General features: G+C 50.9%; 38 protein-coding genes across 38 annotated transcripts; 15 read left to right on the top strand and 23 right to left on the bottom strand.

The window, feature by feature from the left end:
• Positions 1-2,609: 2,609 nt before the first annotated feature.
• LOC311153957 (feather beta keratin-like) lies at positions 2,610-2,924 on the bottom strand (the record flags this gene model as incomplete). The annotated part of the gene is made up of 1 exon (XM_084206087.1): positions 2,610-2,924. The coding sequence occupies one exon, from the start codon at positions 2,922-2,924 to the stop codon at positions 2,610-2,612; it is 315 nt and encodes a 104-aa protein (XP_084062213.1).
• Positions 2,925-5,639: 2,715 nt separating this feature from the next.
• On the bottom strand, positions 5,640-9,039 carry LOC311153748 (feather beta keratin-like; the record flags this gene model as incomplete). Its single annotated transcript, XM_084205773.1, has 2 exons — positions 5,640-5,738; positions 8,770-9,039. The coding sequence occupies 2 exons, from the start codon at positions 9,037-9,039 to the stop codon at positions 5,640-5,642; spliced, it is 369 nt and encodes a 122-aa protein (XP_084061899.1).
• Positions 9,040-11,729: 2,690 nt separating this feature from the next.
• On the bottom strand, positions 11,730-15,087 carry LOC311154259 (feather beta keratin-like; the record flags this gene model as incomplete). The annotated part of the gene is made up of 2 exons (XM_084206583.1): positions 11,730-11,804; positions 14,824-15,087. The coding sequence occupies 2 exons, from the start codon at positions 15,085-15,087 to the stop codon at positions 11,730-11,732; spliced, it is 339 nt and encodes a 112-aa protein (XP_084062709.1).
• Positions 15,088-18,045: 2,958 nt separating this feature from the next.
• LOC311151111 (feather beta keratin-like) lies at positions 18,046-21,623 on the bottom strand (the record flags this gene model as incomplete). The annotated part of the gene is made up of 2 exons (XM_084201304.1): positions 18,046-18,120; positions 21,360-21,623. 2 exons carry the CDS (start codon positions 21,621-21,623, stop codon positions 18,046-18,048), a joined length of 339 nt encoding a protein of 112 aa, XP_084057430.1.
• A 2,736-nt stretch (positions 21,624-24,359) lies between these two features.
• Positions 24,360-24,674, bottom strand: LOC311166900 (feather beta keratin-like; the record flags this gene model as incomplete). Its single annotated transcript, XM_084227127.1, has 1 exon — positions 24,360-24,674. One exon carries the CDS (start codon positions 24,672-24,674, stop codon positions 24,360-24,362), a length of 315 nt encoding a protein of 104 aa, XP_084083253.1.
• Positions 24,675-27,645: 2,971 nt separating this feature from the next.
• On the bottom strand, positions 27,646-31,242 carry LOC311162297 (feather beta keratin-like; the record flags this gene model as incomplete). The annotated part of the gene is made up of 2 exons (XM_084220578.1): positions 27,646-27,716; positions 30,975-31,242. 2 exons carry the CDS (start codon positions 31,240-31,242, stop codon positions 27,646-27,648), a joined length of 339 nt encoding a protein of 112 aa, XP_084076704.1.
• Positions 31,243-34,203: 2,961 nt separating this feature from the next.
• LOC311162308 (feather beta keratin-like) lies at positions 34,204-34,512 on the bottom strand (the record flags this gene model as incomplete). The annotated part of the gene is made up of 1 exon (XM_084220589.1): positions 34,204-34,512. One exon carries the CDS (start codon positions 34,510-34,512, stop codon positions 34,204-34,206), a length of 309 nt encoding a protein of 102 aa, XP_084076715.1.
• Positions 34,513-37,176: 2,664 nt separating this feature from the next.
• Positions 37,177-40,452, bottom strand: LOC311162288 (feather beta keratin-like; the record flags this gene model as incomplete). Its single annotated transcript, XM_084220567.1, has 2 exons — positions 37,177-37,251; positions 40,189-40,452. The coding sequence occupies 2 exons, from the start codon at positions 40,450-40,452 to the stop codon at positions 37,177-37,179; spliced, it is 339 nt and encodes a 112-aa protein (XP_084076693.1).
• A 2,695-nt stretch (positions 40,453-43,147) lies between these two features.
• On the bottom strand, positions 43,148-43,456 carry LOC311162317 (feather beta keratin-like; the record flags this gene model as incomplete). The annotated part of the gene is made up of 1 exon (XM_084220601.1): positions 43,148-43,456. The coding sequence occupies one exon, from the start codon at positions 43,454-43,456 to the stop codon at positions 43,148-43,150; it is 309 nt and encodes a 102-aa protein (XP_084076727.1).
• Positions 43,457-46,279: 2,823 nt separating this feature from the next.
• On the bottom strand, positions 46,280-46,612 carry LOC311157075 (feather beta keratin-like; the record flags this gene model as incomplete). The annotated part of the gene is made up of 1 exon (XM_084211474.1): positions 46,280-46,612. One exon carries the CDS (start codon positions 46,610-46,612, stop codon positions 46,280-46,282), a length of 333 nt encoding a protein of 110 aa, XP_084067600.1.
• Positions 46,613-49,519: 2,907 nt separating this feature from the next.
• Positions 49,520-49,828, bottom strand: LOC311163275 (feather beta keratin-like; the record flags this gene model as incomplete). Its single annotated transcript, XM_084222060.1, has 1 exon — positions 49,520-49,828. The coding sequence occupies one exon, from the start codon at positions 49,826-49,828 to the stop codon at positions 49,520-49,522; it is 309 nt and encodes a 102-aa protein (XP_084078186.1).
• A 5,364-nt stretch (positions 49,829-55,192) lies between these two features.
• LOC311155181 (feather beta keratin-like) lies at positions 55,193-55,525 on the bottom strand (the record flags this gene model as incomplete). The annotated part of the gene is made up of 1 exon (XM_084208112.1): positions 55,193-55,525. One exon carries the CDS (start codon positions 55,523-55,525, stop codon positions 55,193-55,195), a length of 333 nt encoding a protein of 110 aa, XP_084064238.1.
• Positions 55,526-58,595: 3,070 nt separating this feature from the next.
• Positions 58,596-58,955, bottom strand: LOC311151765 (feather keratin B-4-like; the record flags this gene model as incomplete). Its single annotated transcript, XM_084202413.1, has 1 exon — positions 58,596-58,955. The coding sequence occupies one exon, from the start codon at positions 58,953-58,955 to the stop codon at positions 58,596-58,598; it is 360 nt and encodes a 119-aa protein (XP_084058539.1).
• Positions 58,956-61,167: 2,212 nt separating this feature from the next.
• Positions 61,168-61,503, top strand: LOC311166558 (feather beta keratin-like; the record flags this gene model as incomplete). Its single annotated transcript, XM_084226606.1, has 1 exon — positions 61,168-61,503. The coding sequence occupies one exon, from the start codon at positions 61,168-61,170 to the stop codon at positions 61,501-61,503; it is 336 nt and encodes a 111-aa protein (XP_084082732.1).
• Positions 61,504-64,544: 3,041 nt separating this feature from the next.
• Positions 64,545-64,886, bottom strand: LOC311151456 (feather beta keratin-like; the record flags this gene model as incomplete). The annotated part of the gene is made up of 1 exon (XM_084201932.1): positions 64,545-64,886. One exon carries the CDS (start codon positions 64,884-64,886, stop codon positions 64,545-64,547), a length of 342 nt encoding a protein of 113 aa, XP_084058058.1.
• A 2,047-nt stretch (positions 64,887-66,933) lies between these two features.
• LOC311153537 (feather beta keratin-like) lies at positions 66,934-67,266 on the top strand (the record flags this gene model as incomplete). Its single annotated transcript, XM_084205468.1, has 1 exon — positions 66,934-67,266. The coding sequence occupies one exon, from the start codon at positions 66,934-66,936 to the stop codon at positions 67,264-67,266; it is 333 nt and encodes a 110-aa protein (XP_084061594.1).
• A 2,462-nt stretch (positions 67,267-69,728) lies between these two features.
• Positions 69,729-70,064, bottom strand: LOC311156392 (feather beta keratin-like; the record flags this gene model as incomplete). Its single annotated transcript, XM_084210267.1, has 1 exon — positions 69,729-70,064. One exon carries the CDS (start codon positions 70,062-70,064, stop codon positions 69,729-69,731), a length of 336 nt encoding a protein of 111 aa, XP_084066393.1.
• A 3,954-nt stretch (positions 70,065-74,018) lies between these two features.
• LOC311155285 (feather beta keratin-like) lies at positions 74,019-74,357 on the top strand (the record flags this gene model as incomplete). The annotated part of the gene is made up of 1 exon (XM_084208314.1): positions 74,019-74,357. The coding sequence occupies one exon, from the start codon at positions 74,019-74,021 to the stop codon at positions 74,355-74,357; it is 339 nt and encodes a 112-aa protein (XP_084064440.1).
• A 4,526-nt stretch (positions 74,358-78,883) lies between these two features.
• Positions 78,884-79,231, bottom strand: LOC311153514 (feather beta keratin-like; the record flags this gene model as incomplete). Its single annotated transcript, XM_084205445.1, has 1 exon — positions 78,884-79,231. The coding sequence occupies one exon, from the start codon at positions 79,229-79,231 to the stop codon at positions 78,884-78,886; it is 348 nt and encodes a 115-aa protein (XP_084061571.1).
• A 3,057-nt stretch (positions 79,232-82,288) lies between these two features.
• On the top strand, positions 82,289-82,627 carry LOC311161662 (feather beta keratin-like; the record flags this gene model as incomplete). Its single annotated transcript, XM_084219425.1, has 1 exon — positions 82,289-82,627. The coding sequence occupies one exon, from the start codon at positions 82,289-82,291 to the stop codon at positions 82,625-82,627; it is 339 nt and encodes a 112-aa protein (XP_084075551.1).
• A 4,165-nt stretch (positions 82,628-86,792) lies between these two features.
• On the bottom strand, positions 86,793-87,131 carry LOC311157590 (feather beta keratin-like; the record flags this gene model as incomplete). Its single annotated transcript, XM_084212373.1, has 1 exon — positions 86,793-87,131. One exon carries the CDS (start codon positions 87,129-87,131, stop codon positions 86,793-86,795), a length of 339 nt encoding a protein of 112 aa, XP_084068499.1.
• Positions 87,132-90,029: 2,898 nt separating this feature from the next.
• LOC311160278 (feather beta keratin-like) lies at positions 90,030-90,434 on the top strand (the record flags this gene model as incomplete). The annotated part of the gene is made up of 1 exon (XM_084216934.1): positions 90,030-90,434. The coding sequence occupies one exon, from the start codon at positions 90,030-90,032 to the stop codon at positions 90,432-90,434; it is 405 nt and encodes a 134-aa protein (XP_084073060.1).
• A 4,375-nt stretch (positions 90,435-94,809) lies between these two features.
• On the top strand, positions 94,810-95,184 carry LOC311154370 (feather beta keratin-like; the record flags this gene model as incomplete). The annotated part of the gene is made up of 1 exon (XM_084206796.1): positions 94,810-95,184. One exon carries the CDS (start codon positions 94,810-94,812, stop codon positions 95,182-95,184), a length of 375 nt encoding a protein of 124 aa, XP_084062922.1.
• Positions 95,185-98,290: 3,106 nt separating this feature from the next.
• Positions 98,291-98,665, top strand: LOC311155268 (feather beta keratin-like; the record flags this gene model as incomplete). Its single annotated transcript, XM_084208287.1, has 1 exon — positions 98,291-98,665. One exon carries the CDS (start codon positions 98,291-98,293, stop codon positions 98,663-98,665), a length of 375 nt encoding a protein of 124 aa, XP_084064413.1.
• A 3,097-nt stretch (positions 98,666-101,762) lies between these two features.
• On the top strand, positions 101,763-102,137 carry LOC311155786 (feather beta keratin-like; the record flags this gene model as incomplete). Its single annotated transcript, XM_084209210.1, has 1 exon — positions 101,763-102,137. The coding sequence occupies one exon, from the start codon at positions 101,763-101,765 to the stop codon at positions 102,135-102,137; it is 375 nt and encodes a 124-aa protein (XP_084065336.1).
• Positions 102,138-105,218: 3,081 nt separating this feature from the next.
• On the top strand, positions 105,219-105,593 carry LOC311158199 (feather beta keratin-like; the record flags this gene model as incomplete). Its single annotated transcript, XM_084213453.1, has 1 exon — positions 105,219-105,593. The coding sequence occupies one exon, from the start codon at positions 105,219-105,221 to the stop codon at positions 105,591-105,593; it is 375 nt and encodes a 124-aa protein (XP_084069579.1).
• Positions 105,594-108,696: 3,103 nt separating this feature from the next.
• Positions 108,697-109,038, top strand: LOC311155142 (feather beta keratin-like; the record flags this gene model as incomplete). The annotated part of the gene is made up of 1 exon (XM_084208072.1): positions 108,697-109,038. One exon carries the CDS (start codon positions 108,697-108,699, stop codon positions 109,036-109,038), a length of 342 nt encoding a protein of 113 aa, XP_084064198.1.
• Positions 109,039-111,692: 2,654 nt separating this feature from the next.
• LOC311155567 (feather beta keratin-like) lies at positions 111,693-112,040 on the bottom strand (the record flags this gene model as incomplete). The annotated part of the gene is made up of 1 exon (XM_084208853.1): positions 111,693-112,040. One exon carries the CDS (start codon positions 112,038-112,040, stop codon positions 111,693-111,695), a length of 348 nt encoding a protein of 115 aa, XP_084064979.1.
• A 3,158-nt stretch (positions 112,041-115,198) lies between these two features.
• On the top strand, positions 115,199-115,543 carry LOC311152119 (feather beta keratin-like; the record flags this gene model as incomplete). The annotated part of the gene is made up of 1 exon (XM_084202955.1): positions 115,199-115,543. One exon carries the CDS (start codon positions 115,199-115,201, stop codon positions 115,541-115,543), a length of 345 nt encoding a protein of 114 aa, XP_084059081.1.
• A 2,956-nt stretch (positions 115,544-118,499) lies between these two features.
• LOC311157141 (feather beta keratin-like) lies at positions 118,500-118,847 on the bottom strand (the record flags this gene model as incomplete). The annotated part of the gene is made up of 1 exon (XM_084211567.1): positions 118,500-118,847. The coding sequence occupies one exon, from the start codon at positions 118,845-118,847 to the stop codon at positions 118,500-118,502; it is 348 nt and encodes a 115-aa protein (XP_084067693.1).
• Positions 118,848-121,890: 3,043 nt separating this feature from the next.
• LOC311158088 (feather beta keratin-like) lies at positions 121,891-122,223 on the bottom strand (the record flags this gene model as incomplete). The annotated part of the gene is made up of 1 exon (XM_084213230.1): positions 121,891-122,223. The coding sequence occupies one exon, from the start codon at positions 122,221-122,223 to the stop codon at positions 121,891-121,893; it is 333 nt and encodes a 110-aa protein (XP_084069356.1).
• Positions 122,224-124,147: 1,924 nt separating this feature from the next.
• LOC311158299 (feather beta keratin-like) lies at positions 124,148-124,486 on the top strand (the record flags this gene model as incomplete). Its single annotated transcript, XM_084213628.1, has 1 exon — positions 124,148-124,486. One exon carries the CDS (start codon positions 124,148-124,150, stop codon positions 124,484-124,486), a length of 339 nt encoding a protein of 112 aa, XP_084069754.1.
• A 2,875-nt stretch (positions 124,487-127,361) lies between these two features.
• LOC311160054 (feather beta keratin-like) lies at positions 127,362-127,706 on the bottom strand (the record flags this gene model as incomplete). Its single annotated transcript, XM_084216517.1, has 1 exon — positions 127,362-127,706. The coding sequence occupies one exon, from the start codon at positions 127,704-127,706 to the stop codon at positions 127,362-127,364; it is 345 nt and encodes a 114-aa protein (XP_084072643.1).
• Positions 127,707-130,144: 2,438 nt separating this feature from the next.
• Positions 130,145-130,489, top strand: LOC311162548 (feather beta keratin-like; the record flags this gene model as incomplete). The annotated part of the gene is made up of 1 exon (XM_084220950.1): positions 130,145-130,489. One exon carries the CDS (start codon positions 130,145-130,147, stop codon positions 130,487-130,489), a length of 345 nt encoding a protein of 114 aa, XP_084077076.1.
• A 3,081-nt stretch (positions 130,490-133,570) lies between these two features.
• LOC311153947 (feather beta keratin-like) lies at positions 133,571-133,918 on the top strand (the record flags this gene model as incomplete). Its single annotated transcript, XM_084206075.1, has 1 exon — positions 133,571-133,918. One exon carries the CDS (start codon positions 133,571-133,573, stop codon positions 133,916-133,918), a length of 348 nt encoding a protein of 115 aa, XP_084062201.1.
• Positions 133,919-136,807: 2,889 nt separating this feature from the next.
• LOC311153718 (feather beta keratin-like) lies at positions 136,808-137,143 on the bottom strand (the record flags this gene model as incomplete). Its single annotated transcript, XM_084205720.1, has 1 exon — positions 136,808-137,143. The coding sequence occupies one exon, from the start codon at positions 137,141-137,143 to the stop codon at positions 136,808-136,810; it is 336 nt and encodes a 111-aa protein (XP_084061846.1).
• Positions 137,144-142,789: 5,646 nt separating this feature from the next.
• On the bottom strand, positions 142,790-143,911 carry LOC311160268 (feather keratin B-4-like; the record flags this gene model as incomplete). Its single annotated transcript, XM_084216922.1, has 2 exons — positions 142,790-143,142; positions 143,890-143,911. The coding sequence occupies 2 exons, from the start codon at positions 143,909-143,911 to the stop codon at positions 142,790-142,792; spliced, it is 375 nt and encodes a 124-aa protein (XP_084073048.1).
• A 1,652-nt stretch (positions 143,912-145,563) lies between these two features.
• On the top strand, positions 145,564-145,902 carry LOC311154358 (feather keratin B-4-like; the record flags this gene model as incomplete). The annotated part of the gene is made up of 1 exon (XM_084206769.1): positions 145,564-145,902. One exon carries the CDS (start codon positions 145,564-145,566, stop codon positions 145,900-145,902), a length of 339 nt encoding a protein of 112 aa, XP_084062895.1.
• Positions 145,903-221,183: the final 75,281 nt, after the last annotated feature.

Raw genomic sequence — 221,183 nt, 5'->3', positions numbered from 1 at the left:
CATTTCCTGGTTGTCTCAGAGTGGTGAGTCCTGAGGTGGGGACTGTTTTCCATGCCACAATGCTGCAGTGTCATGTTCTACTTTTGAGTCCATGTCCATCTGTTTTTGATGGCAGCGTTTAAATGAAAGTATTAGAAACCAAAGAATGTTGAGAATAAAATTTTTTGTGCAGTGCTATGGACGTGATGAGAGGTTAGGGTGAACTCACCCCCTGGCCCTGGGCTGCTGTGGTTTGTGGGTGTCTTGTGGACTGGATCCTCATTCCCCCACAGCCACGTCAGGCTCATCTGGGGATTTGAGCTCTTCTGGGAATGAAGGGTGTCCTCTACCATCACATTCTCTCCCTCCCTGTCCTGTTGCCACCATTCTAAACCTTTCTCTATGCCAGGCCTTTCCTGCTGGAGATGGGACAGCAGTCCCTGTGATTCCTTCCCTGCTGTCCACTGTTTTGTGTTTGTTCATCCATAGCGCTCGTTTCAACTGGGCCCAGTAAGGTCCCACTGTGGGGTCCCATTGCTGGGCTGTGAGTGAAACCCAGAAAGGAAAACTGGTGAAGGAAAAAAAAACAGTCGACAAGCAGTTGAAGGAACTGTGGACATTTATTTTTCAAACAAAATTGGTTGACCTTACTAAACTCTAGAGGTACTTGAATGGAAGTTTTAACATTGGTTTTGTGTGTCATAGATTTGTGCATCATGATGTGGGGGAATGTTTTCCTTCTCACAATCCTTGAGTGTCACCCCTGCTCTTGAGGCTTTGTCCATCTGAACTTGGTGTCAGCTTTTACGTGAGAGTTGGTCTTTGGGAGGATTTGCTTAGGAGATGTGTTTCAGAATAAGCAAATTATACAACCAATGCCTAGGAATTATATGGGTGTCATCAGTGAGGTCATTTTGTGGTACTCGTGTGGGGGTTTTTTTGGGTGTGCTGTGAAGAGCGGCCCAATTCCACCGCAGCCCTGTCAGGCTGGTGTGGCCTTCGCAACTCTGCTGTGCACGAGGAGCTGCCCCTTCCATCATGGGCATTCCTCCTTTAAAGTGTGAGTATTTGAAACCAAATGTGTTGATGTGTGAAACCATCTGGTGTTGATGGCACTTGTTGAAGGGGACTGAGATGTGACCAAGATTTGGAGAGCTGGGGTGTCGTCAGTGTGGTCAGCCTGTAGAACGCATGGTTTTGGATTTGTGAGTGTGTTATTTAGAGGGATCACAGGTCAGTCAGGATGGTCTGGGCTTTGCATCTGTGTCAGGTGTGAGCACCTGGACCCTTCCATTCCTTGTGGGTAGTGGGAGCGTTGCCCATTCAGTGAGCTAGCAGATGTTGGTGTTTCTGAGGCACCACTTGGATGTTCCACCGGTCAGAAGGACCTCAAGACTAAGGTTTTAAGGGAGCCTCCTAAAGTTCAAACAAGGGAAATGGGAGGTTGTGCATCTGGACAGGGATGGCACTTGACTCTGGGTCATGCTGTGGACTGAGAGTCTAAGAAGCAGCTTTAGTGAGCAGGACCCTTTGGTGCTGATCAAGAACAGAGTGACCAGGAGGTTGCAGTGGGGAATTACTTCAGTGGGACATCACCTGTGTCCAAGAGAGATTTCAGGAAATTGTTGCCATGAAGTTGTGAGAGGTGTCCCTTCCTCTCTGTAGAGCACTTGAGAGTTCCCATGTGGGGTGGTGTGGATACTTCTGGCCTAGACGTGAAGAAGCACAAAAAAAGTAGTGGATGAAGACCAGTTGAAGGCCAGTAGATCCTTAAGGGCCTGCTGGATCTTTCCTAGAAGAGAGACTGAGAGAGCTGGGCCTCTTGGGAGACAAGACTGGACAGGGAAGTGTCACCAGTGTGTGGGAGCCCAGCTGTTCTCAGTGCTGCAAACATGAAGGGAGAGAGGGCATGTGCACAAGTGAAAATAAATGGAATTCCATGGATAAAGGAAGCAAGAATTTTTCAGCGAGTGTGGATGGTCCCAGAGTGCAAGAGACAATGGAGTCCCTCTTCTTGGATGTCCAAAACTGAACTGGCTCTAGTCATGGAAATCCTGTTCCTGCTAGGGTCTGCTTGACCAGAGGGGGATGGAAGCACTTGCTCTCCAGATTTCATGACCAAGTGAATGCTCTTGTCCCTCTGTTCATGGGGAGGACTCAAGAGTACTGCTGGGAAGAGAATTTTTCAAGTGTATGTTGGTGTAGAGTGACTTTGTCAGGGCAGTGGCCAGGATGGAATTATTGTATTGAAGCCTGTGGTAGATGAGGTGATGGCCTTGTGTCATGTCCTGGATGGTGCCTCCCTCTCCCCTAATTCCAATGTGGGCGTTGGTTGTTAATGATGGGGACATATTTGCTAAGAAATGTTCTTTGCTCCCTTTCCATCTACCATAATAGTTGAGTGCTGACAATGCACAGGGTGAGGATGTGAGCCCATTGGAATTCAAAAAGAAGATTAAACAACTCGGGTTCAATGCAAGAAAAATTTATTGGCGTGAAAGAATGCTGAGAAGAAGCTGAAGGCGTCAGGTATGTGGCAGAATAGAGACACGATCAGCTGAAGTGCTCTGCTTGCAGGAGCTGCAGCCAGAGCCCAGAGCTGGTGGTGTCAGGAGTGGTGCTGAGGGCCCTTAGCAGATGTAGCCGCCCCTTCTGCCATAGCAGCCCAGGCCTCCCAGCCCATAGCCAAAGCCACCAAAGCCACCAAAGCCACCAGAGATGGGCTGTCCCTGGGCATTGAGCTCAGTGCCCAGAGCAGCGGAGGAGGTGGATCCGACGGCGGTGTTCTGGGGGAAGGAGGTCATGATGGGTCCTGGCAGGGTGACCAGCACAGGGGAAGGGTTGATGATGACGCGGGAATCCTGGCATTGCAGGGCACAGGGCTCGTTGCAGCTGTTGGCCAGCGGGGTGGGTCCGCAGGGACTGCAGATGTTGTTGCAGGCCATGGGTGTGGTGTGGAGGGTGCCTGGAAGAGAAGGGATCTTCTTAGACAGGGGTGTGGGGATGCGAGGGGCAGCGATGCAGGAGATTGAGGGAGTGTGGAGGGTGTTGGGGATCTGTGGGAAGGCATGAGGACTGCTGAGGTTGGGGCTGAGCGTGCTGGAAGAGAGAGCAGCCAGGGTTGCAGGAGCAGGATGGTATAGGGATTGAGGCTCACCTGGTTTTGAGCAGGAGGCGAAGGCTTGAAGAGAAGTGTGTGAGGGAGAGAGGCTCTGGGCTGGCTTTTATGCTGGTTCTGGAGGGGTGGGACAGCCTTGTTCCTTTTGCCTTAGGGTGTTTTGCAGGCCAGAGTTCCTGGTTTGCTCAGAGTGGTGAGTGCTGAGGTGGGGAGTGTTTTTCATCCTGCAACTCTGCAGTGTCATGTCCTGCTTTTGAGTCCATGTCCATCTGACTTTGGTGGCAGCTTTTAAATGCAAGTGTTAGAGACTAAAGGCTGTTGATGATATTTTTTGTAGAGGGCCGTGGACGTGAGCTTTGGACAGTGGGGTGTCAACAGTGAAGTCCCCCACTGGCCCTGTTGTACTGTGGTTTGTGTGTGTCTTGTGGAGAGGGTCCTCATTCCCCCTTAGCCACGTCAGGCTCATTCTGGTCTTTGCAGCTCTTCTTGGGGTGACAGGTGTCCCATTTGATCACATTCTCTCTCTCTCTGTCCCATTGCCGACATGCTAATCCTGTTTATATGCTTGGCCTTTCCTCGTGGAGATGGGAAACCAATCCCTGTTATTTGGTGACTCCTGTTATTCTCTGCAATGTTTTGTGTTTTATTTATCTGTAGTGCTCATCTCAGCTGGCCCCAGCTAGGTCACACTGTCTGTGGGGTTCCATTGCTGCACTCTGAGTGACAGCTTGAAAGGAAAACTGGTGAAGGATAAGAAGATAGCCTGTGATGAGCAGGTTAAGGACCGGGCTACATTCACTTTTCAGAAGAATAGTGTTGATCTTTTTAGTCTTTTGGGGTACATGAATGAAAATCATAAGTTTTATCTGGCCCAGACTGATGAGTCATGAACTGGAGACTGTTTTCTTTCCAGCAATTCTGCCATTCCAAATCCTGCTCTTGTGAGTGTGTGCATCTGACTTTGGCAGCAGCTTTAAAGTGAGAGTTGGTATTTGGGAGGATTTGCTTGCAAGGTGCATGTCAGAGAAACCAAAAATAAACCACAGATGCCTAGGAAAATTTGGCGTCATCGGTGAAGTCAAACGACAGGGTTGCTTTGGTTTGTGGTTGTGTTTGAGAGAGGGACCCCATTCCTTTACAGCCCTGTCAGGCTACTCTGGGCTTTGTGGCTGTGCTGGGCATTAGGACCTGCCCCTTCCAGGGCATTTACTCCCTCCCACCTTGCCCATGGGTTTCCAGGGACCTTGTTCCCGCAGACAAGGACAGGACAATTTTTCCCCTACAAAACATTCCCTTGTGCAGGCCATACTTGGTGATGTGGAGCACTTAGAGTTGATTTTGGAGGGGAAAATCCAGTCTTAGTGAGCTCTGTGTTACATCGAGAAAGAAAAAATTATTCTTTGTGTGATGAGGGAGCCATGGCTGTTGTTGACCTCCACCTCTTAGCAATGTCTTTGGCACTGTCTCCTACTTCATTATCACAGACTATGCAAGGATGTGCAAGTGGTGTAAAGGATCAGCGAGATGGGCTCCTCTTTATATATAATATTTAAACAAGATGACCTGGAGCCTTGAGATGCAAAATCAAGGTAGAGACAAAGCTGAAATGAAGTAGCTCAAGACTCATATCCATGAGGCCAAAATTTTTGAACATGCTCAAAAATGATGTGAGTCAATGTGAGCAGTTCCGGGCTCCCCAGGGGAGGAGGCCCACAGACTTAGTGAAACAAGGCCAGTTCAGGGCTACCCAGATATTTAAAGGCTGGAAGGATTTTTCATAGAGGACTGAGAAAGCTGGGACTTCCAGGAATCAACGCTGGATGGGGGGTTGTTAGAAGTCAGCAGTGACACAGGTGAAAAAAGATGGAATTCCATGGGCAGAGCAGAAAGGCCTTTCTTAGTGTGAGGACTGTCACAGAGTGGAAGAGGTGCAGGAGTCATTCCAGCCAAAGAGATGAAAACCTGTAGTGTCCATGGTTCTGGAAATCCTTCTCTGGGTAGCCTTCCTTGAGCAGAGGGGATGCAAGCCCTTGCAGCACTTCCTGTGGTTCTCTGAGAGTGAATATTATTGTGGTTGTTTGTGTAGTTTGAGAGTTCTGATGGGAGGAGATCTTGTGAAAGCTATGCTGGCATGGAGAGGTTTTGCCAGAGCAATGAGCAGGAGAGCATTGATGTGTCAAAGGCTTTGATATGGCAGGTGATGTGTTTTTGTCATGTTCTGTAAGGTCACCATTCTACCCTGCTTCCTGTGTCTTGGTTATTACAGGTGGGGTTCTACTTGTTTAGGAAGGTCTTGTGCCCCCTTGCCATCCACCGCATGGGGGAGGGTGTGAAAACTTTGGAATTCAAAAAGAAGAGGAGCCATGTGAGGCTTTGATGCAGGAAATCTTTATTGAGGCAAAAGAATTAAAAAGCAAGGGAGAGAATTTGAAGAGATTCAGAGTGAGGTGCAAGTAGAGACACCATCAGCCAAGGTGCTTTGCTTGCAGGAGCTGCTGCCAGAGCCCAGAGCTGGTGGTGTCAGGGGTGGTGCTGAGGGCCCTTAGCAGATGTAGCCGCCCCTTCTGCCATAGCAGCCCAGGCCTCCCAGGCCGTAGCCAAAGCCACCAAAGCCACCAAAGCCACCAGAGATGGGCTGTCCCTGGGCATTGAGCTCAGTGCCCAGAGCAGCGGAGGAGGTGGATCCGACGGCGGTGTTCTGGGGGAAGGAGGTCATGATGGGTCCTGGCAGGGTGACCAGCACAGGGGAAGGGTTGATGATGACGCGGGAATCCTGGCATTGCAGGGCACAGGGCTCGTTGCAGCTGTTGGCCAGCGGGGTGGGTCCACAGGGACTGCAGATGTTGTTGCAGGCCATGGGTGTGGCGTAGAGGGTCCCTGGAAGAGAGGGGGGTGAGACAGGTTAGAGGGGTGTGGGGTGCAAGGGGTAGTTGTTCAGGAGGGTGAGGTAGTGTGGAGGGTGTTGTGGGGCTGTGGGGAGGTGTGAGGGCTGCTGAGGTTGGGGCTGAGCGTGCTGGAAGAGAGAGCAGCCAGGGGTGCAGGAGCAGGAGGGTCAGGGGATTGAGGCTCACCTGGTTTTGAGCAGGAGGAGAAGGCTTGAAGAGAAGTGTGTGAGGGAGAGAGGCTCTGGGCCGGCTTTTATGCTGGTTCTGGAGGGGCGGGACAGCCTTGTTCCTTTTGCCTTAGGGTGTTTTGCAGGCCAGAGTTCCTGGTTGTCTCAGAGTGGTGAGTGCTGAGGTGGGGAGTGTTTTTCATCCTGCAACTCTGCAGTGTCATGTTCTACTTTTGAGTCCATGTCCATTTGACCTTGGCGGCAGCTTTTAAATGCAAGTGTTAGAGACTAAAGGCTGTTGATGATATTTGTTGTAGAGGGCTGTGGACGTGAGCTTTGGACAGTGGGGTGTCAACAGTGAAGTCACCCACTGGCCCTGTTGTACTGTGGTTTGTGTGTGTCTTGTGGAGAGGGTCCTCATTCCCCCATAGCCACATCAGGCTCATCTGGGCTTTGCAGCTCTTCTGGGGGTGACAGGTGTCCCCTTTGATCATTCTCTCCCTCCCTGTCCCATTGCCGACATGCTAATCCTGTTTATATGCCAGGCTTTTCCTCGTGGAGATGGGAAACCAATCCCTGTTATTTGGTGACTCCTGTTATTCTCTGCAATGTCTTGTGTTTTATTTATCTGTAGTGCTCATCTCAGCTGGCCCCAGCTAGGTCACACTGTCTGTGGGGTTCCATTGCTGCACTCTGAGTGACAGCTTGAAAGGAAAACTGGTGAAGGATAAGAAGATAGCCTGTGATGAGCAGGTTAAGGACCTGGCTACATTCACTTTTCAGAAGAATAGTGTTGACCTTTTTGCTCTCTCAGGGTACATGAATGAAAAGCATAAATTTTATCTGGCCCAGCCTGACGAGTCATGAACTGGAGACTGTTTTCTTTCCAGCAATTCTGCAATTCCAAATCCTGCTCTTGTGAGTGTGTTCATCTGACCTTGGCAGCAGCTTTAAAGTGAGAGTTGGTATTTTGGAGGATTTGCTTGCAAGGTGCATGTCAGAGAAACCAAAAATAAACCAGAGATGCCTAGGAAAATTGGATGTCATCGGTGAATTCAACCAATGGGACAGGGTTGCTTTGGTTTGTGGTTGCATTTGAGAGAGGGACCCCATTCCTTTAAAGTCGTGTCAGGCTGGTCTGGGCTTTGTGGCTGTGCTGGGCATTAGGGCCTGCCCCTTTCAGTGCATTTACTCCCTCCCACCTTGCCCATGGATTTCCAGGGACCGTTGTTCACGCAGACATGGACGGGACAATTTTTCATCTACAAAACATTCCCTTGTGCAGGCCATACTTGGTGATTTGGAGCACTTAGAGTTGATTTTGGAGGGAAAAGCCATGTCTTTGGGACCTCTGGGTTACATAAGCGATGATCTTGGAGGGAAAAACCATGTCTTAGGGTCCTCTGGGTTACATAGAGAAAGAAAAAAATATTCTTTGAGTGATGAGGGAGCCATGGCTGGTGTTTACCTCAACGTCTTAGCAATGTCTTTGGCACTGTCTCCTACTTCATCAGTGCAGACTGTGCAAGGATGTGCAGGTGGTGTAAAGGATCAGCGAGATGGGCTCCTCTTTATATATAATATTTAAACAAGATGACCTGGAGCCTTGAGATGCAAAATCAAGGTAGAGACAAAGCTCAAATGAAGTAGCTCAAGACTCATATCCATGAGGCCAAAATTTTTGAACATGCTCAAAAATGATGTGAGTCAATGTGAGCAGTTCTGTGCTCCCCAGGGGAGGAGGCCCACAGACTTAGTGAAACAAGGCCAGTTCAGGGCTACCCAGATATTTAAAGGCTGGAAGGATTTTTCATAGAGGACTGAGAGAGCTGGGACTTCAAGGAGACAAAGCTGGATGGGGGGTTGTTAGAAGTCAGCAGTGACACAGGTGAAATAGATGGAATTCCATGGGCAGAGCAGACATGCCTTTTTAAGTGTGAGGGTGGACCCAGAGTGGAAGAGGTGCAGGAGTCATTCCAGCCAGAGAGATGAAAACCTGAAGTGTCCATGGTTCTGGAAATCCTTCTTGAGGTGGCCTTCCTTGAGCAGAGGGGATGCAAGCCCTTGCAGCACTTCCTGAGTTTCTCTGAGAGTGGATGTTATTGTGATTGTTTCTGTAGTTTGAGAGTTCTGATGGGAGGAGATCTTGTCACGGGTATGCTGGCATGGAGAGGCATTGGCAGATCAATGAGCAGGAGAGCATTGTTGTGTCAAAGCCTTTAATATGGCAGGTGATGTGTTTTTGTCATGTTCTGTAAGGTCACCATTCTACCCTGCTTCCTGTGTCAGTCTTGGTTATTACAGGTGGGGTTCTACTTGTTTAGGAAGCTTGTATGTCCCTTTGCCACCCCTCCCCATGTATGAGGGTGTGAAAACTTTGAAATTCAAGAAGAAGAGGAGCCATGTGAGTCTTTGATGCAGGAAATCTTTATTGAGGCAAAATGATTAAAAGGCAAGGGAGAGAAATTGAAGAGATCTAGAGTGAGGTGCAAGTAGAGAGACCATCAGCCAAGGTGCCTTGATTGCAGGATCTGTTGCCAGAGCCCAGAGCTGGTGGTGTCAGGGGTGGTGCTGAGGGCCCTTAGCAGATGTAGCCGCCCCTTCTGCCATAGCAGCCCAGGCCTCCCAGGCCGTAGCCAAGGCCAAAGCCAAATCCACCAGAGATGGGCTGTCCCTGGGCATTGAGCTCAGTGCCCAGAGCAGCGGAGGAGGTGGATCCGACGGCGGTGTTCTGGGGGAAGGAGGTCATGATGGGTCCTGGCAGGGTGACCAGCACAGGGGAAGGGTTGATGATGACGCGGGAATCCTGGCATTGCAGGGCACAGGGCTCGTTGCAGCTGTTGGCCAGCGGGGTGGGTCCGCAGGGACTGCAGCGGTTGTAGCAGGCCATGGGTGTGGAGTGGAAGGTGCCTGGAAGAGAAGGGATCTCGTTAGGCAGGGGTGTGGGGATGTGAGGGGCAGTGATACAGGAGGGTGAGGGAGTGTGGAGGGTGTTGTGGGGCTGTGGGGAGATGTGAGTGCTGCAGAGACTTTGGCTGAGCGTGCTGGAAGAGAGAGCAGCCAGGGGTGCAGGAGCAGGAGGGTCAGGGGATTGAGGCTCACCTGGTTTTGAGCAGGAGGAGAAGGCTTGAGGAGAAGTGTGTGAGGGAGAGAGGCTCTGGGACGGCTTTTATGCTGGTTCAGGAGGGGTGGGACAGCCTTGTTCCTTTTGCCTTAGGTGTTTTGCAGGCCAGAGTTCTTGGTTGGCTCAGAGTGGTGAGTGCTGAGGTGGGGATTGTTTTTCATCCTGCAACTCTGCAGTGTCATGTCCTACTTTTGTTACGTGTTCATCTGACATTGGCCGCAGCTTTTAAATGCAAGTATTAGAGACCAAAGGATGTTGATGATGATGTTTTTTGTGGAGCGCTGGATACGTGATGAGAGCTTTGGACAGTGGGGTGTCACCTGTGAAGTCAGTCCCTGGCCCGGATGGGCTGTGGTCTGTGTGTGTCTTGCAGAGAGGGTCTCCATTCCCCCACAGCCACGTCAGGCTCACCTGGGCTTTGCAGCTCTTCTGAGGATGACGGGTGTCCCCTTCCACACATTCTCTCCCTCCCTGTCCCATTGCCAACACTCTAAATCTGTCTCTATGCCAAGCCTTTCCTGCTGGATATGGGAGAACAATCCCTGCGACGCCTCCCCTGCTGTCCAATGTCTTGTGTTGGTTCATCCCTAGTGCTCGTCTCCTCTGGGCCCAGCAAGGTCCCACTTTGGGGTCCCATTGCTGTGCTCTGAGTGAAACCTGGAAAGGAAATCTGATGCCGGATAAGAAGATGACATGTGAGGGGCAGTTGAAAAACCTGTGTGCATTTAATTTTGGGAACAAAAGACATGACCTTTTTAGTCTGTCAAGGTACCCGACTGAACATCATAGTATCAGTGTTACCTAGCCCAGGCTGGCGAGTCATGCGCTGGGGACTGTTTTCCTTCCTTGAACTGTACAATTCCATGTCCTGTTCCTGTGGCCTCGTCCATCTGAGCTTGGCAGCAGCTTTAAAGTGAGAGTTGGTATTTGGGAGGATTTGCTTGGAAGGTGTGTGTCAGAGGAACCAGAATAAACCACAAATGCCTAGGAAAATTGGGTGTCATCAATGTGGTCAACCCATGGGACAGGGTTGCTTTGGTTTGTGGCTGAATTTGAGAGAGGGAGGGATCCCATTCCTTTAGAGCCCTTTCAGCCTGTTTGGGGCTTTGTGGCTTTGCTGGACATTTGGACCTGTCCCTTCCAGTGCATTTACTCCCTCCCACTTTGCCCATGGATTTCCAGGGACCTTGTTCCTGCAGACAAGGATGGGATAATTTTTCTCCTACAAAGCATTTCCTTGGGCAGGTCATAACAGATGGTGAGGGGCACTTGGTGTTGATTTTGGAGGGAAAAATAATTTTTTCCTGACCTGTGATTTACCTAGAGAAAGAAAGAATGTTCCTGTGGATGCTGAGGGCTCCATAGCTGGTGTTTTGCTCCACCTCTTAGCAATGTCTTTGGGGTGATGAAGAAGGGAAACAGTGCCAGGTTATGCAAGGATGTACAGGGGATGTTAAGAGTCAGTGAGGTGGACTGCTTTATTTATATAATATTTAAACAAGATGGCCTGGAGCCTTGTGATCCAATTGTCAAGCTGGAGTCAAACTTCAAAACAAGTAGCTCAAGAGTCATATCTGGGAGGCCAAAACTGTTCAACATCTTCAATAATGATTTGAGTCAGTGTGAGCAGTTCTGGGGTCCCCAGGGGAGGAAGCCCATAGACTAAGTGAAACAAGGCCCATTCAGGGCTACCAAGGTATTTGAAAGGGCTGGAAGGATTTTTCATAGAGGACTGAGAGAACTGGGACTTCCAGGGGATAAGGCTGGATTGCGGCTGTAAGAAGTCAGCAGTGACACAAGTGAAAACAGATGGAATTCCATAGGGAGAGCCAACAAGCCTTTTTTAGTGTGAGGGTGTTTGCAGAGTGGAAGAGGTACAGGAGTTTCTCTGTCCAGGGAGCTGAAAACCTGAAGTGTCCATGGTTCTGGAAATCCTTCTTTGGGTAGCCTTCCTTGAGCAGAGGGCATGGAAGCCCTTGCAGTACTTCCTGAGTTTCTCTGAGATTGGATGTTACTGTGATTGATTGTGTGGTTTGAGAGTACTGATGGGAGGAGTTCTTGTCAAGGGTATGCTGGCATGGTAAGGCTTTGCCAGAGCAATGAGCAGGAGATGTGTTTTTGTCAATTTCTGGAAGGTCACCATTCTATCCTGCTTCCTGTGTCTGTCTTGGTTATTAGAGGTGGGGTTCTACTTGTTAAGGAAAGTTCTATGTCCCTTTGCCATCCCGCCACATGTATGAGGGTGTGAAAACTTTGGAATACAAATGAAGAGGAGACCTGTGAGTCTTTGGTGCAGGAATACTTTATTGAGGCAAAATAATTAAAAGGCAAGGGAGAGAACTTGAAAGGATCTAGGGTGAGGCGAAAGTAGAGAGACCATCAACCGCGATCCTCTGCTTGCAGGATCTGTTGCCAGAGCTCAGAGCTGGTGGTGTCAGGGATGGTGCTGAGGGCCCTTAGCAGATGTAGCCGCCCCTTCTGCCATAGCAGCCCAGGCCTCCCAGGCCGTAGCCAAGGCCAAAGCCAAATCCACCAGAGATGGGCTGTCCCTGGGCATTGAGCTCAGTGCCCAGAGCAGCGGAGGAGGTGGATCCGACGGCGGTGTTCTGGGGGAAGGAGGTCATGATGGGTCCTGGCAGGGTGACCAGCACAGGGGAAGGGTTGATGATGACGCGGGAATCCTGGCATTGCAGGGCACAGGGCTCGTTGCAGCTGTTGGCCAGCGGGGTGGGTCCGCAGGGACTGCAGATGTTGTTGCAGGCCATGGATGTGGTGTGGAGGGTGCCTGGAAGAGAAGGGATCTTGTTAGACAGGGGTGTGGGGGTGTGAGGGGCTGCGATGCTGGAGATTGAGGGAGTGTGGAGGGTGTTGGGGATCTGTGGGAAGGCATGAGGGCTGCTGAGGCTTTGGCTGAGTGTGCTGGAAGAGAGAGCAGCCAGGGGTGCAGGAGCAGGAGGGTCAGGGGATTGAGGCTCACCTGGTTTTGAGCAGGAGTAGAGGGTGTCAGGAGAAGTGTGTGAGGGAGAGAGGCTCTGGGCCGGCTTTTATGCTGGTTCTGGAGGGGCGGGACAGCCTTGTTCCTTTTGCCTTAGGGTGTTTTTCTGGCCTGAGTTCCTGGCTGGCTCAGAGTGGTGAGTGCTGAGGTGGGGAGTGTTTTTCATCCTGCAACTCTGCAGTGTCATGTCCTACTTTGGTTACGTGTTCATCTGACTTTGGCGGCAGCTTTTAAATGGAAGTATTAGAGACCAAAGGATGTTGATGATGATGTTTTTTGTGGAGTACTGGATACGTGATGAGAGCTTTGGACAGTGGGGTGTCATCTGTGAAGTCAGTCCCTGGCCCAGATTGGCTGTGGTTTGTGTGTGTCTTGTAGAGAAGGTCCTCATTTCCCCACAGCCACGTCAGGCTCATCTGGTCTTTGCAACTCTTCTGAGGATGACGGGTGTCCCCTTACATCACGTTCGTTCTCTCCCTCCCTGGCCCATTGCGAACATTTTAAATTTGTCTCTATGCCAAGCCTTTCCTGCTGGATAGGGGAGAACAATCCCCGTGACGCCTCCCCTGCTTTCCAATGTCTTGTGTTGGTTCATCCATAGCGCTCAACTCAACTGGGCCCAGCAAGGTCCCACTGTGGGGTCCCATTGCTGGGCTCTGAGTGACACATAGGAGGGAAGACTGATGAAGGATAAGAAGATGATGTGTGAGGAAGGGTTGAAAGACCTGAGTACATTTAATTTTCATTACAAAAGAGGGTTGACTTTGTTATTCTTTTATAGTTCCTGAATGAAAATCATAACATCAGTGTTTTTTGGCCTAGCCTGGCGAGTCATTAGCTGGGGACTGTTTTCCTTCCTGCAACGCTACAATTCCATGTCCTGCTCTTGTGACCGTGTCCATCTGACCTTGGCAGCAGCTTTAAAGTGAGAGTTGGTATTTGGGAGGATTTGTTTTGAAGGTGTGTGCCAGAGAAACCAAAATAAATCACAAATGCCTTGGAAAATTGGGTTGTCATCAATGTGGTCAACCCATGGGCAGGTGTGATTTGGTTTGTGGCTGCATTTGAGACAGGGACCCCATTCCTTTACAGCCCTGTCAGGTTGTTCGGGGCTTTGTGGCTGTGACAGAGTTTAGGACCTCTCCCTTTCAATGCATTTACTCCCTCCAATCTTTCTCCGGGATTTCTAGGGAGCCTGTTCCTGCAGACAAGGATGGGGAAATTTTTCCCCTACAAACTATTTCCTAGTCCAGGTCTTATAAGGTGATGAGGAGCAGTTAGAGTTGATTTCGAGGGGCAAAATCATGTCTTAGTGACCTCTGGGTTACCAACTGAATGAAAAAAATTACCTTGTTGGTGATGAGGGAGCCATTGCTGTTAATTAACTCCACCTCTCAGGAATGTTTTTGGCACTGTCTGCTCCTACTTCATCCTCCCAGACTATGCAAGGATGTACCAGTGGTGTAATGGGTCAGTGACGTGGCTTGCTCTATTTATATGATATTGAAACCACATGACCTGGAGCCTTGTCATCCAGTTCTCAAGCTGGAGTGAAACTTCAAATGAAGTAACTCAAGAGTCATATCCATGAGGCCAAAATTTTTCAACATCCTCAAAAATGATGAGAGTCAGTGTGAGCAGTTCTGGGGTCCCTAGGAGAGGAAGCCCACAGACTTAGTGAAACAAGGCCATTGTTCAGTTCAGGACTACCTAGATATTTAAAGGGCTGGAGGATTTTTCATAGGAGACTGAGAGAGCTGGGACTTCCAGGAGACAAGGCTGGATGAGGGGTTGTTACAAGTCAGCAAGGGCACAAATGAAAACAGATGGAATTCCTTGTAAGAGGAGATAAGCCTTTTTTATTGTGAGGGTGGTCCCAGAGTGGAAGAGGTGCAGGAGTCTCTGTGTCCCAGGAGATGACAAGGTGAGCTGTCTGTGGTTCTGGAAATCCTTCTCTGGGTGCCATTACTTAAACAGAGGGCATGGAAGTGCTTGCAGCGCTTCTTGAGTTTCTCCGAGAGTGGATGTTATTGTGTGTGTGATTTGTGATTGTGATTGTTTGTGTGGTTTGAGAGTTCTGATGGGAGGAGATCTTGTCAAGGCTATGCTGGCATGGAGAGACTTAACCAGCGCATTGTTGTGTCAAAGCCTCAGGTCTGGTAGGTGTTGTGATTTTGTCGTGTTCTCGAAGGTCAGCATTCAACCCTGCTTCCTATTCCATTCTTGGTTATTAAAGGTGGGGTTCTACTTGTTTAGGAAGGTGGTATGTCCTTTGCCATCCACCCCATGGGTGAGGCTGTGAGAGGCTGCAACTTCAAAAAGGAGACCCGTGAGGCTTTGATGCAGGAAAGCTTTATTGCAGCAAAAGAATTAAAAGGCAAGGGAGAGAACTTGAATGGATCCAGGGTGAGGTGAAAGTAGAGAGACCATCAGCCGAGATTGTCTACTTGCAGGAGCTGTTGCCAGAGCCCAGAGCTGGTGGTGTGAGAGGTGGTGGATGCTGAGCGCCCTTAGCAGATGTAGCCGCCCCTTCTGCCATAGCAGCCCAGGCCTCCCAGGCCGTAGCCAAGGCCAAATCCAAATCCACCAGAGATGGGCTGTCCCTGGGCATTGAGCTCAGTGCCCAGAGCAGCGGAGGAGGTGGATCCGACGGCGGTGTTCTGGGGGAAGGAGGTCATGATGGGTCCTGGCAGGGTGACCAGCACAGGGGAAGGGTTGATGATGACGCGGGAATCCTGGCATTGCAGGGCACAGGGCTCGTTGCAGCTGTTGGCCAGCGGGGTGGGTCCGCAGGGACTGCAGATGTTGTTGCAGGCCATGGGTGTGGTGTGGAGGGTGCCTGGAAGAGAGAGGGGGGTGAGGCAGGGTAGAGAGGTTTAAGAGCGCTGGAGTGTAAGCAGGAGAGTGAGGGAATGTGGAGGGTGTTTTGGGGCTGTGTAGAGGTTTGAGGGCTACAGAGGCTGGGGCTGAGAGTGCTGGAAGAGAGGGGCCTGGGAGGCAGGAGCAGGAGGGTCAGGGGCTTGATGCGCACCTGGTTGTCGGCAGGAGCAGAAGGAGAAGGCGTGAGGAGAAGTGTGTGAGGGAGAGAGGCTCTGAGCCGGCTTTTATGCTGGTCCTGGAGGGGCGGGACAGCCTTGTCCCATGGCCCTGGGGCATTTTGCAGGCCAGAGTTCCTGGCTGGCTCAGCATGGTGAGTGCTGAGGTGGGGAGTGTTTTCCGTGCCAGAACTCTGCAGTGTCATGTCCTACTTTTGAGTCCATGTCCATGTGACCTTGTCAGCAGCCTTAAATGTATGTATTAGAGACCAAATATGTTGATGATGATGTTTTTTGTGGAGGGCTGTGGACGTGACCAGAGCTTTGGACAGCGGGGTGTCAAAAGTGAAGTCACTCCCTGGCCCTGGTGTGCTACGATTTGTGTGTGTCTTGTGGAGAGAGTCGTCATTCCCCCACAGACACGTCAGGCTCCTCTGGGCTTTGTAATTCTTCTGAGGGTGATAGTTGTGCCCTTCCATCCTCTTCCCATTACCAGCCTTATAAACTTCCCTCTAAGCCAGGCTTTTCCTACAGGGGAAGGGAGAACACTCCCTGTGATGCCTCCCCTGCTGTCCAATGTCTTGTGTTGGTTCACCCGTAGCGCTCGTCTCCACTGGGCCCAGCAAGGTCCCACTGTGGGGTCCCATTGCTGGGCTCTGACTGAAACCCAGAACGGGAAACTGGTGAAGGCTAAGTAAAGGAAGACGTGAGGAGTAGTTGAAGGAACTGTGGACATTTTTGTTTCAAAACCAAATGGTTCACCTTATTCCTCTCTAGAGGTACTTGAATGGAAATTGTGACATTGGTTTTGTGTGCTGGAGATTTGCGATTCATGATGTGGGGAATGTTTTCCTTCCCACAGTCCTTCAGTGTCGTGTCCTGCTCTTGAGACCATTTCCCACTGAACTTCGTTTTAGCTTTTACATGAGAGTTGGTATTTGGGAGGATTTGCTTGGAATATGTGTGTCAGAAAAACTAAAATATGCAACAAAAGCTTTAGGAATTATATGGGTGTTATGTGTGAGGTCATTTCATGGCACTTTTGTGCTTTATTTTGTGGATGTGTTGTGAAGAGGAGTCCCATTACACTGCAGTCTTGTCAGGCTGGTCTGGCCTTTGAAACTCTGATGTGCATGAGGAGCTGCCCCATCCATTGTGGTCATTCCTCCTTTAAAGTGTGAGTATTTGAGATCAGAGGCTGGTTTTGATGACACATGTCAAAGGGGACTGAAGATGTGACCAAGATTTGGAGAGCTGGGATGTTGTCAGTGAGGTCAGCCTATAGAACGCATGGTTTTGGGTTTGTGGGTGTGTTGTGAAGAGGGGCCCCAAAGTATCCCAGGTCAGTCAGGCTGGTCTGGGCTTTGCATCTGTGCCAGGTGTGAGCACCTGGACTATTGCATTCTGTGTCAGCAGTGGGAGAGGTGCCCATTCATTGAGCTAGCAGATATTGGTGATTCTGAGGCTCCACTTAGCTGTTCCACCAATCAGAAGGACGTCGAGACTAAGGGTTAAAGGAATCTCCCAAAGTTCATTTAAGGGAAATGAGGAGTTGTGCATCTGGACAGGAATTGCATTTGGTCCAGGATAATGTTTTGGGCTCAGAGTCTGAGTAGTGACTTTTCTGAGCAGGACCCTGTAGTGCTGGTGGAGAACAGAGAGACCTGAAGGTTGTAGTGGGGAATTACTTCAGTGGCGTGTCACCCGTGTCCAAGACAGATTTCAGAATTTTTTCAACATGAAATCCTGAGTGGTAGCCCTTTGTTTCTTTAGAGCACTGGTGAGATCCTGTGAGGAGTGATGTGTACAGTTCTGGCCTCCAGAGGTCAAGAAGCACAAGTGGATAGTGGACAAACAGCAGCTGAGGGCCACCAGATAGTGCAAGGACTGGAGACTCCTTGCCAGAGGAGAGACTGAGAGAGGTGGGATTCTCAGGAGACAAGGATTGGCAGGGATGTGTCACCAGTGTGTGGGAGCCCAGCTGTTCTCAGCACTGCACACGTGAAGGGACAGGGGGCAAGTGCATGAGTGAAAATAGATGGAATTCCATGGGTAATGCAAGCAAGATTTTTTGAGTGTGTTTGGATGGTCCCAGAGTGTAGGAGACACTGGGGTCCCTCTTCTTGGATGTCCAAAACTGAACTGGCCATAGTCCTGGAAATCCTGCTCCTGGTAGGACCTGCTAGAGGAAGGGGGATGGAAGCATTTTCACTCTGGAGTTCCTGCTCAAGTGGAAGCTCTTGTTCCTCTGTTTATGGGGAGGACTCAAGAGTTTTGCTGGGAAGGGAATTTTTCAAATGAATGCTGGTGAAGAGTCACTTTGGCAGAGCAGAGCCAAAGAGACCACTGTTGTGTCCAAACCTTTGGAAGACGAGGCGATGGCTTGTGTCATGTTCTGGAAGGTTCTCCCCTATCCCGCGATTCCCATGTCAGCATTGGTTGGTCCTGGGGGGGCATATTTGCTAAGAAATGTTCTTTGCTCCCTTTCCATCCAACAGAATGGTTGAGTGCTGGCATTGCACAAGGTGAGGATGTGAGATCTTTGGAATTCAAAAATAACAGGAAGCAAGTCAGGTTGTGATGCAAGAAAAATTTATTGAATTGAAAGAATGCTGAGAAGGAAGAAGCTAAAGGAATCAGGTGTGAGGTAGAAGTGGAGAGGCCATGAGCCAAGGTGCTTTGCTTTCAGGATCTGTTGCCAGAGCACAGAGCTGGTGGTGTCAGGGGTGGTGCTGAGGGCCCTTAGCAGATGTAGCCGCCCCTTCTGCCATAGCAGCCCAGGCCTCCCAGGCCGTAGCCAAGGCCAAAGCCAAATCCAAATCCACCAGAGATGGGCTGTCCCTGGGCATTGAGCTCAGTGCCCAGAGCAGCGGAGGAGGTGGATCCGACGGCGGTGTTCTGGGGGAAGGAGGTCATGATGGGTCCTGGCAGGGTGACCAGCACAGGGGAAGGGTCGATGATGACGCGGGAATCCTGGCATTGCAGGGCACAGGGTTCGTTGCAGCTGTTGGCCAGCGGGGTGGGTCCGCAGGGACTGCAGCGGTTGTAGCAGGCCATGGGTGTGGTGTGGAAAGTGCCTGGAAGAGAGAGGGGGGTGAGGCAGGGTAGAGAGGTTTAAGAGGGCTGGAGTGTAAGTAGGACAGTGAGGGAATGTGGAGGGTGTTGTGGGGCTGTGTAGAGGTTGGAGGGCTACAGAGGCTGGCGCTGAGAGTGCTGGAAGAGAGGGGCCGGGGAGGCAGGAGCAGGAGGGTCAGGGTTTTGACACTCACCTGGTTGTCGGCAGGAGCAGAAGGAGAAGGCGTGAGGAGAAGTGTGTGAGGGAGAGAGGCTCTGGGCCGGCTTTTATGCTGGTTCTGGAGGGGCGGGACAGCCTTGTTCCCTGGCCTGTGGGCATTTTGAAGGCCAGAGTTCCTGGCTGGCTCAGAGTGATGAGTGCTGAGCTGGGGAGTGTTTTCCATCCTGCAACTCTGCAGTGTCATGTCCTACTTTTGAGTCCATGGCCCTCTGACCTTGTCAGCAGCCTTAAATGTATGTATTAGAGACCAAAAGATGTTGATGATGATGTCTTTTGTGGATGGCTGTGGGTGTGACTAGAGCTTTGGGCAGTTGGGTGTCCAAATTAATGTCACCCCCTTGCCCTGGTGTACGTTGGTTTTTGGGTGTCTTGTGGAGAGAGTCCTCATTCCCCCACAGACACGTCAGGCTCATCTGGGCTTTGCAGTTATTCTGAAGGTGAATAGTTGTCCCTTTCCATCCTGTTCCCATTACCAACATTATAAACCTCTCTCTAAGCAAGGCTTTTCCTACAGGGGAAGGAGAACAATCCCTGTGATGCCTCCCCTCCTGTCCAATGTCTTGTGTTGGTTCATCTATAGCGCTCGTCTCCACTGGGCCCAGCAAGGTCCCACTGTGGGGTCCCATTGCGGGGCTCTGTGGGAAACCCAGAAAGGGAAACTGGTGAAGGCTAAGTAAAAGAAGACATGAGGAGTATTTGGAGGAACTATGTACATTTATGTTTCAAAACCAATGGTTGACCTTATTCCTCTCTAGAGGTACTTGACTGGAAATTGTGACATCGGTTTTGTGTGCTGCAGATTTGCGATTCTTGATGTGGGGAATGTTTTCCTTCCCACAGTCCTTCTGTGTCATGTCCTGCTCTTGAGGCCGTTTCCCTCTGAACTTGGTTTTAGCTTTCTTGTGAGAGTTGGTATTTGGGAGGATTTGCTTGCAATATGTGTGTCAGAAAAACTAAAATATACAACAAAAGCTTTAGGAATTATATGGGTGTTATGTGTGAGGTCATTTTATGGCACTTTTGTGCTTTAGTTTGTGGGTGTGTTGTGAAGAGGATTCCTATTCCATCACAGTCTTGTCAGGCTGGTCTGGCCTTTGAAACTCTGCTGTGCATGAGGGGCTGCCCCTTCCATTGTGGTCATTCCTCCTTTAAAGTGTGTGTATTTGAGACCAGAGGCTGGTGTTGATGGCACGTGTCAAAGGGGACTGAAGATGTGACCAAGATTTGGAGAGCCGGGATGTTGTCAGTGAGGTCAGCCTGTAGAACACCTGGTTTTGGCTTTGTGGGTGTGTTGTGAAGAGGTGCCCCAAAGTATCCCAGGTCAGTCAGGCTGGTCTGGGCTTTGCATCTGTGCTCATACCTGGACTATTGCATTCTGTGTCAGCAGTGGGAGAGTTGCCCGTTCAGTCAGCTGGCAGATGATGGAGTGTCTGAGGCCACACTAGGCTGTTCCTCCAGTCAGAACGACTTCGAGACTAGGGGTTAAAGGAAACTCCCAAACTTCTTTTAAGGGAAATGAGGAGTTGTGCATCTGGACAGGAATTGCATTTGGCCCTGGGTAATGTTGTGGGCTCAGAGTCTGCAAAGTGACTTTTCTGAGCAGGACCCTGTAGTGCTGGTGGAGAACAGAGAGACCCAAAGGTTGCAGTGGGGAATTACTTCAGTGACGTGTCACCCATGTCCAAGACAGATTTCAGAAATTTTTCAACATGAAATCCTGAGTGGTAGCCCTTTGTTTCTTTAGTGCACTGGACAGATCCTGTGAGGAGTGCTGTGGGCATTTTTGGCCTCAACAGGATTAGTAGCACAAGTGGATAGTGGACAAACACCAGTTGAGGGCCACCAGATAGTGCAAGGACTGGAGAGTCTTTGCCAGAGGAGAGACTGAGAGAGGTGGGATTCTTAGGAGACAAGGATTGGCAGGGATGTGTCACCAGTGTGTGGGAGCCCAGCTGTCCTCAACACTGCACACATGAAGGGAAAGGGGGCACGTGCATGAGTGGAAATAGATGGAATTCCATAGGCAAAGGAAGCAAGAATTTTTCAGTGTGTGTGTGGATGGTCCCAGAGTGTAAAAGACAACGGGGTCCTTCTTCTTGGAGGTCCAAAACTGAACTGGCCATAGTCCTGGAAATCCTGCTCCTGCTCAGCCTGCATGAGCAAGAGGGATGGAAGCATTTGCACTGTGAAGTTCCTGCCCAAGTGGATGCTCTTGTTCTTCTTTTCACTGGGAGGATTCAAGAGTGTTGCTGGGAAGACAATTTTCAAGTGTATTCTGGCTTATAAAGACTTTGGCAGAGCAGCGCTCAGGAGAGAATTGTTGTGTCAAAGCCTTTGGAAATTTAGGTGATGGCCTTGTGTCATGTCCTGGAAGGCATCCCTCTTTTCCCCTGCTTCCCATGTCAGTGTTGGTTGTTCCTGGTGAGGCCATATTTGCTAAGAAATTTTCATTGCTCCTTTCCATCCAGCAAAATGGTTGAATGCTGGCAATGCACAGGGTGAGGATGTGAGACCATTTGAATTCAAAAATAACAGGAAGCAACTCAGGTTGTGATGCAGGAAAAAATTTATTGAATCAAAATAAAGATGAGATGGAAGAAGCTGAAGGCATCAGGTGTGAGGTAGAAGTGGAGAGGCCATGAGCCAAGGTGCTTTGCTTGCAGGAGGTGTTGCCAGAGCCCAGAGCTGGTGGTGTCAGGGGTGGTGCTGAGGGTCTTTAGCAGATGTAGCCGCCCCTCCTGCCATAGCAGCCCAGGCCTCCCAGGCCGTAGCCAAGGCCAAAGCCAAATCCACCAGAGATGGGCTGTCCCTGGGCATTGAGCTCAGTGCCCAGAGCAGCGGAGGAGGTGGATCCGACGGCGGTGTTCTGGGGGAAGGAGGTCATGATGGGTCCTGGCAGGGTGACCAGCACAGGGGAAGGGTTGATGATGACGCGGGAATCCTGGCATTGCAGGGCACAGGGCTCGTTGCAGCTGTTGGCCAGCGGGGTGGGTCCGCAGGGACTGCAGATGTTGTTGCAGGCCATGGGTGTGGTGTGGAGGGTTCCTGGAAGAGAAGGGATGTTGTTATACAGGGGTGTGGGGGTTTGAGGGGCAGTGATGCAGGTGATTAAGGGAGTGTAGAGGGTGTTGTGGGTCTGTGTGGAGGTGTGAGGGCTGCTGAAGCTGGGGCTGAGTGTGCTGGAATAGAGACCAGGCAGGGTTGCAGGAGCAAGAGTGTCAGGGGATTGAGTCTCACCTAGTTTTGAGCAGGAGGAGAAGGCTTGAGGAGGAGTGTGTGAGGGAGAGAGGCTCTGGGCTGGCTTTTATGCTGGTTCTGGAGGGGCGGGACATCCTTGTCCCATGGCCCTGGGGCATTTTGCTGGCCAGAGTTCCTGGTTGTCTCAGAGTGGTGACTGCTGAGGTGGGGATTGTTTTTCATCCCTCAGCCTTGCAGTGTCATGTCCTACTTTGGTTCCGTGTTCATCTGACTTTGGCAGCAGCTTTTAAATGCAAGTATTAGAGACCAAAGGATGTTGATGATGATGTTTTTTGTGGAGCGCTGGATACGTGATGAGAGCTTTGGTCAGTGGGGTGTCACCTGTGAAGTCAGTCCCTGGCCCAGATTGGCTGTGGTTTGTGTGTCTTGTAGAGAGGGTCCTCATTCCCCCACAGCCACGTCAGGCTCATCTGGGCTTTGCAGCTCTTCTGAGGATGACGGGTGTCCCCTTACATCACGTTCGTTCTCTCCCTCCCTGGCGGACTGCGAATATTTTAAATCTGTTTCTATGCCAAGCTTTTCCTGCTGGAGATGTGTGAACAATCCCTGTGATGCCTCCCTTGCTGTCCCATGTCTTGTGTTGGTTCATCCATAGCGCTCAACTCAACTGGGCCCAGCAAGGTTCCACTGTGGGTTCCCATTGCTGGGCTCTGAGTGACACATAGGAGGGAAGACTGATGAAGGATAAGAAGATGATGTGTGAGGAAGGGTTGAAAGACCTGAGTACATTTAATTTTCATTACAAAAGAGGGTTGACTTTGTTATTCTTTTATAGTTCCTGAATGAAAATCATAACATCAGTGTTTTTTGGCCTAGCCTGGCGAGTCATGAGCTGGGGACTGTTTTCCTTCCTGCAACGCTACAATTGCATGTCCTGCTCTTGTGGCCTTGTCCACCTGACCTTGACAGCAGCTTTAAAGTGAGAGTTGGTATTTGGGAGGATTTGTTTTGAAGGTGTGTGTCAGAGAAATCAAAATAAATCACAAATGCCTAGGAAAATTGGGTTGTCATCAATGCGATCAACCCATGGGCAGGTGTGATTTGGTTTGTGGCTGCATTTGTGACAGGGACCCCATTCCTTTACAGCCCTGTCAGCCTGTTCGGGGCTTTGTGGCTGTGACAGACTTTAGGACCTCTCCCTTTCAATGCATTTACTCCCTCCAATCTTTCTCCGGGATTTCCAGGGAGCCTGTTCCTGCAGACAAGGATCGGGAAATTTTTCCCCTACAAACTATTTCCTAGTCCAGGTCTTATAAGGTGATGAGGAGCAGTTAGAGTTGATTTTGGGGGGCAAAATCATGTCTTAGTGACCTCTGGGTTACCAACTGAATGAAAAAAATTACCCTGTTGGTGATGAGGGAGCCATTGCTGTTAATTAACTCCACCTCTTAGGAATGTCTTTGGCACTGTCTGCTCCTACTTCATCCTCCCCGACTATGCAAGGATGTACCAGTGGTGTAATGGGTCAGTGATGTGGCTTGCTCTATTTATATGATATTGAAACAACATGACCTGGAGCCTTGTCATCCAGTTCTCAAGCTGGAGTGAAACTTCAATTGAAGTAACTCAAGAGTCATATCCATGAGGCCAAAATTTTTCAACATCCTCAAAAATGATGTGAGTCAGTGTGAGCAGTTCTGGGGTCCCTAGGAGAGGAAGCCCACAGACTTAGTGAAACAAGGCCATTGTTCAGTTCAGGACTACCTAGATATTTAAAGGGCTGGAGGATTTTTCATAAGAGACTGAGAGAGCTGGGACTTCCAGGAGACAAGGCTGGATGAGGGGTTGTTACAAGTCAGCAAGGGCACAAGTGAAAACAGATGGAATTCCTTGGAAGAGGAGATAAGCCTTTTTTATTGTGAGGGTGGTCCCAGAGTGGAAGAGGTGCAGGAGTCTCTGTGTCCCAGGAGATGACAAGGTGAGCTGTCTGTGGTTCTGGAAATCCTTCTCTGGGTGCCATTACTTAAGCAGAGGGCATGGAAGCGCTTGCAGCGCTTCTTGAGTTTCTCTGAGAGTGGATGTTATTGTGTGTGTGATTTGTGATTGTTTGTGTGGTTTGAGAGTTCTGATGGGAGGAGATCTTGTGAAGGCTATGCTGGCATGGAGAGACTTAACCAGCGCATTGTTGTGTCAAAGCCTCAGGTCTGGTAGGTGTTGTGATTTTGTCGTGTTCTTGAAGGTCAGCATTCAACCCTGCTTTCTGTTCCATTCTTGGTTATTAAAGGTAGGGTTTTACTTGTTTAGGAAGGTGGTATGTCCTTTGCCATCCACCCCATGGGTGAGGCTGTGAGAGGCTGCGACTTCAAAAAGAAGAGGAGACCTGTGAGACTTTGATGCAGGAAAGCTTTATTGCTGCAGAGGAATTAGAAGCCAAGGGAGAGAACTTGAAGGGATCCAGGGTGAGGTGAAAGTAGAGAGACCATCAGCCAAGACTGTCTGCTTGCAGGAGCTGTTTCCAGAGCCCAGAGCTGGTGGTGTGAGAGGTGGTGGATGCTGAGCGCCCTTAGCAGATGTAGCCGCCCCTTCTGCCATAGCAGCCCAGGCCTCCCAGGCCGTAGCCAAGGCCACCAAAGCCACCAAATCCACCAGAGATGGGCTGTCCCTGGGCATTGAGCTCAGTGCCCAGAGCAGCAGAGGAGGTGGATCCGACGGCGGTGTTCTGTGGGAAGGAGGTCATGATGGGTCCTGGCAGGGTGATCAGCACAGGGGAAGGGTTGATGATGACGTGGGAATCCTGGCATTGCAGGGCACAGGGCTCGTTGCAGCTGTTGGCCAGCGGGGTGGGTCCGCAGGGACTGCAGAGGCTGTTGCAGGCCATGGGTGTGGTGTGGAGGGTGCCTGGAAGAGAGAGGGGGGTGAGGAAGGGTAGAGAGGTTTAAGAGGGGAGTGTCAGCAGGAGGGTGAGGGAATGTGGAGGGTGTTTTGGGGCTGTGTAGAGGTTTGAGGGCTACAGAGGCTGGGGCTGAGAGTGCTGGAAGAGAGCGGCCAGGGATGCAGGAACAGCAGGGTCAGGGTTTTGACACTCACCTGGTTGACAGCAGTAGCAGAAGGAGAAGGCGTGAGGAGAAGTGTGTGAGGGAGAGAGGCTCTGGGCTGGCTTTTATGCTGGTTCTGGAGGGGCGGGACAGACTTGTCCCTTGGCCTTGGGGCATTTTGCAGGTCATAGTTCCTGGCTGGCTCAGAGTGGTGAGTGCTGAGGTGGGGAGTGTTTTTCATCCTGCAACTCTGCAGTGTCATATCCTACTTTTGAGTCCTTGTCCACGTGACCTTGTCGGCAGTCTTAAATGTATGTATTAGAGACCAAAGTATGCTGCTGATGATGTTTTTTGTGGAGGGCAGTAGATGTGACTAGAGCTTTGGACGGCGGGGTGTCAAAAGTGATGTCACTCCCTGGCCCTGGTGTGCTACGATTTGTGTGTGTCTTGTGGAGAGATTCCTCATTCCCCCACAGCCACATCAGGCTCATCTGGGCTTTGCAGTTCTTCTGAGGGTGATAGATGTGCCCTTCCATCCCCTTCCCATTACCAACATTATAAACCTCTCTCTAAGCCAGGCTTTTCCTACAGGGGAAGGGAGAACAATCCCTGTGATGCGTCCCCTGCTGTCCAATGTCTTGTGTTGGTTCATCCATAGAGCTTGTCTCCACTGGGTCCAGGAAGGTCCCACTGTGGGGTCCCATTGCTGGGCTCTGACTGAAACCCAGAAAGGAAAACTGGTGAAGGCTAAGTAAAAGAAGACGTGAGGAGTAGTTGGAGGAAATGTGGACATTTATGTTTCAAAAACCAATGGTTGACCTTATTCCTCTCTAGAGGTACTTGAATGGAAATTGTGACATTGGTTTTGTGTGCTGCAGATTTGCGATTCGTGATGTGGGGAATGTTTTCCTTCCCACAGTCCTTCAGTGCCATGTCCTGCCCTTGAGGCTGTTTCCCTCTGAACTTGGTTTTAGCTTTTAAATGAGAGTTGGTATTTGGGAGGATTTGCTTTGAATTTGTGTGTCAGAAAAACTAAAATATACATGAAAAGCTTTAGGAATTATATGGGTGTTATCTGTGAGGTCATTTTATGGCACTTTTGTGCTTTAGTTTGTGGGTGTGTTCTCAAGAGGAGTCCTGTTCCACCTCAGTCTTGTCAGGCTGGTCTGGCCTTTGAAACTCTGCTGTGCATGAGGAGCTGCCCCATCCTTTGTGGTCATTCCTCCTTTAAAGTGTGTGTATTTGAGACCAGAGGTTGGTGTTGATGACACGTGTCAAAGGGGACTGAAGATGTGACCAAGATTTGGAGAGCCGGGATGTCGTCAGTGAGGTCAGCCTGTAGAATGCATGGTTTTGGGTTTATGGGTGTGTTGTGAAGAGGGGTCCTAAAGTATTCCAGGTCAGTCAGGCTGGTCTGGGCTTTGCATCTGTGCTCATACCTGGACTATTGCATTCTGTGTCAGCAGTGGGAGAGTTGCCCATTCAGTCAGCTGGCAGATGATGGAGTGTCTGAGGCCCCATTTAGCTGTTCCACCAGTCAGAAGGACTTCAAGACTAAGGGTTAAAGGAATTTCCCAAAGTTCATGTAAGGGAAATGAGGAGTTGTGCATCTGGACAGGAACTGCATTTGGCCCTGGATAATGTTTTGGGCTAAGAGTCTGCAAAGTGTCTTTTCTGAGCAGGACCCTGTAGTGCTGGTGGAGAACAGAGAGACCCGAAGGTTGCAGTGGGGAATGACGTCAATCCGCATCACCCGTGTCCAAGACAGATTTCAGAAACTTTTCACCATGAAATCCTGAGTGGTAGCCCTTTGTTTCTTTAGAGCACTGCTGAGATCCTGTGAGAAATGATGTGGACAGTTCTGGCCTTGCAGACGTAAAGAAGCACAAGTGGGTATTAGACGGAGACCAGTTGAGGGCCACCAGGTAGTGCAAGGGTTGGTGAAGCTTTTCCAGAGGAGAGGCTGAGAGAAGTGGGATTCTCAGGAGACAAGGCTGGGCAGGGATGTGTCACCAGTGTGTGGGAGCCCAGCTGTCCTCAACACTGCACACATGAAGGTAAAGAAGGCATGTGCAGAGGGCAAAAGGCATGTGCAGAGGGCAAAGAAAGGATGAATTCCATGGAGAAAGAAAGGAAGAATTTTTCAGTGTGTGGGTGGTCAAAGAGTGTAAGAGGCAATGGGGTGCCTCTTCTTGAAGGTCCAAAACTGAACTGGCCATAATCCTGGAAATCCTGCTCCTGCTGGGCCTGCTTGAGCAGAGGGAAAGGAAGCATTTTTACTCTGGAGTTCCTGCCTAGGTGCATCATGTAATTCCTTTGTGAACAGGGAGGACTCAAGAGTGCTGCTGGGAAGAGAATTTTTCCAGTGTCTGCTGGTGTAAAGTGACTTTGTCAGAACGGTGCCCAGGAGAGAATTGTTGTGTCAAAGCTTTTGGTAAATGAGGTGATGGCCTTGTGTCATGTCCTGGATGGTGCCATCCCCTCTCTCCTGATTCCCATGTCAGTGTTGGTTGTTCCTGGGGAGGCCATATTTGCTAAGAAATGTTCATTGCTCCCTTTCCATGCCACAAAATGGTTGAGTGCTGGCATTGTACAGGGTGAGGCTGTGAGATCTTTGGAATTCAAAAATAACAGAAAGTAACTCAGGTTGTGATGCAAGAAAAATTTATTGAATCAAATTAAGGATGAGAAGGAAGAAGCTGAAGGCATCAGGAGTGAGGTGGAAGTAGAGAGGCCATGAGCCAAGGTGCTTTGCTTGCTGATGTTCGTGCCAGAGCCCAGAGCTGGTGGTGTCAGGGGTGGTGCTGAGAGCCCTTAGCAGATGTAGCCGCCCCTTCTGCCATAGCAGCCCAGGCCTCCCAGGCCGTAGCCAAAGCCACCAAAGCCACCAAATCCACCAGAGATGGGCTGTCCCTGGGCATTGAGCTCAGTGCCCAGAGCAGCGGAGGAGGTGGATCCGACGGCGGTGCTCTGGGGGAAGGAGGTCATGATGGGTCCTGGCAGGGTGACCAGCACAGGGGAAGGGTTGATGATGACGCGGGAATCCTGGCATTGCAGGGCACAGGGCTCGTTGCAGCTGTTGGCCAGCGGGGTGGGTCCGCAGGGACTGCAGCGGTTGTAGCAGGCCATGGGTGTGGTGTGGAGGGTCCTGAAAGAGAGAGGGGTGAGGCAGGGAAGGGGTGTTGGGTGCAAGGGGCGGAATGCAAGAGGGTGAGGGAGTGTGGAGGGTGTTGTGGGTCTGTGGGGAGGTGTGAGGGCTGCTGAAGCTGGGCCTGAGGGTGCTGGATGAGAGGGGCCAGGGATGCAGGAACAGCAGGGTCAGGGTTTAGACACTCACCTGGTTGACAGCAGGAGCAGAAGGAGAAGGCTTGAGGAGAAGTGTGTGAGTGAGAGAGGCTCTTGACAGGCTTTTATGCTGGTCCTGGAGGGGCGGGACAGCCTTGTCCCATGGCCCTTGGGCATTTTGCAGGCCGGAGTTCCTGGCTGGCTCAGAGTGGTGAGTGCTGAGGTGGGGAGTGTTTTCCATCCTGCAACTCTGCAGTGTCATGTCCTTCTTTTGAGTCCATGTCCATGTGACCTTGTCGGCAGTCTTAAATGTATGTATTAGAGACCAAAGCATGCTGCTGCTGATGATGTTTTGTGTGGAGGGCTGTGGACGTGACCAGAGCTTTGGATGGCGGGGTGTCAAAAGTGAAGTCACTCCCTGGCCCTGGTGTGCTGTCATTTCTGTGTGTCTTGTGGAGAGATTCCTCATTCCCCCACAGCCACATCAGGCTCATCTGGGCTTTGCAGCTCTGATGAGGGTGATAGTTGTCCCTTTCCATCCCGTTCCCATTACCAACATTATAAACCTCTCTCTAACCTAGGCTTTTCCTACAGGGGAAGGAGAACATTCCCTGTGATGCCTCCCCTGCTGTCCAATGTCTTGTGTTGGTTCATCCATAGTGCTCATCTCCACTGGGCCCAGCAAGGTCCCACTGTGGGGTCCCATTGCTGGGCACTGTGTGAAACCCAGAAAGGGAAACTGGTGAAGGCTAAGTAAAAGAAGACATGACGAGTAGTTGAAGGTACTGTGGACATTTATTTTTCAAAACCAAATGGTTGACCTTGTTTCTCTCTAGAGGTACTTGAATGGAAATTGTGACATTGGTTTTGTGCTGCAGATTTGTGATTCTTGGTGTGGGGAATGTTTTCCTTCCCACAGTCCTTCAGCACCATGTCCTGCTCTTGAGGCTGTTTCCCTCTGAACTTAGTTTTAGCTTTTACATGAGAGTTGGTATTTGGGAGGATTTGCTTTGAATTTGTGTGTCAGAAAATCTAAAATATGCAACAAAAGCTTTAGGAATTATATGGGTGTTCTGTGTGAGGTTATTTTACGGCACTTTTGTGCTTTATTTTGTGGGTGTGTTGTGAAGACGAGTCCCATTCCACCTCAGTCTTGTCAGGCTGGTCTGGCCTTTGAAACTCTGCTGTGCATGAGGGGCTGCCCCTTCCATCATGGTCATTCCTCCTTTAAAGTGTGAGTATTTGAGACCAGAGGCTGGTGTTGATGACACGTGTCAAAGGGGACTGAAGATGTGACCAAGATTTGGAGAGCCGGGATGTCGTCAGTGAGGTCAGCCTGTAGAACGCATGGTTTTGGGTTTGTGGGTGTGTTGTGAAGAGGGGCCCCAAAGTATCCCAGGTCAGTCAGGCTGGTCTGGGCTTTGCATCTGTGCCAGATGTGAGCACCTGGACTATTGCATTCTGTGTCAGCAGTGGGAGAGTTGCCCATTCAGCTAGCTGGCAGAGAACGGAGTGTCTGAGGCCCCACTTAGCTGTTCCACCAGTCAGAAGGACTTCGAGACTAAGGGTTAAAGGAATCTCCCAAAGTTCATGTAAGGGAAATGAGGAGTTGTGCATCTGGACAGGAATTGCATTTGGCCCTGGATAATGTTGTGGGCTCAGAGTCTGAAAAGTGACTTTTCTGAGCAGGACCCTGTGGTGCTGGTGGAGAACAGAGAGACCCGAAGATTGCGGTGGGGAATTAGGTCAATCCGCATCACCCGTGTCCAAGACAGATTTCAGAAACTTTTCACCATGAAATCCTGAGTGGTAGCCCTTTGTTTCTTTAGAGCACCGGACAGATCCTATGAGGAATGATGTGGGCAGATCTGGCCTCGCAGTGGTAAAGAAGCACAAGTGGGTATTAGACGGAGACCAGTTGAGGGCCACCAGGTAGTGCAAGGGTTGGTGAAGCTTTTCCAGAGGAGAGACGGAGAGCGGTGGGATTCTCAGGAGACAAGGCTGGGCAGGGATGTGTCACCAGTGTGTGGGAGCCCAGCTGTTCTCAGCACTGCACACGTGAAGGTAAAGAAGGCATATGCACAGGGCAAAAGAGATGGGCAAAGAAAGGGTGAATTCCATGGAGAAAGAAAGGAAGAATTTTTCAGCGTGTGGGTGGTCAAAGAGTGTAAGAGGCAATGGGGTGCCTTCTTCTTGAAGGTCCAAAAGTGAATTTGCCATAATCCTGGAAATCCTGCTCCTGCTGGGCCTGCTTGAGCAGAGGGGCAGGAAGGATTTTTACTCTGGAGTTCCTGCCCAGTTGCATAATGTAATTCCTCTGTTAAAAGGGAGGACTCAAGAGTGCTGCTGGGAAGAGAATTTTTCCATTGTATGCTGGTGTAAAGTGACTTTGTCAGAATGCTGCCCAGGAGAGAATTGTTGTGTCAAAACTTTTGGTAAATGAGGTGATGGCCTTGTGTCATGTCCTGGATGGTGCCATCCCCTCTGCCCTGATTCCCACGTCGGTGTTCATTGTTCCTGGGGGGAACATATTTGCGAAGAAATGTTCATTGCTCCCTTTTCCATGCCACAAAATGGTTGAGGGCTGGCATTGTACAGGGTGAGGCTGAGAGGTCTTTGCATTTCAAAAAATACCAGGAAGCAACTCAGATAGTGATGCAAGAAAAATTTATTGAATCAAAATAAGGATGAGAAGGAAGAAGCTGGAGGAATCTGGTGTGAAGTGGAAGTAGAGAGGCCATCAGGCAAGATTGTCTGCTTGCAGGAGCTGTTGCCAGAGCCCAGAGCTGGTGGTGTCAGGAGTGGTGCTGAGGGCCCTTAGCAGATGTAGCCGCCCCTTCTGCCATAGCAGCCCAGACCTCCCAGGCCGTAGCCAAGGCCAAAGCCAAATCCACCAGAGATGGGCTGTCCCTGGGCATTGAGCTCAGTGCCCAGAGCAGCGGAGGAGGTGGATCCGACGGCGGTGTTCTGGGGGAAGGAGGTCATGATGGGTCCGGGCAGGGTGACCAGCACAGGGGAAGGGTCGATGATGACGCGGGAATCCTGGCATTGCAGGGCACAGGGCTCGTTGCAGCTGTTGGCCAGCGGGGTGGGTCCGCAGGGACTGCAGCGGTTGTAGCAGGCCATGGGTGTGGTGTAGAGGGTCCCTGGAAGAGACAGAGGGGTGAGGCAGGGTAGCGAGGTGCAAGAGGAGTGAAGTGTCAGGAGGGTGAGGGAATGTGGAGGGTGTTTTGGGGCTGTGTAGAGGTTTGAGGGCTACAGAGGCTGGCACTGAGAGTGCTGGATGAGAGGGGCCGGGGATGCAGGAGCAGCAGGGTCAGGGTTTTGACACTCACCTAGTTGTCGGCAGGAGCAGAAGCAGAAGGCTTGAGGAGAAGTGTGTGAGGGAGAGAGGCTCTGGACCAGCTTTTATGCTGGTTCTGGAGGGGCGAGACAGCCTTGTGCCATGGCCTTAGGGCATTTTGCAGGCCAGAGTTCCTGGCTGTCTCAGCATGGTGAGTTCTGAGGTGGGGATTGTTTTCCATCTCACAACTCTGCAGTGTCATGTCCTACTTTTGAGACCATGTCCATCTGACTTTGTCGGCAGTCTTAAATGTAAGTATTAGAGACCAAAGTATGGTGATGATGATGTTTTTGTGGATGGCTGTGGACGTGACCAGAGCTTTGGACGGCGGGATCTCAAAAGTGATGTCACTCCCTCGCCCTGGTGTGCTGTCATTTCTGTGTGTCTTGTGGAGGGATTCCTCATTCCTCCACAGACACGTCAGGCTCATCTGGGCTTTGCAGTTCTTCTGGGGGTGATAGTTGTCCCCTTCCATCCCGTTCCCATTACCAACATTATAAAGCTCTCTCTAAGTCAGGCTTTTCCTACAGGGAAAGGGAGAACAATCCCTGTGATGCCTCCCCTGCTGTCCAATGTCTTGTGTTGGTTCATCCATAGTGCTAATCTCCACTGGGCCTAGCAAGGTCCCACTGTGGGGTCCCATTGCGAGGCTCTGTGTGAAACCCAGAAAGGGAAACTGGTGAAGGCGAAGTAAAGGAAGACGTGAGGTGTAGTTGAAGGAACTGTGGACATTTTTGTTTCAAAACCAAATGGTTGACCTTATTCCTCTCTAGAGGTACTTGAATGGAAATTGTGACATTGGTTTTGTGTGCTGCAGATTTGCGATTCGTGATGTGGGGACTGTTTTCCTTCCCAGAGTCCTTCAGTGTCGTGTCCTGCTCTTGAAACTGTTTCCCTCTGAACTTGGTTTTAGCTTTTACGTGAGAGTTGGTATTTGGGAGGATTTGCTTGGAATTTGTGTGTCAGAAAAACTAAAATATACATCAAAAGCTTTAGGAATTATATGGGTGTCATGTGTGACGTCATTTTATGGCACTTTTGTGCTTTAGTTTGTGCGTGGGCTGTGAAGAGGAGTCCCATTCTACTGCAATCTTGTCAGGCTGGTCTGGCCTTTGAAACTCTGATGTGCATGAGGAGCTGTCCCATCCATTGTGGTCATTCCTCCTTTAAAGTGTGAGTATTTGAAACGAAGGGCTGGTGTTGCTGGTGTGGGTCAAAGGGGACTGAAGATGTGACCAAGATTTGGAGATCCGGGATGTCGTCAGTGAGGTCAGCCTGTAGAACGCCTGGTTTTGGGTTTGTGGGTGTGTTGTGAAGAGGGGCCCCAAAGTATCCCAGGTCAGTCAGGCTGGTCTGGGCTTTGCATCTGTGCCAGGTGTGAGCACCTGGACTATTGCATTCTGTGTCAGCAGTGGGAGAATTGCCCCTTCAGCAAGCTGGCAGAGAATGGAGTGTCTGAGGCCCCACTTAGCTGTTCCACCAGTCAGAATGACTTCGAGACTAAGGGTTAAAGGAATCTCCCAAAGTTCATGTAAGGGAAATGAGGAGTTGTGCATCTGGACAGGAACTGCATTTGGCCCTTGATAATGTTGTGGGCTCAGAGTCTGAAAAGTGACTTTTCTGAGCAGGACCCTGTGGTGCTGGTGGAGAATAGAGAGATCTGAAGGTTGCAGTGGGGAATGATGTCAATCCGCATCACCCGTGTCCAAGACAGATTTCAGAAACTTTTCAACATGAAATCCTGAGTGGTAGCCCTTTGTTTCTTTAGAGCACTGGACAGATCCTGTGAGGAATGATGTGGACAGTTCTTGCCTTGCAGAGGTAAAGAAGCACAAGTGGGTATTAGATGAAGACCCGTTGAGGGCCACCAGGTAGTGCAAGGGTTGGTGAAGCTTTTCCAGAGGAGAGACAGAGAGAGGTGGGATTCTCAGGAGACAAGGCTGGGCAGGGATGTGTCACCAGTGTGTGGGAGCCCAGCTGTCCTCAACACTGCACACAGGAAAGTAAAGAAGGCATGTGCACAGGGCAAAAGAGATGGGCAAAGAAAGGAAGAATTCCATGGAGAAAGAAAGGAAGAATTTTTCAGTGTGTGGGTGGTCAAAGAGTGTAAGAGGCAATGGAGTGCCTCTTCTTGAAGGTCCAAAACTGAACTGGCCATAATCCTGGAAATCCTGCTCCTGCTGGGCCTGCTTCAGCAGAGGGGCAGGAAGCATTTTTACTCTGGAGTTCCTGCCCAGGTGCGTCATGTAATTCTGCTGTGAACAGGGAGGACTCAAGAGTGCTGCTGGGAAGAGAATTTCTCCAGTGTATGCTGGTGTAAAGTGACTTTGTCAGAACGGTGCCCAGGAGAGAATTGTTGTGTCAAAGCTTTTAGTAAATGAGGTGACGGCCTTGTGTCATGTACCATCCCCTCTCCCCTGATTCCCATGTCAGTGTTGCTTGTTCCTGGGGGGAACATATTTGCGAAGAAATGTTCATTGCTCCCTTTCCATGCCACAAAATAGTTGAGTGCTGGCATTGTACAGGGTGAGGCAGTGATATCTTTGGAATTCAAAAAATAACAGGAAGCAACTCAGGTTGTGATGCAGGAGAACTTTATTGAATCAAAATAAGGATGAGAAGGAAGAAGCTGAAGGCATCAGGTGTGAGGTGGAAGTAGAGAGGCCATGAGCCAAGGTGCTTTGCTTGCAGGAGCTGTTGCCAGATCCCAGAGCTGGTGGTGTCAGGGGTGGTGCTGAGAGCCCTTAGCAGATGTAGCCGCCCCTTCTGCCATAGCAGCCCAGGCCTCCCAGGCCGTAGCCAAGGCCAAAGCCAAATCCACCAGAGATGGGCTGTCCCTGGGCATTGAGCTCAGTGCCCAGAGCAGCGGAGGAGGTGGATCCGACGGCGGTGTTCTGGGGGAAGGAGGTCATGATGGGTCCTGGCAGGGTGACCAGCACAGGGGAAGGGTTGATGATGACGCGGGAATCCTGGCATTGCAGGGCACAGGGCTCGTTGCAGCTGTTGGCCAGCGGGGTGGGTCCGCAGGGACTGCAGCGGTTGTAGCAGGCCATGGGTGTGGAGGGGTCCTGAAAGAGAGAGGGGGATGAGGCAGAACAGAGCTGTGGATGTGCTAGGGGGAGAATATCAGAAGTGTGTTGGAGTGTGGAGGCTTTTGTGGGTCTGTAGGGAGGCGTGAGGGCTGCTGAGGCTGGAGCGGAGCTGGTTGGAAGAGAGGGATCGGAGGTGCAGGAGCAGGAGGGTCAGGGGCTTGAGGCTCACCTGTTTGTCAGCACAGGAGCAGAAGGGCTCAAGAGAAGGATGTGAGGGAGAGAGGCACTGGACTGGCTTTTATGCTGGTCCTGGAGGGACGGGACAGCATTGGCCCCAGGCCCTGGGGCACTTTGTGGGCTGCAGCTCTTGGCCTGCTCAGAATGCTGAGTCATGAAGTGGTGTACGGTTTCCTTCCCGCAACTCAGCAGCTTCATGTCTTGCTCTTGAGACCGTGTCCATCTGACCTTGGCGGCAGCTTTAAATTGAGAGTGATTATTTGGGAGCATCGGCATGGAAGTTGTGTGTCAGAGAAACCAAAATATACACTACAAAACTCTAAGAAAAATAGGAGTGTCATCAGTGAGGTCCTTCTGTGGCAGCTGTGTGGTTTTGTTTGTGGGTGTGCCTTGGCAAGGGGCTTCATTCCACCACAGCCATGTCAGGCTGGTGCGGCCTTTGCAGCTGTGCTGTGCATGAGGATTTGCCCCTTCCATCCCACTCATTCCTCCTTTACAGTGTGAGTATTTGGGACCAAAGGCTGGTGTTGATGGCACTTGTCAAAGGGGACTGAAGAGATGAGTAATACTGTGAAGAGTTGGGGTGTCATCTATGTGGTCAGCCTGTGGAACTCATGGTTTTTGGCTTTGTGGGTGTGTTGTGAAGAGACTAGAAAGACATATTGCACATATGTCAGTCTGGTCTGGGCTTTGCTTCTCTTTAGCTGGGAGTGCCTGGACTCTTCCATCCCATTCACTCCTTCCTCTCTTTGCCTCCACCTCTCCATGCCTGTCTATATGCCTGGCTTCTCATGTGGGTGATCAGAAAGTGATTTCTGTGATTTAGGGAGGCCTCCCATGCTCCCCAGAAATTTGTGTTGTCTCATTCATAGGGGTCACCTTTCCTGGGCCCAAGAAGGTCCCACAGTGGGGTCACAGAGCTGGGCTCCTACACAACGGAAAGGAAAATAGTGAAGGATAAAGAGAGCAAGACACACGAGGACCATGTGAAGTAACTGTGGATGTTCAGTGTGAGGGGCTGGGCTCAGAGGTTGTTAATCAGTGGCCCAAAGTCCAGATGGAGTAAGGCCTCAAGGGAAGCAGGTCAAGAGTTTTATCCATGAGGCCAGCCCTGTCCAACATCCTCAAGAAAGATCTGGGCAGTGGGACTGTTGTCCCCTCAGTGAGTTGGCAGCTGAATGGAGTGGCTGAGGCACCGCTTGGTTGTGCCACCAGTCAGAGCGAACTGGAGACTGAGGGTTAAAGGCATCTCCTGAATTTCTGTAGGGGAAAATGAGAAGTTCTGCATCTGGTCAGGAATGGTAATGGGCCCCAGATCATGCTGGGGGCAGATTGGGTAGATAGGAGCTCTGCAGAGCAGGACCCTGTGGTGCTGGTGCAGAACAAAGGGACCCCTGGGTTTCAATCAAGCCTCACTTTAGACGGTGTCACCAATGCTTTACTCTCACACAAAAGGATGTCACCGATGTTCAAGATAAGTTTCAGAAAATTCTTGGAAGAAACCCATAGACTCACAGAAGTAATTCCAATTCAGGGCCAGAAAGATTGTAAAGGGCCTGGAGGATCTTTCATAGAGGAGAGGCTGAGAAAGCTGGGACTCCCAGGAGACAGGCATGGGCAGGAGTGTCATCAGTGTGGGTAAATTCCTGCTGGCAGGGAATGACGTGAAGGAGCCTGGCTGTTCCCAGCAAAGTGCATGTCCAGGACAGAGGCACAAGGGCAAAAGGGGAAAGAGATGGAATTCCTTGGGCAAAGAAGGAAAGAATTTTTCAAAGTGAGGGTGGTCACAGAGGGGAAGAGGTGGTGGAGTCTCTGTGCTGGGTGATCTAAATCTGAGTTGTCCACGGGTGCTGGGAATCTTGCTCTTACTGTCTCTGCTTGAGCCGAGGAGATGAAGCACTTGCACTCCAGAGTTTGTGCCTAAGTGGATGTGTTATAGTTTCCCTTCTTTGCTAGAAGGGCTTGAGATTCCTGCTGGGAAGAGACTTTGTCCAGTGTGTGCTGGCATGGAGAGACTTAAGCAGAACCACTGATGAACTGGAGAGCATAGATGTGTCAAAGCCTTCGGTGTAGAAAGTGCTGGCTTTGGGTCCTGTTTTTGAAGGTTCCCCCTCAACCAATTTTCCTGTACAGGTCTTGGTTGTTACTGGTTGGGACATATTGCCAAACAAATGTGTTGTGCCGTTTTCGATCTACTCCAATGGCCTGTTCATTTCTGATGCTGTGCCTGGTAAGCATGTGAGGCAGAATTCAAAAAGGAGAGGAGGCATGTACGGATTTTGATGCAGCAGAAGTTTATTGAGGCAAATGATTGATGAGGGAAGATGAAGAAAGTGAGAGGAGCTTGTCTGATGTACAATGCAGGGTCATAGCAGCCGAGGTGCTTTGCTTGCAGGAGCTGTTGCCAGAGCCCAGAGCTGGTGGTGTCAGGGATGGTGCTGAGGGCCCTTAGCAGATGTAGCCGCCCCTCCTGCCATAGCAGCCCAGGCCTCCCAGGCCGTAGCCAAGGCCAAAGCCAAATCCACCAGAGATGGGCTGTCCCTGGGCATTGAGCTCAGTGCCCAGAGCAGCGGAGGAGGTGGATCCGACGGCGGTGTTCTGGGGGAAGGAGGTCATGATGGGTCCTGGCAGGGTGACCAGCACAGGGGAAGGGTTGATGATGACGCGGGAATCCTGGCATTGCAGGGCACAGGGCTCGTTGCAGCTGTTGGCCAGCGGGGTGGGTCCACAGGGACTGCAGCTGTTGTAGCAGGCCATGGGTGTGGAGGGGTCCTGAAAGAGAGGGGGGTGAGGCAGTACAGGGCTGTGGATGTGCAAGGGGGAGAATATCAGAAGAGTGTTGGAGTGTGGCGAGTCTTGTGGGGCTGTAGGGAGGTGTGAGGGCTGCTGAGGCTGGAGCGGAGCATGCTGGAAGAGAGGGATCAGGGGTGCAGGAGCAGGAGGATCAGGGGCTTGAGGCTCACCTGGTTGTCAGCACAGGAGCAGAAGGGCTCAAGTGAAGGATGTGAGGGAGAGAGGCTCTGGGCTGGCTTTTATGCTGGTTCTGGAGGGGCGGGACAGCATTGGCCCCAGGCCCTGGGGCACTTTGTGGGCTGCAGCTCTTGGCCTGCTCAGAATGCTGAGTCATGAAGTGGTGTACGGTTTCCTTTCCACAACTCAGCAACTTCATGTCTTGCTCTTGAGACCATGTCCATCTGACCTTGGCGGCAGCTTTAAATTGAGAGTGACTATTTGGGAGCATCGGCATGGAAGTTGTGTGTCAGAGAAACCAAAATATACACTACAAAACTCTAAGAAAAATAGGAGTGTCATCAGTGAGGTCCTTCTGTGGCAGCTGTGTGGTTTTGTTTGTGGGTGTGCCTTGGCAAGGGGCTTCATTCCACCACAGCCATGTCAGGCTGGTGCGGCCATGCAGCTGTGCTGTGCATGAGGATTTGCCCCTTCCATCCCACTCATTCCTTCTTTACAGTATGAGTATTTGGGACCAAAGGCTGGTGTTGATGGCACTTGTCAAAGGGGACCAAAGAGATGAGTAATACTTTGGAGAGCTGGGGCGTCATCTACGTGGTCAGCCTGTGGAACTCATGGTTTTGGCTTTGTGGGTGTGTTGTGAAGAGGGGTCCGAAAGTATTGCAGATATGTCAGTCTGGTCTGGGCTTTGCTTCTCTTTAGCTGTGAGCGCCTGGACCCTTCCATCCCATTCAGTCCTTCCTCTCTTTGCCTCCACCTCTCCAAGACTGTCTAATATGCCTGGCTTCTCATTTGGGTGATCAGAAAGTGATTTCTGTGATTTAGGGAGGCCTCCCATGCTCCCCAGAAATTTGTGTTGGCTCATTCAGAGTGCTCATCTTTCCTGGGCCCAAGAAGGTCTCACAGTGGGGTCACAGAGCTGGGCTCCTACACTATGGAACAGAAAGTGGTGAAGGATGAAGAGAGCAAGACACACGAGGACCATGTGAAGTAACTGCGGATGGTCAGTGTGAGGGGCTGGGCTCAGAGGTTGTTAATCAGTGGCCCAAAGTCCAGATGGAGCAAAGTCTCAAGGGAAGCAGGTCAAGAGTTTTATCCATGAGTCCAACCCTGTCCAACATCATTAAAAATTATGTGGGCCGTGGGACAGTTGTCCCCTCAGTGAGTTGGCAGCTGAATGGAGTGGCTGAGGCACTGCTTGGTTGTGCCACCAGTCAGAGCGAACTGGAGACTGAGGGTTAAAGGGATCTCCTGAATTTCTGTAGGGGAAAATGTGAAGTTCTGCATCTGGTCAGGAATGGTAATGGGCCCCAGATCACACTGGGGCTGATGGGGTGGGTAGGAGCTCTGCAGAGCAGGACCCTGTGGTGCTGGTGCAGAACAAAGGGACCCCAGGGTCTCAATCAAACCTCACTTTAGACGGTGTCACCAATGCTTTACTCTCACTCAAAGGGCTGTCACCAGTGTTCAAGATAAGTTTCAGAAAATTCTTGGAAGAAACCCATAGACTCACAGAAGTAATTCCAATTCAGGGCCAGAAAGATTGTAAAGGGCCTGGAGGATCTTTCATAGAGGACAGGCTGAGAAAGGTGGGACTCTCAGGACAGAAGGATGGACAGGGGTGTTATCAGTGTGTGCAAATTCCTGCTGGCCGGGAAAGACGTGAAGGAGCCAGGCTGTTGTCAGCAATGTGCATGTCCAGGACAGAGGCGAAAGGGCAAAAAGGGAAAGAGATGGAATTCCTTGGGCAAAGAAGGAAAGATTTTTTCAAAGTGAGAGTGGTCACAGAGGGGAAGAGGTGGTGGAGTCTCTGTGCTGGGTGATCTAAATCTGCACTGTCCATGGGTGCTGGGAATCCTGCTCTTGCTGACTCTCCTTGAGCAGGGGAGTTGAAACACTTGCACTCCAGAGTTTGTGCCTAAGTGGATGTGATATAGTTTCCCCTCTTTGCAGGAAAGGCTTGAGATTCCTGCTGGGAAGAGACTTTGTCCAGTATGTGCTGGCATGGAGAGACTTAAACAGAACCACTGATGAACTGGAGAGCATAGATGCGTCAAAGCCTTTGGTGTAGAAAGTCCTGGCTTTGTGTCTGGTTTTGGAAGGTTTCCCCTCAACCAATTTTCCTGTACAGGTCTTGGTTGTTACTGGCTGGGACATATTTCCAAACAAATGTGTTGTGCCATTTTCGATCTACTCCAATGGCCTGTTCATTTCTGGTGCTGTGCTTGGTGAGCATGTGAGGCAGAATTCAAAAAGGAGAGGAGGCACGTAAGGCTTTGATGCAGCAGAAGTTTATTGAGGCAAATGAATGATGAGGGAAGATGAAGAAATTGAATAGAGCTGGTCTGATGTGCAAGGCTGGCTCCCATCAGCCAAGGTGCTTTGCTTCCAGGGTCTGTTGCCAGAGCCCAGAGCTGGTGGTGTCAGGGATGGTGCTGAGGGCCCTTAGCAGATGTAGCCGCCCCTCCTGCCATAGCAGCCCAGGCCTCCCAGGCCGTAGCCAAGGCCAAAGCCAAATCCACCAGAGATGGGCTGTCCCTGGGCATTGAGCTCAGTGCCCAGAGCAGCGGAGGAGGTGGATCCGACGGCGGTGTTCTGGGGGAAGGAGGTCATGATGGGTCCTGGCAGGGTGACCAGCACAGGGGAAGGGTTGATGATGACGCGGGAATCCTGGCATTGCAGGGCACAGGGCTCGTTGCAGCTGTTGGCCAGCGGGGTGGGTCCACAGGGACTGCAGCGGTTGTAGCAGGCCATGGGTGTGATGTGGAGGGGTCCTGAAAGAGAGAAGGGTGAGACAGGGTAGAGGTACAGAGGTACAAGAGGTGAAGAATCAGGAAGATGGTGAGGGAGTGTGGAGGGTGTAGTGGGGCTGTGGGGCACCATGAGGATTGTGGAGCCTGGGCAGAGTGTGCTGGAGAGAGGGGCCAGGGTGAAGGTGCAAGAGGATCAGGGGCTTGAGGCTCACCTGGTTTTGGGCAGGAACAGCAGCAGAAGACTTCAGGAGCAGTGATTGAGGGAGTGGGGCTCTGGGCTGGCTTTTATGCTCGTCCTGGATGGGTGGGGTAAACCTGCCCTCCATCCTGAGCTATTTTGGAACCTGCAAGTCTTGGCTAGCCAAGCCTAGTGCGTCATAAGGTGGGGAGTGTTTTCCTTCCCAAACTCTGCAATGTCATGTCCTGCTCTTGAGTCCGTGTCCATGTGTCCTTGGTGCGCACTTTAATGTATGAGTTTAAGAGACCAACGTTTGGTGGTGATGATGTTTTTCAGGAAAGGCTGAAGCCATGACCAAAGCTTTGGACAGTGGGGTGTCATCAGTGAGGTCACTGTGTGTGTTGTTCTTTTTTGGTGTCTTGAGTAGAGGTGCATCATTCCCCCCGCAGCCACATCAGGCGGATCTGGGCTTTGCAGCTCTTTTGGGCATAAGGAGTCTCCCCTTCCATTACATTCTCTCCCTCCCTCCCTACCATGTTTCCAAGTTTCTAAACCTGTCCATATGCCATGATTTATCCACAGGAAATGGGCTGGCTCTCTAATTTAGCCTCCCATGCTCCTGAAATTCTTGTGTTGATTCGTCGTAGCTGGTGAAAGATAAGAAGGACAAGACATGTGAGGAGCACTTGAAGGAATTGGAGATGTTGAATTTCCAGAAAAAGGGAGTTACTTTGTTACTCTCTAGAGGCACCTGAATGGAAATCATGACATCAGTTTTGCCTGTTGCAGCTGTGCAAATGATGGGGAGGTGGGGAGTGTTTTCCTTCCAGCAGCTGTACAACTCCATGCCCTATCATTGACTCTTTGTCCATCTGACCTAGGCAGCAGCTTTTAAGTAAGAGTTGTTATTTGGGAAGATTTGCTGGGAATGTGTCAGGGAAACCAGAATATCCAAGAATACCTAGAAATAATACGGGTGTCATCAGTGAGGTCATTCTGTGGCACCTGTGTGGTTTAGTTTGTGGGTGTGTTGTGAAGAGGGGCCCTCTCTACCCTGCCAGGCTGCTCTGCACTTTGCAGCTGTGCTGGGCATCAGCACCCACCCCTTGCAGTGCATTTACTCCCTCTGACTTTGCTAATGGCTTTCCAGGGTCCTTGTTCCTGCAGACAAAGATGGAACAATTTTGTAGTTCTGTGAAGCACTGCCAAGACCAGGTCAGACAAGAACATTTAGGGTAGACATTTGCATTAATTTTGGGAGGCAAAATCAGAAATTAATGACCTGTTAGCTACAGAGAAGAACGGCTAACTGGGGAATATGAGAGAGACATGGCTGGTGTTAACCTCCATCTTTCACCTGGGATATTTACTGTGTCTCCTACGGCATCATCCCAGACTATCCCAGAATGGACAGGCTGTGTAAATGGTCAGTGAAGTGAACTGCTGGATTTTTATCATATATAATATTCTGGGCAAGATCTGAAGTCCAGGTGAAGTCAAGTCACACGGGAAGTAGTTCAAGAGTTGTGTCCATGGAGCCAACGCTGTTCAACATCCTCAACCCTTAAGTGGGTTGGTGTGAGCACTTCTGGGCTCCCCAGCAGAAGAACCCCATGGACTTACTGGAACAAAACCAGTACAAGGCCACCAAGACAATCTAAGGGCTCTTTGACAGAGGACTGAGATACCTGGGACTCCCAGGAGACAAGGATGGCCTGGGGTGTTTGCAAATCCCTGATGGCATGGAATGAAGTTGAGGGAGCCTAGCTGATCTCAGCAGTGCTTCCATGAAGGAAAAGAGGGCGAGGGCAGAAGGGAAAACAGACTGAATTTCCCTGGCAAAGAAAGAATTATTCATTGTGAAGGTAGTCAGAGAGGGGAAGAGGCAATGGAGTCTGTGTCCTTGGCAATCCAATCCTGACCTGTCCATAGTTCTGGAAAGGCTGCTCGTGCTTGGGCAAGAGGTTTTCCCAGGGCTCCTGCCCAAGTGGATGCTGTTGTTTTTCTGTTTGCAGTGAGGATTTGAGAGTCCTGCTGGGAAGGGAACTTGTCAAGTGTGTGCTAACATGGAGTGGCTTTGCCAGGGCCATGCACCGTAGAGCATGGATCTGTCAAACCTGTGGTGTTATCAGGTGATAGGCTTGTCTTATATTCTGAAAATTCATACCCCTCCTCCCTTACCCCCTTCTCTCTTGTGTGTCTTGGTTGGTACAGGTGGTGACATCTTTGCTAAGAAAGATGTTTTGCCCCTTTTCCATCTACCCCAATGGCTTGGTCACTTGTGACACTGTACTGAGTAAGGAGGCGAGACCACTGCGATTCAAACACAAAAGGAGGCATATCAGGCTTTGATGCAACAGAACTTTATTGAGGCAACAAAACATAAGAGAAAGGAGAAAGAGATTCAAGGGAGCGGGTTGGCCAAGGAAGGAGGGCAAACACCAGTGACGGTGCTTTGCTTGCAAGAGCTGCTGCCAGAGCCCAGAGCTGGGGGTGTCAGGGGTGGTGCTGAGGGCCCTTAGCAGATGTAGCCGCCCCTCCTGCCATAGCAGCCCAGGCCTCCCAGGCCGTAGCCAAGGCCAAAGCCAAATCCACCAGAGATGGGCTGTCCCTGGGCATTGAGCTCAGTGCCCAGAGCAGCGGAGGAGGTGGATCCGACGGCGGTGTTCTGGGGGAAGGAGGTCATGATGGGTCCTGGCAGGGTGATCAGCACAGGGGAAGGGTCAATGATGACACTGGAGTTCTGGCATTGCAGGGCACAGGGCTCGTTGCAGCTGTTGGCCAGTGGGGTGGGTCCACAGGGACTGCAGATGTTGTTGCAGGCCATGGGTGTGGTGTGGAGGGTGCCTGGAAGAGAAGGGGGTGAGGAAGGGCAGGGGTGGTGGAGTGCGAGGGGTGGTGTGTCAGGAGGGCAAAGGAGGCAAGAGAGTGTGGAGGGTGCTCTGGGTCTTTGGGGAGGTGTGAGGACTGCTGAGGCTGGAGGTACAGCCTGCTGGAAGAGCTGGGCCATGGGGAAGGAAGGAGGGTCGGGGGCTCAAGGCTCACCTGGTTGTTGTTACCGGAGCAGAAGGCGTCAGAAGTGTGTGAGGGAGAGAGGCTCTGGGCCGGCTTTTATGCAGGTCCTGGAGGGGTGGGACAGCCTTGTCCCATGGCCTTGGGGCATTTGGCAGCTCTTGGGTGGCCCGGCCTGGTGAGTCATGATGTGAGCAGTGTTTTCCTTCCCCCAACTCTGCAATGTCATGTCCTGCCCTTGAGTCCGTGTTCATCTGACCTTGGCGGCAGCTTTAAAGTGACAGTTTTTATTTTGGGAGGATTTGCATTTCAGATGTGTGTCCAAGAATGAAGAATAGATGACAATAACTTAGAGGTGTCATCAGAGTCCCCACCATATTGCTCTCGTGTGGTTTGGTTTGTGGGTGTGCTGTGCAAAGGGGCCCCATTTCATTACAGCCCTGTCTGGATGATCTGGTCTTTGCAGCTGTGCCTTGCGTGAGGAGCTGACCTTTCCATCACAGTCATTCTTCCTCACATCACCACTGGTCACCAAACCTGTCTTTTGGACTTGCCTTTCTCCTTGGTTCTGCTCCGACTTTGCCACCCTGGTGTTACAGTGGTTCTTCTGTGCTGGGACACGCTCTAGACAGAGCTGCTGAGGGATCTGCAGAGCAAGATTTTGAGTAGTAGTTTTGGGATCTGCAGGTTTTTAGATGCAGACAAGGCAGCCAAAGGAGAAATCGTCTCCCTTTCTTCAGTTGTGTGAAAGGACTTTTTGGTAAGACTATTGTTGCTCTTTCCTGCCTTTTAGCAAGTGATGGGACAAGTGGAAATGGCCTCAAGTTACTAAACCTGGAGTTGTCAAAGGTCATGGGCAGCCTTGTTGAGCTGTCCTTCCTTGAGCAGGTTGAGTTGCACTCCATGTTCTCCTACACAAACTGAGAGTGATGGGACAAGAGGAAATGTCTTCCCTGTGCGAGAGGGTAGAGTTAGATGGGATATTGTGAAGAAATTCTTCCCTGCGTGGGTGATGAGGGCCTGGCACAGGTCACCCAGTGAAGCTGTGACTGCCCCAAGCCTGGTAATGATCAAGGCCAGGTTGGCCAGGGCTTTGAGCAGCCTGGGATAGTCCAAGGTGCCTTTGTCCACTGCAGGGGATTTAGACAAGAGAATCTTCAAGGTCGTTTCCAAAGAAAACCATTCTACAATGAGTCTTTGGTCACCTGCAAGAGGTTCCTTGAGCACTACTGATTCCCTATGCTGTGATTCTGCTTCCTGGGACGGGCACAGCGTCCTTCTAAGGGAGAAAGTTCTTACCTGGAAGCAAGATTCAATCCCTCCTAATCCAGTGAGGATGGCCAATAGCACACCTGTGTGTGGCACTGAATAGATCCGCCTAAGGGCTCTGAGGGAGCTGGTGAAAGTGCTCCCAAGGCACTTGCTATCTTTTGCCAGCTCTCCTGGCTAACCAGAGACGTCCCAGTTGATGTAGGCTTGAAAATGGGACTCTTCCCTAGAAGAAGGGCCAAAAGAAGGGTCTGGGCAACTCCAGGCCTGTCAGTCTGAGTCCGGTTCTGCAGAAGCTGCTGGAGCAGATCATCTTGAGAGTATTTAATGGTCCCTGCAGGACCACCAGGTGATCACGCCCAGCCAACCTGGCTTCAGCAAAATTAGGTCCTGCTTGACCAACCTCATCACCTGAGGTGTCAATGTGACAGTGAGGAAAAGAGTGTGGATGCTTTTTACTTGGAATTTAGTAAAGACCTAAATTTCCAGGCTTGGGAAGGAGTGACCAGGAATCTGCCAGTGGGAAAAGGATCTGGGGGTGCTGGTTGACAGTAGCTGAACATGATCCACTGTGTTCCCAGGTGGTCATGAAAACGAGAGGCATCCTGGCTTGTATTACCTGTAGTGGGGTCAGCAGGACCACTGCAGTGACTGTCCCACTGTATTGGGTGCTGGTGAAGCCACAGCCTGAATCTGAGTTCAGTGTTAGGACCCTCACAGCAAGAAAGACATTGAGGAGCTTGGGGATGTCCAAAGAAGGACAACGATGTCGGTAAAGAATCTACAGAACCATTTTTGTGAGGGACAGCTGAGGAAAGGGTGGTTGCTTTGTCTGGGGATCAGGCTGGCTTGAACTAATGGATTTCCCTGTGTTCCTTGTGCAGTCCTGGATTCCAATTCTGGAATGTTCAGAAAAGAGTTGGGGGAGGAAGAGTTGGACACATGTAAGCTGCCATCGGGAGGTTTTGTTAGCGATTTGGGCACAAGTGCATTGGTGTGTCCAAGGCTTTGGGAAAAGGAAGGGCCTGTGCTGCATTCCAGAAAGCCAGTGGATGGTTCTGCTGTTGACAAACATCCCAGGACAGGTCTTGTGGCAATTTTACTGCACACACCAATGGGCTGTTGACCCTTAACTTTAAGCTAGGTGAAGTTTCAAGAGCCATGGTAGAATAAAGGAGGAAGAGACGTGTGAGGCTCTATTCCAGGAAAACTTTATTGAGGCAAAAGAATGACAAGGCAGGAGAAATAAGTGGGAAGGGATGTGGTGTGAGGTGCAGTAGGGTGACCACCAGCTGAAGTGCTTTGCAGGAGGTGTCGCTGCAGCACCCAGGTGGTGTTGTCAGGGGTGGTACTGATGTGCTGAGGGTCCTTAGCAGATGTAGCTGCCCCTCCTGCCATAGCAGCCCAGGCCTCCCAGCCCGTAGCCAAATCCACGGCCATAGCCAAGGCCGTAACCAAATCCAAATCCACCAGAGATGGGCTGTCCCTGGGCATTGAGCTCAGTGCCCAGAGCAGCGGAGGAGGTGGATCCGACGGCGGTGTTCTGGGGGAAGGAGGTCATGATGGGTCCTGGCAGGGTGACCAGCACAGGGGAAGGGTCAATGATGACACTGGAGTTCTGGCATTGCAGGGCACAGGGCTCATTGCAGCTGTTGGCCAGCGGGGTGGGTCCGCAGGGACTGCAGAGGCTGTTGCAGGCCATGGGTGTGATGTGGAGGGTGCCTGGAAGAGAGGGGTGTGAGGCAGGGTAGAGGCATGGGGGTGGAAAGGGTAGCGATGCAGGATGGTGAGGGAGTGTGGAGGGTGTTGTGGGTCTGTGGGGAGGCATGCGGGCTGTTGGGGCTGGGGCTGAGCGTGCTGGAAAAGACGGGCCGGGAGGACAGCAGGGTCAGGGGATTGAGGCTCACCTGGTTGTTGGCAGGAGGAGAAGGCTTCAGGAGAAGTGTGTGAGGGAGAAAGGCTCTGGGCTGGCTTTTATGCTGGTCCTGGAGGGGTGGGACAGCCTTGTCCCATGGCCTTGGGGCGTTTTTGGGCCAGCAGCTCTTGCTTGGCCCAGCCTGGTGTGTCATGAGGTGGAGAGTGTTTTCCTTTATGCAATTCTGCATTTCCATGTCCTGCTCTTGAGGCTGTGTCCATCTGACCTTGGCGGCAGCTTTAGAGTGAGAGTTGGTGTTTGGGAGGATGTGTTTGTTCAGTGTGTGTCAGGGAGGGCTGAATAAACAACCAGAGCCCAGGAGAGGTGTGATGTCATCAGTGAGGTGATTTTGTGGGATTTTTTGCTGCGCTTCGTCGGTGCCTTGTGAAGACTGGACTCATCCCTTTGTGTCTTGAATGAGATCAAGAAAAAGAAACTGGAACACCAGGTACAGGTCAGGATGGATTTCCTTCATTTTTATGGACCATTTGGATTTCGGAAAATTACATGACTACAAACTCTATCATTTTAACTGTATATCTTAACATCATTCTCAAATCAAAACCCCCACCAATCTGCAGTGCCTGATCAATTTTTTTTTATCATGGCTTGTCTGTGACTTCAATTCTCTTATTCTGTAATCAAACTGTAAGTTTTCATATCTTACATCCCTTCAGTCTTAATACTGTGTTCCTGTTAGCTAAACCCTATAATTACTGCCTGATGGTCAGCATGCTCCTCTTTCCTTCTTTGTTATGGTACGGGCATTTCTTCATTAAATTCTATCATTCCATGTCATTCTCTTGAGGCCTTGTCCATCTAACCTTGACAGCAACTTTTAGGCACAAGCTGGTAGTTGAGAGGGTTTGCATGGAAGATGGGTGTTAGGCTGGTCTCAATAAACAGCTGAAATTTAGGAGGGGTGTGGTGTCAGCAGTGAAATGACCCCGTGACACTCTTGTGCTGTGGTTTGTGGATGTGCTGTGATGAGGAGCCCCATTCCCTCCCAGCCCTGTCTCACTGCTCTGGGATTTGCAGATGTGCTGAAGGTGTTGCCCCTTCTTTCACATTCCATTGCTCCCCAGCTTGATCCCACCTGGCTAAGCCTGACACTAGACCTGACTTTTCCTGTTTCCTCTACTTTGTGGATATCTTGGTGCCCCTCTTGCTTTTAGGCTTTTGCTCCCCAGGGTAATTTAGTTTCAACTGCTGGTTGTCAGAAAGAGGATTGGGAGGTCACCCAGGGTTGTTGCAGGTGAGCATTTCATGATCTGTGACAACCAGACAAGTCCAGGTTGTGTCGGGGCCCAGTAGGGTGGCCTGAGAAAGTTCTGAAGGGCTGCACCCAGAGTTTGTGGTCAGTGTCCCAAAGTCCAGATGGCAGCAAGTCCCCAGTGCCGTAGGCCAGGAGTTGGATCCTTTGGGGCAACCCTGAAAATCTGCTGCTCAGCAAGGACATGTGCCAAGAGCTGTTTGTTGGTAGGAGTCATCCCAGGTAGGAAGGAATGTATGAGTATCAAAGGTAAGAATAGTTTTCTTCTGAGAAATTACCCCTGTGTTTCTGGGTGAGGAAAAGTGGAGCAGGAGCTGTGCCTTTATCATTGTGGGAAAAGGGACCCCAGGTCTTCAGGTCCAGATTGGGATCAGTGTGGTGATGAAGCAGGGGGAGGCGACTCTTGGTTTCTCCTCTGCACTGGTGAGGTCCCATGTGCGGTGTTGTGAGCAGTTCTGGGCTTCCCACATGTAAATGAAGTAGATTTAGTGAATTGGCACCAGTTCAGGGCCCAAAAGACTCTAAAGGGCCTGGAGGATCTTTCCCAGAGGAGAGGTTGTGAGAGGTGGGACTGTGAGGGGACAAGGCTGGACAGGGTGATGTCATCAGTGTGCCCAAATTCCTGATTGCAGAGAATGAAGTTGAGGGAGCCTGGCTGTTCTTAGCAGTGCAAACGTGGAGGACAAGAGGGCAAGGCACAAGCAAAAACAGATGGAATTCCCTGGGAAAGGCAGACAAGCCTTTTTCAGTACAAGGTTTGTCCCAGAGTAAAAGAGGTGGTGGAAGATCAGTTCTAGGAGAGCGAGCTCTGAACTGTCCAAGGTCCTGGAAATCTGGATCTTACTGGCTATGATTGAGCAGACAATAATGAAGCAATTGCACTCCAGAGTTCCTGCCAAATTGGATGATGTTTTTCCTATCTTTGGGGAGAGGGTTAGGGAGTCCTGCTGGGAATAGAGTTTGTCAAGTGTGGACTGGCCCAGAGAGACCTGAAGAGAGCCATGAGCAAGAGAGATTTGTTGTGTCAAAGCCTTTGGTGTAGTAGGTGATGGGTTTGTGTCTCCCCTCAATCCCTGCTTCCCATATGAGACTTGATTGTTACTGGTGGTGATGTATTTTCAAAGAAAGTTTAGAGACTTTTTTCCATTCAGTCCAATAGACTGTTTTTTCCTGGCACTGTGTTGGGTAAGGAGGTGTTAGCACTGGAATTCATAAAGAGGAGGAGACATGTCAGGCTTTGATGCAGGTAATCTTTACTAAGGCAAAGAAAAAAACAAAAAAAAAAGGAAGACACAGAAGAAAGCATATGAAAGGATCTGCTCTGAGGTCGAAGTAGAGCAACCATCAGCCGAGGTGCTTTGCTTGCAGGAGCTGTTGCCAGAGCCCAGAGCTGGTGGTGTCAAGGTTGGTGCTGAGGGCCCTTAGCAGATGTAGCCGCCCCTTCTGCCATAGCAGCCCAGGCCTCCCAGGCCGTAGCCAAGGCCAAAGCCAAATCCACCAGAGATGGGCTGTCCCTGGGCATTGAGCTCAGTGCCCAGAGCAGCGGAGGAGGTGGATCCGACGGCGGTGTTCTGTGGGAAGGAGGTCATGATGGGTCCTGGCAGGGTGACCAGCACAGGGGAAGGGTTGATGATGACGCGGGAATCCTGGCATTGCAGGGCACAGGGCTCGTTGCAGCTGTTGGCCAGCGGGGTGGGTCCGCAGGGACTGCAGATGTTGTTGCAGGCCATGGTTGTGGTGTGGAGGGTGCCTGGAAGAGAGGGGGGTGAGGCAGGGTCAGGGGCATGGGGGTGTGAGGAGCAGTGATTCTGGAGGCTGAGGGAGAGAGGGAGTGTTGTGGGTCTGTGGGGAGGTGTGAGGGCTCCTGAAGCTTGGGCTGAGTGTAAGGGATGAGAGGGGTGAGAGTTGCAGGAGCAGGAGGGTCAGGGGCTTGAGGCTCACCTGGTTGTCAGCAGGAGCAGGAGGAGAAGGCGTGAGGAGAAGTGTGTGAGGGAGAGAGGCTCTGTGCTGGCTTTTATGCTGGTTCTGGAGGGGCGGGACAGCCTTCTCCCATGGCCTTGGGGCATTTGGCAGGCAGCAGCTCTTGGCTGACCCAGCCTGCTGAGTCATGAGGTACAAAGTGTTTTTCTTCCCACAGCTCTGCAATCCCGTGTCCAGCTCTTGAGTCAGTGTCCATCTGACCTTGGCAGCAGCTTTCAATCAGGAGTTGGTATTTGGGAGTATTTATTTATTAATGTTTGTAAGGGAGGACTGAATAAGCAGCCATAGCCCTGGAGAACTGCAACGTCATCAGTGAGGTCATTTTGTGGGATTTTTGTGCTGTTCTTCATTGGTGCCTTGTGAAGACTGGGACTCTGTTCTGTGCCACTGAATGTCCAGCAGTCATTGTGTTGCACCCAGGAACGCTGAGGAAGCTGCTGATGTCCTGGGGAGGTCACTGTGTTATAGTTTGGAACGGTCACAGTGCCTGGGAATGCCTGAAGGATTAAAGAGACCTTGTGGCCTTCTGTCTAGAATGCAGTGAAGGGAGAGCATCTGGAATAGGAGAGGCTGTTCAGGCTGAACTTTTTCCAGTGTTATGGCCCTTTTGAAATCCTCAACTCTTCATGATAACATACTCTGTAATTTAAATGTATTCCTTGACCTCATTAAGAAACCCATTAAAAAAACAAGAAATGGGTGACCAGGCAGGTCTGTGACATCAGTTGTCATATTCCATGTTAAGGTCATACGGTTTCATAACTTGTATCCTTTAAGGCTTTACAATGTGTTCCCATGAGCAAAACCCAATAATTACTAGCTCCAGTCAGCAACATCATCTTTCTTTCCCTGTCATGGGGCAGGTGTTTGTTTTTGGAATTCTGTTATTCTATGTCCTTCTCTTGAGTCGGTGTCCATCTGACCTTGGCGGCAGCTTTTAAATGTGATTATTAGAGGTTAAAGACTGGCGTTGATGGTGCATGTCAGGGTGGGGTGAAGACATTACCAAAGCTTGGGAGAGGTTGTGTGTCATCACTGATGTCATCCTGTGATACTGGTGTGCTGTGGTATTGTGAAGAGGGGCCCCATTCCCTGCCAGCCATGTCAGGCTGGTCTGAGCTTTGCAGAAGTTCTGGGGCTGAGGGGCTGCTCCTTCCAGTGCATTCCTGCCTGTCTTGGCTCCATCTCTCCTGCCAGTCTATATGCCAGGCCTTTCTTGATGGAGATGGGAAAGCAGTTCCTAAGATTTATGAAGGTCACCCAAGCTCCCCAAAGTCCAGTGCTGGTTGATCCATAGCAGTCATCTCAGCTGGGCCCAGCAAGGTCACACTGTGGGGTCACAGTGTTGGGTTCTGACAGACACATGGAAAGGAAAACAGCTGAAGGAAAAGGAGAACTAGACAACTAAGGAGAAGTTGAAGGAACCGGGGATGTTCAATTTTCAGAAGAGAATTGACTTTATTGCCCTCTGAAATTGTCTGAATGGAAATTTTTTAACATCAGTTTTGTCTCCCTTTCACCAAGCTGTGGAGAAGAGGGAATGAACTTTCGTTTTCCCAGGGGAAGTTTAGTTTCCTATTAGGGAAATTTAATTCATGAAAACACAGGACAACCAACATACTGAAAAGGCTGGAGAATCTGTCATAGAGGAGAGGCTGGGAGAGCTTGGATTCCCAGGAGACCAGGATGGACAGCAGGGTGTCATCAGTGTATGAAAATCCGAGATGGCATGAAATGAAGTCAGGGCAGTCCATTTTTACACAGTAGTGCAACCATGCAGGAAGAGAGGGCAAAGACACAAGTGAAAACAAATGAAATTCCATGGGCAAAAAAGGGAAGAATTTTTCAATGTGAGGGTGGACAGAGAGCGGAAGACATGGTGGAGTCTCTGTCCTGGGAGAGAGAAACCTGAACTCCATGGTTCTGGAAATCCTGCACTTGTTAGTCTTTCTTGAACTGAGGGGAATGAAGCACTTGCAACCCAGAGTTCCTGCCCAAATGGATGATTTTGTGACTCTGCTGAGAGGGTTCAAGATTCTGCTGGGAAAAGAGTTTGTCAAGTGTGTGCTGGCAAGGAGAAACTCTACCAGAGCTGTGCTCAGGAGACCATTAATGTGTTAAAAGATTTTGGTGTAGCAGGTGATTGGGCTTGTGCCATGTCCTGGAAGGTCCTCCCAATCCCATGCTTCCTGTGACAGTCTTGGTTGTTAATGGTGGTGACATATGTACTAAGAAATGTGCTGTGCACCTTTGTGTTCCCCCCAGTGCCCTGTCTGACACTGTGGGAGGTGAGGATGTGAGACCAGTGGAATTTACAAAGATGAGGAGACGTGTAAGGTTCTGATGCAGGAACATTTTATTGAGGCAAAATAATTAAAAGACAGAAGAAAGAAGCAGAAGTGATCCAGTGTGAAGAACAAGTAGGAAGGCCATCAGCCAAGGTGCTTTGCTTGCAGAAGCTGTTGCCAGAACCCCAGGGTGGTGCCTTTAGCAGATGTAACCGCCCCTTCTGCCATAGCAGCCCAGGCCATAGCCAAATCCACGTCCGTAGCCAAAGCCACCAAAGCCAAATCCACCAGAGATGGGCTGTCCCTGGGCATTGAGCTCAGTGCCCAGAGCAGCAGAGGAGGTGGATCCGACAGCGGTGTTCTGGGGGAAGGAGGTCATGATGGGTCCTGGCAGGGTGACCAGCACAGGGGAAGGGTTGATGATGACGTGGGAATCCTGGCATTGCAGGGCACAGGGCTCGTTGCAGCTGTTGGCCAGTGGGGTGGGTCCGCAGGGACTGCAGATGTTGTTGCAGGCCATGGGTGTGGTGTGGAGGGTGCCTGGAAGAGAGAGGAGTGAGGCAGGGCAGGGGTGGGGGCTGTGAGGGGTGAAGAAATGCAGAGGTGGTTGTGGAGCTGTGGGGAGGTGTGAGGGCTGCTGACGCTGGGGCTGAGCATGCTGGAAGAGAGGGGGGCCAAGGGGGCAGGAGCAGGAGTGTCAGGGTATTGAGGCTCACCTGGTTGTCAGCAGCAGAGCAGAAGGCTTGAGGAGAAGTGTGTGAGGGAGAGATGCTCTGAGCTGGCTTTTATGCTGGTCCTGGAGGGGCGGGACAGCCTTGGTCCATGGCCTTGGGGCATTTTGGAGGTAGCAGGTTCTGCAAGGCCCAGCCTGGCAAGTCATGATGTGAGCAGTGTTTTCCTCCCCACAACTCTGCTGTGTCATGTCTTGCTCTAAGGTGACCATGTCCATCTGACCTTGGCGGCATCTTTAAATTGACAGTTGGTATTTGGAATATTGGCATGGAAAATGTGTGTCAGAGAAACCAGAATATGCAAAAAAAGCCTTGGAAAACTATGGGTGTCATCAGTGAGGTCATTTTGGGGCAGTTGTGTGGTTTAGTTTGTGGGTGTGCTGTGAAGAGGGGCTCCATGCTGCTGCAGCTGTGTCAGGCTGGTCTGGCCTTTGCAGCTGTGCTGTGCATGAAGAGCTGCCCCTTCCATCGTGGTCATTCCTCCTTTAAAGTGTGAGTCTTTGAAACCAAAGGCTGGTGTTGATGGTGCGTGTCAAAGGGGACTGAAAATGTGAGCAATATTATGTAGAGCTGGGATGTCATCAGTGAGGTCATCCCATGGAACTCACGGTTTTGTGTTTGTGGGTGTGTTGTGAAGAGGGGCCCCAAACTATCCCAGGTCAGTCAGGCTGCTCTGGGCTTTGCATCTGTTTAGTTGGGAGTGCCTGGAGTCTTCCATTCCACTTGGGCAGTTGGTGAGTTGCCCCCTCAGGAAGCTGGCAGATGATGGAGTGTCTGAGGTGCCACATGATTGTGCCACCAGTCAGAGAGACCTGGAGACTGAGGGTAAGGGAATCTCCTGCATTTCAAGGGCAGGAAATGCGAAGTTCTGCATCTGGACAGGAATGGTACTTGGCCCTGGGTCATGCTGTGGGCTAATAATCTGGAAAGCAGCTTTGCTGAGCAGGACCCTGTAGTGCTGGCGGAGGTCGCAATGAAGCTTTAGTTGAAAAGGCATCATCATGTCCAAGAGAGATTTCAGACAATTCTTGCCATGAAGTTGGGAGAGGTGGACCCTCCTCTCTTTAGAGCTCTAACAGGGTCTCATGTGGTGTGGTTTGGGCAGTTCTGGGCTCCCTAGTATGTAGCAGTGTGATGTCATGTCCCCATGGAACTCTCCAGTGTTTGTCACTAGTGGAAGATGCCCATGGACTTAGAAACAAAACCAGTTCATGGCTAACAAGATTCTAAAGAGGCTGGGAGATCTTTCACAGATGAGACTCAGAGAGCTGTGACTCCCAGAGACAGGGATGGAGAGAGGCATGTCATCAGTGAGTGCAAATCCCTGATGGTAGGGAGTGAAAATGAGGGATCACAGCCATCCTCAGCAGTGCTCTTGTGAAGGATAACAGGGCAACAACACAAGTGAAAACAGATGTAACTCCATGGGCAAGGAAGAGAAGCATTCTTCGTTGTGAGGGTGGTCACAGAATGGAAAAGGTGTTGGAGTCTGTCCTGGGAGATCCAGAACTGGAACTTTCCATGGTCCTGGATTCCTGCTCTTGTTGGTCTGATTTGAGAAGCTCTTGCTCTCCAGTGTTCCTCCCAAAATGTATGATTTTGTGACTGTTTTCTGGGAGGGTTTGAGGATTCAGCTGAGGAAGAGAGTTTGTTAAGTGTCTACTGACATGTACAAGCTTTTTCAGAGCCATGAGCAGGAGACAATTTGTTTGTCAAAGCCTTTGGTGTAGCAGGTGATGGGCTTTTGACACATTCGGGAAGGTGATGCTTCAACCCTGCTCCCTGTGCAATTCTTGTGATTACTGATGGGAACATATGTCCTAAGGAAGGTGTTCCAGCCCTTTTCCCCTTATGCCAACAGCCTGTTAAGGCCTCACACTGTGCTGGGGAGGATGTGAGACAATTTGAAATCAAAAAGAAGAGGAGACTTCTCAGGTTTTGATGCAGGAAAACTTTATTGAGGGAAAAGACTGAAGAAGGAGGAGAAAAAGATGGAAGGCATCTTTTGAAAGGTGCGAGTTGCAAGTACAGCGACCCTCAGCCCTACTTTGCTTGCAGGAGTTGTTGCAGGAGCCCCAAGGTGGTGAACCAGTCCTTAGCAGATGTAGCCACCCCTTCTGCCATAGCAGCCCAGGCCTCCCAGCCCATAGCCAAATCCACGGCCGTAGCCAAGGCCGTAGCCAAATCCAAATCCACCAGAGATGGGCTGTCCCTGGGCATTGAGCTCAGTGCCCAGAGCAGCGGAGGAGGTGGATCCGACGGCGGTGTTCTGGGGGAAGGAGGTCATGATGGGTCCTGGCAGGGTGACCAGCACAGGGGAAGGGTTGATGATGACGCGGGAATCCTGGCATTGCAGGGCACAGGGCTTGTTGCAGCTGTTGGCCAGCGGGGTGGGTCCGCAGGGACTGCAGCGGTTGTAGCAGGCCATGGGTGATGTGTGGAGGGTGCCTGGAAGAGAGGGGGGTGAGGCAGGGTAGGGATGTGAGGGTTGTGATGGGTGAAGGAGAATGTGGAGGGAGTTGTGGGGCTGTGGAGAGGTGTGAGGGTTGCTGAGGCTGGGGCTGAGCATGCTGGAAAAGAGGGGATCAGGGGTGTCAGGAGTCAGAGGGTCAGGACTTGAATCTCACCTGGTTGTCAGCAGGAGCAGGAGCAGAAGGCTTGAGAAGTGTGTGAGGGAGAGAGGCTCTAGGCTGGCTTTTATGCTGCTCCCAAAGAGGCGGGACCACCTTGTCCCATGGCCTTGGGCATTTTGAGGCTGCAGCTCATGCCTGCTGAGTCCTGAGGTGGGGAGTGTTTTACTTCATGCAATTCTGCAATTCTGTGTCCTTCCCTTGAGGCTGTGTCCATGTGACCTTGGTGGCCACTTAAAGGGAGACTTGGTATTTGGGAGGATTTGATTGTTCAGTGTCTGTCTGTGAAGAATAAATAAACAATCAGAACCCCAGGGAACTACAATGTCATCAAGCGAGGTAATTTTATGGCTCTGATGTGCTGTGGTTTGTGGGTTCCTTCTGATGACTGGGTCCCTATTCTGTGCCACTGGATGTCCATCAGTCATTGTGTTGCACCCAGGAATGCTGAGGGAGCTGCTATGTCCTGAGGAGGTCACTCTGCAAGAGCTTGGTAAGGTGCTCATACCTAGGAGCAGTTTCTGATGGATGAAAGGGAGCCCATCCCCTTGTGCCTTCAATGGGATGAAGTGACAGCATCTGGAAAACGCGAGGCTCTTCATTTTGAACTTGTTCTATTTTCAGGAATTCTCAACTTTACATGACAATGTACTCAAACAATTGAAGTCTATGTCTTGACCTCGTTCATAAATAGAAAAACGATCAGTAAACCTGGTCTGATCACTTTTTCCCCAGCTTGTTCTGTGACATGACTTCACTTATTCCACATTGAAGGCATGAGGTATAACTTGTAATTCTTTATGGTTCCCGTGAGCAAAAACCAATAATTACTAACTGATGCTCAGCAAACTCATTTTTCCTTTTCTGTCATGATGCGGGTATTTCTTTATGGAATTCTATTATTCCATGTCCTGCTCTTGACTCCTTTTCCTTCTCACCTTGGCAGCTGCTTTTAAGTGTGAGTGGGTATTAGGGAGGATGTGCATAGAAGGTTCATGTCAGGGAGGGAAGAATAAACAATGAAAGCATTGGAGCCCTGGGGTGTCATCAGTGAGCCACTGTGTGACATTCATGTGCCGTGGTTTGTGGATGTGTTTTGAAGAGGGGGCCCATTCCCTCCCAGCCCTCTCAGGCTGCTCTGGGATTTGCAGCTGTGCTGGAGGTGTTGCCTCTTCCCTCACATTTCATCCCTCCCCACCTTGATCCCACCTAGCTAAGCCTGGCACTAGACCTGACCTTTGCAGTTGACTGTGCTCCTGTGACTGTTTTAGTGCCCCTCTTGCCTTTAAGGTTTTGGCATCCAGGGCCTTTGGGGTCTTTTCTGGGGCTGAGTGCAAAGGGGGAGGCCACTTGTGATTGTCAGAGGGAGGATTTAGAGGCTGCCCAGGATTGTTGGAGGCGAGCATTTAATGATCCTCAAAAACAACCCAGGCAAGTACGGATTGTGTCAGTGCCCAGCATGGACGTCTGAGAAAGATCTGAAGGGCTGGACTCAGAGGCTTGTGGTCAGGGTCCCAAAGTCCAGATAGCAACAAGCCCCAGTGCTGTAGCCCAGAAATTGGATCCATTGGGCCAACACAGAAAGCCTGATAGGCGCAGGACATCTGATGGGGTTCTTGTCAGGGCAGAAGGGGGTTCTGCTGAGGGCTGTTTGTTGGAAGGAGTCATCCCAGGTTAGAAGGAATACCTGGGTGCCAGTTGGAACAAATGTTTCCTTCTATGAAAAAGCCTTTGTTTTGTGGTTGTGGTTGCAAATTAATGGAGCAGCAGGTGTCCCTGTGTGGGAAAAGGGAATCCAAGTGTCCAGGTTAGGATTGGGAAAAGTGTATGACCAAGCAGAGACCAGAGAAGAGACCAGAGACCAGAGAAGTGAACTCTCTGCTCAGCAGTGGTAAGGTCCCATGTGAGGTGTCGTGGGCAGTCCTGGGCTCCCCGTTGTGAAAATGAAGTACATTTAGTGAATCCAGACCAGTTCAGGACAACAAGACTCCAGAGGGGTTGGAGAATCATTCCTAGAGGATAGTCTGAGCCAGCTGGCACTCACAGCGGACAAGGATGGATGGGGGGTGTAATCAGTGTGTGCAAATCCCTGATGGCAGGGAATTAAGTGAAGGAGCCCGGCTGTTCACAGCAGTGCTCACCTGCAGGACTTGCTCACAGCAAGGGCACAAATGGAATTCCTTGGGCAAGAATACAAGAATCTTTCATGAGGAGGGAGGCCACCGAGCGGAAGAAGTGTTGAAGCGTCTGTCATGAGAGATCGAACACTGAACTGTCCATGGTGCTGGAAATCCTGCTCTTGCTAGCTCTGCTTGAGCAGGGGAGTTCAAGCACCTGCAATCCAGATTTCCTGCCAGGGTGGTTGATGTCGTTCCTCAGTTTGTTGGAAGGGTTCAAGAGACTTGCTGGTAAGAGAGTTTGTCAAGTGTTGACTGGCATGGAAAGGCTTTACAAGAGCTGTGCCCAGGAGAGCATTTATGTGTCCAAGGATTTGGTGTATCATCTAAGGCGTGTGTGACAGATTCTGTAAGGTGTTCCCTCCTTTGATTCCCATGCCAGACTCTTTTATTGGTTATTTTGACATATTTGTGAGGGAAGGTGTTTTTGGGCTATTCCATGTACCCCAATGTCCTGTTGAGCTGTGGAATGTACTCAGTGAGGATGTGAGACCATTGGAATTAAAAAAGAACAGGAGGCATCTCAGGTTTTGATGCAGGTAAAGTTTATTGAGACAAAGGAATGAAGAGCCAGGAATTTAAGGGATCCAGTGTAAGGTGAAAGAACAGCAACCATCAGCCAAGGAGATTGGCTTGCAGGAGTTTTTGCAGACTCCTGAGCTGGTGGTGTCAGGAGTGGTGCTGAGGGCCCTTAGCAGATGTAGCCACCCCTTCTGCCATAGCAGCCCAGACCGTAGCCATAGCCAAATCCACAGCCATAGCCCAGCCCGTAGCCAAATCCACGGCCATAGCCAAAGCCACCAAAGCCACCAAATCCACCAGAGATGGGCTGTCCCTGCACATTGAGCTCAGTGCCCAGAGCAGCGGAGGAGGTGGATCCGACAGCGGTGTTCTGGGGGAAGGAGGTCATGATGGGTCCTGGCAGGGTGACCAGCACAGGGGAAGGGTTGATGATGACGCGGGAATCCTGGCATTGCAGGGCACAGGGCTCGTTGCAGCTGTTGGCCAGCGGGGTGGGTCCGCAGGGACTGCAGCGGTTGTAGCAGGCCATGGGTGTGGTGTGGAGGGTCCCTGAAAAAGAAGGGGGTGAGGCAGGGCAGGGGTGTCGGCGTTTGAGGGGTGAAGTGTCAGCAGGGTGAGGGTGTGTGGGGAGTGTTGCGGAGCTTTGGGGAGGTGTGAGGGCTGCTGAAGCTGGGGCTGAGAGTGTTGGAACAGGGGGGCCAAGGGGGTAGGAGCAGGAGGGTCAGAAGCTTGAGGCTCACCTGGCTGTCAGCAGGAGAAGGAGCAGAAGTTGTCAGTAGAAGTGTGTGAAGAAGAGAGGCACTGGGCTAGCTTTTATACGGGTCCTGGATGGGCGAGGCAGCCTTGGCCCCTGACCTTGGGGCATTTTGCAGGCAGCAGCTCTTGGCTGCCCCAGCCTGATGAGTCATGAGGTGTGGAGCGATTTCCTTCCTGATTTTCTGCAATTTTATGTTCTTCCCTTGAGTCTGTGTCCATTTGACCTTGACTGCATATTTCAATTGGAAGAAATAGAGGCCATTGGATTGTTTTGAATGTTGAAGAGGCAAACAAAACCTACAGGAATTTGTGTGTTATTTCATGTCTTCACTTAACCCCCAGACATTCCTTCTGTCCAAACCTACTTCTCTGCAGCCTGGGATATGGTCGCTGCTCTGGGCTGAAATTTAATAAATGGATTATGAGGTGGTCATGTACCTTTTGCTGTGAAAAGCTCTGACAGTTACTTAGAGAGGATTAGGAAAAGAAATACAAGCAGGTTAAGGGAGTTGAACATCCTGTTCCACATCACTGTTGGGGTTCCTCAGTGGAACAAGGCCATGGACATGTCTGGCCAAGAGACCATGACACTGGTGGGAGTAGAGGATCCTTAAGATGAGAAGCTGAGAGAGCTGGAATTTCTTTCGGGCAGGAGGCAAGAATGCAAATGGGACATGTTGTCAATCTGGCACGGAATGTCCTCAAAGGTGACACCCCAAATCTCCTAAGCTGTGGTTGAATCTTCTGCGAGTCGTGACACTCACAATCAACAAGACCTTGGTCTCTAATTTTTGCAACTTAAACCAACCACCAAGGTCAGATGGAGATGGCCTCAGGAGCAGAAGATGAAATTGCACAATTCCACAGAGGAGCAACTGCTCAATGACACAAAAGGAAAAAGGAGCTTACTTGCTGTCCGTTAGTAATTATTGGGGTTTGCTCATAGGAACAACACATTAAGACTTGCTAATTATAAGCTATGAAAACTTGTGGCTTGAACATGGAAAAAAGGAATTGATGTCACAGACCAGCCTGGGAAAAAAGGGATCGGGCCCCTTTTGTTGTTTATTGGATTCCTGAATGAGGTCAAAGAATACACTTTAAATGACCGAGTATATTGTCCTGTAAATTGTGTAAATTTCAAAATACAAATAGACTGGGACAAGTTCAGCTCTAAATTGCCTCTTGTTTCCCAGATCCTCTTTCTTGATATCACTGAAAAAACAAAAGGGAGGAGCTTTCTTTCCTCTATCATGAAGGGCTCTCAGGCACTGTGACTTTTCCAAGTTATTGCAGTGACCCACTCAGGACATGAACAGCTGCCTCAGCATTCCTGGGTGCAGCACAATGACTGATGGACATCCAGTGGCACGAAACAGAGTCCCAGTCTTCACGAGGCACCCACAAACCGCAGAACACAACTGCCACAAAATGACTGCACTGATGACATTGCACCTTTCCTGAGTGCTGGCTGTTTATTCACCCCTCCCTGACACACACAGAACAGTCACAACTCCCAATTACAAGCTGTGGCCAAGGTCAGATGGACACAGCATAAAGAGCAGGATATGGAATACTAGAAATGGATGAAGGTGAACACTCACCACCTCATGAGTCACCAGGCTGAGCCAGGCAAAGGCTGCTGCCTGCAAAATGCCCCAAGGCCATGGGACAGGGCTGTCCCGCCCCTCAAGGACCAGCATAAAAGCCAGTCCAGAGCCTCTCTCCCTCACACACTTCTCCTGAAGCCTTCTGCTCCTGCCAACAAACAGGTGAGCCTCATGCCCCTGAACCTCTTGCTCCTGCCCCCTTGGCCCTCCTGTTCCAATACTCTCAACCCCAGCTTCAGCAGCCCTCACATCTCCCCACAGCCCCACAACAGCCTCCACACTCCCTCACCATCCTGCATCACTGCCCCTCACACCCCCACACCACTCTACCCTGCCTCACCCCCTTCTTTTCCAGGCACCCTCCACACAACACCCATGGCCTGCTACAACCGCTGCAGTCCCTGCGGACCCACCCCGCTGGCCAACAGCTGCAACGAGCCCTGTGCCCTGCAATGCCAGGATTCCCGCGTCATCATCGACCCTTCCCCTGTGCTGGTCACCCTGCCAGGACCCATCATGACCTCCTTCCCCCAGAACACCGCCGTCGGATCCACCTCCTCCGCTGCTCTGGGCACTGAGCTCAATGTGCAGGGACAGCCCATCTCTGGTGGCTTTGGTGGCTTTGGCTACGGCCTTGGCTATGGCCGTGGATTTGGCTACGGGCTGGGAGGCCTGGGCTGCTATGGCAGAAGGGGTGGCTACATCTGCTAAGGGACCTTGGCACACCATGCTCCCACTGTGGGGCAGGAAGGCATTGATGATCTGGCAAAACCTCCTCCAAGTAAATGACCTTGGCTGATGGTCGCTCTACTTGCACTTCAGCCTGGCTCCCTTCCATTTGCTGCTTATTACCTTTCAGTCTTCTACCTCAATAAAGTTTTCCTGCATCACATTTTAAGTTGAGTCCTTCTTCTTTCTTATGCCAACACCCTTCCAGTCTCACTCAGCTCTCAGCCAGGTTTCCAGAGTCCGCTGGAGTGGGTGAAAAGGTGCTCCAAGACCTCTTTTATGATTTATTTCCCTATTCTACTACCAACTGGCACACTTTGCTCTTCCAGTGCATCCCACAAATCCTTCAGTTACTGAATCACAGTGCTGGATACACTAAGGCAGATCTATCCCTGCCTCTGGCCCAAAGCTCTCTGGGTGGTCTGTTCACTTTTGCTGGACAGCAGTTGCTTCTGTCCCTCATCATCTTCCATGCCCTTCTACAGCTCCTATGAAGCATATCCATGTCTTTCTTGTCTTTGTGGGCTCAGAATTCAACACAGAACTCTGATTTTTAGTACAGGAGAGCAGAGGGTGAGATTCCCCCACCCTCTTGTGCTGCCCATGCTGTGAGATGAGCTCAGGACAGAGGAGATTTTGCTCAATGAGTACACATGGCTGGGGCACATCCAATTCTTCATCCACCAACACCCCAGGTGCTCATCCTTGGGCCTGCTCTCAATTCCCTCATCACCCAGCCTTTATCCTGTATGTTTGGGATTGCTCCAATCCAGGTGCAGCAGGTTCTGCCCCTCTCCTCAGCCCTGGTGATATTGGAGAACTCTTTATGGGTTACTGGGAACAAGGAAGACAAGACTCTTCTGGTTAAGATCAAGAGTATGGCCTTGAGGATGATCCATGGGTGAAGGTTTGGGGCAGCCTTGGTCCGTGACATTGGGACATTTCCCAGGCGGAAGATGTTGCCTGGCACAGCCTGGCGTGTCATGGGGTTTGGAATGTTTTGCTTCAAACAGCTCTGAAATTCCTTGTTCTGCTCTTGAGGCTGTGTCCATCTGACCTTGGCGACAGTGGGTTGGTATTGGTTCCACTATGGGTGGATGAAGAAAGGGAGGAACAGTTTCCTGTACTTGGACTTGTCCAAAACTTGTTCCTGTGCCAGACAACATCCTTGTCTCTAACCTGGAGTTGATGTTTGGACCTCTGGCTGGATAAGAAACGGGCGGGATGGTCTCACTCAAAAGTTGTTGTCACTCCATGTCACAGTGTGGAGAACAGGGATAAATGGTGAACCCACAAGGATTGATAATGGAACCATTGTAATTTCCCATCATTGTCAGGTACATGGAGAATGGGTTTGAGTGTCCCCTTGGTAAGATTGGGGATGATACCAAGGTGAGTGGTGTGGTTTATGATCTGAGGGAAAGGATGGCATCCAGAGTGTTCTGGACAGGCTAGGGAGATGTGCTGGTGTGAAGCTCATGAAGGTCAACATGGCCAAGAGGAAGGTTCTACACCTGGATTGGATCAATCTTATTAATGGGTTTTGGATGGGCAATGAGATAATTCACAGCTTCCCCAAGGAGAAGGACTTGGGGTGTTGGTGTGTAGCCATAATATTTTATGAAAAAACCTTTCCTTGGGATTTTTCCTCCTGAGAAGCTGAGAGGCCTCAGGAACAAAATGTAAACTATTCTTATCTGCTGCTGTGGAATGCAGCAGGTGGATCTGTGATGGGTCTCATCTGGTTGTTTCCAATTAATGGCCAATCACAATCCAGCTGTCTCTGACTGTTTTGGTCAGTCTGAACCTTTGTTATTCATTCCTTTTCTATTCTTAGCTAAGCCTTCTGATGAAATCCTTCCATCTATTCTTTTAGTATAGTTTTCATATAATATATATCATAAAATAATAAACCAAGCCTTCTGAAAATGGAGTCAACTTTCTCGTCTCTTCCCTCATCTTGTGACCCCTGCAAACATGGTCACAAATGGTGAACCCTGAGTGAGGAAAGAACCACCACAAATGGTGAACCCTGAGTGAGGAAAGAACCACCACATTGGTGGATGAGGAATTGGACGTGTCCTGGCCATGTGAATGAACTGAGCAAAAATCCCCCATGTCCTGGGGTTATCCCCACAGTGAGGGCAGCACATTCTGCCCCCCTACTGCACTATGATGAGACTGGACTTGTGTGTTCCACTCTGAGGACACAAAAAACTGGAGAGCATGGACCTCCTTGAGCAGATCTGTAAATGGCCTTGGGAGATGATGAAGGTCTGGAGGAACGGGTACCCAGCCAAAGTGAGCACACCAGCCAGGAGGGCCTTGTGTCAGAGTCACGGATGGATATGCATTGGGGTATCCAGGTGTTTGTTCAAACAACTGAAAAGTTGCTGTAGTGCACTGGAAAAGACAAAGTGAACCAGCAGGTAGTGGAATTGCAGAAATAATTCCTAAAAGAGGTCTAGGAGCACTTTTTCAACAATCCCAATAGCCTCAACAACATTGGCTTCATCTCAAAGTGTCTAGGGACATGAAAGAAGAAGGAGTCTTGTAAGGTTATGATGCAGAAAAACTTTATTGAGGTAGAATAGTGAAAATTCAGGAGGAGCCAGTGGAAGGGAGCTGGTCTAAGATGCAAGTAGGGCGACCATCAGCTGAGGCCCCTTGCTTGCAGATGGTTTGGCTGGAACACCAAGGCCTTCCTGCCCCACAGTGGCAGCAGCCCACAAGAGGTGCCCAATGGTCTCTGGCTTGGGAGAAAGGGTTTGCAGCAGAGGAGCTGGACAGAGCCAAAGGGGTGATCCAGAGCACAGAGAGGCAGAGGAGGAGGAGGAGGCAGATGGGCCATGTTTGCAGGCAGCCTGGGATGGCCCCTTGGCTGCTGCCTTGCTTGGTGCCCTGAGAGCAGGAGCTGGAAGAGCTGAGCCCGTTTGAGAGCCTTGGCACAGAGATGCGTCTTCAATGTCTGAGATGAGTTCCAGGGAGTGGGTGGTTGGTGTCAGGGGTGGTGCTGAGGGCCCTTAGCAGATGGAGCCATAGCCCCTTCTGCCATAGCAGCCCAGGCCTCCCAGCCCATAGCCAAATCCACGGCCATAGCCAAGGCCATAGCCACCAAAGCCACCAAATCCACCAGAGATGGGCTGTCCCTGCACACTGAGCTCAGTGCCCACGGCAGCGGAGGAGGTGGATCCGACGGCGGTGTTCTGGGGGAAGGAGGTCATGATGGGTCCTGGCAGGGTGACCAGCACAGGGGAAGGGTTGATGATGACGTGGGAATCCTGGCATTGCAGGGCACAGGGCTCGTTGCAGCTGTTGGCCAGCGGGGTGGGTCCGCAGGGACGGCAGAGGCTGTTGCAGGCCATGGGTGTGGTGTGGAGGGTGCCTGAAAGAGAGGGGGATGAGGGAGTGCAGGGGTGAGGGGTTGGAGGCAAGGGAATGAGGAGGCTGTTGTGGGGCTGTGGGGAGGTGTGAGGGCTGCTGAGGCTGGGGCTGAGCATGCTGGAAGAGAGGGAGCAGGGGTGCAGGAGCAGGAGGGTCAGGATTTTGACACTCACCTGGTTGTCGGCAGGAGCAGGAGCAGAAGGCTTCAGGAGAAGTGTGTGAAGGAGAGAGGCTCTGGGCTGGCTTTTATGCTGGTCCTGGAGGGGTGGGACAGCCTTCTCCCATGGCCTTGGGGCATTTCTAGGCAGCAGCTTTTGCCTGGCCCAGCCTGGTGAATCATGACCTGGGGAATGTTTTCCTTCCGGATGTTCTGCAGTGTCATGTCTTCTTCTTCTGTTTTTGTCCATGTGACATTGACAGCTGCTCATAATTTGAGAATTAGAGACTAGTGTGGGTTTTTTTGATGACATCTATCAAGACATGTAGAGGATTCAACCAAAGTTAAGGAGAGCTGGGGAGTCATCAGTGAGGTCATGCCATATTGACATGTCCCATTTGCATTTTTGCCTCCCGCCTCAAGAAACTCCCAGAACTTTTCAGCTCCTCCTCATTTTGAAGATACCCCAATATTGTCAATGTCATGGTCTCCCTGTACTGCTCTTGGTTAAGCATGTCCATTTCCTTGTTCCACTCTGGAGCCCCAACAGTGGTGGGGAACAGGAGGGTCCTTCAGCCTGCTTGTATTTCTTTTCCTATGTTACCTATCCTGGTAACTACTGGAGATTTTTATTCCAAAGAGTGCATGTCCACCTCATGCTCCACTTAAGCTCCAGCAGGACTAACAAGGACCTTCCTTCTCAAATGCTTTGGTTGCCAAGGGAAGGGCAACTGGTGTCATCCTGAACTTCTGTCAGGGCTTTTACACAGTCCCACATAACATCTTTATCTCTGAACTGCAGACATGTGGGTTTCAAAGGAGGTCTAATGAATGGATGAAGAACAGACAGAGAGTGATGGTCAAAGGCCCTCTGTACAAGTAGAGGCCAGTCACAAGTCCTCCAGGCCTCTGCCTTGGACTGATGATTTTGAATACCTTTATCAAGGAGATGAGCAGTGAGATTGAGACCACCCCAAGCATGTTTGCAGGTGCCACAAAGTTGAGTGCTGCAGGTGACACAAGAACATGGAGGGATGCCATCAGGAGGGACACTGGGAGTGTTGAGAACATAAGAACCTCTTGTGGTTCAACAAGTCCAAGTTCAAGGTCCTGCACCTGCATTGGGACAGTCCCAGACATGAGCATGGCTTTGGAGAAAACTCGTTAAGAACAGTTCCACAAAGAAGAATTGCAGGTTCTGGTGGATTAAAATGACACAGCATTGTGAATTTCAGCCCAAAAAACTAACCATATCCTGGGCTGCATAAAAACAGGTGTGGCCAACAGGAATGGCTAGGTGTCAGTTGGAGACAGGAGAAAACACCCAAATTCTTGTCGGCTTTGTTGCACCTTATGCATTCCTGAGTCAAAACAAGACCAAAACCTTGGCCTGTATTGCTCCCAGTTAAAAGCTTCAGCCAAGGTCAGATGGACACAGCCTCAAGGGGAGGGCATGGAATCACAGAACATCAGGAAGGAAAACATGACCCACTTATGACTAATGAGGCTGGGCCAGGCAAGAGCTGCAGCCTAAAAAATGCCCCAAGGCCATGGGACAAGGCTGTCCCGCCTCGCCAGGATCAGCATAAAAGCAGCACAGAGCCTCTCTCCCTCACACACTTCTCCTGAAGCCTTCTCCTTCTTCTGCACCAGCAACCAGGTGAGCCTCAATCCCCCGACCCTCCTACTCCTGCATCCCTGAACCCTCTCTTCCAGAATGCTCAGCCCCAGCCTCAGCAGCCCCCACGCCTCCCCACAGCCCCACAACACCCTCCACACTCCCTCACCATCCTGCATCATTGCCCCTCACACCTCCACACCTGTGCCCTCCCTCATCCCTCTCTCTTCCAGGAATCCTCCACACCACACCCATGGCCTGCAACAGCATCTGCAGTCCCTGCGGACCCACCCCGCTGGCCAACAGCTGCAATGAGCCCTGTGCCCTGCAATGCCAGGATTCCCACGTCATCATCAACCCTTCCCCTGTGCTGGTCACCCTGCCAGGACCCATCATGACCTCCTTCCCCCAGAGCACCGCCGTCGGATCCACCTCCTCCGCTGCCGTGGGCACTGAGCTCAGTGTGCAGGGACAGCCCATCTCTGGTGGATTTGGTGGCTTTGGCCTTGGCTATGGCCGTGGATTTGGCTATGGGCTGGGAGGCCTGGGCTGCTATGGCAGAAGGGGCTATGGCTACAACTGCTAAGGGCCCTCAGCACCACCCCTGACACCGACCACCCACTCCCTGGAACTCATCTCAGGCATTGAAGACGCATCTTTGGGCCAAGGCTCTCAAACGGGCTCAGCTCTTCCAGCTCCTGCTCTCAGGGCACCAAGCAAGGCAGCAGCCAAGGGGCCATCCCAGGCTGTCTGCAAACATGGCCCATCTGCCTCCTCCTCTGCCTCTCTGTGTTCTGGATCACCCCTTTGGCTCTGTCCAGCTCCTCTGCTGCAAACCCTTTCTCCCAAGCCAGACACCATTGGGCACCTCCTGTGGGCTGCTGCCACTGTGGGGCAGGAAGGCCTTGGCACTCTGGCCAAACCATCTGCATGCAAGGGGCGTCAGCTGATGGTCACCCTACTTGCACCTCAGACCAGCTCCCTTCCACTGGTTCCTCCTGAATTTTCACTGTTCTACCTCAATAAAGTTTTTCTGCATCATAACCTTACAAGACTCCTTCTTCTTTCATGTCCCTAGACACTTTGAGATGAAGCCAATGTTGTTGAGGCTATTGGGATTGTTGAAAAAGTGCTCCAAGACCTATTTTAGGAATTATTTCCCTAATTCCACTACCCTCTGGTACACTTTGTTTTTCCAGTGCACCACAGCAATTTTCATGTGGCCAGGACATGTCCAATTCTTCCTCCAAAACCACCACAATTCCTTCTCCTCAGGGATGCTGTGAATTAACTCATTACACACCCAACATCCATTACTGAGATTGATCCAATGCAGATACAGGACCTTCCTCTTGGCCGTGTTGATCTTCATGAGCTTCACACCAGCCCATCTCCCCAGCCTGTCCAGAACACTCTGGATGCCATGCCCTACTTCCAGACAATCAAGCACACCACTCCCTGACTGTTATTCACATTTTTGTTGATGAAACCCCCAATTGCACTCTCCATGTCCCTCACAAGGATGGGAAGTTATGATGGTTGAACACAAGTCTCCGAGGGTCACCACTCATCCCTTTTCAACACACACACATGGAGCCATTCACACTTTCATAATTCTTTCAGTGTGACCATCCCACCCATTTCCTCCTTAACCAAATGTTCCAACCAACATCCACATCTCTCCAGCTTAGAGACAAGGATGTTTTCTGGCAAAGGAAGAAATTCTGTGCACAGGTACATGTTATTGGTCCCTCTTCCCTCATCCAGCAATGCTGGAACATACCAACTCATCAAATCTGGAACATACAAGCTCATCAAATCTGCTCCCAAGGTCAAATGGACACAGTCTCAAGAGCAGGACATGACAATGCAGAGTTGTGGGAAGAAATATGCTCCCACCTTATGATTTGCCAGGCTGTGCCAGGCAAAAGCTGCTGCCTGAAAAAATGCCCTGGGATAAACGGCCAAGGCTGTCCCAAACGTCCAGCCATAGATCCTCCTTAAGGCTTTGCCTTGGATCTTCCAAACCAGATTCTTGTCTTCCTTCTTCCCAGTAACCCACAGATTAAGAGTTCTCCATTACCACCAGAGAGGAGCAGAGGGGCAGAATCTGCTGCACCTGGATTGGAGCAATCCCAAACATGAAAGATAAAGGCTGGGTCATGAGGGGATTAAGAGCAGTCCCAAAAGGGAAAGATTTGAGGTGTTGGTGGATGAAGAATTGGACAAGCCCTGATCACATGCACTCACAGGCCCAAAAACCCCTGTGTCCTGTGCTCATCCCCACAGCGTGGGCGGCAGGTGAGCAGGGGAGTCTTGCTCATCCAGCTCACGGCTTCTACTCATCTCTTGCAGGACAGGTGTTGTGTGTTCAACTGTAGGACCTCTATGATAAGAAAGGCATGGACCTGCTCTGGCAGATCTCTTAGTGGGCTGAGGAGATGATGAGGGGCTGGAGCAACTGGTGTCCACCCCAAGTGAGCGCACCACCTGGAGGGGCTTGTGCCAGCAGCAGGGATAGACCTGCATTAGCGTATCCAGGGATGTATTCTAGAAACAGAAGGGTTTGTGGGATGCACTGGAAGACCAAAGCATGCAAGTGGGTTGTAGAACTGGAGAAATAAATCCTAAAAGAGGTATTGGTGCACTTTTTAACCCCAGTGATCTTACAACCCTGGCTTATTGCTGAGTGGGACTGGAAAATTCTTGGGAGAAGAAAGAAGGAGGAGTCATCTGAGGCTATGATGCAGGAAAACTTTATTGAGGATGAAGCATAAGAGGTCATGAGCATCCAGTAGAACAGAGCAGGCTGAGGTGAAAGTAGGGTGACCATCAGCCAAGTTCCTTTGCTCTCAGGAGGTTTTTCCAGAGCACCAAAACATTCTGCCCCACAGTGGGAGGAGTCCACCAGAGGGGCCCAGTGATGTCTGGCTTGGGAGAAGGGGTTTGCAGCAGAGGAGCTGGACAGAGCCAAAGAGGCCATGCAAAGCAGGGACTGGAAGAACAGGAGGCAGATGGGCCATGTTTGCAGGCAGCCCAGACTGGCCCTTAGCAGATGGAGCCATAGCCCCTTCTGCCATAGCAGCCCAGGCCTCCCAGCCCGTAGCCAAATCCACGGCCATAGCCAAAGCCACCAAAGCCACCAAAGCCACCAGAGATGGGCTGTCCCTGGGCATTGAGCTCAGTGCCCACGGCAGCGGAGGAGGTGGATCCGACGGCGGTGTTCTGGGGGAAGGAGGTCATGATGGGTCCTGGCAGGGTGACCAGCACAGGGGAAGGGTTGATGATGACGTGGGAATCCTGGCATTGCAGGGCACAGGGCTTGTTGCAGCTGTTGGCCAGCGGGGTGGGTCCGCAGGGACGGCAGATGCTGTTGCAGGCCATGGGTGTGGTGTGGAGGGTGCCTGGAAGAGAGCGGGTGAGGCAGGGCAGGGCTGTGGGGGTGCAGGAGGGGCAGTTGTGGAAGAGGACCAGGGAGTGTGGAGGGTGTTGTGGGTCTGTGGGGAGGTGTGAGGGCTGCTGAGGCTGGGGCTAAGCATGCTGGAAGAGAGGGATCAGGCGGGTAGGAGCAGGAGGGTTCAGGGGATTGAGACTCACCTGGTTGCTGGTGCAGGAGAAGGCAGGAGGAGAAGTGTGTGAGGGAGAGAGGCTCTGGGCCAGCTTTTATGTTGGTTGTGGAGGGGCGGGACAGCTTTGTCCCATGGCCTTGGGGCATTTTTTTTAGTCAGCAGCTCTTGGCTGGGGAATGTTTTCCTTCATGTAGTTTTGCGATTCCATATCCTGCTCTTGAAACCATTTCCATCTGACCTTGGCAGCAACTTCATTGCATTTGTATTTGGGCAGATTTGATTGTTACATGTGTGTCAGGGAAGGGCTGAATAAACAACCAGAGCCCAGCAGAAATGCGATGTCATCAGTGAGGTCATTTTGTGGCACATGTCCTGTGGTTTGTGGTGCCTTGTGAAGACTGGGAGTCTTCTGTTCCACTGGATGTCCATCAGTCATTTTGTTGCACCCAGGAATGCTGAGGGAACGGCTGATGTCCGGGGGAGGTCACTCTGCAAGAGTTTGGAAAGGTCCCGATGCCTGGGAGTTCTTCCTGATGGATGAAAGGGACCCCATGCAGTTGTTTCTTTTTTAGGATCAAGAGAGAGGATCTGGAAATTAAAGCCTCCTTAGAATGAATTTGTTCCAGTGGTGTGGTCCATTTGGATTTCTCTTGTTCCAGTGCTGTGGTCCATTTGGATTTCAACTTTACTTGGAAATATACTGTCATTTAAAGTGTATTTCTTTACCTCTAAGAAATCAAATAAACAAGTAACCAATGATGCTTGATCATGTTTTGCCCAGGCTGCTCTCTGATGTGAATTTGTTTATTCTGCATTCATGTCATATGGTTTCATACTTTATGTCCCGTCAGATGTAATATTTTGTTCCTGTTAGGAACACTCACTAATTGCTATTGGATGGTCATTGTGATCCTATTTCCTCTTCTGTCATGGTGCTGGCGTGTCTTTGTGGAATTCTGTGATTCTGTGTCCTTCTCCACAGGCTGTGTCCATCTGACCTTCACTGCAGTTTTTGATTTTGAGGAGTAGAGGCCAAAGGATTGGTATTGGTATATGGTATATGGCATTATTGGTTTGTGTCAAGCACGTAGAAGACCACAACAAAAAGCTTACAAGAATTGGGGTGTTATGAGTAAGGTCATGCCATGGAACACTCACAACATCTCCTTTGTCCATTCTTCCCTTCTCACAAAAATAAACCTGCACATCTTCCATTTCTAATCATGAGGCTTCTTTGATCCCCTCACGCTCTTACTGTTGCTGCACTGTATCTTGTTCACTAAGTCCATGTCTTTCTTCCACTGTGAAGCCCAACACATCACCCTAAATCAGATATCCTTACCTCTGAGGAAACAGGAACTATCAATCTGCTAGAAGCCCTTTTCCAGAAGTTCTTATGCTGCAAAGATGCATAACCATCTCTTGAACGTTTTGGTCTCTATTGGTGTCCCTATTTTGGTCCATATTTTGTCACCTATTGGTGATAATAATGGCAGTCTCCCATCTCCAATTAACCCCCAACCATTCCTGCTGGCCACACTTCTTTCTATGCAGCTCAGGAAATGGCTGGTGGCCTGGGCTGAAAATTCACATCGCTGTTTTCTTTTAAGATTTTGGTCCACCAAAACTCTCAGTTGATTCTCTGGTGGAACTGCTCTTTAGGATTCCCTCTCCAGAGCCATGCTCATGTCTGGGACTGTTCCAATGCAGGTGCAGGACCTTGAACTTGGAGTTGTTGAACCAGAAGAGGTTCTTATGGTCTCAGCAATCCCAGTGTCCCTCCTGATGGCATCCCTCCATGTTCTTGTGTCACCTGCAGCACTCAGCTTTGTGGCACCTGCAAACATGCTGGGGGTGGTCTCAATCTCACTGCTCATCTCCTTGATAAAGGTATTCAAAATCACCAGTCCAAGGCAGAGACCTAGAGGCCTTGTGACTGGCCTCCACTTGTACAGAGAGCCTTTGACCATTACACTCTGTCTGTTCCTCATCCATTCATTAGACCTCCTTTGAAACCCACATGTCTGCAGTTCAGAGATAAAGATGTTATGTGGGATTGTGTAAAAGCCCTGACAGAAGTTCAGGATGACACCAGTTGCCCTTCCCTTGGCAACCAAAGCATTTTAACAGGGAAGTACCTTCTGTTCCCGGTGGAGCATAAATGGATCTTGAGGTCACCATGTACCCTTTATGGTAAAAAACTCCAGCAGTTACCAGCAGGAGTTACTCCAGCAGGACAGGATTAGGAACAGAAATAAAGCAGGTTGAGGGAGTTGTACATGCTGTTCCCCACCACAGGTGAGGCTGCATGGACATGATCATGGCTGACCAAGAGCAGTGCAGAGCCACCATGATGCTGATGGGAGTGGAGGATCCTTAAGAGGAGGAGAAGCTGAGAGAGCTGGGAGTTCTTCCAGGTAGGAGGCAAGAATGCAAATGGGACACGTTGTCAATATGCCATGGAATGACCTCACTGACGACACCCCAGTGCTTGTAAGCTTTGCTTGAATCTTTACATGTCCTGGCATGCACCAGCAACAACAACACCTTGGTCTCTAATTCTCGCAACTAAAAAGTATCACCAAGGTCAGGTGGAGATCGCCTCAGGAGCAGAACATGAAATTGCACAATTCCACAAAGGAACAACCAAACCATGCAAAGAAGGAAAAGAGGAGCTTGCTGGATGTCCATTACTAATTATTGGGTTTTGCTCTCAGGAACAAAACTTTAAGACTTGTGATTATAAGTTATGACTTTGTGGCTTTAATGCGGAATAAGGGAATTGATGTCTCAGATCAGTTTGGGAAAAAAGGGATCAAGCCCGGTTTGTTCTTATTTATGGAATTTCTTAATGAGGCCAAGGAATACACTTTAATTTAGATATTGTACATGGTTGAGTAAATTTCAGAAATCCAAATGGACCATAACAACGGAATACATTCAGCCTAAACAGCCTCTCGTTTTCCAGATTCTCCCTCTAGCTCACATAGAAGGCACAAGGGAATAAACTCTTTTTCAGAAATCAGGAGCAGCTCCCAGGCACCAGAACCTTTCCTAGATATTGCTCAGTGACCTCCCCAGGGCATCAGCAGCTTACTTGACACTCCTGTGTGCAGCCCAATGACTGATGGACATCCAGCGGCACAGAACAGAGTCCCAGTCCTCACAAGGCACCCACAAACCACAGAACACGAAGGCCACAAAATGACCTCACTGATGACATCGCATTTCTGCTGGGCTCTTGTTGTTTGTTCAGCTCTTCCTGACACGCATGGAACAATCAAATCCACCCAAATGCCATCATGTAAAGCTGCTGACAAGGTCAGGTGGACATGGCCTCAAGAGCTGGATATGACACTGAAGTGTTGTGGGAATGAAAACACCCCTCCACCTCATGACTCACCATTTGTATTTGGCCCAGGCAAGACCTGTTGGCTGGTGAATGCCCCAAGGCCATGGGACAAGGCTGCCCCGCCCCTCCAGGACCAGCATAAAAGCCAGCCCAGAGCCTCTCTCCCTCACACACTTCTCCTGACTCCTTCCTGCTGACAACCAGGTGAGACTCAAGCCCCCAACTCTCCTGCTCCTGTACCTCTCGCCTCTCTCTTCCATCATGCTCAGCCCCAACCTTGGGAGCCCTCATGCCTCCCCACAGCCCCACAACACCCTCCACATTCTCCTTCACCCTCCACATCACTGCCCCTCACACTCCCCTCACCCCTGCCCTGCCTCACCCCCCTCTCTTCCAGGAACTCTCCACAACACACCCATGGCCTGCAACAGCATCTGCCGTCCCTGCGGACCCACCCCGCTGGCCAACAGCTGCAACGAGCCCTGTGCCCTGCAATGCCAGGATTCCCACATCATCATCAACCCTTCCCCTGTGCTGGTCACCCTGCCAGGACCCATCATGACCTCCTTCCCCCAGAACACCGCTGTCGGATCCACCTCCTCTGCTGCCGTGGGCACTGAGCTCAATGCCCAGGGACAGCCCATCTCTGGTGGCTTTGGTGGCTTTGGCTACGGCCTTGGTTATGGCCGTGGATTTGGCTACGGGCTGGGAGGCCTGGGCTGCTATGGCAGAAGGGGCTATGGCTCCATCTGCTAAGGGCCCTCAGCACCACCCCTGATGGCCACTCCCTGGGAAACATCTCAGGCATTGAACACACCTCTCTGTTCAAGGCTCTCAAATGGGTTCAGCTCTTCCAGCTCCTGCTCTCAGGGCACCAAGCAAGGCAGCAGCCAAGGGGCCAGCCGAGGCTGCCTGCAAAGATGGCCCATCTGCCTCCTCCTCTTCCTCCAGTCCCTGCTCTGCATCACCTCTTTGTATGTGTGTGGTCTCCTCTGCTGTAAACCTCTTCTCCCAAGCCAGAGACCATGAGATACCTCTGCTGGGCTGCTCCCTCTGTAAGGCAGAAAGTCTGGCACAATCTCCTGCAAGCAAAGCAGCTCGGCTGATGGTCGCCCTACTTGCACTTCAGACCAGCTCCCTTCTTCTGTCTGCTCCTGAATTTTCACTGTTCTACCTCAATAAAATTTTTGTGCATCATAGCTTCAGATGAGTCCATCTCCTTTCTTCTCCCAAGACTCTTCCAATCCCTTCTCAGTACTGTACCAGGGTTGTAGAGACCACTGGGGTGGGTCAAAAAGTGCTCCAAGACTTCTTTCATTTGTTACGTCCCCATTTCTACAACCTGCTGGCATTATTCACTCCTCCAGTGGATTCCATCAACCCTTCAGCTACTGAGTCACAGGCCTAGATACACTAATGGAGATCTATCCCTGCCTCTGACACAAGCCCCTCATCATCCTCCAGGCTGTGTGTTCCCTTTGGCTGGACACCAACCTGGCTGACCTTCATCCTCTTCCAGGCCTCCATCCACTCAAACAGGTCCACATCTTCCTTGTCTTTGGGGCCTCAGAGTTCAACACAGAACTCTGATTTTAGCACAGGAGAGCAGAGGGTGAGATTTCCCCACTCTCTTGTGCTTCCCACGCTGTGGGATGAGCCCAGGATACAGGAGGAGTTTCTGGTCAATGGGGCACATCCAATTCTTCATCCACCAACACCCCAAGTGCTCCTCCTTGGGGCTGTCTCTCAATCCCCTCATCACCCATCCTGTATTGTGCATATTTGGGACTGATGCCTTGTAAAGGCTGACCTAGAACAGATATTGGACAGAGCTAAAAAATATAGTAGGGATTTATTAGAAAGCCTCAATGGATACACCTTGGGCAGCACAAGAGCCCAGCCAGGGCTGCACCCAAGATAAACCCAAAATGGTCACAAAATGGATGACTGGTCACGAGGTTTCACACTTTTATAAATTTTGTTCCATTAGCATTTTGGAGTTAATTGTCCAATTATAGCTTTAGCTTATGAAGTCCCATCCTTCTTGTTTTGCTCCCTTCAGCCCACCATTGTTTTTTCTCTTGGGCCTGAAATTTGGATCATTTGTCCTTGGCCCCCACCTAGAGAAGGAATTGTTTTGTCTCCCTACTCTGTGAAGAGAACTTGCTATCCCCCAATATGAAGCTCTGAAGTACGCACTAAAGCAGCACAGAATCTCAAAAATATAAAAGTTAAAACCTGAGGCATCAGCTCCATTTCAGGTAAGGGAGATTCTGCCCCTCTGCTCTTCTCTGCTCACACTAGACAACTGTGTTTATCTCTGGGTTACTGGGAATAAGGAAGACAAGACTCTGCTGGATAACATCCAGAGTATGACCTCAAGGATGATCTGGGGCTGGAGGTTTGGGACAGTCATTCGCCATGACATTGGGGCATTTTTTCAGGCAGCTTCTCTGTCAAATCATAAGGTGGGATTTTGTTTCCCTAAGCTCTCCTGTATCATGTCCAACTATTGGGGATGTGTCTGTCTGACCTTGGCAGGCAGATTAAAAGGTGTCCATTGGCAGTCCATTAAAAGGTGGCATCTTTTAATGAGCTGGTATTGGTTCCAGCCTTGTTGGATGAGGGAAGAGGGAACAATATCATGTACTTGGACTTGTGCACAGCATTTGTTCCTGTACTGGAAATTTACTGCATATTTACTCTGGAAAGATGCGGAGTTGTGGTTGGACCATGTGGTGGATAAGGAATAGATGGGATGGTCTAACAAAGAGGACAGTCTAAGTCAAGCTGTTGTGGCTCCATGTGTGTGGAGAAAAAGGATGACTGGTGACAGGCAGAAGCTCCTATTTGTTGGGAAGGATGAAAGTTTGACAAGAAAGTCTCACAGATATGTATGCTTAGCAGAAAGGTTTTTAAATGTAGAGTTTGATGAAGGAATTAGAGATGGAAGCAAGTTTTGATATAGAAGAAAAGAATTGTTGAGCTAGTTTTACTGGATAACTAAGGAGGCAAAGGGTGTGTTAGTTAGAAGGGTTTTTTTATGACAGAGCAAAGGATAAACTCACTTCAAACAAGAAGATGTTTTACTAAGCAGAAAGATAGCACAAGCAAACAAGATAGCAAATGTTGCAAGTAGAAAAAAGTTCTCAGAATTTTTTAATGCAAGAAAACTGAAAAACCAGCTTTTATCTTAAATTGTAAAGTACTAAACTGTCTGGGCCGGCTGTTGTCTGTCTCTGCTTAGACACATGTGAGATGGGTTCGCTCTTATTGGGCTTCAAAGGATGAGACTGGACTCTCAGGTTTGGTTTTCAAGGTTGTTTATTATTTTTTATCTACAAAGATTTTTTCTGCTCAGCCGGGATCTGACCAGCAAGGCAGCCAAAGGCACTCTGACCGCTCACAGGGCGGTTGCGTCTTTTTATAACAAAAGCTACGTAAATCTTATTTACTTTTTGTCTCTAATACTTATCATTTTTATTACTAAGTGTACTTTCACTAAGAATTTATCAAAAATGTCTGCATCACACAGAAAATGGAAGACATGAAGAAGGAAGAAGAACTATGAGGCAGGCCTAAATTATTCTATCTTGTCTCTATAACCCCCTTGTACTAAAATCTTAAAACTTGTGTTTTGCCTTGTAATTACACTATTTCTATACCTTTTAAACTCCAGTGATTCTCATATCTCCATATACAGGTGGTACATCTCTTGAAGGGTCAAAGTCAAGCCACTAGGTACTTTTGGCAACATTCTAAGACTCTCGAGCCCTCCAAGGGTTCTCTCAGTAGCTTTGGACACCAGGAGCGATGTGCTGAGTTCTCACGCTAACTTATAGTGATTAGAGAATAGTAACATGAATATAGTACTTAGAGTAGTTATGATAGGCTATAGATAAATGTTAAGGTATAGATTGGTTCTACTGCATTAAGATGTTCAGCAAAGAAAAGTAAATAATGCATTTTAACTAAAACTAAAAGGTCTTTAGGCTTGCTTGCAGCTGGACCTGACCGCTGTCAGCACAAGCTCTGTCACTCACGACTTTAGACTGCTGTAACATCTTGGATGTAATAAACTGCATTTTGAAGACCCTCCTGGAGTCCTGCATCTCTCATTGAAGCTCTTACATCTATTGGGACCAGTATTATTTCCCAGCTTTGTCAGGGGCATGGACAGTGGGATTGAGTGGGATGTTCAGCAAAATCAGAGGCCAGAATAAGCTGAGTAGTGCAGCTGGCAGTCTGGAGGGAAGAGATGGCATCCAGATGGGCTGGAACAGGTTGGGGCAGTGGGATATTGTCAGTTTTATGAAGCTGAATGTGGCCAAATGCAAGCTCCTTCACTTGGTTTGGAGCAATGCCAAACATGGCTGTAGACCAGATAATGCAGGGGTTGAGAGCAGCCCACAGGAGAAGGACCTGGGATGTTCGTGGATAAAGAATTGAACATGACCTGGCCATGAACACTCACAGACCAGAAACTCCCCGTGTCCTGGGCTCATCCCCACAGCATGGGAAGCAGGTGAGAGGGGAATTGTCTGTCCCTCTGCTCTTCTGAGACTGGAGATGTGTACTCAGAAGACATGGACATGATCGAGCAGAGCTGTAGATGACCCTGGAAGATGATGAGGGTCTGGAGCAACTGGTGTCCAGCCAAAATGGAAACAAGACCCATACACATCTTCTATCAGAGGCAGGGACAGACCTGCATTTGTCTGTCCAGGCCTGGGATCAAGCAAATGAAGGGTTTGTGGGATCCAAGGGACAAGCAAAGTGTGCCAGTGTGTGCCCATGGAGGAAGAAGACACTTCACAATGTGCAACGCAAAAGAATTTTATTGAGGCATAAAGGACAGAAAAAGTCAAGAGCAATAAGTGGAAGAGGCCCGGCTGAGGTACAAGGAGAGCAAACACCAACCAAGGCCCCTTGGCTTGCAGGCAGTTTGGCCACAGCATCAAGGACTTCCTGCCCCACAGTGGGAGCAGCAGAATGGTGGAGGTACCCGATGGTCACTGGCTTGGGAGAAGGGGTTTGTCCAGAGGGGACTGGACAGACCCGAAGGGATGATGCAGAGCAGGGAGCAGGTGGCAGATGGGCCATCTTTGCAGGCAGTAGCCATCTTTGCAGGCAGTGTAGCCTGATGCCTTGCTTGGTGCCCTGAGAGCAGGAGCTGGAAGTGCTGAGCACATTTGGGAATCTTGTCCCAGAGATGCGTCTTCAATGCCGGAGATGAGTTCCAAGGAGTGGGTGGTTGGTGTCAGGGGTGGTGCTGAGGGCCCTTAGCAGATGGAGCCATAGCCCCTTCTGCCATAGCAGCCCAGGCCTCCCAGCCCATAGCCAAATCCACGGCCATAGCCAAGGCCATAGCCATAGCCACCAAAGCCACCAAATCCACCAGAGATGGGCTGTCCCTGGGCATTGAGCTCAGTGCCCAGAGCAGCGGAGGAGGTGGATCCGACAGCGGTGCTCTGGGGGAAGGAGGTCATGATGGGTCCTGGCAGGGTGACCAGCACAGGGGAAGGGTTGATGATGACGTGGGAATCCTGGCATTGCAGGGCACAGGGCTCGTTGCAGCTGTTGGCCAGCGGGGTGGGTCCGCAGGGACTGCAGCGGTTGTAGCAGGCCATGGGTGTGGTGTGGAGGGTCCTGGAAGAGAGAGGGGTGAGGCAGGGCAGGGGTGTGGGGGTGCAAGGTGAAGTGACGCAGGAGTGTGGAGGGAGTGTGGAGAGTATTGTGGGTCTGTGGGGAGGTGTGAGGGCTGCTGAGGCTGGGGCTGAGTGTGCTGCAAGAGAGCGGGGCCAAGAGGTTAGGGTTAGGGTTAGGGTTAGGACGAGCAGGAGGGTCAGGGTCTCAAGACTCACCTGGTTGTCTGCAGAAGCAGCTGGAGAAGGAGAAGTGTGTGAGGGAGAGAGGTTCTGGGCTGGCTTTTATGTTGGTTCTGGAGGGGCGGGACAGCCTTGTCCCATGGCCTTGGGGCATTTGCAGGTAGCAGCCCTTACCTGGCCCAGCCTGGTGACTCATGAGGTGGGGAGTGTTTTCCTTCATGCAATTCTGCAATTCCATGTTCTGACCCTGAGGCTGTGTCCATCTGACCTTGGCGGCAGCTTTTAATTGCAAGAATTAGTGACCATTTTCTTGTTGTGGGTGCCTTTCAGGACATGTAGAAGATTCAAACAACCCTGAGGACAACTGATGTGTCATCGATGAGGACATGCCACAGAATAATGACATTACGTCCCATTTGCCTTCTTTCCTCCTGCTTGAAAGAGCCTTCAGCTGTGTCAACTTCTTGTTTTAAGTGTACTCCAGTCCCATCAGCCTCCTGGAATTGCTCTTGGTCAACCATGTCCATGTCCTTGTTGCACTCTTCAGCCCCATCAGGGGTGCATGACACGACAATCGACCTCCTCATCTTCCTCGTGTTACTTTTGTTATTACCTGTTTCCATAATTCTCTCCTGGTAATTGCTGGAACTTTTTGCATCAGAGGATCCATGGCCACCTCATGGTCCATTTATGCTCCATCAGGATCACAACGTCGAATGCTATTTTTGACAAGGGAATGGCAACCAGTGTCACGTTCCTGGAATTCTGTCAGGGCCTCAAACCTTAAACCACAGGGCATCCTTATCTCTAAACTGCAGACACGTGGGTTTCAAGGGTTGGCCAATGAATAGATGAGTAATTGTCCCCCTCATGCTCCTTCTTCTCCTTATCGTCCATGAGGTTTCCTTGGATGAACCCACACAGGACTGTGAGGAGCACTGGACACCTCCCTAAGCCATATGGATTGCTTTCCCACCTCCAATGGCAAAGGCCAGGAATATAGACAAGCCTGGAGAGATGTAGGTAGGGAGGAAGGGAACGTGATCAAAGGTGCAGATGCCCACCCCCAGAACTCCTGCAAGGCTTAGAGCAGCCTAAAAAGGGGAGCAGGGGTTGTTTAGCCTGGTGAAAAGGAGACTCAGAGGTGACCTTATCACTCTCTACAACTTCCTGAAGGGTGGTTGTAGTCAGGTGGGGGTTGGTCTCTTTCCCCAGGTTCTGGCAGAACGAGAGGACACAGTCTCAAGCTGCATCAAGGGAAATATAGGTTGGATATTAGCAAAAGTTTTTCACTGAAAGAGCGATAAAGTTCTGGAATGGTCTGCCCGGAGAGGTGGTGGAGTCACCATCCCTAGATTTGTTTAAAACAAGGCTGGATGTGGCACTCAGTGCCATGGTTTATTTGAGGCGTTAGGGCACGTGTTGGACTCAATGATCTTGAAGGTCTCTTCCAACCCAGTGATCCTGTGAATTCTGTGAATTCTGTGAAAAGCTCTATGAGGAAATGGGGTCCCTCTTCACCACAGGCGCACCAAACACAGCACACCAGTGCCGTGGGGTGACCTCAATGATGACACCCTGTCTCCACAAAGCTTTGGTCACGTCTTCAGCCCATCCTGACATAAACCATCAAGACCAACGTTTAACTTCTAATACTCACACTTGAAAGCTGCCGCCAAGGTCGGACGGACACAGCCTCAAGAGAAGGATGTGGAATTGCAGAATCACACAAAGGAACACCAGCACCATGACAGAGAAGGAAAGAGCAGCTCACTAACTGTCCAATAGTAATTACTACCTTTTGCTAATAGGAACACAATATTACATTTACAGGATATAAGGTATGAAACTCTTTGGCTTGAATGCAGAATAAACAAGTTGGCGTCAGCCACTAGGCTGGGAAAAAAGGGATGGGCCCACATTTGTTGTTGGCTATGGAATTTCTAAATGACATCAAGAAATATGTTTCAAATGATAGCGTAGCTTGTTGGATAAATTTTAGAAAACTAAATGGACAATAACATGGGAACAAGTGCAGCCTGAACAGCCTCTACTTTCCAAGATCCTCTCTCAATCCTATTCAAGACACAAGAGCAAGAGCCCACTTTCATCCATCAGGAGGAACTCCCAGGCACTGGGACCTTGCCCAATAAATGCAGAGTGACCTCCCCAGGACACCAGCAGCTCCTTCCGCATTCCTGGGTGCAACACAATGACTGATGGACATCCAGTGGCACAGAACACAGTCCCAGTCTTCACCAGGCACCCACAAACCATAGCACATGAGGCACATTGATGACATTGCACCTCTACTGGTCTCTGCTTGTTTATTCAACCTTCACATTCATTTACACAACAACCAAATCTACCCAAGGATCACCTCTGACTCTAAAGCTGCCTCCAAGGTCAGATGGACACAGCCTCAAGGGCAGGATATGACACTGCAGAATTCTGTGAAGGAAAACACTCCACCTCATGACACACCATGCTGGGCCAAGCAAGAGCTGCTGCCTGCAAAATGCCCCAAGGCTGTGGGACGAGGTTGTCACACCCCTCCCTTCTAGGACCAGCATAAAAGCTGGCCCAGAGCCTCTCTCCCTCACACACTTCTCCTGAAGCCTTCTCCTCCTGCACCTGCCGACAACCAGGTGAGCCTCAATACCCTGACCCTCTTGCTCCTGCACCCCAAACCCTCTCTTCCAGAATGCTCAGCCCCAGCCTCAGCAGCCCTCACGCCTCTCCACAGACCCACAACAGCATCCACACTCCCTCACCATCCTGCATCACTGCCCCTTGCACCTCCACAACCTGCCCTGACTCACCCCCCTCTCTCTTCCAGGCGCCCTCCACACCACACCCATGGCCTGCAACAGCATCTGCCGTCCCTGCGGACCCACCCCGCTGGCCAACAGTTGCAACGAGCCCTGTGCCCTGCAATGCCAGGATTCCCACGTCATCATCAACCCTTCCCCTGTGCTGGTCACCCTGCCAGGACCCATCATGACCTCCTTCCCCCAGAACACCGCCGTCGGATCCACCTCCTCCGCTGCCGTGGGCACTGAGCTCAGTGTGCAGGGACAGCCCATCTCTGGTGGCTTTGGTGGCTTTGGCTATGGCCTTGGCTATGGCCATGGATTTGGGTATGGGCTGGGAGGCCTGGGCTGCTATGGCAGAAGGGGCTATGGCTACAACTGCTAAGGGGCCAGCCTCGGCACCACTCCTGACATCAACCACCCACTCCCTGGAACTCATCTCAGGCATTGAAGACACATCTCTGGGCCAAGGCTCTCAAACGGGCTCAGCTCTTCCAGCTCCTGCTCTCAGGACACCAAGCAAGGCAGCAGCCAAGGGGCCATCCCAGGCTGCCTGCAAAGATGGCCCACCTGGCTCCTGCTCTTCTCCCACTCCATGCCCTGCCTTCCCCCTTTAGCTCTGTCCAGTCCCCTCTGGACAAACCCTTTCTCCAAAGCCAGTGTCCATTGGGCACCTCTGCTGTGCTCCTTCCACTGTGGGGCAGGAAGGCCTTGGTGCTCTCACCAAACCACCTGCAAGCAAAGCAGCTTGGCTGACGGTCACCCTCCTTGCACCCACTCTTTGTCCTTCTCTTTCCCAATGGATGCTCACGACCTTCCACTGTTCTTTTAGCTCAATAAAGTTCTCTTGCATTACAGCCTCAGATGTCTCCTTTCCTTCAGTGACACACGCTGGCACACTTTGCCTTACTGGCTGTCATGGTTTGAGCCTGGCGGAATGCCAGTGGCCCCATGAAAAATACTTCCTACCTGGGTGTCTGCTGTGAGATGTGATCAGAAATAGAGCAAAGCAGGATCCAGCTTAGGAATAAAAAAGGGAAAACTTTTTTAACCTACAACTATACATAAAGAGAAACACACACAATTTGGAATGAAAACCTTACATATCTCCTTCCTCCTCCTGCCCCCACCAGATTTCCCATACATCCACCCTTCAGATCATCAACTCTCAATCTATCACCACCTTTAGATAATCAGTTCTCAAATCATCAAGGAGAAAGGAGTCTCTCTTGCCCCATGGACTTCCCCTGGAAACACAGTTGAAACCTCTTGTTTCCCTGTCACACGTGGCACCGCCCGGAGATCATCTGCCAACGTGACCTCTTCCTTCCATGCCCAGTGCTCTGACCACTGTGCATGGACCAGAGCTGCCTCTAGGGTTTTCCTTTTCAAGGATGCTTTGCCCAGTTCCAAAAAAGCACAGTCTCTCACTTTTGGGACACACGTCCCCCCCAAATTTCACCCCCTGGGGCCAAGGGGTCCCGAGAACAGAGATCCTCTTCTTCTTCCCAGAGGGCACCACCACCACCCTCCTCACTCATCGTCTCTGTTCACGCACTCCTTCACATCACATCACTGCACTCTCCTGGCTCCAAGCCATCGCCTCCTCCCTAAATGCAGTCTCTATGTCAAGGAAAAATGGTTCTGTCCATGGCTATACAAGAAAAGTCCAGCCAAAGGTTACTCCATCACCTCCTCCCATCTGGGATTCTTCTTGACTTCTCTCGTGGCTCATTTTCTCTTATCTCATCTCTATCTCACTTCTCATTCAGCTCTAGGAGGATCAGTGTTGGTAAGGTTCCCACCATTCAAAAAAGGGTTAAAAGTCTCAGGCTCTGCCTGCGGGCACCTTCTCACTGCCGCCCCTTCTCCTTCTTGGCTGGCCGTGCTATCAAATCTCAAGGTGGCACAGGCACAGACATCAGCCTTCTCTCTCTCTCTCTCTCCCCCCCCCTCTGTGGGGGGAGGTTGCCCGATGGCTCTCAGGGTTCCTCCTCCTTCCCTCTTGCAGGGCCTTCTCCTCCCTTCTCTGTCCAGACCCCCCAGCCTACCTGACTCAGGCCTCGTGTCTTTCCCTCCCCCACCCAGATCAGAGCCAGGCAGGGGAGGTCACCAAGAGAGTTTTCCCGCGGGAGTTCTCAGCTTTGAACCCGCTGTGTTCTCAGAGGCGTATCCATATCCTCAGTGGCCACCCCAGGTGCCAATATTCAAATCTGAGCACCTATTGGTTTGACCACAGCATCCCAAAAAATCCTACTTCCTCTCAAACCACGACACTTGTGCATTCCAGACTTCATTTGCTTGATCCCAGGTCTGGATACACTAATGCAGGTCTATCCCTGTCTCTAATAGAAGCCACGTATGAGTCTTATTTTCACTTTAGCTGGACTCCAATTGGTCCTCATCATCTTTCAGGGTCATTGACAGCTCTGCAGCAGGCCATATTTTTCATATCCTCAGGTGCCCAGAGTTGAACACACACCTGCAGTCTCTGAAGAGCTGAGCAGAGGGTCAGAATCTGCCCTCACCTGCTGCCCATGCTCTGGTGATGAGCCCAGGACAAGGAGGGGTTTTGGTCTGTGAGTGCACATGGCCAGGGCATGTCCAATTCCTCATCCACCAACACCCCAAGTCCTCCTTGGGCATGTTCTCAATCAACTCATTACCTACCTATTGTCCATTACTGAGATTGCTACGTGTCTGAGGGGACAGCACTGCCCAGCTCATTATTTAGGATGTTGAACAGAGTTGGCCCCATGGATCCAACTCCTGGGCTGCAGTACTGGGGATTCACCTCCATTTGCACTTTGGGACACTGATCAGACCCCTCTGGCCTCAGCCCCGCAGCCCCTCTCAGGCCCCTCACTGCACTCTTAGACAACCTGGACCTGCTCAGTTGCTCTGATAGTGTAGAATGGGAAGGAGTCTTGAAGGCTTCACAAAAGGATTGTGTCCAACAGCAGCGCCAGCTCTCTCCTCATGCCCAGGCTGTGACTGGCACAGAGCAAACACAGAGCTCAGACAAGCACCATTTCCTCCAGGGAAACACTCCAAGAGAACTGGCCTCAGCTCTCAGCACTTGCCACATGTCAAGGCCCCAAAGGCCTGGCTCACCCCTCCCCTGTTTCTGCTCCCATCTTCATGAAGGGCAAATTCTTCCCGAAAAGTTTGATGGGGTTCCAACATTGGTGAATGCCGGAAGAGCAACTGATATCATGTGCATGGACTTGTGCAGAACATTTCTTCCTGTGGCAGACAACATCCTTATCTCTGACCTGGAGGGATGTGGAGTTGGTAGCTGGGACACCAGCTGTGGGGTGGAAAATGGACAGGATGGTCTCGCTTACAGAGTTGGGATCAACAGCTCCAGGTCTGTGAGGGGAACAGGGATGAGTGGTGACCTACAGAGGCTCATATTGGGAACATTATCACTTCCCATCTTTGTCAGGCACAGGGAATTGAGTGTCCCCTCAGCAAGAATGGGAATGACATCAAGATGAGCAGCGTGCTTGATTGTCTGCAGGGAAGGGATGGCATCCAGAGAGCTCTTGACAGGCTGGGGTGGTGTGATTGCCATGAAGGTGAACAGGATGAAGTGCAGTGTCCTAAATCTGAACTGGAGCAATCTCAGTAATGGATATTGGATGGTTAATGAGTCAGTTAAGAGCATCCTTGAGGAGAAGGACTTGGTGTGTCGGTGGATGAAGAATTGGACAGGCCCTGGCCATGTGAACACACCAAAAAGAAACTGCCCATGCCATGGGCTCATTGCCACAGTGTGGGCAGCAGGTGAGGAGGGAATTCTGACCCTCTGCTCTGCTCTGGTGAGACTGGAGTTCTGTGCTCAGCTCTGGGGCCTCAAGGGTAAGAACCCGCTTGTATGGATCTGTACCAGGGCTAAAAAGATAGTGAGGGACTGGTGCAACAGCTGTATAGCCAATGTAAAAACATGTCCCAGGCAGGGCTTCTGTCAGAGGCAGGGATAGATCTACCTCAGTGTATTCAGTCATAGGATCATGCAAGTGAAGGGTTTGTGGTAGGTACGAGAAGAGCAAACTGTGCCAGTGTGTGCCCATGAAGGAAAAGGAGACATAACAACATTGCAATGCAAGAGAATTTTATTGAAGCAAAAGAAGAGCAAGAAGTCATGAGTGGCAAGAGGACGGAGGTGGTGTGAGGTGCAAGTAGGGCAACCATCAGCCAAACTCCTTTGCTTGCTGGGGGTTTGGTCAGAGCATCAAGGCCTTCCTGCTCCACAGTAGAAGCAACCTGATGGTGAAGGTTCCCAATGGTGTCCGGCTTGGGAGAAAGGGTTTGCAGCAGAGGGAGCTGGACAGAGCTGAAAGGGAGTGAAGAGAGCAGGAGGCAGATGGGCCATGTTTGCAGGCAGCCAGGCCTGGCCCCTTGGCTGCTGCCTTGCTTGGTGCCCTGAGAGCAGGAGCTGGAAGAGCTGAGCCCGTTTGAGAGCCTTGTCCCAAAGATGCGTCTTCAATGCCTGAGATGAGTTCCAGGGAGTGGGTGGTTGGTGTCAGGGGTGGTGCTGAGGTGCCTTAGCAGTTGTAGCCATAGCCCCTTCTGCCATAGCAGCCCAGGCCTCCCAGCCCATAGCCAAATCCACGGCCATAGCCAAGGCCATAGCCATAGCCACCAAAGCCACCAGAGATGGGCTGTCCCTGCACACTGAGCTCAGTGCCCACGGCAGCGGAGGAGGTGGATCCGACGGCGGTGTTCTGGGGGAAGGAGGTCATGATGGGTCCTGGCAGGGTGACCAGCACAGGGGAAGGGTCGATGATGACGCGGGAATCCTGGCATTGCAGGGCACAGGGCTCGTTGCAGCTGTTGGCCAGTGGGGTGGGTCCGCAGGGACTGCAGCGGTTGTAGCAGGCCATGGGTGTGGTGTGGAGGGTGCCTGGAAGAGAGAGGGGGGTGAGGCAGAGCAGGGGTGTGGGGGTGCGAGGGGCAGTGATGCCGGAGGGTGAGGGAGTGTGGAGGATGTTGTGGGTCTGTGGGGAGGTGTGAGGGTTGCTGAGGCTGGGGCTGAGCATTCTGGAAGAGAAGGGGTCAGGGGTGAAGGAGAAGGAGGGCCGGGGCTTGAGGCTCACCTGGTTGTTGGCAGGAGAAGGAGGAGAAGGCTTCAGGAGAAGTGTGTGAGGGAGAGAGGCTCTGAGCCAGCTTTTATGCTGATCCAGGAGGGGCGGGACAACCTTGTCCCATGGCCTTGGGGCATTTTGAGGCAGCAGCTCTTGCCTGACCAGGCCTGGTGAGTCATGAGGTGGGGAGTGTTTTCATTCACAGAATTCCGCAGTGTCATGATTGGTTCTTGAGTCTGTTTCCATCTGACCTTGACAGCACCCTTGAGGTGAGAGCTGGTATTTGGCAGGTTTTGATTGTTCCATGTGTGTCGGGAAGGGCTGAATAAACAACCTGAGCACAAGAGAGTTGCAATATCATCAGTGAGATCATTTTGTGGCACTCGTATGCTGTGGTTTGTGGGTGCCTTGTGAAGACTGGGACTCTTTTCTGTGCCACTGGATGTCCATCAGTCATTGTCTTTCTCCCAGGAATGCTGAGGGAGCTGCTGATGTCCTGGGGCGGTCACTCTGCAATAACATGGAAATGTTATCGTGTGTAGGAGTGTTCCTACAGATTAAAGAGATCTCGTGGCATTGTGTCTTGAACTGAATCAAGAGAGAACATCTGGAGAAGTAGAGGCTGGTCTGGTTGAACTTGTTCTGGTGTCATGGTCCATTTGGACTTCTCATCTTTACTTGCCATTGTACTCTGTCATCTAAAACATATTCCTTGACCTCATTAAGAAATCCATTAAACAACCCAGCTTGATCCTTTTTTTCCCAGGCTGGCCTATCATGTCCTTGCCTTTAATCTGCATTCATCCCATAACTTTTCATATCTCATATCCTTTTAGTCTTAATAATCTGTTCCTGCTAGCACAGCCCAGGAATTACTAATGGTTGGTCAGCGTAGTCGTCTTCCCTCCTATGTCATGGTGTGGGCATTCCTTTGTGGAATTCTGCACCTCCATGTCCTTCTCTTGAGACCAGGTCCATCTGACCTTGGTGGCAGATTTTAAGTGTCTTAGAGGTTAAGGGCAGGTGTTGATGTCGTGTGTCATGGTGGGCTGGAGACATGTCCAAAGCCTTGGAGACATGGGGTGTCATCAGTGAGGTCAGCCCATGGCACTGGTGTGTCCTGGTTTTTGGGTGCCTTGTTGTCACAGACATATTTTCTGAAAAATCCTTTTGCTAAGATCTTTCCTCCTGAGAAGCTGGGAAGCTCCAGCTTCTCCATGTTTTGCTACTTTGGAATGTGATTTGGAGAATTGTTTACCCAGCATGTGACATGTTTTTAACTAATGGCCAATCACAGGTGCAGCTGTGTCAGGACTCTGGTCAGTCACAAGTTTTTATTATTAATTCCTTTCTAGGTTTCTGAGGTCTTCTTTCTCTCTTTCTTTAGTATAGTCTAATACATAATTTTCTTTTAATATAATATATATGATAAAATAATAAATCAGCCTTCTGAAACATGAAGTCAAGATTCTCATCTCTTCCCACATCCCTCAAACACTGCCACACATTGTGAAGTGGGGCCTGAGTCATCACAGCTCTGTCAGGATTGTCTGGCTTTGCAGGAACACTACCTGTGAGGAAAATCCCTTTCCATTATGTTCTCTCCATCCCCACCATGTTGCCAACATTCAGAGCCTGTCTATATTCCCAGCCTTTCCTGCTGGAGATGAGAAATCAATCCCTGTGATTTAGGATGGCCTCCCATGTTCCCCAAAGTCTTGAGTTGGTTCACCCATGGAGCTTGTCTCAGCTGTGACCAGCAAGGTCACACTGTGGGGTCCCAGGGCTAGACTGCCTGACGCACGGAAAGGAAAAATGCTGAAGGATGAGGAGAACAAGACACACGAGGAGCACAGTTCCCCATCCTTTGATTAATCCACCCTTGAAACCCATGTGCCTGAGCTTTAGAAAGGTTGAGGGAGTGGACTGTCCTGGTCCCCACCACTGGTAGGGATCCCTGGTGGAACAAAGATGTGGACATGGTTGACCGAGAGCACTGCAGGGATACCATGACATTGACAGGAATGGGGTATCCTCAAAATGAGGACAAGGTGAGAAATCTCGGAGTTCTTTCAGGAAGGAGACAAGAATGCAAATAGGAGATGTCATCAATATGTCATGGAATGACCTTACTGACAACACCGCAATTATCCTAAGATTTGGCTGAGTGTTTTACATGTCCTAACACACAACATAAACGAGATAATGGTCATCCATTCTTGCAATTAAGATGTTCTACTAAGGTCAGATGCACACAGCCTCAAGGGAAGAACACAGAATTGCAGAACTGCAGAAAGGAAAACACTCCCCACCTCATGAGTCACCAGGCTGGGCCAGGCAAAAGCTGCTGCCTGCACAATGCCCCAAGGCCATGGGACAAAGCTGTCCCACCCCTCCAGGACCAGCATAAAAGCCAGCACAGAGCCTCTCTCCCTCACACACTTCTCCTGACAGCCTTCTCCTTCTCCTCCTGCCGACAACCAGGTGAGCCTCAAACCCCTGACCCTCCTGCCCCTTCAACCCTGGCCCCTCTCTTCCAGCACACTCAGCCCTAACCTCAGCAGCTCTCATCCCTCCCCACAGCCCCACAACAGCTTCCCCCCTCCAGGCACTCTCCCATACCACCCATCACAACCCCCAAACCTCCATGACCCTCCCCCACCCCCATCTCTTCCAGGCACCCTCCACACCACACCCATGGCCTGCAACAGCATCTGCCGTCCCTGCGGACCCACCCCGCTGGCCAACAGCTGCAACGAGCCCTGTGCCCTGCAATGCCAGGATTCCCGCGTCATCATCGACCCTTCCCCTGTGCTGGTCACCCTGCCAGGACCCATCATGACCTCCTTCCCCCAGAACACCGCCGTCGGATCCACCTCCTCCGCTGCCGTGGGCACTGAGCTCAGTGTGCAGGGACAGCCCATCTCTGGTGGATTTGGTGGCTTTGGTGGATATGGCTACGGCCTTGGCTATGGCCGTGGATTTGGCTATGGGCTGGGCTATGGCCGTGGGTTTGGCTATGGCTGTGGATTCGGCTATGGGCAGGGCTATGGCTATGGCCTGGGCTGCTATGGCAGAAGGGGCTATGGCTACAACTACTGAGGGCCTTCAGCACCACTCCTGACACCACCAGCACTGGGGTCTGGCAACCGCTCCAGCAAGCAAAACACCTTGGCTGGTGCTTGTCCTACTTGTATCCCATACCAGATCCTCTCTTTTCTTTTCTCCTGTCACTTCATTCTTGTGCTCAATAAAATTTTCCTGCATCAAAACCTGATACGCCTCCTGTTCTTCTGTAGTTGCAGTGGTCTCACATCCTTACCAAGCACCTTCCACGCCTCAACAGGACTTTGGGCTATGTGCAATAACACCTTCCCTCAAAAATATGATGTCAAAACAACTAAGAAAAACATCTGGCATAGGAACCACAGGAGGGGACACCTTCAAGACCATGACACAAACCCACCACCTGATAGACCAAAGCCTTGGACGCGTCCATGCTCTCCTGGATTGTCAAGGAAATTGTATTCTATCTGCCATCTGTATGGCAGCTGTCTTCTGTCAAGTGGGAAGTTTTCCTTATCTCTTCCACAGCCACTCCTCCCTCAGGGGAGACATCTGCTGATAACAGGCACATATTGAATGTCACTGCATGACTGATAAGAGCTATAGCATTCCATTTTGACCTGTTCCACCCAGGGGGAAGAGCCAATCATTCTACCCAGGTATATTCTTGAGATTCTGGAACACCAGCACAGCTTTCCTCCTCTAGATTTTTCCAGAGGAGCAGCTCCTCTCTTCCACTGGATCTTCAGAGGGAGAATGCACCATTCTAGGGGATTCCTGCTCCCACACGACCATCCTTGACACTCCAGGAGGGCTGCAGCCACAATTCCAATTGGACTGCGGCCAACACCCTGACCAAGAGGGTGTCAGGTTGTGTTCTGACTCTGACAGTGTTCTTTTAGTTTACTGCATTGTTTATTTTATCTTTTTATTTTCTTCCCTAGTAAAGAACTGTCATACCTGCTCCCATATTTTTGCCTGCTCCCATATTTTCGCTAAATTTAAAATTTATAGCAATTTGGAGGGAAGGAGGGGGGTTGCATTTTCCAATTCAGGGGTGGCTCCTGCCATCCTTACTGTGAAAAATGTGTATCCTATAATTGGCTTTTCTCAAATATTAAAATGAATATTGTATGCGTTGTGTTAGAAAGTAATGCTGTATTAATTCTCTTAAGTAGTGTGTTAAATACAGTTTTAGGCTATAAAAAAGTGCTAAAATAGAAACTATGCTTTGTAGTATACTTTTTTTTAAAGAAAGCACTTGCAGCATGATAGCAGCCACAGGACACCAAATATTTCAGTGAAAAAGAATTTATTTCCCTCTTATCAGAAGAAACAAATTCCTTCCCACCTTGAAGGCTCTGTAAGGATTCAGAGGAAGAAGTTGACGATGACCAGACAGAATCCTGTGCTTGAATGGAATTTACGCATCATGTATGAGGTGTATGAATATGCAACTGGCTATTGTTTTAAGGGTTAATCCTTTGTTAACAAGTGTCTTTTTCCAGGCTTGTATTACCCAGAAAAATGTACCCGATGTCCATAACTCTTTGTCTCTATTGTCTCATATTGTCCTAAGTCCAATTGACCAAATTATTATTACTCTAACTGCATTACTATTTTTATAACCATTTTATTACTATTAACTTTTGAAATTTTAAAAAACCCAAGTGATTGGCATTTTTCACACTTAGCACTTTCACACTGTCCTTCGAAACCAAGACCCATGCTCTCCTGGCTACAGCTCTGGTCAAGTCACTCTGTGTCAGCACACACTTGGCAAACTCTCTTCCCCACCAGGAGTCTTGAACACCTCCAGCAAAAAGAGTACCAAAATCCAGGACCTGGGCAGGAACCTGGAGTGCATTGCCTCAACTTCCCCCCTCCAGCAAGACCAACATGACCAGGATTCCCAGGACCATGGACAGTTCAGCATTGAATCTCCCAGGGCCAACAGTCCAAAACGTTTTCCACTCTGTGACCACCCTCAAAATGAGGAATTCTTGCTACCTTTGCACATGAATTTCCATCAATTTTTCCTTTGCCCTTGACCTCTTGTCAAGCTCGTGAACACTGCTGAGAACAGCCAGGCTCCCTCACCTTCATTCTCTGCCATCAGGGATTTGCACACACTGATGACAACCGCCTATCCACCCCCATCCCCTGGGAGTCCCAACTCTCCCGATTTCTCATCCAGGAATGATCCACCAAGCCCTGTGGAATCTCAGTGGGTCTGAACTAGTCACTATTCTCTAACTCAGTAAATTGACTCCATTTTCACACTGGGCAGAGTAGAACTGCACACAACACCTCACATCAGGCCTCACAAGTGCTCAGGAGACACCAAGAGTCTCCACACCACATCATCTCCCCTCCTCATCACAACAATTCTCCCCCAGTCCTGATCTGGAGACTGGATGTGCCTTTTCCTACAACAATACAGGGACACCTCCTGCCCCATTCCTTCCATACCAGAACCACTCTGAAGGCCTTTTCAGAGACTAAAATAATTATTCCAAGTGACACTCAGATATTTCTTCCAACCTGGCATGACTCCTCGCATGAAAAAGCACTTGGAAGCGGCCCTTCCTGAAATCCAGCAGATGTCCAGAACCCAGCAAGTGTTCAGTGGTGGCCCAGAGGTCAGCCCTGGGGACTTGCTGCCATCTGGACTTTGGGACACTGACCACAAGCCACTGGCCCCAGCCCTTCACACTTTTCTTAGTCCACTACCCTGGGCACTGACAACACCTGGACACTACAGGCTTGTTGAGAATCATGCAATGCTTGTCTCCAACAACCCTGGTCAACTCCCAAATCCTCCTTCTGGCAATCACATGTGGCCTCAACCTTTGGCACTCAGACCAAGAGAAGACTGAAAATATCAAAACCTCTGAGGCTAGGCTATCACCCAAGCACCCAGTGAGCATGTCCAAATTGAAAGGTGAGGTCTGAGGTCAGCCTTTGCCAACTGGGATAAATGGGTGGAGGGATGGAAGGCAGTGGAAGTTGCAACACCTCCTCCTTGGCACAGCTGCAAAGCCCAGACCAGCCGACCAGAACTGTGAGAAATTGGGGGTAATTTTTCAGAAGGCACTCACAAAGAACAGCACACAAGGGCCGTGGGGTCACCACAGTGATTACACCCCACCTCTCCAAGGCTTGGGCCACATCTTCAGCCCTCCCTGACATGAATCACCAACAGAAAAATTTGATGTCTTAGTATTTGCAATTAAAAGTTGCCTCCACAGATGGACAGGCCTCAGGAGCTAGATGTGGAATTGCACAATTCCACCAAGACATGCACCCACCTTGTCACCAAAGGACAGAAGAGCTCACTGATTGTCCATTAGTAATTGTTGGTTATTTGCTTACAGGAACACAATGTTAACAATTACAGGTTATGAGTTATGAAACTTGTGGCCTGAATGCGGAATAAGCTAATTGATGTCAAAGAAGGACTGGGAAAAAAGGAATCAAGCCCAGTTGGTTGATTCCTTAGTGGATTTCTTAATGAGGTCAAGGAATACAGTTTAAATTGCAGAGGACATTGTCATGTGAATTGGAGAAATCCAAATTGGCCATAACACTGCAACTTGTTCAGCTTGAACAGCCTCTCATTTTAAATGTTGTCGTCTCTCTTTATCCCATTCAAGACAAAAGGCCATGAGTTCTCTTTCATCTATCAGGAAAGGCTTGCAGGCATTGGGATCTTGCCAAGCTATTGCAGAGTGACCGCCCCAGGACATCAGCAGCTCCCTCAGCATTCCTAGGTGCAACACAAGGACTGATGGACATGCACTGTCATGGAACGGAGTCTCAGTTTTCACAAGACAACCACAGCACAGGAGTGCCAGAAAATGACATCACTGATGACATCATAGATCTTCAGGGCTTTTGCTGTTCAATGACCCCTCCCTGACACATATGGAACCATCAAATCTCCCCAAATACCGAGTTATTAAGGCTGCCGCCAAGGTCAGATGGACACTGCACCAAGAACAGGACATGGAATTGCAGAATGGCATGAAGGAAAACATTCCCCACCGCAGGACTCACCAGGCTGGGCCAAGAAAGAGCTGCTGCTTCCAAAATGCCCCAAGGCCATGGGACAAAATGGTCCCACCCCTCCAGGACCACCATAAAAGCTGGCCCAGAGCCTCTCTCCCTCACACACTTCTCCTGAAGCCTTCAGCTCCTGCTCCTGCCGACAACCAGGTGAGTCTCATGCCCATGACCCTCCTGCCCATGCACCCCTGTTTAGCCCCATCCTCAGCATCCCTCACTTCCCCCTAAAGACCCACAACACCCTCCATACTCCCTCACCCTCCTTCATCACTGCACATTACATGCCCCCTCCTCCCTACCCTGCCTCACCCTCTCTCTTCCAGGCACCCTCCACACCACACCCATGGCCTGCTACAACCGCTGCAGTCCCTGCGGACCCACCCCGCTGGCCAACAGCTGCAACGAGCCCTGTGCCCTGCAATGCCAGGATTCCCGCGTCATCATCAACCCTTCCCCTGTGCTGGTCACCCTGCCAGGACCCATCATGACCTCCTTCCCCCAGAACACCGCCGTCGGATCCACCTCCTCGGCTGCCGTGGGCACTGAGCTCAGTGTGCAGGGACAGCCCATCTCTGGTGGCTTTGGTGGCTTTGGTGGCTTTGGCTACGGCCTTGGCTATGGCCGTGGGTTTGGCTATGGTTGTGGATTCGGCTACGGGCAGGGCTATGGCTATGGCCTGGGCTGCTATGGCAGAAGGGGCTATGGCTACAACTGCTAAGGAACCTCAGCACCACTCCTGACACCCACCAGCACTGGGCTCTGGCAACTGCTCCTACAAGAAAAACACCTTGGATGATGGTTGTCCTACCTGCATCTCACACTAAATCGCATCTTCTCTTTTCTCCTGTCTCTTCATTCTTGTGCCTCAATAAAATTTTCCTGCATCAAATCCTGATACGATTCCTGTTCTTCTGTAGTTCCAGTGGTCTCACATCCTTACCAAGCACATTCCAAGCCTCAACAGGCCTTTGGGGTATGTGCAATAACACCTTCCCTCACAAAGATGTCAAAACAACTAATAAAAATGCCTGGCATAGGAAGCACAGGAGGGGACAACATCCAGAATATGGCACTAACCCATCATCTGATAGACCAAAGCCTTGGACACATTCAAGCTCTCCTGGCTACTGCTCTGGTCAAGTCATTCTCTGTCAGAACACAGTTGTCAAACTGTCTTCCCCACCAGGACTCTTGAACCCCTTCCAGCAAAAAGAGTCCCAAAATCCGGGACCTGGGCAGGAATCTGGAGTGCATTGCCTCAACTTCCCCGCTCCAGCAAGACCAACATGACCAGGATTCCCAGCACCATGGACAGTTCAGCATTGGAAATCCCAGGGCCAACAGTCCAACACCTTTTGCACTCTGTGACCAACCTCAAAATGAGGAATTCTTGCTTTCTTTGCACATGGAATTCCATCTGTTTTACCTTTGCCCTTGCCCTCTTGTCAAGCTCGTGAGCACTGCTGAGAACAGCCAGGTTCCCTCACTTTCATTCTCTGCCATCAGGGATTTGTACGCACTGATGACACCTCCCTGTCCACCCTCATCCCCTGGGGATCCCAACTCTCCCAGTTTCTCATCCAGGAATGATCCACCAAGCCCTGTGCAATCTCAGTGGTTCTGAACTGGTCACTATTCTCTAACTCACTAAATTGACTTGATTTTCACACTGGGCAGAGTAGAATCATGCACAACACCTCACATGGGACCTCACCAGTGCTCAGGAGACACCAAGAGTCTCCTCATCACATCATCTCCCCTCCTCATCACAACAATTCTCCCCAGTCCTCACCTGGCGACTGGATGTGCCTTTTCCTACTACAATACAGGGACACCTCCTGCCCCATTCCTTCCATACCAGAACCACTCTGAAAGGCTTTTCAGAGACTGAAACAATTGCTCCAAGTGACACCCAGATATTTCTTCCAACCTGGCATGACTCCTCACAAGACAAAGTACTTGGAATGGCCCTTGCTGAAATCCAGCAGCTGTCCAGAACCCAGCAAGTGTTCAGTGGTTGCCCAGGCGTCAGCCCTGGGGACTTGCTGCCATCTGGACATTGGGACAGTGACCACAAGCCACTGGCCCCAGCCCTTCACACTTTTCTTAGTCCACTACCCTGGGCACTGACACCACCTGGACACTACAGGCTTGTTGAGAATCATGCAATGCTTGTCTCCAACAACCCATGACAACTCCCAATTCCTCCTTCTGGAAATCACATGTGGCCTCAACCTTTGGCACTCAGACCAAGAGAAGACTGAAAATATCAAAACCTCTGATGTATATACTGTACTATCACCCAAGCACCCAGTGAGCATGTCCAAATTGAAAGGTGAGGTCTGAGGTCAGCCTTTGCCCACTGGGATAAATGGGTGGAGGGATGGAAGGCAATGGAAGGTGCAACACCTCCTCCTTGGCACAGCTGCAAAGCCCAGACCAGCCAACCAGAACTGTGAGAAATTTGGGGTAATTTTTCAGGAGGCACCCACAAAGAACAACACACAAGGGCTGTGGGGTCACCACAGTGATGACACCCCACCTCTCCAAGGCTTGGGCCACATCTTCAGCCCTCCCTGACATGAATCACCAACAGAAAAATTTGACTTCTTAGTACTCACAATTAAAAGTTGCCACCACAGATGGACAGTGCCTCAGGAGCTGGATATGGAATTGCACAATTCCACCAAGACATGCACCCACCTTGTCAGGGAAGGACAGAGCAGCTCACTGATTGTCCATTAGTAATTGTTGGTTATTTGCTTACAGGAACACAATGTTAACAATTACAGGTTATGAGTTATGAAACTTGTGGCCTGAATGCGGAATAAGCTAATTGATGTCAAAGAAGGACTGGGAAAAAAAGGGATCAAGCCCAGTTTGTTGTTTCCTTAGTGGATTTCTTAATGAGGTCAAGGAATACAGTTTAAATGGCAGAGGACATTGTCATGTGAATTGGAGAAGTCCAAATGGGCCATAACACTGTAACAAGTTCAGCCTGAACAGCCTCTCATTTTAAATGTTGTCTTCTCTCTTTATCCTGTTCAAGACAAAAGGCCATGAGTTCTCTTTCATCTATCAGGAAAGGCTTGCAGGCATTGGGATCTTGCCAAGCTATTGCAGAGTGACCGCCCCAGGACATCAGCAGCTCCCTCAGCACTCCTGGGTGCAACGCAAGGACTGATGGACCTGCAGTGTCATGGAACACAGTCCCAGTCTTCACAAGAAAACCACAAAACACATCACATGAGTGCCACAAAATGACATCACTGATGACATCACAGATCTTCAGGGCTTTTGTTGTTCATTGACCCCTCCCTGAAAATTATGGAACAATCAAATCTGCCCAAATACCGAATTATTAAAGCTGCCGCCAAGGTCAGATGGACACGGCACCAAGAATAGGACATGGAATTGCAGAATGGCATGAAGGAAATCACTCCACACCTCATGACTCACCAGGCTGGGCCAAGAAAGAGCTGCTGCCTGCAAAATGCCCCCAGGCTATGGGACAAAACGGTCCCACCCCTCCAGGAGCAGCATAAAAGCCGGCACAGAGCCTCTCTCCCTCACACACTTCTCCTCAAGCCTTCTGCTCCTGCAGACAATCAGGTGAGCCTCAATCCCCTGACCCTCCTGCTCCTGCATCCCTGGCATCTCTCTTCCAGCACGCTCAGCCCCAGCCTCAGCAGCCCTCGCATCTCCCCAAGGACCCACAACAGCCTCCACACTCCCTCACCCTGCTGACCCTTCACCCCTCCCACCACCATCACTCCTGCCCTCCCTCACCCCCCTCTCTTCCAGGCACCCTCCACACCACACCCATGGCCTGCTACAACCGCTGCAGTCCCTGCGGACCCACCCCGCTGGCCAACAGCTGCAACGAGCCCTGTGCCCTGCAATGCCAGGATTCCCGCGTCATCATTGACCCTTCCCCTGTGCTGGTCACCCTGCCAGGACCCATCATGACCTCCTTCCCCCAGAACACCGCCGTCGGATCCACCTCCTCGGCTGCCGTGGGCACTGAGCTCAGTGTGCAGGGACAGCCCATCTCTGGTGGATTTGGTGGCTTTGGTGGATATGGCTATGGCCTTGGCTATGGCCGTGGGTTTGGCTATGGTTGTGGATTCGGCTACGGGCAGGGCTATGGCTATGGCCTGGGCTGCTATGGCAGGAGGGGCTATGGCTACAACTGCTAAGGAACCTCAGCACCACTCCTGACACCCACCAGCACTGGGCTCTGGCAACTGCTCCTACAAGAAAAACACCTTGGATGATGGTTGTCCTACCTGCATCTCACACTAAATCGCATCTTCTCTTTTCTCCTGTCACTTCATTCTTGTGCCGCAATAAAATTTTCCTGCATCAAAGCGTGATACGCCTCCTGTTCTTCTGTAGTTCCAGTGGTCTCACATCCTTACCAAGCACATTCCATGCCTCAACAGGCCTTTGGGGTATGTGCAATAACACCTTCCCTCACAAAGATGTCAAAAAAACTAATAAAAATGCCTGGCATAGGAAGCACAGCAGGGGACAACATCCAGAATATGGCCCTAACCCATCATCTGATAGACCAAAGCCTTGGACACATCCACGCTCTCCTGGCTACTGCTCTGGTCAAGTCATTCTCTGTCAGAACACAGTTGTCAAACTGTCTTCCCCACCAGGACTCTTGAACCCCTTCCAGCAAAAAGAGTACCAAAATCCAGGACCTGGGCAGGAATCTGGAGTGCATTGCCTCAACTTCCCCCCTCCAGCAAGACCAACATGACCAGGATTCCCAGCACCATGGACAGTTCAGCATTGGAAATCCCAGGGCCAACAATCCAACACCTTTTGCACTCTGTGACCAACCTCAAAATGAGGAATTCTTGCTTTCTTTGCACATGGAATTCCATCTGTTTTACCTTTGCCCTTGCCCTCTTGTCAAGCATGTGAGCCCTGCTGAGAACAGCCAGGCTCCCTCACTTTCATTCTCTGCCATCAGGGATTTGTACGCACTGATGACACCTCCCTGTCCACCCTCATCCCCTGGGGATCCCAACTCTCCCAGTTTCTCATCCAGGAATGATCCACCAAGCCCTGTGCAATCTCAGTGGTTCTGAACTGGTCACTATTCTCTAACCCACTAAATTGACTTCATTTTCACACTGGGGAGAGTAGAATCATGCACAACACCTCACATGGGACCTCACCAGTGCTCAGGAGACACCAAGAGTCTCCTTATCACATCATCTCCCCTCCTCATCACAACAATTCTCCCCAGTCCTCACCTGGCGACTGGATGTGCCTTTTCCTACTACAATACAGGGACACCTCCTGCCCCATTCCTTCCATACCAGAACCACTCCGAAAGGCCTTTTCAGAGACTAAAACGATGGTTCCAAGTGACACTCAGATATTTCTTCCAACCTGGCATGACTCCTCGCATGAAAAAACACTTGGAAGCGGCCCTTCCTGAAATCCAGCAGATGTCCAGAACTCAGCAAGTGTTCAGTGGTAGCCCAGAGGTCAGCCCTGGGGACTTGCTGCCTGTCTGGACTTTTGGACACTGACCACAAGCCACTGGCCCCAGCCCTTCACACTTTTCTTAGTCCACTACCCTGGGCACTGACACCACCTGGACACTACAGGCTTGTTGAGAATCATGCAATGCTTGTCTCCAACAACCCTGGTCAACTCCCAAATCCTCCTTCTGGCAATCACATGTGGCCTCAACCTTTGGCACTCAGACCAAGAGAAGACTGAAAATATCAAAACCTCTGAGGCTAGGCTATCACCCAAGCACCCAGTGAGCATGTCCAAATTGAAAGGTGAGGTCTGAGGTCAGCCTTTGCCCACTGGGATAAATGGATGGAGGGATGGAAGGCAATGGAAGGTGCAACACGTCTGCCTTGGCACAGCTGTAAAGCCCAGACCAACCGACCAGAACTGTGAGAAATTGGGGGTAATTTTTCAGGAGGCACCCACAAAGAACAGCACACAAGGGCCGTGGGGTCACCACTGTGATGACACCCCACCTCTCCAAGGCTTGGGCCACATCTTCAGCCCTCCTTGACATGAACCAGCAACAGAAAAATTTGGCTTCTTAGTACTCATAATTAAACGTTGCCACCAGAGATGGGCCTCAGGAGCTGGATATGGAATTGCACAATTCCACCAAGACAGGCACCCACCTTGTCAGGGAAGGACAGAGGAGCTCACTGATTGTCCATTAGTAATTGTTGGTTATTTGCTTACAGGAACACAATGTTAACAATTACAGGTTATGAGTTATGAAACTTGTGGCCTGAATGCGGAATAAGCTAATTGATGTCAAAGAAGGAGTGGGAAAAAAGGGATCAAGCCCAGTTGGTTGTTTCATTATTTAGTTTCTTAAAGAGGTCAAGGAATACAGTTTAAATTGCAGAGGACATTGTCATGTGAATTGGAGAAGTCTAAATGGGCCATAACACTGCAACTTGTTCAGCCTGAACAGCCTCTCATTTTAAATTGTTGTCGTCTCTCTTTATCCCATTCAAGAAAAAAAGCCATGAGTTCTCTTTCATCTATCAGGAAAGGCTTGCAGGCATTGGGATCTTGCCAAGCTATTGCTGAGTGCCTGCCCCAGGACATCAGCAGCTCCCTCAGCATTCCTGGGTGCAACGCAAGGACTGATGGACATGCAGTGTCATGGAACACAGTCCCAGTCTTCACAAGAAAACCACAAAACACATCACATGAGTGCCACAAAATGACATCACTGATGACATCACAGATCTTCAGGGCTTTTGTTGTTCATTGACCCCTCCCTGAAAATTATGGAACAATCAAATCTGCCCAAATACCGAATTATTAAAGCTGCTGCCAAGGTCAGATGGACACGGCACCAAGAACAGGACATGGAATTGCAGAATGGCATGAAGGAAATCACTCCACACCTCATGACTCACCAGGCTGGCCAAGAAAGAGCTGCTGCCTGTAAAATGCCCCCAGGCCATGGGACAAAACGGTCCCACCCCTCCAGGAGCAGCATAAAAGCCGGCACAGAGCCTCTCTCCCTCACACACTTCTCCTCAAGCTTTCTGCTCCTGCAGACAATCAGGTGAGCCTCAATCCCCTGACACTCCTGCTCCTGCATCCCTGGCATCTCTCTTCCAGCACGCTCAGCCCCAGCCTCAGCAGCCCTCGCATCTCCCCAAGGACCCACAACAGCCTCCACACTCCCTCACCCTGCTGACCCTTCACCCCTCCCACCACCATCACTCCTGCCCTCCCTCACCCCCCTCTCTTCCAGGCACACTCCACACCACACCCATGGCCTGCTACAACCGCTGCAGTCCCTGCGGACCCACCCCGCTGGCCAACAGCTGCAACGAGCCCTGTGCCCTGCAATGCCAGGATTCCCGCGTCGTCATCGACCCTTCCCCTGTGCTGGTCACCCTGCCAGGACCCATCATGACCTCCTTCCCCCAGAACACCGCCGTCGGATCCACCTCCTCGGCTGCCGTGGGCACTGAGCTCAGTGTGCAGGGACAGCCCATCTCTGGTGGATTTGGTGGCTTTGGTGGATTTGGCTACGGCCTTGGCTATGGCCGTGGATTTGGCTATGGCTGTGGATTCGGCTACGGGCAGGGCTATGGCTATGGCCTGGGCTGCTATGGCAGAAGGGGCTATGGCTACAACTGCTAAGGAACCTCAGCACCACTCCTGACACCCACCAGCACTGGGCTCTGGCAACTGCTCCTACAAGCAAAACACCTCGGCTGATGGTTGTCCTACCTGCATCTCACACTAAATCGCTTCTTCTCTTTTCTCCTGTCTCTTCATTCTTGTGCCGCAATAAAATTTTCCTGCATCAAAGCCTGATACGCCTCCTGTTCTTCTGTAATTCCTGTAGTCTCACACCTTACCAAGCACATTCCATGCCTCAACAGGCCTTTGGGCTATGTGCAATAACACCTTCCCACACGAAGATGTCAAAACAACTAAGAAAAATGAATGGCACAGGATGCACAGCAGGGGACAACATCCAGAATATGGCAGAAACTCATCATCTGATAGACCAAAGCCTTGGACACATCCAAGCTCTCCTGCCTACAGCTCTGGTCAAGTCATTCTTTGTCAGCACACACCTGGCAAACTCACTTCCCCACCAGGACTCTTGAACCCATTCCAGCAAAAAGAGTACCAAAATCCGGGACCTGGGCAGGAATCTGAAGTGCATTGCCTCAACTTCCCCCCTCCAGCAAGACCAACATGACCAGGATTCCCAGCACCATGGACAGTGCAGCATTGGAAATCCCAGGGCCAAGAGTCCAAAACGTTTTCCACTCTGTGACCAACCTCAAAATGAGGAATTCTTGCTTTCTTTGCACATGGAATTCCATCTGTTTTCCCTTTGCCCTTGCCTTCTTGTCCAGCATGTGAGCACTGCTGAGAACAGCCAGGCTCCCTCAACTTCATTCTCTGCCATCAGGGTTTTGCACACACTGATGACAACCGCCTGTCCACCCTCATCCCCTGGGAGTCCCAACTCTCCCGGTTTCTCATCCAGGAATGATCCACCAGATCCTCTGGAATCTTGGTGGTTCTGAACTGGTCACTATTCTCTAACCCACTAAATTGACTTCATTTTTACACTGGGCAGAGTAGAATTGCACACAACACCTCACATGGGACCTCACCAGTGCTCAGGAGACACCAAGAGTCTCCTCATCACATCATCTCCCCACCTCATCACAACAATTCTCCCCAGTCCTGATCTGGAGACTGGTTGTGCCTTTTCCTACAACAATACAGGGACAACTCCTGCCCCATTCCTTCCATACCAGAACCACTCTGAAAGGCCGTTTCAGAGACTGAAACAATAGTTCCAAGTGACACCCAGATATTTCTTCCAACCTGGCATGACTCCTCACATGGCAAAGCACTTGGACGTGGCCCTTGCTGAAGGCCAGCAGATGTCCAGAACCCAGCAAGTTTTCAGTGGTGGTCCAGAGGTCAGCCCTGGGGCCTTGCTGCCATCTGGACTTTTAGACACTGACCACAAGCCACTGGCCCCAGCCCTTCACACTTTTCTTAGTCCACTACCCTGGGCACTGACACCACCTGGACACTACAGCCTTGTTGAGAATCATGCAATGCTTGTCTCCAACAACCCTGGTCAACTCCCAAATCCTTCGTCTGGAAATCACATGAGGCCTCAACCTTTGGCACTCAGACCAAGAGAAGATTGAAAATGTCAAAGCCTCTGAGGCCAGATTATCACCCAAGCACCCAGTGAGCATGTCCAAATTGAAAGGTGAGGTCTGAGGTCAGCCTTTGCCCACTGGGATAAATGGGTGGAGGGATGGAAGGCAATGGAAGGTGCAACACCTCCTCCTTGGCGCAGCTGCAAAGCCCAGACCAGCCAACCAGAACTGTGAGAAATTGGGGGTAATTTTTCAGGAGGCACCCACAAAGCACAGCACACAAGGGCCGTGGGGTCACCACTGTGATGACACCCCACCTCTCCAAGGCTTGGGCCACATCTTCAGCCTTCCCTGACACGAACCACCAACAGAAAAATTTGACTTCTTAGTACTCACAATTAAAAGATGCCACCAGAGATGGACAGGGCCTCAGGAGTTGTATATGGAATTGCACAATTCCACCCAGACACGCACCCACCTTGTCAGGGAAGGACAGAGCAGCTCACTGATTGTCCATTAGTAATTGTTGGTTATTTGCTTACAGGAACACAATGTTAACAATTACAGGTTATGAGTTATGAAACTTGTGGCCTGAATGCGGAATAAGCTAATTGATGTCAAAGAAGGACTGGGAAAAAGGGGATCAAGCCCAGTTGCTTGATTCCTTAGTGGATTTCTTAATGAGGTCAAGGAATACAGTTTAAATTGCAGAGGACATTGTCATGTGAATTGGACAAATCCAAATGGGCCATAACACTGTAACAAGTTCAGCCTGAACAGCCTCTCATTTTAAATGTTGTCGTCTCTCTTTAACCCATTCAAGACAAAAGGCCATGAGTTCTCTTTCATCTATCAGGAAAGGCTTGCAGGCATTGGGATCTTGCCAAGCTATTGCTGAGTGCCTGCCCCAGGACATCAGCAGCTCCCTCAGCATTCCTGGGTGCAACACAAGGACTGGTGGACCTGCAGTGTCATGGAACGGAGTCTCAGTCTTCACAAGACAACCACAAAACACATCACAGGAGTGCCACAAAATGACATCACTGATGACATCCCAGATCTTCAGGGCTTTTGTTGTTCAATGACCCCTCCCTGACAAATATGGAACCATCAAATCTCCCCAAATACCGAATTATTAAAGCTGCCGCCAAGGTCAGATGGACACAGCACCAAGAACAGGACATGGAATTGCAGAATGGCATGAAGGAAAACATACCCCACCGCAGGACTCACCAGGCTGGGCCAAGAAAGAGCTGCTGCTTCCAAAATGCCCCAAGGCCATGGGACAAAATGGTCCCACCCCTCCAGGACCAGCATAAAAGCTGGCCCAGAGCCTCTCTCCCTCACACACTTCTCCTGACGACTTCTGCTCCTGCAGACAACCAGGTGAGCCTCATGCCCATGACCCTCCTGCCCATGCACCCCTGTTTAGCCCCATCCTCAGAATCCCTCACTACCCCCTAAAGACCCACAACACCTTCCATACTCCCTCACCCTCCTTCATCACTGCCCATCACATGCCCCCTCCACCCTACCCTGCCTCACCCTCTCTCTTCCAGGCACCCTCCACACCACACCCATGGCCTGCTACAACCGCTGCAGTCCCTGCGGACCCACCCCGCTGGCCAACAGCTGCAACGAGCCCTGTGCCCTGCAATGCCAGGATTCCCGCGTCATCATCGACCCTTCCCCTGTGCTGGTCACCCTGCCAGGACCCATCATGACCTCCTTCCCCCAGAACACCGCCGTCGGATCCACCTCCTCCGCTGCTCTGGGCACTGAGCTCAGTGTGCAGGGACAGCCCATCTCTGGTGGATTTGGTGGCTTTGGTGGTTTTGGCTACGGCCTTGGCTATGGCCGTGGATTTGGCTATGGCTGTGGATTCGGCTACGGGCAGGGCTATGGCTATGGCCTGGGCTGCTATGGCAGAAGGGGCTATGGCTACAACTGCTAAGGAACCTCAGCACCACTCCTGACACCCACCAGCACTGGGCTCTGGCAACTGCTCCTACAAGCAAAACACCTCAGCTGATGGTTGTGCTACTTGCATCTTGCACTAAATTGCATCTTCTCTTTTCTCCTGTCACTTCATTCTTATGCCTCAATAAAATTTTTCTGCATCAAAGCCTGATACACGTCCTGTTCTTCTGTAATTCCTGTGGTCTCACATCCTTACCAAGCACCTTCCATGCCTCATCAGGCTTTTGGGCTATGTTCAATAGCACCTTCCCTCACAAAGATGTTAAAATAACTAATAAAAACGCCTGGCATAGGAAGCACAGCAGGGGACAACATCCAGAATAAGGCAGAAACTCATCATCTGATAGACCAAAGCCTTGGACACATCCAAGCTCTCCTGCCTACAGCTCTGATCAAGTCATTTTCTGTCAGCACACACCTGGCAAACTCTCTTCCCGACCAGGACTCTTGAACCCTTTCCAACAAAAAGAGTACCAAAATCCGCGACTTGGGCAGGAAATCTGGAGTGCATTGCCTCAACTTGCCTGCTCCAGCAAGACCAACATGACCAGGATTCCCAGCACCATGGACAGTTCAGCATTGGATCTCCCAGGGCCAACAGTCCAACACGTTTTCCACCCCGTGACCAATTCCTCAAAATGAGGAATTGTTGCTTTCTTTGCACATGGAATTCCATCTGTTTTCCCTTTGCCCTTGCCCTCTTGTCAAGCACATGAGAACTGCTGAGAACAGCCAGGCTCCCTCACCTTCATTCTCTGCCATCAGGGATTTGCACACACTGATGACAACCACCTGTCCACCCTCATCCCCTGGGAGTCCCAGCTCTCCCAGTTCCTCATCCAGGAATGATCCACCAGATCCTCTGGAATCTTGGTGGTTCTGAACTGGTCACTATTCTCTAACTCACTAAATTGACTTCATTTTCACACTGGGGAGAGTAGAATTGCACACAACGCCTCACATGGGACCTCACCAGTGCTCAGGAGACACCAAGAGTCTCCTCATCACATCATCTCCCCTCCTCATCACAACAATTCTCCCCAGTCCTGATCTGGAGACTGGATGTGCCTTTTCCTACAACAATACAAGGACACCTCCTGCCCCATTCCTTCCATACCAGAACCACTCTGAAAGGCCTTTTCAGAGACTAAACCAATTGCTCCAAGTGACACTCAGATATTTCTTCCAACCTGGCATGACTCCTCACATGACAAAGCACTTGGAAGCGGCTCTTGCCGAAGTCCAGCAGATGTCCAGAACCCAGCAAGTTTTCAGTGGTGGCCCAGGCGTCAACCCTGGGGACTTGCTGCCATGTGGACTTTGGGACACTGACTACAAACCACTGGGCCCAGCCCTTCACACTTTTCTTAGTCCACTACCCTGGGCACTGACACCACCTGGATACTACAGGCTTGTTGAGAATCATGCAATGCTTGTCTCCAAAAACCCTGGTCAACTCCCAAATCCTCCTTCTGGCAATCACATGTGGCCTCAACCTTTGTCAGTCAGACCAAGAGAAGACTGAAAATATCAAAACCTCTGATGTATATACTGTACTATCACCCAAACACCCAGTGAGCATGTCCAAATTGAAAGGTGAGGTCTAAGGTCAGCCTTTGCCCACTAGGATAAATGGGTGGAGGGATGGAAGGCAATGGAAGGTGCAACACCACCTCCTTGGCACAGCTGTAAAGCCCAGACCAACCGACCAGAACTGTGAGAAATTGGGGGTAATTTTTCAGGAGGCACCCACAAAGCACAGCACACGAGGGCTGTGGGGTCACCACAGTGATGACACCCCAGCTCTCCAAAGCTTGGGCCACATCTTCAGCCCTCGCTGACATGAACCACCAACAAAAAAATTTGACTTCTTAGTACTCATAATTAAAAGATGCCACCACAGATGGACAGGGCCTCAGGAGCTGGATATGGAATTGCACAATTCCACCAAGACACGCACCCACCTTGTCAGGGAAGGACAGAGGAGCTCACTGATTGTCCATTAGTAATTGTTGGTTATTTGCTTACAGGAACACAATGTTAACAATTACAGGTTATGAGTTATGAAACTTGTGGCCTGAATGCGGAATAAGCTAATTGATGTCAAAGAAGGACAGGGAAAAAGGGGATCAAGCCCAGTTGCTTGATTCCTTAGTGGATTTCTTAATGAGGTCAAGGAATACAGTTTAAATGGCAGAGGACATTGTCATGTGAATTGGCGAAGTCCAAATGGGCCATAACACTGTAACAAGTTCAGACTGAACAGCCTCTCGTTTTAAATGTTGTCTTCTCTCTATATCCCATTCAAGACAAAAGGCCATGAGTTCTCTTTCATCTATCAGGAAAGGCTTGCAGGCATTGGGATCATGCCAAGCTATTGCAGAGTGACCGCCCCAGGACATCAGCACTCCCTCAGCATTCCTGGGTTCAACACAATGACTGATGGACCTGCAGTGTCATGGAACAGAGTCCCAGTCTTCACAAGACAACCACAGCACAGGAGTGCCACAAAATGACATCACTGATGAGATCATATATCTTCAGGGCTCTGGATGTTCATTGGCCCCTCCCTGACAAACAGGGAACAATCAAATCTGCCCAAATACCAAAGAATTAAAGCTGCCGCCAAGGTCAGATGGACACGGCATCAAAAAGAGGACATGGAATTGCAGAATGGCATGAAAGAAAACATTCCCCACGTCATGACTCAACAGGTTGGGCCAGCCAAGAGCTGCTGCTTCCAAAATGCCCCAAGGCTATGGGACAAAACGGTCCCACCCTTCCAGGACCAGCATAAAAGCCAGCCCACAGCCTCTGTCCCTCACACACTTCTGCTGACAGCCTTCTGCTCCTGCAGACTACAAGGTGAGCTTCATGCCCAGGACCCTCCTGCCCCTGCATCCCTGGCCCCTCTCTGCCAGCACACTGAGCCCCAGCCTCAGCAGCTCTCACGTCCCCCCAAAGCTCCACAATACCCTCCACACTCCCTCACCCTGCTGACCCTTCACCCCTCACACCACCATCACCCCTGCCCTCCCTCACCTCCCTCTCTTCCAGGCACCCTCCACACCACACCCATGGCCTGCTACAACCGCTGCAGTCCCTGCGGACCCACCCCGCTGGCCAACAGCTGCAACGAGCCCTGTGCCCTGCAATGCCAGGATTCCCGCGTCATCATCGACCCTTCCCCTGTGCTGGTCACCCTGCCAGGACCCATCATGACCTCCTTCCCCCAGAACACCGCCGTCGGATCCACCTCCTCGGCTGCCGTGGGCACTGAGCTCAGTGTGCAGGGACAGCCCATCTCTGGTGGCTTTGGTGGCTTTGGTGGCCTTGGCCTTGGCTATGGCCGTGGATTTGGCTATGGGCTGGGAGGCCTGGGCTGCTATGGCAGAAGGGGCTATGGCTCCATCTGCTAACAGCCCTCAGCACCACCCCTGACATCAGCAAAGTTCTCTGGGCTCTGACAACAGCTCCTGCAAGCAAACTGCCTCATCTGGTTGTCATCCTACTTGCATCTTGCACTAGCTTCTTTTTAGTTCTTTCTCCTCTCTTTGTTTTTTCCCTCAATAAACTTTACCCGCATCAAAGTCTGAGATGCTTCCTCATCTTTTTTAATTCCAATGGCTTCATGTCCTCACCCATTAAAATGCCAGATAGGCCATTTGTGTGGATGGAAGAGAAGCAGAACACCTCTCTGAGGTAAAATGTCACCACCAGCAATAACCACGACAGGCACTGGAAGGATGGGATAAGGCCACACCTTCCAGAATGTGACACAGACCTAGGACCCACTGCCCCAAAGGTTTTGACACATCCATGCTCTCCTGCTCATGGTTCTGGTAGAATGTCTCTGTGCCAGCACACACTTGAAATGCTCTATTCCACATCAGGACTCTTGAACCCACCCAGCAAACAGGAGAAACAACATCATTCACTTGGGCATGAACTCTGGAATACAAGGCCTTCATTTCCCTCTCCTCAAGGGAAATCAGCCAGGACAGCATTTCCAGGACCATGGCCAGCTCAGTTTTGGTTCTCCCTGCCGAGACTCCACCAGTTCCCCTCTGAGACCACTCTCACACTCAAAAATTCTTGCCTTCCTTCCCCAGTGAATTCCATCTGTTTTCTCTTCTTCTCTACCCTCTTTTTGTTCTCCTGTGTGCACTGTTGAGAACAGCTGGGCTCCCTCAACTTCATTCCCTGCCATCAGGGATCTGCCTTGTCTCCTGGGAATCCCAGCTCTCTCTGCCCTCTAGGAATGATTCTCCCACCCTTTCAGTCAGCATCTTGGTCGCCCTGATCTGGCCTTGTTTCACTAAGCCCTTGTGCTTCTTTCCCTGGACAGCCCAGAACTGCCCACACCACCCCACACAGGACCCCACCAGTGCTCTAAAGAGAGGAAAGGCCACCTCTCCCAATTTTAGGGCAAAAATTGTCTGAAATATATCTTGGATACTGGTGATGCCTTTTCCAGGAAGGAAAGAATTGAGATTTTTGCAGTCCCTTTGTTCTTCACCAGCACCACAGGGTCCTGCTCTGCAAAGCTCCTACCCACCCAAGCAGCCCCCAGCATGACCTGGGGCCCATTGCCATTCCTGCCCAGATGCAGAACTTCACATTTTCCTCTCCTGGACTTCAGGAGATGCTTTTAACCCTCAGTCTCCAGTTCCCTCTGACTGGTGGCACAGCCAAGCAGTGGCTCAGCCACTCCACCACCTGCCTGCTTGCTGAGGGGTCAACAGTCCCACTGCCCACACCATTGTTGAGGATGCTGAACAGGGTTGGCCTCATGGATACAACTGTTGACCTACTTCCCTTGAGACTTGCTATGATTTGAATTTTGGGCCCCTGATCCCCAGCCTCTGGACCCACAGCCACCCTCAGGCCACTCACTGCCCTCTGAGGGAGCCTGGATTTGCTCAATTGCTCTGGGAGCATGGAAGGGGAAGGAGCCTCAAAGGCTTCCCAAAAGGGCTGTGTCCAACAGCAGCCACAGCTATCTCCTCATGCCCAGGCTGAGTCACTGGCACAGAGCAGACACAGAGCTCAGCCAAGCACCATTTCCCCAAGGGAAATCCTCCAACAGAACTGTCCTCACCCCACAGCACTTGCCACAACTCAAGACCCCAAAGGGCAGGCTCACCCCTCCTGCACAGCCTCTCCCCTTTGCACAGCTGCCACCAACACACATGGAGTTAGTTCTGATGGAAAAGCCTCTTGACATTGAGCACAGCTGTTAAAGCAGGGCTACAAAATCAGCCACTAAGGGATCACATCTTAAAAATATTTTTTTTGCAGAAGAGCTAAATTTCAAATACAAATTCTAACCATTCCCTCAGCTACCAAGGCCATCATTAACTCGTGTCCTGAAGTGACACATCACCAGGGATATTAAATCCCTGCAGGGCTCATGACTCCACAGTTACACTGTGCAGTCTGTGACACCAATGACAACCCTCTCCATGAAGGAAGATTCCTTAATAGCCAACCTAAATTTCTCCTAAAGACACTTGGACTATGGATTCCTGCTCTCCTGTGGTGCAGCACAAGGGAAACAGGTTTCACATCCAGTTTATTATGAATTCATTCAGAAAACAGACATCTGAAATTGTAATGCAAGAAAAATTTTATTGAGACAAAATAGTGAAAAAACAGGAGCAGCCAGTGGAAGGGATTTGGGCTGAGGTGCAATCAGGGTCACCAACAGCCAAGATCCTTTGCTAGCCGTACATCTGGCCAGAGCATCAAGGCCTTCCTGCCCCACAGTGGCAGCAGCCCACGAGAGGGGCACAATGGTCTCTGACCTGGAAGAAGGGGTTTGCAGCAGAGTGGACAGAGCCAAAGGGGAGAGCGGAGAGCATGGAGCAGGGACAGAAGAGCAGGAGGCAGATGGGCCATGTTTGCAGGCAGCCCAGGCTGGCCCCTTGGCTACTGCCTTGCTTGGTGCCCTGAGAGCAGGAGCTGGAAGAGCTGAACCCATTTGAGAACCTTGGTGCAGAGAGGAGTCCTCAATGCCTGAGATGAGTTCCAGGGAGTGGGTGGTGGGTGTCAGGAGTGGTGCTGAGGGTCCTCAGCAGTTGTAGCCATAGCCCCTTCTGCCATAGCAGCCCAGGCCTCCCAGCCCGTAGCCAAATCCACGGCCATAGCCAAGGCCGTAGCCAAAGCCACCAAAGCCACCAAATCCACCAGAGATGGGCTGTCCCTGCACACTGAGCTCAGTGCCCACGGCAGCCGAGGAGGTGGATCCGACGGCGGTGTTCTGGGGGAAGGAGGTCATGATGGGTCCTGGCAGGGTGACCAGCACAGGGGAAGGGTCGATGATGACGCGGGAATCCTGGCATTGCAGGGCACAGGGCTCGTTGCAGCTGTTGGCCAGCGGGGTGGGTCCGCAGGGACGGCAGAGGCTGTTGCAGGCCATGGGTGTGGTGTGGAGGGTGCCTGGAACAGAGAGGGGGGTGAGTGAGGGCAGGGGTGTGGGGGTGTGAAGGGCAGTGATGCAGGAGTGTGAGAGAGTGTGGAGGGTGTTGTGGGGCAGTGGGGAGGTGTGAGGGCTGCTGAGGCTGGGGCTGAGCATTCTGGAAGAGAAGAGCCGGGGGTGCAGGAGCAGGAGGGTCAGGGGATTGAGACTCACCTGGTAATCTGCACAGGAGAAGGCTTCAGGAGAAGTGTGTGAGGGAGAGAGGCTCTGGGCCGGCTTTTATGCCGGCTGTGGAGGGGCGGGACAGCCTTGTCCCATGGCCTTGGGGCATTTTGCAGGGAGCAGGTCTTGGCTGGCCCAACCTGGTGAGTCATGAGTTGGGGAGTGTTTTCTTTCCTGCAACTCTGCAATTCCGTGTTCTTTCCCTTGAGGCTGTGTCCCTCTAACCTTGTCATAACCTCTTAGCTGGGAGAATTGATGACCAATATCTTGTTGACCACAAGTGCCAGGACATGCAGAGGATTCAGCAAAAGCTTTGGAAAACTGGGGATTAAACTAGGTCATGCCATGGCATATTGACATCTCCCATTTGCATCTTGTCTCATGCCTGAAATTCCAGGTCCCTAGTTTCATCTCATCTTAAGGGTGCTCCAGTTCCGTCATTATCTTGGTCTCCCTGAGTTGCTCTTGGTCAACCACGTCCATGTCCATGTTCCACTGTGTAGTTCCAGCAGGGGTGGTTGAATGTGGGAATTCCGCACATCGCTCCGGATGTCCAGAACTACCGAGAGAACCCTTGGGGGGCTCGGAGGTCCTGGAATGTTGCCAAAAGTGCCTGGTGGCTTGACTTTGATCCCTCTAGGGATGTGCCACCTGCATATGAGGATATGAGAATCACTGGAGTTTAAATGGTATAGAAATAGTATAATTACAGGGTAAAACACAGGTTTTAAGATTTTGGTACAGGGGGGTTATGGAGACAAGATGGAGGAATTTAGGCCTGTCTTGTGGTTCTTCTTCCTTCTTCATGTCTTCCATTTTCTGTGTGATGCAGATATTTTTTGATAGGTTTTTGGTGAAGGTACACTTGCTAATAAGAATGATAAGTATTGGGAGCAAAAGATAAATAAGATTTATGTAGGTTTTGTTATAAAAAGACACAACTGCCTCATGGGCGGTCAGAGTGCCTTTGGCTGCCTTGCTGGTCGGATCCTGGCTGGGCAGAGAGAAAACTTTGTAGATAAGAAATAATAAACAACCTGGAAGACCAAACCCGAGAGTCCAGCATTGTCCTTTGAAGCCCGATCGGAGCGAACCCATGTCACGCGTGTCTGGGCAGAGACAAACAACAGCCGACCTGGACAGTTGAAAAGATGGACACTCCCCTCAACGCGCTTTTATTTCTTTTCCTAATCCCTTCTTGGGAACTGCTGGAGTTTTTTGCAGCAAAGGGTACTTGGCCAAAGTGTTGATTAATCAATGGTTGAGGAACTGTTCTCCTCACGTCTTGTTCTCCTTATCCTTCACCATTTCCCCTTTCCATGTGTCAGGTAGAGCCCAGCACTGTGACCCCACAGGGTGACCTTACTGAACCCAAATGAGACAAGGTCTATGGATGAACCAACCAAGATTAGGACAGCATGGAATCCTCCCTAAACAACAGGATTGCTTTCCCATCCACAACAGGAAAGGTCTGGTAGATAAAAACACCTGGAAAGATGGCAACATGGTGGGGATGGAAACAATGGGATGAAAGTAGCAGACCTTCACAAACAGCTCTCCTGCAAAGCCCAGACCAGCCTGACAGAGCTGTGATGGTTTGGGGCCCATCTTCACAATGCATCCCCAAACCAAAGAACATGAGTGCCCTGGGGCGACCTCACTGATGAAGTGGCTTTGGTCACGTATTCACCTTGCCCTGACAAGGCCATCAACACAGCATTTAACCTCTAATACTTGCATTTAAATATTGCCATCAAAGTCAGATGGACAAGACCTCAAGAAAATGGCTTGGAATCGCAGAATTCCACATAGGAAGGCCAGCACCATGACATAGGAGGGAGGAGGAGCTCACTGATCATCCATTATTAACAATTAGCTGTTATTAACAGGAACAAAATAGTAGGACTTGGAGGTTTTAAATTATGAAACCTTGTGGCTTGAATGCGGAATAAGAGAACTGACATCACAAACCAGCCTAGGCAAACCCAAGCTTGTTGTTTGTTTATTGGATTCATGAATGAGGTCAAGGAATATGCTTCAAATGACAGTGTATGCTGTTGTGTAGATTGCAGAATTCCAAATGGACCTGACAAATGGAACAAGTTCAGCCTGAACAGCCTCTGTTTTGCCGGATCCTCTCCCTTGATCCCATTCAAGACACAAAGCCAGGAGCTCTCTTTCATTCATTCGGAAGTGCTCAAAGGCACCAGAATCCTGCCAAGTTATTGCAGAGGGACCTCCCCAGGGCATCAGCAGCTCCCTCAGCATTCCTGGGTGCAACACAATGATTGATGGACATCCAGCGGCACAGAAAAGAGTCCCAGTCATCACAAGGCACCCACAAACCACAGCACATGAGTACCACAAAACGGCCTCAGTGATGACATTGCAGTTCTCCAGAGCTCTGGTTGTTTATTCAGCTGTCCCTGACACATATGGAACAGTCAACTCCACCCAAATACAAACTCTCACCCTATACCTGCCGCCAAGGTCAGATGGACACAGCATCAAGAACAGGACATGGAATTGCAGAATTGCATGAAGGAAAACACCCCCCACCTCATGATTCAACAGGCTGGGCCAGCCAAGAGCTGCTGCCTGCAAAATGCCCCAAGGCCATGGGATGAGGCTGTTCCACCCCTCCAGGACCAGCATAAAAGCCAGCCCAGAGCCTCTCTCCCTCACACACTTCTCCTGAAGCCTTCTGCTCCTGCCAGGAACCAGGTGAGCCTCAATCCCCTGACCCTCTTACTTCTGCACCCCTGCAACCTCTCTTCCAGCACGCTCAGCCCCAGCTTCTGCAGCCCTCATGCCTCCCCACAGACCCACAATACCCTCCACACTCCCTCACACTCCTGCATCACTGCTCCTCGCACCCCACACCCCTGCCCTGCCTCATCCCCCTCTCTCTTCCAGGCACCCTCCACACCACACCCATGGCCTGCAACACTCTGTGCCGTCCCTGCGGACCCACCCCGCTGGCCAACAGCTGCAACGAGCCCTGTGCCCTGCAATGCCAGGATTCCCGCGTCATCATCGACCCTTCCCCTGTGCTGGTCACCCTGCCAGGACCCATCATGACCTCCTTCCCCCAGAACACCGCCGTCGGATCCACCTCCTCCGCTGCTGTGGGCACTGAGCTCAGTGTGCAGGGACAGCCCATCTCTGGTGGATTTGGTGGCTTTGGTGGCTTTGGCTACGGCCTTGGTTATGGCCGTGGATTTGGGTATGGGCTGGGAGGCCTTGGCTGCTATGGCAGAAGGGGCGGCTACATCTGCTAAGGACCCTCAGCACCACTCCTGACATCCACAAAGTTCTCTGGGCTCTGGCAACAGCTCCTGCAAGCAAAGAATTTCAGCTGATGGTCACCGTGCTGTCACCTCACCACAGATTATTTCCACTTCTCTCTCCTGCCTCTTCATTCTTCATTCTTTCACATCAATAAAGTTTTCCTGCTTTAAAACTGGGACGCCTCCTTATTTTTTTGTGTTACTATGGTCTCACATCCTGGCCCACCACATTCTAGAGCTGAACAAGCCAGTGGGAGTATGTGGATCAGGGCAACAACACTTTTCCATACATACATGTGAAAACAACTGATAACAAATTATGGCATAGGAAGCACAGGATGGGGCATCTTGCAGATCATGTCACACACCCTGCAAACTGCTACAACAAAGTCTTTGACACAACAGTTGTCTCCTTGGGTGAAAAATGGAAAAGTCACTCCTTGCAATTGCACACTTGACAAACTCTTTTCCTGGCCAGGATTCCCTAAGCCTTCCAGCATGGAGAGAAACCCCAACCCCTTGGGCAGGAGCTCTGCACTGCAACTGCTTCAACTGCCCAGCTCAAGACCAAGAGGAGAACATTCCAGCACCATGGACAGGTCAGATTTGGACCTCCAAGGATCGAGACTCCACCAACTTCTTCCACTCTACAACTCCTTCCACTCTGTGGCCACCCTCACAATGAAAGATCCTTGTGTTCTTTGCCCATGGAGTTTCATCTCTTTTCACTTCTGCCCTTGCTCTCTTGCCCTGCACGTGTGCAGTGCTGAGAACGGCTGGGCTCCCTTGTCTTCATCCCCCACCATCAGGGATTTGCACACACTGATGGCACAGCCCTGTCCATCTTTGTCCCCTGGGAGTCTCAGCTCTCTCGCCTTCTCCACTGGGAAAGTTCCCCCAGCCCCTTTAGAAGATTGCTGTCCCTGAAATGGTTTAGATTCATCAAATGTATTTCATTTTCACACTTTAGAACATTGCTGGCCCTGAAATGTTCTAGATTCGTCAAATGTATTTCATTTTCATACTTTAGAACATTGCTGGCCCTGAAATGTTCTAGATTCATTTAACTGATTTCATTTTCACACTGGGGAGCCCAGGACTGCTCATAGCACCTCACATGGGATGTCACCAGCTTTCAGGAGACAGCAAGAGTCACCTCCCCCTGCCTCATCACAACACTTTTTCAGCTTCTTCCCTCGAACCTTGGTGTTCCTTTTCCCACCCAGGGAAACCTCCTGGCCCATTTCTTCTCAACCACAACCACAAGAGAAGAAAACCATTGTTCCAAGTGACTCTGAGACATTATTTCCTACCTGAGATGACTCCTACCAACAAAGAACCCTTGGCAAATGCCCTTGCTGAGCTCCAGCAGATGTCCAGGACCACTCAGGTTTTCAGTGTTGGCCAAGAGGATCCAACTCCTGGGCTACAGCACTGTGGATTTGCTGCCATCTGGACTTTGGGACACTGACCACAAGCCTCTGGACCCAGCCCTTCAGAGCCTTCTCAGGCTACAACTCTGGGCACTGACACATTCTGGATGTGACTGGGGTATTTTCAAGGATTATGCAATGCTCTCCTCCAACAACCCAGGGCAACTGTCCAATCCTCTGTCTGACAACCAGACATTGCCCAGTGGAGTGACCTCAGTCCTCAGCCCAGGAAACGACCCAAAAGACCCTGGATATCAAAACTGTAAAAGCAAGAGGGGCACCAAGACACACAGAAAGCACAAGCAAGAGGAAAAAGATGGTTCAATTGCCAGCTGGGAGAAAAGCATGGAGGGAGGGTATGTGACTGAAGGTACAACACCTCCTACTTGGCAGAGCTACAAAATGCAAACCAGCCTGACAGGGCTGCCAGAGAGTGAGGGCAACATCCACAAGCCGCAGCACAGAAGTACCACGGGGTCACCTCAGTGATTACACCCCACCTCTCCAAGGCCTTGGTCATGTCTCAAGCTCACCCTGAAATGAGCCATAAATACCAGAATAAGTTTTCTAGAACTTGCACTTAAAAGCCGCTGCCAGGTCAGACGGACACGACCTCCAGAGCAGGATATGACACTGCAGATGTGGGGAAAGGCGAGGAATCCTCAGCTCATGACTTGCCAGGTAGGGCTATCCATGAGAAGGAAGAAAAAGACCTGCTCTAGCAGGCCTGTAGATGAACCTTGAATACGATGAGGCGCTGGAACCAAAAGTGAACACAGAGACCACGAGGGGTTTGTGTCAGAGGCAGGAAAAGACCTGCACTAGAGTATCCAGGCCTGATCTCAAGCAAGTGAGGGGTTTGCATGGTACAATGGAAGACTAAAATGTTCTGGGGCTAGGAGAACTGGAGCAATATTTCCTAAGACAGGTGCTGGTGCACTTTTTCACACATGCCAACTGCCTGGACAAAATTCCCTTTGCACTGAGTGAGACTGGAGGAGTTCTGGGAGAAGAAAGAAAGAGCCACGAGAGGTTGTGATGCAAGGAAACTTTATTGAGGACAAAGAGTAAAAACTCAGAAGGAGCCACTACAAGGGAGCAGGTCTGGGTTGTGACCAGGGTGATGATCAGTAGAGTAGCTTTGCTGGGATGTTTGCCCAGAGCATCAAGGTCTTCCTGCCCTTCACTGGGAGCTGCCCACTGGAGGTGCCCAATGATCTCTGGCTTGGGAGAAGGGGGTTGTGGCAGAGTGCAGTGGACAGAGCAGAAGGGGTGATGCAGAGCAGGGAGTATGAGGAGAGGAGGAGGCAGATGGGCACTGTTTGCAGGCAGCCCAGGCTGGGCCCTTGGCTGCTGCCTTGCTTGGTGCCCTGAGAGCAGGTGACGCCTTAAGGCATCACAGGAACCGGAATCGCAGAGCCCATTTGAGAGCCTTGATGCAGAGAGGAGTCCTCAATGCCTGAGATGAGTTCCAGGGAGTGGGTGGTTGGTGTCAGGGGTGGTGCTGAGGGCCCTTAGCAGATGGAGCCATAGCCCCTTCTGCCATAGCAGCCCAGGCCTCCCAGCCCATAGCCAAATCCACGGCCATAGCCAAGGCCGTAGCCAAAGCCACCAAAGCCACCAAATCCACCAGAGATGGGCTGTCCCTGGGCATTGAGCTCAGTGCCCAGAGCAGCGGAGGAGGTGGATCCGACGGCGGTGTTCTGGGGGAAGGAGGTCATGATGGGTCCTGGCAGGGTGACCAGCACAGGGGAAGGGTCGATGATGACGCGGGAATCCTGGCATTGCAGGGCACAGGGCTCGTTGCAGCTGTTGGCCAGCGGGGTGGGTCCGCAGGGACTGCAGAGGCTGTTGCAGGCCATGGGTGTGGTGTGGAGGGTGCCTGGAAGAGAGGGGGGTGAGGCAGGGCAGGGGTGTGGGGTGAGAGGGGCAGTGACGCAGGATGGTGAGGGAGTGTGGAGGGTGTTTTGGTTCTGTGGGGAGGCGTGAGGGTGGCTGGGGCTGAGAGGGGCCAGGAGTGCAGGAGCAGGAGGGTCAGGGGTTTGAGGCTCACCTGGTTGTTGGCAGGAGGAGAAGGCGTCAGGAGAAGTGTGTGAGGGAGAAAGGCTCTGGGCTGGCTTTTATGCTGGTTCAGGAGGGGTGGGACAGCCTTGTCCCATGGCCCTGGGGCATTTTTTAGGCTGCAGCTCTTGCCTCACCCTTCCTGGCATGAGGTCATGAGGTGGGGAATGTTTTCCTTTGTGATGTTCTGCAATTCCATGTCCTGCTCTTGAGTCTGTGTCCATCTGATCTTGGCGGCAGTTTTCATGGGTTGGTATTTGGCAGGATTTCACTCTCAGATGTGTGTCAGGGAGGAATGAATAAACAACCAGAGCCCTGGAGATTTGCAATGTCATCAGTGAGGTCACTTTGTGGCCTTTGGCTGCTGTGGTTTGTGGGTGCCTTGTAAAGACTGGGACTCTATTTTGTGCTGCTGGATGTCCATCAGTCATTGTGTTGCACCCAGGAATGCTGAGGAAGCTGCTGATGTCCTGGGGAGGTCACTCTGGAACTCCTTGGAAAGGTCCCAGTTCCTGGGTGTTGTTCCTGATGGATGACAGAGAGCTCTTGGCCTTTTGTCTTGAATGGGCTCTGGTAACAAGATCTGGTAAACCAGAGGCTGTTCAGGCTGAACCTGTTCCATTTTTATGGTCCACTTGGATTCCTCAAATTCTAATTCCAACACACTCTTACATGTAAAGTGTCTTCCTTGACCTCATTCACAAATCCAATAACAAACAACAAACAGGGTCCGATCCCTTTGTTCCCAGGCTGCTCTGTGGTGTCAACTCCCTTATTTCGCATTCAGGCCATCAGGTTCCATAATGATTTATATCCTGTAAATCACAATATTGTGTTCCTGTGCGCCAAACCCAGTAATTGCTACCTGATGGTCAGCGTGCTCCCCTTTCCCTCTCTGTCATGATGTGGGTGTGCCTTCATGGAATTCCACCATTCCATGTTCTTCTCTTGAGGCCCTGTCCTTCTGACCTTGAGGGCAGCTTTTAAGTGTGAGTTACTGATATGTGAGGGTTGTGGAATTTGGGAGGGTTTGCTCTGAAGGGGAGTGTCAGGGAGGGCTGAATAAACAACCAGAACTTGGGGGAGGTGCAGTTGTCATTGGCAAGGTCACCCTGTGGGCACAGGTGTGCTCTGGTTATTGGGTGTGTTGTCAAGAGGAGCTCCATTCCTTCCCAGCCCTCTCAGGCTGCTCTGAGATTTGCAGCTCAGCTGGAGGTGCTGCTCCTCTCACATTTCATCCCTCCCCACCTTGGTCCCACCTAGCTAAGCCTGGCACTGGAACTGACCTTTGCTGTTGACTGTGCTCTGTGAGTGGCTTGGTGCCCCTCTTGCTTTTAAGGTTTTGGCATCCAGGGCCTTTGGGGTCTTTTCTGGGGCTGAGTGCAAAGGGTGATTGTTGGAATGAGGATTTGGAGGCTGGCCAGGGTCGTTGGAGGGGAGCATTTCCTGATCCTTGACAACCAGGCAAGTCTGGGTGGTGTCAGTGCCCAGCATGGTGGCCTGAGAAGGCTCTGAAGAACTCGTCCCAGAGGCCTGTCCTAAAGTCCAGATTGCAGTAAGGCCCAGGAGTTGGATCCTTTTGGGCAACAGGGAAAACCTGAGTGGTCCTGAACATCTGCTGGAGCTCAGCAAGGGCATCTGCCAAGGGCTGTTTCTTGGCAGGAACAAGGATGTCATCCCAGATCGGAAGGAATCTGTGGGTATCAGCTGGAACAATTGCTTTCTTTTCCAAAAAGCCTTTGTGGTTGTGGGTGAGAAGAAATGGATCCTGAGATGTCCCTGTGCCCTCATGGGAAAAGTGACCCCCCAAGGTTCCAGGAATGACATGGAAAAGTGTTGGGATGAGGCAGTGAGAGGTGACTGTTGGTGTTTGCTCAGCACTGGTGAGGTCCCGTGTGAGGTGTTGAGGGCAGTTCTGGGTGGCCCGGCGAGACGAGCTCAGGGCCTCCCAGATACAAATGGGCCTGAAAGACGATTCCAAGACAAGGAACAGAGAGAGCCAGAACTCCCAGGGAACAAGGATGGACAGGGGTGTGCCATCAGTGTGTGCAAATGCCTGATGGAGGGGCACGAAGACAGGGGAGCCCAGCTGTTCTCAGCAGTGCAAACGTGTGGGCAAGACAACAAGAGCACAGGGGAAAAGAGATGAAACTCCATGGGCAAAGCAGCCAAGAATCTTTCATTATAAGGATGATCAGAGATTGGAAGAAGTGATGGAGTCGCGGTCCTGGGAGATCCAAATCTGACCTGTCCATGGTGCTGGAATGTTCTACTGCTGGTCTTGCTTGAGCAGGGCAGTTGAAGCACTTGCACGCCAGATCTCCTGCCCAAGAGATTGATGTTGTTTCTCTCTTTACTGGAAGGCTTCAGGAGTCTTGGCCCGGAAGAGAATTTCTCAAGTGTGCACTGACAAGGAGAGACTTTTCCATTTTTTTACCAAGGAGGGAATTGTTTTGTCAAGGTCTTCAGTGGAGCAGTTTGCAGGGTGTGTGACATGTTCTGGAAGGCGTCACCTCCTCTACTTACCATGCCAGACTTCCTTTTTAGTGATTTTTTACATGTTAGGAAAGTGCTGCTGTCCTATTCCAAGTACCTTCAATGGCTTCTTGAGCTCTAGAATGTGGTGGGCCAGGATGTGAGACCATGGCAACGCAATAAGATAAGGAGGCATTGCAGGTTTGATGCAGCAAAATTTTATTGGTGCAAAAGAATCAATAGTCAGGGGAAAGAAGAGGAAATAATCTGTTGTCAGGTGAGAGTACAATGACCACCAACTGAAGTGCTTTGCTTACAGGAGCTAACACAGCCCAGAGTTGGTGGTGTCAGGGGTGGTGCTGAGGGCCCTTAGCAGATGTAGCCGCCCCTTCTGCCATAGCAGCCCAGGCCTCCCAGCCCGTAGCCAAATCCACGGCCATAGCCAAAGCCACCAAAGCCACCAAATCCACCAGAGATGGGCTGTCCCTGCACACTGAGCTCAGTGCCCACGGCAGCCGAGGAGGTGGATCCGACGGCAGTGTTCTGGGGGAAGGAGGTCATGATGGGTCCTGGCAGGGTGACCAGCACAGGGGAAGGGTCGATGATGACGCGGGAATCCTGGCATTGCAGGGCACAGGGCTCGTTGCAGCTGTTGGCCAGCGGGGTGGGTCCGCAGGGACGGCAGAGGCTGTTGCAGGCCATGGGTGTGGTGTGGAGGGTGCCTGGAAGAGAAAGGGGTGAGGGAGGCAGGGGTGTGGGGGTGTGGGAGCCTTGATTCCGAGTGTGAGGGAGTGTGGAGGGTGTTATGGGGCAGTGGGGAGGCGTAAGGGCTGCTGAGGCTGGGGCTGAGGGTGCTGGAAGAGAGGGGCCAGGGGTGCAGAAGCAAGAGGTTCAGGGGCATGAGGCTCACCTGGTTGTTGGCAGGAGGAGAAGGGTTCAGGAGAAGTGTGTGAGGGAGAGAGGCTCTGGGCTGGCTTTTATGCTGGCCCTGTAAAAGGCTGGGCCAGCCTTGTCCAATGGCCTTGGGGCATTTTGGAGGCAGCAGCTCTTGGCTGGCTGGACCTAGCAAGAGATCATGAGTTGGGGAGTGGTTTCATTCATGTCATTCTGCAATTCCATGCCATGCTCTTGAGGCTGTTTCCATTTGACCTTGACAGCAACTTTCATGACTTGCTGTTTGGGCACATTTGATTGTTCCATGTGTGTCAGGGAGGGGTGAATAAACAACCAGAGCCCAGGAAAGGAGCAATTTCATCAGTAATGTAATTTTGTGGCACTCGTCTGCTGTGGTTTGTGGGTGCCTTGTGAAGACCGGGACTCTGTTCTCTTCCACTGGATGTCCATCAGTGGTTGCATCACCCAGGAATGCTGAGGGAGCTGCTGATGTCCTGGGGAGGTCACTCTGTGTAACTTTTAAAGGTCTCAGTGCTAGGATGAACCAAAGGTCTCATGGCCTTGTGTCTTGAATGGGAACAAGAGAGAGGATCTGGAAAACGAGAGTCTGTTCAGGCTGAACTTGTTCCAGTGTTCTGGTTTGTTTGGATTTCTCAAATTTGTACTACAGCATGCACTGTTATATAAAGTGCATTTCTACACCTCATTCAGAAATCTAATATCAAGGAACAAACCTGATCCAATCAGTTTCTTACCACGGCTTGTTTGTGATGTCAATTTCCACATTCTGCACTGAAGCTGTTATGTTTCATAACTTTTATTCTGTAATCTTAATTTTTTATTTCTGTTAGCCAAAGTCAGTAATTACTAGATGATGGTCAGCAAGGTCCTCTTATCTCCCTGTCACGGTGGGAACAAACAACTCCAGCAGTTACCAGGACAGGAATAGGAAAAGAAGCACAAGCAGGTTGAAGGCAGTGTCCATTCTTTCACCCATCACGGCTGAGATTCCACAGTGGATCAAGGATCTTGATATGGCTGACTAAGAGCATTCCAGGGAGATCATGACAATGATGGAAATGGAACATCCTGAACACAAGAAGCTGAGAGAGGTGGGAATTCTTTCAGGCAGGAGGCAAGGATGCACATGGGACTTATTTTCAATATGCCATGGAATAACTTCAGTGAGGAATTCCCAGTTCTCCAAAGCTTTGTTTGAATCTCCTACACACGCGGTCACCAACGAGGTAATGCCCACTAATTCTCTCCATTAAGAGTTGCCACCAAGGTCAAATGGAAACAACCTCAAATGGAGGGCATGGAGTTGAAGAGGAAAGAAAACACTCCCCACCTCATGACTCACCAGGCTGGGCCAGCCAAGAGCTGCTGCCTCCAAAATGCCCCAAGGCCATGGGACAAGGTTGTCCCACCCCTCCAGGACCAGCATAAAAGCCGGCCCAGAGCCTCTCTCCCTCACACACTTCTCCTGAAGCCTTCTCCTCCTTCTCCTGCCACAAACCAGGTGAGACAAACCCCTGACCCTCCTGCTCCTGCACCCCTGGCCCCTCTCTTCCAGCACACTCAGCCCCAGCCTCAGCAGCCCTCAAGCCTCCCCACTGCCCCACAACACCCTCCACACTCCCTCAACCTTCCAACGCTTTGCCCCTTGTGCCCCCATGCCTCTGCCCTGCCTCATGCCCCCTCTCTTCCAGGCACCCTCCACTCCACATCCATGGCCTGCAACAACATCTGCAGTCCCTGTGGACCCACCCCGCTGGCCAACAGCTGCAACGAGCCCTGTGCCCTGCAATGCCAGGATTCCCGCGTCATCATCGACCCTTCCCCTGTGCTGGTCACCCTGCCAGGACCCATCATGACCTCCTTCCCCCAGAACACCGCCGTCGGATCCACCTCCTCCGCTGCTCTGGGCACTGAGCTCAATGCCCAGGGACAGCCCATCTCTGGTGGATTTGGTGGCTTTGGCTACGGCCTTGGCTATGGCCGTGGATTTGGCTACGGGCTGGGAGGCCTGGGCTGCTATGGCAGAAGGGGCTATGGCTCCATCTGCTAAGGGCCCTCAGCACCACCCCTGACACCAACCACCCACTCCCTGGAACTCATCTCAGGCATTGAGGACGCATCTCTGGGACAAGGCTCTCACACAGACTCAGCTCTTCCAGCTCTTGCTCTCAGGGCACCAAGCAAGGCAGCAGCCAAGGGGCCAGCCCAGGCTGCCCCCAGACATGGCCCATCTCCATTCCTGCTCTTCTCCTTCTCCCTGCTCTCCATGGACCCTTTGGCTCTGTCCAGCCCCTCTGGGCAAACCCCTTCTCCCAAGCCAGAGACCCTCGGGCAGCTCTGCTGGGCTGCTCCCACTGCAGGGCAGGAAGGCCTCGATGCTCTGGGCACACCTTGCCAAAGGAAGGGGCCTTGGCTGATGGACACCCTGCTTGCACCTCAGACCAGCTCCCTTCCACTGGCTGCTCCTGAGTTTTCTCTCTTCTACCTCAATAAAGATTTATTGCATCACTACCTCAGATGACTCCTTTGTGTCTCTCCCAAGCATCTTGCAGTCTCACTCAGCACTAAGCCAGGCTTACAGATGCCACTGGGTGGGTGGAAAAGTGCACCAAGATCACTCTTGGGTATTATTTCTGCAGTTACACTACTCACTGCCACACTTTGGACTTCCAGTCCATTATCACACAAACCCTTCAGCTTTTGAAACACAAACCGGGACACACCAGTGCAGGTACAGACTTGACTGTGGCATAAACCCCTCATGGGTGGTGTGTGCAATTTCTCTGGACACCCATTGCTCCTGCCCATCATTGTCTTCCAGCGCACACTACAGCTCTGGCTGTACAGGTCCATGTCTTTCTCCTTTCCAGGTCCCAGGGCTGACCACACATTTCCAATCTCTCCAGAATAGAGCAGAAGAGCAGGATTCCCCCTCACCCGCACCCAGCGCTGTGGGGATGAGCCCAGGACACAGCTGGGTTTCTGTTTGGTGCATTCACATGGCCAGGCATGTCCAACACTTCATCCAACAGCATCCCAAGTGCTCCTCCTTGGCCTCCATCCCCTAATCACCCAGCCCTTATCCTGCATGTTTGGCATTGCTCTAATCCAGGTGCAGCAGATTCTGCCCCCCTGCTCTGCTCTGATGATCTTGGAGAGCTCTGTAAATCTCTGGGTTACTGGGAACAAGAAAGACAAGACTGAGGTGAGGGATATGCAGAGCAAGGCCTCAAGGATGCTCCATGGCTGAAGGTTTGGGACAGCCATTGCCCATGACATGGGGGCATTTTTCAGACTGGCACAACCTGGCGAGTCATGAGGTTGGGAGTGCTTTCCTTCCTTCAGCTCTGCAATTCCATGTCCCTCTCCTGAGGCTGTGCCCATCTGACTTTGGCTGCAACTTTGATGAGTTGGTATTCACCCCAAGACTGGTGGATGAGGGAAGAAGTGTCAGTATCGTGCAGCTGGACTTGTGCAAGTCCTTTGCTCCTGTGCCAGACAACATCATTGTCTCTAAGCTGGAGAGATGTGGATGCTGGTTGGACCATGAGGTGGACAAGGAATGGGTGGGATGCTCTCCCTCAAAGAGTTGTGGTCAATGGCTGCACGTCCCTGTGTGGAGAACAGGGATGAGTGGTGACCCACAGAGATTCATGTTGGGATTGTTATAATTTGGCACAATTGTCAGAAATCAGGGTACTGGGATTTAGTGGGATGATCAGCAAAAGCAGGGAGCACTCCAATCTGAGGGATCGGGTTGGTTGTCTGGAGGGAAGGGATGGCATTCAGAGGGACTGGCACAGGTTGTGGATGTGGGATGTTGTCAGTTTTATGAAGCTGAATAAGGCCAAGTGCAAGGTCCTGCATGTGGTTTGGAGCAATGCCAAACCTGGCTGTAGGCTGGACGATGAGTGGATTGAGAGCAGCCCCGAGGAGAAAGCCTTGGGGAGTTGGTGGATGAAGAACTGGACCTGCCCCACCATGGGAATGAGCAGACCAGAAACTCCTCGTGTCCTGGGCTCATGCCCACGGCAGAAGGTGAGGCTGGGAATTCTGCTCCTCTGCTCTGGTTGGGTTAGAATAGAGTTGTGTGTTCAATTCAGGGACCTGAAAATAAGGGAGACATGAAACAGCTTGAGCAGATGTGTTAATGGGCCTGGAAGATGATGAGGGTCTGGAGCAATTGATATCCAGCCAAAATGAACACAACACCCATGAGGGGTTTGTGCCAGAATCAAGGATCAAGCTCCATTAGTGTGTCCAGGCTGTGATTAAGCCAGAGAGGTTCTTCTCTGTGATGGACACAAAGTGTGTCAGTGTGTCTCAGTGGGTAGTGGAACTGCAGAACCAATTCCAAGAGAGCTGTTGGTGCAATTTGCACCCTCCACAAATGGAAGGTGGAAACACAGATTTGTGCCAAGTGTTATTGGCACACCTTTCTTAGAAAAAAGTTGGAGGAGACCTCACAAGTTGCAAGGCAAGAGCATTTTATTGAGGAAAAGAACAGTGAGAGGTCATGAGCAGCCGGTAGAAGGGAGCTGGTCTGAGTGACCAAGTAATGCGACCATCAGCCAAGGTCTTTTGAGTGCAGTTGGTTTGGCCAGAGCAGCAAGGCATTCCTGCCCTGCAGTCAGAAGAGCACTCCAAAGGTTCCTGATGATTTCTGGCTTGGGAAAAGAGATTTCCAGCTCTGAGGACTGGACAGAGCTGAAGGGGCAATGCAGAGCATGGAGTGCGGAAGAGCAGGAGGCAGATGGGCCAAGTGTGAAGACAGCCCAGGCTGGCCCCTTGGCTGCTGTCTCGCTTGGTGCCCTGAGAGCAGGAGCTGGAAGCGCCAAGGCCATTTGAGAGCCTTGCCACAAAGAAATGCCTGAGATGAGTTCCAGGGAGTGGGTGGTTGGTGTCAGGAGTGGTGCAGAGGGCCCTTAGCAGATGGAGCCATAGCCCCTTCTGCCATAGCAGCCCAGGCCTCCCAGCCCGTAGCCAAATCCACGGCCATAGCCAAGGCCGTAGCCAAGGCCACCAAAGCCAAATCCACCAGAGATGGGCTGTCCCTGCACACTGAGCTCAGTGCCCAGAGCAGCGGAGGAGGTGGATCCGACGGCGGTGTTCTGGGGGAAGGAGGTCATGATGGGTCCTGGCAGGGTGACCAGCACTGGGGAAGGGTCGATGATGACGCGGGAATCCTGGCATTGCAGGGCACAGGGCTCGTTGCAGCTGTTGGCCAGCGGGGTGGGTCCGCAGGGTCGGCACAGAGTGTTGCAGGCCATGGGTGTGGTGTGGAGGGTTCCTGGAAGAGAGAGGGGGATGAGAAAGGGCAGGGTTGTGGGGCGCGAGGGGCAGTGATGCAGGATGCTGAGGGAGTGTGGACGGTGTGGTGGGGCTGTGGGGAGGAGTGAGGGCTGCTGAGGCTGGGGCTGAGTGTGCTGGAAGAGAGGTTGCAGGGGTGCATGAGCAGGAGGGTCAGGGGATTGAGACTCACCTGGTTTGTGGCAGGAGAAGGAGGAGAAGGCTTCAGGAGAAGTGTGTGAGGGAGAGAGGCTCTGGGCCGGCTTTTATGCTGGTTCTGGAGGGGCGGGACAGCCTTGTCCCATGGCCTTGGGGCATTTTGCAGGCAGCAGCTCTTGGCTGGCCCAGCCTGCTGAGTCATGAGGTGGGGAGTGTTTTCTTTCCTGTGACTCTTCAACTCCATGCCCTCCACTTGAGGTTGTTTCCATTTGACCTTGGTGGCAACTCTTAAAGGAGAGAATTAGTGACCAATATCTCATTGGTGACTGCGTGTGTAGGAGATTCAAACAAAGCTTTGGAGAACTGGGAATTCATCACTGAAGTCATTCCGCGGCATATTGACAATAAGTCCCATGTGCATCCTTGCCTCGTGCCTGACAGAATTCCCACCTCTCTCAGCTTCTTGTGTTCAGGACGTTCCAGTTCCATCATTGTCACGATCTCCCTGCACTGCTCTTAGTCAGCCACATCAAGATCCTTGATCCACTGTGGAATCTCAGCCGTGGTGGGTGAAAGGATAGACACTGCCCTCAACCTGCTTGTGCTTCTTTTCCTATTCCTGTCCTGGTAACTGCTGGAGTTTTTTGCGGCAAAGGATACACAGCCAAAAGGATGGATTAATCAACAGATGAGGAATTGTTCTCTTCATGTGTCTTGTTCTCCTTATCTTTCACAACATTTCTTAACAGGACAAAGGGTCCAGAGCCCAGCACCGTGACCCCACAGTGTGACCTTGCTGGGCCCAGGTGAGATGAGCTTCACAGATGAACCAACACCAGAGTTTGAGCAGCATGGGAAGCCTCCCTATATCCCAGGGATTGCTCTCCCATATCCAGCAGGAAATACCAGTCGTGTGGAAAGGCATGGAGAGAGGGCAACATGGTGAGGAGGGAGACAGTGTGATGGAAGGAACGGCCCCATAAAAGCAGCACTCCTGCAAACCCACCATCAGCCTGGCAGTGTGGAGAGGTTAGAAGGTCTGAGGCCCCTCCTCAAAACACTACAGCACACAATGCCACGTGGTGACCTCACTGATGATACTCCACTTCTCCAAAGCCCTGGTCTTGTTTTCAGCGCTCCCTGGCTGACATCATTAACACTATCTTAACATTGAATATTTGCATTTAATTGTTCCTCTAAGGTCAAGTAGACAGGGTCTCAAAAGAAGGACATGGAATAGTAAATCTCCAAAACTATGTGCCGCCACCATAACATAGGAGAGAAGAGGACCTTGCTGACCCTCATCTAGTAATTACTGGTTTTTCCTAACAGAAACACAAAATTAAGATTACAGAATAAAAGTTATGAAACATAACAGCTTCAGTGCAGAATGTGGAAATTGACATCACAAACAAGCCATGGTAAGAAACTGATTAGATCAGGTTTGTTCCTGGATATTAGATTTCTGAATGAGGTGTAGAAATGCACTTTATATAACAGTGCATGCTGTTGTAGAAAATTGAGAAATCCAAACAAACCAGAACACTGGAACAAGTTCAGCCTGAACAGACTCTCATTTATCAGATCCTCTCTCTTGTTCCCATTCAAGACACAAGGCCATGAGATCTCTTTCATCCCAGCACTGAGACCTTTAAAAGTTACAACAGAGTGACCTCCCCAGGACATCAGCAGCTCCCTCAGCATTCCTGGGTGACGCAAACACTGATGGATATCCAGTGGAAGAGAACAGAGTCCCAGTCTTCACAAGGCACCCACAAACCACAGCAGACGAGTGCCGCAAAATTACATTACTGATGAAATTGCTCCTTTCCTGGGCTCTGGTTGTTTATTCACCCCTCCCTGACACACATGGAACAATCAAATGTGCCCAAACAGCAAGTCATGAAAGTTGCTGCCAAGGTCAAATGGAAACAGCCTCAAGAGCATGACATGAAATTGCCGAATGACATGAATGAAACCACAGCCCTCATGACCTCATGCTAGGCTGGGCAATGCAAGAGCTGCTGCCTGCAAAATGCCCCAAGGCCATGGGACAAGGCAGTACCACCCCTCGACGATGAGCATAAAAGCCAGCCCAGAGCCTCTCTCCCTCACACACTTCTCCTCTCGCCTTCTCCTCCTGCCCCTGCTGTCACCCAGGTAAGCCTTATGCCCCTGACCCTACTGCTCCTTGAACCCTGGCCCCTTTCTTCCACCATGCTAACCACTCTCTCTTCCAGGCACCCTCCGCACCACACCCATGGCCTGCAACAGCCTCTGCCGTCCCTGCGGACCCACCCCACTGGCCAACAGCTGCAACGAGCCCTGTGCCCTGCAATGCCAGGATTCCCGCGTCATCATCGACCCTTCCCCTGTGCTGGTCACCCTGCCAGGACCCATCATGACCTCCTTCCCCCAGAACACCGCCGTCGGATCCACCTCCTCCGCTGCCGTGGGCACTGAGCTCAGTGTGCAGGGACAGCCCATCTCTGGTGGCTTTGGTGGCTTTGGTGGCTTTGGCTACGGCCTTGGTTATGGCCGTGGATTTGGCTACGGGCTGGGAGGCCTGGGCTGCTATGGCAGAAGGGGCGGCTACATCTGCTAAGGGTCCTCAGCACCACCCCTGACACCACCAGTTCTGGGTTGTGGCCACAATTCCTGTAAGCAAGGCCAAAATTCCTTTAACTGATGGTCACTGTGCTCTCACCTGACAAGAGATTATTTCCACTTCTTTCCCCTGACTCTTAATTCTTTTGCACCAATAAAATCGTGCTGCATCAAACCTGCAATGCCTCCTTTCTTTTTTTTTTCCAATGGTCTCGCATCCTCACCCACCACATTCTTGAGTTTAACAGGCCCTTGAGGGTATATGGAACATGGCAGCAACACTTTTCCTCACATATACAAAACAACTAAAAATATACTCTGGCAGAGGAAAAACAGGAGAGGACACCTTCCAGAACGTCACACACCCTGCAAACTGCTACACCAAAGTCTTTTATACAAAAATTTTCTTCTTGGTACAAAAATGGAAAAGTCTCTCAAGCCCATGCACACTTGACAAACACTTCCTGGCCAATATTCCTGAAGCCTTCCAGTAAAGAGGGAAACAACATCAATCTCTTGGGCAGGAGATCTGGAGTGCAAGTGCTTCAACTGCCCTGCTCAAGCAAGACCAGCAGCAGAACATTCCAGCACCATGGACAGGTCAGGTTTGGATCTCCCAAGACCGTGACTCCATCACTTCTTCCAATCTCTGATCATCCTTATAATGAAAGATTCTTGGCTACTTTGCCCATGGAGTTTCATCTCTTTTCCCTTGTGCTCTTGCTGTCTTGCCCCACACGTTTGCACTGCTGAGAACAGCCGGGCTCCCCTGTCTTCGTGCCCCTCCATCAGGCATTTGCACACACTGATGGCACAGCCCTGTCCATCCTTGTCCCCTGGGAGTTCTGGCTCTCTCTGTTCCTTGTCTCAGAATCATCTTTCAGGCCCATTTGTATCTGGGAGGCCCTGAGCTCGTCTCACCGGGCCGCCCAGAACTGCCCACAACAGCTCACACGGGACCTCACCAGTGCTGAGCAAACACCAACAGTCACCTCTCGCTGCCTCATCCCAACACTTTTCCATGTCATTCCTGGAACCTTGGGGGGTCACTTTTCCCATGAGGGCACAGGGACACCTCAGGATCCATTTCTTCTCACCCACAACCACAAAGGCTTTTTGGAAAAGAAAGCAATTGTTCCAGCTGATACCCACATATTCCTTCCGATCTGGGATGACATCCTTGTTCCTCCAAGAAACAGCCCTTGGCAGAGGCCCTTGCTGAGCTCCAGCAGATGTCCAGGACTACTCAGGTTTTCCTTGTTGCCCAAAAGGATCCAACTCCTGGGCTACCGAACTGCAAAACTGTTGCCCTCTGGAATTGGGGACAAGCCTCTGGGCCCAGTCATTTAGACCCTTCTCTGGGCACTGACACCACCCAGACATGCCTGGTTGTCAAGGATCAGGCAATGCTCTCCTCCAACAACCCTGGGCAGCCTCCAAATCCTCATTCCGACAATCACAAATGGCCTTACCATTTGCACTCAGCCCCTGCAAAGACCCCAAAGGCCCCGGATGCCAAAACCTTAAAGGCAAGAGGGGCACCAAGCCACAGACAGAGCACAGTCAACAGCAAAGGTCAGGTCCAGTGCCAGGCTTAGCTAGGTGGGATCAAGGTGGGGAGGGAGGAAATGTGAGAGGAGGGGCAGCACCTCCAGCACAGCTGCAAATCCCAGAGCAGCCTGAGAGGGCTGGGAAGGAATGGGGCTCCTCTTGACAACACACCCAATAACCACAGCACACCCGTGCCACAGGGTGACCTTGCCAATGACAACTGCACCTCCCCCAAGTCCTGGTTGTTTATTCAGCCCTCCCTGACACTCCCCTTCAGAGCAAACCCTCCCAAATTCCACCAACCCTCACATACCAATAACTCATACTTAAAAGCTGCTCTCAAGGTCAGAAGGACAGGGCCTGAAGAGAAAAACATGGAATGGTGGAATTCCATGAAGGCACACCCACATCACGACAGAGAGGGAAAGGGGAGCACACTGACCATCAGGTAGCAATTACTGGGTTTGGTGCACAGGAACACAATATTGTGATTTACAGGATATAAATCATTATGAAACCTGATGGCCTGAATGTGAAATAAGGGAGTTGACACCAAAGAACAGCCTGGGAACAAAGGGATCAGAGCCTGTTTGTTGTTTGTTATTGGATTTGTGAATGAGGTCAAGGAAGACACTTTACATGTAAGAGTGTGTTGGAATTAGAATTTGAGGAATCCAAGTGGACCATAAAAATGGAACAGGTTAAACCTGAACAGTTTCTCGTTTACCAGATGTTGTGAGCCCATTCAAGACACAAGGTCAAGAGCTCTCTGTCATCCATCAGGAACAGCACCCAGGAACAGGGACCTTTCCAAGCAGTTCCAGAGTGACCTCCCCAGGACATAAGCAACTTCCTCAGCATTCCTGGGTGCAAAACAATGACTGATGGACATCCAGCAGCACAAACCAGAGTCCAAGTCTTTACAAGGCACCCACAAACCACAGCAGCCAAAGACCACAAAGTGACCTCACTGATGACATTGCAAATCTCCACGGCTCTGGTTGTTTATTCATTCCTCCCTGACACACATCTGAGAGTGAAATCCTGCCAAAGACCAACCCATGAAAACTGCCGGCAAGATCAGATGGATGCAGCCTAAAGAGCAGGACATGGAATGGCAGAACATCACAAAGGAAAACACTCCCCACCTCATGACCTCATGCCAGGAAGGGTGAGGCAAGAGCTGCAGCCTAAAAAATGCCCCAGGGCCATGGGACAAGGCTGCCCCACCCCTCCAGGACCAGCATAAAAGCCAGCCCAGAGCCTTTCTCCCTCACACACTTCTCCTGAAGCCTTCTGCACCTGCCGAAAACCAGGTGAGCCTCAATCCCCTGACCCGCCTGTTCCTGCATCCCTGGCCCCTCTCTTCCAGCACACTCAGCCCCAGCCTCAGCAGCCCTCAAGCCTCCTTATGGCCCCACAACACCCTGCACACTCCCTCACCATCCTGCAAAACTGCCCCTTGCATCCCCCCACTCCCCTGCCTCCCTCACCCTCCTCTCTTCCAGGCACCCTCCACACCACACCCATGGCCTGCAACAGCCTCTGCCGTCCCTGCGGACCCACCCCGCTGGCCAACAGCTGCAACGAGCCCTGTGCCCTGCAATGCCAGGATTCCCGTGTCATCATCGACCCTTCCCCTGTGCTGGTCACCCTGCCAGGACCCATCATGACCTCCTTCCCCCAGAACACCGCCGTCGGATCCACCTCCTCCGCTGCCGTGGGCACTGAGCTCAGTGTGCAGGGACAGCCCATCTCTGGTGGATTTGGTGGATTTGGTGGCTTTGGCTACGGCCTTGGCTATGGCCAAGGATTTGGCTACGGGCTGGGAGGCCTGGGCTGCTATGGCAGAAGGGGCTATGGTTCCATCTGCTAAGGGCCCTCAGCACCACCCCTGACACCAACCACCCACTCCCTGGAACTCATCTCAGGCATTGAGGACTCCCCTCTGTGCCAAGGCTCTCAAATGGGCTCAGCAATTCCGGTTACTTTGATGCCTTTTGGAATCATCTGCTCTAAGGTCAAGGCAGCAGCCAAGGGGCCAGCCTGGGCTGCCTGCAAACATGGCCCGTCTGCCTCCTGCTCATCTCTCACTCCCTTTCAGCTCTATCCAGTCCCCTCTCCTTCAAATCCCTTCTCTCAAGATGGAGACCAGTGGGAATCTTCACCATCTGACTGCTTCTTCTGTGGAGCAGGAGAGCCTTGCTGCTCTGGCCAAACCAACTGCACTCAAAGGACCTGGGCTGATGGTCACCCTACTCGTCCCTAAGACCAGCTCCCTTCTACTGGCTGCTTATGAACTCCCACTGTTCTTTTACCTCAATAAAATGCTCTTGTCCTGCAAGATGTCTCCTTCAACATTTCTCTGAAAAAGGTGTGCCAAACACACATGGCACAAATCCAGGTGTCAAAAAGCCATTTGTGGAGGGTGCAAATTGCACCAACAGCTCTCTTGGAATTGGTTCTGCAGTTCCCCTACCCACTGGGACACACAAACACACTTTGAGTCCATCACAGAGAAGAAGCTCGCTTGTGTAATCACAGCCTGGACACACTAATGGAGTTCGATCCTTGATTCTGGCACAAGCCCCTCATGGGTGCTGTGTTCGTTTTGGCTGGACATCAATTGCTCCAGACCCTCATCACCTTCCAGGCCGATTAACAGATCTGCTCAAGCTGCTTCATGTCTCCCTTGTTTTCAGGTCCCTGAGTTAAACACACAACTCCAGTCTAACCCAACCAGAGCAGAGGAGCAGAATTCCACCCCTCACCTTCTGCCATGGGCATGAGCCCAGGAAATGAGGAGTTTCCGGTCAGCTCATTCCCATGGTGGGGCAGGTCCAGTTTTTCATCCACCAACTCCCCAAGGCTTTCTCCTCTGGGCTGCTCTCAATCCACTCATCGTCCAGCCTACAGCCAGGTTTGGCATTGCTCCAAACCACATGCAGGACCTTGCACTTGGCCTTGTTCAGCTTCATAAAACTGACAATATCCCACATCCACAACCTGTTCCATTCCCTCTGAATGCCATCCCTTCCCACCAGACAACCAACCCCATCACTCACCTTGGAGTGCTCCCTGCTTTTGCGGATCATCCCACTAAATCCCAGTATACCCTGATTTCTGAAAATTGTGCCAAACTATAACAATCCCAACATGAGTCTCTGTGGGTCACCACTCATCCCTGATCTCCACACAGGGACGTGCAGCCATTGACCACAACTCTTTGAGGGAGAGCATCCCACCCATTCCTTCTCCACCTAATGGTCCAACCAACAGCCACATCTCTCCAGCTTAGAGACAAGGATGTTGTCTGGCACAGGAACAAAGGACTTGCACAAGTCCAGCTGCACGATACTGGCACCTCTTCCCTCATCCACCAGTTTTGGGGTGAATACCAACTCATCAAAGCTGCTGCCAAGGTCAGATGGGCACAGCCTCAGGAGAGGGACATGGAATTGCAGAGATGAAGGAAGGAAAATGTTCCCAAACTCGTGACTCACCAGGTTGTGCCAGGCAAGAGCAGCCAGCCTGAAAAATGCCCCCATCTCATGGGCAATGGCTGTCCCAAACCTTCAGCCATGGAGCATCCTTGAGGCCTTGCTCTGCATATCCCTCACCTCAGTCTTGTCTTCCTTCTTCCCAGTAACCCAGAGATTTACAGAGCTCTCCAATATCATCAGAGCAGAGCAGGGGGGCAGAATGTGCTGTCCCTGGATTGGAGCAATGCCAAACATGCAGGATAAGGGCTGGGTGATGAGGGGATGGAGCCCAAGGAGGAGCACTTGGGGTGCTGCTGGATGAAGGATTGGACATGTCCGGCCATGTGAACGCACCAAACAGAAACCCGGCTGTGTCCTGGGCTCATCCCCACAGCGCTGGGTGCAGGTGAGGGGTATCCTGCTCCTCTGCTCCACTCTGGAGAGACTGGAGATGTGAGTTCATCTCTGGGACCTGGAAACAAGGAAGACACGGACCTGCACAGCCAGAGCTGGAGATTGCCCTGGATGACAATGATGGGCAGAAGAAACTGGTGTCCAGAAAAATTGCACACACCACCCATGAGGGGCTTGTACCAGAGACAAGGCTGGACCTCCATTGGTGTGTCCAGGTTTGTGTTTCAAGAGCTGAAGGCTTTGTGTGATAATGTACTGGAATTCCAAAGTGTGGCAGTGAGTAGTGTAAGTGCAGAAATAATACCCAAGAGTGATCTTGGTGCACTTTTGCGCCCACCCAGGGGCCTCTACAAGATTGGCTTAGTGCTGAGAAGATGCTTGGGAGAGAAACAAAGGAGTCATCTGAGGTAGTGATGCAAGAAATCTTTATTGAGGTAGAAGAGAGAAAACTCAGGAGCAGCCCGTGCAAGGGAGCTGGTCTGAGGTGCAAGCAGGGTGTCCATCAGCCAAGGCCCCTTCCTTTGGCAAGGTGTGCCCAGAGCATCGAGGCCTTCCTGCCCTGCAGTGGGAGCAGCCCAGCAGAGCTGCCCGAGGGTCTCTGGCTTGGGAGAAGGGGTTTGCCCAGAGGGGCTGGACAGAGCCAAAGGGTCCATGGAGAGCAGGGAGAAGGAGATGAGCAGGAATGGAGATGGTCCACGTTTGCAGGAAACCTGGGCTGGCCCCTTGGCTGCTGCCTTGCTTGGCGCCCTGAGAGCAGGAGCTGGAAATGATGAGTACATTTGAGAGGCTTGTCCCAGAGATGCATCTTCAATGCCTGAGATGAGTTCCAGGGAGTGGGTGTTTGGTGTCAAGGGTGGTGCTGAGGGCCCTTAGCAGATGGAGCCATAGCCCCTTCTGCCATAGCAGCCCAGGCCTCCCAGCCCATAGCCAAATCCACGGCCATAGCCATGGCCACCAAAGCCACCAAATCCACCAGAGATGGGCTGTCCCTGCACACTGAGCTCAGTGCCCACGGCAGCAGAGGAGGTGGATCCGACAGCGGTGTTCTGGGGGAAGGAGCTCATGATGGGTCCTGGCAGGGTGACCAGCACCGGGGAAGGCTGGATAACAACTCGGGAATCCTGGCATTGCAGGGCACAGGGCTCGTTGCAGCTGTTGGCCAGCGGGGTGGGTCCGCAGGGTCGGCAGAGGCTGTTGCAGGCCATGGGTGTGGTGTGGAGGGTTCCTGGAAGAGAGAGGGGAGTGAGGCAGGGCAGTGGTGCAGGAGGTTGAGGGAGTGTGGAGGGTGTTGTGGGGCTGTGGGAAGGCATGAGGGCTGCTGGGGCTGGGGCTGAGCATGCTGGAGGAGAGGGGCCAAGGCGGCAGGAGCAGGAGGGTCAGGGGATTGAGGCTCACCTGGTTGTTGGCAGGAGCAGGTGGAGAAGGCTTCAGGAGAAGTGTGTGAGGGAGAGAGACGCTGGGCCGGCTTTTATGCTGGTCCTGCAGGGGCGGGACAGCCTTGTCCCATGGCCTTGGGGCATTTTTCAGGCAGCAGCTCTTGGCTGGCCCAGCCTTGAGAGTCCTGAGGTGGGGAATGTTTTCCTTCCCTGATGTTCTGCAGTTTCACCTCCTTCCCTTGAGGCAGTGTCCATCTGACCTTGGAGGCAGCTCTTAACTGCCAGAATTAGAGACCAGTGTGTGGCTGTTGATGGCGCGTGTCAGGGCACGTAGGAGGTTCAGCCAAAGCTGAGGAGAACTCGGGTGTCATCCGAGGCCATTTTGTGGCATATTGAGAACATGTCCCATTTGCATTCTTGCCTCCTTCCTGAAAGAACTCCCAGCTCTCTCAGCTTCTGCCCATTTTAAAGGACATCCCAGACCTCAACCTTCTGAACCCTGCCATTCAGATCCTTCTCAAGCCCCCACACTGGACACATGGACTTGCCTGGGTTGATGAGGATCATTCAATAGTCACCTCCAAAAAGCCCGGACAACTTCTGTACTCTCTTCCTGACCATCAGACATTGCCCAGAGAAATGATCTCTCTCCTCCACACTCAGACCAAGTAAAGTTCTCAAAAACCATGACTATCAAATTTTTCCATCACTGTAAAACTTGCAGACAAGAGGAACAGCAAGACACCCTCAGAGCATGACAGATGGTAAAGGTGATGTCTCCAGTCAGGCTTTGACAGCTGGGGAAAATGCATGGAGAGAGGGAATGGGGTGGAAGGGGCAACACCAGCTACTTGGAATGGCTGCAAAGCCCAGACCAGGATGTCAGGGCTGAGAGTGGCTGGGGGAACTTTCCACAACACACCCACAGACCACAGCAAGCCAGTGCTGCAGGGTGGCCTCAGTCCTCCAAAGCTTTGGTCACGTCTTCATCCTGCACCCACAACACCAAAATTTCCTCCCCAAAAGGCAAACTGAAAGGCTGCCACCAAGCTGAGATGGACACGGCCTCAAGAGATGGACCTGGAATCTGAGAATTCCACAAAGAAATGTCCAAGATATGGCAGAGAAGGTAAGAGGAGGTTGTTGATCATCTGTTAGTACTTTAGGGTTATTTGCTAGGAGGAACATAATAGTAAGGCTCAGAGGATGTAAATTGTGAAACCTGACGGCTTGAATGCGGAATAAATGAATTGACGTCACAGAGCAGCCTGGAAACAAAGGGATGGGCCCCATTTGTTGTTCATTTCTTAAATTTCTGACAGAGGTCAAGAAATACATTTAAATGACAGATTAGGTTGCTGTTTAAATTTAGGAAATCCAAATGGACCATAACACCGTAACAAGTTCATCCTGAACAGCCTCCCATTTCCCAGATCCTCTCCCCTGACCCCACTCAAGACACAAGGCCAGGAGCTCTCTTTCATCCACCAGGAAACACTCCCAGACACCAGAATCTTCCAAAATTTTGCAGAGTGACCTCCCCAGGAGCTCCTCAGAAGCTCCCTCAGCATTCCTGGGTGCAACACAGTGATGGACATCCAGCAGCACCAAACAGAGTCCCAGTCTTCATTAGGCCCTAACAAAGGACAGCACATGAGTTACACCCCGAAATGACTTCCCTGATGACATTGCAAATCTCCGGGTCTCTGGTTGTTTATTCAGCCCTCCTTGACAAACACTGAACATTCAAATCATCCCAAATACCAACTCCTGACAAAAAGCTGCCTCCAAGGTCAGATGGACATGGCCTCGAGAGCAGAACATGGAATTGCAGAATTGCGTGAAGGAAAACACTCCCCACCTCATGACTCAGCAGGCTGGGCCAGCCAAGAGCTGTCCTCAGATACATTAACAATGCCTCAAGGCCATGGGACAAGGCTGTCCCGCCCCTCCAAAACCAGCATAAAAGCTGGCCCAGAGCTTCTCTCCCTCACACACTTCTCCTGAAGCCTTCTCCTCCTGCTCCTGCCAACAACCAGGTGAGCCTCAAACCCCTGACCCTCCTGCTCCTGCCCCCTTGGCCCCTCTCTTCCAGCACTCTCAGCCTGAACCTCAGCAGCCCCAGCTTCCCCACAGCCCCACAACACCCTCCACACTCCCCCACCATCCTGTATCACTGCCTTTTGCACCTCAAACCCCTGCCTTCCCTCACCCCTCTCTCTTCCAGGCACCCTCCACACCACACCCATGGCCTGCAACACTCTGTGCCGTCCCTGCGGACCCACCCCGCTGGCCAACAGCTGCAACGAGCCCTGTGCCCTGCAATGCCAGGATTCCCGAGTTGTTATCCAGCCTTCTCCTGTGCTGGTCACCCTGCCAGGACCCATCATGACCTCCTTCCCCCAGAACACCGCCGTCGGATCCACCTCCTCTGCTGCCGTGGGCACTGAGCTCAGTGTGCAGGGACAGCCCATCTCTGGTGGCTTTGGTGGCTTTGGCCTTGGCCATGGCCGTGGATTTGGGTATGGGCTGGGAGGCCTGGGCTGCTATGGCAGAAGGGGCTATGGCTCCATCTGCTAAGGGCTCTCAGCACCACCCCTGACACCAACCACCCACTCCCTGGAACTCATCTCAGGCATTGAGGACTCCCCTCTGTGCCAACGCTCTCAAATGGGCTCAGCAATTCCAGTTACTTTGATGCCTTAAGGCATCATCTGCTCTATGGGCAAGGCAGCAGTCACGGGGCCAGCCTGGGCTGCTGGCAAACATGGCCCGTCTGCCTCCTGCTCATCTCCCACTCCCTTTCAGTTCTATCCAGTCCCCTCTCCTACAATTCCCTTGTTCTAAGATGGAGACCATTGGGTACCTTCACCATCTGACTGCTTCTTCTGTGGAGCAGGAGGGCCTTGCTGCTCTGGCCAAACCAACTGCACTCAAAGGACCTTGGCTGTTGGTCGCCCTACTTGTCCCTCAGACCAGCTCCCTTCTACTGGCTGCTCATGAACTCTCACTGTTCTTTTACCTCAATAAAATGCTCCTGTCTTGCAAGATGTCTCCTTGAACGTTTCTCTGACAAAAGTGTGAAAAACACAAATGGCACAAATCCATGTGTCAAAAAGCCATTTGTGAAGGGTACGAATTGAACCAACATCTCTCTTGGATTGGTTCTGCAGTTCCACTACCCACTGAGACACACTGACACACTTTGTGTCCATCACAGAGAAGAACCTCTCTGGCTTAATCACAGCCTGGACACACTAATGGAGCTCGATCCTTGATCCTGGCACAAGCATCTCATGGGTGTTGTGTTCATTTTGGCTGGCCATCAGTTGCTCCAGACCCTCATCATCTTCCAGGCCCATTTACAGATCTGCTCAAGCTGCTTCATCTCTCCCTTATTTTCAGGTCCCTGAGTTGAACACACAACTCCAGTCTAACCCAACCAGAACAGAGGAGCAGAATTCCCAGCCTCACCTTCTGCCGTGGGCATGAGCCCAGGATATGAGGAGTTTCTGGTCAGCTCATTCCCATGGTGGGGCAGGTCCAGTTCTTCATCCACCAACTCCCCAAGGCTTTCTCCTCGGGGCTGTTCTCAATCCACTCATCATCCAGCCTACAGCCATGTTTGGAATTGCTCCAAACCACATGCAGGACCTTGCACTTGGCCTTGTTCAGCTTCATTAAACTGACAATATCCCACATCCACAACCTGTTCCATTCCCTCTGAATGCCATCCCTTCCCTCCAGACAACCAACCCCATCACTCAGCTTGGAATGCTCCCTGCTTTTGCTGATCATCCCACTAAATCCCAGTACCCTGATTCCTGACAATGATGCCAAATTATAAAAATCCCAACGTGAGTCTCTGTAGGTCACCACTCATCCCTGTTCTATACACAGGGACCTGCATCCATTGACCACAACTCTTTGAGGGAGAGCATCCCACCCATTCCTTCTCCACCTCATGGTCCAACCAACATCCACATCTCTCCAGCTTAGAGACAAGGATGTTGTCTGGCACAGGAACAAAGGACTTGCACAAGTCCAGGTGCACGATACTGGCACTTCTTCCCTCATCCAACAATTGTGTGGTGAATACCAACTCGTCAAAGATGCTGCCAAGGTCAGATGGTCACAGACTTGGGAGAGAGACATGGAATTGCAGAGCTGAGGGAAGGAAAGTGTTCCCAAACTCATGACTCACCAGATTGTGCCAGGCAAGAGCAGCCAGCCTGAAAAATGCCCCCATGTCATGGGCAATGGCTGTCCCAAACCTTCAGCCATGGAGCATCCTTGAGGCCTTGCTCTGCATATCCCTCACCTCAGTCTTGTCTTCCTTCTTCCCAGTAACCCAGAGATTTACAGAGCTCTGCAATATGACCAGAGCGGAGCAGGGGGGCAGAATCTGCTGCACCTGGATTGGAGCAATGCCAAACATGCAGGATAAGGGCTGGGTGATGAGGGGATGGAGCCCAAGGAGGAGCACTTGGGGTGCTGCTGGATGAAGGATTGGACATGCTTGGCCATGTGAACGCACCAAACAGAAACCCGGCTGTGTCCTGGGCTCATCCCCACAGCGCTGGGTGCAGGTGAGGGGGATCCTGCTCCTCTGCTCCACTCTGGTGTGACTGGAGGTGTGAGTTCAGCTCTGGGATCTGGAAAAAAGGAAGACATGGACCTGTACAGCCTGAACTGGAGAGTTCCCAGGAAGACAATGATGGATAGGAGAAACTGGTGTCCAGAGAAATTGCACACACCACCCAGGAGGGGCTTGTACCAGAGTCAAGGCTAGACCTGCACTGGTGTGTCCACATTTGTGTTTCAAGAGCTGAAGGGTTTGTGTGATAATGGACTGGAAGTCCAAAGTGTGGCAGTGAGTAGTGGAAATGCAGAAATAATACCCAAGAGTGATCTTGGTGCACTTTTGCACCCAGCCAGGGGCATCTATAAGCCTGGCTTAGTGCTGAGTGAGACTAGAAGAAGCTTGGGAGAGAAACAAAGGAGTCACCTGAGGTAGTGATGCAAGAAATCTTTATTGAGGTAGAAGAGAGAAAACTCAGGAGCAGCCAGTGGGAGGGAGCTGGTCTGAGGTGCAAGCAGGGTGTCCATCAGCCAAGGCCTCTTCCTTTGGCAAGGTGTGCCCAGAGCATCGAGGCCTTCCTGCCCTGCAGTGGGAGCAGCCCAGCAGAGCTGCCCGAGGGTCTCTGGCTTGGGAGAAGGAGTTTGCCCAGAGGGGCTGGACAGAACCGAAGGGTCCATGGAGAGCAGGGAGCAGGAGAAGAGCAGGAATGGAGATGGGCCATATCTGGGGGCAGCCTGGGATGGCCCCTTGGCTGCTGCCTTGCTTGGTGCCCTGAGAGCAGGAGTTGGAAGTGCTGAGCACATTTGGGAATCTTGTCCCAGAGATGCGTTTTCAATGCCTGAGATGAGTTCCAGGGAGTGGGTGGTTGGTGTCAGGGGTGGTGCTGAGGGCCCTTAGCAGATGGAGCCATAGCCCCTTCTGCCATAGCAGCCCAGGCCTCCCAGCCCATAGCCAAATCCACGGCCATAACCAAGGCCAAAGCCACCAAATCCACCAGAGATGGGCTGTCCCTGCACACTGAGCTCAGTGCCCACGGCAGCCGAGGAGGTGGATCCGACGGCGGTGTTCTGGGGGAAGGAGCTCATGATGGGTCCTGGCAGGGTGACCAGAACAGGAGAAGGCTGGATAACAACTCGGGAATCCTGGCACTGCAGGGCACAGGGCTCGTTGCAGCTGTTGGCCAGCGGGGTGGGTCCGCAGGGTTGGCACAGAGTGTTGCAGGCCATGGGTGTGGTGTGGAGGGTGCCTGGAAGAGAGGGGAGTGAATCAGGGCAGTGATGCAGGAGGGTGAGGGAGTGTGGAGGGTGTTGTGGGTCTGTGGGGAGGCGTGAGGACTGCTGAAGCCAGGGCTGAGAGTTCTGGAAGGGAGGGACAGGGGTGCGGGAACAGGAGGGTCAGGGGATTGCGACTCACCTGGATGAGAGCAGGAGCAGGTGGAGAAGGCTTCAGGAGAAGTGTGTGAAGGAGAGAGACTCTGGGCCGGCTTTTATGCAAGTCCAGGAGCGGCGGGACAGCCTTGTCCCATGGCCTTGGGGCATATTTAGTCAGCAGCTCTTGGCTGGCCCAGCCTTGAGAGTCCTGAGGTGGGAAATGTTTTCCTTCCCTGATGTTCTGCAGTTTCACCTCCTTCCCTTGAGGCAGTGTCCATCTGACCTTGGCAGCAGCTCTTAACTGCTTAGAGACCAGTGTGTGGCTGCTGATGGCGCGTGTCAGGGCACGTAGGAGGTTCAGCCAAAGCTGAGGAGAACTCGGGTGTCATCCGAGGCCATTTTGTGGCATATTGAGAACATGTCCCATTTGCATTCTTGCCTCCTGCCTGCAGAACTCTCAGCTCTCTCAGCTTCTGCCCATTTTAAAGGACATCCCATACCTCAACCTTCTGGGTCCTGCCATTCAGATCCTTCTCAAGCCACCACACTGGACACATGGACCTGTCTGGGTTGTTGATGATCATTCAATAGTCACCTCCAAAAAGCCCGGACAACTTCTGTACTCTCTTCCTGACCATCAGACATTGCCCAGAGAAATGATCTCTCTCCTCCACACTCAGACCAAGTAAAGATCCCAAAAACCATGACTATCAAATCCTTCCATCACTGTAAAACTTGCAAACAAGAGGAACAGCAAGACACCCTCAGAGCATGACAGATAGTAAAGGTGATGTCTCCAGTCAGGCTTTGACAGCTGGGAAAATGCATGGAGAGAGGGAATGGGATGGAAGGGGCAACACCAGGTACTTGGAATGGCTGCAAAGCCCAGACCAGGAGGTCAGGGCTGAGAGTGGCTGGGGGAACTTTCCACAACACACCCACAGACCACAGCAAGCCAGTGCTGCAGGGTGGCCTCAGTCCTCCAAAGCTTTGGTCACGTCTTCATCCTGCACCCACAACACCCAAATTTCCTCCTCAAAAGGCACACTGAAAGGCTGCCAACAAGGTGAGATGGACACGGCGTCAAGAGAAGGACCTGGAATCTGAGAATTCCACAAAGAAATGTCCAAGTGATGGCAGAGAAGGAAAGAGGAGGTTGTTGACCATCCCTTAGTAATTTAGGGTTATTTGCTAGGAGGAACATAATAGTAAGACTGAGAGGATGTAAATTGTGAAACCTGACGGCTTGAATGCGGAATAAATGAATTGACGTCACAGAGCAGCCTGGGAACAAAGGGATGGGCCCCATTTGTTGTTCATTTCTTAAATTTCTGACAGAGGTCAAGAAATACATTTAAATGACAGATTAGGTTGTTGTTTAAATTTAGGAAATCCAAATGGACCATAACACAGTAACAAGTTCATCCTGAACAGCCTCCCATTTCCCAGATCCTCTCCCCTGACCCCACTCAAGACACAAGGCCAGGAGCTCTCTTTCATGCACCAGGAAAGACTCCCAGACACCAGAATCTTCCAAGATTTTGCACAGTGACCTCCCCAGGAGCTGCTCAGAAGCTCCCTCAGCATTCCAGGGTGTAACACAGTGATGGACATCCAGCAGCACCAAACAGAGTCCCAGTCTTCATTAGGCCCTAACAAAGGACAGCACATGAGTTACACCCCGAAATGACTTCCCTGATGACATTGCAAATCTCCGGGGCTCTGGTTGTTTATTCAGCCCTCCTTGACAAACACTGAACATTCAAATCATCCCAAATACCAACTCCTGACAAAAAGCTGCCTCCAAGTTCAGATGGACATGGCCTCGAGAGCAGAACATGGAATTGCAGAATTGCGTGAAGGAAAACACTCCCCACCTCATGACTCAGCAGGCTGGGCCAGCCAAGAGCTGCTGACAAAAAATGCCCCAAGGCCATGGGACAAGGTTGTCCCGCCCCTCCTGAACCCACATAAAAGCCGGCCCAGAGCCTCTCTCCCTCACACACTTGTCCTGAAGCCTTCTCCTCCTGCTCCTGCCAACAACCAGGTGAGCCTCAATCCCCTGGCCCTCCTGCTCCTGCCCCCTTGGCCCCTCTCTTCCAGCCCCAGCCTCAGCAGCCCCACCATCCCCACAACCCCACAACACCCTCCACACTCCCTCACCCTCCTATATCACTGCCTTTTGCACCCCGCACCCCTGCCCTACCTCATCCCTCTCTCTTCCAGGCACCCTCCACCCAAAGCCCCTGACCTGCCACACTCCCCTCTCTCTTCCAGGCGCCCTCCACACCACACCCATGGCCTGCTACAACATCTGCCAACCCTGCGGCGGACCCACCCCGCTGGCCAACAGCTGCAACGAGCCCTGTGCCCTGCAATGCCAGGATTCCCGAGTTGTTATCCAGCCTTCTCCTGTGCAGGTCACCCTGCCAGGACCCATCATGAGCTCCTTCCCCCAGAACACCGCCGTCGGATCCACCTCCTCCGCTGCCGTGGGCACTGAGCTCAGTGTGCAGGGACAGCCCATCTCTGGTGGATTTGGTGGCTTTGGTGGCTTTGGCTACGGCCGTGGATTTGGCTATGGGCTGGGAGGCCTGGGCTGCTATGGCAGAAGGGGCTATGGCTCCATCTGCTAAGGGCCCTCAGCACCACCCCTGACACCACCAGCTCTGGGCTCTGGCAACAGATCCTTCAAGCAAAGCCCCTCGGCTGATGGCCATCCTGCTTGCAGCTCACTCTGGATCCCTTCCATTTCATTTTCTTTCTCTTTGTTCTTTTGCCTCAATAAAGTTTTCTGCATCAAAGCCTGATATGCTGCCTCTTCATTTTTGAGTTCCTGTGGTCTCACCTCCTCACCCAGCACAGTGCCAGGGCTCAGCGGGACTTTGGTGAAAGGAAAAGGGGCACAAGACTTTTCTCTGGGAAATATGTCAGCAACATTTAACAGAGCCACCACCACCAGTAACAAACAAGACCTGCAGAGGAAGCAGCAAAGAGGGAGAACCTTCCAAAATATTTTACAATCCAAACACCTCCTATACCAAAGGCTTTGACACATTAATACTCTCCTGCTCAAAGTCTCTCTGCCAGCACACAAACTCTCTTCCCAGAAGGTCCCTCAATCCCTCTGAACAAACACTCATAAAATATTCCACTTGGGCAGGAGCTCTGGAGTGCGAGTGTCTAATTTCCTGCAGCTCAAGCAAGACCGGCAAGAGCAGAGTTTCCAGCACCATGGACAGTTCATGTTTTGATTTCCCAGCAGTCTCCACCTCCTCTTCTCCTCTGTCACCAACCTCACACTGAAAAATCCTTGCTTTCTTTTCCCACAGAATTCCATCTGTTTTTCCTTGTGTTCTTGTCCTCCTGTCCTCCTGAGAACAGCGGGTCTCCCTCAGCTTCATCCTCTGCCATCAGAGATTTGCTGAGGGCTGGGAGTCCCAGCTCTCAGCCTCTCCTCTAGGAAAGATCATCCTTTAGAGCATTGCTGGCCCTGAAATGCTCTTGATTCACTAAATCGACTTCATTTTCACACTGGGGTGGCCAGGACTGCCCACAACCCCTCACATATGACCCCACCAGTGCTAAACAGACAGCAAAAGTCGCCTCTCCCTGCTTGGTCACAACAGCATTCCAGATCCTGGACTCTTGAGGTCCCTGTTCCCACAGTAGCACAGGGACACCTCCAGCTCCATTTCTCCTCCACCACAACCACAAAGGCTTTTTTGGAGAAGAAAACAATTGTTCCAACCGGGACTCAGACATTTTATCCCATCCAGGATAACTCCCCTCACCAAGAATCAGGGCTTGGCACCCGTCCTTGCTGAGCTCCAGCAGATGTCCAGGACCACTCAGGTTTTCAGTGTTGGCCAAAAGGATCCAACTCCTGGATCCTGGGGATTTTCTGCCATCTGGATTTGGGACACTGACCACAAGCCTCTGGGCCCAGCCCTTCAGAGCCTTCTCAGGCCACCACGCTGGGCCCTGACACAACTCAGACTTGCCTGGTTGATGAGGATCATGCAATGCTCACCTCCAACAACCCTGGGCAACCTCCAAATCCTCATTCTGACCATCAGATACTGCCCAGAGAGCTGACCTCACACCTCAGCCCAAGCTGGGACCTAAAATGCTCTGGATATCAAAACTGTAAAATCAAGAGGGGCACATGGAACAGCACAACCAACACAAAAAACAAGGTTTAATGTCAGAGTTTGCCAGACTGGGGAAATGCAAAGAACGAGGGAATGTGATGGAAGGGGCAGCAACAGATACTTGGAACAGCTGCAAAGCTCAGCCCAGCCTGACAAAGCTGAGAGAAACTGGGGACAAGTCTTTACAACACACCCACAAAGCCACAGCACACCAGGGCCACGGGATGACCTGAATGATGACACCACAGCTTTCCAAAGTTCTGGTCACGTCTTCAGCCTGCCCAGACATGAACCATCAACAGCAGAATTTGGTGGCTATAATTTGCAATTAAAAGAATTAAAAGGTGCCACGAAGGTCAGATGGACGTGGCCTCAAGAGAGGGACGTGGAATCGCAGAATTTACAAAGACGTCGGAACCATGAGAGGGGAGGGAAGAGGACCACACCGACTGTCTGTTGGTAATTACTAGGTTTTGCTCAGAGGGACACAAAGTTAACATTTATAGAACAAAAGTTATGAAACCTTGTGGCTTGAATGCGGAACGAGAGAATTGAGATCACAGCCCCAACAAAAAAAGGATCAGGTGCTGGTTCGTTGTTCGTTTACTGGATTTCTTAACCAGGTCAAGGAATACATTTTAAATGACAGAGAATGCTGCCATGTAAATTTGAGAAATACAAATGGAACAAACATTGGAACAGGTTCAGCCCGACCACGCTCTCGTTTTCCAGATCCTCTCTCAATCCCACTCAAGACACAAGGCCATGAGATCTCTTTCATCCATCACAAAGAACTCCCAGGACCTTGCCAAGCTGTTCCAGAGTGACCTCCCCAAGACATCAGCAGCTGCCTCACATTCCTGGGTGCAGCACAATGACTGATGGACATCCAGTGGCACAGAACAGAGTCCCAGTCTTCACAAGGCACCCACAAACAACAGCACACCAGTGCCAGAAAATGACCTCACTGATGACACCACAGATCTTCAGGGCTCTGGCTGTTTATTAAGGCCTCACTGAAACACAATGAACAATCACATCCACCCAAATACCAAATTATTAATGTTCCTGCCAAGGTCAAAAGGACAGAGCAACAAGAGCAGGACACGAAACTGTAGCAGGGAAAACATTCCCCACCTCATGATTCACCAGTAACGAAAGAGCTGCTGCCTAAAAAATACCCCAAGGCCACGGGACAAAGCTGTCCCACCCATCCAGAACCCGCATAAAAGCCGGCCCAGAGCCTCTCTCCTTCACACACTTCTCCTGAAGCCTTCTTCTCCTGCCAACAACCAGGTGAGCCTCAAACCCCGACCCTCCTGCTCCTACATCCCTGCCCCTCCCCTCCTTTTTCGAGCCCTCACTCCTCCCCACAGCCCCACAACACCCTCCACACTCCCTCACCCTCCTGCATCACTGCCCTGCCTCACTCCTCTCTCTTCCAGGCACCCTCCACACCACACCCATGGCCTGCTACAACATCTGCCAACCCTGCGGACCCACCCCGCTGGCCAACAGCTGCAACGAGCCCTGTGCCCTGCAATGCCAGGATTCCCGAGTTGTTATCCAGCCTTCTCCTGTGCAGGTCACCCTGCCAGGACCCATCATGAGCTCCTTCCCCCAGAACACCGCCGTCGGATCCACCTCCTCCGCTGCCGTGGGCACTGAGCTCAGTGTGCAGGGACAGCCCATCTCTGGTGGCTTTGGTGGCTTTGGTGGCTTTGGCTACGGCCGTGGATTTGGGTATGGGCTGGGAGGCCTGGGCTGCTATGGCAGAAGGGGCTATGGCTCCATCTGCTAAGGGTCCTCAGCACCACCCCTGACACCAACCACCCACTCCCTGGAACTCATCTCAGGCATTGAGGAGCCATCTCTGGGACAAGATTCCCAAATGTGCTCAGCAATTCCGGCTCCTGCTCTCAGGGCACCAAGCAAGGCAGCAGCCAAGGGGCCATCCCAGGCTGCCCCCAGACATGGCCCATCTGCATTCCTGCTCTTCTCCTGCTCCCTGCTCTCCATGGACCCTTCAGCTCTGTCCAGCCCCTCTAGACAAACCCCTTCTCCCAAGCCAGAGACCCTCGGGCAGCTCTGCTGGGCTGCTCCCACTGCAGGGCAGGAATTCCCTATTTCTTTGGCCAGACCTGCTGCAATCAAAGGATCTGTGCTGATGTTTGTCCTATTGCACCTCAGACCAGCTCCATTTTATTTACTTCTCCTGCTTTTTACTTTTTTTTTTTTTTTTGCCTCAATAAAATTTTCCTGCATCACAGCCTCAGATGACTCCTTTTCCTTTCTTCTCCCAACCTCTCACAGCCTGAATCCAGGTCTCCATTGTCCATCAGCTCCAGCAAGCCTCAGGTTTGCTGTTCATCCTCTTTCCACTCTGGCCAAGGCACTCATCCCAGCAGAGTTGACCCTCCAAGGTGCCAAGACTTATTCAACTTATTCAGGGAAATATTTCAGCCCAAACAACTGCTGGTGTAATTTTCTCTTCCTTGTTGAGCAACCTCCTTCCCAAACAGCACTCATGATCCATAAGGAGAAACAGAAAGGAATTCTGGGGGCAGGGGGGAAAGGAGGAGGGGAGAAAAGAAGTGGGGAAAAATGTGTTATTCCTTTTAGCACTGACTTCAACGTCCCCATTTGTTGCAGTAAGGCAGAAAAATTACTTAAAAAAAGAATGATGAAATTTAAAAAGTATTATAAAAAATAATTATAAGAAAAATTATAAAGAAAGGCCTCATAAAATCAAGCCTGCTCTCCTAAAATCAGTGGCTGGCCTTGCCAAGCCACTTTGCAATTCCCCATGTGGAAGCAATCCTGGTGTGAGTAGTTAATTAACAAAACAATCCATTCCTGGGTGAAAAAAACAACTAGCCAGCTGTATAAACTGTTTTTACACTGTTTGATAGAAAAATGAGAACCACCTCTCACAAACAACTTTTCCTGCAGTTACACACTGGGGATTTGAATGACCAATCAACACAGAGCAGCAACTTGTTAATAACCAATAAATTAATTGGCAAGAAATTACCAACCAGTTGGAGTCTGTAAAACTGTATAAAAACGAGTTATGTGAATAAAGAACAGGCTCTTGGAGTTATAAAATAGAGTTATAAAAATGTGCTATATCCCAACACCCATTCCAAAACCTGTAAGGAACCAACCAAACAAACTCTGGTCCCTTTTCCACAGGGAAAAAATTCCTCATTGTTCAAGGCACCTCCTGTGTCCTGCACCAAATCCAAGGCCAAGGAATGTTCACAAAAACCATCCCGTGCCTCACTTCCATCCCTGGAAGCATCCAAGGCCAGGCTGGGTTGGTTTGAAAACAACTTCCCGCGCTGTTGGAAATATTTTCCTTGGGAAATTCAGTGATTAGTGACCAGGGACTGGAAAAATTGTGGATGAGTAGAGGGAATCACCACAAGACCCCACAAACAGTAGGGGCTCAGCCTGGACAAAAGGAGGCTCGGGGGAACCTTCTGGAAGGAGGGTGGAGCCAGGTGAGGGCTGGGTTCTGTTCCCAGGGGACCAGGGACAAGAAGAAATGGTGTCAAGTTGTGCCAGGGGAGATTCAGGGGGACTTTAGGAAGAATTCTGTGACAGTGATCACAGGGGTCCCAGGATGAGGGAAGAGATGAGAATCTTGACTCCATATTCAGAAGGCTTGATTTATTATTTCATGATATGTATTATATTAAAACAATATCAAACGAATAGAAGGAAGGATTTCATCAGGAGGTTGGTTAAGAACAGAAAAGGAATCAACAACAAAACGCTGTGTCTGCTCAGAGAGAGACACAGCCGGGCTGTGATTGGCCATTAATTAGAAACAACCACGTGAGACCCATCCCAGATCCACCTGTGGAATTCCACAGCAGCAGAAAATCATTGTTCACGTTTATTCCCGAGGCCTCTCGGCTTCCCAGGAGGAAAAACCCTGAGGAAAGGATTTTCCATAAAACACCTCGGTGGCAGAATTCCTTCTTGGAAAGGGTTTCCAGCCCTGGCACGGGTCCCCATCCCTGAGAGGGACCGACATCCATGTGGGGGTGTGTTCCAGACTGCAGGGCAAGATGTATTCTACGGCCACCTGTATGGCAGGTGTCTGGTGTCAAGTGGGCAATGCTCCTTATCTCTCTTCCTGAGTGATCACAATCAGCAGGGGACATCTGCTGATAAGGGGCTATTGAATGTCACCACATGACTGATAAGAACTATAGCATCCCATGGTGAGATGCTCCGCCCAGAGGGAGGAGCCAAGCATTCCTACCCAGATATAATCTGGAGATTCTGACACACCAGCACAGCATCTCCACTGGATTCCCCAGGGGAACAGCAGCTGCTTCTACTTCCACGGATCTGCGGAGGAAGAAGACACCCCTTTCCTACAGGACTCCCCTGCTCCAACAGAACCAGCTCACTCCCAGTCGCTCCCAGTAACTCCCAGTTCACTCCCAGTAACTCCCAGTCACTCCCAGTCACTCCCAGTCGCCCCCAGTTGGATCTGCGGAGGAAGAATCCCCCCTTTCCTACAGGACTCCCCTGCTCCAACAGAACCAGCTCACTCCCAGTTGCTCCCAGTAGCTCCCAGCTCACTCTCAGTTGCTCTCAGCTCACTCCCAGTCACTCCCAGTTCACTCCCAGTCACTCCCAGTTCACTCCCAGTTGCTCCCAGTTCACTCCCAGTCATTCCCAGTCGCTCCCAGTCACTCCCAGTAGCTCCCAGTTGGATCTTTGGAGGAAGAATACCCCCCTTTCCTACAGGACTCCCCTGCTCCAACAGAACCACGCCTGACACTCCAGGAGGACTGCAGCCCCTTTTCCAACTGGACTGCTGCCAACACCCTGACCCACAGGGTGTCAGGTTGAGTTCTGACTCTGACAGTGTTGTTCTGGTGTATTGCATTGTTGTATTTTATCATTTTATATTTTCCTTCCCTATTAAAGAACTGTTATTTCCTGCTCCCATGTTTTTTGCCCGAGAGCCCCTTAATTTAAAATTCACACCAATTCAGAGGGGTGGGGAGGGTTTGCATTCTCCATTTCAGGGGAGGCTCCTGTCTCCTTTAGCAGGCACCAAGACAGGGTGGCACTTGGGGACGTGGCTGGGAGTGGCTTTGGCACTGCTGGAGGAAGAAGAGCTGGACTCAGCCCCAGAGGGCTTTTCCAACCTCAGCAATTCCACGGTTCTGCGCCCCTTTGGAAGCTGATTCCAGGACTTCAATTCCTTACAATAAATATAAATGCAGAACCAGTTTGGAAGCTATGGCTCAGTCCCTCTTCTAATTGTGGCCAATCCTAACGAGCCACTTCATTGATAAGAATGACACAGCCAGTGATAAGACAACGATAAGCCAACGATGACACCCTGATAAAATCCCACTAAGCTTTTTCCTTATCCACACAAATAATTTTAATTAATTCTAACTTGATGTTCCCTTTTATGTCCCATCCACGTTGATGACCTTGGAGGTCTTTCCCAACCACAATCATTTTAGCATATGATTTAATTAGTAGAGTGGACCTTCCCAACAAACCCTGTTTTTGACAAAATATAATAAAATGTAATTTGTATTAATCCAGCTTTTCTTGGTGCCTCTGACAGTGAGAGTTTCATCAACCTGAACGATTATTGTCACGACATTTTGGCATGGAGGTGAAAGTGCTGTTCACCTTTTCCATGCCCTGTGGAATCAGGGCCCCCGATTTTCCACTTTTTAATAACAATAACAAACCCTCAAAACCAGCTGCAATTGATAAATCCACCATCAGACCCCCACAAGCAGATGGGGAAGAAAAAATGACCCCATCCAAGTAGAAAAAAACCCAAAACCTCCAGTTTTAAGTAAATCCATAAAGCCCCACCAGAATAAATCAGAATAAATGCCAAAACCAAACCACCAGGCGAAGGCTCCTGGGGGAGAAAGGCTGCCAAAAAGTTAGAAAACACCTGGTTAGAAAACTCCACCTAAAGAAATTATTAAGATTGAGAAATGAGCCCACAAAAATAGAGGGAGAAAGGGAAAATAATAAATTTTAACGAAAAGAGGGAGTAAATGGCAAAAAACCACAAAATGTAAATTACGAGAAAGGGGGAAGAACAACGATTCAAAGGCAAAATGCTGCCAAAAATGTTGATAAAAAGAACAAAACTCTGAAATTTCCCAAATTAATCTGCTGGGTGCTCAGTTCTGCACCAATTCTGCCTCACTGTTCACCATCCAGGGGGTCCTTGGACCCCCAATTTTGGGTGCTGCCACCTCCTGCCTTCCCTGTCCCGACCCTGATGGAAAGTTTGGGGCCATCCAGAGCACCCAGGTCAGGGGATGGTGGAAGGGTTTGGGTGGGAAGGGACTTTCAAGATCTTTAATTCCAACATTCTGCCATGGGCAGGGACAATTTCCACCATCCCAGGTTGTTCCCAGACCCCATCCAACCTGGCCTTGGACACTTCCAGGGATCCAGGGACAGCCATAGCTTCTCTGGGAATTCCATCCCAGCTCCTCACCACCCTCACAGGGAGGAATCCATTCCCAATATCCCAAATTCCCTCTCTCAGTTCAAGCCATTCCCCTGTCCTGTCCCTCCAGGCCCTTTCCCAAAGATTTCAGCCAAATCCAACTTCCCACAGGGAAACAAAGGAAGCCAATCCATCGGCCACATCCCTTCCCTCCAGGATCCCACTGCCAGCATCCCGTTATTCCTGGGGGGCTGCACCTCACCCCGGGAAGGGAGCCCAACTCCCTCCACTCTGGAAAAGCCTCTGGAGCGATGGCTCTGCCTAAACCAAACCCCACGGTCTTGGAATTCACCTTCCTGGAGAAAAGCCGCCCGGACAGAGGGATTGGGATAATCAGGGGATGCAACCAGGTGGATTTTAGGGTCCTTCCCAAGCCAAACCCTTCCATGAGGATTTAGGAGCCCAGCCCTTCACCTCAACAGGGCGACCCTTTAAAGGGAATTTTTGGGGTTTCTTCCTGGCCCTCCTTTGGTCTGCGCACGCCAGGACGCTCCGAGCCTTCCTCTCCTCCCAGGTTTTGTTATTCCCTGGTGGAATTGCTCAAGAACCAGGAGAGGACTCGGGTGCAGGCTCTCGAGGACTGAAATTATATTTTCCACTCCCAAAATCCGCTGTTACTCAAGAGCACTTTGTGACCGGTGGCTGAATTCCTGCTGCTCCCGCTCCCAGGTGGGACAACAACATTTCCCAATTTCCCAAGGAAAAGGGAAGGACAAGAAGAAGGTCACCTTTTGGAGAAGCCAAGCAAACAGAAATTAAGATGTTATGAATTAATATTTTTTTATTTCTATTTTAATTTATATAATATTTTTATATTTCTGAATGAATTCATTTTTTATGAATTTAGAAACTACTCAGGCTGGCGGGAACATCAGGAGAGCCAGGAAAGCAAATTCACCGACATGGTGGAAAAAATCATCCCAAAAAAATGCCCTCCAGTCCTGGAGGAGTCTTGCTCTCCAGCTTCATTCCTTAAGGTTGGATTTGCATCAGGCCGGGGGGAACGGAGAGGGAGCAGCGTGTTAAAATATGGGATGAAAACATCAGCACTCCGAGATTTGGGCTGTGGAGATGCAGTGGAATAAATGGGATTGGATTTTCTTCATGGAATGGTTCAGCTGGGAGAGACCTTCAAGATCACCCATTCCCATCGTTCCCTTGATGGAAAAGTGGATTTAATTTTTCCACTATTCCTCATTTGGGGGGCGGGGGGGCGGTTTCAGAGTTGTTCCAAGCCTTTATATAACTTAAAAATATTAAAAGGCAACAGTCTCGCGTTTCCATGGCGATGGAGACAGCGGGAATTCGGGGGCTCGAGTCGTTGGCATCTCGTTTTCTTAATCGAGGTTTAAAAGTCAGAGGAATTCTCTTGGAGCTTCCCTGAAAAGCTCCAGGCAGAACAAAAAGAGGCCGTGTCCGGGAATGGAATCATGGAATGGTTTTGGGTTGGGAGGGACCTGGAGCACGTCCCCAAGTGCCACCTCACACCCCCCCAGAGACATCCTGATTTTCCTCTGGAAGTGCCCAGGGCCGGGTTGGACGGGGCTTGGAGCACCCTTGGGTGCTGGGAGGTGTCCCTGGCCACGGCAGGGGGCTGGAATCTGATGAAATTCCCTTCCCATCCCAAACCACCCCATGAGCTGGTGATGGAACGGATTTTCTCGGATCGGGATGCTTAGAGGAAAGGGCAAAGCTGCTCTTTTATTCCGTATAAATCAGGTTAAATTGGAAAAAAAACCCCCAAAATCATAAAAACAACCAGCCCAAAACGAAATGTTTCCAAAATTAAACCTGAAGAGCAACAGGAGCAGGAGGAAAAAACCAAAATTTTACTGACTCACCCTTTCCCTGCCGCCATCCCCCTCCACGCACGTCCCAAAGGAGCTCAGAGGAGAAAACCTGGCGGGTTTTGGGTCCTTCTGCTCCCAAAAAAGTACGTGAGGGAGCTCTCGCAGCCGTGGAGAGAAGAGAACATGTGAGCAGCACCCCGGGCACGGCGGAGCCGCCGATCCTGCTGAGACAGCCGGCCAAATTCCTGGAAAAATTGCAAGTCAGGGATTGTGCTGAGGCTGGAAAGGGAATAAAAGGGTTTTGTGGTTGGTTTTGCACCATGACCCGACTTGTCCCCTCCTGAGAAATTGAATTCCCCCAGTTTTGGCCACGGGGTGGAAGCTGCTCCCGAGGTCTCGTGGTGTCCTCGGCTGTCACCGTGGCCAGCTGCCCTTTATCCCCACCCCCCAAAAAAATATATTTTGGGCTTCTTCCTCGGGGTGTTTGGGGTTTTTGGGGTGCTCTGATGGACACCCCGGTGAGGGAAATTCTGATGAGGCAGCAGTGGTGGGATGGAGGGAAAAGTTTGGGGTGGACAAATTTCAGGGGGGACCGCCAGGCTGAACAGAGGGGCAGCGCTGGGGGTCCCGGAGGGGCTGGAGCCTCCCGGTTTGGGGTCTCCATCCCCACCCCAAAGACAGCAGGGAGGGAGTGGGAACGTGGGGGAGGATGGGGGGCACGGAGGGACAGCGGGGTGAGGATGGGGGACACGGAGGATGGGGACACGGGGGGACAGCGGGGTGAGGATGGGAGGCACGGAGGATGGGGACACGGGGGGACAGCGGGGTGAGGATGGGGGGCACGGAAGGTGGGGACACGGGGGGAGAGCGGGGTGGGGAGGGGGGGCACGGAGGGTGGGGACACGGGGGGACAGCAGGGTGTGCACATGTCCCACAGGGTACAGCGGGCTGTTTTGGGGTGCTGTGGGACACGGGGGGTGGCGGGAGTGTCACAGACCCCCGGGGGGCTCAGGGGCCACACGGCGCCACCGAGAGCTGAAGGTGGCGGGGTGCACGCGTGAGGCTGGCGGAGGTGCGCACAAAACGCGCACGGAGCGCCCGCGGCAGCTCCCACGCGTGTTTCACCCCCCCCCCAAAACTTGGTGCGCCTGGGGAAATACCGTAATTGCAAATGTGCGTGCGCGCCGCGGGTACCGTAATTTTTTTCACTTGCGCATCGCGCCGGTACCGTAATTTCCACCGCGCATGCGCAATACCGCCGCCACCGTTATTTCAAACGCGCATGTGCAAAAATAAATAACGGATTTTTAGGTGCGCGTCGCGCTACCGTAATTTCACCGTGCGCATGCGCACGGAAAGGAAGGCATTCTAAATGCGCATCCCACGGTTACCGTAATTCCAGATGCGCACGCGCATCACGACTAAAATAATTCTGCTTGCGCATCGCGCAATTACCGTACCTCCACCTGTGCATGCGCACCTCAATACCGTAATGTCCAATGTGCGCCGTACAATTACCGCCTGTCCAAGAGCGCATGCGCGCGCGAAGTAGCGCAGTTCCAAATGAGGACCACGCAAGTACCGTATTTACAAATGCGCATGCGCGCCGCACCACGCTACCGTTATTCCAAATGCGCACCCAGAACCGCCGCGTTTCCAAATACGCATGCGCACCACAACTGCCGTAACTCCAGGTGCTCATCCGAGCACGGCTACCGTAATTACAAACGCGCATCTCGTCTCAAGGGCCGTAATTCAAAAAGTACCGTAATTCCAAAAGTACCGTGTTTCCCAATGCGCATGCGCGCCTGCGCGCCATCACTACCGTATTTCCAAGTGTGTGTCGCGCCCTACCGTATCTCCCAGCGCGCATGCGCACCACAACTACCGTAATTTCAACGACATATAATACCAGAACCACCATGTTTTTAACGCGCATGCGCACAATTACCGTATTTCCCAAAGAGCAGCACAATACGGTAATCCCAAATGCGCTTGCGCGCAGCGGCTACCGTATTTCCGAGTGCGTATCGGAACATAAATACCGTAATTCAGAGTGCGCATCACGACACAGCTACCGTATTTCCTCATGCCCATCGGAACATAAATACCGTATTTCCGAGTGCGCATCACAACACAACTACCGTATTTTCTCATGCGCATCCGACATGGCTACCATAATTCCAAGTGCGCATGCGCACATTACGCGCCGCATCTCCGTGGTTACCGTAATTCCCAGCGCGCACGCGCACCACGCTCCACGCCCCGCCTTTCCCCGCGCTACCGTATTTCCCAGAGCGCACGCGCACTCCGCCTAACCCCCCCCAATCCTCCTACCCCTCCCATCATCCCCCGCGGGGGCTCTCTCCCCGCCCCCTCATTGAAAAAAGGGCGTGGCTTCCCCGCAGAAAAGAGGCGTGGCCCGGCGTGGCCCCGCCCCGCAGCGCTGCCCCCATTGGCCGCGCCGCCGTTGTCGCTGGTGACGGGGACGCGGCGGGGCCGCCGCGCTCAGAGCGCGCCGGGAGCGGCCGCGGCGGGCACGGAGCGAGGAGGGGCCGGGGGGGCTCGGGGTCGGTCACGGGGGGGGCCATGGGAGCCCGCACCGGGGCCGGGGCCGGCGGCGGCGAGCGGTAGAGCCGCCGGGGATCATGGCGGAGAGGTGAGAAGCGGCATCGCGGCGGGGAAACGGGGGGAGGGGGAGGGGGATTTGGGGAGGGGGGGCGGGCTGGGTGGGGGGGCTGCGCCTCGTGGTCCAAACCCCCCCAAACCCCCTCTAGGGACCCGTTCTGGCATCCCCCTCCTCTTCATATGGCGCTTATGGGGGCGCCCCCCCCTCTTTGAGGTGCCCTTGGGGGGTCTTTGCCCCCCCCCATCAGCACTTTGGGGATCTCAGCTCCGTTTTGGAAAGGGGGGGGGTGTTCCCTTCTCCTCTGGTTCCGTTTGGGGGGCTCCGGTTCGATTTTGGGGTGCTGGGTGGGGGCGTCCCCACCTGCGCTGCATCCAGGTGTTGGTTCGGCTGGAGAATTCCAAACCCCCCTCCCAGATTTTGGTGCATGGAGGGGGGGGCCGGATGCGCCCACCTGGATCCCCGTGGCTGCGGGAAGGGGACGGGAAAAAGGGGATGGAGCTCAACCCCGCCCTGGATTTCTGGGAGAATTGGGAAAGGATTGGAGGGGGGGGGAATTGGATCCCATCCTGCTGCCAGCAGAGGGGCTGGATCCCACCCTGCTCCCTTTGGAAGGGGTTGTGGAGGGGCTGGATCCCACCTGGAGCGGCTGGATCCCACCCTGCTCCCCTCAGGGGGTTTTATGGAGGGGCTGGATCCTATCCTGCTCCCCATGGCTGGGGCTGGATCCCTGTTCCCTGGTTTATGGAGGGGCTGGATCCCACCCTGAGAGGGGTTTGGAGGGGCTGGATCCCATCCTGCTCCCTGTGGAGGGGTTGGATCCCACCCTAATTCCCTTCTTGGGGGGTTTGGAGGGGTTGGATCCCATCCTGCTCCTTATGGAAGGGTTAAATCCCACTCTGCTTCCCTTTTTGGGGGGTTTGGAGGGGCTGGATCCCATCCTGATCCATATGGAAGGGTTAAATCCTATCCTGCTTCCCTTTTTGTGGGGTTTGGAGGGGCTGGATCCCATCCTGATCCATATGGAGGGGCTGGATCCCGCCCTGCTCCTCACAGGGGATTTCATGGAGGTGCTGGATCCCATCCTGCTCCCTCTGGAGGGGTTAAATCCCACCCTGATTCTATTTTTGGGGCGTTTGGAGGGACTGGATCCCACCCTATTCCTTAGGAAGGTGCTGGATCCCACCCTGTTCTCCTTGAGGGATTTCATGGAGGGGCTGGATCCCACCCTGCTTCCCTTTTTGGGGGGGTTTGGAGGGGCTGGATCCCATCCTGCTCCCTATGGAGAGGTTAAATCCCACCCTGCTTCTATTTTTGGGGGGTTTGGAGGGGCTGGATCCTATCCTGATCCATATGGAGGGGCTGGATCCCACCCTGCTTCCATTTCTGGGGGGTTTGGAAGGGCTGGATCCCATCCTGATCCATATGGAGGGGCTGGATCCCACCCTGCTTCCCTTTTTGGGGGGGTTTTGGAGGGGCTGGATCCCATCCTGCTCCCTATGGAGGGGCTGGATCCCTCCCTGCTCCCTCTGGAGGGGTGAAATCCCACCCTGCTTCCCTTTTTGGGGGGTTTGGAGGTGCCAGATCCCATGGAAGGGGTTTGGAAGGGCTGGATCCCACCCTCCGCAGGATGGGGAGGGGGTGGGTGGGGGTTAAATCCCACCCTCCTCCCTCGGAAAGGTGATGGAAGGGCTGGATCCATCCCCATCCCGCTCCCCGCGGATGCTCCACTCGGGATCGGTGCAGGCTGCCCGGGATGGATCCCATGGGATGCGGGAGGTGTTTTCATGGAGGTGGAAGGTGTGGCAGGGCGAGGGGGGGGCAGCTCCGGGCGGGGAGGGTGGGAGTGGGTGTGGATGCGGGGATGCGCCGGGAAAGGGGAGCGGGCAGGGATGGAGCCGGGTGGGATGGAGGGTGGGGGGGCTGCAGCGGGATGCGCAGCGCCGGAATTTGGGGCGGGGATCCGGAGGACCGAACCCGCTGGTTTGGGAAAGGTGGAGGGGCAGAGTTGTTTGGGATTTATTTTATTTCACGAGGACGACAGAGCCGCCGGTTCGGGATTTTTTTTTAATTTTTTTTTTCCCCCCCTCTCTCTTCCCCGCGCCGTTTTCCCCATTCCTTGCATTTCCCTTCGGCTGCGAAAACTGCAGGATGGGAGTGGAGTTATTTATATATTTCCTTATTTATTTATTTCCTTATTTATTTATTTCCTTATTTATTTATTTCCTTATTTATTTATTTCCCTATTTATTTATTTCCTCATTTGTTTTTTCTCCTCGCTCATTTGTTCTGCCGTTCATTTATGTCGTTATTCATCGAGTGGTTTATTTATCCTCTTATTTATTCCCACTTTAATCAACCCCTTGAGTGACCTCTACGGAGAAATCCGCAGCTGCTCCTCGGCTCCGGGGCCTCACCTGGCACATGCAGCTGGGTGGGATTAAGGGAAAAAAAAAAACAAAAACCACAAAAAACCCACGTTTTCCATAAAAAATGGATGGATTTGGGATGTTTGGGGGGAGCTGCGAGCAGCAGGTGGCTCGGACAGGGCTGGGATTGGGATGTGGCTCTTCCCTCCGTGTCCATCCAGGGGTCGGTTGGGCTCTTCCCCCATGGAATGGCTTTTCCCAAATGGGAGTTCACGGATCCCAGAGTCAGCGGGATTGCGGAGCGCGGGGAGCTGGGATTTGGTGCCGCCGATGATTTTGGGGAGTGGGGAGAGCAGCGGGATTTGGTTGTGGGGACGGATCAATCAGGGAATGTGGGATCTCAGGTTATCTGAGTGGTTTTGTGTTGGATTTTGGAGTTCTCTGAGCGTTATTCCCTGTGGATTTTGAGGGGATCGAGGGTTGTGTTCCTTCCCCATCCCTCGGGATGAGCATCCAGCAGCCTTCCCTTTCCTCCAGAGTGATTTTCTTGGAACATCCCAAACTCCAGAATCCTGGAGTGGTTTGGGTTGGAAGAGGCCTTAAACCCCACCTAATCCCACAGGAAGGGACACTTCCCACTATCCCAGGTTTCTCCAAGCCTGATCCAACCTGGCCTGGAGTTGGAGCGCAGGATCTTGGGGTGGATTTTGGGGGGATCGAGGATTGTGTTCCTTCCCCATCCCTCGGGATGCGCATCCAGCAGCCTTCCCTTTTCTCCAGAGTGATTTTCTTGGAACATCCCAAACTCCAGAATCCTGGAGTGGTTTGGGTTGGAAGAGGCCTTAAACCCCACCTAATCCCACAGGAAGGGACGCTTCCCACAATCCCAGGTTTCTCCAAGCCTGGAGAATCTCCAATCCCAGGTTTCTCCAACCTGGCCTGGAGTTGAAGCGTGGGATCTTGGGGTCGCTGACAGGGAGCAATTCCAGGCCTAAAAAAAGCCTGAATTTGGGTGAATTTAACCCAAAAAATTGGAGCGTTTCCTATCACTGGTGGTGGCACCACTCATGCCCCCAGAATCAGGGATGGATTTTGGGATAATCCCAACATCAATCCCGTTGGGAAGGAGCATTTCGGTGCTTCCTTTGGGAAGCAAGGCCTGTGGGGAGGCCCTCGTTTTCCAGGGAAGTCTTTGCTTTTCCCACCCAAATCCAGGATTTTTCCAGCTGCAAATCCACACAGTCCAAGGTCTGAACTGTCTGTGAGCCAGATGTCCTCGGGCTGCTCTTTTCCAGAGGGGCTGGAGATGGGTTCAAAGGGATTTTTGGGAATGTCCCGCTGTGCCGTGGGATTGGCTGCTTGGTGTGCTGGGAGCAACGAAGGGTCAGGGATTTATGGAATTGCTTGGGCTGGAAAAAGACCCTTAAAATCAGGGAGCTCAACCCTAAAAAGGTTGGAGGGAAAGGGAGGCTCCTGCAGGTTTTCCAAATCCTGGCTCAGGTGGTGTTTCGCGATGGGTTTTCCCGATATCCATGAAAATTGGTCAGTTCAGTTTTATCCCGATTTTTTTTTTCCTTGGGAATTTCTTAATTGGTGCTGCTGTTCTGTTGGGACAAGGAGCCACTTTTTTACCCAGGATGCAACCCCAGGTGGTTTTTATGGATTGTCCAACCTTTGTGGGGTTTCCAGGCCTTTACATCTCTGGATCATCCCAAATGATCCACAATAATTTTTTAAAAAAAGGTGTTTCATGGAATTCCAGGCTTCTGGAAAAAGTTGTTTGTGTGGTTGGTTGGACATCGCAATTCCTGGGAACGTGGGGAATCCACTCCATGAAAATCTCATCCCTTGGACCACCAAATCCCTTCTTTAGTGGGAAGTTGGGGAATTCCTGATGCATCCCACAGGTCGTCCCTATGGATAATCCTGATGTTCTCAGGTAGAGCTGCAGGGAAGGAATTCCCTCAACTTTGGGCTCCTTTAAAGGTTTTTTCCTCCCCCTACATTTCCCAGAAAATTTGGATGAATCCGTAGTTCTTTACCTGGATTTGATGGTGACCCACTTAGGCCTCGATCCCAAAATTCCAGGTTTTTTGGAACTCCTTAAACCGTTCCCAGGAAACCAAAGCTTTGCGGTCGTTCCTTTCCTGAGAAACGATGGATTTTGGAGTCCCACCTCTGGGAATTTGGGAACAGACACCGCAAAAAAAAAAAAAACCCCAACCAAATAATGACCCAAAAACCTTGAAAAAGAAAAAAAATCCCGAGTCCAAACCACAAAACACAGCTGGGAATTCGGGCGGATTCCAGAGTCAAACTGGTGTCAAATCCCATAAAAACCACTGATGGTGGAACAGAGCCATGGAAGGGCCTGGAATTGGGGGAAGGATCCCAAATCGTCGGATCTGGGATTTTTTGGGGGGGGGCTGTTTTATGGAGTTTTCATTCAGGAATGCTCGCTCCAGACGATGAACATCGGTGGGAATTTCGTTTAGATGGTTAAGATTTGGTTAAGGTGATTCCAAAGTTGTTCCAGCCACCTCTTCCTTCAAAAAAAACCCCAAAATCCCTTAAAATCACCATTCCTTGCTCTTCCTCCATCCTCTCCCTCCCGCGTTTTTGCTCCAGTGATTATTTCCTTACATGCTCTAAATAACGCATTGAACCCCGACCTTTCCTCTTCCTCCTCTGGCTCTTCCCAAAAATAAACATTCCGGCTGGAATTTATTCTTTCCCCCCACCACCACCACCCCTTTCCAGCTCATCCAGGCTGGCTATTTTTAATTCCAGCCGCCAAGAAGTGTTGGAGGGATAAATGTGCTCCAGGTGCTGAGGGGAAGAAACGGAGCGCTCCAGACCTCGCAGCGCCCTTGGGAATTCGATGTTATCCCTGAAATTGCTCCCAGGGATCCCCAAATCCCAGGGGTTTTTTTTGTTTTCCAGCTCCTGAAAGGATCACATTGTGCTGTTCCAATGGGGGGTGCCTCCCATGTCTCAAATTTTTCATCCCTCGCTCTTTCCTTGACCTTCACGGATCCAGGGGTTTGGTTTATTTCCTTCCTCCTGTTCCTGCCCTTTAAACATTCCCACATCCAGCTCCACCATCCTGATTTTTTAGGGAATAAACCCACCAATCCCGTTTTTTTTCAGGAGCTAGAAGCATCACTGACTTGTGGGAAGCTGGGTATCCCCATCTCCACATTCCCAACAGGAAAATAAATCTCATTTCCAGTTTTTTTCAAGTTTTTCCCGACAAAAAATGGGAAGAGGCACTGGAGTGACCCAGTGGTGTCATTCCAAGATCAGGAACCGCCATTCCCACAGGGAAAGACATGGAAATTCCTGATTGTTGAGGAAGGTCTAGTAAGACTTGGAGCAATGAGGCCTGGAATGGACTCTCAGAGGGAGGAGGTTTTGTTTGTTGGATTTTCCTGACCGTGGGATCCTGGCAGCTTTCATTCCTGGCTGGAATGGGGCTTGGCAGTCTGGGGTTCTGGGTTGGAGCGGAGCTTTCGGAATGGGTTGGGTGGGAAGGGATCTTCAAGAGCACCCATGGGCAGGGACACCTTCCAAAAATCCCAGGGGGCTCCAAGCCCTGTCCAGCCTGGCCTTGGACGCTGCCAGGGATGGAGCAGCCACAGCTTCTCTGGGAATTCCATCCCAGCCCCTCACCACCCTCCCAGGGCATAATTCCTCCCTGATATCCCATCTGTCCCTGCCCTCTGGCAGTGGGAAGCCATTCCCTGTGTCCTGTCCCTCCATTCCCAAATTCCTCTCCAGCTTTCCTGGAGCCCCTTCAGGCGCTGGAAACATTTCCAAAATTTTCTTCCCTTCTCCAGCTGAACACCCCCCAACCCTTTTCCCATTTTCCTGGGATTTCATCTCCTGGGCCACGACTGCCTTCACCCACTCTGTCCCTTTATTCCTCACCACCAAAAAACACGGAAAAATCCTCCTGGATTGAGGCACAGCTCCTTCCTTACGGTCTTTTCCCTACGGAAAACCCCCACGCGCGATCCATTCGCGCCGGGGTCGGATTCCGGCGGATTCTGGGCCGCCTCTTCCCGAGGTGCTGACATTTCCCTGCCAGCCTCGTTGTGTTTTTATTGATCTTCCCTCTCTGCTCCGGGCTGGAATGGAAACGACTTCCAGCAGGCCCGCGTGTTCGGGAAAGCCGTTGGAAAACGTTAACTTTGGGAAGCGCTGCCACGGAATTGCGTTTTTTTTAAAAAATCGATCGTCCTCGTGGGCTTCACCCCCGGCTGGGGGAGGTCATGGAAAAGCATGGAAAAGTGTAAATTATGGGATGGGAATGGGGTGGTTTTCTGTCAGGAAGAGGAGGATGGGCAATGAGGTGCCTGGGAATAACGTGGGAATTTCGGTTGCTTTGGAATTTTAACCCACTGTCAGTCCAAGGCGTTGGGAGCGCTGAAATCGTGGAATCATGGAATTGGGTTGGATGAGGATGTAAAGATCACCCAATTCCACCCCCTTGCCATGGGAAGGGATAATTTCCACTATCCCAGGTTGCTCCAACCTGGCCTTGGAGACTTCCAGGGATGGGGAATTCCATTCCAGCCCCTCACCGCCCTCCCAGAGGAGAATTTCTTCCCAACATCCCACCTAACCCTGCCCTCTTGCTTCCATTCCCCATTATCCTGTCATTCCATGCCTTTTTCCAAAACCCTTTCCCAGCTTTTTTTGGGATGTCTTTGGACTCTAAAACCTTCCAAAGGCTCCAAGTGAAGCTGTCCCTGGATTTTGAGTTCCGGGTGGGCTCGGAAGGGGAAATGCTGCCCCTGGAAAGGCCCATCTTCCTTCTTTTCCATATTCCAGGGTTATTTTTGAGCTTTTTGGTGTCTGTTTTTAAATTCCTCACCTTCAGGGATGCACCCCAAGCTGCTCCCAGCACGGACACAAGGATTTGGTGGATCTATGGATGCATCCTCAGTTTTATTGGGAATTAAGTTGCCTCTTAGGGGTTTTCTGGGTCCATTTTTGGAGCTGGACTTGGATTTCTGGGTGCTTCCTAAGGTTTCCTTTAATCCAAAGGGTGCATCCATGGATCCATGTCTTCCTAAAGACAGGGAAATGAGGAATTCCGTGGAGCCCTTTCCCAGTTGGGCTGCTTGGAAAAAAAAAATAACCAGAACAAAAATTCTTGGCAAGATTTAACATAGTCAGGAATATTTGGGAATAATTAGGCAAAAGGGGGAGAAAAATAATTGGGAAAAGAGGAAAAATTCCTTTTGGAAGAGGAGGAATTGAGGGATTCGTGCTCGTGGATCTCTGACCACTTCAGTGGGCTCTGGGTGAGGTGGGAAGGGGATTTTCTTCCACTTCCCTGAAAAAATGTGGGATTTGGGTCGGAGGTTGTTGGCTGAGGCTGCTGGACTCGGAATCGTCCACGGGGCTGGAATTCTTCTTAATCATGGAATAATGGAATGGGTTGGAAGGGGCTGGATTAAAAATCATCCAGTTCCAGCTCCTGCCATGGGCAGGGACACCTTCCCCTATTCCAGGTTGCTCCAAACACTTCCAGGGATGAGACAGCCACGGATTCCCTGGGAATTCCATTCCAGCCCCTCACCACCTTCGTTGTAATGAATTCCTTCCTTAAATCCAGCCCGAATGGATCAGGAATCCTGCTGGGTTGGAGGTCTGGGATCGCTGATTCCTGTGGGGATGGGGCCAGGACGGGAGCGGCTTCCCTCGGGATCGGCGTGTCCCTAATTAAGCGTGTCTGGATTAAATGGAGCAGTCGGCCAACAGAAACGTGGAGAAGCCTCTTTATTTCCCGTTAATTCCACGTCAAATTGATTTTCATTGCAACCTCTGCCTCTCCCAAGGAGCAGAGACCGTTCCCTTCCCCGTTCCCACCTTCCGTGCCATTTCCGGGAGACGCCGTCGGATCCGTCGGAGCTGCCGGGAAGGAGAAGATTCCCAACTCATCCATCCTTTTAGGAGCCTTTTTCTTTTCCCCCCTTCTTCTCCTGCCTCTCTGACATCTCCTGAAAGTCACCTTGAGGGGATCCATATCGGAGCCTGGTGGTTCCATGCCAGGGATTTTCTTTTTGGAAGTGGGTGCTGCTCCCAAAAAAACCAAAAAAAGCCATCAATCCCAAAGTGATCCAGAGAACATATTTTTTTGTCTGGGAATTTTCTGTTATAACAGGAATTTCCTGAGGTTTTTTTAAGTGAGGAAAATGCTGTGCTCAGGACTCTCCCAACCCCGATAAGTGAGTCTGGAATAATTCCTGTTCTGTCACGCTCCAGCTCACCTGAACAATTCCCCCTTTTTTCCTCGGCTGGGAGGGGCACGGAAAGGGATTTTTATCAGGATGGAAGTGGGAATAAGATCAAAGAATGGGTTGGGATGGAAAGGGGACCTTAAAAAGAATTCCCAACCCCCTTCCATGGGTAGGGACACCTTCCACTATCCCAGGTTGCTCCAGTCCCATCCAACCTGGCCTAGATGCTTCCAGGGATGGAGCAGCCGCAGCTTTTCTGGGAATTCCATTCCATTCCAGCCCCTCACCGCCCTCATCGCAATGCTCGGAGCGCGGAACGAGGTTGGGAAGGTTTTTTGTGGGAAAACCCATGGGAATAACCCAGGGAGGAAAACAGTTCTTGATTTATCATCTCTGTAATCCCCCCAAGTGTTTTTTGGGAAGCTCCAAACAGGAAATCAACACGAACCCTTGGGTGTGCAGGAGGAGCAGGTTTGGCAACAGATCCTGATGCTTTTCCAGGCAGGAAAATCCCAATCCAGATTTTTAAGCCACAGGTGGGATTTGCTTCATTCCATGTGTTCCTTGGGCATTGCCTCAGCCTTATCAGCTCATTAAGTGCCTTATCAGCTCATTAAGTGCCTTATCAGGAGGGACCTGTGGCCTTTGGAATTCTGAGGTGCCTGTCCTTTGGGATCATAGAAAAATCAGGATACTCCTGGCATGTGCAAATATCTTCCCTTCAGGCTTTTAACTGTGGAAAAAGTGGCTTTTTGGGGGAAAAGTTTGTGGGAATACCTGGGTCAGGGAAGTGGCATTCCCACTGTGCCGAGGGACCTCAAATCCCGGGATTGGGATTTTGGGTCCTTCGTGACAAGAAGGACATTGAGGGGCTGGATGGGAATTCTTGGGATGGGAATGGATTTGGGGAAAGGTCTGGAACACCAGGAACAGCTGGGGGGGGCGGGGGGAAAGGAGGTTTTTTAGGGATAAATAGGCTGAGCTTAAGAGTCGTCCCTCCTTGTGTCAAATCCCACTGCAAAGCCGGGAATTCCGATTCCATTCCTCGTTCCCTTTTCTGTCTAGTGGAACACGGAAAGCTCCTGAATTTGGAAAACTGAGAGCCTGGGTATTTCAGTGCTGTGAACATTTTTCCCTGAGGTTGGTTTTGTTCCAGAGAACCCGGAAAAGGGAATTTCAGAGGGTGCAAACCTGCCTGTGGCAGCGATTAAAGGTCGTCGGTGACTCACGGATCTCCCTCCACCCACATTCCCTGATCCAGGCGTCTCGTTGCTCTTTTCCTGATTCACGTCAGATTTTCCTGGGTGCCAGAAATCATTTCACCTTCAGGAACGCCCTGAGGGGATCTTGGAGCTTCTTCTAGCACCTAAAGGGGCTCCAGGAGAGCTGGAGAGGGATTTGGGATAAGGGATGAAGGGACAGCACATAGGGAATGGCTTCCCACTGGTTGGATCGGATGCTGGGGAGGAATTCTTCACTTTGAGGGGCTGGAATGGAATTCCTGGAGAAGCTGTGGCTGCCCCTGGATCCCTGGAATTGTCCATGGCCAGCTTGGACGGGGCTTGGAGCAACCTGGGATAGTGGAAGGGGGTTGGAACTGAATGGGCTTTGATCCAATCCCTTCCAACCCAACCCATTCCAGGATTTTGTGAACTTAAATGGAAGAACTTGAAGCTCCATTGAATTTTGGCTCAAGCAGGATTTAGAGCCTGACTGGAAAGGCACAAATGTCCAAGGGGCCTGCAAAAACCTGGAAAACTCTGTCAAAAAACAGGGATTGGGAAGGAAAAGATGAGAGGGGAATGAGGAATAAATTACTTGGGACCTATGTAGGTAAAAAGGGAATCTTGGAATTGTTTGGGCTGGAAAGGAGCTTTAGGGTTGAGCCCCGGCTCTCCCAAGGCCAGCACTGACCGTGTCCCCAAGTGGATTTTGGATCCCTCCCGGACAGCTCTTTCCAGGAGGAATTCTCCCAAAAATATCCCACCTAAACCTCTCCCGATGCCACTTGAGGCCATTTCCTCTCCTCCTGTCCCTCGTTCCCTTGGGAGAAAATCCCGACCTTCACCCGGCTCCAACCTCGGAGCAGAAACTTGGCGGGGGGAAAAAAAATCCCAATTAATTCCCAAGTGTGGAATTAATCCAAAGGGACAGAAAGTCGGGAGAAGCAAACTGGATGTGAAGGAGGCCGAGGGTGCTCCGGGCTACGCGTGGAAGTTGCGTGCACGGAGAGGGACGTGGAGGCTCTTTGATTGTGATCAGGGATGAAGTGCAGGCTCGGGAAAAAAAAAACAGGGAAGTTTGGAATGATTGTGAGGGAAAAAACGAGCAGCGCTTCAGTTCCTAAATCCCTGTTTATGGAGAATGCGAAAATATTCCAGCAAAACTTAAATCCCGGGGAATGAAGGGAGATTTGGCGTCGCCTCCGTGGGTTTTTTTTGGAATTGTTTTTCCTGGAAAGTTGTGGAATTAGGGAAGCGTTTGTGGGATTTGGGGTGGGAAGGGCAGGAATAAATGAGTTTATGGATTTGCCTGAAATTGTGGGAATTAGCGTGGACCAGATGGGCTTTTTAAGGAAGAATCTTGTTTGGAGCTTCTGGAATGGTGGGTAATATTTTCTGTAGTCAGAGAAATGCATAAAAATCTCTTGTTTTGATCCTGAAAGTTTAGAGCAGGAATTGCTGGAGGAGTAAGAGGAGAAAGGAGCAAGGGTCAAATCACCAAAAAAAAAATTCTGTGATTTGACAAAATCAGCTTTGGCTCCTTCAGAGAACTGAGAATTCCAAGGGGAAGCTCAGGACTGGGAGAGGTTCATCCCAAACATCTGGGGGACAAGGGAACAGGCAGGATGTGACCTCACAGAGATGGCCTGAGGATGCCCCAGAACAGATTTTTTTTTGGGTTCCTTTCCATGAATGAACCTTTGTATTTTCGACAAAATCCGCCTGGAAATGTTTTTCCATCCCATCTTTTCCCTGCTAGATACCAAAGGAATGGCAGAGGAAGCGATGGGAGTAGGAGGGCAGGAGAATTGGGGGAAAAAAGGACAAAAAGTGTGACCGTAGCAGGAGCTCCACATTTGGAGAAATTCCAAGTAGAACTTGGGCACGAGGAGAACGTTTGGGAAGATGCTGATGGAACATTGGAGCTGGCTGGGGGTTGGGATCTGCTCCCAGGGGAAAAGGGACGGGACAAAGGGAAACTCCAGCCATGCCAGGGGAGGTTTAGGCCGGATTTTGGGAAAATTCCTCCTGGAAAGGGCTTGGCACAGAGAGACTCAGGAATATTTTTGGCTGGGAACGATAACGAGGCCTTGACTCAGAATCCATTTGAGGCAGGACCCGTTTGATGCAGGAGATCAGAAGAAGTCCAGTTAAAAATCCTGGGATGCAGAAATAGGAATTACAAAGCGTGTGGGGTCTCTCCTTGTCTTCTAAATCACAGGGAGAAGCTCCAGTTGGGCTTCCAACCCTTTAATCCACCAAAACATATTTCCAAGGATTGACTTTTTTCCCCATTCCTCGACTTAAATGGAAACTCTTCCAGCTTGCTTTGTGTGTTGCACTTATTCCTTTCCCAGTTTCAGGTTTGCTTCCCCTCGACAAATTTCCTTTTATCCCGAAGAAAGGCCTTGAACTGCTCCGAAGGGCGAAAATACTCGGAGATTTTATTCAGATTTGGGTTTTTTCCCACATCTGACTCAGGAACTCTTCTGTCAGCTGGAGGAGGAGGAAGAATAATTTAAAATATTCAACCCTTCACGAGCGAGGCTCCAAGAACATTTTTAATGCAGCCGGAATAAGATTTGGGTTTTGGAGCTCTCTCGGTATTGATTTGTTGCTTCAATTTGTTCGTTGTGCACGGAGGGAGGAAAATGTTTTATAAAAAGATTTCTGAGCGCACCCAGCGATGGCTGGACCATCACGGAGTTGCTTTGGCTGTTCGTGGTTAATTTGATTTCTATTTAAAGCCAGCAGGGATTTATTTTGTCGCGTTTCAAAGGAGAAGAAAGGGAGGAGTGGGCGGATCTCATCGGGACCCTGATTCAGGAGATGTCTCCTCCTTCCCCACCTCAAATTGGAGCTTTTTTATCCTAAATTTCTGTCTCACCCTCTCCTGGGTGCAAGTGGCATTTGTCAGCCTGAGGAGAGTAAATTAAAAACACCCTAAAAAAAACCCCAAAACCCAAAACCAACCCCAAATCTTGATGTTTAAGGAATTTTCCTGCTCGCCTCATCGTCTTCCCTCATTTTCAGCTGCACTTTTCAACCGTAGCTTCCAAGAGCACGGGTCATTGACTTTGAGATTGGCAGATGAGATTCCCTCTGGCTCCGACGTCGCTCCGAGGAATCCGTGTCCGGACAGGCGGAATTGAGCCGGGTGGGCACCGTTGGGTGAAGAACCCAACGAAGGCATTGCCCGCGGGCTGGAAACGCCCTCGGAGCGTGGCAGTGTCTGGCAGTTCCTACTCTTCCCTGGGAATTTGTTGCCCAGGCAGTTGGAAGAGGTTTTTTTTTTTTTCTCTGGGTTGGAGTTGAGGTCGGACTCCCGGAATGATCCTGGTCGGATCTTGGAATGCCGCGTGATCCTGGAATCTTTGCCTGGGTTTCTGAGCAGGGATGTTGGGTCGTTCTGGATGAGTTTCTGCTCAAATGTTTGGGTTTAAAGGGTCTCAGTTGGGAAGGCCTTGAGGGTTGGGATTGATTTTCTTTTCCCTCAAAGCGTTGGATCATGTTGGAGCAGGCTGGGAGAGCTGGGAATGTCCATCCTGGAGAAGAGAAGGATCCAGGGAGACCTCAGAACCTTTCCAGTGCCTGAAGGGGCTCCAGGAGAGCTGGAGAGGGATTTGGGACATGGGATGGAATGACAGGACGCTGGGAATGGCTTCCCGCTGCCAGAGGGCAGGGATAGATGGGATATTGGGGAGGTATTCTGCCTTGTGAGGGTGGTGAGGCCTGGAATGGAATTCCCAGAGAATCTGTGGCTGTCCCATTCCTGGAAGTGTCCAAGGCCAGGTTGGATGGGGCTTGGAGCAACCTGGGATAGTGGAAGTTGTCCAAGGCAGGGAGTTGGAGCTGGATGATCTTGAAGGTCCTTTCCATCCCAACCCATTCCAGAATTTTGTCCTGCTGGTGCCACCTTGGAAGGAGGATCCTGTCGGATAACGAGATCAGCTCCCCGTCCAACACCTCGGAGCCGTGTCCATTGTGTGGCCAAGGCCCAGCTGGCTGTGGACCTTCTCCCTGGACGCTCAGCGTGCTTGGAGAACATCCCGAGCGCCTCAAACTTAGGGATAAACAACTTTTTGGGCAGTTTGTGGTGGGAAGCATTTCCCGGTGAGCTCACTCGGGCGAGTCGCCCGCGTCACCCGAAACCCGTCCCCGCGCCAGACAGGCAGAGCGAGTCCTGGAGGCTCCAGCAACGTCTCACCCATGCCCAAACAACCACTGCCATCCATCCCCCAAACGCTGGGATGGGATCGTTTATCCCGGGAGGCAGCCGGTGTGGTTCCTTCAGGTGTCTGGGGGATGATTTCCCTAATCTTCCTGCCTCTCCAAGCGTTTAATCAGCCAGCAAATTGCAGGCCTGGCTGATTCCCGCCTTATCTCCCGGCCTTGCTGCTCGGGTTCAAGAGCCCTGCTCGGCTTTGTCGTTTCGGGATGAGCTCCCAACCTTCTTTGAGGGCGGAATTAGCGGGATGAAAGGCTTTGGGCACGCAGGACCTGCTGGTTCGAGCAGCTCCTCCAGGAGAGCAAACTTTGTTTAACCGCAGGAAGCATTCCAGGTTCTTTGGATCTTCCCAGGTGAGGAGGAGCCTTTCCATGTAAAGCCCCCCCCTCCGCCGCCGCCCCGTGACTCAGCCACATCCAGCTGGAACCCTCGGGAATCGCGTTAAATCCGCCGAATTCCCCTGTCATCCGTAAAAATTCCATGACGTAGCATCCCTTTAACCTGGTTACCTGCTTTCGCTGTGGTCCTTCAAAGGGATCCCTGCGTTTCCTCTGCCCTATTTTCCCTCGGCAGCTCCGTGGCGAGGGTGACACGGATAAGAAGGGAAATTTTCTGCTCTCCCACGGGGCCAGGAGCCTGATTTGCTCACGGAAGGCATGGCTGGGATAATCAGACCTTCCAGCTGCTTTGTTCCAGGCACCTATTATTGGGGAAGGAGGCTGCTGTGAACTCTCACAAAGGGTTGGGAAGGCTGGAATTCAAAGGGAAGCGGGTTCAGGAGGAGGGTTCGGTCAGCTCACCCTTTTTGGAGAGGGTGTGGGAGTTGGGATTTGGGTCATTTGTTCTACCTGTGTAATAAAACCAGATCCTAATTGCTGCAAGTTCTTGTTATTGTGCCAAAGTTGCCGTGACAGGTAAACCATTCCCGATGTTGTTGTTCCAAAAGTGACAATGCAAAAAAAAAAGAATAGTTTTCGAGATGATAATTCCTTGTTTTTCCAGTCCACAGCTCCAGAGCTTCCAAGATGTGGGTGATGGGTGGGCTGGGTGAAACTTTTCCCATTCCGTGGTTCTCCAGAGTGGTGGAGTTTGGCCTCCTGGTCCGAGAAACCTTTGGAAATGGCTCTCTGGGATATGGTGGAATTTTGGGGGTGGTCCTGTGCTGGATTTGGCAATCCTTGTGGATTAGCTGAGGTTATTCCATGATTTTGATTTTCTGTCTTTGAGAATATTTCCATGATTCTCACCCTTTGTTTTGGGGTGCTAGGAGTTGGAAAAGCCTGGGAATATGGGGATGGGGTAATTTTACTCTTAAAGTCAAATTACTGGCCTTAAAGCAGGGAATAATTCCATTTTGGATGGAGTGTGGGGGATGGAAATGGGGTCTTTTCTGTAGAGTAGCCCCTGCACTGTCAGAATTCCTAAAAATGTTTTATTTTACGGATCCTCTTCATGAGCACCCAAGACCACCCTGACTTCTCTTCCAAAATATTCTTCCTTGGGAAGGCTGAGTTCCCGGCACTTAAACCTTCCCAAACTGGTTTAAAACTCTGCTTTGAGCCCTGAAGACTGGGAAAATCCTTATTTAAATATTCCTTATGCAAAGCGGAGCTCCTGACTCGACTGGTGCCGCAGGTATTCCCTTGTTTTACAGCCCGATTATCCCACAACAGTTTCTCCTACGTTTTCAGCTCCCGTCTGCAGCTCCAACCGCAAATCCCAAAGTTTTGAGTCAGCTCCTCATCCCAGCTGCCTCCGGAGCGCTCCTCTCCCACACGCACCCGGCTCCTCTTCCCTTGGCTTTCCCACTTGCCAGCCCAGCAATCATTCCCTGCTCTGTTGGTGGAAAAATAGGGATTAATCATCCTGACAGCTCCGTGATGACTTCCAGGGCACCTGATTTGAACGGGATGAGACAAAATCTTATTTATCGCGTCTGCCCTCGCCAGTCGCCTGCTCTTCCTCCTTTCCTTTGCTCTTTGTTTGAGGCAGGCTTGGATCTGTTGGAGCTCTCTCCAAGGGCTGGAGAGAGGCTGGGAGAGCTGGGAATGTCCAGCTTGGGAAAGAGAAAGCTCCAAGGAGACCTCAGAGCTCCTTCCAGTGCCTAAAGGGACTCCAGGAGAAGTGGAGAGGGATTTTGGGCAAGGGATGGAGGGATAAGACATTGGGATTGGCTTCCCGCTGACAGAAGGCAGGGATGGATGGGATATTGGGAAGGAATTCCTGGCTGTGAGGGTGGTGAGGCCTGATATGGAATTCCAGGAGAAACTGTGGCCACTCCATCTCTAGAAGTGTCCAAGGCCACGTTGGAGCAACTTGGGAATCTCATCTGGTGGGATGAGATTCTGGGAATCTGGGAAAGACTTCCATGCCCATGGCAGGGGGTGGGGCTGGATGATCCTGAAGGTCTCTTCCCATCCAAACCATCCCATAATTTTTTTTTTTTTTTTTTGAGGCAGCTGCCTCAGCTGTGCTCCAGGAAGACATAAAAAATCCCGACCAATTATTCCATTTTGTTCAACTCCTCATCATTCCCCGGCTCCATCTCCCTGAAAACCTCATTCTGCCTTATTTTTTGGGGCATTTTGGAAGGGTTTTTTTCTTCTCCTCATCTTTCCCCTTCCAAGGCCTTCAACCAGAGCGTTCTGCTCATGCCCTGGCTCTTCTTCTACCTGTGGAATGCACAGCCACTAAACCAGGATTTTCCCGACTATCCCAAACTTTTTATAGGCTTGGAAGGTCTGAGAAATGTATGGAGAAGCCTTGTGGGATTTGCTGGAAAATTTGCCCCCTCCTGCCTTTGTTTCTCACGTTTTCCTTCTGCTCCATTTCTCCTCGCTTGCTTTTTTCACACCTTCCGCGTCCTCCTTCACGGCTCCGGCAGAAACTCCTTCATCCCCGCGAGGAGAGACTCGGAATTCTGTCGGAAAGCTGCAGAAAGCACAAAAATATCCCTTCTGGCTGCTTCTCACGGAGCTCCTGGAGCCCGGTGGAGCCGCAGGGATGTGCAAACTCCATCCACAGGTGTTTCATGGAGCTTCTCCTCATTTTTTTCTCCTCATTTTTTGGGATCAACCTTTGAGTTTCCTCCTCCTCCCATCGTTTTTTTGGTCATTCCCTGTTGGAATTGTGTCGTTATCAGGTGTTTGAATATCTCTCTCAGAATGATGGAATTGTTGGGGTTGGGAAAGATTTCCATGCTCAAGGAGCCCAACCATTCCTTCAGCACTGCCAAGGCCACCACTGGCCGCGTCCCCAAGCGCCACATCCGCAGGGAATGTCAGATCCCTCCAGGGATGGGGATTCCACCTATGTGCCACAGCTGCACAGCCTGAATATTCCCAATATCCAGCCTAAACCTCCCCTGGCACAGCTCGAGGCCGTTTCCCCTCATCCTTCTTCCCTGGGAGCACATCCCAACCCCCACCTGGCTCCAACATCCCGTCAGCATCTTCCCAACTGTTTTCCTCGTGCCCAAGCTCTGCCGTTCCCTTGGAATTTCTCCAACTGTCGAGCTCCTGCTGCAGTCACACTTTTTTGTCTTTTTCTTTTTTTTTTTCTTTTCCCCATTCTCCTGTCCTCCCACTCCCATCACTCCCGCTGCCATTCCTTCAGTATCTTGCAGGGAAAAGATGTTTTCATACTCCGGGATCTCGTGGAGTCTTTGATGCTCGGATATGCAAATTTATTTGCATTTCCTTTGTGCTGCTGGTACCTTGCTGCGTCTTTCAGGTGCTGGATTGTTGATCCAGCTCCGCTGTATCCTGGTGGGAATTAACCCTCGTGCTGGGAGACTACTGGTAGCTGTTAATCCATGGGGGAAAAAAAAACCAAAATGGCATTAATTCCTGGCAATTTTAGCATGGAGTTTTTTGGCTGCTGTGAGTCGTGAACAAGAGGCTGGAGGGAAAATTCGGGGTGTGGAATTTGGGAAAAATGTAGGGAAAAGAGAAGATGTGGCAAGGATATCCCGTGGTCTTCCTTCTGCTGGAGCAAAACGGGTCCTGGTTGTGTCAAATTGGGAGGAAATGACAAAATTTTCTGTTGGTTTCGGCGGGATTCCTCGGGAAGAACTTGGGAGTTCCGTGGGGGGTTTAAGGCGCTGTCCCTGCTGGATGAGGATCCCTCAAATTGGGGATTGGAGGGCTCTGTCTCAGCTGCAATTCATGGAATTCATGGAATGGTTTGGGCTGGAAGGGACCTTAAAGATCCCATTACAAATCCTTCCTGAGTATCCATTTCCCCAGCTCTTGGGAATGTGACACCTATCCACGAATATCCATCCCTTTTTCCTCAAGGAAAACCACAACACAATCCTTCCATGGAGGAACTTAAAGTTTGAGGGTGTTTTGAAGGAAGGAGAAGTCGGGAGCAGCTGGGTCATTCAGCTCCTTGCATCCAAGTTTGATTACAGCTCCTTGCATCCAAGTTTTATTATGGCACGTTTCCTTCCAATGGCAATGGGAATGCAATCCATGATCCATGCCGTGCAGCCAATGGGCTGGCTGGGAAGCCAAAATAAACAGCGCGGAGTAGGAGGAGGAATTTTGACGTGTCGGGGAACAAAATCAGGTGTAGGTTGGTGTGGAGCTGATTTGAGCCTCAAATGGGAGGAATTTAACCCGGAATTCCTGCGCGGAATCTGACGATGAATTCCCTGTTTCCTCCTGGAGTGTTGGTGGGCAGCGTTGTCCCGCCCTGCCATGGATTGCTCCATTTTTGGAGTCTGTGGGAAAGGGTGAGGGAGGGTCAGTCCAGCGTGGAAGGTTGGGAATGATCGTTCTGGAAGGTGAGGAAGGGTCTGGTGTGGAAGGTGAGGAATGATCGGATGTGCAAAGTGAGGAACAATCTGTTGTGGAAGGCTGGGAATGATCCAGTGAGGAAGGTGAGGAATGGTCCAGTGAGGAAGGTGGGGAATGGTCCAGTGAGGAAGGTGAGGAATGATCCAGTGAGGAAGGTGAGGAGTGTCCATTGTGGAAGGTGAGGAATGGTCCAGTGAGGAAGGTGGGGAATGATCCAGTGAGGAAGGTGGGGAATGATCCAGTGAGGAAGATGAGGAATGGTCCAGTGAGGAAGGTGAGGAGTAATCCAGTGAGGAAGGTGAGGAATGATCCAGTGAGGAAGGTGAGGAATGATCCAGTGAGGAAGGTGAGGATATGTCCAGTGTAGAAGATGAGGAATGATCCAGTGTGGAAGGTGAGGAGTGTCCAGTGAGGAAGGTGAGGAATGATCCAGTGAGGAAGGTGAGGAACAATCCAGTGAGGAAGGTAAGGAAATGTCCAGTGAGGAAGGTGAGGAACAATCCAGTGAGGAAGGTGAGGAACAATCCAGTGAGGAAGGTGAGGAATGATCCAGTGAGGAATGATCCAGTGAGGAATGATCCAGTGAGGAAGGTGAGGAATGATCCAGTGAGGAAGGTGAGGAACGATCCAGTGAGGAAGGTGAGGAGTACTCCAGTGAGGAAGGTGAGGAATGATCCAGTGAGGAAGGTGGAGAATGGTCCAGTGAGGAAGATGAAGAGTGGTCCAGTGAGGAAGATGAAGAGTGGTCCAGTGAGGAAGGTGAGGAATGATCCAGTGAGGAAGGTGAGGAATGGTCCAGTGTAGAAGGTGAGGAATGGTCCAGTGAGGAAGATGAAGAGTGGTCCAGTGAGGAAGGTGAGGAATGGTCCAGTGTAGAAGGTGAGGAATGATCCAGTGAGGAAGATGAAGAGTGGTCCAGTGAGGAAGGTGAGGAAGGGTCCAGTGAGGAATGATCCAGTGAGGAATGATCCAGCGAGGAAGGTGAGGAATGGTCCAGTGTAGAAGGTGAGGAATGGTCCAGTGAGGAAGATGAAGAGTGGTCCAGTGAGGAAGGTGAGGAATGGTCCAGTGAAGAAGGTGAGGAATAATCCAGTGAGGAAGGTGAGGAATGATCCAGTGAGGAAGGTGGGGAATGATCCAGTGAGGAAGGTGAGGAATAATCCAGTGAGGAAGGTGAGGAATGATCCAGTGAGGAAGGTGAGGAATGATCCAGTGAGGAAGGTGAGGAATGATCCAGTGAGGAAGGTAAGGAATGATCCAGTGTGGAAGATGAAGAGTGGGCCAGTGAGAAAGGTGGGGAATGATCCAGTGAGGAAGGTGAGGAAGGGTCTGGTGTGGAAGATGAGGGACAATCCCATGTTAAAGGTGTGGAAGATCCTGTATGGAAGGTGATGAAGGCTCCTGTGGGGACTGATCTGGTGTGGAAGGTGGAGAAGGACCTGGTGTGGAAGGTGAGGAAGAGTCAGGTTTGAAAGAGGAAGAAGAGTCAGATGTGTGAGGTGAGGAGGGGTTCGGTGGAGAAGGTGAGGAAAGGCTCAGTGAGGAAGATGAGGAACAATTCCATGTGGAAGGTGAGGAAAGCTCCAGTGTGGGGGGCAGGGATGGATTTCATGTGGATGGTGAGGGGCAATCCCATGTGGAAGGTGAGGGACAATCCCATGTGGAAAGTGAGGAAAGCTCCAGTGTGGAGGGTGAGGAGCAATCCCATGTGGAAGGTGGGGATGGATTTTATGTGAAAGGTGAGGAACAATCCCATATGGAAGGTGAGGAAGAGTCTGGTGTGGAAGATGAGGAAAGCTCCAGTGTGGAGGGTGAGGAGCAATCCCATGTGGAAAGTGAGGAAAGCTTCAGTGTGGAGGGTGAGGAGCAATCCCATGTGGAAAGTGAGGAAAGCTCCAGTGGGGAAGGTGAGGAGCAATCCCATGGAAGGTGGGGACGGATTTTCTGTGAAAGGTGAGGAGTAGTTCTGTATGGAAGGTGGGGACAGATTTTCTGTGGAGGGTGAGGAGCAATGCCATGTGGAAGGTGGGGACGGATTTTATGTGGAAGGTGAGGAGCAATCCCGTGTGGAAAGTGAGGAAAGCTCCAGTAGGGAAGGTGAGGAAGAGTCTGGTGTGGAAGATGAGGAAAGCTCCAGTGTGGAAGGTGAGGGGCAATCCCATGTGGAAAGTGAGGAAAGCTCCAGTGTGGAGGGTGAGGAGCAATCCCATGTGGAAGGTGGGGACGGATTTTCTGTGAAAGATGAGGAGCAGTTCTGTGTGGAAGATGGGGACGGACTTTATGTGGAAGGTGAGGAATAATCCCATGTGGCAGGTGAGGAACGGTCCAGCGTGGAAGGTGAGGAAGAGCCTGGTGTGGAAAACAACCCAAAGAACCAATTTGGGGTGGGGTGAGCTGGAAGGGCCTCGTGATCCCACAATCTCCCGGTGTCCCGTGGCCCCCACAAGCCACGTGCGGTGCCCGTTCTGTGCCAACCCTGAGCCAGACCTCCCCCAGAGCAGCTACAGCAGGATTTAAACCCACCACCAAAACCTGGCTTTATCCTTCAGGTCCATCCCAAATCCCACGGCGGATGCTGAGGAGCGCTCTGGCTGCCGGCAATTAAACCCTGCTAACGATGGAATCGCTCGTTCCATCCCTCGTGATTGCAGAGGGACGTTCCTGGCGCAGCCTCTTAACGAGCGCCTTCCAACACGGTTCTGCAGCACTGAAAGGGGGGGGGAAAAAATAATAAAATAAAATATGCATATTTTAAGCAGACAGATTGCTGCCTTCATCTGGCTCCCTGATTAGATGCCAGGGCGGCACCGTGCGACAGGAATTCCATTCTTTTCCTTCCCTCCCGTCTTTCTTTTCCTTCTTTTATTGAAATATTGTTGCGCCGGGTGATTTTTGATTCTCTGCCTCTGCTGGGGGCAGGTCCCTCTTTGCTGCGTGAACTTGTGAAAACCTTGAAGCCTCCGGGCCCAAAGGTGACCTGCAGAGCTCGGTGGGATTTTTGGGAAGCAGGAGCACAGCGGTGACAGCGCTGTTGGCTCCGGGAAAAGGCGGATTTAAAGCCCAACTTGGGCTTGTTTTGCCCGTGCTGCTCTTCATAGAAATCTGAATTTTTCAATGTAGTTTTCAAAGGTTTCCAAGCAACCGCGTGTGGTTGGCTTTGGCAGGATCCCAGCGTCCTCGCTCTTCCTTTGGGATGGCGCCAGCCAGGAAGCTTCCTGCTGGCTTGGGCTGGTGGGAGACGGCCATCAATGTCCTCTGCTCTGGGCACCCGCTGGCTGCTGCTGCCAGGCCATGGAGCTGGGGCAGTTTTTCCCTGGAATTGCAGATTCCAAGGGTTTGGGGCCTTCTGCTTGGGCAGAATCCCCCTGATCTTGAGGATTACAGGAAATGGGATCCCATCGTGATGCATTCATGGATAGCTGGTGTCCAGTTCTGGGGTGTCCAGGATTGGAAGGAGGTGGAGGTGCTGGAGCAGGTCCAGAGGAGGCCATGGAGCTGCTCCAAGGGCTGGAGCCCCTCTGCTCTGGAACCAGGCTGGGAAGAGCTGGGAATGTCCAGCCTGGAGAAGGGAAGCTCCAGGGAGGCTTTGGATCCCCTTCCAGAGCCTGAAGGGGCTCCAGGAGAGCTGGAGAGGGACTGGGGATAAGGGATGGAGTGCCAGGACACAGGGAATGGCTTCCCACTGCCAGAGGGCAGGGATAGATGGAATACTGGGAAGGAATTCTTCCCTGGGAGGGTGGTGAGGAGCTGGGATGGAATTCCCAGAGAATCTGTGGCTGCCCCCTCCCTGGAATTGTCCAAGGCCAGGCTGGACGGGGCTTGGAGCGCCCTGGGATGGTGAAAGGTGTCTCTGCCCATGGCAGGGGGGAGGAACGAGAGGAGCTTTAAGATCCATTTCAGCCCAAACCATTCCACGAATCCGTAACAAAATCGGATTTGGCCGGTGTCCACCGTGGTGTTTAATGCTGTAAAAATCATTTGCTCTACCCCGACCTTTCCTGTGATGCTCTGATGTTTTTTTTTTTTTTCCTGTTTGCTGCACACGCTGGGAATAAAATCCAATCCCATTTATTCCACTGCGTCTCCACAGCCCAAATCTCGGAGTGCTGATGTTTTCATCCCATATTTTAACACTCTGCTCCCTCTCCGTTCCCCCCAGCCTGATGCAAATCCAACCTTAAGGAATGAAACTGGAGAGCAAGACTCCTCCAGGACTGGAGGGCATTTTTTTGGGATGATTCTTTCCACCATGTCGGTGAATTTGCTCTCCTGATGTTCCCACGAGCCTGAGTAGTTTCTAAATTCATAAAAAATGAATTCATTCAGAAATATAAAAATATTATATAAATTAAAATATAAAGTAAAAATATTAATTCATAACATCTTCATTTCTGTTTGCTTGGCTTCTCCAAAAGGTGACCTTCTTTTTGTCCTTCCCTTTTCCTTGGGAAATTGGGAAATGTTGTTGTTGTCCCACCTGGGAGCGGGAGCAGCAGGAATTCAGCCACTGGTCACAAAGTGCTCTTGAGTAACAGCGGATTTTGGGAGTGGAAAATATAATTTCAGTCCTCGAGAGCCTGCACTCGAGTCCTCTCCTGGTTCTTGAGCAATTCCGCCAGGGAATAACAAAACCTGGGAGGAGAGGAAGGCTCGGAGCGTCCTGGCGTGCGCAGACCAAAGGAGGCCCAGAAGAAACCCCAAAAATTCCCTTTAAAGGGTCGCCCTGTTGAGGTGAAGGGCTGGGCTCCTAAATCCTCATGGAAGGGTTTGGGTTGGGAAGGACCCTAAAATCCACCTGGTTGCATCCCCTGATTATCCCAATCCCTCTGTCCTTTTCTCCAGGAAGGTGAATTCCAAGGCCGTGGGGTTTGGTTTAGGCAGAGCCATCGCTCCAGAGGCTTTTCCAGGATGGAGGGAGTTGGGCTCCCTTCCCGGGGTCAGGTGCAGCCCCCCAGGAATAACGGGATGCTGTCAGTGGGATCCTGGAGGGAAGGGATGTGGCCGATGGGTTGACTTCCTTTGTTTCCCTGTGGGAAGTTGGATTTGGCTGAAATCTTTGGGAAAGGGCCTGGAGGGACAGGACAGGGGGAATGGCTTGAACTGAGAGAGGGAACTTGGGATATTGGGAATGGATTCCTCCCTGTGAGGGTGGTGAGGGGCTGGGATGGAATTCCCAGAGAAGCTGTGGCTGCCCCTGGATCCCTGGAAGTGTCCAAGGCCAGGTTGGATGGGGGCTGGGAACAACCTGGGATGGTGGAGCAAGGCTGGAACGAGATGATCTTGAAGGTCCTTTCCAACCCAAAGCATTCCATGATTCCATTTCAAATTGCAACAGCGGCATTTCTCCGAGGGCTCCTGTTGAACTTGGTACCTTTTCGGAGGAATTCAATTTAATTCTAATTTTATGGGAATTTCAATTAGTAGAGGGAGGAGAATCCGAGTGACATCTCCTGTTGAGGAATAACACTGCCAAGCTTCCTCTTGACCAAAATATTGCTGCTGTTCTTGTGGAACTGTTTTGGTTGGGAAAGACCTCCAAGGTCATAAATTCCAATGATTTGCAGCACAGAGCCGTCCTTTCGGCTGGAAAGGTCAGCACAGGTTTTTAGGTGATATTTAAGGCCAGCAAACAAACAGAGACTTGGTTGGAAACCCAGGACAAGAATCCTTTTCCCGAACCTCCAGGATTCCAGGTGACCCCGAAAGGATGGATCTGTCCTAGTGTGGTGCTTTAAAGGATTACTCAAGGTCATTAAAGTCACTCTGCAGCAGCTTTGGTCATCCCTGAGGTTTTTAGGACGGCAGCTGCATCCTAAAATTCTGTCGGAGTGAGGGCTCCTGGCTGGCTCCCGATGGATTGGGAATTTCTCTCCGTGCCTGGTGGATTTTGCACCACGCAGGCCTTGATGAGTCGTGGTGGCTTCGTTAGCTCCGGAGCAGCTAACGAGCAACCAGTACAGCAGGCTTGGAGTGAGTCATGGAATGGTGGAATGATGGAATGATGGAATGGTTTGGGTTGGGAGGGGTCTTAAGGATCATCCAGTCCCGCCCCTCTGCCATGGACAGGGACACCTTACACTATCCCAGGTTGCTCCAAGCGCAGTCCAGCTTGGCCTTGGACACTTCCAGGGATGGGGCAGCCGCAGCTTTTCTTGGAATTCCATTCCAGAACCTCAGCACCCTCACAGGGTGGAATTCCTTCCCAATATTCCATACAAACCCACTCTCTGTCTGTTTAAAGCCCCCCTTGTCCTGGCATTCCCAACCCATCTGCATTTTCCAGGGATGGAAGCAACTTCCCCCAACCTCCTTTTGGTGAGGTCCAGGACCAATTTGAACCTTTAATTTTATTAAATGGAATTAGCAGAGTAAAGCCCTAATTAAGAAGGGTTTAACAATAATCTCTCGGAATGGGCAAAGTCGCGGTATCCTGCCTGTGGACTGGGCCGTGCTCCACTCCCTGGTTTTTTCGGGAATGTTTTGTAATATGGCTTTTGTAACAGAGTTTTGTGGCTCTTTCTGACTAAGAATTAATTTACAAATCCCTCCCTCCCAAGGGATGACTGGGAAAAGAGGTCATGGAGCGTGGTGGAGTCACCACCCCATGGCCTTTTAGTTTGACACATCCTAAATATTTCATTTTTATTCTTCCAAGTCGCTTTTTTTTTTTTTTTTTTTTTTTTTTTTTTTTGGGTGCAGGTGAAGCAAATCGTGTTTTCCTTCACTGAAATTCCCACCTTTGCCCGGAAAAACTCCGGGAAGTGGTCAGAGAATTTTAAAAGGCGGCGTGACAAGATATTATTGTTGTAGAGGGAATGGGCTCCCGGTGGGAAATCCGTGAATGTCAACTTTAGCATTTTGACTGCTCTTCCTACGCTTTCCTGGAATCCACCAGGCGAGTGGGTTTTCCTGCCCTGTCAACCTTTAGGGATGAATATTCCTTTTATTACTCCTCCTTTCTCTCCCTGTGATGTACGAGCCATGGGATGATGTCACGGGAGCTGAAATATGGCCGGGGAACAAATAAATGTTGTGAGGACTGGGAGAGAGGTGGGTGTTTTCTTGGGAAGGCTCAAAGCACTGGAAAAATGCCAGCTCCCTCCCTTCCTGGGATTGAGGCTGCTCTTGTGGGGCTGGGAATTCCAGGAGAGCTCGATATCTTGTGGGGCTGGGAATTCCAGGAGAGCTCAACCTCTTGTGGGGTTGGGAATTCCAGAGGAGCTCAGCCTCTTGTGGGATTGGGAATTCTGCAGGAGCGCAACCTCTTGTGGGATTGGGAATTCTGCAGGAGCTCAGCCTCTTGTGGGGTTGGGAATTCAGCAGGAGCTCAACCTCTTGTGGGGTTGGGAATTCGGCAGGAGCTCAACCTCTTGTGGGATTGGGAATTCCAGGAGAGCTCAACCTCTTGTGGGGTTGGGAATTCTGCAGGAGCGCAACCTCTTGTGGGGTTGGGAATTCAGCAGGAGCTCAGTCTCTTGTGGGGTTGGGAATTTGGCAGGAGCTCAACCTCTTGTGGGATTGGGAATTCTGCAGGAGCTCAGCCTCTTGTGGGGTTGGGAATTCTGCAGGAGCTCAACCTCTTGTGGGGTTGGGAATTCGGCAGGAGCTCAACCTCTTGTGGGATTGGGAATTCCAGGAGAGCTCAACCTCTTGTGGGGTTGGGAATTCTGCAGGAGCTCAACCTCTTGTGGGGTTGGGAATTCAGCAGGAGCTCAGTCTCTTGTGGGGTTGGGAATTTGGCAGGAGCTCAACCTCTTGTGGGATTGGGAATTCTGCAGGAGCTCAGCCTCTTGTGGGGTTGGGAATTCGGCAGGAGCTCAACCTCTTGTGGGGTTGGGAATTCAGGGGCAGCTCAACCTCTTGTGGGATTGGGAATTCGGCAGGAGCGCAACCTCTTGTGGGATAAGGAATTCCAGAGGAGCTCAATCTCTTGTGGGCTTGGGAATTCCAGAGGAGCTCAACCTCTTGTGGGGTTGGGAATTCTGCAGGAGCTCAGTCTTTTGTGGGGTTGGGAATTCATGAAGAGCTCAACCTCTTGTGGGGTTGGGAATTCTGTAGGAACTCAGCCTCTTGTGGGATTGGGAATTCCAGAGGAGCTCAGCCTCTTGTGGGATTGGGAATTCAGGGGCAGCTCAACCTCTTGTGGGGTTGGGAATTCAGGGAAAGCTCCGATCCTCCTTTTCTCCGGGATGAGCCCCCCAGCTCCCTCAGATGCTCCTTGGAAATCCCTTCCCAGCCAAGGGAAGGAAGCCAGGAAGTGCCTCAGCCTTTCATTACCCTTTGTTCCCTTTCCCTGTTCATCCCACAAAGGATGGAGATTCCCCTCTGCCTCATTTTCCATGGATCCATGGGAACATCTTTCCATTGCCTTTTAGCTGCAAGAACCCAGATTAGTTCCAGTTGGGATTTTCTCCTTTTCCCATTTTCTCCCTGACTAACCTCCTGCCATCCTTGCCCTGAGTTTCTGCCCTCCTTCCAGAGGCCACAAACTCCCTGTTTTCCATGAATTCCATGCTGGAAAGCCCTTTCCAGGAGGAATATTCCCTAAAATCCAACCTAAACCTTCCCTGGCACAGCTTGAGGCCATTTCCTCTCATCCTCTCCCTTGTTTCCTGGGACCAGATCCCGACCCCCAGCTGGATCCACCCTGGAATCCTTTTGATCCAGTTTTTCTCCAGGGTGAGCCTCTCAAGCTCCCTCAGCCTCTCCTGGTTCTCCAGGCCCTTCCCAGCTCCATTCCCATCTCTGGGCACGCTCCATCTCTCCAGGCTGCTCTTCCAACGTGATTGACATATTCCCAATTAGCACCCAATTCTTTTTTTAGGTCCAATTTCTCCCCCAGAATTCCCCTCCAGCGTTTTGGATGGAAGTTCTGGCAATGCAGGAAGCGTTAATCCTTGAGATCTCCACGGACATGTTGTCCTAGGCGTGCAGGAAGGGGAAAGGGACAAAAAAATTCTCCTTTTCCAGAAGGACGAACATGAATCACTTTGTGTTCCCTCCGTGAGTAATCCTGCAAATTCCCGGCAGGAATTCTGCCACATCCCACCCCCTCCCCGTCCGTGCTTCCGTGGAGTAGCATCTCCCAGCTGGGTGAACGGGAGTTGAAGATAAAATTTAGAACAAGTGATAAAAGTCCCTCGTGGGCTTTCTAAAAATACGGCGCCCTCTTGTCATCGGCATTGCAGTTTTCCCGAGGAACGTTTTTCCCTGAGGGAAACGGGATTTGTCATCCGCAAGCTGTCGTGGTTCCCGTGACCTGCTGGCTCGGGAGGAACCCTTGGGAATTTGGTCCCAAATGTGAGGAGGAGTGGGTGGATTTTGAGAGAGCTGGGGCATCTTCGAGGTCTTTTCCAACCCGAGTTATTCTGAGGATGATGGGGCAGGACGCAGGGAATGGTTTCAAACCCTCAGAGGCGGGAAGCTGGGAAGGAATTCCACCCTGTGAGGACCTGGAATGGAATTCCCGGAGAAGCTGTGGGTGCCCCATCCCTGGAAGTGTCCAAGGCCAGGTTGGATGGGGCTTGGAGCAACCTGGGGTAGTGTGAGGTGTCCCTGCCCGTGGCAGGGGTGGTGGAATTCCATGATCTTGAAGGTCCCTTCCAACCCAAATTATTCCATGATTTTATTGTGATTCCATGCTTTCCGTGTCTCTGGTTGTAAAAGCAAAACTCTCCTAATTTGTGGAAGCCTTCCTTTCATCCCTGGTGGCAATATTTGGAATTTTGTGGAATGACTCTTGGTAAAACTTGGATCTCAGCACTGGGAAGCATCACCCATGTCCCCTTCTCTCAGCCCTTTCCCATTGGAATTCAACCTTGGAAAATCATTCCTTAAAGCCAAAATCTGCCCGAGGGAAGAGATGTTTCCAGCCTTTCTTTGTCCTGAGCTCAATCCTTCCATTTACAAAGTTGGAAGGAGGGAGAAATCCTCCAGAAAAACTGGGAGAACTCTCGGGTAGATTAGGTCTCATCCCTGGCTTTGCTAAACCCTTCTGTAGTGCAGACTGGGTTTAGTCCCTTGGTTTTAAGGACTAAACCCCATTTTTGGGTATTTACTGGGTGTTACTTCTGTGGCACTTGATGGTGGAATTGGGATGGGATGGGATGGGACAAATTCCCTAACTAAATGATCCATACATCCCAGATTCTGAGTGAAATTTACTGGCAGGGACAGACCTCGTGGGACCTCGAAATCTGGTCTGGGATTTTCCTAACTCCATAAATTTCCTACATTTGCTCCAGCTTTTGTCGTTCTACACCTGTTACAGGTGTCCCATGGGACACCACAATTCCCATGGGACACCACAATTCCTAGGGTCTGGATCTGGTTGATCTCATAGGTCCCTTCCAGCTCAGGATCGTCCATGATTCCACAATTCCCTGCCATATCCATTATCCCTGTTGCCTGTGACTTTCATCTGGTGCCGGTCTGGGTGCAGCATTCAGCCTGGAAATTCCTGGAATCATGGAATCATGACTGGAAAAGCCCTCTGAGGCCATGGAGCATTAGCCCAGCACTGCCAAGCCCACCCTAAACCAAATCCCTGTGTCTCAAATGTCACGGAGCATCTCCTCTTGGATCAGGGGTTGATTTTTGGGCGGCATCACCCTCCAACCTTCGTTTCTGGCCTAAAAAGATGGAAAAGCTGGTGGAGAATCAAAGGATGTGGAGGTTTTGCTGGGAGAGCAGGTTTTGGGCCTTTTTCCATTATTTTGGTGAGACTTTTGGGTAAATATTGCATTGGTTGGATTTTTGAGCTGCTTAAAAGCTGATATTTGTCCCAAATCCTTGTTTTGTCCCAAATACAAGCTTTGGACACGGATTCGGTTGCAAGGCCACACAAAATTCCTTTGAATCCCCTTTTTTTTTTAAACCAGCCTCACAATGATGGCACCTCAGGGTGTTCAGGCTCAGCTGGAAAGCTCCAGGAAGGAAAACACAAGGAAATTTGGAGACACCAGCCTGGTTCTGGTGGAGCTGGGTTTAATTCCCCCCTCCCTGGGCATCTCTTTGTTTAAACAAAGGTCTGAATTTGTTCCTCTCAGAATGAAGAGGCGGTGCCGAGCAACGGCTGTAACTTTATCCCTGATGTTCCCAAGATCCCGCTCTGGCTTTGTCCAACTTCCCAGCTGATGGACAAACGAGCCCATCCCATTAAAATCATCAGCGTGGTGGTGATTAACGGGGATCAGTGATGGGAGGCAGCAGACAAAAGGCCCTCCTGAATATTTGATTCCTCATCCTCTCAACATTTCAGTTGTTCCAGGTGAAGGGTTAAGTGGTGATGGAAAAAAAAAAAAAAAAGGGAATTTGGGTTGAGGGTCTGCGGAAAAGTTAAAATTTGCTGGTCTGCTCTCGCTTGAGGACTCAAGATTTATCCTGGGTTGGAGAAATGGGAGTTTAAAGTTGTGAACCTCTCCAAGATTGCCTCACTCCCTTGGAATGGCTCATCCTGGGATGTGGCGGGCGGAACAAGGCGGGCATTGAGGGAGTGGGTGCTCGGACAGATGTTTTCAGGGAGTTTCACAATGGTCCTTTCATTTCCTGGGCCTGAATTCCGACCAAAATCCGGGGTGAGGAGGGAGAATCGTGGTGGTTGATGGAGCTGCCGGGTGGGAGGCTCCTGATGGGAGTGAAAATCCCAGGATAGGATTAGAGAGGTGTCTCTGAACTGTTGGGAGTTCTGTGGACAAAGAGAAAATTAATACCCTCAATCTGCTGGATTCTCTAAAAAAAGGGAAATGTAGTCCTGACTTCCTTTATTTTTGGGGGACTTGGGTGGAAATGTTCTGTGGGTTAGATTTCTGAGGCCCTTCAAGAGGCAACATTTGTCCAAGGTCTTCGTTTTGTCCCAAATCTGGTTTTGGATTTTCTTAATTCTATGAATTTCCTGAATTTCCCAGATTTTCGGGGAGTTTCACAATAGTCCTTTCATTTCCTGGGCCAGAGTTCCGACCGAAATCTGGGACGAGGAGGGAGGATTGTGGTGGTTGATGGAGCTGCCGGGTGGGAGGCTCCTGATGGGAGTGAAAATCCCAGGACAGGATTAGAGAGGTGTCTCTGAACTGTTGGGAATTCTGTGGACAAAGAGAAAATGAATACCCTCAATCTGCTGGATTTCCGAAAAAATGGGAAATCTAATCCTGACTTCCTTTATTTTTGGGGGACTTGGGTGAAATTTTCTATGGGTTGGATTTCTGAGGCCCTTAGAAGGTGACATTTGTCCGAGGTGTTCGTTTTGTGCCAAATCTGGTTTCAGATTTTCTGAATTCCATGAATTTCCCAAATTTTCAGGGAGTTTCACAATGGTCCTTTCATTTCCTGGCCAGAGTTCCGACCAAAATCCGGGGCGAGGAGGGAGAATCGTGGTGGTTGATGGGGTGGGAGACTCCTGATGGGAGAGAAAATCCAAGGACAGGATTTAAGAAGTGTCTCTGAACTGTTGGGAATTCTGTGGAATATCCTCAATCTGTTGGATTCCCTAAAAAAAGGGAAATGTAGTCCTGACTTCCTTTATTTTTGGGGGACTTGGGGAAATGTTCTGTGGGTTGGATTTCTGAGGCCCTTCAAGAGGTGGCATTTGTCCAAGGTGTTCGTTTTGTCCCAAATCTGGTCTCAGATTTTCCCAACTCCACAAATTTCCCAATTTTGCTCCAGGTTTTTTGTCGTTCTGCAGTGGTTACAGGTGTCCTGTGTGACACAACAATTCCCATGTAACACCACAATTCCTGGGGGTTGGATCTGGTTGATCCTCAAGGTCTATTCCAAACCATTCCTTGGTTCCTTCCAACATTCCTCCCAAATTCCTTCCTTGAAGGTCCCTCTAGAAGTTCCAGGTGTGAATCCTTTTCTGTTATTAATCGGTGGAGAAAGTGTTGGGATCTCCACGAATAATTTGGAGAGCTCACGGAATCTCCATCCTCGGAGATGTCCGGAATCCAACCGGACACAATCCTGATCCATCTGCTCTGGATGGGCCTTCCATGAGCAGGGAGATTGGATTAGGTGATCTCCAGAGGTGCCTGCAAGCTTCAGGTGTTCTCTCATTCCATGAAAAAAAAAGTTCTTTTAGGACCCAGGACTCAATTTTGGGGGATGTGGGAGCTCTTCTAACTCATCCTACCCAGGCAGGAGATCTCCCACTCTGTTTTTTAGGGAATTTCCGGGTGGGTCCATGGTGAGGAATCTTCTGGAACTGATTTTTGGGGATTGAGGTTGAATTGTGGTTTTGAGCTGAAATGGAGATAAATCAGATTCCAGAGAAATGTGCTTTTATTGGATGTTCGTGCAGTAAACGACCCGGACAAGGATTAATTGCCTTTTTCCTAGGGAATTATTAGGGATTTGTCTGGATAGAGGATGCTAACAACCGTGGGAAGGCTGGAACTGCTCCAGTTATGGAAAAGTTGGGTGATTAAGGAGCGGGATGTTTGTGGATTCAGGAGGATGATGGTCCAGTGAATCCAGAGGGACTCAAAACTTCCCAGGCTGGAAATTGGGAATGAGATGAGGAAGGAGATTGAGGAGGGAGATGAGTTTGAAACAGGGGAGAGGACCCTGGTGCAGTTTTCCCAGAAAATCTTTGGCTGCCCCATCCCTGGAAGTGTTCAAACCCAGGCTGGACAGGGCTTGGAGCAACCTGGGATAGTGGGCCCATGGAATTGGAATATTTGAAGGCCCCACCCAACCCAAAACATTCCATAATCCTACGAAACAGCTCTGCTGCTGCCACAGCCGGAAAAGCAGGGATCTGTTCTGGCCCGGCGAGGGTGTCTCCCATCTTCACCAACAAACGACCGAATTCCTTCATTCGGATGCGTCAGAACTCTTCAGTTGTGGCGCCGGAATTGCTGCCTTGCAATTCCTTGATTTTATTTCTTGCTTCCATTTGCGTGGAGAATGGCTGGAGAGGCCCCACGTGGATCCTCGAGTTAAGGGCTTCCAGAATAAATTGAGCCAGAGGTGACCCTGAGGATCTGCGCGAGCCGGAGGGAGGCTGGAACTGGAAAAACATTTGGTTTATCTTGGATGTTGGGAAGAGATTTTTCCCTGCGTGTTGAGGGGCTGGAATGGAATTCCCAGAGAAGCTGTGGCTGCCCCTGGATCCCTGGAATTGGACAGGACTTGGAGCAACCTGGGATGGTTGAAAGTGTGGGAAAATGGCAGGAGGTGGGACTGGATGATCCCATGGATCCAAACCATTCTGGGATTCTGGGGTTTTTTTCCCCCGCCATTCCTTACAGGAATGCCTTTTATAGGAGAAGCAGTTCCTGATTATCTGCAGGAGCGGAAGTGTGGGTGCACAATTCCCCTTCTAAAATTGGATTTAAATTGGAAATGGAGTTTTATTGCACTCTCCAAGAACTACTTTGTAACTTCCTAGGGTGAGATGAAGAGCTCTCCCGGCTAATATCCAGTAATATCCAATAAAATGGGAAGCTGTCAAGGTTAAAGGAAATAATTGTAATTAAAGGCCGCCCTTAAAAATGAAGTTGGCTTTAAAATACGAAAATTTATGCTGCTCTCAGATATCGAACAGCCAGAGCAGAGTTCAAGGCTCTGCTCATTGCTTTCTTCCACATTTTTCGTCATAACTTCAGGAAGAGAATTTTCACCATTGCTTAATCATTTTATCCCTAATTATTCCATAAATAAATTAAAAGCTGCCAAAAAAAAAAAAAAAAATCCAAACCGCCTAATTGACAAAAATCTAAATTTGAGTCTCTCAGTGCTTTGACAGTCTCACATCAACTTTTTTTTTTTTCTCCCCCTCATTTTGAGACCTTTTAATTTTCTTTTCTGAGAGATTTGAATCCTTGCTCAGCGCCAGGGAACGGATTGTCCTAAATTTCCGCACATCCCAGAGGCAGGTGAGGAAGAGGAAGCTTTTATTCCAGAGGACGAAGGGTGCAGCCCTGATTTTCCCCACCGGAGCTGCATCTCCGAAATTTCCAAGGCTTTAAGAATGTCTGGGGTAATTTGAAGTTCACAATAAACTGGCGCTTGATTATTTGAGTTTTCCTCTCGAATCCCAACCCCATTTCCTGTCAATTCCGCACAGCTCCCTCGCCAGTCACAGCGAGGGGTAGAGCAGAGGAATTGTTTATGAATTCATAACTTAGCAGGGAAATCAACAGCGATTTATCCAGCAGTGCCTCGCTCCAGAGAATTATGGATGCCGATAATAAAGGGCGGGGGGAACTTTGGGATAGTGACATGAAAAATAACGGATATGATTTATACCCAAATACATGATTTTTTTGGTGGAATTTCAGGCTCACGAAACACACCCCAAACAGGATTTGAGGTTTCCAAACCTCAGCGCAGGGCAGGAATCTGAAGGACTTTTTTTTGTTTGTATCACCTGATAACTGGAGCCTCCTGAAATTATCTCGGAATTTCAATATATCCTCGGTTTTGAAGATAAAATTCTTATTTTAGAACCTGAGGGCACTCCTGAAGCACGTGACGGCGCCTCTGATGGGCTTGTTGATCAAAAAAAGTTGCGGCGTCGCGGAAGGAAAAGCGCGGAGGATTTTAGGGAATAACAAAACATCAAAGCCGTCTCTGCGGGAGAGCGGGATGAATCATTAGGAGCTGGGATTGATTTCTGACAGCAGAGAGATCGTGTCAAAAATGCCTGAAATTCAGATGGAAATGGGTTGTTTTTTGAGAGCCGAGACCGGTGTTCTCGTGTGTTGTCAAAAGTGATTTTTGTTTTATTTTTTTGGGGGGCTGTTTTCTGGGAGAAAAGAATCCAAAGTTGTTCGGGAAGGATGGGTGGGGTTCTGTCACGTCACGTTTGGAATTAACGCGGGGTTATGGGATGGTTTGGTGGGAAGGGACCTTCAAGGTCATCCCAATCCAACCCCCTGCTGTGGGCAGGGATGCTTTCCACTATCCCAGATTGCTCCAACCTGGCTTTGGACACTTCCAGGGATGGGACAGCCACAGCTCCTCTGGGAATTCCATCCCAGCCCTTCACCACCTTCCAAGGGAAGAATTCCTTCCCAAATCCCATCTATCCCTGCCCTCTGGCTGTGGGAAGCAATTCCCTGTGTCTGTCCCTCTATTCCTTGCCCAAATTCCCTCTCCAGCTCTCCTGGAGCCTCTTCAGCCGCTGGAAGGATTCCAAGGTCTCCCTGGATCCTTCTCTTCTCCAGGCTGGACATTCCCAGCTCTCCAAGGCCATCTCAGATGAGTGACTCAGCCTTGGCTTGCTCAGTCTCTTAATTTGAGGTGATTTGCCTCTAGAATGACAAAAAACAATTCCCAAAAAACCCACCTGAGTGTTTTCCTGAGGCGTGCTCAGCTCCGAGCGGGAATGTGACTCGGACAATAAAATAATCGGCTCAAAGGCAGGTGGTGTTGTGAGTTCCTAATGAAATGCGTGCCGGAGCTGCGGGTGGTAAAGCTGGAATATCATTGTCTGCCTCAGGAATTATCCGGATTTTCTTTATTCATGGCGCTCAAAGAGCTGCAGTGGAAGGAAGTCGGCGTCAACTGGATGCGGAATTCCGGGTGCACCTCGGAATGTGGCAGTGGAGTTGCTCTGAAGAACTTGGGGTTTGGTTAAAAAAGGGTCCAAGAAATTGTGGATCAACTAAATGAGATTATTGATTGGTTGTAGTTATCGTGTTGTCTGGGATTCTTCCCTCTAAATTAATTAAGGAATTAATATTCATTTGATTGGAATGGACCGGTCAGTGAGAATTCCGTACTTAAGGGGGACGGAAGGGTGGATTCCATGGCTGTACAGGTGTGGGAATGAAAAAACACCTGGAGTTCACCCAAGCTCGTGGTAAAGCCTTGGATGGACACCCAGAGCGAGACCTGGATTTTGCTGCAAAACTCATCCCGTTTCCAAATAATCGGATATTGGCCTCACCACCACGATTGCTACCGTCCAAAATCCATAATTCCATGATAAAATCATCCAGTGAGACAACAGTTTCGAGACAGAGCTTTGTGAAAGTGCTGAAACTGCTTTTCCCCAGATCCTCATTTGCTGAAACAAGCGCCTTAACAGAGATTTTTCCCCCTGGAGAATTCCTGGTGTCAGTTCTCCTATGGATCCCTGGCAGGGATGTCCTGTATAAATAGACTTTGACTGGTTGTTACTGAAGCTCCCAGTTCCCACGCTGATTCTTATCAAAGCAGATTAGTTCCCAGCCAAAGACGGGTTTTTCTTTCTTTCCAGGGATTTATCGCGTCCAAACAAGGCCCCGGCCTGGCGGAAGTGGCCGCGTTTGTGTCCTCACAACTCCCGAGCCTCTTGAAAATGGGATGGGGCTGTTTTATCCCTCCCTGTGTTTTTGGGAAGCAGAAGCAGGATCCTGACTGGTGCACTGAACTAATCTGCATTGATTAGTTCCCTATCAAAGCCAGGTTTTTCTTTCTTTTGAGGGATTTATCACATCCAAACAAGGCCGCGGCCTGGCGGAAGTGGCCGCGTTTGTGTCCTCACAACTCCTGAGCCTCTTGAAAATGGGATGGGGCTGTTTTATCCCTCCCTGTGTCTTTGGGAAGCAGAACCTGGATCCTGACTGGCACACTGAACTAATCTGCATAGATTAGTTCCCAGCCAAAGCTGGGTTTTTCTTTCATTCCAGGGATTTATCGCATCCAAACAAGGCCCCGGCCTAGCAGAAGTTAGGAGTTCCTGAGCCTCTTGAAAATAGGATGGGGCTGTTTTATCCTTCCCTGTCTCTTGGGGAAGGTTGGAAGCTGGACCTGGTTCCTGATTGGCACGCTGATTCGTATTGATGGAGTTTAGTTCCCAGCCAAAGCCGGGTTTTTCTTTCTTTCCAGGGATTTATCATGTCCAAACAAGGCCCCGGCCTAGCAGAAGTTAGGAGGTCCTGAGCCTCTCGAAAATGGGATGGGTCTGTTTTATCCCTCCCTGTGTTTTTGGGAAGCAGAACCTGGATCCTGTCTGGCACGCTGATTCTTATCAATGCAAATTAGTTCTCAGCCAAAGCCAGGTTTTTCTTTCTTTTGAGGGATTAATCACATCCAAACAAGGCCCCAGCCTAGCGGAAGTTAGGAGGTCCTGAGGCTCTTCAAAATGGGATGGGGCTCTTTTATCCCTCCCTGCCTCTTCAGGAAGGCTAGAAGCAGGACCTGGCTCCTGTCTGATGCACTAATTCTAACCAATGCAGATTAGTTCCCAGCCAAAGCTGGGTTTTTCTTTCATTCCAGGGATTTATCGCATCCAAACAAGGCCCCGGCCTAGCGGAAGTTAGGAGGTCCTGAGCTTCTTGAAAATGGGATGGGGCTGTTTTATCCCTCCCTGTGTCTTTGGGAAGCAGAACCTGGATCCTGACTGGCACACTGAACTAATCTGCATAGATTAGTTCTCAGCCAAAGCCGGGTTTTTCTTTCTTTTGAGGGATTTATCACATCCAAACAAGGCCCCGGCCTAGCAGAACTTAGGAGGTCCTGAGCCTCTTGAAAATGGGATGGGGCTGTTTTATCCCTCCCTGTCTCTTTAGGAAGCAGGACCTGGGTCCTGTCTGATGCACTAATTCTAAGCAATGCAGATTAGTTCTCAGCCAAAGCCAGGTTTTTCTTTCTTTTGAGGGATTTATCACATCCAAACAAGGCCCCGGCCTAGCAGAACTTAGGAGGTCCTGAGCCTCTTGAAAATGGGATGGGGCTGTTTTATCCCTCCCTGTCTCTTTAGGAAGCAGGACCTGGGTCCTGTCTGATGCACTAATTCTAACCAATGCAGATTAGTTCCCAGTCAAAGCCGGGTTTTTCTTTCTTTCCAGGGATTTATCACATCCAAACAAGGCCCCGGCCTAGCAGGAGTTAGGAGGTCCTGAGCCTCTTGAAAATAGGATGGGGCTCTTTTATCCCTCCCTGCCTCTTCAGGAAGGCTGGAAGCAGGACCTGGGTCCTGTCTGATGCACTAATTCTAACCAATGCAGATTAGTTCCCAGCCAAAGCTGGGTTTTTCTTTCATTCCAAGGATTTATCACATCCAAACAAGGCCCCGGCCTAGCGGAAGTTAGGAGGTCCTGAGCTTCTTGAAAATGGGATGGGGCTGTTTTATCCCTCCCTGTGTCTTTGGGAAGCAGAACCTGGATCCTGACTGGCACACTGAACTAATCTGCATAGATTAGTTCTCAGCCAAAGCCGGGTTTTTCTTTCTTTTGAGGGATTTATCACATCCAAACAAGGCCCCGGCCTAGCAGAACTTAGGAGGTCCTGAGCCTCTTGAAAATGGGATGGGTCTGTTTTATTCCTCCCTGTGTCTTTGGGAAGCAGGACCTGGGTCCTGATGGGTACACTGAACTGATCTGCATTGATTAGTTCCCTATCAAAGCCGGGTTTTCCTTTCTTTTGAGGAATTTATTGTGTCCAGACAAGGCCGCGGCCTGGTGGAAGTGGCCACGTTTGTGTCCCCGGAACTCCTGAGCCTCTTGAAAATGGGATGGGGCTGTTTTATCCCTCCCTGCCTCTTCAGGAAGGCTGGAAGCAGGACCTGGCTCCTGTCTGATGCACTAATTCTAACCAATGCAGATTAGTTCCCAGCCAAAGCTGTGTTTTTCTTTCATTCCAGGGATTTATCGCATCCAAACAAGGCCCCGGCCTAGTGGAAGTTAGGAGGTCCTGAGCCTCTTCAAAATGGGATGGGGCTGTTTTATCCCTCCCTGTGTCTTTGGGAAGCAGGACCCAAATCCTGACTGGTGCACAGAACTAATCTGCATTGATTAGTTCCCAACCAAAGCCGGGTTTTTCTTTCTTTTGAGGGATTTATCGCGTCCAAACAAGGCCCCGGCCTAGCAGAAGTTAGGAGGTCCTGAGCTACTTGAAAATGGGATGGGGCTGTTTTATCCCTCCCTGTGTTTTTGGGAAGCAGAACCTGGATCCTGTCTGGCACACTGATTCTTATCAATGCAGATTAGTTCTCAGCCAAAGCCAGGTTTTTCTTTCTTTTGAGGGATTTATCATATCCAAACAAGGCCCCGGCCTAGCGGAAGTTAGGAGGTCCTGAACTTGTTGAAAATGGGATAGGGCTGTTTTATCCCTCCCTGTGTCTTTGGGAAGCAGGACCTGGGTCCTGATGGGTACACTGAACTAATCTGCATTGATTAGTTCCCTATCAAAGCCGGGTTTTCCCTTCTTTTGAGGAATTTATTGTGTCCAGACAAGGCCGCGGCCTAGTGGAAGTGGCCACGTTTGTGTCCCCGGAACTCCTGAGCCTCTTGAAAATGGGCTGGGGCTGTTTTTTTATCCTTCACTGTCTCTCTGGAAGGCTGGAAGCTGGACCTGGATCCTGTCTGGCATGCTGATTGTTATCAATGCAGATTAGTTCTCAGCCAAAGCCGGGTTTTTCTTTCTTTTGAGGGATTTATCACGTCCAAACAAGGCCCCGGCCTTGTGGAAGTTAGGAGGTCCTGAGCCTCTTCAAAATGGGCTGGGGCTGTTTTATCCCTCCCTGTGTCTTTGGGAAGCAGGACCTGGGTCCTGATGGGCGCCCTGAACTAATCTGCATTGATTAGTTCCCAATCAAAGCCGGGTTTTTCTTTCATTCCAGGGATTTATCACATCCAAACAAGGCCGCAGCCTAGCAGAAATTAGGAGCTCCTGAGCCTCTTGAAAATGGGCTGGGGCTGTTTTATCCCTCCCTGTGTCTTTGGGAAGGCTGGAAGCAGAACCTGGCTCCTGTCTGGCAGCTTTGGATAATCACCTCCTGCACGGGGGGTGAGGTTTCACCCCAGCGCTCCCATTCATTCTCCCGGCCCTCGGATTGCATCGAGCAGGCCTGATGGCATCAGGTTGTTTATTTTTCCTGGAGTGCTTGGCTCCATCCCTGCACCATGGGGTCCAACCGGCTCCTCCACGGATCACCTCTTTAAGAGGCGCCCGCCGGGCTCTGCGGGAAGCTAAACCCGGAGTCGAGTTCATTTAAGGATTAGGCGCTTGCACAATTCCTGTAATTGCCCGGCCAGACCAAAGCCAGGGAATTAAACCAGGATAACACAACCCTCCCGTGGATATTTGAAGCCCTGATAGCATCAGGACCCAGGGAACGCCACAACTTGTGGTTGGAAGAGCCATTAAGGAGATTTTCCTGCTTTTCCAGGTGCCAACCTCTCTCTTTGAAGCCAAGAGCCCCCAGTTTGTCCAAGAAAAGTCCTGTCTTTGGGAAATCTCCTGCTTCCTTATCTGGCTGAGGGTCTGAGCTGCTTCCTGGATTGTTTTTAATTGGAATTTCTTTTTTTAAATTGAATTGTCTCACCTCTAAATTTGAAGTTTGTAGTTATTCTGTTGGAGATACTGCTAAATAATTCTGGGAAACAAAACTGGGTGGGGAGTGGGGTCGGGACCGTGGCTGGAGCTGTTTTTTTCCCCTTTTTTGAGTCATCCAAGGAAAGTGTGGCTAACTTAGGATGTAGAAATCCAGGGGGGAAAAGCCATGGAATGGTTTCGTTGGAAAGGGATGTTCAAGACCATCTCATCCCACTCCCATTCCATCATCAGTAACTCCTTCCACTATCCCAGGTTGCTCCAACCCGGCCTTGGATGCTTCCAGGGATGGGACAGCCTGGAATTCCAGCGGGAATTCTCTGGGAATTCCTCCAAAACCAGATTCCTTCCAACTCTTTATCCTCCTCCTTCTTCCCGCTCATCCCTGCTTAATTCCCACTGCTAAACTGGAAATAAAATTCTGGAAACGGCTAAAACTCCGCTGCGGAGAGCACAACCCCTGTGGAATCAGGGAATTGCGCATTTTTTGCATGATAAAAAACTCGAGATCCCCTCGCTGACGCTGCCGTGGGTGTTGATAAAAGCTCGTCTTCCTCGGGGGGCGATGCCTTCCGCGGATGCAGCTTTCCCTCGGAAATTCCGCGGGGAACGAAGCTCGGCAGCCACCAGGGCCCGAAGTAACGTCAGGGAAATGAATAAAAATCATAAAATCGTCTCCCCTTGGGTGGCCAAGCACCTTCTGACCTCTCCCAGTTCCAGTTCTGCTCTGTAAATATTACAGAATATTATTATTGTTATAATTATTATTTTTTTAGCGGTTGAGTTCCAACAGGATGTGAAGCGGTTCCAGGACAAAATCCCATTTTGGGGTGTGGATTTAGGCAGCCGCCACCCTCCCAGGAAAGAATTCCTTCCCAATATCCCGCCTATCCCTGCCCTCTTGTTGGAGCACACCATTCCCTGTGTCCTATCAACTTTTCCAACGTGAATTCCCTCTCCAGCTCTCTTAGATCTCATTTAGTCACCAGAAAGATTTATCAGGAAATTTATTTATCAGGAGTTGCCAGGGGAAAAACTCACAGGCTTGGTTTCCAGAAAATATTTCCAGGCTTTTGAGGAAAAACCCTCGTCTTCATAAAATAAATCGGATCTGTGAGAAGGATTTTTTATTGCCTTCATTAAATTCATTACAGGAATGTTTTGGAAGCAATTCCAACCCTTTCCTTGATCCACCAAGCCTGAGTTGGGACTGGGAAAACTCGTTCCTCCAGTTGAGATTTGCCAAGTGGAGGAATCTCTGCATTCCCTGCGTCGCTCACATCAAAAAATTCGCCTGTTTCTCCCTGTTTTGTGGTTTTTCCTATTAATCCATGATTTCTGGTGGGCTTCTCCGGGAAGGAACCGCACATTCCTCACTGGGAATAGCTCTCCCCGGGGAGTTTTTGGGATCTCCCTGCCCCAAGTCCGTGCTCGGTGCCCGGGATTTGATAGCAGGGCTCGCACAGCAAATTATCTTCCCTGGCGATCAAGTATGAAACGCTCGGAGCGATCGAAATTAATGGATGGGGTGGGATGAAATTAATGGGATGGGATGAAGGTCAGGAGGATTCAGGTGCAGACTCAGCTCTTGCTTAACTATTTTAGGCCACGCTTAAGTGGGTTGACACCGTGACCCTGAACTTCGAGGCGTTGGGTGTTGATGGAAATTCAACTCCAGGCTTTGATTTGTCGCCGCTCTCGTGTTGCTTTTGCAATTCCAAGCTTTGAGATTGAGAGAGGAATTTTGGACAACTCTTTGCAGTTTAGAGCGGAATTTTTAGCGTTCTGCCCCTCTGCTGGAATTCTGCATCCAGCTCTGGGCTCCAACATCAGGAGGACGCGGAGCTGCTGGAGCCGATCCAGAGGAGGTCATGGAGTCGCTCCAAGGGCTGGAGAGAGCCTGGGAGAGCTGGGAATGTCCAGCCTGGAGAAGGGAAGGATCCAGGGAGAGCTCAGAGCCCCTTCCAGTGCCTGAAGGGGCCCAGGAGAGCTGGAGAGGGACTTGGGACAAGGGATGGATGGACAGGACACAGGGAATGGCTTCCCACTGCCAGAGGGCAGAATTAGATGGGATACTGGGAAGGAATTATTGGTGGGAGTGGGAATTCCACTGGCATTCAATTCCCACTCTGCGGCTGCCCTGGATCCCTGGAAGCGTCCAAGGCCAGAACAAAAACCCTGGGCCAGACCCCACAAAGATCCTGTTCTTTTTGCGTGATTTTTGCAGGATTTTTGCAGGAGTTTAATCAAGACATTTTCCCGAGCAACATTCTCCCATCTTCCACCCAGCTGACAAATCCCAAATTCCCTGACATCCCTGTAATTAGCTGCGAGCAGCTGACTTGGAGCTGGACAAAAACCTGCTAAATTTGCCACGTTCTGTGCTGATATTCAGAATTATTCATCTCGAAGGACCGTCCTTCACCCCGGAAGCTCAAGGCGCCAAAAAAATTCCACACTCTGGGAGAAGCAGGATCAGCACTCTGCAATTTCCTGGCTTTTTATCCTGGCTCTCCATCCACAGGATCCAAATCTCTCCCTCTTTGTTGCTCCTGAGCACTGCAGGATGAATTTCCTGGAGGAATTCGGTTCCTCAGCAGGGATTTGAGTGCCAGGAGCCAAATTCTCCTGGGCAAAGAGCAGATTCCTGTTTATCCCACCCCCTCTGTTCCCACTGGGAATTGCAAGGTGCAGCATCATTTCCCTGACCTATTTGCATGCCCAAAGCTGTGGCTCAGTATTGTATTTTATGGGATTGGTGATTGTCCCTCGTCTCGTTTTTATGGATAACTGGGATGAGGTTCTGCCATTACCGCCCCCCTTTCCGTGGGGATGAAGAAAGGGATGTGGTGGGATCATGGAATCATGGAATTTGGGTTGGAAGGGACGTAAAGGATCATGGAATTCCAACCCCCAGTCTTCCACTATCCCGAGTTGCTCCAAACTTGCCAGGGATGGGGCAGCCACAGATTCTCTGGGAATTCCATCCCGGCCCCACAAAGGGAAGAATTCCTTCCCAATATCCCATCCAGCCCTGCCCTCTGGCAGTGGGAAGCCATTCCCTGTGTCCTGTCCCTCCATCCCTTGTCCAAAATCCCTCTCCAGCTCTCCTGGAGCCCCTTCAGGCCCTGGAAGGGGCTCTGAGGTTTCCCTGGATCCTTCTCCAGGATGAGAAGGAATCCCATTCCATTCCACCCTATCCTATCCCGGTCTTTTTCCTTCCTGCTTCCACTCAGTGTTTTAGGAATGACCAAAAATGAACAAATTCCGGGTGTTTTCCTTCCCCTTTCCTTTTAGTCCTCTCCTTTTATTTATTTTTTTTTCCATCTATTTTTTGTGTTTCCTGATAAATTTCCATCCCGATTTTCTTGCTGGTTGCCCTTTCCTCGGGATTCCTCTCCTCATCCCCAAACCTCAGTCAGGGAACTGTCAAAGCCCGGTGTAAAATTCCCTGATTTGGCAAATTGATGGAGGAAATTTGGATTTCAGGGAAAAAAATCGGATAAGGGGCTTCCAAACCCTCCGGTGATCTCTTAACGACTTTGCGGAATTCCCGCCTCTCCAGTGCCTCCCGTTCGGATTCTCTTAAATCATTAAAAAGAAATAAAAAGTTAAAAAAGAAAAATAAATAAATAAAGAGAAGAGCGCAGGCTCTCCACACTCCTGCCAAGTAGGTCAGGCTTTTCCCAGTTGGATGGTTTGGGAAGCAGAGACATTATTCGGAATGACTTTTTCCAAGTTTTTTTTATTTTTTTGATGAGTTGAAGACAACTGGAACCACAAAAGCGGTTGCAAGTGTTGCTCCAAGACTGGAATTTCAGGGACAGTAAAACCATCCCAATCCATTTAGGGCCAGATTAAAATAAATATTGGTGAAATCCAGGAAAACGAGTGACGCATTCCTGGGTTTTTCCCTGGTGGAAAAGCTGCAGGATTGGGACGACACGGCCTGAAAGAAGGAAAGAGGAAAATGGGACAGAGATCCCTCCGGGCATTTTAGGCTGTGGAAAACGCCACCGCAGGCTTTTCCCGGAGGAAAAGCTGGAATGATTGAGCTGCTGCTGTTGGATTGTTTTTTTTTTTTTTTTGCCCAGAAATACAGCAAGGAAGGAATGTCTGGACATGGAATCTCCAGGATATGGAATATCAGTGCGGCGTCACCAGCTCTGTCGGATGAGGTTGGGAATGTCCAGCCTGGAGAAAGGGAGAGACCGTGGAGCTCCTTCCAGTGCCTGAAGGGGCTCCAGGAGAGCTGGAGAGGGATTTTGGGATGGAGGGACAAAGCACAGGGAAAGGCTTCCCACAGGGAAAGGGAGAGATTTGGGATAAGGGACATTGGGAAGGAATTCTTCCCCGTGAGGGTGGTGCAGCCCTGGAATGGAATTCCCAGAGAATCCGTGGCTGCTCCATACCTGGAAATGTGCGAGGCCAGGTTGGGCAGTGCTTGGAGTGACCTGGGATCTTGGAAGTTTTCCCTGCCCTTGGGAACAAGCGGCTCTTGAAGGTCCCTTCCCACCCAGACCATTCCATGGTTCTGTGACCAAAATTAATCCAGGAGACCGGATTAACAAACTGCATTATTAATTCATGAATTGCTCTGCTTTCCAGAGCAATTCTTCTGGAATTGTTCATGGATGATCATGGAAGGTTTTGGGTGGGAATGGACCTCAAAGCCCATCCAGTTCCACCCTTTTCCATGGGCAGGGACACCTTCCACTATCCCAGGTGACTCCAAGCCCCGTCTAACCTGGCCTTGGACACTTCCAGGGATCCAGGGGCAGCCACAGCTTCTCTGGGAATTCCATTCCAGCACCTCCCCACCCTCACCAAACACATTTTCCCTTCTATCTCCTCAGAATCTTCCCTTTTTTTAGTGTAAATCCATAATTCTCATGTCTAATCCAGGCTCGTATCGACTCCCTGGAATTTCTCTGCCTGGAAGGAATAAAGAAAAAAAAAAAGCCTCTTTCAGGAAATAATTCATTTATGCCACGGCTCCTTCCAGCTGAGAGAATCCTTAAACTCCCAATCCCTCCCCTGCCGTAATTTTAATTTCGTATTAAACCTCTCCGGATAAATTGTCGCTCCGAAAAATTTTTAGGCGGAAAGACGCATCGGGAAGAAGAATACGGAGCATTAAAAATGGATTACACGGTGTCGATTTTGGACTCCTTGCCTGAGCTATTAAATATTTAAGACTTGAATCCCAGATTTGATCTTGATTTCTCCACGGCTCTGAGGCTTTCCAGGTCTTTTCCTAACTGCTTTTTCCGGGGGAAAACGGGATTTTACCTTGAGCGGAGTTCACCTTGTGGCTTGGTGGGGGAAACCTCTGCTCGTGTCAAGAATTTTTTTCTCAATTTTTAAAATTTTTGAGCCTTTTCTCGATCGCCTTACGTAGACATCTGCTGCAACTGGGAGTTCAGAACCAAAACGCAGCGAGGTTCCCTTTTTTTTTCCCCTTTTATGTTTTTTTCCTTAAAAAAAGGCGGATCTGAGGCCAGTCTTGTCCTAAAAATCAGAATTAGGGAATAACTCATGGGGTCACCTCCTGGTCGAAGTGGGAAGATCGGAAACTTTCCGAGGCAAGGTGAAAAAAACAAGGAACAAAACGAGAAAACCCCAAATAACACCATTAAAAAAAAAAAAAAAGAAAAATGCAACCCCTTGTTTCCCATCTCCCAACTAATTAAACTCTTCGGAAAAAAGAGAGGAAAAAACCAACTGTGGTTCCTTTCTGTTGCAAAATCCCGGGGGAGGCCGGATCGGGGAGGGCAGCGCCGTCACCCACACGGCTCCGGAGGGGAGGGCTCTCTGCCAGGCCCTCTGGAGACTCCGTCTCCTCGGGAAAGGCGTGCGGAGACTCGCCGGCGGATTTGGGAATCGCCCCCCAAATTGGACCCTTCGGGGTGGATGCGGCGCCAGCGGAGAGAGGAGGGAGAAGGCGACCCCGGAGTGTCCTGAGGAGCCCCATCCTGAGGGATGGTGGGAGATGGCAGATGAAGGAGTGATGGGATCTCTCCGTGGAAGGAGGTGGGCGTCGGGCTTGGCGGCACCGGGAGCGGGTTCGGCGCGGTTGTTTTTGGCGGATTTTGGGATTTTTTTTCTCTGCCGCTTTCCCCGGGCTCGGTGACGCTTCGGGTGGAGGAAAGTCGGGTGATGAAAGGTGGAAGGGTGGAATTGCTGTGTGGTTTGGGTTGGAAGGGGGTTTAAAGCTCATGAAATTCCACCCCCCTGCCTCTTCCAACCTTCCAAAATCCCAGGTTGCTCCCAGCCTCATCCAAACTGGTCTTGGACACTTCCAGGGATGAATTCCCTGGGAATCCCATTCCAGGGCCTTCCCACTCTCCCAGGGGAGAATTTCCTCTCTAATTTCCCCGCTCAAACCCGTCTTTGGGCTGCCCCAGAAGCTTCTTGCTGCCACCCTGCAGGTGCGTGGGGCTGTAATTCCCAAACTTCCCTCTTTGAAGCTGGAATCAGCCTCAGGGAGAGCAGGAATGATGGAAGGAGGGGACATCCAGAGTCCCTTTTCCTGGGCAGGTGGAGCGGTTTTGACAACGGAGGCTCCTGGGCTGAGCTTTGCCTCCATCCTGAAATTCCTTCAGAGCACAGTTTTCCTGCATTTTTTTGGTGCCGATTATCCGTTTTCCAGGTTTTATTTATTTTTTTCCCTGCTGTGTTTTGATTAGGATCGGGGTTCAAGGGAATTGGTGCTTAAAGCGAGGCGGGAGAACATCAAATATTCCTCATATTTAATGCTTCCCATTAAACCCACGGTCAGCTCCCGAATGCACCCAGGACTGACGGATTTTGGGAATGGTTTAAGGGTTACTGGGAGCAAAACGCTCCCTGGAAAAGGGACAGCTTTATCCAAGCCCTTTTCCATGCAGAACGAGGATGGAAAAGGGCTCAGAGGAACACTGGAGGCTCTGTTCCCGTCCCGGCGGATGCGGTCAAGGGCCGCGATCCGTACGGAATTATCCTGAGGGCGACGGGATCCTCTGGAAAAGGCTACAAAACTCCAACAGCCCGGAGCTGCCCCGAGTCCTTTCATTGCTAAATCTGCTCTACCCTAATTTATGCTAATGAGGGGAGCTCTCATCCCGTCTCCGAGCTCTTCCATGGCGTGTGTGTCACCGTCTGGAATGCTTTGCTCGGGATTGGGAATGTTTTCCTGGTGAGATAGGACCAGGGGAATGAGCTGGGGTTGGTTTGGGGTTTTTTTTTGTGCTCCTAATTTGAGAGTCGAGGGCTTTTTTTGTGCTCTAATCAAGAGGGTTTTGATGCCGTAATTAAAAGCGCGGAGTTAATGGGTGTTCCGCGGGATGCAAATTCGCCGGGAAAATCCGGAGTCAAGAGAACTTGGGAGACCAAAGCGCTTTTTGTCTATTGTAATTAGGGGTGTGGTGCTTAAGGAATATTAATTAGCCCCACGGGGGAGGTTGAGGAGCCAGAAAAATGCTGCCTCCGCCCCTAATTCCCGGTGGGAGTTCAGGAGCTGCCGGATGAGCCAAGCCTGGGAGACGGCGAGGAGCAGGGAGACTTGGGAAGGGAAGGGCATCCCCCATCCTCCTCCTTTAAAAACAAACAAACAAACAACGGGAATAAAACCCAAACAAATCCAATTTCGGGATCTGGGCGCGACTTTCTGTGGGAGCTGGCTTTGCCGAGGGAATTTAAATCCGTGGTTTCCCCCCTGGGAATTGCGGTTGTTGGTTTCATCGGAATGGCAAATTTGGGGTGATTTGTAGCTGGGAGAGCTGGAGAGGGACTTGGGACAAAGGATGGAGGGGCAGGACACAGGGAATGGCTTCCCACTGGGAATAGCAGAAAATGGGGGCAGAGGGTCAAGTTTAGGTGAATTTTTTAAAAAGTCAGCAAATAATTTACAGCAAATAAATCATAGACTGAGCCAGGCTGGGACCTCAAGAGATCCAAGGTTTTATGGGAATGGAGCAACTGTAGGAAAAGCTCTTCAGACCAGAGTCTTGGAAATTAAAGAAACCAGAAAATCTGAATAAAAGCTGGTTTTTACGCCAATAAAAAGGGCAAACAGAAATATCCAGGTCATTGTCCTGGCAATCTGGGGGAAAAAAATGTGTCTGATGGTTGGAAAATATTAATAAAGGAGAGGAAAACAGGCTGAGAAAGGTGGGAATATCCAGCCTGAAGAAAGGAAGGATCCAGGGAGACCTTGAAGCCTCTTCCAGTGCCTAAAGGGGCTCCAGGAGAGCTGGAGAGGGATTTGGGACAAGGGATGGAGGGACAGGACAGAGGGAATGATTTCCCACTGCCAGAGGGATGGCAGGGATCGATGGGAATATTGGGAAGGAATTCTTCTCTGTGGAGGGCTGGGAATAGAATTCCCTTTTTTTCCCTGAGCTTTCCATTAGCAACTTCTAAAAGGGAATGAATCCTTTCCTAGAAAAAGCTGCGGATATTTCTCCTTTTGCCTTAAAGTCAATCCAGGGAATTTCCAAATCCTACACTCTCCAAAAGGTCGGGATAAGAGATGAGTTTGTCCCTCATGGCACCCGAGATCCCATTTTAGGGGGCTTTTTAGGAAATACTCATTTCCTTGGCAGCTGCTCCCTGTTTTCCTCAGGGATCTGAATATCCCAGTTTTTCCTCCTGAATCATCTACGGAGCCAGTGGGGAGCCATGGAAGTGGACAGGGGACAGGAGATGTCCCTTGTGTCACCACCACGTCCTCCCTCCGCTTCCTGCTTCCCCTCCTGGATCCAGATTTGGCTCTGACCTCTCCTCGATCTCCTGAGATTTCAGGGGGAAAACCGCAGGTTCAGGACTAAAACCTTGGGTTTGGGGTAAAAACCCCAGGTTTGGGGTAAAAACTCCAGGTTTAGGATCAAAACTCAGGTTTCAGGTTGGGAGGCCGGACCGCTTGGACTTGAGTTTATTTATGGAATTGCAGAATCAGTCAGGTCAAAAAAGACTTCCAGGATCATCGAGTCCAGCCTGTGACCCAACCCCACCATGGCACTGATTCCCACCCCCAGGGATGGTCATTCCCATTCCAGGGTCTTTCCATGAACACCTCCAGGGATGGTCATTCCCATTCCAGGGTCTTTCCATGAACACCTCCAGGGATGGTCATTCCAGGGATGGTCATTCCCATTGCAAGGTCTTTCCATGAACACCTCCAGGGATGGTCATTCCCTTTCCAGGGTGTTTCCATGAACACCTCCAGGGATGGTCATTCCCATTCCAGGGTCTTTCCACGAACACCTCCAGGGATGGTCATTCCAGGGATTGTCATTCCAGGGATGGTCATTCCCATTGCAAGGTCTTTCCATGAACACCTCCAGGGATGGTCATTCCCATTCCAGGGTCTTTCCATAGACACCTCCAGGGATGGTCATTCCCATTCCAGGGTGTTTCCACGAACACCTCCAGGGATGGTCATTCCAGGGATGGTCATTCCCATTCCAGGGTGTTTCCATGAACACCTCCAGGGATGGTCATTCCCATTCTAGGGTCTTTCCATGGACACCTCCAGGGATGGCCATTCCCATTCCAGGGTGTTTCCATGAACACCTCCAGGGATGGTCATTCCAGGGATGGTCATTCCCATTCCAGGGTGTTTCCATGGACACCTCCAGGGATGGTCATTCCCATTCCAGGGTGTTTCCATGGACACCTCCAGGGATGGTCATTCCCATTCCAAGGTCTAATCCCACTTTCTGTGAAGAAATTCCAGCCAACCTCCAACCTTATCCAGGTTTAGGGCAGAGGTTGGATGTGTCCCTGAGGGATGTGGCAAAAATAGGGAAACACTGGTGGAGGGGTGGTCAGTGATTATTGGAAGTGTTTGGGAACGACTTGGCTTCGCATTCCAATGGGGAAAAGTTCCCCGGGAGCCTGCAGGGATGTAGGAGTTGGTGGAAAACATGGAATTCCATGGAATCCCATGGAGCTGCTGAGGTCGGAAGGGACTGTTGGAATTGTCTCATCCACGCCTCAGGGGTCCTCTGGAGCAGGGCTGTGTCCAGACACAATTAAATTATCCAGGAATACGTGGGAATGGGAAGAGCTGTCGGGATCCCCTAACAGGTCTGTTCTGAGGTCATTAGTGTGGCGCTAATGAACCTAATTCCATTAACGAGGAGGTAAAAAAAAAACTCCAGGAATTGGTTCTGGGAAGCTGCACCGAGGATTCCGTGTGTTCTCCCTGTTGGGAGAGAGATCACGGGATCAGCCTTGGGATCATGGGAATAAATGATCCCACTGATCCCATCTGGGCTCCAAGTCCTGCTCAACCACTTGGGCGCTTCCAGGGATCCAGGGGCAGCCACGGCTCCTCTTGGAATTCCATCCCAGACTCTCACCACTCTCAGAGCCAAGAATCTCTTCCCAATATCCCACTGAAATTTCCACCTTTCCACTGGGAGGCCATTCCCTGTTTCCTGTCATTCCATCCCTTGTCCCAAATCCATCTCCAGCTCTCCTGGAGCCCCTGGAAGAGCTCTGAGGTCTCCCTGGATCCTTCTCCAGGCTGGATATTCCCAGCTCTTCCCAGCCTGGCTCCAGAGCAGAGCGGCTCCAGCCCCGACCTCCTGCCCTGCCCATCCATCCTGTGGATAAAACATCGGGAAGAGAAGGATTCCCAGTGGAATGCTGTGGTCTGGGAATGGGCTGAGGTTCCCACAGGGCCAGGGACTGGAAAGATGGAGAAATTCCAGGCCATTCTCTTTGTCCTTAAGGGATGGGAGGGATGAGGCATGTTGTGGGGTTGATCCAGATCCGGGTGGGATTTCAGCGGGATCAACAATTCCAGGCTTGAAAAACTTCATCAAATCACGGAAATTTTGTGGAAATTTCATGGAAAAACTTCATCAAATGCTCAAACCCATAGTTTGGGTTGGAAGGAAATTCCTGATCCCAGGTTGCTCCAGTCTGACCTTGGACAATTCCAGGGATCCAGGGGCAGCCACAGATTCTCTGGGAATTCCATCCCAGCCCCTCACCACCCTCCCAGCCAGGAATTCTTCCCAATATCCCATCTGTCCCTGCCCTCTGGCAGTGGGAAGCCATTCCCTGTGTCCTGTCCCTCCATCCCTTATCCCAAGTCCCTCTCCAGCTCTCCTGGAGCCCTTCAGGCCCTGGAAGAGGCTCTGAGGTTTCCTTGGATCCTTCCCTTCTCCAGGCTGGGCATTCCCAGCTCTCCCAGCCTGACTCCAGCCCCTGGAGCAACTCCTCTGGACCTTCTCCAACATCTCCACATCCTTCTGCTTTTGCACCCCAGAGCTGGATGCAAAATTCCAGGTGGGAATCCCAGCAGAGGGGCAGAATTCCCCCCTTTTCCCCCCTCTAAAACATTTTCCATCCCCATTTCAGCCGCAGGAGAAACGGGATTGGATAAGATGGGATCGGGATCACCCCAGCCCCTCCCCTCTCTGCTTTCCAAGTATTTCCCTGCCTGACTCAACGAACAAATATCCAGGATTTATGATAATTAATTCCCAACACGCCCTGGAGTTGCGCAGGTGCCCGGAGTGTCGTTCCCTGGGCGCTGGGAATTAATTTGGGAGGATTTATTCCATGCCCGGGCTTGACACGGAAGCGCTCCACTCTTCAGCACCTTCCCAGCCTTTTCCTGGAATGCTGAGCCACGGGAAGCAGAGGGAAAAGGGAAGGGATTTGCATGTGGTTGCCTAATGAAGCTGTGGAAAATTAGGGATTAAACAGCCCTGGGAGAGCTGGAAGTTTACCAGGGAGGAGAGTTCCCATGATCTAAAGGCTTTGGGAATTGTTCCCTGGGAGAGGGGATCCCCTCCAGGGGTTCCAGGAGAGCTGGAAGGGGATTTTGGAAAAGGGATGGAGGGATGGACACAGGGAATGGTTTAAACAGGCAGAGGGAATTTGGGATATGGGGAAAGAACTCTCCCCTGGGAGTGTGGTGAGGAGCTGGGATGGAATTCCCAGGGAATTCCATGGCTGCCCCATCCCTGGAAGTATCCAAGGCCAGACTGGATGGGGCTTGGAGCAACCTGGGATAACGGGAAGTGTCCCTGCCCATGGAAAAGGGACGTCTCTCCCAACCCAAACCATTCCATGATTCCTGGCTGCAGATTTCACAAATATCCAAAAAAAAGATGGTTCTGGCTGAAAAAAAAAATCAGGGAAAATGTCCATGAAATGGAGGGAAACAAGGAAGGCGTGTGCACTTCCTAGGAATTCTTTGCCAGAGCTTGGAAAAGTCCTGCAGGGAAAGGTGCCACAGGGAATTCTTTTCATCTGAGGGGGAAATCTGGGACTTGTGAGTGTCAAAGTTCAGGATTTCTGCTGGGAAAATCCTCAGGGAATGGAGCTGCCAGCCCGGTTTCCTTCTCTGCCATGCCTTCATCCCATATCCCCTCTTTTTCCCTATTTCCTTATTTGTCCAGAATTTTCCCTTGCTTTAACATCCTTTATTCCCTGCCTTGTAGCCAAAAAAATTGACTTGGGATGAGGCAGGATCTCCTCCATGAAAGTCATTTTGGGTCCAGCTTCCAGGTGGGAATTCCAGGTGGGGATTCCAGGTGGGAATTCCAGGCTCACCCACACGGCACAGGCCTCCCTGTTAGGATTTGGGATTCTCCTGGTGAAATATGGGAATTTAATGGGGCCGAGAAGATTCCAGCTTGGTTTCCCAGCCTGTTTTCCCATCATTCCAACGGCAAAGGAAAGCCGGATTGATGTCGGATCAATCTCAGATGCGCATCCCTTGGGATGCAACCTGAGGAAAACCAGGAAGGGAGGTGCAGGAGGAGCTTGGGAATGATTTGGGAAAACCCAGAATGGATGGAGGGAAAGGGGAGCTGGCCGACCTCCCCTCCCCGTGCTCCAAGATCCCGATAAAAACACCGGAGCGTTCTCCACGCGGATCCAGGAACGGAGCGCAGCCACTCAGTCTATCCCGGGAAAAACAACAAAAAAAAAATCAGGAATTCATCCACAGCTTGTTCAGCTCCTTATCCCGAGCTAAAAAAACTCTCGGGGTCACTTTTCCCATTTTTTTTGGTGAGCTGGGAATGTCGGGAAGAGTTTTTGGGGGATTGGAGGAGCGCTTTGCATTCCTGCACGTTCCCACCTCAGGAAGTTGCGGGGTGTCCCACAAACAATCCCACCAAGTGGGTGAAAAACCAGGAATCCGGACGGAATCAGCGCTATCGGAGCCGTCGATCTGGTTCGTTGGAGGAAAATGAGTTATTAAGCGGATTTCGGTAATTAAAAGTCGTTATCAATTAAGAGCTGATAACGAGTCCTGCCACGGGGCCCATCTTATCAGAGGCCTTGCCAGAACAAATCCGGGCCCACCAAGGACGACGATGATGTTGGTTTGGGGCCTTTTTAGTGGCTCTAAGCTCAGGTTTGGGATCAAAACCTCAGGTTTGGGATCAAAATTCAAGATTTGGGAGCAAAACCTCTGATTTTAGGATCAGAACCTCAGGTTTAGCATCCAAACGACAAGTTTGGGATCAAAACCTCAAATTTCAGTAGCAAACTTAAGATTTGGGATCAAAACCTCTGATTTTAGGATCAGAACCTCAGGTTTAGCATCCAAAACACAGTTTGGGATCAAAACCTCAGGTTTGGGATCCAAACTTAAGATTTGGGAGCAAAACCTCTGATTTTAGGATCAAAACCTCAGGTTTAGCATCCAAACCACAAGTTTAGGATCAAAACCTTAGATTTAGGACCAAACCTCGAATTTCAGGAGCAAACTTAAGATTTAGGATCAAAACCTCTGATTTTAGGATCAGACCCTCAGGTTTAGCATCCAAACCACAGTTTAGGATCAAAACCTCAGGTTTGGGATCCAAATTCAAGATTTAGGATCAAAACCTCGAATTTTAGGATCAAAGCCTCAGGTTTAGCATCCAAACCACAAGTTTAGGATCAAAACCTCAAATTTCAGTAGCAAACTTAAGATTTGGGATCAAAACCTCGAATTTTAGGATCAAAGCCTCAGGTTTAGCATCCAAACCACAAGTTTAGGATCAAAACCTCAAATTTCAGCAGCAAACTTAAGATTTGGTAGCAAAACCTCTGATTTTAGGATCAGAACCTCAGGTTTAGCATTCAAACCTCAGGTTTAGGATCAAAACCTCAAATTTCAGCAGCAAACTTAAGATTTGGTAGCAAAACCTCTGATTTTAGGATCAGAACCTCAGGTTTAGCATCCAAACCACAGTTTAGGATCAAAACCTCAGGTTTGGGATCCAAATTCAAGATTTAGGATCAAAACCACTGATTTTGGGATCAGAACCTCAGGTTTAGCATTCAAACCTCAGGTTTAGGATCAAAACCTCAAATTTCAGCAGCAAACTTAAGATTTGGGAGCAAAACCTCTGATTTTAGGATCAGAACCTCAGGTTTAGCATCCAAAGCACAAGTTTAGGATCAAAACCTTAGACTTAGGATCAAAACCTCGAATTTCAGGAGCAAACTTAAGATTTAGGATCAAAACCTCTGATTTTAGGATCAGAGCCTCAGGTTTAGCATCCAAACCACAGTTTAGGATCAAAACCTCAGTCTTAGGATCAAAACCTCTGATTTTAGGAACAAAACCTCAAAGTTCAGGAGCAAAGCCCAAGATTTCAGGAGGAAAACCTCAGGTTTGGGATTAAAATCTCAGGTTTAGGATCAAAACCTCAAGTTTGGGGTCAAAACCTTGAGGTTTAGCATCCAAACCACAAGTTTAGCATCAAAACCTTCAGTTTAGGATCCAAACCTCAGAGTTTAGGATCCAAACCTCAGGTTTAGGATGAAAACCTCCAATTTTGGGATCAAACCCTCAAGTTTGGGATCAAACCCTCCGGTTTTTGGGTCCAAACCTCAGTTTTTAAATTCCAGAAGCCTTTTCCTTCCATCCATAACACAGAATCAAGACTTGACAGCGCTTTGGGATTTTTTTTCCCATTTATCTCCAACACAATTCCGCACGAGCCGATGCCGATCCCGCTACGGAAAAAACACGGATATTACCTAAAAAAAATCCCCAAAAAAGCTTTTCTTGGGCTCCCAGCAGGAGCAAGGAATTACCCCAGGAGCTGCCACAGGGAAGGAGGAGCCGCTGCCACTCCAGGCCGAGTAATTTTGGGGGCGGCGCCGACCGAACCATCGGATTTTGCTTCGGGAATGTTTTTCTCCGAGGGTGCCCAGCAGCAGGCAGAGCCCGGAATAGCTCGGGATGAATGGAAAATCCAGGAGGCTGGAGGAGGCTCTGTGATTTTTTTTTTCCCCCATTATCTTTTGTGTTTAATCCCAAATTAACGAACGCGGCTCTTTTATTCCCGCGTGGCTCTCCCGGAATTTTTGGGGGAGGAGGAGGAGGAGGAGGAACAGGAACAAAAGCCCTGAGCCATGGATATAATTTTGGAATCAGCACGGAGCTGTTGATAAAGCTGGCTGGGGCCAGCCCGCTTCCAAACCCTGGAAAAAATGGGATTTAATGGCACTTTTTCCCCATCTGAGTCCTTCAGAGGGTTGGGATCCTCGGAATTTTCAAGCTTCGATTGTTTGACGGGTGCCATCGATCCCGCGGAACGGGATGGACACGAAATCTCCATAAGTGGGATCAGCAGCTGGGAATGAGGGAGCGGCTCCCAAGGTGGCTGCAGCCAATTCCTTGGATTTTGGGATGTGGTGGATTTTTGAGGAGGAGGTTTGAGGGGAGTGGAACACGTGGGCCTCTCCCTCCTCCTGGTGTTCTCCAGAGGATCCCTTCGGCTCCGGAATGTCTCGTCGTTCTCGCCGCACGGCTGGAGAATTCCTCTTCGGCACACACACAAAAAAAACGGGATTTCAACATCCCAAACTCTGTCCGGAGCAAGGATGGAGGGGAATGTGGAAAAGCCCTCCTGCTCCTTTCCTTCCCGGATCCAGGCTGGGGGATGAAGGGATGGAGAGCATTTCCAAAGAGAAGGAATTTTGGGTGCTGGTGGGTGAGAAGCAGGACGTGCCCCATCGGTGTGTGCTCACATCCCAGAAATTCCCAGTGTCCCGGGCTCATCCCATGGTGGGGAAGCAAGAAAGGGGGGAATTCTGCCCCTCTTCCCCGCTCAGGTGAGATCCCACCCGGAATTTTGCATCCAGCTCTGGGCTCCAACATCAGGAGGATGTGGAGCTGCTGGAGTCGATCAGAGGAGGTCATGGAGATGTTCCAAGGGTTGGAGAGAGCCTGGGAGAGCTGGGAATGTCCATCCTGGAGAAGGGAAGGATCCAGGGAAACCTCAGAGCCCCTTCCAGTGCCTGAAGGGGCTCCAGGAGAGCTGGAGAGGGACTTGGGACAAGGGATGGAGGGACAGGACAGAGGGAATGGCTTCCCACTGCCAGAGGGCGGGGATAGATGGGATATTGGGAAGGAATTATTCCCTGGGAAGGTGGTGAAGGGCTGGGATGGAATTCCCAGAGAATCTGTGGCTTCCCTTGGATCCCTGGAATTGTCCAAGGCCGGGCCGGACGGGGCTTGGAGCATCCTGGAATAGTGGAAGGTGTCTCTGCCCACAGAGAGGGGTGGAATTCCACGGTCCTTAATTTCCCTCCCCACCAAACCATTCCATGGCTCCCTGGGATGACCGGGATGGATTTTTTCCACCTCCCACATTCCTTGGCTGTTGTTCCCGAGCCTCCCCAGTTTTCCTGATCCGGCACCACCAGAGAAGGGAGGAGAAATCTGGGGGCAAAGCCAAGTTTTTCCAGGCCGGAGACAGCACAGGAGTGGCTCTAAATCCTCCAAATGGGATTTCTGCCCAAAAAACCCTCGGAAAAACGGGAATGAAACCACGGCGTGGGAGCGGGAATGTGATGGGTCCAGCTTCCACAGGCTGGACATTCTGGGAGTCTTCCCGATGCATTTTTTCCTGTTTTTTTTTTTTTGCCTGGATGTTTTTCCTGTTTTTTTCTGGATAACAGAACCACATAGGGATAACTTTGAATAGCAGAAATCCCAAAAAACCAAATTATGGGAAGGCCGGATCGTGGGATCTCTCCCGGATTCTGTGAGGAGTCTCCAGGACCGGGCTCTGGGGATGGCTCTGGTGCAGACCCAAAGCTCCAGCCCAGATGGTTCCACCTGATCATTCCCGGAATCTCATCCCAAACCGTCGGATGATTGGGAGTGGGGGACAGCCTCTCCCAGATGGATCCACCGCGGAATTCCAAGGGCACCTCGTTAACGCCGGCGCTTAACGAGCTCCTCCAGCCCGGAGAGGAGGCTGGGAACGGCTCCAAGTGTCCTCTGCACCTAAAGGAATGGCAGGGAAGGGAAAAACCAGGATTTTCCATGGAAGGGATTCCATGGCTGCAGCATGGAGGGGTCTCCCATTGGTCGTTTTCAGCCAGCAGGAATGGTGGGGAGACGTCCATCCTTTGAGACTGCGGAATTTGGATGATGAATGGAAGAATTCCAAGCTCCCCGTGCTTGGAGGAGGAAGGGAACATGGCCCAGGTCACCTCCAAACCCATCCTGAAATATTAGGGAAATCCGTGTTAAATATTAGGGAAATCCCGTTAAAAAAATCCGTGAAATATTAGGGAAATCCAGTTAAAAAAACAGGGAAAAATGGTGCTTGGGAAACTGCAGTTTCCCATCTCCCACCTGGAATGAGGACTGAAACCTCGGAAAAGGGAGGAGAGGGTGTTCTGCCTCTCCTGGTTTGGGATTTTTTTTGGGAGAAATTCCTCAAAAAATTCCTAAATTCCTTCCCCCTTTTCCCGCTCTGGTCGGGACGCTGAGTTTTCCTTTTCTCCAGCGCTTAGGAAAACTCCTGTATCCCAAATATCCAAGATTTTTAGTGGAAAATGAGCCTTCCTCATCCTCGCCGCCCATCCAGGTCAAGTTTTTGAGGAGTATCCAATGGGTGTGAGCCTCTGGAATCCGCTCCTCCTGCCAGAGGAGCCTCTGGAAGCAGCAGATGCTCCCGCACCTGCCAAGTCACTCTGCCTGTGGGGTGGGTTTGGGATGAGGTTTTGCTCTCTGGGAATTCCTTCGGCAGAGTTCCTTCCAAGGAGTGGCAGAAGGCGGAAGCGTTTGGGTTCCTGGCGTGATTTCGGTGCCAAAGGAGCATTTTTTAGGTGGAATGTTCATGACTGAATTCCCTGATCTGGTTCCCAAAGTGAAATATCCTTGTTTTGATCCATGGATTAGTGGGGAAAAAAACCCCACATCTATTTCTGGCATTCCGGGTTTTTTGGTGGCTTTTTTATGAAGTTTTAAGGATATTGAGGCCTGTTTGGAATTTTCCTCGGAGTTGATGGGCTGGATTTGGTGCGTTTGAATTCCCTTTGGGATGAAGTCGTTATTCCCTGTGGGAAACCTCGGGGCTCGAGGGATGGGTTTTGGAGGGATTTTTGTGCGGCATCCAGAGGGAACTGGATCCACTGGGATCCACTGGGATGTGAGGATGGATCCATTGGCAGGTCTGGATGCAAACTCCAGGTGCTCCAAGTGTGGTTTAACGGCAGCACAAAATCCTGGAATGGTTTGGGTGGGGAAGGGACGTTCAAGATCATGGAATTCTGTGGGCAGGATGGAATGCTTCCACTACTCCAGGATGCTCCAATTCCTGGCCTCAGACGATTCCAGGGATCCAGGGGCAGCCACAGATTCTCTGGGAATTCCATCCCAGCCCCTCACCACCCTCCCAGGGGAGAGTTCCTTCCCAATATCCCAAATTCCCTCTGCCAGTTTAAACCATTCCCTGTGTCCTGTCCCTCCATCCCTCATCCAAATTCCCTCTCCATCTCTCCTGGAGCCCCTTCGGGCACTGGAAGGATCTCTGAGCTCTCCCTGGATCCTCCTATTCTCCAGCCTGGGCATTCCCAGCCTCTCTCCAGCCCTCAGAGCATCTCCACGACCTCTTCTGGATTTCCTCCACCATCTCCACATCCTCCTGATGTTGGACCCCAGAGCTGGGTGCAGAATTCCAGGCGGGATCCCACCAAGGGGCAAAACTCCCCTCTTTTCCCTCTTCCCACCTGGAAGCTGCGGATCAATATTTCTCCAGGATGGGGGGAGAAGGTTTGGGAAAAAGGGGAAAAGCCGGGCAGCATCCCTCTTTCCCACCTCCCTTCCCCTCCGCCCGGCAGCTGGGTCGGCAGATCCCACACCAACTGTGCCGAGCCCTCGGATCACGGATCCCGGGCACGAGTCGCGCTGCCGGAGCCGTTTCCATCCACAGAACATATGGCCCCGCTTCCCTGCGGATAACAAACGCTTCCCTGCATTTCCCCTCTGCTTTTCATCCCCCCCCTCTGTCCCCAGGAACAATCCCGGCTCTTTTTTTCTGGATTTGGGAGCGGGACAGGGAGTAGGGAAGCAGCGCAAACTCCCATCCCGTCATTTTCCTCCTAGGAAGGGTTGAAGGATTTTGTGGCTCTGCTCAGCGGGGAGGGAGTGTGGGGGGGAGAGGAAAGATCTTTTCCCAAATGGGATTTGCTGTCTGGAGCGCCTGTCTTGGAGCTTGGAATGTTTTCCAGCCTTATCTCCCAGTCCTAAAAATATCCTGGCGGGAAGAGGGGGGAGAGCTGCTTCCATGTTTTTCTCCCTCTCGGAGAAGGAGCGGGAGGTCGTTGGATATTTAGGAGGTGACCTCGGGAAGGTCGCCTCATTTTTCACCTTTTAATTGCTCCCATCATCCCAGGGATGGTTTGGTTTTTGTTGGGTTTTTTTTAGGGATCAAATTCCACAGGGAGTTAAACGGAGTTGACGCCCTGGGGAAACAAGGATCCCCTGTTTTCATCCCAAATCCTCCTCCTCCCGGATCCCTCCCTCATCCCCATCCCAGCCGTGGTGGGGGGAATCAAATGACGACAGGTGGCCTCGGAATCACCTGCTCCCCGCCAGCTGCCGCTTCCCCAGGACGAGGAAAAGCCATTCCAAAGCCATTCCAAAGCCATTCCAAAGCCCCAGCTCAGGATTTCCAAGGAATTCGACTCCCCCCCACCCCGGGAGGAGCTGTGCCCGATGTTTGCCGTGGCTCTGGCAAAGGAGGGAGGAGGAGGAGGAGGAGGAGAAATATTTTTCTCTCTCGGGCTCAGATTTGCTGTTTGTCGTTCCCTGCTCTTTCCCCGACCTCATTCCACGAATATTTTGGAGCTCAGAAAGCACAGGATGTGCTCCCAGCCTCGTTTTCCTCCGCTCGGGGCCGGGCTTAGCAAGGAAAACAAAACTTTTTCCAAGTTTTTCCTCGGTGCTGCTCTTCCCTTAGGCTTGTTGTGGATTATTCCTTGGTTTTTTTTTTTTGCCGTTATCGAATATTCCCTTTTTCCTCCCGGTGGCAAATCTCGGGAAAGGCAGACTTGGATCTGGGATTTAAAGTCATTCCATTCTAGAATTCAATTTAAGGATGTGTATTTGGATTTTATATTTTCCCCGCATTAAATCCATAAAATATTGACCTCCCATGCTCTAATACCTCTCTAATTCCCCCCCAAAAAAGTGATTTTTTTTACTGTTTTGTTGGAATTTTTTCCCTTTTCTTGCTGCCTTCCGACCTCTGTGACTTTGGGGATCCCACTTTTCCAATCCTCATCCTCACTTCGGCTTTTCCTCCACCTTTTTAAGTTTAAAGCTTTAAATTGAATCTTTTCCCCTCGGGATTGGCAGAAATGGAAATTTTTTCATGGAAATGAAGTTTTCCCTAAGGAGTTAAAAAGTAGGAGTTCAAGGAAAGGGTGTTTTGGACACGTGGTGAGGAGGGTCAGGATCCAGCAGCTGCCACTGGAATTTTTTCCCTGCTCCTCTCCCTCTCTGCCTCCCCCCAGCTGCCACTGCCCCAAAAAGCCAAACTTGGCCTTTTTTCCCTTAAAAAACCCCCATCCTTGGGGGAAAATCAGGGATATCAATCATGGAGTGGTTTGGGAAGGGAAAATCCCATCCAGTCCCCCGGACACATTCCGTTATCCCAGGTTGCTCCAACCTGGCTTTGGACAATTCCAAGGATGGGGCAGCCACAGCTTTTCTGGGAATTCCACTCCAGTGCCTCACTGCCCTCCCAACCAGGAATTCCTTCCCAAAATTCCATCTTTCCCTGCCCTCTGGCAGTGGGAAGTCATTCCCTGTGTCCTGATGATCCAAGAGGGCAAAAATTGGGAATTAAAAAAAAAAACAACAGTTTAGGTGAGCCATGGTGATTCCTGAATCCCTCTCACAAGGCAGCGGCAAAACCACCAGGAATTCTGGGAAAATAAGGAAAAATAGCATCCTTCCCAGTATTTCTACGGAATTTTCTGGCCAGGAGTTTTGGTGGTATTGGATTCCCTGCTGTTTTTCTTGACAGGGAATACGAAATGGAGACACCTGAGATTGGCAGAATTCCTTTTGTTGCAGGAATTTTTGGGGCAGGGAGAAACTTCCTTCCCTCAACTCTGGTCACTCCAGGTTTTTCTGGGATTGGTGCAGGTTGTTGCTTGGCTTAGAGTTCAAAGCGTTCCTCTCGATATTCCCCTTTTCCAAAGAGCTTATTCCCATTAATCGTCTTTTCCTCGGAAGGTTCCGACTGGAAAAGCAAAACGAGATTAATTTATTCGGGATTTTTAGGAAGTGTTTGAGTTGGTGTTGGCAAGTCCCGCTCGGATAATCTTTGCTCCGATTTCTGGAAGGATCAGGAATGAAAATTTGGGATTTGGGAGCGAATTACAGCTGGTTTGAGGAGTGGGGTTTCATGGAATGCCACCTCCCAAAATGATCCATCCTCAAGGTGGGAATCATCTGCTCCAGCTTCACCCAAACCCCATCCCAGTCCCACCTCAGAGGTTGGAAAACCGGCTCTCCCCATCCCAAAATTGCCTCACAAACCCCGGGAACGTGGCTTTTCCAAGAGGACAAGTCAAGGGAAGGTGGGATTTGAATCCATGGGTTTGGATCTGGTTTGGATTTGGTACGGATGGAAAAAATGAGGACCTAAAGGTTTATTAAAAAACACGGATAACACAGCACAAAGTTCTCCTGGGATCTTCTGGGGCCTCTTCAGTTCATTAAGCTTCTTATCAATTAAAACACTCCGAGGTGTTTTTGGGGAATTCTGTCCCAGAACTTTGGATAAGATGTTGGATGAGCATCCTGCCCCCCCTGCCAGCCCCTTCCCTGGGATCTCCGGCTTCTCTTTCCATCCCATCCCATCCCATCCCATCCCATCCCATCCCATCCCATCCCATCCCATCCCATCCCATCCCATCCCATCCCATCCCATCCCATCCCATCCCATCCCACCCTCCAGCTCCTCTCCCACCATTTTGGGATGAGAAACAACTCTTCCAGCTCAATCCCGGTCCCATTTCATCTCCCACCCCTTGGCAAAAAGAATTCCCGTCCTTCTGTCCTCACTTGCCCTCTTCCCTTCAAATCCAAACTTTTCCAGGGCTGATATCCCCAAGCCCTTGACCTCTCCGAGGTTTAATAAGGCAAGAGGCTAAAAAAATGATTAATTGGCGTCGGGAGAGATATCGGATCGCGAAAGCCTCCGGATAAAATTCCAGAGCTCCTTTGAGAGGCCCGAGGTCATCCCTGCTTTCATGCGGATCCTCCATTCATCCCGGGCTCTTTGCCTTATCAGCTCTCCGGCAGCTTCCTAAATTCCTTTTTTTTGTTCCCCAGAGTTTAAAGGAGATGCCAGGGCTGTGAAGTTCGGATCGGGAGCGTCGGAAAGCGGCCGATAAGACGGGAAAAAAAATCCGTCCTTTC

Source organism: Fringilla coelebs (assembly GCF_963513975.1).
Source record: "Fringilla coelebs genome assembly, chromosome: 1".
NCBI lineage: Eukaryota > Metazoa > Chordata > Aves > Passeriformes > Fringillidae > Fringilla > Fringilla coelebs.
This window is presented reverse-complemented; position numbering and strand designations above follow the sequence as displayed.